Raw genomic sequence first — 287,847 nt, forward strand, 5'->3', positions numbered from 1 at the left:
CCTCCATCGTAACAGGATGCGAATGAAACAAGTATACATAGCACTTTTTGAGAGCAACTCACCAAGGGTGAAAGAACTGCGAGCTCAGTATGTGCAAGTAAGTGTACATTCAGAAACATTTACTGTAATCCAGATTGTCTACAGTACTAACACATACTATGTGAATGACATTACTCTTCACATACACATACAATGTATGTGAATTAGAAGCCTAATTGTACTCTACAGTATAGCACTGTATCTGTACGACTTACAAAATCCTACATACAGTATATTGTATTTCTACACAGACAATATTTGACTTGGAATCCTTGGACAGACCCCATGAGTTCATCTTTGTCGATGAAGCAGGCTTCAATCTAACAAAAAGGAGAGACCAAAACATGATTGGACAGCGGGCCATTGTTGAAGTCCCTGGTCAACGAGGTGGCAATGTCACAATCTTTGCTGCTATCAGCAACCATGGTGTTCTACATCACCATGTTACACTCGGGCCATATAATACCCAGCACCTTCTAAGATTTATTGCCAATCTAAGAGATATTTTATTTGAGCAGCAGGTTCAAGAGTTAAACGAGAATCCCCTTCCCACCTATGTGATAGTGTGAGACCGAGCTGCTCAGGTAAGGGAATGGTTTAACATCAATGGGCAGTTTATGAATTTGTACCTCCCTCCATACTTGCCTTTCCTGAATCCGATTGAGGAGTTTTTCTCCTCTTGGAGATGGAAAGTGTATGATAGACAACCCTACACCAGAGTAAATCTGCTGCAAGCCATGGATTTGGCCTGTGGTGATACTGTATAGGTAAGAAATCATGTCAGGGCTGGATACGGCACACAAGAGGCTTCTTCCCTCAGGAGGGACAATATTGCTTGTGATGTCGGCGAAGTGCTCTGGCCTGACCCAGCCCAAAGACAAGAAGAAGCACATTGATCACATGTTTACTCCTTTGATTTTTGTCCATTTTAGTATTGTATACTGTAGTACAGTGCATTGTAGGCTGTATACTGTACAATGGACAAATTGTATGGCCCTGAACATTGTGCTTTCCATTTATTAATAGTACTGACTGCTCAATAGATTTTGACTGGTTGCAGGCTCATATCAAAAAAGAACAAGAATTACAGTATCACAGTGACAAAGGACAAGTTTGTGAGATGCAGGGTACAGTACTGTAAAAATAGGGGTACAAGGAGGAGGAAGAACAAAAAACAAAATTGCAAAGAGCAAAGCAGAGTAGTAATTTCTGATCAATTTTGAGCTACTATGATAAAACATGTTTTCGTTCATCAGAAGACAATGAAGGAAAAATATGAATATTTTTTTCGATGAAAATTTTACTTCTCCCTGAGAATTGTATGTTTTGAACAATGTGTTTTCTATTTTGTCGGTGTATTGTTTACTGACTGCTTGAGAGTGTATATTATTTTGATCACTTTGTTTATGATTTGAGAGCAGTGTTTGATTTTGAAAAAAAACTGTTTTGAGGCGAATGTTTCATTTTCAGAGGTTATGTAAATAGTGCTTGAAGATGAGGTTTTGTGTTTAATGTTTTCAGGAAATGGAGCAAGGTTTCAGAAATTGTGTTTTAGCAATTGAGAGAGAGAGAGAGAGAGAGAGAGAGAGAGAGAGAACTGTAACAAGGATGCTTTCCATCTCTCTGTACAGAAACAGAGTGTATCGGGGCGATATCAGACATACCTTGGTTACTGGTAGCCTATGTCAGTCCTTTTATCTTTGCGTAACAGTCTTCATCAAGCGAGCAAGGTAACATGCGATTAAGGATTACATTCACTTCTCATTAGTAACGCCTTGGTGTTTTGTTCATGATTTTATGAAATGATCTCAAGTGGGGTGAATGAGGAGACCCAGATGGGGTATTAGCCTAGACTACACTAGCTTCTTTTGTCGTCGATTGTACTACTGGCATCTGGAAACAAGCCCCGCGTTTAGCGCACTGGAGCGAGATTTACTGCCATGCTGCTTAGGAGTAAGCAATCAGTCACTGAGTAAGCAATCAGTTGGGGGGCAGGAGTTCGCCCGAAAATATCTTCTCTCTTGAACCAATTTGGAGAGGATGCCCTGGGAAATAGAATGGAAATGTGATTCTACGTTGGCTTATTGTTTTTGACAGCCTTCTTGCCCACTCTTATCGCTGCGGCGAGGATGGTGCTGAATGGACAGCTCCTTTGATGCGCGGGAGCACTGAGGTGGCTATGACGAGACTACGTGCCAATACACATACACAAAGATTGGCCACTAAACTTGGAGTGCACGTGTTATTCTTTCATGGGTAGATGCTGACGGATTCCTCTCGGTTTCATGGCTGGGGCACGGCGGATAAAAACTTTGTTGACTTTAAACATCTGCGTTTTTGTGGGCATTATACTGTTCTCGATTTACTGCAGAATTCAGGATCGCTCAGAGGAATTCATGAAAAACGGCAAGACTACTGAGCAAAGATCTAACCGTAGAAATGGAAAAATCACTAACTTTGTGGACAAGCAGGCAATTCTTCAAAGGCTCGAACATCTTGAGGACGTGGTCTACCATCAATTAAACGGTAAATGATTGATTGATGTGATCATGAACATCAAGAGTCAGCTTGGTGTAACTTTATTTCACCCCATGTCAGGGCTTTATTCATGAATTGTATAGTGCTTCAAGTAAATCATGCATTTGACAGTGTTTCATGGATTTGCCACATCTCAGGTGCATCTCAGGTGCCATACAACCCAATGGGTATCATACTTTTCTTATCTTGGAATAACTCAACCTGGCCTGCATCTACCTCATCCATATTTACAGTACCATTCCCAGCATCACTTTCAGCCCACATGTCTACCCTGCTTTTCAATCATCCAAAAATAACCTAGACAAAGGGCGGTTTTCCTTCCAAAATACTAGAATTATACAAGTCTAATCCACATGGAGAGTTATAGTTTGTTTTATATAACAATTAATTGTGGATCATTAAAACTATTACAGTTACACTGTGTGACTGGCCATAATGATGTATTTTTTATTAGATCAGGAGTGGCCAATACTTACTGGAAGATACTAATAAGGTGCTCATCAGCAGCTTGATTAGCTGAATCAGATGTGTGTTAGAGGACTGTCTGGAAACAAAAGCCTGCACATCCAGTAGCTCTCCATAGTTAATGTCCATGGTCCCTCTTTTTAGCACCGAAAATATTTAATAACATTCTCTTTGAGGAGTATAATTAAAATCCATTACAAAGCAGTTTAGAAGAATGGATGGTGTGTCAGCTTTAATAGATGGGTCTCAATCTTGCTCCAAATAATTGTAAAGGACAATATCACCTCTTCTTTTACTGCACAAGGACTAAGGACTAAAATGAATGAATAACAAAGTCACCCAAGAAGAAATCTCTACACCCCACTGTCCTGAGGTTATATAATAATAAATAAATAATAATACATTTCATTTGTTTACTGCTTTTCAATAGTGTTATCTCAAAGCTCTACATAGGCAAAAATACAAACAATGAATACAATTTTTTTAACGATATAAACATCACACATTAAGAATCAAAGCAGGAAATAGCAATTCTGAATCCTAAAAGGACGTTCCAGATTAGGACTATAAAATAGAAAGTCAGTAGAAATATGTTGTTTTAAGCAGGGGTGCAACTTTCACTGGGGACGGGGGGACATGTCCCCCCCACATTCTGAAATTGCATTTTTGTCCCGCCCAGTTGTATCATTGGAATGTGATACAAAACGAAGCAACGGTGTACTTTAGGACCTTGTGGACTCCTCAGAGCGCTCGAGGTAGGCTGTTTGGAATGTTTATCCGGCTGGATAAAAAACAATAATAATAATGTATGTCCCCCCACTTCTAAAACCAAAAATGTGCCCCTGATTTTAAGGCCCGTTTTAAAAGATCCAATTGATGAAGCAGCTCTCAGATGGTCAGGGAGAGCATTCCATAGGCAAGGAGCAAGGGAGCAGAAGGCTCTGTCCCCCATAATATGGAGACGTGTCTTGAGGACTTGAAGAAGTAGGGAGTTGCTGGAGCGAAGAGGGCGAGGTGGCTAATTTATAGAAATGAGGTCGCTGATAAAGGTGGGAGTCAATCCATTCAAGGCTTTAAACACTAGGAGGAGGATTTTAAAGTCAATCCTGTAGTTAACCGGTAGCCAGTGGAGTTCAGCAAGGATGGGGGTGATGTGGGCTGACTTCTTGGTCCTGGTCAGCACTCTGGCAGCACTATTCTGGAAAGTTGTAGCCTCTGAAATGATTTAGCTGGAAAACCTCGATCAGAGCGTTGCCATAGTCGATCCAGGAGACGATGAAGGTGTGGATGAGTTTCTCTGCATCTGGCTGGGAGAGCGATGGTTTAAACCATGCAATGTTTCTTAGATGGACAAATTATGTTTTGACTGCCAAGTTACAGTGGGGAGAACAAGTATTTGATACACTGCCGATTTTGCAGGTTTTCCTACTTACAAAGCATGTAGAGGTCTGTCATTTTTATCAAGAAAGTTATTTGTTTCTGGCCATTTTGAGCCTGTAACGGAACCCACAAATGCTGATGCTCCAGATACTCAACTAGTCTAAAGAAGGACAGTTTTATTGCTTCTTTAATCAGGACAACAGTTTTCAGCTGTGCTAACATAATTGCAAAAGGGTTTTCTTGTAATGCTCGTCATTGGGAGATAGAGAGGAGGACCAAGGTGCAGCGCGGTAAGTATTCATATTCTCTTTTAATGAAAACGAATACTCGAACAAAAACAACAAAACACGAGAACGAAATGAAAACAGTCCTGAATGGTGAAATACAAACACAGAACAGAAAATAATCACCCAAGAAACACAATAGAAAACAGGCTACCTAAATATGGTTCTCAATCAGGGACAACGATTGACAGCTGCTTCTGATTGAGAACCATACCAGGCCAAACACAGAAATAGCAAATCCTAGAAAAATTACATAGACAACCCACCCAACTCATGCCCTGACCGTACTAAAACAAAGACATAACAAAAGAACTAAGGTTAGAACGTGACATTTCTAATGATCAATCAGCCTTTTAAAATGATAAACTTGGATTAGCTAACACAACATGCCATTGGAACACTGGTGTGATGGTTGCTGATAATGGGCCTCTGTACGCCTATGTAGATATTCCATAAAAAATCTGCTGTTTCCAGCTACAATAGTCATTTACAACATTAACAATGTCTACACTGTATTTCTGATCAATTTGATGTTATTTTAATGGACAATTTTTAAAAATTCTTTCAAAAACAAGGGCATTTCTAAGTGACCCCAAACTTTCAAATGGTAGTGTATGTGTTATGGCATTTCAACCTCTGCCATATCGTGGATTCAGAGCTATCTATCTAATATAACTCAAAGGGGTTTCTTTAATGGAAGCTTTTTTAATGTCAAACATGTAAAGTGTGGTGTACCGCAGGGCAGCTTTCTAGGCCCTTTACTCTTTTCTATTTTACCAATGACCTACCACTGGCATTAAACAAAGCATTGGTGTCCAAATATGCTGATGATTCAACTGTATATGCATCAGCAAACACAGCTAATGAAGTCACTCAAACCCTTAACAAAGAGTTGCAGACTGTTTTGGAATGGGTGGCCAGTAATAAACTGGTCCTGAACATCTCTAAAATGAAGAGCAATGTATTTGGTACAAATCGTTCCCTGAGTTCTAGACCTCAGCTGAATCTGGGAATGAATGGCGTGGCTGTTGAAGAAGTCGAGGAGACTAAATTACTTGGCGTTACCTTAGATTGTAAACTGGCCTGGTCAAAACATATAGATTCAATGGTTGTAAAGATGGGGAGAGGTCTGTCTGTAATAAAGATATGCTCTGCTTTTTTGACACCACACTCCAAAAAGCAAGTTCTGTTTATTCCAACAATTTGCTAAGAGTTGGCAGAAAAATTATAGGTCTGCTGTTTGAACCAGTGAAGGCCGCTTTACCAGTCTTGGGTAGTGGAATTACTTTGGATTCCCTCCAGACCTGAGGACAAAGACTTTCCTCTATGTTCAGATTTAAAATGTGGCTATAAGGGGAACAGGAGAACATTTTAAGGATGGGTTCCTCGAATGCAGTCCTTGAGAAGATCACAAAGTTGAAATATGAATACAATACCATCCTTCCGAAATGGGTGGGCTCTTTACTTGCTAGAACGCAACAAAGTTATTTTGAACTGGGTGACAAACCACATAAATTATTAGCAAGACAGCTAAGGCATGTACAGGCATCTAGAGCTATTCACAAAATAAAAGACAAGAAGGGTAAAATAGTAACAGATCTGCAGGATATTAATAAATGCTTTGTGCAGTATTACTCAGAGCTATATCAATCAAAATGCGAGGCTACTGATCCACAAACGATGGAACGCTTTCTCACTGAATGTGAACTTCCTAAACTAGACAGGGGGGCAGCTAATGTACTCGATGCTGGGATAACTTTAGAGGAAATTAACACAGCGATTGCACAATTTCCAAACAGCAAGGCCGCTGGCTGCGCCAGTCTAGCTCTCTACTTATGTTGCGAATGTTTAAACAATCCAAAGAAAATGACAAAACTCCCGCAAACACTGTATGAGGCTACAATAGCACTGATCTTGAAAAAAGATAGAGATTCCATGGAGATGTCGTCTTATCGCCCCGTGTCGTTACTCCCGATAGAAAACAAGGCGTTGACAAAGATATTGGCAAACTGATTTAAAAAATATATTTCTGACATCATACACCCTGACCAGACAGGTTTTATCCCGGGCCGACATATATACTACAATTTGAGACGCCTTTTCAACGTAATGTATCATGATCATAAAGTTGAGGCAATGGTAATTGCTCTTGACGCAGAGAAGGCGTTTGATCAGAAGAGCGGAAGTATATGATGACGGTTCTAGAGCATTTCGGGTTTGGAAAGGAATTTAATTAATTGGATAAGAATTATTTATGCACATCCAATGGCGTCCGTGGTAACCACCCAGGAAATGTCGCAGTCATTCCGCCTGTTCAAGGGCTGCCGACAGGGGGTGCCCTATTTTGCCTGTTCTCTTCGCTATAGCCATGGAACCCCTTGCTACGACGCATTCGTGCATGTGCCGATATAGCTCCGGTTAAAATAAAAGACACGCAGCACAAAATGTCCCTATATGCAGACAATATTCTTTTGTTTTTATCCAAGCCTAAAACTTCTATTCCCCTCTTACTTAACTTGATAAATACATTTGGCTCCTTCTCTGGCTACAAGATAAACAGGCAAAAAAGCGAATTGATGCCGATATCCCGGCCTGTGGATATGCAATTTCTGCAATCTACCCCATTTACAACATTGATGGACAAGTTCACAAGCCTTGGCATTGTAGTGACAAGAGACCTTGTTCAGCTATTGAAAGTGAATTGGGAAATGAAAATGTATCAGCTTAAACAAAATACAGATTTTTGGAAAACTCTGCCTATCTCCTTGGTTGGTCGTATAAACGCTATTAAAATGGTTGTCCTACCCATGTTTCTATACCTCTTCCAATGTCTACCCAAATTCATACCACAAAGCTATTTTAAGACACTGGATTCAATAGTAATTCCATTTTTATGGGATAACAAGGCAACCAGAAATTCAAAGAAGCATTTATGCAAGTACAAGATAGAGGGGTGCTTTGGCCTTCCTCACTTCAAACTGTATTATTGGGCTGCTAATCTGAATATTGTGTCTTTCTGGAGGGAAAGTTTACCTGCGATGAGACAGAAGGATATGCCTGCATGGCATTTGATTGAGCAGGCCTCCTGTCAATGTTCCTCACTCCTGGCACTTGTTAATAGTCCATCATATGTGAAAAAAGCCACTTATGACTCTAATCCAGTCATTTGTCATACTCTTAGGATCTGGAAACAGATTAAGTATTTTCTTAACATACCCACTGTATACATTGACAGCCCGATTTGCCTGAATCACGCTTTCAAATCAAATCAAATCTAATTGTATTTGTCACATACACATGGTTAGCAGATGTTAATGCGAGTGTAGCGAAATGCTTGTGCTTCTAGTTCCGACAATGCAGTAATAACCAACAAGTAATCTAACTAACAATTCCAAAACTACTGTCTTATACACAATGTAAGGGGATAAATAATATGTACATAAGGATATATGAATGAGTGATGGTACAGAGCAGCATAGGCAAGATACAGTAGATGGTATCGAGTACAGTATATACATATGAGATGAGTATGTAAACAAAGTGGCATAGTTAAAGTGGCTAGTGATACATGTATTACATAAGGATGCAGTCGATGATATAGAGTACAGTATATACGTATGCATATGAGATGAATAATGTAGGGTAAGTAACATTATATAAGGTAGCATTGTTTAAAGTGGCTAGTGATATATTTACATAATTTCCCATCAATTCCCATTATTAAAGTGGCTGGAGTTGAGTCAGTGTCAGTGTGTTGGCAGCAGCCACTCAATGTTAGTGGTGGCTGTTTAACAGTCTGATGGCCTTGAGATAGAAGCTGTTTTTCAGTCTCTCGGTCCCAGCTTTGATGCACCTGTACTGACCTCGCCTTCTGGATGATAGCGGGGTGAACAGGCAGTGGCTCGGGTGGTTGATGTCCTTGATGATCTTTATGGCCTTCCTGTAACATCGGGTGGTGTAGGTGTCCTGGAGGGCAGGTAGTTTGCCCCCGGTGATGCGTTGTGCAGACCTCACTACCCTCTGGAGAGCCTTACGGTTGAGGGCGGAGCAGTTGCCGTACCAGCAAGCCGAATTTCTTCAGCCTCCTGAGGTTGAAGAGGCGCTGCTGCGCCTTCTTCACGATGCCCTCTGTGTGAGTGGACCAATTCAGTTTGTCTGTGATGTGTATGCCGAGGAACTTAAAACTTGCTACCCTCTCCACTACTGTTCCATTGATGTGGATAGGGGGGTGTTCCCTCTGCTGTTTCCTGAAGTCCACAATCATCTCCTTAGTTTTGTTGACGTTGAGTGTGAGGTTATTTTCCTGACACCACACTCCGAGGGCCCTCCTCCCTGTAGGCCGTCTCGTCGTTGTTGGTAATCAAGCCTACCACTGTTGTGTCATCCGCAAACTTGAGATTGAGTTGGAGGCGTGCGTGGCCACGCAGTCGTGGGTGAACAGGGAGTACAGGAGAGGGCTCAGAACGCACCCCTGTGGGGCCCCAGTGTTGAGGATCAGCGGGGAGGAGATGTTGTTGCCTACCCTCACCACCTGGGGGCGGCCCGTCAGGAAGTCCAGTACCCAGTTGCACAGGGCGGGGTTGAGACCCAGGGTCTCGAGCTTGATGACGAGCTTGGAGGGTACTATGGTGTTGAATGCCGAGCTGTAGTCGATGAACAGCATTCTCACATAGGTATTCCTCTTGTCCAGATGGGTTAGGGCAGTGTGCAGTGTGGTTGAGATTGCATCGTCTGTGGACCTATTTGGGCGGTAAGCAAATTGGAGTGGGTCTAGGGTGTCAGGTAGGGTGGAGGGAGAAGGGGCTCACAACAATTGGTAACTTATGCATCGATGGTCAGCTTCATTTCAACAACTTACAGGGTAAGTTTAACATACCAACAACACATTTTTTCAGATACCTCCAAATCAGGAATTTCTTCAGGACACATATCCCACAGTATGGCATTAAGCCAAATAGTCCTACATTAGATAGCTTGATCCTTGTCAAACCCCATTCAAAAGGGTCGGCCTCTAGACTGTATGATGTGCTACAGGCCCACATAGAGGTATCCACAGACACCATTAAAAGGGCTTGGGAACAAGAACTTGGTTCAGAAATCTCAGATGAGGACTGGGTAGAAGCTCTCAGGAATATTAACCACAGTTCAGTGAATACCAGACACAACCTTGTACAGTTTAAGGTGATACACAAGTTACATTACTCAAAAGTAAAAGTGCAGGGTGGTATTGTTATGCAGGTGAGTGAGGACCCAAAAGCGATTTAACAGAAACAGAGTCTTTTAATGTCCAAACAGGGAAAACATAAATCCTCAATCTTTACAGGAGATGTCCAAGCAGGGAAAACATAAATCCTCTATCTTTACAGGAGAGTCCCCCTTCTAGTAGTAGAGGAGAATAGCAGGGCTAGCGGCAACAGACTGCTGGTCCCTCCGGGTAGGCGCGGGCCGTAGAGGACAGAGACACCTGCTCACACGCAGCATCTGATGAAGAGGCAGATTACGACAGGACGGGACAAGGGCAAAGCAAACAAGAATCCGACAAGGACAGAAGCAGAAACAGAGAGAGAAATAGAGACTTAATCAGAGGGCAAAAGAGGGGACAGGTGTGAGAGAGTAAACGAGGTCGTTAGGAGAATGAGGAACAGCTGGGAGCAGGAACGGAACGATAGAGAGAGAGAGAGAGATAGAGAGAGAGAAAGTAACCTAATACGACCAGCCGGGGGAAACGAAGAGAAGAGAAAGCACAGGGACAAGACATAACATCACAATACATGACAGGTATGGTCTCATTGGGTTGATGATCTGCTGTACTCCACACAATATTTATTTTGGGCTTAACTACACTGCTTGTAATGACTATATGCTGTCTTCTTATACCTGTACCACCTAATAGGATTTTGTTTTATTTTATGTGTGAGTTAAGTTTTGTTTTGTCCTCTAAATTAGCCATCCCATTAAACAGTACAATGAATGTAAATGTCTGTATTGCTGTCTTTTTTAAAATTATTTTCTTTTATTGGAAAATAATAAACGTATTATTAAAAAAAAATGTGGCTCTAGAGTCAGCTACCATCCTCAGTAGCTTTCCATCTAAGTTGTCAATGCCAGGTGGTTTGTCATTATTGATCGATAACAATTTTTCCAACTATCCCACACTAACTTTGCAAATTACAACTTGCAATGCTTTTCTTTCATTTTTTGTTTTTTAATGCATGAATACAATGGCTTACAGTTCGTTATTGACATTTCCTGCCTAAGTTTGCCCACTTTGCCAATTAAGAAATCCTTAAAATAATTGGCAACATCAAATGGTTTTGTGATGAATAAGCCATCTGATTCAATGAAAGTTGGAGTTGAATTTGTCTTTCCGACAATAATTTCATTTAAAGTACTCCAATATTTTTATATCATTGATCGTGGCTTCATAATACAGTTTCCTCTTCTTTTTGTTGAGTTTAGTCACATAATTTCTCAATTTGCAGTAAATCAGCCAGTCAGATATGCAGCCAGACCTATTAGCCACTCCTTTTGCCCCATCTCTTTCAACCATACAGTTTAACATCCCTCATCAATCCATGGAGCCTTAACAGTTTTAACAATCAGTTTTTTAACAGGTGCATGTTTATCAATAATTGAAAGAAGCAATTTCATAAATTCAAGTGCAGCGTCTGGATGCTCCTCATTAATTACATCAGACCAACACATATTTGTAACATCATCCACATACTGTAAGAGTCACAGCTAAATCTTTTGCATGATCTCTTATAACACTATTTTAGCACCAGCTGTTGGAACTTTGGCTTTCCTGGATATAGCCACTATATTGTGATCACTGCATCCAATGGGTATGGATACAGCGTAGAACAGTGTTCTACAGTATTAGTAAAAATGTGATCGATACATGTGGATGATCTTGTTCCTGTAGTGTTTGTAAACACCCTGGTAGGTTGATTAATAACCTGAACCAGATTACAGGATCTGGTGACAGTAAGAAGCTTCCTCTTGAATGGACAGCTTGATGAAAACCAGTCAATATTCAGGTCCCCAAGAAAGTAGACCTCTCTGTTTACATCACATACACTATCAAGCATTTCACACATATTATTTAGATACTGACTGTTCACACTTGGTGGCCTATAGCAACACCCCAAAAGAAAATCCTTTAGATGGGCCAAGTGAACCTGCAACCATATCACTTCAATAGCACTTGTCATAAGATCTTCTCTAAGCATTACAGTGATATGTCTCTATATACAGCAACACCTCCCCCATAAGCATTTCTGTCTCTTCTGTAGATGTTATATCATTGTATTGCTACTGCTGTATCATCAAATTAATTATCTAAGTGAGTCTCAGAAATGGCTAATATATGAATGTTATCTGATGTTAGCATATAATACTGAAAATAGCAAACAAAGTAAGAAAAAAATATGTACATTCAGCTGTCCATTATTCAATTAATTTATATTTTTGTCACCTTCACCTGTGATTTTTGTCACTTTCACCTGTGACAGAGAGACACCACTGACCTCAACGGTACTTCAGCCGGCTTTGGTCTTTGTCATGGTAGCTAGCAAGGTAGATTATGCTGTTACTCCTCGCAGTTCCAGACAGGGCAGGTCACAGGGAAGATTGAAAACAACAAACAGTAGGGATCTAGGCAGCCACAAAACCCGGGCTTTCCACGATCACAGCCACAATGGCTAACCGCGTTCAAGCCCTCAAGAAAACCCAGATAGCTTGATATGCAACTAGCTAGCTGCAACACATAGTTGCAATGCCAAATAGCTCATCAGACCTGTCCTTGATTGGCAGGATCACTGAACAGAGACTAGCAGTCCCAGCAACTGATGCTAACTGCGTCGCGGGATTCAAAGGGTTTGACTATTAAGGATGTAGGATCATAATTTGATCACTCTTTTGTAGCTGAGAATTTTCCTGAACTGCAGGATATGCAGATGAGCTTCGGGATTTACATAAATTCTCTGAAAACCCGCAGTAACACACAGTATTGACAGTATTGCACTGTTCATGTAGCCTACTTTTGGCCAGCTAATGGCCTATCCACCAGTCAAGCAACATTATGGACTAAATGTTCAAATCCTGTTGCTGCAGGATTATTTTACTGTGACAATATAGGTCAAATTAAGTTCCTACATTTGTATACCACATTTACAGATTCATCTTCAGTATCCAATGTGGTGTCTGATCCATTTGCTTTCTAAAATCCACCTCAAGGGACAAGCTAATTTAATCAATTAATTAATTAATTAATTAAGATTTGACTATGTCACTTTGACACTTATTATCAGTGTTTAAATGCATAATCAGTTCAGAAATTGGATGAGCAAGATGCCAGGTCCTGCTGTACTACTGACAGTATAAGACATTCTACTCACATTACAAGTCAATCATCCTGTCCCCTTGTTGTGTATTCCTCTCCACTAGTAGAGTCTAGATAAAGAATAATAATAACAACCTTGAGCTTCCTTCTACCTGGCTCTCCTGTTTGTCAGTCAGACTGGGAGTTTCCGAAGATGATTTTAAGTATTATTTCATCCAACGGCATCCTATCTTTAACAGGGAAGGTGATGGAGTCAGTCAGTAGACATGTCAATTATTTCCCCTGTCTACACTTCTATTGCCAACTCTCCAATTCATCTAGATGCTCACATTTGGTTTAGTTTCTCAACGGAAAAGAGACGGCTCAAATGATTGACGAATTGAGATGAAAGGTGTAACAGCTTGCTGGCAGCAAAATGAGTCTAACATTTTCCTCTGAATTTCCACAGGGCTGGGAAAGCCGGTTGGATTGCTGGAGGGACAAATGGGTCTGAGACAGGGGCAGGCCAGGAACCCTGCAACCCTGAGAAACCCTGTCCGTGACCCAGATGGGGGAAAGTACAAAGATTATGGCTACAATGCACAGCTGAGCAATCAAATCCCTCTGGATAGATCCATTCCCGACTACAGGCCGAAAAAGTAGGTCCTAAACCCTGCCCTCACAGCTTGAAAACAAAGAAGATAACATTTGAGTTTAGGGAACTGATGTGACAGCTTCTCACTAAATTGTGTTGACAGGTGCAAGCTGATGACTTACCCAGATGACCTCCCTCAGATGACGGTGGTATTCATCTTTGTAAACGAGGCCTTGTCTGTGATCCTACGGTCAGTCAACAGCCTGGTCAATCACACACCTGCATACGTCCTCAAGGAGATCATCCTGGTGGATGACAACAGTGACAGTGGTAACTCAAGGGCTTTTCCAGTGCGCGTGTGTGTATATGTGTGTGGACGTGTTTAACTATACTTGTGGGGACCACAAGAATTGTAAACTAATAAAAATTGGACCATCTGGGGAGATTTTGGTAGTCCCCACAAAGTCAAATGCTATTTCTAAGGGGTTTAGGGTTAAGGTTAGAATTAGTGTTAGTGTTAGAATTAGGTTTAGGGTTAGGAGCTAGGGTTAGTTTTAGGGTTAGGCGCTAGGTTTAGATTTAGGGTTTGGGTTAAGGTTAGGTTTTGGTGTTAAGGTTAGGGTTTGGGTTATGGTAATGTTTAGGGTTAGGGGTTAGTGGGTTTTGGGTTGTCCCCACAAGGTTAGTTATACAAGACTGTGTGTGTGTGTGTGTGTGTGTGTAAGCGTGAGGGTGAGTGAGAGAGACCTACCTGAAATGATTGTTTTCTAGTTTTTGCTCCAACACTTGATTCTTTGTTTGTTTTTTCAGTGGACCTGAAGCTGAACCTGGATCAGTATGTGAATAAGAATTATCCAGGCCTAGTGAAGATTGTCAGAAATAGCAGACGAGAGGGACTTATACGGGCCAGAATCCTTGGATGGAAAGCAGCCACTGCACCAGTTGTTGGCTTCTTTGACGCACATGTTGAGTTCAACACAGCATGGTGAGAAAGAGATTCTTATTTTCCCAAAGATTGAAAAGGAGTTTAAAATAATCTCATGTATTATCAATCAATCAGATGCAGATTCTTCCCAACATTGCGGTGCAACACTCATATGTCCTCCAATATGTAGCAACATACTGTACTATTATAAGCCTGGAATTCATTACACTGAGACCTGCTGATAGAGTCTGTGCGTCTGAGTCTTAAGACAGTCTGACAGAACAAGAGCACTCTTATTTGCATATCAGAGGTATTCCTTTCCTTCAGTAATGGAAAGACAAGGAGGTACAGTAGTCACTGCAATCCATATTCACCACGCCACTTTGGAAAGAGCAATTCATTCAGGAAAGGTTACACTAACTCTCAGAGGTTATCCCTATTTGTTCTAAAATGATATTGCAGCTGTGAAATGTAGACTCCTTATTTGCACTCTTTGCTAATGTTATGACCGCATTGGAAAATTCTCTCTGAATGCATCAGAAAATTAGTTTGACACTTAAAAAGCAGAACCATGTGTCCCATGTGAGGCCATCAGCCTGAGCGTTTCACTACAGCCGTAATACAGAGAACTGCTAGCTACATACATTAATATTGATTTGGTTTTGATCTCTGGAACAGGCGTGAAATGGGAAAGGAGGTGTCAAGTGTAAGGAAAGATGAGAAGTGCACCTCCCTCTGCTAGCAGTGAGACGTCAGGATGTTTTGATGATGATGAAATATTTGAACAGACTGCGGTGGTCCCGTTTTCCATCTGGGAACAGATGAGATGACAGAAACATGATTTACTGTCATGAAACCCCCAGTTTTAAAATGTTGCAGATGTAAAGCTAATTTCCTGCAATTCTACATATTTTGCGTGTTCCGTATCTTATGTGTTGACATGATACCTGGCTGACTCAGCAAAATCAATGGGGTCCCCTGGCAAGGCTCCTGGGCAATTAATCTGGCCAATGTGGCTATGATACATAGCCTACAAGATGAAGATAAGTTAGGCCTACCTATCTAACATGAGCTAGTTGATTAAATGGACATTTCTGACAGGCTATAAATAGCTCTCTAAGGTCTGTCAGAGAATGACATAACAAGAGGAAAAGTGCCCATGCCTACCACATTGTGAAGTTGCACCCTGTTCATGGTACTATTAAAACACTCAACAACAGTAAGTTGAAAGCCCGACTGAGTTCCTAAAAACATCCGTATTGACCCTGTTCTGGGTCTGGATCCAGAATACTTGTTGAGTATGGTTGATATTGTACAGTTACCAGTAAACATCTCACACTCCTGATATTACAACATTTATAGAGGTACAACATGTAACTAAAATGTGTCTCCTTTCCTCCTTTGATAGGGCAGAGCCAATCCTAACAAGAATCAGGGAGGATCGAACACGTATTATTCTGCCGTCGATCGACAACATCAAGCACAACACGTTTGAGGTGCAGCAGTATGCTAACGCAGCCCATGGCTACAACTGGGGCCTGTGGTGTATGTACATCATACCCCCTCAGGCCTGGCTGGACAGAGGAGATCAGACGGCCCCCATCAGGTATGGGGAAAAATATATATCTTAGATATTATTGGGGGCTATAAGGGCACAAGGCGAGACCCAGATGCAGACACGGGAGGCAGATGGTTTGAGTCTTTGATATTTATTATGATCCAAAAGGGTAGGCAAGAGAATGGTCGTGGACAGGCAAAAGGTCAAAACCAGTTCAGACCCCAGGAGGTACAGAGTGGCAGGCAGGTTCGAGGTCAAGGCAGGCAGAATGGTCAGGCAGGTGGGTACAGAGTCCAAAAACAGGTAGGGGACAAAACCGGGAGGACTAGCAAAAAGAGAATAGAAAAAGCAGGAACATACAAGACAAACTGGCACAGAGAGACAGGAAACACAGGGATAAATACCCCGGGGAAAATAAGCAACACCTGGAGGGAGTGGAGACAATCACAAGGACAGGTGAAACAGATCAGGGCGTGACAGGGGGCAGGTGATTTGGCAGCACTCTGGTGCAATACTCTGATGTATGTTGTTTTACTGTAAATGAGGGCTTGAAAAACATGTTCTTAAAATATACAATATTTTACAACTCGCTTTTGTACTGGGCAGTTATACAAGATGTGATTTCTCCTGTTCAGGACCCCTGCTATGATTGGCTGTTCCTTTGTGGTGAACAGAGAATACTTTAGAGAGATTGGCCTTCTAGACCCAGGCATGGAGGTGTATGGAGGAGAGAACATTGAGTTGGGCATGAGGGTAAGTTTCTAAGTGGTACATGCTTAAACTAAGAACTGAGGAAAATGTTGTGTAAAGTAATCCATTAGTTTAAGCTTGGTAAAATGCAAACCCTGTGATCCATAATGTGTTAGCCTAGTACAAATATATGATAGAGCGAGAAAATCATTAGGTCTTTGTGACTGGACAGTTTTAAGTGTTTGTGTGCTGGAAGTCATGAATGAAGTTCAATCAAGCTCCGTCACAGTAAAAATGATGTGGGTGTGATTTAATTTCAACGTAAACTACAGCAAATTATTCTATTGATTTTGGCCTCATTTTCATTTGAGTGATCCAAATAGATTTCAAAATCTTTTTAAACGGGATCAGCTGCCATTATCTGAAGTATGATTCAAAACAAGTTCAGTTTTACTAGCGAGCACAATGGAAAAATCCATCCTATCATTGACCTGAGGAGGTCCAAAAATAACTTAATTCTGATCGTTTCCGGTGATTTGACATCAATGTCTTGTTATTGAAACATATGGGCTATTCTGACTAATTTCTCTCCCTTCATGTTGCAATCATGTTTTCTGTGTGGCTCTGCTGAGATCATTAAGTAGTCATTAGGCTCTAAGCATACAGGGAGACCAGTTGGCATGAATATGGATGAAAGTTATCCTGCACCACACCACCTGGTATTCTGCTGAATAACAAAAACATGCCCTTGTAGTGCACCAAAAACATTTGTCAAGTGATTTGTGAATTCTTTATTTCACAAAAGGCCTGTACCCATTTGGATTCCTTTACTCTGCAATAATATTACTGAGATAGTTTAATGTTTTTTTGGGGGGGGGACTATTTTGGTTTTGTAGACAGTCAAAAAGTCTGCAGTGACATTGGTGTGGAAGTTGTGAGAATTTAATGTGATCCAGAACTCTGCAGTCACCTATCAGTGTCCCACTGGCACACAGGCTGGTGCGTTGGCATATTTTACACTTCATTGCCCCAGACATGATCGTTATGACGTGAGAGGCATTGTGTGGGAAACGAGAGGACACACAGGAGACAGCAGGAGAGAGATGGATGTGGAGAGAGGGAGGGGTACGGAGAGGAGGAGAAGAGCCCATGTTTGCACCTATTACTGTCAGCGGGGAATAACATTTAAAAAATGTGGTCCAGGTAGAAGAGACAGTGGGAGTGGAAGAGGGAGACAGCACAACAATAAATGAGAGAGAGTTGATTGTATCAAAAGAGATTTAAGCCATATAATACTATTTTGAGGTACCTCTCAGTGCTGTGCTCACAGCGCTGGAGTATGGAGAGGTACTCTAAAAAACAACCCTGTGCTGTGCTCACAGCGCTGGAGTATGGAGAGGTACTCTAAAAAAAACTCAGTGCTGTGCTCACAGCGCTGGAGTATGGAGAGGTACTCTAAAAAACAACTCTCTGTGATGTGCTCATAGCACTGGAGTATGGAGAGTTACTCTAAAAAACAACTCAGTGCTGTGCTCACAGCGCTGGAGTATGGAGAGGTACTCTAAAAAACAACTCTGTGCTGTGCTCACAGCGCTGGAGTATGGAGAGGTACTCTAAAAAACAACTCAGTGCTGTGCTCACAGCGCTGGAGTATGGAGAGGTACTCTAAAAAACAACCCTGTGATGTGCTCATAGCGCTGGAGTATGGAGAGGTACCCTAAAAAACAACTCTCTGTGATGTGCTCACAGCGCTGGAGTATGGAGAGGTACTCTAAAAAACAACTCTCTGTGATGTGCTCATAGCGCTGGAGTATGGAGAGGTACTCTAAAAAACAACCCTGTGCTGTGCTCACAGCGCTGGAGTATGGAGAGGTACTCTAAAAAACAACTCTCTGTGATGTGCTCACATGTGCTAAAAACAACTCTCTGTGATGTGCTCACAGCGCTGGAGTATGGAGAGGTACTCTAAAAAACAACTCTCTGTGATGTGCTCATAGCGCTGGAGTATGGAGAGGTACTCTAAAAAACAACTCTCTGTGATGTGCTCATAGCGCTGAAGTATGGAGAGGTACCCTAAAAAACAACTCTCTGTGATGTGCTCATAGCGCTGGAGTATGGAGAGGTACCCTAAAAAACAACTCTCTGTGATGTGCTCATAGCGCTGGAGTATGGAGAGGTACCCTAAAAAACAACTCTCTGTGATGTGCTCATAGCACTGGAGTATGGAGAGGTACCCTAAAAAACAACTCTGTGATGTGCTCATAGCGCTGGAGTATGGAGAGGTACTCTAAAAAACAACTCTGTGATGTGCTCACAGCGCTGGAGTATGGAGAGGTACTCTAAAAAACAACTCTCTGTGATGTGCTCACAGCGCTGGAGTATGGAAAGGTACCCTAAAAAACAACTCTCTGTGATGTGCTCACAGCGTTGGAGTATGGAGAGGTACTCTAAAAAACAACCCTGTGCTGTGCTCACAGCACTGGAGTATGGAGAGGTACTCTAAAAAACAACCCTGTGCTGTGCTCACAGCACTGGAGTATGGAGAGGTACTCTAAAAAACAACTCTCTGTGATGTGCTCACAGCACTGGAGTATGGAGAGGTACTCTAAAAAAGAACTCTCTGTGATGTGCTCACAGCACTGGAGTATGGAGAGGTACTCTAAAAAACAACTCTCAGTGATGTGCTCATAGCGCTGAAGTATGGAGAGGTACCCTAAAAAACAACTCTCTGTGATGTGCTCATAGCGCTGGAGTATGGAGAGGTACCCTAAAAAACAACTCTCTGTGATGTGCTCATAGCGCTGGAGTATGGAGAGGTACTCTAAAAAACAACTCTCTGTGATGTGCTCATAGCGCTGGAGTATGGAGAGGTACCCTAAAAAACAACTCTCTCTGATGTGCTCATAGCACTGGAGTATGGAGAGGTACCCTAAAAAACAACTCTGTGATGTGCTCACAGTGCTGGAGTATGGAGAGGTACCCTAAAAAACAACTCTCTGGGATGTGCTCACAGCACTGGAGTATGAAGAGGTACCCTAAAAAACAACCCTGTGCTGTGCTCACAGCGCTGGAGTATGGAGAGGTACCCTAAAAAACAACCCTGTGCTGTGCTCACAGCGCTGGAGTATGGAGAGGTACCCTAAAAAACAACTCTCTGGGATGTGCTCACAGCGCTGGAGTATGGAGAGGTACCCTAAAAAACAACACTCTGTGATGTGCTCATAGCGCTGGAGTATGGAGAGGTACCCTAAAAAACAACTCTCTGTGATGTGCTCATAGCGCTGGAGTATGGAGAGGTACCCTAAAAAACAACCCTGTGCTGTGCTCACAGCGCTGGAGTATGGAGAGGTACTCTAAAAAACAACTCTGTGATGTGCTCACAGCACTGGAGTATGGAGAGGTACCCTAAAAAACAACTCTCTGGGATGTGCTCACAGCACTGGAGTATGGAGAGGTACCCTAAAAAACAACCCTGTGCTGTGCTCACAGCGCTGGAGTATGGAGAGGTACCCTAAAAAACAACCCTGTGCTGTGCTCACAGCGCTGGAGTATGGAGAGGTACCCTAAAAAACAACTCTCTGGGATGTGCTCACAGCGCTGGAGTATGGAGAGGTACTCTAAAAAACAACTCTCTGTGATGTGCTCACAGCGCTGGAGTATGGAGAGGTACTCTAAAAAACAACCCTGTGCTGTGCTCACAGCACTGGAGTATGGAGAGGTACTCTAAAAAACAACTCTCTGTGATGTGCTCATAGCGCTGGAGTATGGAGAGGTACCCTAAAAAACAACTCTCTGTGATGTGCTCATAGCGCTGGAGTATGGAGAGGTACTCTAAAAAACAACTCTCTGTGATGTGCTCATAGCGCTGGAGTATGGAGAGGTACCCTAAAAAACAACCCTGTGCTGTGCTCACAGCGCTGGAGTATGGAGAGGTACTCTAAAAAACAACTCTGTGATGTGCTCACAGCGCTGGAGTATGGAGAGGTACCCTAAAAAACAACTCTCTGGGATGTGCTCACAGCACTGGAGTATGGAGAGGTACCCTAAAAAACAACCCTGTGCTGTGCTCACAGCGCTGGAGTATGGGGCGGCAGGGTAGCCTAGTGGTTGGAGCGTTGGGCTAGTAACCGGAAGGTTGCAAGTTCAAACCCCTGAGCTGACAAGGTACAAATCTGTCATTCTGCTCCTGAACAGGCAGTTAACCCACTGTTCCTAGGCCGTCATTGAAAATAAGAATTTGTTCTTAACTGATCTTGCCTAGTAAAATAAAAAAAATAAAAAAATGGAGAGGTACTCTAAAAAACAACTCTCTGTGATGTGCTCACAGTGCTGGAGTATGGAGAGGTACTCTAAAAAACAACTCTCTGGCAACACCACCAGCACAGTATAATAATGCACACAATAAAGTGGCCCTTTGTCTGAAAAATGTCCAAGCAATTGTGGGCAGTTGCCTCTGCAACTTTCTCAACAAGATCCATTTTTAGAATACAAAACTATATTGCTATTGTGCTCAGGGCAGGCTTTGGTCTTTCTTTCTTTTTCTTTCTTGAACTGTCTATGTTATTGCTTAGGTATGGCAGTGCGGAGGGAGTATGGAGGTTTTACCTTGTGCTCGGGTGGCACACATTGAACGCACCAAGAAACCCTACAACAACGACATTGATTACTATGCCAAGCGCAATGCCTTGAGGGCAGCCGAGGTATGGATGGATGACTACAAATCCCATGTATACATGGCCTGGAATATCCCCATCAATGTAAGTCTAGTGTAGTTCCCTAAACGGGAACAATATTTTACAGCTCAATTGTGTCTACTAACTTCTGATCTTTTAATTGGTCATTGTTTTTGGTGCTGTGAATTGTTTTCTAACAAATCAGAACCCTGGGGTTGATTTTGGAGATGTTTCTGAGAGAATCGCCTTGAGGAAGAAATTGCAATGTCGCAGTTTCCAGTGGTACTTGCAGAATGTGTATCCAGAGATGCGAGTGTACAACGACACCATCACCTACGGTGAGGTGCGGAACAGCAAGGCCAGTGGCTATTGCTTAGACCAAGGACCAGATGATGACAGCAGTCCAATTCTCTACCCGTGCCACGGCATGACATCTCAGGTCAGGGGGATCTTATGCTGTTTAACTATAAATTCCCTATTTTTTAATTTTTTACTGTGACACAGGTAGGGTATATTCCAGGATTCTTCCTGTTTAGACATAGCTGGGGGAAAATATGATCTTCTGGCTTTCTCTTACACAAGCGCTTACATTAGAAAACATAAATCACTTCCGCCCCCTCACACAAAACCACAATACATCATCCATCCCTGCACTTTCGCTTTCAAGCCCTTCCATTGTTCATCTCACAGTGGTTGTTTGTGATGTTATCTAGCTTGCTTTAGCATGGTATTTCTGTGAATTCCAAATTAATATGCTTGACACAAGCCAATTATACACTGTAAGGTTAGGCTATCCCTCTACTCAGAATAGTGCAGCAGCGCCTGTGATGGGCTCTAACATCCTCTCTGGCATCTAGTTTCCTGAGTGTTGTTCACTATGAATGATTAAACCCTGGCTTCTGTAATCACCTGTGCCCTTCATTGTGAATGGATTGAAGCGAACGTGTGGCTTATGAAATTAAATATTAGGAGTTGTGTGAAATTAACTTGGCAGATAGGATCACTGGGTGTCATTTATCAAACATGCACTCAAAACAACGGTATGTGTGGTCCATTAAACTCATAAACAATTGAGTTTTCCCCTGCATGGAACATACAGTCAACGCCATATATACAATGCATTCGGAAAGTATTCCGACCCCTTGACTTTTTCCACATTTTGTTACATTACAGCCTTATTCTAAAATTAATGAAATACCCCCATCAATCTACACACAATACCCCATAATGACAAAGTGAAATGTTTGCAATAAACGGAAATACCTTATTTACCTAAGTATTCAGACCCTGTCTGGTGGACGAGGGAGGAGGGCGGACACCAAGTCTATGTGAGGGAGTGTCACGCTCATCACAGAGGCTTTGGGACATTACTCAGGTAAAACTTGAAAATGTCATGGCTTGTGGGGAAACAAGGATTCCTCCTATGAGGATCTGCTATGAGACTCGAAATTGAGCTCAGGTGCATCCTGTTTCCATTGATCATCCTTCATGTTTCTAAAACTTGATTGTGGTCCACCTGTGGTAAATTCAATTAATTAGACATGATTTGAAAAGGCACACACCTGTCTATATAAGGTTCCACAGTTGACAGAGCATGTCAAAGCAAAAACCAAGCCATGGGGTTGAAGGAATTGTCCGTAGAGCTCCGAGACAGGATTGTGTCGAGGCTCAGATTCAAATCTAATCCAAAATGCTGGAGTATAATTTTGCTTTACTGTCCAAATACATATGGTGTTGATACCTGCACACATTCCTGTGATACCAAGGATACATTATCATTAGCTATTATTTCAGCCAATTATGCAGCAAATATTTCAAGAGGCACTATTACTTACCTTTGTACTCAATGCGTCAAGAATGACCTTTCTCATGAGACAGCTCAAGTATTATGTACACAATTGTGTCCAACGACTATATGGGTTCTTACATAGGAAGAATTTGTGTACAACCTTTTATATTGACGTGATTTTTTTTTAGCTGGCCCGTTACACCTCAGCGGGGCTTCTGCAGCTAGGTCCCCTGGGCTCCACTACGTTCCTGCCCAACACCAAGTGTCTGGTGGATGAGGGACGAGGGAGGACGCCAAGTCTAAATAAATGTGAGGGAATGTCACGCTCATCACAGAGGCTTTGGGACTTTACTCAGGTAAAAAATGTCATGGCTTGTGGGGGGGAAACAAGGAATCCTGCCTGCCAAATCTATATTGCTTGTTAATACTGCAATAATAATCACCGCTTGTTCCTCTTCCCTCTGTAGAATGGCCCAATAATCAGCAGAGACACTGGTCGTTGTTTGGAAGTAGAGATGTCCAGAGAGGCCAGCTTCGGCCTGCGCCTGGTGGTCCAGAGGTGCTCTGGTCAGAAGTGGACTATTAGGAACTGGATCAAACCTCCACGACACTGAGGGTGGTCTCACACTCAAAAGGAGGTACACCATGTACAGGCCAGCTGATGTCTACAAAGGGACATGGGATCCTTAACTTGTAGCACTTGTACTATCCTCTTCACAAAGATTGTGTTCCTTTGGATTGAGGCTATAGACTCTGTTGTCTTTCCCTTTAAAGGTCAAGGAATTTCAAAAGCATCTTAACACCAACCTTCGACATCTCAAGCACCTCAAGACCAAGTCATCACAAAGAATGGAGGATACATATCCCTACGAAGAACCTTAGAATGTACCATATCCACTACAGAGATTGTCTAAGACAATGAGATTTGTGGTCTGTGATACTGAAGAATTTAGTATAAACGAAGTGGCATCTCTTCACAAACCTGCACAGCAAAATCAATGGTGTACATTTAACTATGAAATGTAAAATTTACACTATTTTCAGTGAAAATATGAGTGTCATTGAACTGGTGTTCAGTTAACACTTATGAAAGTGTTAAAGATGTAACACTGTTGCAGTGCTCCCCATTCAACTCTTAAAGTGTTCAAATGAACTTGATTGTGGTGTTTGCATAGCTCTATTGTAGAAAAATACGCAACACCTACAGTGTAAAACATAACACTTGGTTTAGAGCAGGGCTTTCCAGCCCTGTTCCTGGACACCTACCGTCCTCTCGATTTTTGAGACAACCCTAATCTAGTACACCTGATTCTAATAATTATCTGGTTGATAAGATGAATCAGGTTAGTTACAACTGGGATTGGAGCGAAAACCTACAGGAGGGTAGCTCTCCAGGAAAAGGGTTAGAGAGCCCTGATTTTGGACTCCCTTTGCTTAGTGCTGATGCTGTTACACTTTCTCAGTGTAAGAAATTAACAACTGTTACAGTATATCATTTTTGGATTTTAACACTGTTTGGTGGAAAGACTAATTTGCATATTTATTTGAGTGAATTGTAGAGTTACTACCCATGACTGTATTTGTTAGTGATTTGTTAGGTTATTGAATTCTTTCATTTTAAAGGCATGTGGCTTTCACCAAGTGAGTACCTAGGCAAATGCAATCATTACAATTTTACTCTATGACAATACAATACATACAGTGAGCTCCAAAAGTATTGGGACAGTGGCAAACATGTTGTTATTTTGGCTCTGTACTCCAGCACTTTGGATTTGAAATGATACAATGGCTATGAGGTTAATGTGCATACTGTCAGCTTGAATTTTATGCTATTTGGATGCATTTGCTGTTTTTTTGGTTGTGTTTCAGATGATTTTGTGCCCAATAGAAATTAATGGTAAATAGTGTATTGTCATTTTGAATTATTTTATTGTAAATAAGAGTGGTGTTGTAGTACTCAAGACAGTCCGTTTTCGAGACCACATATTGAGTGTCTCAGTCTTGTCTCGATATCGAATACATTTGTACTAGGTCTCGACTCGGTCTTGGACAGTGAGGACTCCTAATTTCTTCCCGAGGCCAGCCAGACCAGCGGATTAAAAAGCTTCCATTCAGTCAGCGCATAAAACCGCTTTGCCAGGCCAAATATATACACTTCTTTCTTGAAACACGAATACAGTGCCTTGCAAAAGTATTAGTACTTGGGTGTTTTTCCTATTTTTTTGCATTACAACCTGTAATTTGAATGCATTTTTATTTGGATTTCATGTAATGGACATATACAAAATAGTCCAAATTGGTGAAGTGAAATGAAAATAATTACTTATTTTAACGGAAAACTGGTGTGTGCATGTGTATTCACCCCCTTTGCTATGAAGCCTCTAAATAAGATCTGGTGCAACCAATTACCTTTAGAAATCACATAATTACATTTACATTTAAGTCATTTAGTTAAATAAAGTCCACCTGTGTGCAATCTAAGTGTCACATGATCTGTCACATGATCTCAGTATATATATACAGTGGGACAAAAAAGTATTTAGTCAGCCACCAATTGTGCAAGTTCTCCCACTTAAAAAGATGAGAGAGGCCTGTAATTTTCATCATAGGTACACTTCAACTATGACAGACAAAATGAGAAAAAAAATCCAGAAAATCACATTGTAGGATTTTTAATGAATTTATTTGCAAATTATGGTGGAAAATAAGTATTTACAGTCATGGGTGAACAGGGAGTACAGGAGGGGGCTGAGCACGCACCATTGTGGAGCCCCTGTGTTGAGGATCAGCGTAGTGGTGGTGTTGTTTCCTACCTTCACCACCTGGGGGTGGCCCGTCAGGAAGTCCAGGACCCAGTTGCACAGGGCGGGGTTCAGACCGAGGGCTCCGAGCTTGATGATGAGCTTGGAGGGTACTATGGTGTTGAAGGCTGAGCTATCGTCAATGAACAGCATTCTTACATAGGTATTCCTCTTGTCCAGATGGGATAAGGCAGTGTGCAGTACGATGGCGATTGCATCGTCTGTGGACATATTGGGGCAGTATGCAAGTGTAAGTGGGTTTAGGGTGTCAGGTAAGGTGGAGGTGATATGATCCTTGACTAGCCTCTCATAGCATAGTCATTTAGTTCGGTTACCTTTGCTTTCTTGTGTACATGAACAATGGGGGACATCTTGAAGCAAGTTGAGACAGCAGATTGGGATAGGGAGAGATTGAATATAACACTCCAGCCAGCTGGTCTGCTCATGCTCTGAGGACGCGGCTAGGGAAGCCGTCTGGGCTGGCAGCCTTGCGAGGGTTAACGCGCTTAAATGTTTTACTTACTTCGGCCACGGAGAATGAGAGCCCACAGTCCTTTGGAGTGGGCCGTGTTGGTTTCCCACTTCCAGAGTTGGTTCCACATTAATTTATGCACATGGCTGACCTTGAGTTTCCAGGCTCTCTGAATATGTTTTAGATGTAAGTGTTTCAGTCTGGCAGCATGTGAATATGCTCTGTTATCTCTGTGATCCAGCACAGGGGAGACATGATGAGATGTGTCATGTCAGATGATGTTTCATTACGGCAACTGTCATTTTCCACCATCTGTACACCAGAGGAGATTCAGTCCTGAGCCATCAAATTTAAGATTTCTAATCACTATTGGGGTCTGTTTCATAAAAGTCTTGGTCCCTGAGTCCTATATCCAGCGAGACCTATCACCAACACCTCTGAAAGTACTAATGGCATAAATGCAGCATGTACAGGCCAGACTTTGCATTTAAAGTTAACTGATTTAAGTGAATGGTGCTACAAGGCAAAGTCTTATCTCTTTATATGAGAGGGGCTACTCGTGTGTCCAAATCTGAACAGGTCTGGATGTGATGCGGGGGAGTAAAAGTGGGGTCAGAAATGGAAAGGTTGATTGTGACTGACAGGCTATCGACAGAGAGCTCAATCAAACAGAGTGCTGTTGTAATTGCTTTTAGCACTTGAGTGTGATGGAGAGGGGCTGAGATTGTGAAAGGGCTCTTTATGGTTGCTGGATAGGCCATGCCTTTCCACTTGTGACAGTCACCTCTAGTTATTTGGACTTTACAGTAAGAGCAGGCCTCCATACAGAGACACAAGTGCATTCACACATACCCACACAAAGCTGCACCCACCCATATGCATAAATTCATTTATATACACAATTTCATGCTTGACATTGAAGATACCTGGTACCACCTGCTCATTTCCCCTGAAGAATCTGGTTATGCCATGACAGGTTTTTGCTGTTTGGTATTCACTACCATTGAACTACTGTATTTCAGGTTTAAAATGTTTTTCTACAGACGTAGGATCGTAAATTGAACAAGTTTGCTACAACAGGAAAAAAATCCTGCATCAATATCAAATGTGAATTATTATGTGGATTATAATTAATGGACATTTTTGTAGCGGTTGATACATTTTACGTGGACAATTAAGAGGAAAATTAAGTGGAAATGAAAAACTTTAGAAGCCTTTTTAAACCTCAAATACACTACAAGTTTTACATTTCCTGCATCTGTATCTCTACAATGCCTTAAAATGAGGGTAGAGCGAAAATGATATGTTAATGAAAGCACGAGTATCATGAGATACAGAGGGTAATATCTGGGCTTTAATCTTGCGTAGAGGAATGAAAGCTGCCTCAGACTGAAGACTAATCACTTGTTCCCTACTGGGAGATAAGCTGTTACAATAAGCAATCCCTCATCATGCTATGCTGGAAGATATGGACGGGCCTCCACTTCCATTCTGTGATGAAGGGGCGACAGGTAGCCTAGAGGTTAGGGCATTGGGACAGTAACTGAATGTTTGCTAGTTCAAATCCCAGAGCTGACAAGGTGAAAATGTGCCCTTGAGCAAGGCACTTAACCCTAACTCCTCTAGGGTCTCCGTTGATAATGGATGGCCGTGACCCCCACTATCCAAGGTGTCAGAATAGAACTGGCAGTGGATATCTTTACACTATGATAAAAGCAAGCACAGTTCCCTTTTACACTCCTCAGTACCTGTTGTTCTGCAGTGCCATGTTTTTCCAGAAAGTCTATATATTTCAGTAAGAAACATAAACAGCCAAAGTCTACAAAATATAAATGTTATCTTAAATGTTAAAAGTGATAAATGTTACAAGTGGTTTTGTTGGAGCAGTTAGAGATAACTCTGCGAAAGCGCTTCACCTCTGAGGTAAGTCCTACAGTGATCTATTGATGTCCAAACCCTGGAATCATTGCCCATAGTAGGATGATGGGACACAGCTTGGGTGAACCAGCTAGGAGGCTGGAGCAGGCTTATCAGTGCCCAGCAGGCAGTGTTAGCGGGTACAGGGGAGAGGATTTCTGACCTGATACCCAGAGTACTGTGGCACACTGCCACTTGGCCACAGCCTGTCAGCACAGCCTGGAGCCACATCTAAAAGCCCCTCCAGCTATTTGAGCCCAATCTGTGTGTGTGTGTGTGTGTATATATATATAAGAGATTTTGCATCTTTATAAGTAACTCTGCTAATACATTTTGAATGACTGAATAATAAAAATAAAAACATTTCCAAAAGTGTCTGGAACAGTGTATGGATTTACTAGAAATTTAGAGCGCAACGGAACACAAAGCACAACAGTATTGTTTTTGCTCATTGTCTAAAATTGCATTTCCCTTAATCTAAGTCTAAGTTTTATGCTTGTTTATTCTCTTTCAGATTAAAAAAACAACCAACCATGCATGAAATCAAACTAAATGAATGTTTCCTTGAAAATAAGCACATCCAATAAAATAGCTTAGCTAAAACATTACAATCCCTTTATCAAACTGTAGATGTCATGATGATGTTTTGTTAGTTATTTTTCCAGTGTGGAACATGGTCTGATAGTGGTCTTGGTTGAAAGCTGAGCAGAGGGGAGGAGCTGCCTTCAAATCACTAATCCATCCATTTCAGTTGAATACAGCACACCTTCACTGAGATGCAATGCAATTCCTGTTTCATGTGCACTGCACCTATCATCAATTAAACATGGACGGTGTCAAAGGATATTACTTTTGCGCCAATGCAAATGCAATAACTTTGTCAAGAAGGATGCCACAGTATGTGCAATACCAGAGAGTGAAAGTTTATTATAAACTGGGTGGTTCGAGCCCTGAATACTGATTGGCTAACAACCGTGGTATATCAGACCGTATACCAAGGGTATGACAAAATATGTATTTTTACTGCTCTAATTATGTTGGTAACCAGTTTATAATAGTAATAAGGCACCTTTGGATTTGTGGTATATGTCCAATATTGTCAGAGTCTAGGTGATGTGGGTAAGGCGGAGTCAGGCGCAGGACACAGAGATGTGTAATAATAGTAACTTTACTCAAAAATAATCTTCCAACAAGGAGAACGAAAATACAGAATCACATAAACGATGTAGATCGGTGGAGGCTAGAAAGCCGGTGACGTCGACCGCCGAACGCCGCCCGAACAAGGAGAGGCACCAACTTCGGCGGAAGTCGTGACAAATATACCACAGATAAGGGCTGTATCCAGGCACTCCACGTTGCGACATACATAAGAAAAGCCCTTAGCCATGGTATATTGGCCATATACCACATCTCCTCGTGCCTTATTGCTTAAGTATCCGATACACAGAGACTTGCTTTAATATCATCCTCTTGCAGGAAAGCTGACTCTAATAACATAACACAGCCAATAACTTTGTAATTACATGTACAATGCCTCTAGTATAGAAATATTGAACACTGAGATATTTCTCCAGTTAGCCTGGGGGTTAAGAGCGTTGGGCCAGTAACCAGAAAAGTTGTTGGTTCGAAACCCCGAGCTGACCAAAAAATCTGCCGATGTGCCCTTGAGCAAGGCACGTAACCCTAATTGCTCCTGTAAGTCGCTCTTGATAAGTGTCTGCTAAATGACTTAAATGTAAAATGAGTGACTAAAAACAACTCCAGTCCCTCGACTTCTTGGCACTGACGGAAACATGGATCACCACAGATAACACTGCTACTCCTACTGCTCTCTCTTCGTCCGCCCACGTGTTCTCGCACACCCCGAGAGCTTCTGGTCAGCGGGGTGGTGGCACCGGGATCCTCATCTCTCCCAAGTGGTCATTCTCTCTTTCTCCCCTTACCCATCTGTCTATCGCCTCCTTTGAATTCCATGCTGTCACAGTTACCAGCCCTTTCAAGCTTAACATCCTTATCATTTATCGCCCTCCAGGTTCCCTCGGAGAGTTCATCAATGAGCTTGATGCCTTGATAAGCTCCTTTCCTGAGGACGGCTCACCTCTCACAGTTCTGGGCGACTTTAACCTCCCCACGTCTACCTTTGACTCATTCCTCTCTGCCTCCTTCTTTCCACTCCTCTCCTCTTTTGACCTCACCCTCTCACCTTCCCCCTCTACTCACAAGGCAGGCAATACGCTCGACCTCATCTTTACTAGATGCTGTTCTTCCACTAACCTCACTGCAACTCCCCTCCAAGTCTCCGACCACTACCTTGTATCCTTTTCCCTCTTGCTCTCATCCAACACTTCCCACACTGCCCCTACTCGGATGGTATCGCGCCGTCCCAATCTTCGCTCTCTCTCCCCCGCTACTCTCTCCTCTTCCATCCTATCATCTCTTCCCTCTGCTCAAACCTTCTCCAACCTATCTCCTGATTCTGCCTCCTCAACCCTCCTCTCCTCCCTTTCTGCATCCCTTGATTCTCTATGTCCCCTATCCTCCAGGCCGGCTCGGTCCTCCCCTCCTGCTCCGTGGCTCGACGACTCATTGCGAGCTCACAGAACAGGGCTCCGGGCAGCCGAGCGGAAATGGAGGAAAACTCGCCTCCCTGCGGACCTGGCATCCTTTCACTCCCTCCTCTCTACATTTTCCTCTTCTGTCTCTGCTGCTAAAGCCACTTTCTACCACTCTAAATTCCAAGCATCTGCCTCTAACCCTAGGAAGCTCTTTGCCACCTTCTCCTCCCTCCTGAATCCTCCTCCCCCCCCCTCCTCCCTCTCTGCAGATGACTTCGTCAACCATTTTGAAAAGAAGGTCGACGACATCCGATCCTCGTTTGCTAAGTCAAACGACACCGCTGGTTCTGCTCACACTGCCCTACCCTGTGCTCTGACCTCTTTCCCCCTCTCTCTCCAGATGAAATCTCGCGTCTTGTGACGGCCGGCCGCCCAACAACCTGCCCGCTTGACCCTATTCCCTCCTCTCTTCTCCAGACCATTTCCGGAGACCTTCTCCCTTACCTCACCTCGCTCATCAACTCATCCCTGACCGCTGGCTACGTCCCTTCTGTCTTCAAGAGAGCGAGAGTTGCACCCCTTCTGAAAAAACCTACACTCGATCCCTCCGATGTCAACAACTACAGACCAGTATCCCTTCTTTCTTTTCTCTCCAAAACTCTTGAACGTGCCGTCCTTGGCCAGCTCTCCCGCTATCTCTCTCAGAATGACCTTCTTGATCCAAATCAGTCAGGTTTCAAGACTAGTCATTCAACTGAGACTGCTCTTCTCTGTATCACGGAGGCCCTCCGCACTGCTAAAGCTAACTCTCTCTCCTCTGCTCTCATCCTTCTAGACCTATCGGCTGCCTTCGATACTGTGAACCATCAGATCCTCCTCTCCACCCTCTCCGAGTTGGGCATCTCCGGCGCGGCCCACGCTTGGATTGCGTCCTACCTGACAGGTCGCTCCTACCAGGTGGCGTGGCGAGAATCTGTCTCCTCACCACGCGCTCTCACCACTGGCGTCCCCAGGGCTCTGTTCTAGGCCCTCTCCTATTCTCGCTATACACCAAGTCACTTGGCTCTGTCATAACCTCACATGGTCTCTCCTATCATTGCTATGCAGACGACACACAATTAATCTTCTCCTTTCCCCCTTCTGATGACCAGGTGGCGAATCGCATCTCTGCATGTCTGGCAGACATATCAGTGTGGATGACGGATCACCACCTCAAGCTGAACCTCGGCAAGACGGAGCTGCTCTTCCTCCCGGGGAAGGACTGCCCATTCCATGATCTCGCCATCACGGTTGACAACTCCATTGTGTCCTCCTCCCAGAGCGCTAAGAACCTTGGCGTGATCCTGGACAACACCCTGTCGTTCTCAACTAACATCAAGGCGGTGGCCCGTTCTTGTAGGTTCATGCTTTACAACATCCGCAGAGTACGACCCTGCCTCACACAGGAAGCAGCGCAGGTCCTAATCCAGGCACTTGTCATCTCCCGTCTGGATTACTGCAACTCGCTGTTGGCCGGGCTCCCTGCCTGTGCCATTAAACCCCTACAACTCATCCAGAACGCCGCTGCCCGTCTGGTGTTCAACCTTCCCAAGTTCTCTCACGTCACCCCGCTCCTCCGCTCTCTCCACTGGCTTCCAGTTGAAGCTCGCATCCGCTACAAGACCATGGTGCTTGCATACGGAGCTGTGAGGGGAACGGCACCTCAGTACCTCCAGGCTCTGATCAGGCCCTACACCCAAACAAGGGCACTGCGTTCATCCACCTCTGGCCTGCTCGCCTCCCTACCACTGAGGAAGTACAGTTCCCGCGCAGCCCAGTCAAAACTGTTCGCTGCTCTGGCCCCCCAATGGTGGAACAAACTCCCTCACGACGCCAGGACAGCGGAGTCAATCACCACCTTCCGGAGACACCTGAAACCCCACCTCTTTCAGGAATACCTAGGATAGGATAAAGTAATCCTTCTCACCCCCCTTAAAAGATTTAGATGCACTATTGTAAAGTGGCTGTTCCACTGGATGTCTTAAGGTGAACGCACCAATTTGTAAGTCGCTCTGGATAAGAGCGTCTGCTAAATGACTTAAATGTAAATGTAACATGCTGCTTAACCCTGTCCATAGCTGTGAATCATCATGTCATCCATCAAAGTCCAGTAACATCACATCTTCTGTGTGTGCCAACAGAAGACAGACACAGCAATTTCCTGGCCTTGATTGATATTAGGATAGCATCATCCCATTCCCCTCTACTCGACAGATAGATGGGTTTACACTAGACTAGAGCTATGTCATACACTACCCTGATGGAGTGATGCTCCAAACTCTATGATGGACTGTGTTTACTGTTCAATTTCTGAAAAGTGTCAACATACCATATGCTCTTGAGAGATATATATTTTTAGATGCATGCCAGTAAAGCCACTACACAACACTAAACTATACATGATTTGGACTATATCGATGACAAACGGTGCCCACAAACTGTTAGGGCCTACATAAAGCTGTCCCAACAGCAGAGTCCCAAAAGTAGTCCCAACACCTTACCACCGCTACACCTGGCAATCAGCAGAGCCTTGTCTGGCAGCGAAACAGTTCATTCAGCCTCATTTACTGCCTTTAAAAAAACCATAACTGACTTGCCTAAACAAATGTGGTTTCTACTGACAGCTGAGATGTACAAACTATGGCATAAGGGGACAGCGAGCAGATAAGAAGCAATCTGTAATTTCGATCAAGATATTAATGAGTGAGCTAGGACGGACGTAGTCAATATAACTATTTGTTCACACTTTTGAAATTTACAGCGAAATCCTAATTTGGAATTCCGAATTGGATGACCGTTCAAAATAATTGTCCGTATTTTCCCAGTCGGAGCTAGTTTTATCCGAGTTCCCACTTGTCTTGAACTCACTGAAGTCTGAGACTTCCCAGTTCCCGAGTTTCCAGTTTTTTTTGGATGCTGGAAGTCATGCTGGATTGACACGTATTAATGTAAAACTAACATGCAAAATAGGCAACAAAAAAAAACGTTGTGGCTCTGTGTCACGTTCTGACCTTTATTTCCTTTGTTTTGTATTTATTTAGTATGGTCAGGGCGTGAGTTGGGTGGGCAGTCTATGTTTGTTTTTCTATGATTTGGGTATTTCTATGTTTCGGCCTAGTATGGTTCTCAATCAGAGGCAGGTGTCATTAGTTGTCTCTGATTGAGAATCATACTTAGGTAGCCTGGGTTGCACTGTTTGTTTGTGGGTGATTGTCTATGTTGATGGCTTGTTTCAGCGCAGCTCGCATTAGCTTCACGGTTGTTATTTTGTTTACTGTTTTTGTATAGTGTTTCAATGTTCAGTTCTTTCTTTAATTAAACATTCAACATGAACACATATCACGCTGCATTTTGGTCCTCCGATCCTTCTTGCCTCTCCTCTTCAGATGAAGAGGAGGACGACCGTGACACTCTGCCCTGAATGACTCGTCACCACTGATTATCAGTATTAATTAGATTTCCTTGCTGAAGGCAACAGTTTCCCCCATAGGTCAAATTCATCATCTCCAACAGCAGGCTATCTGTCACTGCTGCCATCTCATCATTTCTGAATATGTGGAGGTAGCTGATGATAAAGGCTGCAGGAACAAATTGAATGTAGAACATTTGATTACATTAGTTGTGCTCCTTGATCTCTGTTGATTTCCCCTAAATAAGATATTAAATGAATGACACATTCACATGCAAATCTTGTTTAAATCTTCAAAACCTAATTTAATATATTATCATATTTCCAGCTACATTTGGAAAGCTCATATTAAGTCCAAATTTGCCTGTGTGGAGTAATTGCACCTTCTTGCCTTTGTGTAAGTGAGCAGAGCTTGTCTTTTTGTACTCTGAATCCCTTCTTTAAAAGAGCAGTGGAGGGTAGTACTTATGAAGTTGGCTGTTGGCATCTTCTCTTCAAACAGACTAAATGAAAGTGTACAAGTGATTCATCCAAGCAAGACACAAAAATAACTTTAAGTCTCAGATTTTTCCAAGGGAGTTCATTAGCTATTCACTGGTAATTACACATCATCATTGTGTCTTAATTCAGAGTCAGGTTTTTGAGTCTAAGAACTGTACCTCCCGCCAAGTCTCAAGAGGGCTCGCTAGCTACAGAGGTTACCAAGGCAACCAACTGACTCCCACATGGCACCATTATGATCAATAATGGATAATGTAGGCTACAGACATCTAGGGGCTGAGAGACAAAATCTGATTAGAAAAGTATTGTATCATAACCTGTTTTTTATAAGAGATTTTAACTGACACCAAAATCAAACATATTTATGATTGGTGTAACAGTACAATCATATCACTTGAAACAGCAGAAAAATTGTATTATTTCATGCACTGTTTGGAGTGCCATGAATTACAGAGTTCACTGTGTGAATAATCTTTAAAGTGTTTTTAGCACTGTTGCTTTAAAACAAGGCATGCCATTAATTGTATGTTTACTTCAATGATTTCAGCATGGAGTTTTGGCCTCCTCTGGGGACTGGCTCATGAGAAAGAGGTCTTCCAGTGTATTGGTCTGGTGGGTGGTTTACCACTCTCTGGACACATGTACAGGATCATTGAATACCTTAAGCGGAGGTCAGTCGGTTTTCAACAGCATCTCCTTGTACCTATTAAGTAATACATCAAAGCTTACAGCTTCTGAAAACTATAAAAACAAAATATGTGTAGATCCCTGGCCATTGCCTGCTAAAAACGACAGGCTAAAGAGATTAATACATTTGACAGAAAATAAAGATCAAGACACAATCTACTACTGAATGATACATTTCTATTATGTAGAGTATGGGAGATGTACAAGAAAATGCCCTAACGTGTTGGTGGTGCTAAATAACCACAATCAATCACACAGGAGACAGATGGCTTAACAGCACCCAAAGTTATGAATCATGTCACGCCCTGACCTTAGAGAGCCGTTTTATTTCTCTATTTGGTTAGGTCAGGGTGTGATGTGGGGTGGGCATTCTATGTTTTCTATTTCTGTGTGTTTCGCCGAGTGTGGTTCCCAATCAGAGGCAGCTGGCAATCGTTGTCTCTGATTGGGAATCATACTTAGGCAGCCTGTTTTGCCACCTTAGTTGTGGGTAGTTGTCTTCGTTTGATGCATGTAGAGTCTCACGGAGCGTCGTGGTTGGTGGGTGGTTGGTGGTTGGTGGTTGGTGGTTGGTGGTTGGTGGTTGGTGGTTGGTGGTTGGTGGTTGGTGGTTGGTGGTTGGTGGTTGGTGGTTTATTGTTTTGTTGGTGACATTTAAAGAAAAAATGTACGCTCACCATGCTGCACCTTGGTCCGGTCATTTCCCTGACAACGATCGTGACAAATCACCCATATTTATAATGAGAAATTGTGAATAACTTGAGTTAACACAGGCCAATAGAAGAATGTATTATTCTCACTGTGGTGTGTAATTAATGCATTACCATGGAAAAAGGGAATTACTTGTCACCTCCACAGTTTGTAATGATATTCTTCATCAGCTCACTCACAGTTCAAGGTGCTGATGTTTTTTCTTTTGTGAGGTTTTTAATCTGTATGGCAGGTAGAGCCACCCACGCCCAACATACAGCCTTATTACTCAACTGTGAAAATAGGGTCCAAAATACACAAACACTGTTGAGTGAATTAGTCAACTGAGGACAAGCATGCAGAACTGTGTAATCATAATGACCTTTGCTACCATTTCTCAACAAAGATGCCTGTAAATGTTAGTTACCGAAAGGTTATGTGACACTGGACTGTTGAGCACAACCCGTAACTCATATTGGTAAAAACCTAGTAATTGCAGCCAGCTGGAAGCCTCTCTGTACATTGTATAGTACAGTATCAAGGACAGGCTGTTGGTAAACAGTCAAACATCAGGATGGGAAGAGCCTCTTACTTAGCTGTGATTTTCATCTGTTTTGTTTCCAGTAGCAGGATATCTGGTAGGTAGTGGAAACTTTGTCATACTAAATCTATTAATGGTGGTTCCACATGCGACTTGAAAAGGAAAAAATATGTTGCAGCTCAAGGTTCTTGGTTGGTAGTTGTGTTCAGTGGCGAAAAAAGTACCCAATTGTCATACTTGAGTAAAAGTAAAGATACCTTAATTGAAAATGACTCAAGTAAAAGTAAAAGTCACCCAGTAAAATTCTACTTGAGTAAAAGTCTGAGTATTTGGTTTAAAATATACTTAAGTATCAAAAGTAAATGTAATTGCTAAAATATACTTAAGTATATTCAAATTCCTTATATTAAGCAAACAAGATGGCACAATTATTTAATTTTTAAAAGTTTACAGATAGCCAGGGGCACACTCAAACATTCAGACATAATTTACAAACGAAGCCTGTGTGTCTAGTGAGTCCACCAGATCAGTGGCAGTAGGGATGACCAAGGATATTCTGTTGATAAGTGCATGAATTGGACCATTTTCCTGTGCTGCTAAGCATTCAAATTGTAAGAGTACTTTTGGGTGTCAAAGAAAATGTATGAAGTAAAAAGTATAATATTTTCTTAAGGAATCTAGTGAAGTAAAAGAACAAGTTGTTAAAAATATAAATAGTAAAGTACAGATACCCCAAAGAATGACTTAAGTAGTACTTTTAAGTATTTTTACTTAAGTACTTTACACCACTTGTTGTGTTATACTGTAACACCACACTTTATTTTTCTCCACTCTCATTTCACATGTAATTTTATATTTTTCTTACAGGACAGTCATGTGAAGGAAAATGTGGTGGCAAATTAGAATCCTGTTCTTGCCATGCCACTTGTGTATCCCTCGATAACTGCTGTGTGGACTACGGGGAGTACTGTGTCGATGTCACTCCATATTCCGGATCAATATTTGGTGGAACTGACTTTATTGTCCTCAAAGCAACTTTTAATGAGAGCTCCCAAATAATCTGCAGGTAGATGCAAAATACTTATTTCACTTCACTTACCTAACATATTGCTGAGTTTTACATTCTAAGTTCTGTGAATGTATGGCTGGTAGATATGCATATTAAATCTACTGAAAAGTGTCTTTCTGATTGAAGGTTCAATGATGAAATCAAAACGGTGGGCTATGTGGACACAGACAGCAGAGGCCACTGCATATCACCTCTACTGTATGAAACAGGGTCGGTTCCTTTTCAGATCTCTACAGACAATGGTACAACCTTCAGCAGACATGGAGCTTGGTTATCAGGTAGGGAAAGCCTGTGCAGCACTGATATATGGCAGCTATTTATCACAAAATCCGACCAGATACACTTATTTAAAATGTCAATACCCCTTTCTTACCAATTTACAGTAAAATGCATTGATACTCTGTTTGTGTTTTTTAATCTACAGTCCATCCTGGAAAGTTAGATCCCAGTTTCAAAGCTACTATAATCAACGCAACCCAGTGGCAGTACTACGGCACCCCAAAAGTTGGAGGCCCGCTGGACATGACATGGAACACCTCACAGGTCAGAGCAGAAAAGGTCAACATAGAGCTCTGGGGATACATGGAGAAAGGTGAGTAACAGCTAAGTCCTTCCAACATCTTACCATGTGCTGTCAGTGCATTTTCTTTAAATGTCACCTTTCTCTAACCAGGTAGGTTCTCATTTACAACTGTGACCTGGCCAAGATAAAGTAAAGCAGTGCGACAAAAACATCAACACAGAGTTACATATAAACAAACGTACAGTCAATAACACAAAATAATATAAAAATCTATGTACAGTGTGTGCAAATGTAGAAGAGTAGGGAGGTAGGAAATAAATAGGCCCTAGAGGTGAAAATAATTACAATTTAGCAATAATACTGGAGTGATGTGCAGATGATGATGTGCAAGTAGAGATACTGAGGTGCAAAAGAGCAAGAGGGTAAGTAATAATACGGGGATGAGGCAGTCGGGTGTGCTATTTACAGATTGCCTGTGTACAGGTACAGTGATCGGTAAGTGGCTCAGACAGCTGATGCTTAAAGATAGAGAGGGAGATATAACACACCAGCTTCAGAGGTTTTGCAATTTGTTCCAGTCATTGGCAGCAGAGAACTGGAAGGAAAGGTGGCCAAAGAAAGTTTTGGCTTTGGGGATGACCAGTGCAATATACCTGCTGGAGCATGTGCTACGGGTCGGTGTTGCTATGGTGACCAGTGAGCTGAAATAAGGCGGGGCTTTACCTAGCAAAGACTGATAGATGACCTGGAGCCAGTGGGTTTGGCGACGGATATGTAGTGAGGGCCAGCCAACGAGAGCACACAGATCGCAGTGGTGGGTAGCATATGGGGCTTTGGTGATAAAAATGATGGCACTGTGACAGACTACATCCAGTTTGCTGAGTAGAGTGTTGGGGGCTATTTTGTAAATGACATCTCTGAAGTCAAGGATCGGCAGGATGGTCAGTTTTACGAGGGGATGTTTGGCAGCATGAGTGAAGGAGGCTTTGTTGCGAAATAGGAAGCCGATTCTAGATTTAATTTTGGATTGGTTAAACTGTATTTGTAGTTGTCCACATATTCTAGGTCAGAACCGTCCAGAGTAGTGATGCTAGTCGGGTGGGAGGGTGCGGGCATCAATCAGTTGAAGAGCATGCACTTAGTTTTACTAGCATTTAAAAGCAGTTGAAGTCCATGGAAAGAGTGTTGGATGGCGTTGAAGCTCGTTTGGAGGTTTGTTAGCACAGTGTCCAGAGAAGGGCCAGAGGTATACAGAATGGTGTCGTCTGCGTAGAGGTGGATTAGAGAATCACCAACAGCACGGGCAACATCACTGATATTTACAGAGAAAAGAGTCGGCCCAAGAATTGAACCCTGTGGCACCCCCATAGAGACTGCCGGAGGTCCGGACAACAGGCCCTCTGACTTGACACACTAAACTCTGTCTGAGAAGTAGTTGGTGAACCAGGCGAGGCAGTCATTTGAGAAACCAAAGCTATTGATTCTGCCGATAAGAATGCGTGATTGACAAAGTCGAAATCCTTGGCCAGGTTGACGAAGACGGCTGCACAGTACTGTCTTTTATCGATGACGGTTATTGTTTAGGACCTTGAGCCTGGCTGAGGTGCACCCGTGACCAGCTCAGAAACCAGATTCCATAGTGGAGAAGGTACGGTGGGATTTGAAATGGTCGGTGATCTGTTTATTAACTTGGCTTTTGAAGATTTTAGAAAGGCAGGGCAGGATGGATATAGGTCTATAACAGTTTGGGTCTAGAGTGTCTCCCCCTTTGAAGAGGGGATGACCGCGGCAGCTTTCCAATCTTTGGGGATCTCAGATGATACGAAAGAGAGTTTGAATAGGCTAGTAATATGGGTTGCAACAACTTCTGCGGATAATTTTAGAAAGAGAGGGTTGAGATTGTCGAGCCCAGCTGATTTGTAGGGATCCAAGGAGAAGCAGGTGAAGGAGAAGCGGGGGGTGGGGGGCAAGTTGCTGCAGGGGGTGCTGAGATGTTGGCCAGGGTAGGGGTAGCCAGGTGAAAAGCATGGCCAGCCGTGGAAAAATGCTTCTTGAAATGATCGATTATCGTAGATTTATCGGTGGTGACAGTGTTTCCTATCCTCAGTGCAGTCGGCAGCTGGGAGGATGTGCTCTGATTCTCCATGGACTTTACAGTGTCCCAAAAGTTTGGGAATTAGTGCTACAGGAAGCAAATTTGTGTTCGAAAAAGCTAGCCTTAGCTTTCTTAACCTACTGAGTATATTGGTTCCTGACTTCCCTGAAAAGTTGCATATCACGGGGGCTATTCGATGCTAATGCAGAACGCCACAGGATGTTTTTGTGCTGTTCAAGGGCAGTCAAGTCTGGGGTGAACCAAGGGCTATATCTGTTCTTAGCTCTACATTTGTTTGAAAAGGGACTGCTTATTTAAGATGGAGAGGAAAGCACTTTTGAAGAGCAACCAGGCATCCTCTACTGACTTGATGAGGTCAATATCCTTCCAGGATACCGGGCCAGGTCGATTAGAAAGGCCTGCTCGCTGAGGTGTTTTAGGGAGCGTTTGACAGTGATGAGGGGTGGTCGTTTGACCGGGACCCAGTACGCACGCAGGCAATGAGGCAGTGATCGCTGAGATTCTGAAGACAGCAGAGTTGTATTTAGAGGGCAGGTTGGTCAGGATGATATAGCCCATGGTTACTGATTTAGGGTTGAACCTGGTAGGTTCCTTGATGATTTGTGTGAGATTGAGGGCATCTCAATCCTGATAGGATAAAGTAATCCTTCCCCCCTTAAAAGACCTAGATGCACTATTGTAAAGTGGCTGTTCCACTGGATGTCATAAGGTGAAAGCACCAATTTGTAAGTCGCTCTGGATAAGAGCGTCTGCTAAATGACTTAAATGTAAATGTAAATCTAGCTTAGATCGTAGGATGGCCGGGGTGTTAAGCATGTGCCAGTTTAGGCCACCTAACAGTAAGAACTCTGAAGATAGATGGGGGGGGACGATCAATTCACATATGGCGTCCAGGGCACAACTGGGGTCCGAGGGTGGTCTATAACAAGCGGCAATGCTGAGAGACTTGTTTCTGGAAAGGTGGATTTTTAATAGCAGAAGCTCAAATTATTTGGGCACAGACGTAGATAGTATGACAGAACTCTGCAGGCTATATCTGCAGTAGATTGCAACTCCGCCCCCTTTGGCAGTTCTATCTTGTCAAAAAATGTTACAGTTAGGGATAGGGATAGGATTTTTGTCATTCCAAGGATACTCATGGATGTTTCATGTCATAGGGGATCCCTACTCAGAGTCCTGGCAGGGTAAATGGGAGTACCTGTACTCTCTTGGGAGGGACCAGCCTAACAATGGTGCCTTCAGATTTGTGCCCAAGACAGCAGGGAAGCCCTTCTCAGACTGGGAGGTCGGCTGTCTACGCATCAGCGCCAGTACTCACCCAGATGGAACATGGTACGGCAAAAGACTCGACACACTCACATTTAAACTGATAACAAAAATACCATACAGCATTTTTTTGCAGCACAACCTACCATTGGTGGAAAAAGTACCCAATTGTCCGACTAAAAGTAAAGATACCTTAATAGAAAATGACTCAAGTAAAAGTGTCACGACTTCCACTGAAGGTGGCTCCTCTCCCTGTTCGGGCAGCGCTCGGCGGTCATCGTCGCCGGCCTAGTAGCTGCCACCGATCCCTTTTCTTTTTCATTTGGTTTTGTCTGTCTTGTGTTCACCTGTGTCTAGTTTAGGCTAATCGGTGGGGTATTTAATCTCTCCCTACCCGCTAGGTTTTGTGCAGGATTGTTTGTGTTACTGTCGTTGGCTTGGGTTGCGTTTTTCCCTGTTAAGCAGGTTTATTTCACTTGACTGTTTTTTCCACAAGTTAGTTTAGTCAGAGGACTGTGTTCCTCCGTTTTCGACTAGACTGCGTTCCTGTTTTCTAGGGGCTGCTTTTGTGGACCTGTACCTGTTTTGTTGGTGGACAGTAATAAAATGCCCTTCTTGGAATTCTTGCTCTCCTGCGCCTGACTCCACACCCACTTCTCCTAGGGAGATATTGAAAGAATCCCGCACCGAAAAATCATGGAGTCAGCAGGAGCGGACGCGCCCTCCCCGTCCATGGAAGAGCGTGTCCTCCAGCATACCTCCATTTTTCAAGTGATGGCGAGAATGGAGAGATGTGAGAGGAGCGGCCTCCCTACCCCGTCTTCAGCAACTCTCCAGCCTGCACCACCACCTTCTCCTGCGGCGTCCAGACCCAGCGGGATTCGGCTCGCGCTCCCGAAGGAGTACGATGTGACAGCTTCCGGGTGCAAGGGGTTCCTGCTCCAGCTGGAGCTTTACCTGGCAACCGTTCACCTGACTCCTTCGCGAGGGGAGAGTGTCAACGTCCTCGTCTCCTGCCTTTCGGGCAAAGCCCTGGAGTGGGCCAATGCGGTCTGGGATGGTCCAGACTCGGCGAGGGATCATTACCCAGAGTTCACCCACCGCTTACGAGCTGTGTTCGACCACCCACCGGAGGGCCAAGCGGCGGGTGAACGTCTGTTTCATCTGAGGCAGGCGACGAGGAGCGACTTCGCGCTGGAGTTTCGGACCCTGGCCGCCGGCGCGGGGTGGAATGACAGGGCCCTGATGGACCACTATAGGTGCAGCCTGCGGGAGGACGTCCGCAGGGAGCTAGCTTGTCGAGACACCACCCTCACTGGACAACTTGCTCACGGAAGTCCAGATCGGGTTCTGTCAGTTCCATCCCCCAGCACTCCCGCTCTGACACCAATGGAGTTAGGGGCTGCTGCAGCTAGGGCGACCGGAAGAGGAGTCTCCTCCTGCACCAGTTGTGGTCGGAGAGGGCACACTGCCGACCGGTGCTGGAGGAGCTCGTCTGGGAGTCGAGAGGGCAGGCAGAGCACTGCTCGGGCACCCCAGATGTATCAGCACCAGGATCACCCAGAGCTCCCTGGTCATATGTATGTGTTGATTTCTTTTCCTGAGTTTTCCCCCCATTCCCATCATAAGGCGCTAGTAGATTCAGGCGCAGCGGGGAATTTTATGGACCGCGGGTTCGCGCTTAACTTCTTATGGCTGGGGGCAGTATTGAGTAGCTTGGATGAATAAGGTGCCCAGAGTAAACTGCCTGCCCCTCAGTCCCATTTGCTAATATATGCATATTATTAGTATATTTGGATAGAAAACACTGAAGTTTCTAACACTGTTTTAATGATGTCTGTGAGTATAACAGAACTCATATGGCAGGCAAAAACCTGAGAAAAAATCCAACCAGGAACTGGGAAATCTGAGGTTGGTCGATTTTCAACTCATTCCCTATTGAAGATGCAGTGGGATATTGGTCATGTTGTACTTCCTAAGGCTTCCACTAGATGTCAACCGTCTCTAGCTACCTAGTCATAAACCACATACATGTTGTAACTGCGTTAGCTACCTAGTCATAAACCACATACATGTTGTAACTGCGTTAGCTACCTAGTCATAAACCACATACATGTTGTAACTGCGTTAGCTACCTAGTCATAAACCACATACATGTTGTAACTGCGTTAGCTACCTAGTCATAAACCACATACATGTTGTAACTGCGTTAGCTACCTAGTCATAAACCACATACATGTTGTAACTGCGTTAGCTACCTAGTCATAAACCACATGTTGTAACTGCGTTAGCTACCTAGTCATAAACCACATGTTGTAACTGCGTTAGCTACCTAGTCATAAACCACATGTTGTAACTGCGTTAGCTACCTAGTCATAAACCACATGTTGTAACTGCGTTAGCTACCTAGTCATAAACCACATGTTGTAACTGCATTAGCTACCTAGTCATAAACCACATGTTGTAACTGCGTTAGCTACCTAGTCATAAACCACATACATGTTGTAACTGCGTTAGCTACCTAGTCATAAACCACATACATGTTGTAACTGCGTTAGCTACCTAGTCATAAACCACATACATGTTGTAACTGCGTTAGCTACCTAGTCATAAACCACATGTTGTAACTGCGTTAGCTACCTAGTCATAAACCACATGTTGTAACTGCATTAGCTACCTAGTCATAAACCACATACATGTTGTAACTGCGTTAGCTACCTAGTCATAAACCACATGTTGTAACTGCGTTAGCTACCTAGTCATAAACCACATACATGTTGTAACTGCGTTAGCTACCTAGTCATAAACCACATACATGTTGTAACTGCGTTAGCTACCTAGTCATAAACCACATACATGTTGTAACTGCGTTAGCTACCTAGTCATAAACCACATGTTGTAACTGCGTTAGCTACCTAGTCAGAAACCACATGTTGTAACTGCGTTAGCTACCTAGTCATAAACCACATACATGTTGTAACTGCGTTAGCTACCTAGTCATAAACCACATGTTGTAACTGCGTTAGCTACCTAGTCATAAACCACATACATGTTGTAACTGCATTAGCTACCTAGTCATAAACCACATACATGTTGTAACTGCATTAGCTACCTAGTCATAAACCACATACATGCTGTTGTAACTGCGTTAGCTACCTAGTCATAAACCACATACATGTCTTGTAACTGCGTTAGCTACCTAGTCATAAACCACATACATGTTGTAACTGCATTAGCTACCTAGTCATAAACCACATACACGCTGTTGTAACTGCGCTAGCTACCTAGTCATAAACCACATACATGTCTTGTAACTGCGTTAGCTACCTAGTCATAAACCACATACATGTCTTGTAACTGCGCTAGCTACCTAGTCATAAACCACATACATGTCTTGTAACTGCGTTAGCTACCTAGTCATAAACCACATACATGTCTTGTAACTGCGTTAGCTACCTAGTCATAAACCACATACATGTTGTTATAACTGCGTTAGCTACCTAGTCATAAACCACATACATGCTGTTGTAACTGCGTTAGCTACCTAGTCATAAACCACATACATGTCTTGTAACTGCGTTAGCTACCTAGTCATAAACCACATACATGTTGTTATAACTGCGTTAGCTACCTAGTCATAAACCACATACATGTTGTTGTAACTGCGTTAGCTACCTAGTCATAAACCACATACATGCTGTTGTAACTGCGTTAGCTACCTAGTCATAAACCACATACATGTTGTTGTAACTGCGTTAGCTACCTAGTCATAAACCACATACATGCTGTTGTAACTGCGTTAGCTACCTAGTCATAAACCACATACATGTTGTTGTAACTGCGTTAGCTACCTAGTCATAAACCTAGTTCCCCTTGGGAAAACCCCACCCCCCTGAGCTGTAATGTGCGTATCTGGGAGGGAACGCAAGAAATAATCCTAAAATATTTAACCTCCACAGAATCGGTTGAAAAATGGCTCAAATGAAAGATAAAGAAGTTATTTATCTACCCAGCAAGTCAGATTTCTAAAATGTTTTACGGCGAAAACATAGCACATATTTATGTCCAACCACCACTGCATACATATCTCATTAGCTTAGCCAAGTAGGAAAAAATATGCAATCAACAAACGCAGGATTAAAAGAAAAATCATTTCACTAACCTTTTGAAATCTTCATCAGATGACAGTAATATAACATGTTACACAGTACATTCATTTTTTTTTTCAATAATATGCAATATATATCCATAAATCTCTGTTTACAATTATGCATCGTTCAAAAAATGCTACTGCAATGTCAGGAGAAATAAAATTTCCGGCAGATAACGTCAGCTAACAAGGAATACACATCATAAACTTTGACTAAATATGCATGTTTTACATATGTATGGCAAGATAAACTTCTTCTAAATGCAATCGCTATGTTACAATTATTTTTAACGCTACATTTGGCGTTCACTAGGCTATAATAGAGAGTCGGCGCTCCCATTTAGCATACTGACTCCTCTATCTTGGAGTTGACAGAAACCCAAAATGAAGACATAAATATTCCCTTACCATGGCTGTTCTTCCTTCAGAAGACCTGGAAGGGTTAATACTCACCAAGTTAGCGTTCAGTTTTCAAGTCTGTGTCTTTCCGTTCTCAAACTAGACACTTTCGGTCGAAATGTATGCAAATTTCAAGTGGATGCCACCAAAACGTCGAAAGTATACATTATATTTCGGCTAGGAGTAAACTTGTCAAACTATGTTTATAATTAAGCCTTATCATGTTATAAAGGTCTACAGCAATCGTGAGGGCGAACAGAGAAGCACACGTTGTTCAGTCCATCCTGAGGGAAGAGAGAGAAATTTCCCAGCTCCCATTGGTGAAACTTTTTTTGCGTCACCGGGACGTTTGGGCACGCTGAACGTCTCGTGAGCGCGCGATTCTCACAGTTACACGCCTCATCGAAAGCAGGCTTCACGCTGAAGACGTAGAAACTGTTTCCATGGTTATAACTGCTTGGGAAGTGTGTATACGATGACGTTGAAGTGGTGGCAACTTTTTTCATTACAAGAGACTTTGGGAGAATGCATGCCCTGAGACTTCTGCTTTACATAGAGACAAAATTTAAACGGTTTTATAAGCTTTAGAGTGTTTCCTATTCGATAATAATTTTTATATGCATATATTAGCAACTTTTGACAAAAATTTATCATGGTTTATATGGGTGCCGAATTCCTCCAGAAGGGGCAGTATTCAGGGCTAGCCCCAACAGGTTATAACTGCGTTAGCTACCTAGTCATAAACCACATACATATTGTTGTAACTGCGTTAGCTACCTAGTCATAAACCACATACATGTTGTTGTAACTGCGTTAGCTACCTAGTCATAAACCTAGTTCCCCTTTGGGAACTCCCCCCACCCCCCCTGAGCTGTAATGTGGCGCAGGGAACGCAAGAAATAATCCTAAAAATATTTAACCTCCACAGAATCGCTTGAAAAATGGCTCAAATGAAAGATAAAGAAGTTATTTATCTACCCAGCAAGTCAGATTTCTAAAATGTTTTACGGCGAAAACATAGCACATATTTATGTCCAACCACCACTGCATACATACCTCATTAGCTTAGCCAAGTAGGAAAAAATATGCAATCAACAAACGCAGGATTAAAAGAAAAATCATTTCACTAACCTTTTGAAATCTTCATCAGATGACAGTAATATAACATGTTACACAGTACATTCATTTTTTTTTCAATAATATGCAATATATATCCATAAATCTCTGTTTACAATTATGCATCGTTTCAAAAAATGCTACTGCAATGTCAGGAGAAATAAAATAGCTCCGGCAGATAACTCAGCTAACAAGGAATACACATCATAAACTTTGACTAAATATGCATGTTTTACATATGTATGGCAAGATAAACTTTTCTAAATGCAATCGCTATGTTACAATTATTTTTAACGTTACATTTGCCGTTCACTAGGCTATAATAGAGAGTCGGCGCTCCCATTTAGCATACTGACTCCTCTATCTTGAGTCGACAGAAACCCAAAATGAAGACATAAATATTCCCTTACCATGGCTGTTCTTCCTTCAGAAGACCTGGAAGGGTTAATACTCACCAAGTTAGCGTTCAGTTTTCAAGTCTGTGTCTTTCCGTTCTCAAACTAGACACTTTTCGGTCGAAATGTATGCAAATTTCAAGTGGATGCGCACCAAAACGCCGAAAGTATACATTATATTTGAAAGTAAACTTGTCAAACTATGTTTATAATTAAGCCTTAACATGTTATAAAGGTCTACAGCAATCGTGAGGGCGAACAGAGAAGCACACGTTGTTCAGTCCATCCTGAGGGAAAGAGAGAGAAATTTCCCAGCTCCCATTGGTGAAAGTATTTTTTGCTGCCCACCGGGACGTTTGGGCACGCTGAACTACTGCGTGAGGCCAATTGTGATTCTCACAGTTACACGCCTCATCGAAAGCAGGCTTCACGCTGAAGACTAGAAACTGTTTCCATGGTTATAACTGCTTGGGAAGTGTGTATACGATGACGTTGAAGTGGTGGCAACTTTTTTCATTACAAGAGACTTTGGGAGAATGCATGCCCTGAGACTTCTGCTTTACATAGAGACAAAATTTAAACGGTTTTATAAGCTTTAGAGTGTTTCCTATTCGATAATAATTTTTATATGCATATATTAGCAACTTTTGACAAAAGTTTATCATGGTTTATATGGGTGCCGAATTCCTCCAGAAGGGGCAGTATTCAGGGCTAGCCCCAACAGGTTATAACTGCGTTAGCTACCTAGTCATAAACCACATACATGTTGTTGTAACTGCGTTAGCTACCTAGTCATCAACCACATACATGTTGGCTGAAAATGAAGAAAATAAAGTTATTGTTCAACATAAAGTTGAGCAAATAAGCTGAGTAGGCTCCATCAGTGTATGCAGACATAGTCATACAGATAAACTGTCACCGTGATATGAATGTCCTATAGGAATGTCCAGGCAGTGTGGACTGAGGACCATGCTCTAGCCTGGCATCTGGAGGACAAGTTCAGGCAGGACTCAGCCATCTGGGCACTGGATAAGTGTAAAGCCTGGGACCAGCTGGAGGAGACACTGCCAGACTTCCTCTCTGAAATTATTGACTGTCCATGCACACTGGCTCAGGCTAGAGCAGACACTGGGAGGTTTCATGTAAGTCAAAGCAGTAAACTATGGTATAGATGTAGGATCTTAATTTGATCACCATGTTGCAGGAGAACTGTCTACATATTTGATGTTTAAAAATGCTTCTGAAGTTTCAAATCAAATCAAATTGTACTTGTCACATGCACCGAATATAACAGTGAAATACTTACTTAACCAACAGTGCAGTTTTAAGAAAATACTTTTTGAGGGGGGGTGTAAGAAAATAATAACAAATAATTAAAAGAGCTTCAGTAAATAACAATAACGGGGCTATATGCAGGGGGTACCGGTACAGAGTCAATGTGCGGGGGCACAGGTGTCGAGGTAATTGAGGTAATATGTACATGTAGGTAGAGTTATTAAAGTGACTATGCATGGATATAAAAGAGAGTAGCAGCAGCATAGAAGATGGTGGGGGGGCAATGCAAAAAGTCTACTAGTCAACTACAGGTAAAAGAGGACCGAGCACGCCCCCATTCTCATCAACGGGGCTGCAGTGGAGCATGTTGAGAGCTTCAAGATTCTTGGTGTCCACATCACCAACAAACAAACATGGTCCAAGCACACCATGACAGTCGTGAAGGGGACACGACAAAACCTATTCCCCCTCAGGAGACTGAAAATATTTGGCATGGGTCCTCAGATCCTCAAAAGGTTCTACAGCTGCACCATCGAAAGCATGGTTGCATAACTGCCTGGTATGGCAACTGCTCGGCCTCTGTCCGCAAGGCACTACAGAGGGTAGTGTGAACAGCCCAGTACATCACTGGGACCAAGCTTCCTGCCATCCAGGACCTCTATACCAGACGGTGTCAGAGGAAGGCCCTAATAATTGTCAAAGACTCCACCACCCTAGTCATAGACTGTTCTCTCTGCTACCACACGGCAAGCGGTACCGGAGCGCCAAGTCTAGGTCCAAGAGGCTTCTAAACAGCTTCTACTCCCAAGCCATAAGACTCCTGAACATCTAGTCAAATGACTACCCAGACTATTTGCATTGCCCCCCTCCCTTCTCCACACCACTGCCACTCTCTGTTTTCATCTATGCATAGTCACTTTAACATGAACTCTACCTACATGTACATACTACCTCAACTAACCGGTGCCCCCGCACATTGACTCTGTTCCGGCACCCCCCTGTATATATTGTTATTTTTTACTGCCGCTCTTTAATTACTTGTTACTTTTATCTCTTATTCTTATCCCTATTTTTTGACACTGCGTTGTTGGTTAGGGGATCATAAGTAAGCATTTCACTGTAAGGTGAATGAATACCTGTGGTATTCGGCGCATATGACTGATAAAATGTGATTTGATGAGTAGTCCATGTTCGTGCAGTCATGAGTGAACAGGGAGTACAGGAGGGGACTGAGGACTCACCCGTGTTGGGGATCAGCGTAGTCAATGAATAGCATTCTCACATAGGTGTTCCTTTTGTCCAGGTGTGAAAGGGCAGTGTGGAGTGCAATAGAGATTGCATCATCTGTGGGTCTGTTGGTGCAGTATGCAAATTGGAGTGGGTCTATGGTTTTTGGGATAATGATGTTGATGTGAGCCATGACCAGTCTTTCAAAGCATTTTATGGCTACAGATGTGAGTGCTACGGGTCAGTAGTCATTTCGGCATTTTACCTTGGTGTTCTTGGGCACAGGGACTATGATGGTCTGCTTGAAGCATGTTTGTATTACAGACTCAGACAGGGAGAGATTGAAAATGTCAGTGAAGACACTTGCCAGATGGGCAGCGCATGCTCAGAGTACAAATCCTGGTAATCCGTCTGGCTCTGCGGCCTTGTGAATGTTGACCTGTTTAAAGGTCTTACACACATCGTCTGAATGTATCAACCTCTATAAATATTTCCATTAATTACAATCCACATAATTCACATTTCCTGTTGCTGCAGGATTATTTTCCTGCTGTAAACTGGCACAAATTAAGATCCTACACCTGTACCTTGATCAGTAAAGGCTAATATGTTTGTGCTCCCAACAGTGCAGGCACAGCATACATACAGTATTGCTTTACATGTATGATAGATACCAGTAAAAGAGTATGATACAGTTTGCTTTGTGCATTTTAATTGATGCTTTTCCTTTCACCCACAGACAGATTATGGCTGTGATATGGAGAAGGGGAGTGTGTGTACCTACCACCCAGGAAGTGTGCACTGTGTGCGGGCCATACAAGCCAGGTAAGTCCCATAACAATCTAATGATTTGTCAGTCATTAAGAGTCCTCAAGGCCTATTTGTATCCTGTGTTTCATATTTACTGTTGACAGCCCCAAGTTTGCAGCAGGACAGCAGTGTTGCTATGACCACACGGGGGCCCAGGTTTTGACAGATGACTCCATTGGCGGGAGTACCCCAGACAGAGCCCATGACTGGGGCTCACCCCCATTTGTAAAGCCCCCCAGAGTCCCTGGGTTCTCCCACTGGCTCTACGACGTCCTCAGCTTCTACTACTGCTGCCTGTGGTCTGACAACTGTCACTACTACTTCAAACGCAGACCCTCTAGTGACTGCAGGACCTACCAAGTAGCAAAAGCAGGTGAGAAAATGGCTCTGGTCTATAGTATGACTGTCTGATTCACGACATTACAGCTGTCTGAACATAATATTATACAGTGTCTAAAATGTAGATCTTTTTTTCTGTTATTTACTATCGTTTCAATGTCATCTTAGAATAATTATTAATATATAATATAATTTAATAATGGTATTGGATTTTTTATCACTAGGTGTGGTGTTTGGAGACCCCCACTTCATAACATTTGATGGCGTCAGTTACTCCTTCAATGGAAAGGGGGAATACACCATTATGGTCTCAGAAAGCAAGGAACTGACAATACAGGGCAGAACAGAGCCGGTAATACTGACAAATGGTGAGTTTTTAAGAAAACCTATAGTTAGAATGAAAGAGACAAGAAATTAATTATCAAGAAATTATTATTACATTGATTATTATTCATAAACATTAATTTCACAGGCAGCATGGTGAAAGCAACAAAGCTATCAGCGGTTGCCATGAGAGAGGGGACCTCTGACATCATTGAGGTGCGACTCGGAAAACCTCAGGACCACCTACAGGTGCTGCAGAACCAAACCTCCCTCTCCTTCTCTGAGCAGAGCTGGATGGATCTGAAGGGTGAGACCTTGGGCTTTTTTAATTGACCTTTGGATTCATGGAAGAGCTATTGTTTTCATAAAATAATCAATGCAGTGGAGAGATAATGCAGCAGAGATAAGGCTGAGCTGGCTCACTGATGAAGAGATATAAGGGCTGTCTGTGCCCTTGTGAAATTACTAACACATATTTACAACTGCTTTAAAGTCCTAGCTTCCCTGCGTAAAGAGAATGATTCAACTTTAATTTCAAGTTCAAATGTTTGACATCAGTATTTACCAAGTCTGCACTGAGCTGTAAATGTGGTTGTAGAATCTAGAATGGAGATTCTATTTTCTAAAATGTCAACCAGATAAGATAAGAAAAATGTGCAATTCTGTGATATGGATCTATCATACTTATTTTCCAGGTGTGTTTGTATTTTCGCCCAACCCTACAAATGTGACTGTCATGTTCCCCTCTGGAGCTGGAGTGGAACTGAGACTGAGAGGGGGAACCATGACAACCACAGTGCTTCTACCAGAGGTGTTTAAGGATTTTACCCGTGGACTGTTAGGAAAGATGAACGGTGATCCCAAAGATGACCTGGTTACCAGTGATGGTCAGACTGAGTCTGATCAAGGCAATGCAGAGGGGCTGTTTAATTTCGGGGCAAGCTGTGAGTAAATAGAAAGTCTGCATCTAATTAATATCATACATGTTCTCCAGACAGATTACAGAGATATTGTTAATCACTAACTAAGGTTCAGTGTACTCATAATGCAATTGCACACAGTTGTCATGTGCACAACAAATGCAGTCAATACATTTTTACTCAGTAAAAATATGCCCGTACTAATTTTTCCAGGGGCTATATTGAACGAGTCCACGCTCTTCACGTACGATTCGGAACACTTGTTGAACTCATATCTCCATGCTCCAAAACACGACGCCAGTTTCCGTCCAGTGTTTTCCATCCCTGAGGATCCAAATGATCCTCTCGGCAGCCAGGCCTCTGAGCTGTGCTCTGGAGAGGGCTCTCTGTACTGTAGGTACGACAAGCATGGATCAGAGGAATCTAGCCAGACATCTGCCATCTTCTGTTATCACACACAGTACACTGAGACACTATACTTTTTTTATAGCTAGAGACATAATGTTCTCTTCTGTTTATTGCTTGAAATATCTTATCATAATTGCATTGTAGATATGATACGCTGATGGCTCGTAGTCTGGAGATGGGCAATGCCACCAGGGTATCTTTTCAGAGCCACAGGTCTGTAGTGGAGGATCTAGAGCCAGGTAGGTAACCTACTGTATAACAAACAATCAACATAAGCACATTTGCACCATTAGTCATAGAATTAATATAGCAGTAAATTAAGCCCATCTTATCTCATTCTCTACAGTGGTGTCCTGTGGCTGGCTTTCTCCACCCACAAATGGAAAGAAGGAGGGGACCAGATATTTACAGGGAGCTGTGGTGAAGCTGTCCTGTGACTCTGGCTATGTCCTCTGGGGGTCAGAGGAGCACACATGCCTGGGGACTGGTCAATGGTCTGGTGAAACCACGACCTGCGTGGCTGGTATGGACAATAGCTGAAATCAACAGCAAAATTCTATGCTACTCGTATGAATCATCGCTGAAATCAACAGCAACATGATATATGCTCCTGGTATGTAGGAAATACCAGTATGAAAATGTATTGTGGCAGACCAGGGGGTTTGGTCAAAACATTTACACAGATCAGACACGGACAGAGTAGGATTAGCTCAGTTTCAAAGGTATTTATTAAAATAATAGTCCAAAAGAATTGGTCTCCCCCAAGAGACCCTCTCCGGGATACCATCTTCTGGGCTCCGGGTCTAGCTGTATCCTGTGGTGATCAAAAACATGAACCCTATCCTGTTACCGCCCCCAACTATACAGGAGTCCGTTCCTCCTCCAGTCTCTCCCCAGTGTGTTGCCCTTCTGGCAGTTTTATGGGATGTGTACAGCTGGTGAGCAATCAGCCCTTGATTACTCACCAATCCCCAATCAGCCCCAATTAGTCCTGACAGGAGAGCCCGTCGAGACCTGGCACGTCCAGCAGATGGAGCCATCGCCTCGTGATCTATACTCCGTCTGTCACCAGGCCTCGACAAGTCTCCCCCTGGTGGCTGACCTGCTGTACGCCACAGTATGTACTCACTACTGGGAGTCGCTCTGAATAAGAGTGTCTGCTAAATGACAAAAATGTAAATGTAAAAATGTATTTATCATCGCTGAAATCAACAGCAAAATGCTCTATAATTCTGGTAAAAAATGATTACTAAAATCAACAGCAAAATGCTCTATAATTCTGGTAACAAATTATCAATAAAACGTTACTGCAAAATTAAATCAATATTGGCTGAGGATCAATATTATGGGTGTATTGCCAGTGAGGTCCCATCAACTTTACCATGCTTAATGTTTGAAATCAGTTGCTTTTTATGTACGGCGTGTCCTGTCTTCTTTTGATTTCCCCAAATTATTAAAAAAATCATAACTTCACCCCCGATTCATGTGCTTTGTTTAAGCCCCTTTTACAACCCCTCCACTAATACCGTTGACATGAGTTGGCAGGGACAGATATGGGAGCATATTGCTATGGCAATGAGACCAGACTGAGTTTGAATCATCACATACAGTATAATTGACAAAATTATCTAAATATCCATAGCATAGGCTAGCTAAAGCACTGTTATGATACTGAAGGATGCTGTAGTCACTATAGTATTATTTACAGCGTGTGAGGCCCCCCATCATGAATAACATAGGTATGAAATTGATAATCTGAAAATCAAAGGTTTGCATTCTCCTTTTCGACTGTGGACAAGCTGATAGCAAGCTGAAAGCTGAGCATTTCAAAGCCCTCACAACCCTCTCTCAACAAAATGATTTATCTTTCCCTCTAAAGCCACACTTAAACTACAGTATATGCTCTTTGTTTTGCAGATAATCTCAGGGGAATTGTGGTTGGTTCAGTTATTGGAGCACTAGCATTAATCCTAGTGATAGTAACACTCATAATCAACAGCAGACAACATAAAAGGTAGGGTATAGTGATCTTCAGTGCCTTACATTTTTGTTTACACACTTCCTCTGAAAAATACACCTTTTACACTATACATGTACCTTCAAGGTTGTGAGCTCAAAGCTACAGCAGTTAAACATGTCTTCTTATTTTTCTGTTCAGAGAAACTGCAGCATCTGCTGTGTCAGATGATGGTCAAGATCAGATCAGGGTGGTTTTCTAATGGACATTCTGCAGGATCCATAGAACAGTTGGTTTCAGAATACCAGCACAGAGAATGACTGCATCACAGAAAGCCTTTCAGTAGACTTCAGTACTAGGCTATATTCTTCAATAGACACACTCCATAAATGTTTTGCATAAAGGACTCAGATATGTCTCAAGGTTAGAGTTGCAAACATATACATCTGTTCCACTGCTGATAGTGAAAGTAGAGTTAATTGCACCATAATGTATCTGGTTATATGGCAAAACACAATACCAGTTGATTTAAAACAGTACTGTACCTAATGACATGCATATATCCACACTTCTAACTCTGTAATGCAAAATATCAATGTATGGCATGTAATAATATCAGCAATGAAATTCATGATATCTCTTCCACTACCATACTAATAAATGGTATCACTGCACACTCACAGTACTGATTGAGTCAGGTGTGAGGTTCATTGTTTGAATTATTTATGACAGATGTTTTATTTATATAACCGACAGGTCACTGGTTTGAGTCCCTAAACCAACTAGGTGAAAAAAAATTGGCCGATGTACACTTGAGCAAGGCACTTAACCCTAATTGCTCCTGTCAGTCGTTCTGGATAAGAGCATCTGCTAAATGACTAAAATGTCAAATGGAGTTTAGGGGGCCGAGTGGTGCAGTGGTCTAAGGCACTGCATCGCAGTGCTAGAGGTGTCACTACAGACCCGGGTTTGATCCTGGGCTGTATCACAACCGATCGGGAGTCCCATAGGGCGGCACACGTTAGGTCCACGTTAGGGGAGGGTTTGGCCAGGGTAGGCCGTCATTGTAAAAAAATAATTTGTTCTTCACTGACTTGCCTAGTTAAATAACATTGAGTTATCGATTACGTGGGAGAGAAACATAAACAAGGAGAACTTCACCCAAGAGACTGGAGTTGAGCATAATGAATGGAGAGGGCTTGAGGTGCTGACATCATGTTAGATCATCTGATACACTGGCGCAGGCTTATTAGATTCATTGAAGCAGGGAAACCCAGAGGACAGACCTACAGGCTCGTCATATCAAAATTCTCCACCTCGTCTCTCTATAGTGTCAGTCTTTCTATTAGAACTCCATCACTCCCTCAGATGTAGGAGCCACAGGGTCAACATGTGAGTGAATGTTACATGCCCATAGAAGTTGAAGTCACTGCAAAATAACTTTATGAGCATATTAGGTATCTGAGTATACCAAAGCTCCAACAGTGGTGTAAACAGAAAGGTAATGTTTTGGAGTTTGAGGCTGTAACCCCCCCCCTGTTTATACTGTAGCTCAGGGGTTGCTTAGCAGTTTCTGTGGTGAATGTACATGCTGTCCCTGCACATAGCAGAGCGATACGATTACTATGGAGAGGACAAAGAGCACCAGTATATGACCCCATCATTGCTGTTGCCGGATTCATCCACCAACTACTTACCATTTGCGCTATAAATACAATTCGAGTTATCCTCTGCAGGTCCCAGGGCAACAGAGGAGCAGCACCACTGTTCCAACCATGCCTATCAACTCATCCCATGGATAACACTTACTGCTTGATAGGTGCTAGAATGGATCAGCTGGTTATATAAATGTTGTGAGTGATGCTGATTTGTCCAGGGCAATCCATCCCACTATGAGGCAGCCTTCCTGAACTCTTTGGGGGAAAATATAGCTGCTCTTTTGTATGGCGAGTCTAAGTCATTAAACCGGATAAACCAGTTATTAAGCCATTGTAATTAGATAGAGATTGAATAACATTAGCTAGCCAAGGGGGAACTAAGAGAGGAGACAGGCTCCACCCCCCAGTACCACTCTCAGAAGGTGATTCAGAAGTCATGGCTGACCACAACAAGGTATTGCCCCGTCCTCTTTTCCGCCGAGATGTAAATTGGGATCCTTTCCGTGAGTGGACACAGCCTAGCCACATGATCATGGAGAAGGACTCTGGCCTCCCTCCTTTCCTGGATCCAGGCGATGTGAGCTGGATAGATTGGGCTAGGAATACATTGGCATCATCCTCCTGGCCAGGGTACAAACACTATCCACTCTTCAGCCTCAGCACTGTTCTTCCTGCTGCAGTGGCACCCCAGACTTCAGCCAGGCTTCAGAGGCAACTGTCTGGAGGAGTGTCAGCGATCAGGACGGAACAGGGCAGTTGGAGGTTCACCCTGGATGTTAATCACTTCTCACCAGAGGAGATATCAATCAAAACCAAGGGGGGCTTCCTGGAGATTGCAGGTAGGAACATTATTTCTCTGGTTAAAAAAAGAAAATGGAACATCCATTGTTAAATATATTTGACAATTTACTGTTGACATGTTAAGATGTCCACATGCTCCATATTCCATTACTTCAATCATTTTTCTCAATTTATATTTTAAGGTCAACATGATGAAAGGGAAGACGAACATGGATCAGTCTCAAGGTGCTTTATAAGGAAAAACAAGTAAGTTGTAATGGTTGAATAGGAAACAAGGTCTCTCACAATGTTATGGCAAAGACATCTCCCGGTAATGAAACTAAGAACTGAATAAATAATGTGTGCAATTGATTGTTATAGGAGACGTTAAATAATTTCCCACGGTTTAATGACATTTTTCAAAACAGATGACATGCAGCCATTTGAACCACAGTAAACACATTGTAGCCTGTCTGTGTTGTAAGCAAATGGTTGTTGTTTGTTTGTTGAAGGCTGCCCCCTGGTGTGCACTTGCAGCACATCAGCTCATCTCTGTCTGGTGAAGGGGTTCTCTTAGTAGAAGCACCTCTACCAGGCTCAGCTACCACCATCCTCCCCAGTGACATGGTCATCCCCATTCAGATCAAGCATGAGCAGGAGGGGAAAGAGTGAATCCAGTTGTCTAGATGTTGAGATCCATCACAATTAGATATACATCTTGGGGTAAAGCTTAGAAGTGAATGACAGTGTTGACAACTTTTGACAAACATGTGATTGTGTATTAGGTCTTGGTCATTCAAAATGACAAACATAGTGGCTTCTATTGCTGTTGAAACCCTATAATTTAATTTACTCTCATTGTAACCGCAAGGTTGTCAGCTTTTTCTATGCATTTGGGTTAATCATGTCCCATGATTTAACTAGCAAAACTAAGATAAACAGAAATCATCAAGACTGATGAAATGTACTTACTCATTTGTCAAATGATAGGTTAATTGGGAGTAAAAATGACCATGCGTAGGGCAAGGCGTCCCACTAGCGGGACAACTTCCAGTGAGGCTGGAGGGCGCGCAATTCAAATAAATAATCATAAAAATGATGGATATTAAACATTTAGGTACATACAAGTGTCTTATATTGGTTGAAAGCGTGTTAATTTAACTGCACTGTTCGATTTACAGTAGCTATTACAACAAAAGCATGCCATGTGATTGTTTGAGGACGGTGCCCCAAATCAAATTATTTTTCCACTGGCACAGGTTTCATAAATTCACAAATAGCGATGAAATATTCACTTACTTCTTGAAAATTATCCTCCAATTTGTCATCTAAAGGGTCCCAGCTACAACATGTAGTATTGTTTTGTTAGATAAAATTCTTCTTCATATCCCAAAAAGTCTGTTTACTTTGCGCCATCGATTTGAGTAATCCACTCGTTCAACATGCAGAGAAAGAAATCCGAAAATCTAAACTTTGTTTCAACAAGTCAAAATACGTTTCTATTTACTCCTCGGATACCCTTACATTTACATTTACATTTAAGTCATTTAGCAGACGCTCTTATCCAGAGCGCCTTAAATGTTATCAAGCTCTAATATTTCTTATGGAAAGAAGTATGTTCAATAGGAAACCGATTTTAGCAGGTGCGACTTGTCTTCATGGCGCGCCCAAACATGAATATCCAAGACTGTGTCCCTTTACTAAAACTGATATTTCTTATTCGTTTTGGAAGTTACAAGCCTGAAACCTTGAACATAGACTGCTGACACCCTATGGGAGCTAGAATTCAGTATGCCCCTATACTTTCCATTGTAAGAGCATGATCTCGCTCAACAACAAAAAATTCTGGTTGGTTTTTCTTTGGATTTTCTCCTACCATATCTATTGTGTTATATTCTCCTACATTATTTTAACATTTCTACAACGTCCATGTGTTTTCTTTCCAATGGTACCAATTATATGCATATTCTGGCTTCAGGACCTGAGCAACATACAGTTTACCTTGGGCATGTCATTCAGGCGGAAATTGAGAAAAAAGGGGCCTAGCCCTAAGAAGTTCTAAGAATGCTGAAACAGTTCTACAAATCATACATTTCAATATTGCTATTTCTCTGAATGTAATATTTTTTTTAAAATAAAAGCAATTAACAATTAAAGCTACCCATATTGAGGAGGGTTGGGGGCTCTTATGTAAGCTGTTAAACTCTTTGTATACAAACTACTGGTGGTCATACCAATGATCATAAAGCCAATTGATTTGACATTTTATCTAAATTTGAGGTCCTCTGTAAGTATAAATATATATATATTATATATATATATATATATATATATATATATATATTATTAAAATACTACAATATACCATAGAAACGCATTGAATAACACATTCATGAATGGCAAAAAAAATAAATCATAAGAATTAAGGTTTGAAGTGTCTGTCCTATATCTAGGAAATATATTTTTGGACACATATTTATCCCCTTTTTTTGTTGCCTCAAAACCACCTCCATACTTCCATTTATTTGTATGGGTAACCTTCAGACGAGTCCAGTGACACTTTAAAATATATACAGTGGCAAGAAAAAGTATATGAACCCTTTGGAAATACCTGGATTTCTGCATAAATTTGTCATCAAATCTGATCTGATCTTCATCTATGGCCACAACAATAGACAAACACAGTCTGCTTAATCTAATAAAGGGTCGATTTAGCAAGTTAGCTACTGCAGGATATCAATACAAGCAGACGAGAAACAGACATGTTCTCTTACAATGATGACGTTTTTCTTACGATGTGATTTGATTGGTGTGCAGCCAAATCTAAACTGGCCTCTCTTGGGGGGCGTTTTGCTACACCAGGACATCCCACAGTTTGGCTAATTATATATATTTTTTAAATATCAAGGGAGGCCAAATGCTTGCTGGCATCAATCAGTCAAATGCTACGGTGACAACAGTATTTAGTTCCAGACAGCATCAGATACATGAGCTACACATGCAGAGACAAGGGGGCGCTGTTTCCCTTGCTTGGATGACTTCTCCAGTGAGATTCAGCCACTTGCGTATTGTCTGAAAATTGTCGAAAAATGGTATCGTCCTGGTCCTATTGTATATACATTTGGCCTACTATAAATTTGATGATTTACCTCAGGTGAGACTTGTGTCCAGAAGCGAAGTCGAGCTTGAACGAGACAATCCTATGTTTGGGGCATCACAGGAAACTAGTCCTAGTGCCTTCAGCCCCATAAACCCCTGGAAGCCCCAGTCAGTGTCAGCTGAATATCATGTCTGCATTTGTTATCCTATTTCTGGCAGTGTAAGAATCCATAACAACATGCTCTAGGCATAAATTATGAATAAAAACAAATATGTACATTCTGTCTGTAAGACAAGACTAGACTTACTAGATTTCTTGTAAACAGTACTCAGACCCCTTAGCTTTTTCCACATTTTGTTAAGTTACAGCCCTATTCTAAAATGTATTAAAATAAAAAATCCTCAGCAATCTACACACAATGTCCCATAATGACAAAGCGAAAACAGGTTTTTAGAAATGTTTCCATTGATCATGCTTGAGATGTTTCTACAACTTGATTGGAGTCCCTCTGTGTTAAATAAAATGTATTGGACATGATTTGGAAAGGCACACACCTGTCTATACAAGGTCCCACAGTTAACAGTGCATGTCAGAGCAAAAACCAGGCCATGAGGTGGAAGGAATTGTCCATAGAGCTCCGAGACAGGATTGTGTCGAGGCACAGATCTGGGGAAGGGTGACAACAAACATTTTACAGCATTAAAGGTTGCCAAGAATGCAGTGACTTCCATCATTCTGAAATGGAAGAAGTTTGGAGTCACCAAGATTCTTCCTAGAGCTGGCCGCCCGGCCAAACTGAACAAGGAGAAGGGAGAAGGGATTGGTTAGGGAGATGACCAAGAACCCGATGGTCACTCTGACAGAGCTCTAGAGTTCCTCCCCAAAAACAGGTGTGCCAAGCTTGTAGCGTTATACCCAAGAATGGAGGCTGTAATCGCTGCCAAATGTTCTTCAACAAAGTACTGATTAAAGGGTCTGAATACTTATGTAAACGTCATATTTCAGTGTTAATTTTTTAAAATTAGCAAAGATTTCTAAAAACATGTTTTTGCTTTGTCATTATGGGGTATTGTGTGAAGATTGATGAGGGAAAAAACGATTTAATACATTTTAGAATAAGGCTGTAACCTAACAAAACGTGGAAAAAGTAAAAGGGGCCTGAATACTTTCTGAAGGCACTGTATGTATGTAAGAACATATTTTATTAACCAAAAGAAGGTATCATTTAAGAAAACATATTCTGCTTGGTGTTTTTCCCAGTGTCAAGTTACTTTAAGTAGAAAACATCAAGGTCTCCTTTGATGGAATACAGCCAGGGTAACACAACTTTCAATTACTTTCCTTACTGTGTTCCCAGCCAATAAAATGAACATCAAATGCTTTAAATGGCCATGCAACCTTTAGAGTGGTGGTGTGAGAGGGATGTTTAAATGGGGCTGATGGTGTTGGCATTTGGTGCAGCACTACTGGCAAAGCAGTAGAACATGAGAGGCATGGGAGCCTTGTTACCCAGTCTAAATTCTCCTCCTCATGTCTCACAGGCTATTAAAAACAGCTCCAATAACTGATCCCATGTGGTAGATATTTCAAGATCTTCCCAGTTACAGAACTAAATGAGTTAGTCATTAACACCACCCATCCTACTTTCCTATCCATGGTACTTGACAAAATGTGTTGATATGAAAATGGAAACAGGACAAATATGATTGATGGTGAGATGGTTTCCTCAAATGAATTAATAAGAGTCACAATCTGTAATATTTTCAGTCACCCCTTGATTTGTGAATATGACTTATTTACAGTAATGCCACATGGTATCCACTGGGCTTGATATATCACGTGTGCATAAGTGATTTTAATTCCATAGGCCTTGACCTCCTTCCCTGGTCTGGGAGTAATTAGTTGTGCTTAGCATGGGATTTGAAATAAGAGATGCTCATAGGCCTCCCGAATGGTGCAGTGATCTAAGGCACTGCATCGCAGTGCTAGCTGTGCCACTAGAGATTCTGGGTTGGAGCCCGGGCTCTGTCACAGCCGGCCGCGACCGGGAGACCCATGGTGCAGCGCACAATTGGCCCAGTGTCGTCTGGGTTAGGGGAGGGTTTGGCCGGCAGAGATGTCCTTGTCCCATTGCGCACCTGCGACTCCTGTTGCGGGCCGTGCGCAGTGCACGCTGACACGGTCACCAGATGTACGGTGTTTCCTTCGACACATTGGTGCGGCTGGCTTCCGGGTTAAGTGGGCATTGCGTAATGAAGCAGTGCGGCTTGGTTGGGTTATGTTTCGGAGGACGCATGGCTCTCGACCTTCGCATCTCCCGAGTCTGTACGGGAGTTGCAGCGATGAGACAAGACTGTAACTACCAATTGGATACCACGAAATTGGGGGAAAAAGGGGTAAAAAAAGAAAAGAAAAAGAAAAACAGACGTTTAATGAGAAGTTCTACTATTTAAATAACTATTCCAGTGGCTATTTTTTTAATATATTTTTTTAACCTTTATTTTACTAGGCAAGTCAGTTAAGAACAAATTCTTATTTTCAATGACGGCCTAGGAACAGTGGGTTAATTGCCTGTTCAGGGGCAGAACGACAGATTTGTACCTTGTCAGTTCGGGGATTCGAACTTGCAACCTTTCGGTTACTAGTCCAAAGCTCTAACCACTAGGCTACCCTGCCGCCCCATGACAGGGGTTTTCATCATGGACAATGAGGGCTATCAAAAACAAAGGACTAATGTGGGAGATGAGTGATGTGTACTGTAAGGATAAAGCTCAGCAACTCAGAAAGACAACGGGGTGAGGTGACAACTAAATTAGCAGCACACTTTGAACAGGCAGAATAAACTATTGTTTTTCTTAGGATATGAGTTCCAGTTCCAAATTTACAATATTATAGGTTACAATATTTTTCATACTTTTTGTAGGCCTAAGAAGCCCTACGAACATGAATCAAATCAAAATGTATTGGTCGCGTATACAGATTTGCAGGTGTTATAGGAGGTGCAGTGAAATGCGTATGTTACTATCAGTGCAGTAGAATGTTTCGTAAATACACCAAAGTAATAAGTAAAGTGATATTTTAAATAAATCCTATTATATGGCTTTTCAACACTGCCACCTGCAAGGATATTCTGTTGCATTATCCAAATATGATTTTCCACTTGTGTCACAGAAATAGTTTGGTGTGTGATGATATGGAACACTTGTCTTAGGCTATAATTTTATGTTGACAGCTGTACGATACTGTAGACTGAAATATTCACTGTGATAGCCCACTCCAACTCCCACTTGAATTTTGTCAAATGTCCAGATGTTCAAATCCCAGATAATCTGCTCTACATTTCAAGTGTCTCAGGCCTAATCTGTTTCCAAATGAAATAGGAAATAGTAAACATGTCCAGGCTAGAGCTCAATGAAGCAAAAGGTGAAGTCGATAGGAAGCTTGCTGAGAAGGATGAGATGTAGCAGATCAAGAGGGTGACTGACTCCCTGCAGAGCACATTTATTAACTATTTTGTCCCCCTAAATGAAACGATAATGAGAGTATACCCACTTCTGCGGGGCTGTAGTGCAGCGGGTCGAGAGTTTCAAGTTCCTTGGTTTCCATATCACCAACAAACTATCATGGTCAAAACAGACCCAGACAGTCATGAAGAGAGCACGACAACACCTTTTCCCTCTCAGGAGACTGAAAAGATTTAGCATGGGTCCCCAGATCCTCAAAAAGTTCTACAGCTGCACCATTGAGAGCATCCTGACTGGTTGCTTCACCGCTTGCTATGGCAACTGCTCGGCATCTGACCGCAAGGCGCTACAGAGGGTAGTGCGTACGGCCCAGTACATCACAGGGGCCAAGCTTCCTGCCATCCAGGACCTATATAATAGTTGGTGTCAGAGGAAAGCCCCCAAAAATTTCAGAGACTCCAGTCACCCAAGTCATAGACTGTTTTCTCTGCTACCGCACGGCAAGCGGTACCGGAGCACCAAGTCTAGAACCAAAAGGCTCCTTAACCGCTTCTACCCTCAAGCCATAAGACTGATGAACAATTATTCAAATGACCACTGGACTATTTATATTGACCCCCCATCCATTTGTTTTTTTACACTGCTGCTACTCTCTGTTTATTATCTATGCATAGTCACTTCACCCCTACCTACATGCACAAATTACCTCGACTAACCTGTACCCTTGCACATTGACTCGGTACCGGTACTCCCTGTATATAGAATCGTTATTGTTATTTTATTGTGTTACTTTTTATTATTTTTTACTTTAGTTTATTTGGTAAATATTTGACTCCCGTCAGTCATGGCCTTAGCCTTCTCCTCTGCATTTCAGACTTCGTGAACAGTGTCTTCCACCTCACCTTGGACCTGAAACCAAGTAACCGCAAGCTTTTTCTTGGTGCTCAGAAGAATTGTCTTCAAGACAAATGATGTAAAGAACAAGTTCATCAAAATTAGGATAAAACGTCAACAAAAGGTATAAATTAAATGACTACCTGAGAGCAGCAGTCCAACCTGTTCAATGGCATCCACCAGCTCTTGCTTTGCCACTTGGTGGCCTCTCTCTGTCTGCTCCAGAGCAGCCCTCAGCTCCTCAATCTCAGCCAACATCAGGGCGTTCCTGCGCTCCACCATGGCTGCCTGCTCCTTCATGTCATCCTGTCCTCTGATTGCATCAAGGTGCAGTTTGGCATCCTAATAATAAAGATGTTATGGAACAAACAGAGGCTGCTGTCTATAAGCATAGACTAGAAATCACTGGCCATTTTAAGGAATGGAACACTGGTCACTTTAATAATGTTTACATATCTTGCATTACTCATCTCATATGTATGTATATACTGTTTTCTATACTTAATAATTACTTATTTTTCATTACTCATATGTATATACTGTATTCTACAGTATCTTAGTCCGTTCCGCTCTGACATCGCTCGTCCATATGTGTATATAGTCTCAATTCATTCCTACTTAGATTTGTGTGTATTGGGTATATGTTGTGTAGCTATTACTGCACTGTTGGAGCTAGAAGCACAAGCATTTCGCAACACCCGCAATAACATCTGTTAATGACGTATGTGACTGATTTGAAATGTGGGGAAGCCATTAAGTGATTGACGTTGTAAACAAATGTTGATCAAAAAGCTTACCTTGTCTTTGAGTTGTCCCTGGAAGTACCGTTGCTGTTTCTGGGCCTCAGCAGCTTGGTGGTTGGCATGACTCATCTGAATCTCAATCTCATTGAGGTCTCCCTCCATCTTCTTGACTCTCAGGGTCCATATTGCTCTGCATGGGTTAATCACCATCTGGCTGTTCCTCTTGATCTGTTCCATCTCCTCATCCTCCTTTGCAAGCTTTCTGTCGACTTCACCCTTGTCCTGGTTGAGCTCCAGCTGGAAACGAGGAATCTTGGATTTATCATGTTCCAGAGGTTCGTATGTATTACACAAGAAACAAATTATATACATTTTTCGACTAAGCTTACTGGGCCTATTCATGCATATGACTCCTAACCTCAGCTTCCTCCAGAGTAGTCTGGATCTCTGCCTTCTCAGACTCTGCAGTATTCTTGGCCTTTTCCGGCTCATGAATGCTCTTTCCAGTTTCTCTTATCTGTTCAGTCTGGTCTGAGATCTTCTCTGCAGATACACAGAAAGGCATTTTGGTCAAAAATATTGATTCAACTAGACACATTAAAACCTGCTATAATTCCCTGTACCGCCTACATTTTGGAGAAGAAAAAAACGTTTTTGGGATAAGTCTTTAGGTCGTAGAATTTTACATTTTTCAAACACCTGAAACAGACTTTTCCTATAATCTACAGCCATAATCATAATGCCATGTCAAAAATGGTATTGTATTTTTCTGCATAGGTTATCTAACTATACCTTTTTACCTGTTCAATTGTCATTTAAATTAATGATGCACATTTATTCTTTAAGAACTTTTATGCCTTTGGAGTTTAGTACAACTGCCACACTGGCATAGAGTATCATAACCCAAGAATTAAAGCAATTTTCTAAATTTTCTAAAGCTGTGTGTCACTCGACACTCTCTCCTCCTCCACTGACGATACTGTCTGCATGCACTAGAGTATCTAGCGTCTTGCCTAGCATTTGCTGTGTGGTGCACCTTGGAATGAACCACCTAATAGGTAGAATAGGGTTTTGGGTGCTCTTTGTCTGGTCCAGTCAATGTGCCCCCTCCACAAAATACAGCTGACAGATCTTATTATAAATAATTATGATAAAAAGTGGGATAAAAAATCCAGTTAATGAAACATTTTAATTAATTTAACGTCTGAAAAACCAGGCAAATCTGAGGGGACACGTGCACTGGTGCCCTTTACTGGCATGACGCCTCTGATCTTTACATAATTTAAATCACACGGATTCAAACTAACAGTATAAAACATCCCTGTTATCATTTACACATGGCTTCTTGAATATCAATGTTTAGCTAGCTAGCTACTAAAAAGGAAGCAGGCCAACAACACCCAGAATTGCGACATGCACACATACATTTCTGTAAAATCGGAGCTATTCACCCAATCATGAACCTTTTGGTGTTGCTATGTTTGACACTGTTGATCTATTGGGGAAAGAGAAAGAATATCTCAATAAAAAATATATTTGAATGTCTACAGAGGAAACATTTATTTTGGATTACATTTTTTAAAGTATAACTTGTACATTATTGTGTGTAGGATGGACCTAGGAACGTTTTAAAGGCTAATATTTAATCTTACATTTATGCTTTTTCAAATTATATGTGGCTCCATACATTTCTGGATTTATTAGCAGTTAAAAAAGGGTGAATACTACACTAAGTGGAATTGTCCAGAATTGTCCAAAAGGCTGGGGTTATAACAGCATTAATGTCATTCAACTTCTGCTTTTAAAACTTCCTCTAAATACGTGATATGTGAACTGTTTTACAGATTTCTTTGGCTAATTGCTCTCTTGACTGAACATTAATTGAACCACTATACTGCAAGTTCTTGTTCTCACATTTCAGGGTCTCCAGCTGATCCAGAACCTCCTCATTGGAGTTCTTCATCTTGAACAGCTCAGTGCTCATAGAGAGAATCTCTTCCTGAGATCACTCCAGCTCTGTCTGTACTTCCTTATACTTCTGTTTCCACTCTGCCAGAACCTGCAAAAATGTACAATGTGACTAACTCTATTATGATCAAGAAATATAATTATCTGTCATTGTATCTCATTACACTCATCTCTTTTTATTGATATGCTTTCTCCCTTTCTAGCTTGTCAAAGTTCCTCTGCTTCTTATCAAGGTTGGCAGCCATGGCATTAGCGCTCTCCACATCAACCATGAGGTCCTCTACCTCTCACCGGAGTCTCTGTTTGGTCTTCTCCAGAGAAGCACACTTGGAGTACAGAGCTTCAATTTGTTCCTCAGCCTCCTGCAGATGGGTGGCAAGCTTTTTCCTTTTTAACATGACATTTATGCAATGAGAAACTATGAGAACAAATATCAGAAAAAGAGGTACATACTGTATTAGTTGTTACTTTTGAACACACTTTGCCGCCTCAAGCTCTTCAGTACGCTGGATTGCATCAGTTTCATACTTGGTTCTCCACTGAGCTACCTCACTGTTGACCTTGGACATTACACACTGCAGCACAGCCTTGGCCTCCTGTTTGTCCTCAAACTGCTCCCTCAGCATATCACAGTCATGGCTGGCTGATTACAAACAATGGGCTAGGGTTTAGCCTTTAAGAAGGAAAAACAAGTAACATATGAATAAAGTAAAAGTAACATATGAAAATGTATGAATTGATTGTTTGTAATAACAGGTCCTTTTACCTTGACCTCCTCAATGTGTCTCTTCACCTCCTCAATCTGCTGAGTGTGTCTGCTTCCCTCTGGTCAGCTTCTTTCTATTCAAGCTACTGGCTATATTCACCTGGTGTAAATGCACATCGCTCTTGATTGAAATGACATTCATATGTATTGGTGGCCTCTATGACACTGTAACATGCGAGATCATCAATCTCCATTTTGTATTCATTCTTCTCCTTCTCAAGCTTCTGCTTGATGCGCTGAAGGTTGTACATCTGCTCTCCCAGCTCTACGCTGTCAGCCTGCTTCTTGTGGAGAGCAGCAGCGGTATCTTCATGCTTCAGGGTGGATTCCTCAAAGTCCCAGCGCAGCATCTGGAACTCATCCTCACGCTTCTTGTTCATCTCAATTTGAGCAGCAGTTGCACCACCAGCCTCTTCAAAACTCTCACTGATCTTTTCAGGTTCCCTGGAAAGATCAGCTCTCTGCTTTTCAACCTTAGCGTGGGCAGCACATCCTCAATCTCTTCTTCCAGTTCCTCAATACAGGCCTAAGATGAAAAGGTTAATGCAATTGAGTCCACCTTTCACACATATATAAATTATGAATGAAAATAAATACATTATAAACTACATACTTCACACCTAGAACGCCTTGATTTTCTTCTGTAGCTGAGACCCCAAAGATTGCTCATCTTCAATCTTGCTTAGAAGCTGTCTGGTTTCAAAGTCCTTCCTGTTATAGACATAGGCAATGTTGACAGTTAAGTCTGAATCATAATAAAAAGTATATGTTGATACAGTAGATTATTTAATAAATTGCAGTCCATGTCATATTTTGATCTTCTCTTCTGACTACTGCTTGTCATTCTCTAGATCCATTATGGATTCCTGGGCCAGTTTTAGGTCACCCTCAAGCTTCCTCTAGGCTCTCTCAATTTCCATGTGGAGCTTCCTCTCTTGCTCCAGAAAACCCTCAAGCTATACAATTAGAGAACATATTTGTTAAACGCATTTCTGAGACGGTTTTATTACAGTTATTTGATCAAAATCTAAACTCACATCATCCACTTGATGCTCAAGCTTGGTCTTGGATTTAGTCAGTGTTAACTTTGTCGTCTTCTGCCTGGAGATCCACCAGGGTCTGCGGATGTGCCTCTTGGAGGGCTTTTTCTCCTTGGTTAGCTTGCCAATGCTCTCATCTTGAGAGGCCATCTCCTCTGTCAGATTTTTAACCTGGTTAAAGTGAACGAGAGTTCGCACTGTGTTGATACCAAATCAAAATGTAATTTTCATCATTCCATTCACATAAGCAGGTTAAACTTACAACGAAACAATATAATCTATTATGTCATACCTTGTTTTCTGTTCCATGTTTCTTCTTCTCCACTTTAGCCAGAGTGAGCTCTAAGTCATCAATGTCTTTCTTGAGCTCGGAGCACTCATCCTCCAGCTTCTTCTTCTCGGTAGTCAGCTCAACATTAATTTCCTCCTCATCCTCCAGTCTCTCCGTTGTCTCTTTGAGTTTGGCCTCAAACTGGATCATACTCTTGAATAGTCCCTCACATCTCTCCTCAGCATCTGTGAGATTCTCAGATTCCTGCTGCCGTAACAGCAGATTCCTGCTGTCGCACAGTTTATTTAATGACACAATATCAATGAATTGATGCAACGGTATCTTTGAAACGTTTTGAAATGTTCCTCAGCTAATGATTGCGTTCTATGAGAAAGGCTCACTCAAAGATGCTACTTGGAGTTGCAAGTCATTCTTCTCTTGCAGAAGAGATACCCTCTTTTCCTCAATCACCTTCTTTCTCGCCTCAGCCTTGGCAAAATTCGCTTTGCATTTTGCAAAGTCTTACTTCATGTTAGCCAATTCCTTCACCGTTTTAACACTCTCCAGAAAAGGCTTGATCTTGTAGTACACCTTCATCCATGGTCAGTGATAGGTTCTAAGTTTCTGGTACAATGATCCTCTGACAAATCAGCTGTAAATTTCGGTGTTCCTCAAGGTTCCATTTTAGGACCACTATTGTTTTCACTATATATTTTACCTCTTGGGGATGTCATTTGAAAACATAATGTAAACTTTCACTGCTATGCGGATGACACACACCTGTACATTTCAATGAAACATGGTGAAGCCCCAAAATTGCCCTCACTAGAAGCCTGTGTTTCAGACATAAGGAAGTGGATGGCTGCAAACTTTCTACTTTTAAACTCGGACAAAACAGAGATGCTTGTTCTAGGTCCCAAGAATCAAAGAGATCTTCTGTTGAATTTGACAATTAATCTTGATGGTTGTACAGTCGTCTCAAATTAAACTGTGAAGGACCTCGGCGTTACTCTGGACCCTGATCTCTCTTTTGACGAACATATCAAGACTGTTTCAAGGACAGCTTTTTTCCATCTACGTAACATTGCAAAAATCAGAAACTTTCTGTCCAAAAATGATGCAGAAAAATGTATCCATGCTTTTGTTACTTCTAGGTTAGACTACTGCAATGCTCTACTTTCCGGCTACCCGGATAAAGCACTAAATATACTTCAGTTGGTGCTAAATACGGCTGCTAGAATCCTGACTGGAACCACATTTTTTAAATCATATTACTCCAGTGCTAGCCTCCCTACACTGGCTTCCTGTTAAGGCAAGGGCTGATTTCAAGGTTTTACTGCTAACCTACAAAGCATTTACATGGGCTTGCTCCTACCTATCTTTCCGATTTGGTCCTGCCGTACATACCTACACGTACGCTACGGTCACAAGACGCAGGCCTCCTAATTGTCCCTAGAATTTCTAAGCAAACAGCTGGAGGCAGGGCTTTCTCCTATAGAGCTCCATTTTTATGGAATGGCCTGCCTACCCATGTGAGAGACGCAGACTCGGTCTCAAACTTTAAGTCTTTACTAAAGACTCATCTCTTCAGTGGGTCATATGATTGAGTGTAGTCTGGCCCAGGAGTGTGAAGGTGAACGGAAAGGCTCTGGAGCAACGAACCGCCCTTGATGTCTCTGCCTGGCCGGTTCCCCTCTCTCCACTGGTATTCTCTGCCTCTAACCCTATTACAGGGGCTGAGTCACTGGCTTACTAGTGCTCTTTCATGCCGTTCCTAGGAGGAGTGCGTTACTTGAGTGGGTTGAGTCACTGACGTGATCTTCCTGACTGGGTTGGCGCCCCCCCTTGGGTTGTGCCGTGGCGGAGATCTTCGTGGGCTATACTCGGCCTTGTCTCAGGATGGTAAGTTGGTGGTTGAAGATATCACACTAGTGGTGTGGGCGCTGTGCTTTGGCAAAGTGGGTGGGGTTATATCCTTCCTGATTGGCCCTGTCTGGGGGTATCAGCGGATGGGGCCACAGTGTCTCCTGACCCCTCCTGTCTCAGCCTCCAGTATTTATGCTGCAGTAGTTTGTGTCGGGGGGCTAGGGTCAGTTTGTTATATCTGGAGTACTTCTCCTGTCTTATCCGGTGTCCTGTGTGAATTTAAGTATGCTCTCTCTAATTCTCTCTTTCTTTCTCTCTCTCGGAGGACCTGAGCCCTAGGACCATGCCTCAGGACTACCTGGCATGATGACTAATTGCTGTTCCCAGTCCACCTGGCCATGCTGCTGCTCCAGTTTCAATTGTTCTGCCTGCGGCTATCGAACCCTGTCCTGTTCACCGGACGTGCTACCTGTCGCAGACCTGCTGTTTTCAACTATCTAGAGATAGCAGGAGCGGTAGAGACACTCTTAATGATCGGCTATGAAAAGCCAACTGACATTTACTCCTGAGGTGCTGACTTGCTGCACCCTTGACAACTACTGTGATTATTATTATTTGACCATGCTGGTCATTTATTTTGAACAGCTTGGCCATGTTCTGTTATAATCTCCACCTGGCACAGCCAGAAGAGGACTGGCCACCCCTCATAGTCTGGTTCCTCTATAGGTTTCTTCCTAGGTTTTTGCCTTTCTAGGGAGTTTTTCCTAGCCACCGTGCTTCTACACCTGCATTGCTTGCTGTTTGGGGTTTTAGGCTGGGTTTATGTACAGCATTTTGAGGTATCAGCTGATGTAAGAAGGGCTATATAAATACATTCTATTTTATTTGATCCATTAGAACTCCCTTTAAATCTCATGCTAGATTTATGCAACCATACTGGGTCATACAGCTGCAGTGGTGATTTTAGCATGTAAATCTTGGTGGGGCATGCCAGCAAAGCCACTACACAACACTAAACAATACATTAATTGGACTATAACGATGACAAACGGTGTCCACAAACTGTTAGGGCCTACATAATGCTGTCCCAACAGCAATCCCAACACCTTACTACTGCTACACATGGCTATCAGAGGAACCTGGTCTGGCAGCAAAACAGTTCATTCAGCCTCATTTACTGCCTTTTAAAAAAACATAGCTGATATGGCTAACTTACGTTAAACGAATGTGCTTTCTACTGACAATTAAGATGTACAAACTATGGCATAAGGGGATGACGAGCGGATAAGAGGCCATTTGTAATTTTGATTAAGACATTAATGAGCGAGCTAGGATGGATGTCAAAGCTACACTTGAACAGGAAGGTGGTCCTTCTAGGGCAAATGTTGTCATCATGCATTGTCATTGAAGTCTGGCATTCTGTGGATTTATGGTGCTTTCAAGACAACTGGGAACAATAAGGTTGAATCATGACGTTTGTGATCTTCAGGTAGAAGCTCTTGAAAGAGGGCAGAGTTCCCGACTTGGAATTCACACTTGTCTTGAACTCACTGAAGTCTGAGATTTCCCAGTTCCAAGTTTCCATTTGCTTTGAAAGTGGCAGAAATCATGCTGGATTGACAGAATGGCCAATGTTGAATGTTTATCCTTTAAAGCTTGGAAAAGAGACCCTTAAAACTCAGACTTGGACCACACATCCACTCCACTGAATTGTGCTGCTAGTGATTGCTTTACAATGCTTGGAGTTAGCCACTGATTCCTTCCAAACCACTCATTGTTGAATTTGCGATTTCCAACTTGTTGTGTAATGTTTATGTTCAATGGCCGATGAGCACCGGCATGTTTTATCTATAATTTCTCTTCATATGACAAGGACTGAAAAGGATTTGCAAGTTGATTGTCGACTTGATTCATGATGATGACTGACAGCTTGCTAGCTAAGATTTTGAAAGTATGATGTTGACATGATCAGTCCAATCAAAGCTACTGTAGATATGTGATTTTATCTGTGGTCAATGACTTTAAGCATTCATGGATGGGCATTTATAATGTAACTCTATGGCAGCACCCAAGGGGCTTGAATTTTGGAGCTCTCCCTGTAGATTTTGCGGTGACGTAGTGCCCCCATGAGTGACAGAACACTGAGCCAATCACAGTGCGACTAGAGAACATTACCAACCCCTACGCTTCGTATTTTCTGCTGGCTGCCCCACCACCACAGAAAGCACTGAGCTAGGCTGAAACACCTGCATTTTGGAGCTGCCTTACTCAAGAAAACCAAGAAGACCTTACTCAAGAAGAGACATTTTACATTTAATTTACATTTAAGTCATTTAGCAGACGCTCTTATCCAGAGCGACTTACAAATTGGTGCTTTCACCTTATGACATCCAGTGGAACAGCCACTTTACAATAGTGCATCTAGGTCTTTTAAGGGGGGGAGAAGGATTACTTTATCCTATCCTAGGTATTCCTTAAAGAGGTGGGGTTTCAGGTGTCTCCGGAAGGTGGTGATTGACTCCGCTGTCCTGGCGTCGTGAGGGAGTTTGTTCCACCATTGGGGGGCCAGAGCAGCGAACAGTTTTGACTGGGCTGAGCGGGAACTTTACTTCCTCAGTGGTAGGGAGGCGAGCCAGAGGTGGATGAACGCAGTGCCCTTGTTTGGGTGTAGGGCCTGATCAGAGCCTGGAGGTAGTGAGGTGCCGTTCCCCTCACAGCTCCGTAGGCAAGCACCATGGTCTTGTAGCGGATGCGAGCTTCAACTGGAAGCCAGTGGAGAGAGCGGAGGAGCGGGGTGACGTGAGAGAACTTGGGAAGGTTGAACACCAGACGGGCTGCGGCGTTCTGGATGAGTTGTAGGGGTTTAATGGCACAGGCAGGGAGCCCAGCCAACAGCGAGTTGCAGTAATCCAGACGGGAGATGACAAGTGCCTGGATTAGGACCTGCGCCGCTTCCTGTGTGAGGCAGGGTCGTACTCTGCGGATGTTGTAGAGCATGAACCTACAGGAACGGGCCACCGCCTTGATGTTATTTGAGAACGACAGGGTGTTGTCCAGGATCACGCCAAGGTTCTTAGCGCTCTGGGACGAGGACACAATGGAGTTGTCAACCGTGATGGCGAGATCATGGAACGGGCAGTCCTTCCCGGGAGGAAGAGCAGCTCCGTCTTGCCGAGGTTCAGCTTGAGGTGATGATCCGTCATCCACACTGATATGTCTGCCAGACATGCAGAGATGCGATTCGCCACCTGGTCGTCAGAAGGGGGAAAGGAGAAGATTAATTGTGTGTCGTCTGCATAGCAATGATAGGAGAGACCATGTGAGGTTATGACAGAGCCAAGTGACTTGGTGTATAGCGAGAATAGGAGAGGGCCTAGAACAGAGCCCTGGGGGACACCAGTGGTGAGAGCACGTGGTGAGGAGACGGATTCTCGCCACGCCACCTGGTAGGAGCGACCTGTCAGGTAGGACGCAATCCAAGCGTGGGCCGCGCCGGAGATGCCCAACTCGGAGAGGGTGGAGAGGAGGATCTGATGGTTCACAGTATCGAAGGCAGCCGATAGGTCTAGAAGGATGAGAGCAGAGGAGAGAGAGTTAGCTTTAGCAGTGCGGAGCGCCTCCGTGATACAGAGAAGAGCAGTCTCAGTTGAATGACTAGTCTTGAAACCTGACTGATTTGGATCAAGAAGGTCATTCTGAGAGAGATAGCGGGAGAGCTGGCCAAGGACGGCACGTTCAAGAGTTTTGGAGAGAAAAGAAAGAAGGGATACTGGTCTGTAGTTGTTGACATCGGAGGGATCGAGTGTAGGTTTTTTCAGAAGGGGTGCAACTCTCGCTCTCTTGAAGACAGGAGGGACGTAGCCAGCGGTCAGGGATGAGTTGATGAGCGAGGTGAGGTAAGGGAGAAGGTCACCGGAGATGGTCTGGAGAAGAGAGGAGGGGATAGGGTCAAGCGGGCAGGTTGTTGGGCGGCCGGCCGTCACAAGACGCGAGATGTCATCTGGAGAGAGAGGGAGAAAGAGGTCAGAGCACAGGGTAGGGCAGTGTGAGCAGAACCAGCGGTGTCGTTTGACTTAGCAAACGAGGATCGGATGTCGTCGACCTTCTTTTCAAAATGGTTGACGAAGTCATCTGCAGAGAGGGGGAGGAGGGGGAGGGGGAGGAGGATTCAAGAGGGAGGAGAAGGTGGCAAAGAGCTTCCTAGGGTTAGAGGCAGATGCTTGGAATTTAGAGTGGTAGAAAGTGGCTTTAGCAGCAGAGACAGAGGAGGAAAATGTAGAGAGGAGGGAGTGAAAGGATGCCAGGTCTGCAGGGAGGCGAGTTTTCCTCCATTTCCGCTCGGCTGCCCGGAGCCCTGTTCTGTGAGCTCGCAATGAGTCGTCGAGCCACGGAGCGGGAGGGGAGGACCGAGCCGGCCTGGAGGATAGGGGACATAGAGAGTCAAAGGATGCAGAAAGGGAGGAGAGGAGGGTTGAGGAGGCAGAATCAGGAGATAGGTTGGAGAAGGTTTGAGCAGAGGGAAGAGATGATAGAATGGAAGAGGAGAGAGTAGCGGGGGGAGAGAGAGCGAAGGTTGGGACGGCGCGATACCATCCGAGTAGGGGCAGTGTGGGAAGTGTTGGATGAGAGCGAGAGGGAAAAGGATACAAGGTAGTGGTCGGAGACTTGGAGGAGTTGCAATGAGGTTAGTGGAGGAACAGCATCTAGTAAAGATGAGGTCGAGCGTATTGCCTGCCTTGTGAGTAGGGGGAAGGTGAGAGGGTGAGGTCAAAAGAGGAGAGGAGTGGAAAGAAGGAGGCAGAGAGGAATGAGTCAAAGGTAGACGTGGGGAGGTTAAAGTCGCCCAGAACTGTGAGAGGTGAGCCGTCCTCAGGAAAGGAGCTTATCAAGGCATCAAGCTCATTGATGAACTCTCCGAGGGAACCTGGAGGGCGATAAATGATAAGGATGTTAAGCTTGAAAGGGCTGGTAACTGTGACAGCATGGAATTCAAAGGAGGCGATAGACAGATGGGTAAGGGGAGAAAGAGAGAATGACCACTTGGGAGAGATGAGGATCCCGGTGCCACCACCCCGCTGACCAGAAGCTCGGGGTGTGCGAGAGCACGTGGGCGGACGAAGAGAGAGCAGTAGGAGTAGCGGTGTTGTCTGTGGTGATCCATGTTTCCGTCAGAGCCAAGAAGTCGAGGGACTGGAGGGAAACATAGGCTGAGATGAACTCTGCCTTGTTGGCCGCAGATCGGCAGTTCCAGAGGCTACCGGAGACCTGGAACTCCACGTGGGTCGTGCGCGCTGGGACCACCAGATTAGGGTGGCTGCGGCCATGCGGTGTGGAGCGTTTGTATGGTCTGTGCAGAGAGGAGAGAACAGGGATAGACAGACACATAGTTGACAGGCTAGAGAAGAGGCTACGCTAATGCAGAGGAGATTGGAATGACAAGTGGACTACACGTCTCGAATGTTCAGAAAGTTAAGCTTACGTAGCAAGAATCTAATTGACTAAAATGATTAAAATTATAGAGTACTGCTGGGGTAGGCTAGCTGCGTTGTTGACACTACCCTAATCAAGTCGTACCGTTGAGTGTGAAGTTTCTACAATGCTGCTTATCGGGAGCTAGCTGGCTAGCTAGCAGTGTTGGTTATGTTACGTTGTGTTAGGAGAACGACAATATCTGGCTAGCTAACCTAGAAAATCGCTCTAGACTACACAATTATCTTTGAAACAAAGACGGCTATGTAGCTAGCTATGTAGCTAGCTACGATCAAACAAATCACACCGTTGGGACTGTAATGAAATGAAGTGAAAAAGTGATACTACCTGTGGAGCGGCGGAATGCGACCGAATGCGAAAGTTCTATTCAGTAGACGTTGGCTGGCTATTGGCTAGCTAGGAGTGTCTCCTACGTTAAGGACGACAAAATAGCTGGCTAGCTAACCTCGGTGAATTAAGATAATCACTCTAAGACTACACACTCTAAACTACACAATTATCTTGGATACGAAGACAGCAAAGACAACTATGTAGCTATCTAATACTACACTAATCAAGTCGTTCGGTTGAGTGTGATAGTTACTACAGTGCTACGGTAGCCGGTGAACGTATGCTAGCTGGCTAGCTGCTAGGCAGATAGGAGGGCGACGAAATACGATAATAACGCAATTATCACTCTAAGACTCCACACTCTAAGCTACACAATTATCTTGGATACGAAGACAGCAAAGACAACTATGTAGCTAGCTATGTAGCTAGCTAACACTACACTAATCAAGACGTTCAGTTGAGTGTGATAGTACTACAGTGCTACGGTAGACGGTGAACGTGTTGGACAGATAGGAGACGACAGATAGGAGACGACGAAATACGATAATTACGCAATTATCTTTGATACAACGACGACTATGTAGCTAGCTAAGAGGAAATTGCTAAGATTAGACAAATCAGACCGTTGTACTATAATGAAATGTAATGAAATGTAATGAAAAAGTTATACAACCTGCAGACCGAAGCGCGGATGCGACCAGATCGCTCCAACCACTGCAGGAACAATAAGTAGTAGAGCCTTATTCTGGTCCAGAATATGATAAAAAACAAACAGATTGAAGGTTATAAAAGGTAATGTCAAGGATATTGGTCTACTGATGTGATTTAAAGTGTTGGCAATGGAGTAAATCAACTGCTGCTTTCTGTGAAGCAAAGCCCATGTTGAACACCTGCAATAAAAAAGAAATGTAACTTTGTTTGCAAACTGATATGTATTAATGCCAAAATAACATGATTTTTATATATATATACATACACACACATACATATATACACACTACCATTCAAAAGTTTGGGGTCACTTGTTTTTGAAAGGAAAGCACATTTGTTGTCCATTAAAATAACATAAAATTGATCAGAAATACAGTGTAGACATTGCTAATGTTGTAAATGACTATTGTAGCTGGAAACAGCTGATTTCTTTATGGAATATCTACATAGGCATACAGAGGCCCAATATCAGCAACCATCCCTCCTGTGTTCCAATGGCACGTTGTGTTAGCTAATCCAAGTTAATAATTTAAAAAAGGCTAATTGATCATTAGAAAACCCTGTTGCAATTACAGTATGTTAGAACAGCTGAAAACTGTTGTCCTGATTTAAAGAAGCAATGAAACTGGCCTTCTTTAGACTAGGTGAGTATCTGGAGCATCAGCATTTGTGGGTTTGATTACAGGCTCAAAATGTCACTCCTAGGGAATGCTCAATGAGGTTAAGAAGAATCCTGGCGTGTCAGCTAAAGACAGAAATCTCTAGAACATGCCAACATCTCTGTTGACGAGTCTACAATACGTAAAACACTAAACACGAATGTTGTTCATGGAAGGACACCACAGAGGAAGCCACTGCTGTCCAAAAAAACCATTGCTGCACATCTGATGTTCGCAAAAGAGCACCTGGATGTTCCACAGCGTTACTGGCTAAATATTCTGTGGACATATGAAACTAAAGATGAGTCGTTTGGAAGGAACACATAACACTATGTGAGGAGAAAAAAAGGCACAGCACACCAACATCAAAAACTCATCCCAACTGTAAAGTATGGAGCATCATAGTTTGGGGCTGCTTTGCTGCCTTAGGGCCTGGACAGCTTGCTATCATCGACAGAAAAATGAATTCCCAAGTTTATCAAGACATTTTGCAAGAGAATGTTAGGCTGTCCACCAATTGAAGTGTAACAGAAGTTGGGTGATGCAACAGAACAACGACCCAAAACACAGAAGTAAATCAACAACAGAATGGCTTCAACAGAAGAAAATACACGTTTGTGTGTTATTATTTTAAGCAGACTGTTGGTCTATTGTTGTGACCTAGATAAAGATCAGAACACATTTTATGACCGATTTATGGCAAAATCCAGGTATTTACAAAGGGTTCACATACTTTTTCTTGCCACTGTACCTTATAAGTATTCCGACTCGAAATTGAGCTCAGGTGCATCCTATTTCCATTGATCCTCCTTGAGATGTTTCTACAACTTGATTGGAGTCCCTCTGTGGTAAATGAAATTGATTGGACATTGATTTGGAAAGACACACACATGTCTATATGAGGTCCCACAATTGATAATGCATGTCAGAGCACAAAACCAAGCCATGAGGTCGAAGGAATCGTCCGTAGAGCTCAGAGACAGGATTGTGTCGAGTCACAGATCTGGGGAAGGGTACCAAAAAATGTCTGCAGCATTGAAGATCCCCAAGAACACATTGGCCTCCATCATTCTTAAATGGAAGAAGTTTGGAACCACCAAGACTCTTCCTTGAGCTGGCCGCCCGGCCAAACTTAACAATCGGGGGAGAAGGGCCTTAGTCAGCGAGGTGACCAAGAACCCGATGGTCACTCTGACAGAGCTCCAGAGTTCCTCTATGGAGATGGGAGAACCTTCCAGAAGGACAACCATCTCTCCAGCACTCCACAAATCAGTCCTTTATGCTAGAGCGGCCAGACGGAAGCCACTCCTCAGTAAAAGGCACATGACAGCCCGTTTGGAGTTTGCCAAAAAACACCCAAAGGACTTGCAGACCACGAGAAACAAGATTCTCTGGTCTGATGAAGCCGAGATTGAATTATTTGGTTTGAATGTGAAGCGTCACATCTGGAAGAAACCTGGCACCATCCCTACGGTGAAGCATGGTGGTGACAGCATCATGCTGTGGGGATGTTTTTCAGCGGCAGGGACTGGGAGACTAGTCAGGATCGAGGGGAAGATGAACGGAGCAAAGCACAGAGATTTCCTTGATGATAACCTGCTCCAGAGCGCTCAGGATCTCAGACTGGGGCGAAGGTTCACCTTCCAACAGGACAACAACTCTAAGCACATAACCAAGACAACACAGGAGTGGCTTCAGGACAAGTCTCTGAATGTCATTGAGTTGCCCAGATAGAGCCTGGACTTGAACCCAATCTAACATCTCTGGAGAGACCTGAAAATAACTGCAGTGACGCTCCCCATCCAACCTGACAAAGGTTGAGAGGATCTGCAGAGTAGAATGGGAGAATCTCCCTCTCATACCCAAGAAGACTTGAGGCTGTAATCGCTGCCAAGGGTGCTTCAACAAGGTACTGACTAAAGGGTCTGAATACTTCTGTAAATGTGGTATTTGCTTTTTACATTTAATACATTTGCTACAATTTCTAAAAACCTGTTTTTAGTTTGTCATTATAGGGCATTGTGTGTAGAATGATGAGAATAAGGCTAACGTAACACAATGTGGAAAAAGTCAAGGAATCTGAATACTTTCCGAATGCACTATATAACTCAAATGTCTATGTGAATTTGGTCAGGTTGCCCAAAAGGTTACATATTGCAGCTTTAACAAATAATATACATATTTACAAACAGCGTACCTATTAATGAATTACAATGCCATTATTTGTAAACATTTTAAGCATGTATAAACATAATTACAATTCAGAAGCATTTATGGCATTCATAGTAATTTACAAAACACATAAACATTTGTAATGGCTTATTCATGAAAGTTATTGTAAAGGGTAATCAAGTTCTGTACAGCAGGTTACCTATAGACAGCCCTTTGAACTAGTATTCGTTTGAAGTAGTTTTTACAATACTACTATTGTATGACTTTTATAATGACCTTGTTGTTTATTCAGAAATGTTTACAAATCTGTACCAAGAATCAACAACATTCTATTAAATTAAGGAAGCCACACCATATAATGAATTTAAAGAATCGTTGTACAGCTTCCATCAAGTATGTGAAACATTGCAGTGTCTCTTTAAAAAAAAGTGGGAGTGTGAAAGATGGCTCGTGAAAGAGCTGGAGAGATCAATAGAAGGCACTAGAAACAACCATCTAAGAAAGAGCACAATGTATTTTGACTGAAAATGAATTGGAATATATAATAAATATCTAGCTGATTAGTATCGTCATAGGGGAAATATGCCTTGGATGGATCTGTGTTTGATTTACATTGTTTCACAGATCACCTAACATTTCATGTCATCATGGGAATACAAGAAAAGGAATACGGCCCATAATCTTTTTATTTGATTTTGAGTTCGGGAGGAATGCAACAATCTCTCTTTATAATTTCCCTCCTCATCTTTTTGCCCTGATTGTATGTTATAGGCGTTGTATATTTCACCCTTTCCCACCGGATCCATTTGGTTCCTCCTCCTCAGGAAGTGGAGACGCCAGAGACGAGGACTGCCTTCAGCTGCTGCCTTCCTGGCGGGGCCCGCTATCACTCTGCGATGCCCTGTTCATTTCTAGCGTGGAGCTGCATGCAGTAGCGAGGGACCACGCAGGGGAAGGATGCATTTAAAGCAGGATGTGTGCTGGATGCTGGGAGACACGGCAGCGATAGCAGCAGCAACAGCGAGCACAGAGGGCCTGGGAAGCGCCCACCCCCTCTCTCTCCTCCTTTTCCTCCCCCCCTGCAGGACCATGCTTGCGTGAGGGATGAGGCTGTGCACAGGGACGCCAGGCCAGAGCTGCGGCCTACTTCTTCTCACAAGAGCCGGGCTCTCGACTGCAAGATCTGTGAATGCTTTGCCACCATCAAATCATCAGCATCTTTGGTAGGCAGGCTCCCTCTCCCAGCTGTTTGCATAAGAAACAAGGGAGGGGGGGGGTTCTCGATCTCCGTCCTTTCAGCTGCACATCTGTAGTCATGGCAACCGGATCCCGTTAATAAGTGTCATTTTTTCAATCCTCCGTTTTCCCCCTATGCCTGTGCTTTTATATGTGTGTAATCTTTTGGATATCTATCAAATCTCTTTCGCTATCGGTTTATCATGATTTCAAGTGTTTTTGTTATTTATTTACAAGCTGTACCTTAACCATTCAATAGTAGGCCTGCAAACCAGGCTCATACCGCTCCATTTGTGGCTACATATACAGTATGTACGTGACAGATATATTAGCATGAGGAACACCACATTAACGTTCAAGGCACCCTCTTTATGTTCATGTATGTAGCAACCATAATTGATGATGCATGTGCTATGTTACTAGCATGAAATCTGAGCCAAGCAGCAATGATCAATCAGTGAAGAGGAACCGTGTGCATTATTTCCTGCCCTGGAAAATGCTATCCACAGATACTGTAGCTAATAATCCCCAGGAATGCCCACCAATTAACAATGGTGTGCGATTGTGTGTGCATGTGCCTTTGCATGTGTGTTTTATGTGTCAAATTTATGACAGGATTTGTGATAGGTGGTCATAGAGGCCATCTTTAGTTATAATTGATTGAAGTTTACATGTGTTGGACAAGAACGCAGATTATATTTGGTATAATCTGGAATTAATTTAGTTATACTACATCAAGGGTGAAATTCAGAGAATGCTCTCTAGAGTAAGAGCAAATACATAGAACCAAATAAATACTAGTTAGCTTTAGGTGTACTGTATATAGTCCGTGTGAGGACTCTATTCCATTTAAGGTATTCTTGCAAAGACTAAAATATGTGAAGTTATGTTTCAGATTCACAAAGAACATTGTTCTACTGTATTTTAAGGTCTATTACTGAGTATGACTAGGATACTCGTCCATGTTGAACGATACAGTACATTTTAATTTGACAGTCGTCTTCCTTCACAGGCCTTCTTGCTTTTCACCCCTGACCGTTCTCTCTGTGGCCTCCGACCCCTGACCCCTGTGTCCAGGTCACCAGGTAGATCCAGGAGCATGAGCAGGACTCTGAGCTGCGGGAGCAGATGTCTGGTTATAAGCGCATGCGGCGGCAGCACCAGAAGCAGCTGATCGCCCTGGAGAACAGGCTGAAGGCGGAGATGGATGAGCTTAGGCTCCGGTTGCAGAAAGAAGTGGAGACCCACGCAAACAACACTTACATAGAACTGGAGAGACTGGCCAAACGGCACGCTGTTCACACAGACAAAGAGGTGAATGATGTACTGTCTGGTAGGACAGTAGGTCCTGATTGGTATGAATGAGGTGTAAACTGAATATGTTCAAACTCCTTGATTAGATGGCATCCTTAGAATTTTGCCCTTTCAGCATAATGTCAGAATTTTAAACAGAACATCGAAGGGAGGTGATACACCTTTAATTCTGGAACATTTAATATGTTCCCGTACAGTTAAAGGCAGCTACAGCAGAGGAGAAGAGGATCCAGCAACAGATCATTGCCCAGCAAAAGAAGGAGCTGACCACCTTCTTAGACAACCAGAAGAGAGAGTACAGGCTCTGTAAAGAGAAGATCAAAGAGGTAAATGTATGAATCATTAACAAAATGTTTCCTCTTTGTTTGTGTGAAATTGTTTGCATTTTCCATCCATTCTCTCCATTTCATGTTTTTATTTTTAATTTAACTAGGCAAGTCAGTTAAGAACAAATTCTTATTTTCAATGATGGCCTAGGAACAGTGGGTTAACTGCCTGTTCAGGGGCAGAACGACAGATTTGTATCTTGTCAGCTCGGGGATTTGAACCACTAGGCTACCCTGCCGCCCCATGACCCACTAAGCCCTGGTTCTTGTCTGGGTGTTGCAGGAGATGAATGAGGACCCCAGTACACCCAAGGAGGAGAAGCAGGAGCGTCTGTCCAGGCACAAGGAGACGGTGCAGCGCTCACAGGCTGATGATGAGGCCCATCTCCTTGACCAGCAGAGGCTGGTCTATGACAGGAGTTGCCGGGCCATGAAACGCAGGACACTAGTCAGGAGGCACGAGTTTGAACACGAGCAAATGAGAGAGGTACAGTTGCTCTCTGAGATTTAGTTAGCTAACAGGAACATGCAGGGTCCATGATGCTGATAGATGTGTGCTTTTATATCCCTTCTTTATCAGTCTGTTGTATGATTGCTTTCTTCAACTTTGCCTCATAGTTCCTGGTAAAATAATCATCTCAACCTCTTTTATTAAATGGCCTAATTTGCACTGTACAAATCTGAAGAACTGTATATTTAAAATGAAATGGAAAGATGAGGAATATGTCCCGTCCCAGGAGCTGAATAAGAAGAAGACCCAGAAGGAGATGGAGCAGGCCCTGATGATCCGACAGGACGAGTCCACTCAGGAGCTGGAGCGCAGGCAGCTGCAGACACTGCAGAGGCTCCGTGTTGAGCTGATCCGCCTGCAGCACCAGACCGAGTTGGAGAACCAGGAGGAGTACAACGGCCGGCGGCAGAGAGAGCTGCACAGGAAGCACGCCCTAGAGCAGAGGCAGCAGCCCCGGAACCTCAAGGTGCATCGAATCTATACCGCAGCTGTTGCACTGTAAATTTGGTTTAGTAAGAGCCAATGAGAAATCATTCTGTGCCTGTACATCTAGGCAAAGACCCTTTAGTTAAAGTTGTACCCCTGGTCAGACTGAAGCTCAGTCGGCACCCAAAACTGGCAAAATTATTGTTTCTTACTGTATATTTCTTACAATTTTTCTTTCCATTTGTCCTTCTGGAGATGTTGGAGATGCAGATCAAGAAACAGTTCCAGGACACGTGTAAAGTGCAGAACAAGCAGTACAAATCCCTGAGGAACCATCAGCTTGAGGTCTCTCCTAAGAGTGAGCACAAAGCCATCCTAAAGTCACTGAAGGAGGAGCAGACACGCAAGCTCGCCGTGCTGGCCGAGCAGTACGAGCAGAGCATCAACGAGATGATGGCCTCACAAGCGGTAAGGGGACTTACCCTGAACCTCCAAACAGTCACACAATCTCTGCTGGTACATGCATTACATTTTTTGCCAACTTGGTGGCCTTGTGGTTAGAGTGTCCGACTTGAGATGGGAAGGTCGATCCCCGGCCGAGTCATACCGAAGGACAAAAAAAATTGGACCTGATGAGTCTGCTTGTCACTCAGCATTAAGGAGATGGATTGGGTTAAGGCCCTGCGATAGACTAGTATCCTGCCCAGTGGTGTATTTGCACATCAAGCTGCCTCACGCTACAGAAACAGGAGATAAGCTTTTGCTCCTATGAGTTGTTCCAGCTTGTGCAAGGCTACTTTACTTACATGTATTTTTAACCCCTCTCGCTCTCGTCTCTCTGGTCCTCCAGATGCGTCTGGAGGAGGAGCAGCAAGGAGAGTGCCAGGCATTGAAGCAGCAGCTGCAGCAGGAGATGGAGCTCCTGGATGCCTACCAGAACAAGACCAAGGCCCAGACAGAAGCCCAACACGAGCAGGAGCTGCAGAAGCTGGAGCAGGAAGTTTCCTTACGCAGGGCCCACCTGGAACAAAAGGTATGTTTTGATTATTTTATAAATAACACAGACTCTTTAAACTGACCACTTCACTTATTTTATTGTTTAATATTCAACAATTGTGGATTCAGATTGAAGAGGAGCTGGCCTCACTTCAGAAGGAACGCACTGAAAGGATCAAGCACCTGTTTGAACGGCAAGAGAGGGAGATGGACGCTTTCGATGCAGAGAGCGCTAAGCTGGGGTTTGGGAGCTTAGGATCACTGGACTTCCCCAAGGAGGACGACAGATGAAAATGGATGTGTGTGTGGAGGACTCTTTGCTTCTGGTGTATGGTGTAGACACGTGCTTGCACGGTTTCACTGTCGACTTGACCATTGTCAACCTCCACAGTGACAATGCTGGATAACTCTCTTTTTCTCTCTAGTCTTTTAGATACCACATCACAGCATAGTGCTGTCATGTGCCAGGGGAACTACTTTTGTGCAATTTAAAAAAGGGGGAAAATAAAACAAGAGGAATTCAAAACACAAGACTAAAGCAAGACAAACCAAGAAAGAATGCTTATCAAAAATAAGAACTGACTCTTTACTCCATGCCGTCACAGCTCCTTTTGGTATAAAATTCAGGAAATTTTAGTAAAAATGAGCACTTTGATATGTTTAAGTATTAACCATGTTCATATAATGCTTAATGCGTATGTCACATGGAGGGGCATTGTGGAATGTGATCTGCGGACTACACCGTGATGTTTAGCTGCTTCATCTTTCTTCTCAGAGAATGTGAATAATACTGGATGTGAATACTGTGAGCTAAAAAGAGGGTATGGGGACGGTGTCAGATGTATGTACGCAGTTTTATGGAGAGCTTTTACTTAATTCCATATTGAGCTAAAGAATATAGTCCTTCACTTTTTTAAACAATTACGATATTTATGTTCCATTGTTCAGTATTTAGGATTTATTGGCATCAGTTTGATCAAGGTGTGTATTTTATCACAATGATTCAACTCAGTAAAACTGCTTATTGTTGCATGCACTTTAAAGACACATTCAGGTTGTGAAGTAAAGCATGAATCTGTCAAGAGATTTTAGCCGTTTGTAAATAAGTGGTCATAGCATTTTTGTTTTAATGCCTATTGATACTGAACATAAGCGCCATATTAGATATGACAATTTCACAAATGCCTTTATTTAAGTTGTGCCTATGAAGCGGTTTTCATTTGTCGTTCTTTCATGTTTGTTTAGCACGGCCAACACCATTGTTTGTTCCATTCCAATTTGTGAATAATTTAATGTTCACTAATCAAAGGTATTGTAAAGGAAATGGTGAGAATTGTGCTGTATAACTTTTGATATAAATATTTGTATTTGAGAACCTAACTAGGAGATACAGAAGATGTGGTCGATTACTTGATGAAGGAACTTCACATTATAATTTGGAATGTTTTTTTTTGTCACAAATAAAACTGACATGGTAATACAGTAGATCAACATACTGAAAACGAATCACTGCAGACTTATCAGATTGTATAAAAACAGTTTAATGATATCACAGAATTACTGTAAATACATATTTTTTAAAGATGTCTGGCAGGTGGTTGCTTTGTTCTGGGTTGCATTCAAGTCATAGCTGTTTAGCTACCAGATGTACAATGTTTTGTAGTGTTCACGGTTGTTATTACACATAAGGTTGCACAATGTGTCCATTACAGTGACTTGATTTCTACTATCACCATCAGCCTTTGTGATCCTGTGACACAGACAGAAGACCAGATTGAATGTCTGTCTATGGATGTTACAAACTATTTCAAAGTGTCCAGGGTGAACAGTTTCAAAAGATTTCTTGAATGCAACCCTGGTATTTTGACAGTTGCCTCCAAACTCTCCTGTTCCCTATACATTGATAAGTGATGGAAATCATGCTCTTCATAGTGGTGGGCTGGGCAAGTGAGATTGAGAATGGTATAATATCTGACACAAATGCAAGAGAACTAACTTTGGAATTCGAAATACATGAATAAACAACTAATATTTTAAATGTGAACAACCCAGTATGGCATTGTTTATACCCCCAGACTTATGGCTCCTTGCAAGAATTCAAGTGTCAAAGTTATTTAGTAGGACTCATTTTTGGAATGATTTGCTGTAAATTACTCCTTTGAAAGCAAAATATTTTGAGTTTGGAAGGTTTTTCAGATTGTAACTTTTGTTGACAAATGGTTAAGATCCATATGCTATTTTCTCTGGGTTGGTTGAAAATGGTTTAAACCTGTTATGAACCAAAGTGTTTATGTGGACTTCAGTTATAAAGAAATATGTATTTAGCTAGAATAAAGGGGACTTTCCTAAACTAAGCCATGCAGCATTTCCTGTGTGGCACAGACAAAATAAAAGAGATTCTCTTGAAACATGATGACTGCATCAACATCCTGCATCCAATTTCAGTGCATGAATGTGCAATTATTTCATTCTTTCCTGTATTGTTACCATATGCGTTATATACAGTATACACCCGGACATGACAAAGTGTTATTGACCCGAACAACCGCATACTGTAAGGAGTCACAAGAAATACAAAAAATAATAATAGCATGTCAGGTTCACTAGAAGGGACACTCCATAGTTCCCACAGTGCTGTGTGTTATGTTGGTGAAGGAAGTTACACGGCAGTGCTTCCTGTGTTTCCTCGATGCCCTGTGGTCTACCATTTACCATGCAGACTGTGCATCTCTTTTCATCTGGCTGTAGGGGAGGGACATTCTCACTGGCTTCAAGTCTGTATTCACTGGCAAGAATTCAACTGTAAGTTCCTCGAAGTGTTGACTGGCTGTGGTATCAGCAGCAGCCTTTTAAACGTTGGTCAAATGGAAAGTACCCTGGGATGAAGGGTAGAGGAGTTGTGGTGGAGGCACTTTACACTTACCTGAGTTGTGCTGACAGGGATGTGGTCGTATGAGTTCCCCCTCACTTTTCTCAAGCAGTCAGTCATCTGATAGAACTAGAGTCCCTGCTGATGTAAATCAGAATAAAATGCTCACCTCCAAAAACATTGCTGAGTTGAAATGGGGACATGTGGATGATAATCATTAAAGGGAATGAGTGTACATAAGTAAATGCATTCTCACGTAACACACACACTGGGCAAAAACTGGTTCAATCAACATTGTTTCCATGTCATTCCAACAAAAAAATTCAATGTGATGATGTTGAATCAATGGGGAAAACTGATTGGATTTGAAAAAAGTTGTCAATTGTATGGAAATGTAGTATTATTTTCACCAAACCTAAACACAATGACAGTGATATTTTTCGTAGGTTTCACGTTGAATTCATATTAGTTGACAACTCAACCAAACATATATCAAAACTAGATGTTGAACTGACGTGTGACTTAACAGGAACCAGGATTGAGATGTCATGTTATTCATACAGCATAAAGCAATGGTGTAGGTCAGTGGTTCCCAAACTTTTTATAGTCCTGTACCCCTTCAAACATTCAACCTCCAGCTGCATACCCCCTCTAGCGTCAAGGTCAGCGCACTCTCAAATGTTGTTTTTTGCCATAATTGTAAGCCTGCCACACATACTATATGATACATTTAAACATAACAATGAGTGTGAGTTTTTGTCACAACCTGGCTCGTGGGAAGTGACAAAGAGCTCTTATAGGACCCGGGCACAAATAATAATAATCAATCATTTTGCTCTTTATTGAATCATCTTACATATAAAACCTTATTTGTTCATCAAAAATTGTGAATAACTCATCACAGGTTAATGAGAAGGGTGTGCTTGAAAGGATGCACGTAACTCTGCAATGTTGGGTTGTATTGGAGAGTCTCAGTCTTAAATTATTTCAAATCAAATCAAATTTTTTAACAATTCCACAACAGTTTTCCACACCCAGTCTGTGCCTGTATTTAGTTTTCATGCTAGTGAGGGCCGAGAATCCACTCTCACATAGGTACATGGTTGCAAAGGGCATCAGTGTCTTAACAGCGCGATTTGCCAAGGCAGGATACTCTGAGCGCAGCCCAATCCAGAAATCTGGCAGTGGCTTCTGATTAAATTACAATTTTCACAGAACCCCTTGTTGCAATTTCGATGAGGCTCTTTTGTTCCGATATCGGTAAGTGGACTAGAGGCAGGGCATGAAAGGTATAACGAAACCAGTTGTTTGTGTCATCCGTTTCGGGAAAGTACCTGTCTATTGCGCAAACAACTCATTCAGGTGCTTCGCTATATCACATTTGACATTGTCTGTAAGCTTGAGTTCATTTGCACACAAAAAAATCATACAATGATGGAAAGACGTGTGTGTTGTCCTTGTTGATGCAGAGAGCGAAGAGCTCCAACTTCCTAATCATAGCCTCAATTTTGTCCCGCACATTGAATATAGTTGCAGAGAATCCCTGTAATCCTAGACTCAGATCATTGAGCGAGAAGAAACATCACCCAGATAGGCCAGTCGTGTGAGAAACTCATCATCATGCAAGCTGCCAGACAAGTGAAAATGATGGTCAGTAAGAACTTTAAGCTCGTCTCTCAATTCTAAAAAACATGTCAATACTTTGCCCTGTGATAACCAGCGCGATTCTGTATGTTGTAAAAGCATTACATGGTCGTTGCCCGTATAGTTGCATAGTGCAGAAAATACATGAGAGTTCAGGGGCCTTGCTTTAATAACACAGTTAACCATTTTCACTTGTATTGTCCAAAACGTCTTTCAAGCTGTCAGACATTCCCTTGGCAGCAAGAGCCTCTTGTGGATGTACAGTGTACCCAACTGCTTGCACGTGCATTACCATTCCACTATGTCTCCCTGTCATGGCTTTTGTGCCATCAGTACAGATACCGACACATCTTGACCACCAAAGTCCATTTGATGTCACAAAGCTGTCCAAAATATTCTCTCCTATTGTCCTGGTTTCAAGTGGTTTGCTTAATTGACCCCCCATAAATGTAACAGACGTATACCAGGAGCTGTGCCAGGCCCGCCATGTCTGTTGACTCATTCAGCTGTAACGCATAGAATTCACTGGCTTTTAAGCGAAGCAGTAATTGTTTCAAAACATCTCCTGCCATGTCACTGATGTATCGTGAAGCAGTGTGGTTTGATGAGGGCATTGTCTATAGTTCCTCCAGAATTGTCCCAGCCATATCCACGGCAGCAGGAAGAATTAAGTCCTCCACAATAGTATGGGGCTTGCCTGTCCTTGCCACTCGGTAACTCACCATATAAGACGCTTCTAGCCCCTTCTCATTAATGGTATTAATGTTGCTTTTATACATGTCTTACTACTCAAAAGCAATCTTAATTATTGCAACAACAAAAAATCCTGTGGCTTATTTTTCAAATTGGTATGTTTTGCTTCTATATGTCTGCGCATGAGTGAAGGTTTCATCGACTTGTGAGATAGTACTTTTGCACATATAACACACCATGGCTGAGGAAAGGCACTACTCCAAATATACACTACCTTTCAAAAGTTTGGGGTCACTTAGAAATATCCTTGTTTTTTAAAGAAAAGCTATTTTTTTTGTCCATTAAAATAACATCAAATTGATCAGAAACACAGTGTAGACAATGTTAATGTTGTAAATGACTATTGTAGCTGGAATATCTACATAGGCGTACAGAGGCCCATTATCAGCAACCATCACTCCTGTGTTACGATGCCACGTTGTGTTAGCTAATCCAAGTTAATAATTTTAAAAAGGCTAATTGATTATTAGAAAACCCTTTTGCAATTATGTTAGCACAGCTGAAAACTGTTGTCCTGATTAAAGAAGCAATAAAAATGTCCTTCTTTAAACTAGTTGAGGATCTGGAGCATCAGCATTTGTGTTTTTTTTACAGGCTCAAAACAAAGAACTATCTTCTGAAACTCGTCAGTCTATTCTTGTTCTGAGAAATGAAGGCTATTCGATGCGAGAAATTGCAAGAAACTAAATATCTCATACAACGCTGTGTACTACTCCCTTCACAGAACAGCGCAAACTGGCTCTAACCAGAATAGAGTTAGAACTTGTTCTCAACTTGCCTACCTGGTTAAATAAAGGTTAAATAAAAAAAATATAAAAAAATAGAAAGAGGAGTGGGAGGCCCCGGTGCACAACTGAGCAAGAGGACAAGTACATTAGAGTGTCTAGTTTGAGAAACAGACACCTCACAAGTCCTCAACTGGCAGCTTCCTTAAATAGTACCCGCAAAACACCAGTCTCAACGTCAACAGTGAAGAGGCGACTCCGGGAGTTCCTCTGTCCAGTGTCTGTGTTCTTTTGCCCATCTTAATCTTTTCTTTTTATTGGCCAGTCTGAGATATGGCTTTTTCTTTGCATCTCTGTCTGTGATAAACTTGGATTAGCTAACACAACGTGCCATTGGAACACAGGAGTACTGGTTTCTGATAAATGGGCCTCTTACGCCTATGTAGATATTCCAGGTGGCGAATCGCATCTCTGCATGTCTGGCAGACATATCAGTGTGTCTGACGGATCAGTGTGGATGACGGATCACCACCTCAAGCTGAACCTCGGCAAGACGGAGCTGTTCTTCCTCCCGGGGAAGGACTGCCCGTTCCATGATCTCGCCATCACGGTTGACAACTCCACTGTGTCCTCCTCCCAGAGCGCTAAGAACCTTGGCGTGATCCTGGACAACACCCTGTTGTTCTCAACTAACATCAAGGCGGTGGCCCGTTCCTGTAGGTTCATGCTCTACAACATCCGCAGAGTACGACCCTGCCTTACACAGGAAGCGGCGCAGGTCCTAATCCAGGCACTTGTCATCTCCCGTCTGGATTACTGCAACTCGCTGTTGGCTGGGCTCCCTGCCTGTGCCATTAAACCCCTACAACTCATCCAGAACGCCGCAGCCCGTCTGGTGTTCAACCTTCCCAAGTTCTCTCACGTCACCCCGCTCCTCCGCTCTCTCCACTGGCTTCCAGTTGAAGCTCGCATCCGCTACAAGACCATGGTGCTTGCCTACGGAGCTGTGAGGGGAACGGCACCTCAGTACCTCCAGGCTCTGATCAGGCCCTACACCCAAACAAGGGCACTGCGTTCATCCACCTCTGGCCTGCTCGCCGCCCTACCACTGAGGAAGTACAGTTCCCGCTCAGCCCAGTCAAAACTGTTCGCTGCTCTGGCCCCGAATGGTGGAACAAACTCCCTCACGACGCCAGGACAGCGGAGTCAATCACCACCTTCCGGAGACACCTGAAACCCCACCTCTTTAAGGAATACCTAGGATAGGATAAAGTAATCCTTCTCACCCCCCCCCTTAAAAGATTTAGATGCACTATTGTAAAGTGGCTGCTCCACTGGATGTCATAAGGTGAATGCACCAATTTGTAAGTCGCTCTGGATAAGAGCGTCTGCTAAATGACTTAAATGTAAATGTAATAAAAAATCTGCCGTTTCCAGCTACAGCTAGTTTCTGATCAATTTTATGTTATTTTAAAATGGACAAAAAAAGTGATTTTCTTTCAGAAACAAGTGAACCCCAAATCAATGTAGTTCTCATCATATAAGCACCTTCGATGGTCCAACTCTGTCTGTTGTTCGGTGCTTTCCCGGGTAAGGGGGCAGTAAGTAGCTCTTCGGCTGCATTAGATTCACAACTGTCAGTGTCCATGCTAGCTGGGCTAACAACAAATGTAGAATTACTGATACTAGCATTGGTTGTTCTCATGGAAGCAGAACAACTTGTGTTGTCGACAGGTGCAGGTGTAGTACTGCTGGTAGTAGGAGTACTACACCTGCACCTACTGGTAGTAGAGCTGGTATGTGTCTCTTTGGACGTGGCCCCTACTTTTTTAACCATTCATCAATTTTCGAGCAAACGGAATGAGCAGCAGCTACGTTTGGCTACATATGGACCGTTAGTGGAATTCCCGCGAGAGAGTAACGGTTAACGTGATTGGATGTTAATTATTTGACTAGGCTACCTGTATTTGACATTGTGTTGTTATTTCGCTGAACACTAGGTTGAATTTTTGGCAGTGAAACGAGGCTACTCAGGAGAGAACCCCCCCCCCCCCCCCTCTGTTTGAAAATGTGAGCCACATTTTATTTGGCGTACCCCTGACGGCATTGCTAGGTGATTATGACACCCCACAGACTTCAAAGTCTGAGTCAAGCAGAAATGAAGCAACACGCATCATTCTTACATTATGTCATGAGTGAGCAAAATGTCTCTCAAAAATAAATGACTGTTTTCAGTACATGTCCCACTTTGGTGATTCATTTCACAAATGTCATCACTGAAAATTCTTAATTGTTTGGGTCATGGTTGGTTCATTCAAATATTTGGGGATTGTGGTTGAAAATGGAGAAGCATGCTTTTTTTATTGGCTATAAAGAACAATCTGATAAGTAATTGGACAATCCTCATCTGATGAAAAAAGGGCCTCTCTGAAATAGATTTACCTATAAGGAGTTTCCTGACAAAATAAACTTTTGTAGGTTTCAACAGCCTTCGAGGTGTGGCTTGGTTTGGTGCTGGGGACAGAGACCGACACTACAGGTAGAAGAGACAGGGGTTAGTTGTCACTTTGTGTATTTTTCAGCACCAGTATAGCTTACACAACTATTTATTTATGAATATTTATGGCTCATAACTCCATGTTGAAATAAGATACTCTATGAGGATAAAAAGGGTCCCCATCTCAATCCTGGTTCCTGTTAAGTCAATGCCCATTGGGAACAGAGAACAGTTCAACATCTAGTTTTGATTTAGATTTGGTTGAGTTGTCAACTAATGTGAATTCAATATGAAATCTACGAAAAAGATCACTGTGTTTTTGCATTTAGGTTAAAAATACTACATTTTCTGAAGTTGACGACTTTTTCCCACGTTGATTCAACACCACCACACTGTATGTTTTGTTGTTGAAATTACGTGGAAACACAGTTTTGACAAGCAGGTCCAGACCGGAACCAATCATAGATGTTTATGTTTCACAAGTTCGGACAGCACAGAATACAGTAGAGCACAGTAAAGAAAAAATGATGTATTCAGTATAATACTGTTGAGTACAGTAAAGAAAATAAAAGTAGTGTATTCAGTTCTATACAGTAAAGAAAATAAAAGTAGTGTATTCAGTACAACACAGTAAAGACACTAAAATTAAACTATAGTTCTGTACAGCAAAGTAGGATACAGTACAGTAGAGTTCAGTATAATGTACTGTATTGTATCCTTCTGTACTCTACTGAATTAAACTGAACTGTACTGTACTATACTTTGGTCTATACTGTACTCTACTGAATTAAACTCAACTGTACTCTGTCGAATTCAACTACTGGACTGTACTGTGCTGTCCAAGCATTTGAAACATAGATGTCTTTTCAATGTACACTAAAATAAATATACTAGGAGTCTTTTCAACGTCATTTAGCTTACTTGGTACTTTGTTACAATGGGGATGGTTGTCAGATTGTGACATGCAATCCCAACATCAATGTGACAACTATCCCTCAACCACACCCCCAATGCTAATTATGATGCTAGTTAAACACATGGATTGACCTAGGAACTCACAAATAGGTTTTCAATAAAGCACTCCCTTTACTCTTTCAATAATAGTAATTGTTTATGGATAGTCCCATAATATACCTACATGGCATTTGGAAAGTATTCAAACCACTTGACTTTTTCCACATTTTGTTATGTTACAGCCTTATTCTAAATGGATTTAAAAAATAATAATTCCCTCAATCTACCCCGTAATGATAAAGGAAAATAGTATTTCTAATCAGTATTCAGACCCTTTACTCAGTACTTTGTTTAAACACCTTTGGCAGCGATTACAGCATCGAGTCTTCTTGGGTATGACGCTACAAGCTTGGCACACCGGTATTTGGGGAGTTTCTCCCATTCTACTCTGCAGATCCTCTCAAGCTCTGTCAGGTTGGATGGGGAGTGTCACTGCACAGCTATTTTCTGGTCTCCCCAGAGATGTCCGATCAGGTTCAAGTCCGGCCTCTGGCTGGGCCACTCAAGGACATTCAGAGATTTGTCCCGAAGCCACTCCTGCGTTGTTTTGGCTATGTGCTTAGGGTCATTGTCCTGTTGGGAAGGTGAACCTTCACCCCGGTCTGAGGTCCTGAGCGCTCTGGAGAAGGTTTTCATCAAGGATCTCTCTGTACTTTGCTCCGTTCATCTTTCCCTCGATCCTGACTAGTCTCTCAGTCCCTGCTGCTGAAAAACATCCCCACTGCATGATGCTGCAATCACCAAGCTTCATCGTAGGGATGGTACCAGGTTTCCTCCAGACTTGACGCTTGGTATCCAGGCTTGACGCTTGGTATCCAGGCCAAAATAGTTCAGTCTTGGTTGATCAGACCAGATAATCTGGTTTCTCATGGTCTGAGAGTTCTTTAGGTGCCTTTTGACAAACTCCAAGCTGGCTGTCATGTGCCTTTTACTGAGGAGTGGCTTCCGTCTGGCCAATCATGCATAAAGGCCTGATTGGTGGAGTGCTACAGAGACGGTTGTCTTTCTGGAAGCTTCTCCCATCTCCATAGAGGAACTCTGGAGTCACCATTGGGTTCTGGGTTACCTCCCTGACCATGGCACTTCTCCCCAGATTGCTCTCAGTTTGGCCGTGCGGACAGATCTAGGAAGAATCTTGGTGGTTCCAAACATCTTCCATTTAAGAATGATGGAGGCCACTGTGTTCTTGGGGACCTTCAATGCTGCAGAAATGTTTTGATACCTTTCCTCAGATCTGTGCCTCGACACAATCCTGGCTCGGAGCTCAATGGACAATTCCTTCGACCTCATGGCTTGGTTTTTGCTCTGACATGCACTGTCAACTGTGGGATCTTATTACAGAGTGTGTGCCTTTCCAAATCATGTCCAATCAATTGAATTTACCACAGGTGGACTCCAACCAAGTTGTAGAAACATCTCAAGGATGATCAATGGAAACATGATGCATATGAGCTCAATTTTGAGTCTCATAGCAAAGGGTCTGAATACTTAAGGTATTTCTATTTTTTATTTTTTATAAATTTGCAAATAATTCTAAAAATCTGTTTTTGCCTTGTCGTTTTGGGGTATTGTGTGTAGATTGATGAGGGGGAAAAAACAATTTAATCCATTTAGAATAAGGCTGTAACGTCAAGGGGTCTGAATACTTTCCGAATGCACTGTTTGTACTGATATATAAGTTGTGTGTGACATTTTAAAATGTATGTATTTCAGTCCTCCACTAATAATGTTCTGTACTATGTATTGTTTCTTGTGGATCCCAGGAAGAGTATCTGATGCTTTTGCAGCAGCTAATTGGGATCCTAATTAATACCAAATACCCCTCCTAGATTTTGAGTAATAAGCACTGTGATAACCAACCCCGGGCTCCTCTAACAATCAAGAAGTGGTAATATTGTCTCATGGCCTAATTTGGTGACTCTGACCCATTCTTTACTCTGTCTTTTACGCACTGGTGAAAGTCTCCTGTTGAGAAACTCTTCCTGTGCGTTGACAGCTTCCCGTAAGGCCACATGCAAGGGTTTCTCATGAACCTGAAAATGGTCTTAACTGACGTAAGTAACCACTGTGCGCTCACTCTGTTTTGTTTCCTCTATTGACAAGAGCACAGCTTTACAGTATTTTCGATACTCCATGCACATCCTGTGTGTAACTACAAGGTAATCAAAAATGTATCATTGTATGATACCCAAACTCAGATTGCAACACTGCATGCATCGATTTACTGTAAAACCTCACAACCACTTACTCTAGGTGGCGACAGTACTATCTACAATGAATTGTGTCATAGTGAGTTGACCTTTTGTGACTGATATAAAACAAATGACAAACAACCTCACATATGCATAGGTTATTAAATGAATATTAGTTAACTCAGCATTTACAGTACCTCAAATAGTATAATCCATTGACAGTTATGCTGTTTGTAAATGTATGTGCTCAATATACACAACTGAATACACCTGCAATGCATATTTGTTGTAGATAGATCTGGTATTCATTTAGATTTGACATCAGAGAAAATAATTCATGTCTGAAAAAAGAAATTCTGGGGAAATTGGGTTGCTTCACAAAGAAAGAGCCGAGCACGTCATTTCCTCCAATGACAAATGTGTGGTTTCAGTCTTTTAAAAGGTTTTTCAGGGGAGTGATCATGACTAGTTTGTGTCTGACACTTGGCCTATGTCACTGTATGAGAGATGAGTGGTCATGTAAAGAATATGTATCCTCAGCTGTCCATATCACAAGCAGCAAGAAGTAAGTACAATTACATTATACAACCAAGAACTATATTTCATATTCTCTAATTGTAAATTAAACCATTTGCATACTATACTTTACTTTGCTGTAATGTCTTCAGTATTTATAGAACATACATAGAGCAGACTTTGAATGTATGATGCTGTGCACATAATTGCATATTGATTTTTGTTGTTGTGCATGAATGACTGTACTCAGTGCACAGGTGCAAGCTTAGTACAGATGTAGGATCTTAAATTTGAGCCAGTTTGATACAACAGGGGTTGAAACAAATTCTCAGCAACAAAAAAAGCGATCAAATTAAGATCCTACATCTGTATATGTACACTCAACTTTTGGGTCCTTTGCTCATGTATACATTTTACATATTGTAACCGTTACCACAGCTACTTATCACAACATATCTATTTCAGAACTTCATACTTCTAATTTAGATTTTCATGTAACACTGCTAAGGTAGCATGATTAAGTGTCTGTGATAGAGGTGTTGGCGTCAAATCACATCTATTTATCTAAGTTGTCACAAAATGCTTAAACAGAAACCCAGCCTAAAACCCCAAAGAGCAAGCAATGCAGACGTAGATTTCAAATTGTGTTATATCTTGCTCCTCAGCATTGCTCTCCCTGTTACTGGTGGCTGCCATTGATTCAATGAATGCTGGAATAGCATGTAGAAACCAACAATGTGAGAGTCACATACAAAGAAGTTCCAAGCTAACCAGATTCATACATATGGAATCTGTGGACCTCTTAAAAATATATGTAAGTAGAAAATCAATGCCATAACATTTATCCAGAATTATAGCCTAGTGTAACATGCATACATTGTCCACAGTCTAATGGGAAATGTAAAACTGCTTTAAAGCTACATTATTGACAAATCATAACGCATTATACTTGTGCTTCCAACAACTTCCTGATCTCCAGAAGGCCAGTCAAGGAGACCTGTCAGAGCTGTTCTGCCAGATGCCAATCAACATTGTTCCTGACCCAAACATCTCTGGCCTGGACCCCTCAGAGCGGATGCTGAGCATCTACTCCCACTGTAAGGCTTTCCTACCACACCTGAAGAGAGTCACTGAGCAACAGAGGGACTTACAGCCACCCTCCAGCCCCCTGCTAAACAACCTCACCACTGCCCAGTACCGCACTAGTGGTCTGGCCAACCAAATAAACTGCATTTACCAAACACTCTTTCCAAACCTGCCCATCCCACTTGAACCTGTAGACGGACCGACGTCAATACACCCCTCCCAAAACGTGTTCCAACAGAAGGTCTATGGTTGTGTGGTTCTGAAGAATTTCAAGGAGCTCCTGTCACAGATCAGACATGAACTAAGGACCATAAAGAACCAAATGTGCAAAAGTAGGACATTTGCATACACAAATGCACTGTTCTGAGGCCAACTTTCTATTATATTTTATTTATTATTTATTTGTACACGTGTTCAGAAGTTACGGAAGCTTATTGCTGCCACTGAAAAAAAACTGTCTGCACAAATGTTCGACTTTGAATAACTTAAATATATTTTGTTTGTGTTGAGAATGAATTAACTTAACTTGTGTGTTAAAATTGCCCTGCAGTATTCTTGTAGACTACTGTGAGATTTTAAAATGAATGTCTTTTGTCAAATCTGAGTCACTTTAATAGTTTTGTCCATTTTAAGTTTTGTGAGCAAATTAAAAATAAGTATTCTCGCAGCCTGTGCTCAAGTGAAGTCTATGACGTTAGCCTTAGACTGCAGAACTTCCACACAGTGGTCCCAACATGAGATATGCCAGGAAGCAATTGAGACACAGTCTGTGATCTCATCTCACAGTGACACGTCTTGAAGACTAAACAGCATCTGATAGGAAAGATTTTGTGAAAGTGGCGGGCTTCTGTCTGGCCAGTCACAAGGTGTGGGTGTGTATGGGTCAGATTATGTGTGTGTTCTGGGGTGACGCGTTCACATAGATGTAATGGTTCTCTTCATCACTCCCTATAAGGCAGACCTGTACTGGGACGAAATTCAAACTATCAATAGACTGTCAGTTTACTTGATCAAATGTCAATTACAAGCAAGTATGTTGCATGAGCGTTGCTTGGGAGGAAAAAGGTAGTAAGTAAACTTTTTTGCAGTTGACACAATGAATGTAACTGATAGTTTGTAATAGTGTGCACATCTGTATATATACTATCCAAATAAGCAACAGACAAATGCCATCAGAAATATTCTAAGCTTTCCTTAGATCACAAGCTCATGCAAAACTGGAAATTGAGGAGGGATACACTACACTCTAGGTCATGAATCAAGTTCCCTGTTTCAACCCAGAACTTTATTTAAAACCAAGAGACAATGGGGTAAGTCTGGGCAACAACTGAAACCAAACATTTACTGGAATGAAAGGTCATTGACACAGATTCCCTTTGTGATTGAAACAGACTTTTGATAATCATAAGTCTTCAGGTGAAACAAAGCACTAACTGGCTTTCTCTTTATCATGTAATTTTCTATATCCATGAAAATGTGAAAGGTCATATACATACAGGAAAAATGGGAGGATGATAAAAGCTGCTATAATCAGCTAAAAGTATGTCTGCCCATGAGGGACAAACAGAAAAAAACTCCCTTCAGATAAATTGAGCACATTTTATGGGAGTACCAGGAACTCTACAATAACATGCTACTTTGGCAGTTAATTCTGTAAATATTTCATGTTAACCATACTGTACTGAAAACTACAAGTGAAATCAAATTACAGGCAACTGTGCTAATCCACCACTCATTTACAATAAAATAAAAGAACATCTGATCAGTATGTAGGTTACCTGAGAGAAAAACCTGAGATGAATAGAAAACACATCAGATGGGCAGTGAGGTCTGTTTGTCATGTTTGGGGTAAGGTAAGGTAAGGGGGGGGACCCTCCTCACCGCAGCATATACACTATGACAGAGGGAGTAATGCCATAACTGAGGTCTGTGGGGAAATATATGAGGTCTGGTGAAGTTAAAGAGATTCACCAGTACTTTTACATACATTTAAAAAAATAAAAATAAACGGGCTAAAAAGTAACCTTTATTTAACTAGGCAAGTCAGTGAAAAACAAATTCTTATTTACAATGACAGCCTACCAGGGTACATTTTTACCTTGTCAGCCAGTAGCTCTGAAAGTAGTGCCCACGAGCCAAAAGTGGTCCCTGACAATTGCTTACTACGTCACATATATGAAGAAATGATTGTGGACCCCAGGAAAAAGAGGATCGAGCACGCCCCCATTCTCATCGACGGGGCTGTAGTGGAGCAGGTTGAAAGCTTCAAGTTTCTTGGTGTCCACAACACCAACAAACTATCATGGTCCAAATACACCAAGACAGTCGTGAAGAGGGCACGACAAAACCTATTCCCCCTCAGGAGACTGAAAAGATTTGGCATGGGTCCTCAAAAGGTTTTACAGCTGCACCATCGAGAGCATCCTGACGGGTTGCATCACTGCCTGGTATGGCAACTGCTCGGCCTTCGACCACAAGGCACTACAGAGGGTAGTGCGTACGGCCCAGTACATCACCGGGGCCAAGCTTCCTGCCATCCAGGACCTCTATACCAGGCGGTGTCAGAGGAAGGCCTTAAAAATTGTCGAAGACTCGAGCCACCCTAGTCATATACTGTTCTCTCTGCTACCACATGGCAAACTGTACCAGAGCACCAAGTCTAGGTCCAAGAGGCTTCTAACCAGCTTCTACCCCCAAGCCATAAGTCTCCTGAACAGCTACCCAGACTATTTGCATTGCCCCCCCCCCTTCTACGCTGCTGCTACTCTCTGTTATTATCTATGCATAATCACTTTAATAACTCTACCTACATGTACATATTGCCTCAATACCGGTGTCCCCGCACATTGACTCTGTACTGGTACCCCTGTATATAATGTTGCTAACAATACATTTAGCTAGCTTGCTTGAAGTTGCAGTCTGGGATCTTAAAGGGATACTTCGAGATTTAGGCTTTTATGATTTATTTAGCCTTTTAGGGTTTTATTTGACAAATTTATGGTTATTTACTGCTGCACTTTAATTATTTGTTATTCTTATCTCTTACTTTTTGGGGGGTATTTTTTTTAAACTGCATTGTTGGTTAAGAGCTTGTAAGTAAGCACTTCACTGTAAGGATTGCCAGTGTGTGCGTGTTGTATTCTGAAAATAAAATTTGATTTGAGCACCACATCAGTACTCTCTCGCGCCGCTGTGTGGCGAGGGTCTGAAGCTCATCGGCCAGGGCTAGCCCACATGGGGGTAAATGTAGGGAAAATGGCACGGCATAGCTTCCAGAAAAACAGTTGATTTCAAACTAGGGATTTCTGTGGCTTGTGAGTTAAGACAGTAATTCTGCTCATATGAACAAAACATTGACACATTCAGCCCAAAGCGGAAAGTTTAAAAAAGTACAGAGTCACCAAAGAAACAGAGAATGTCTAAATGTTTTTTAGAAGGTATTTACATAAATTCACTATGATTAATATCACTTTATTGGTCAATTGCAAACAAGGTCCAACTAATATATATATATATATATATATAGCTTCCAGAAAAACAGTCAATTTCAAATGAACAAAACATTGACACATTCAGCCCAAAGCGGAACCCACCCCCCCTCCGGTTGCTGGCTCACGCCTCTAGCCCCAAGGCTATGTGCTGCCCCCACTTGATTTGATGAAGCACAAAGCAAATTCAAGTTTCATTATAGATCCCTCTCCAAGGCTGTCTGATAATACAATTATTTTCTTAAAAGCAAAACTAAACACACTCCAATTCCTACAGTACATAATCATTCAAAAATGATACACTCTTGGTGAGCGGTTTCCTATTTTAATGTTCTCAATAAAAAGAGAAGGCCACATCATTTACATTATTCCTTGCTACAAAAACATCCCAAATCGGAATGAAAATATTGTATTTTACAGTACAAATATACAGTGTGTATGGAAATTCAAACACCAAGACATGCTAAAATCTGTAGATGCAATCAAGATATTGGCAGGCTGCATTATTTGCTGGTGCCTACTTTAAAATACATTTGATCTGCAACTGATTAAGGCCAAATGAATTGAATGAATGCATGCCATTTAGTCCACAGGAGGCTGCTGAGGGGAGGACGGCTCATAATAAATGGCAGGAATGGAGCAAATGGAATGGCATCAAACACATGCAAACCAAACAATAAAATAGGCAGTATAGAGATGATTAAATGTGGGAATGGGATAGACTTCACATTCTTTGGTCTCTAGAGGGCAGCACAGACAAGTTGCATATCATTGTTCCCATTTCTAACAGTCAACAAATGCTTGTTTGTGTGGGCTTGATTCTTAAAACATTTGCACAAGTCTAACGCACATTTTACTTGAAACTACGATCTCAATATGAGGAGGGTCCTGCCACAGGACATGTGCAGTATGCTATACTGCTAGGCTGGTCAGTTAAACTTTGGAAATAAGTACTTTGTTTCTATTGGTCAGTGACTTTTTAATGAACATAGAAATTCTAACCTGTTTTGATTCCAAACTGATGGCAGTGGCAGCAAAACAGTTTAGGTGTGCATGACGGTATAGAAGAGACGTGCAAATGTTTGTAGCTTATTCCACACAGTGCCCTAGATATACTAGGAGGTAAATTGCATTCACTTCAATCATGGAGCTGCATAATTGGCTATCGCTTTATTACTGGCTTATTACATTGTTATTACTGGATTGTTGCATTATTATTGAATTGATTATTGATTCATGGCATTTAGAGCATTGTGAATACTCTTGCATAAAATATGGAGTGATAGATACAGGCATGCTAAATTCATAACATACCTACTGCTAATCTGTGTATATTTGCATAGTTGCACATAAATATTTTTTTATCCAATAAATTTGTGAAAACATAAAGTGTGTGTTAGAGGCTAATAGATAATAGAAGCTTAAACCGTCACCCAAAACTATTAAACAGAGCTTTGTAATAGTTGGTCTGAGAAGGTAAAGTATGCCCTATCTGGCCACTAAATAAAAAGACCATAGAAGAGTGCTTGTGCATCATAGTAATAAAATAAAGTGGAAGATCCTCACTTGCACAGGGTCGTCGTGTCCATATTCAAAAAGCGAATGTTCATTTTCGTCTCGATCTCAATATCTTTCAGTATCTGAAAAGAAAATGTTGTTTTACAACCAGTATAGTACTTAGTTACTAAACTCTGACAATACCTTAAACTATTGTGTACTTTAATAACAAGAACAACAATTGTGCTGCTATTGTTTGTGTTAAAGGGACAATCTGCAGTCTTGTCAAACAGCAGAGAGATAGGGCTGGAGAAATGTAACCACTTTAGATTTTCAAAGACAGAGCTATTGATGCAAGGACTGACCATCCACCAGAAATTAAAAATGATAGTTTTAACCATGTTTTGATGCTATACAGTATTTGTTTACAAACAATGGTGTAAAACAAGCTTATATTTTGGGTTCTAATGGGATGTGAGAGTTGAACTAAGGTCATGAGGCATTTAAAAGTTATAATTAAGCAATAAGGCCTGGGGGTGTGGTATATGACTAATATACCATGGCTAAGGGCTGTTATAACGCAGAGTGCCTGGATACAGCCCTTAGCCGTGGTATATTATTGCTATTATAAACTGGTTACCAACGTAATTAGAGCGGTTTTGTCATACCCATGCTATATGGTCTGATATACAACAGTTGTCAGCCAATCAGCATTCAGGGCTCCAACCACCCAGTTTATAATCGTAATTAATCAATGGGCATATATCGTTAATTTCAAAGTAAAAAAATGGATGTAAGGAGTGCAGATCACGCCTTTAAAGAACAGTGATGATTTAATGGGCTCTCCAGCGAAGCTCACTTAAATAATCTATACTTCCTTTATTTAATAATAAAAACCTTTTAAAAATAAAACTATAGCCATGACTTTTACCCCAAAAAATAAAAATATTATTAGACACAAAATAATATGTTTTATAACAAACCTTTAGAAAATGTTCAAAAGTGATCCCCTCGTAAAACTCATCTGGTTCCTGAGAATGAGATTATTGAATATGGTATTGAAAAAAACTTTTATAATAGTCAGATGTCATATAGCTGCTGATTCCAGATCTAAAACTCAAGAGTGAGGAAAAAAAACATTCACAAGAAGTTGTAAAAAAGCAGCCGTACCATGTGACCCATGGAAATACTGGCCACCTCCAGCATGGCAGCATCTGCTATTCCTTTTGCCGTTTCCTGTTCCAGGGCTCCGCTCCGAGACAGCAGCTCCTCCACTACCTACAGTACACTCAGAGGAAAGGCAGTCATGGTTACAATACATAGTGATAGGCAGATAAAGTATTTGAAAGAGAGGGCTGGGCAATGGCTTACATGTCGATACTCCTCCAGAGTGATTGTTCCATCGTTGTCTGTGTCGTGCATGTTAAACAGGACTGGGAAAGAAAACAAGGAAAATCTTACACAAACTCTTTACAAATATTTGCTTACCAAAGGCTTACCTGCATGTGTCATGAGGCATCACGGTCAAGCATTTGCTGAATAATGCTGTATATGGGATATAGATCTGTTGTATGTGTACCTGCTATCCCGGCAGAACGTTTAAAGATAATTGATTCCTTTTCTGGATTCCAGTCAAAGAGTGAGCCATAGTACACATCAAACCGTGTACAGTGTTCTGAATGTCATTGTAGAAAGTACACAAGCTAATAAGGAACTAACAAGGAACTGAATCCACATGTGCTGTCTGCTGTAGTTATTGCTTGTGATTCATGTATGTATTTACGCACCTGTTGTGTGTCCCGAAAGAGACGCACAAAGAATTATTATATCCATTTCATTTTTAGATATTATTATATCAATTTCAGCACAGTGTTACATTTGGTAGTGAAACTATACTATAATGCAAAACATCCATCTTAACACCAGTCCACACTGTAACATTTGAATAACGGTACTCACAGCGGAGTTTCTCCCTCCTGACCTTCTCTCTCTGTTCCTCTGTCATGTTCAGTGCTGGAGGTCTGAAGTGGGACATCACCACAAGGAACTCCTCAAAGCTGATCTCCTCGACCGTCCCGTCACCATTCTGATGGAAGTTTCTATAGAGGTATAAAAAAGCAAGGAACATAAATATCTCCATCTTGTGGACAGATGAGGTCACTGCACAACATCCTAGGCACATCATGGATACCGAAATGGATAATGTACGCAATATGGTAGTAGCTCGACTCCACCTATTGCTAGCTAAGGTTGTATTATTGTCATATAGTTTATAAACTCAGCAACAACAAAAAAAGTCCCCTTTTCAGGACCCTGTCTTTCAAAGATAATTTGTAAAAATCCAAATAACTTCACAGATCTTCATTGTAAAGGGTTTAAACTCTGTTTCCCATGCTTGTTCAATGAACAATAAACAATTAATGAACATGTACCTGTGGAACGGTCATTATTTGCCTACCGTCTGTAAGCTGTTAGTGTCTTAAGGTCACAGTTATGAAAACGTAGGACACTAAAGAGGCCTTTCTACTGACTCTGAAAAACACCAAAAGAAAGGTGCCCAGGGTCCCTGCTCATCTGCATGAACGTGGCTTACGCATGCTGCAGATGTGGCCAGAGCAATACATGTCAATGTCCGTACTGTAAGATGCCTAAGACAGCGCTACAGGGAGACAGAACGGACAGCTGATCGTCCTTGCAGTGGCAGACCACGTGTAACAACATCTGCACAGGATCGGTACATCTGAACAGCACACCTGCGGGACAGGTACAGAATTGCAACAACAACTGCCCGAGTTACACCAGGAACAATCTCTCAATCAGTGCTCAGACTGTCCGCAATAGGCTGAGAGAGGCTGGACTGTGGGCTTGTAGGCCTGTTGTAAGGCAGGTCCTCACCAGACATCACCGGCAACAACGTCACCTATGGGCACAAACCCACCGTCGCTGGCAGGACTGGCAAAAAGTGCTCTTCACTGACGAGTCGTGGTTGTCTCACCAGGGGTGTCGGTCAGATACTCGTTTATCATCAAAGGAATGAGAGTTAAACCGTGGCCTGTACTCTGAAGCGGGATCGATTTGGACGTGGAGGGTCCGCCATGGTCTGGGGCTTGTGTCACAGCATCATCAGACTGAGCTGGTTGTCATTGCAGGCAATCTTAACGCTGTGCATTACAGGTAAGACAACCTCCTCCCTCATGTGATACCCTTCCTGCAGGCTCATCTTGACATGACCCTCCAGCATGACAATGCCACAAGCCATACTGCTCGTTCTGTGTGTGATTTCCTGCAAGACAGGAATGTTAGTGTTCTGCCATGGCCAGCGAAGGGCCCGGATCTCAATCCCATTGAGCACATCTGGAACCTGTTGGATCGGAGGGTGAGGGCTAGGCCCATCCCCCCCAGAAATGTCCGGGAACTTGCAGGTGTCTTGGGTGGAAGAGTGGGGTACACAGCAATTGGCAAATCTGGTGCAGTCCACGAGGAGGAGATGCACTGCAGTACTTAAGCAGGGCACCTTTCATCCAAGCTACTCAATACTGCCCTTGTCGCTGCAGCCATAAGAAGTTTGGAACCACCAAGACTCTTCCAACAGCTAGCCACCTGGCCAAACTGAGCAATTGGAGGAGAAGGGCCATAGTCAGGGAGGTGACCAAGAACCCAATGGTCACTCTGACAGAGCTCCAGAGTTCCTCAGTGGAGATGGGAGAACCTTTCAGAAGGATAACCAGGCATGCAGCACTCCACCAATCAGGCCTTTATGGTAGAGTGGCAAAACGGAAGCCACTCTTCAGTAAAAGGCACATGACAGCCCGCTTAGAGATTTTGCCAAAGGCACATAAAGGACTCTCAGAACATAAGATACAAGATTCTCTGGTCTGATGAATCCAAGAGTGAACTCCTTAGCCTGAATGCCAAGCATCACGGCTCGAGAAAACCTGGCACCATCCCTACGGTAAAGCATGGTGGTGGGAGCATCGAATCAAATAAAATTGTATGTCACATGCGCCGAATACAACAGGTGTAGACCTTACAGTGAAATGCTTACTTTACAAGCCCTTAACACTTATTTTTCTTAGAACTGCATTGTTGGTTAAGTAAAAAAATGGATAAATAGAAAATAAAAGTAACAAATAATTAAACAGCATCAGTAAAACAACAATAGCGAGGCTGTATACAGGGGGTACCAGCACAGAGTCAATGTGCGGGGGCACTGGTTAGTCAAGGTAATTCAGGTAATATGTACATGTAGGTAGAGTTAAAGTGACTATGCATAGATAATGAACAGAGAGTAGCAGCAGTGTAAAAGAGGAGTCTGGGTAGCCCTTTGATGTTGGGATGTTTTTCAGCGGCAGGAACTGGGAGACTAGTCAGGATATAATGATATATAGGTTCCGGAGGGGATGGCTGCCGTTTTAAGGGCTCCTAACCAACTGTGCTGTTGTGTTTATTCGCATTGTTTTTAACTTATTTGTACATAAAGTTGCTGCTACTGTCTCTTACGACTGAAAAGAGCTTCCAGACATCAAAACAGTGATTACCCACCTCGAATTGGACAAAAATGTTTTCTTTAATGAGTCTGACACAAAGGATATGCTACTTTCCGGAGACCAGGCCCAAATCCCTGTCATTCGCGTGAAGGCAGAGATACAGAGGGAGGAGGTGGGGGTGCCTTGTGAGGATTCAGAGGAGAGTGAGTAAATCACCACTACCATCGATTCAAATCAAAGTTTATCTGTCAAGTGCGCCGACCTTACACTGAAATGCTTACTTACAGGCTCTAACTAACAGTGCAAAAAAGGTATTAGGTGAACAATAGGTAAGTAAAGAAATAAAAACAGTAAAAATACAGTGAAAAATAACAGTAGCAAGGCTACATATAGAGACTGGTTAGTCGCGCTGATTGAGGTAGTACGACCATGTAGATATGGTTAAAGTGACTATGCATATATGATGAACAAAGAGTAGCAGTAGTGTAGCTTAAAGGGGGTTGGCGGGTGGTGGGACACAATGCAGATAACCCGGTTAACCAATGTGCGGGAGCACTGGTTGGTCGGGCCAATTGAGGTAGTATGTACATGAATGTATAGTTAAAGTGACTATGTATATATGATAAACAGAGTAGCAGAAGCGTAAAAGAGGGGTTTGTGGGGGGGGGGGGGGGGCACACAATACAAATAGTCCGGGTAGCCATTTGATTACCTGTTCAGGAGTCTAATTAACCAACGATCAATCACGAGCAATCACTGGAAAACAAACTTGATGAACTACGGTCGAGACTATCCTACCAACGGGACATTAAAAACTGTAATATCTTATGTTCCAGTTGAATCTGGTAATGAATGGTGTGGCTGTTGAACAAGTTGAGGAGGCTAAATTACTTGGCGTTACCTTAGATTGTAAACTGGCCTGGTCAAAACATATAGATTCAATGGTTGCAAAGATGGGGAGAGGTCTGTCCGTAATAAAGAGATGCTCTGCTTTTTTGACACCACACTCCAAAAAGCAAGTTCTGCAGGCTCTAGTTTTGTCTAATCTTGATTATTGTCCAGTTGTGTGGTCCAGTGCGGCAAGGAAATACCTAGTTAAGCTGCAGCTGGCCCAGAACAGGATGGCATGTTTTGCTCTTCATTGTAATCAGAGGGCTGATATAAATACTATACATGCCAGTCTCTCTTGGCTAAGAGTTGAGGAGAGACTGACTGCATCACTTCTTATTTTTGTAAGAAACATTCATGTGTTGAAAATCCCAAATTGTTCGCATAGTCAACTTACACAGCTCTGACACACACACTTACCCCACCAGACATGCCACCAGGGGTCTTTTCACAGTCCACAAATCCAGAACAAATTCAAGAAAGCGTACAGTATTATATAGAGCCCTTATTGCATGGAACTTCCTTCCATCTCATATGGCTCAAACAAACAGTAAACCTGGTTTAATAAAACAGAAAGCAACACCTCGCGGCACAACGACTCTCCTCTATTTGACCTAGATAGTTTGTGTCGATGCATTGATATGTAGGCTACGTGTGCCTTTTTAAAAGTGTATGTAGTTCTGTCCTTGAGCTGTTCTTGTCTAATGATGTTCTGTATTATGTTGTTCTGTATTATGTCATATGTTTTGGTTGGAGCCCAGGAAAAGTAGCTGCTGCTTAGGCAATAGCTAATGGGGAACCTAATAAAATACCAAATACCACCGACACAAATAATATTTAGCTGGCTGGGTTTTCCGTGCATCAGCAGGACAGAGCAGCTATGTCTGGTAAGACAAGGGGCGGGGGTGATTGTCCATTTGTCAATAACTGCTGGAGCGCATTGTCTAATACTAAAGAAGTCTCGAGGTATTGCTTGTCTGAGGTAGAGTACATCATGATAAACTGTAGACCACACTATCTACCAAGAGAGTTATCATCTATATTATTAGTAGCTGTCTATTTACCACCCCAAACTGATGCTGGCACTAACACCACACTCAACGAGCTGTAAAAGGCCATAAACGAACAAGAAAATGCTCATTCAGAAGCGGCACTCCTAGTGGCCGGGGAATTTAATGCAGGCAAACTTAAATCTATTTGACCTAATTTATACCAGCATATCTGATCACAATTCTATCCTCCTGATTCGTGCTTTACAAGCAAAAACTAAAGAAGTACCAGTGACTCGCTCAATACGGAAGTGGTCAGATGACACGGATGCTACGCTACAGGACTGTTTTGCTAGCAGACTGGAATACGTTCCGTGATTCATCCAATGGCATTGAGGAGTATACCACCACAGTCACTGGCATCATCAGTAAGTGCATCGACGACATCGTCCCCACAGTGACTGTACATCAGTGAGGGGAAAAAAGTATTTGATCCCCTGCTGATTTTGTACGTTTGCCCACTGACAAAGAAATTATCAGTCTATAATTTTAATGGTAGGTTTACTTGAACAGTGAGTCAGAAAAACAGCAACAAAATCCAGAAAACGCATGTCAAAAATGTTAAATTAATTTACATTTTAATGAGGGAAATAACTATTTGACCCCCTCTCAATCAGAAAGATTTCTGGCTCCCAGGTGTCTTTTATACAGGTAACAAACTGAGATTAGGAGCACACTCTTAAAGGGAGTGCTCCTAATCTCAGTTTGTTACCTGTATAAAAGACAACTGTCCACAGAAGCAATCAATCAATCAGATTCCAAACTCTCCACCATGGCCAAGACCAAAGAGCGCTCCAAGGATGTCAGGGACAAGATTGTAGATCTACACTAGATTGGAATGGGCTACAAGACCATCACCGAGCAGCTTGGTGAGAAGGTGACAAAAGTTGGTGCGATTATTCACAAATGGAAGAAACAAAAAAGAACTGTCAATCTCCCTCGGCCAGGGGCTCCATGCAAGATCTCACCTCGTGGAGTTGCAATGATCATGAGAACGGTGAGGAATCAGCCCAGAACTACACGGGAGGATCTTGTCAATGATCTGAAGGCAGCGGGGACCATAGTCACCAAGAAAACAATTGGTAACACACTACGCCATGATGGACTGAAATCCTGCAGCGCCCGCAAGGTCCCCTGCTCAAGAAAGCACATATACATGCCCGTCTGAAGTTTGCCAATGAACATCTGAATGATTCAGTTGACAACTGGGTGAAAGTGTTGTGGTCAGATGAGACCAAAATGGATCTCTTTGGCATCAACTCAACTCGCCGTGTTTGGAGGAGGAGGAATGCTGCTTATGACCCCAAGAACATCATCCCCACCGTCAAACATGGAGGTGGAAACATTATGCTTTGGGGGTGTTTTTCTGCTAAGGGGACAGGACAACTTCACCGCATCAAAGGGATGATGGACGGGGCCATGTACCGTCAATTCTTGGGTGAGAACCTCCTTCCCTCAGCCAGGGCATTGAAAATGGGTCATGGATGGGTATTCCAGCATGACAAGGACCCAAAACACATGGCCAAGGCAACAAAGGAGTGGCTCAAGAAGAAGCACATTAAGGTCCTGGAGTGGCCTAGCCAGTCTCCAGACCTTAATCCCATAGAAAATCTGTGTAGGGAGCTGAAGGTTCGAGTTGCCAAAAGTCAGCCTCAAAACCTTAATGACTTGCAGAAGATCTGCAAAGAGGAGTGGGACAAAATCCCTCCTGAGATGAGTGCAAACCTGGTGGCCAACTACAAGAAACGTCTGACCTCTGTGAATGCCAACAAGGGTTTTGCCACCAAGTACTAAGTCATGTTTTGCAGAGGGGTCAAGTACTTATTTCCCTCATTAAAATGCAAATCAATTCATAACATTTTTGACATGTGTTTTTCTGGATTTCTTTGTTGTTATCCTGTCTCTCATTGTTTAAATAAACCTACCATTAAAATTATAGACGGATCATTTCTTGTCAGTGGGCAAACGTACAAAATCAGCCGCAAAATACTTTTTTCCCTCACTGTACATATCCCAACCAGAAGTTATGGATTACAGGCATCATCTGCACCGAGCTAAAGGCTAGAGCTGCCACTTTCAAGGAGCGGGAGACTAATCCGGACACTTATTATAAATCCCACTATGCCCTCAGACGAACCATCAAACATGCAAAGCATCAATACAGGACTAAGTTTGAATCCTACTACACACGGGGCTCTGAAGCTCGTTGGATGTGGCAGGGCTTGCAAACTATTACGGACTTCAAAGGGAAACCCAGCCGCGAGATGCCCAGTAACACAAGCCTACCAGACGAGCTAAATGCCTTTTATGCTCGCTTCGAGGCAAGCAACACTGAAGCGTGCACGAGAGCACCAATTGTTCCGGATGACTGTGTGATCCCACTCTTCGTAGCTGACGTGTGCAAGACCTTTAAAAAGGTCAACATTCACAAGGCTGTGGGGCCAGATGGATTACCAGGGCGTGTACTCAGAGCATAAGCGGACCAACTGGCAAGTGTCTTTACTGACATTTTCAACCTCTCTCTGATCGAGTCTGTAATACCTACATGTTTCAGGCAAACCACCATAGTCCCAGTGCCCAAGGAAGCGAAGGTAACCTGCCTAAATTGCACAGGCCGTAGCACTCACGTCGGTTCACCAACAAACTATCATGGTCCAAACACACCAAGAGAATCGTGAAGAGGGCATGACAACACATATTCCCCCTCAGGAGACTGAAAAGATTTGGCATGGATCCTCAGATCCTCAAAAAGTTCCACAGCAGCACCAGAGAGCATCCTGACTGGTTGGCTTGATGTCCTTTGGGTGGTGGACCATTCTTGATACACACAGGAAAATGTTGAGCGTGAAAAACCCAGCAGCATTGCAGTTCCTGACACATACCAGTGTTCCTGACCCCTACTACCATACCCCGTTCAAAGGCACTTACATTTTTGGTCTTTCCCATTCACCCTCTGAATGGCACACATACACAATCCATTTCTCAATTGTTTCAATGCTTAAAAATCCTTCTTTAACTTCTTGCGTCGAGCCATCCCAGATCCGGTATCGTGACTACAGCCTCAAGCTCATTACCATAACGCAACGTTAACTACTCATGAAAATCGCAAATTAAATGAAATTAATCTATTTGCTCTCAAGCTTTGCCTTTTGTTAACAACACTGTCATCTCAGATTTTCAAAATATGCTTCTCAACCATCGCAAAACAAGCATTTGTGTAACAGTATTGATGGCTAACGTAGCATTTAGCATTAGCATTCAGCATGCAACATTTTCCACAAAAACCAGAAAAGCATTCAAATAAAATCATTTACCTTTGAAGAACTTCAGATGTTTTCAATGAGGAGACTCTCAGATAGCAAATGTTCAGTTTTTCCTGAAAGATTATTTGTTTAGGACAAATCGCTCCGTTTTCTGCGTCACGTTTAGCTACGAAAAAAAACCTGTATCCAGGATTGTGTAAATCTATCCGCAAGCTCATTAGCATAACACAACGTTAACTATTCATGAAAATCGCAAATGAAATGAATCTATTTGCTCTCAAGCTTAGCCTTTTGTTAACAACACTGTCATCTCAAATTTTCAAAATATGCTTCTCAACCATTGCAAAACAAGCATTTGTGTAACAGTATTGATGGCTAACGTAGCATTTAGCGTTAGCATTCAGCATGCAACATTTTCCACAAAAAACAGAAAAGCATTCAAATAAAATCATTTACCTTTGAAGAACTTCAGATGTTTTCAATGAGGAGACTCTGTTAGATAGCAAATGTTCAGTTTTTACAAAAAATATTATTTGTGTCGACTAATCGCTCCGTTTTGTTCATCACATTTGGGGAGGGAAAAAAAAAAGATATATATATATTAAGTCATTAAAACGCAAACTTTTTTCCAAATTAACACAGCAGCACCAGAGAGCATCTACAATCTACAACTTTTTTCCAAATTAACTCCATAATCGGCTGCCTTCGATACTGTGAACCATCAGATCCTCCTCTCCACCCTCTCCGAGTTGGGCATCTCCGGCGCGGCCCACGCTTGGATTGCGTCCTACCTGACAGGTCGCTCCTACCAGGTGGCGTGGCGAGAATCCGTCTCCTCACCACGTGCTCTCACCACTGGTGTCCCCCAGGGCTCTGTTCTAGGCCCTCTCCTATTCTCGCTATACACCAAGTCACTTGGCTCTGTCATAACCTCACATGGTCTCTCCTATCATTGCTATGCAGACGACACACAATTAATCTTCTCCTTTCCCCCTTCTGACGACCAGGTGGCGAATCGCATCTCTGCATGTCTGGCAGACATATCAGTGTGGATGACGGATCATCACCTCAAGCTGAACCTCGGCAAGACGGAGCTGCTCTTCCTCCCGGGGAAGGACTGCCCGTTCCATGATCTCGCCATCACGGTTGACAACTCCATTGTGTCCTCGTCCCAGAGCGCTAAGAACCTTGGCGTGATCCTGGACAACACCCTGTCGTTCTCAAATAACATCAAGGCGGTGGCCCGTTCCTGTAGGTTCATGCTCTACAACATCCGCAGAGTACGACCCTGCCTCACACAGGAAGCGGCGCAGGTCCTAATCCAGGCACTTGTCATCTCCCGTCTGGATTACTGCAACTCGCTGTTGGCTGGGCTCCCTGCCTGTGCCATTAAACCCCTACAACTCATCCAGAACGCCGCAGCCCGTCTGGTGTTCAACCTTCCCAAGTTCTCTCACGTCACCCCGCTCCTCCGCTCTCTCCACTGGCTTCCAGTTGAAGCTCGCATCCGCCACAAGACCATGGTGCTTGCCTACGGAGCTGTGAGGGGAACGGCACCTCAGTACCTCCAGGCTCTGATCAGGCCCTACACCCAAACAAGGGCACTGCGTTCATCCACCTCTGGCCTGCTCGCCTCCCTACCACTGAGGAAGTACAGTTCCCGCTCAGCCCAGTCAAAACTGTTCGCTGCTCTGGCCCCCCAATGGTGGAACAAACTCCCTCACGACGCCAGGACAGCGGAGTCAATCACCACCTTCCGGAGACACCTGAAACCCCACCTCTTTAAGGAATACCTAGGATAGGATAAAGTAATCCTTCTCACCCTCCCCCCCCCTTAAAAGACCTAGATGCACTATTGTAAAGTGGCTGTTCCACTGGATGTCATAAGGTGAAAGCACCAATTTGTAAGTCGCTCTGGATAAGAGCGTCTGCTAAATGACTTAAATGTAAATGTAAATGTAATAATATCGACAGAAACATGGCAAACCGATGTTTAGAATCAATCCTCAAGGTGTTTTTCACATATCTATCGACGATAAAATCCATCGTGGCATTTTACTTTCTCTTCTGAAGAAATGGAACGCGCATGGACCTACAGATTACGCACACAGGACACCGGGCGGGACACCAGGTAAATGTAGTCTCTTATGGTCAATCTTCCAATGATATGCCTACAAACACGTCACAATGCTGCAGACACCTCGGGGAATAGACAGAAACCGCAGGCTCATTCCTGGCGCATTCACAGCCATATAAGGAGACATTGGAACACAGCGCCTTCAGAATCTGGGGCATTTCCTGTATGAAACTTCATCTTGGTTTCACCTGTTGCATTAGTTCTGGGGCACTCACAGATAATATCTTTGCAGTTTTGGAGACGTCGGAGTTTTGTCTTTCCAAGGCTGTCATTTTCATCCATAGTCGAGCATCTTTTCGTGACAAAATATTGCGCTTAAAACGGGCACGTCTTTTTATCCAATAATGACATAGCGCCCCCATAGGTTGAACAGGTTAACCTGTTTCCATCACTTAATCTACACTGATTGAAGTGGATTTAACAAGTGACAATCAATAAGGGATCATAGCTTTCACCTGGATTCACCTGGTCAGTCTGTCATGGAAAGAGGAAGTTTTCTTAATATTTTGTATACTTTTCGTTTTGCTGAAAAAACATTATTTGTCTCTCTGAAATGAAACCATCAAGTGATTGAAAATAAATACATGCCTATCTGTCATTGAGCAACACAATGCCGTGATGAGATTGGTGTTTTTTTCACTCTTTCATAAGTTCTTTAAAACAATAAAAGCTAATTTATCAAGATTTCTGAAAAAGGATATATCATTTTGGAAAGAAACTTAATAGTCAAACCTTTCCGGTCTACACAAGTGCTAGGTGGTAGTGGCTAACGGCTAGGGGCTAAAGGCTAGGGGTTGTTTCTAGGTGAGGCTGACATTTAACATCTCTGTGAGGCACCACCAAACCTACTGTTTAATGAAAATCCCACTAGGTAGATAGGAGCATCTTGAGAGAAGTTCACTTTTTGGGTTCTATTTTCGACTGGTGTTAAGCTAGCCCAATTGTCAAACACACGCTCGTTAGCAATTTCAATTTGTTAAAGCCAGCGCACTCTATTTTCCAAACCTTGCCCCAGGATTGGTAATTGACGTGTCTAATATCAGCTCGCTTGCGTTGAGGTGGGAGGGTAAGAAATATCTGAGGTGTGCCCTTAAAAAACATGCGCCAAAGGGCACATTTCAGGCAACGCTAGTGGGGATATTTATTTAGTTGGTTATGGCATGGATCTTGCCAGCAGAGGAACACAGTAGACTAATCAATAGAATAGCCTATGCCCAATGTTATATTAAATTAGCACTTTTGGGAGCAGCAAAAACAGTCAACACCCTTTTCTTCTTTTACTTGTCCATTCGGAACAACTTAAATCTATATTCTTCTTATCCAACATTTTTATTTAACGGAGTTGCGTTAATGTCAAGCCCTGAATGTGTCTAAAAAAAACTACATGTGTCTTGAAACCCCAAAGTCTCATTATAGGCTATGGATATTATTTATACCCAGCTCCTGTGAAACTTGACCCATTATGCGCGATGCCCACTGAATGAAATATGCCTATTTAGAAACATCAAGTTGTTAAAGTCAAATTATTGTTTTTCATTTATATAAAAAGAAAAAACATTTTCCACTGTCATCTGTTGGATCTGAATGTCAAATTGCAGGAAATCCAATCGCTGACCGTGGTGTTGAATCAACTATTGATTGCCTGTTTCTTTGCCTCTACAATTCTACTTCGCCATATCAACGTTGAAGGTAGACTAATCTTATTAGAACATTTACACATATTGTTACAAGTTGAAGCAGGGATCAAGTGAGGGATCAAGCCCACATCACACCAACAACTTATATTAATTCAAAGAAAAGTCTGCCTCTTTACGCTAAAGCCAGGTGTTACGGCCATTGTTCCCGCTGTCAAAATAGCCCAAATATTTCAGACACACCACCACTCAACTGCTAAGATTTACTTTGCGTTTGGCTTGTTAAAATAGAGCCCTTAGTTGTGTACTTATTGAGGTACTTAACGGGAACACGATACTCTACCTTTTGTCAAAGAAGGCCTCTATAATTTGGGTGCGGATTGGATTGCATGCCAGGTCTGGAATTGTGTCGAGGTCAGCTCTCCTACAAGTGAAAAGACAAGGAGATAATTAAAAGGTGTGCACCAGGAAGCTGGTCACTTATAACATCTTGCTCAACAAAAGCCAAACCAAAACCTGTTAGGCTAGTTTATTATAAAGAAATGGGAAGAACCACTTCACCAGAAATGTATTATGCCAGGATACACCCATGTGTGTCCCCATAGTAACAGCACAAGTTAAAAAATAAAGTGTGTTAGAATGGGCCTTTACAGAGTGTATGAATGTCAAACATTATTAGGGAGTCCTACCTCAGCATGTCTTCATTGTGGCTCAACTGCTTGAATCTTTTGTGCAGGATTCCAATTTGCTCGAAGGAAACTGAGGAACAAAAAAAGGACTGTCATGAGTCCAAGACAGAGAGGGACATCCTGGCAGCCTACCACAGCAGGTTAGAGACATAGATGGATGAAGGAGAACTCAAATGTATCTTCAAGAGGCCTCTTATTAGCAAAATGCCTGGCAGCACATCAGTTAACATTGAATGAGCAGGAAACCATGACGGACTGCAGAGTAATGATGTTAACGGAACACAATTGTTTTTTAACTTTTGCCAACTACATTTTATCTTTGTGTCTTGAAGTTATGTCTAATTTATCATTCAGTTTGCCTGATTTGACATCCTCAGGACTAACACTGTATACACACATAGTATAAGCAGAGAGTAGGGCTGAATGTTTATTCAGCATCTATTTTTAGTTGATGCCAGTGGATTTGTATATTCAAATGTAAAAACGATTTCACATTGCATTATCATTGTAGTTTAGAGAAATACAGTAATACATGTGTATTAAACTGTGTATTACATGTAATGATGAGCTCAAAGTATTAAAATGCATTGAAACAAGGACTTATATCTAATATCTATCTATCTAATCACCACAATACTTCAATTAAGAGTTTGTGTGTGAGTGAGTGAGTGCGAGTGTTTCAGTGTGTGAAAGAGGCTGCCGAGGGAAGGACAGCTCATAATAACGGCTGGAACAGAGTGAATGGAATGGTATCAACCATATCTTGGATGAGTTATTTACCATTCCATTGAATCCATTCCAGCCATTACTATGAGCCGTCCTCCCCAATTATGGGGCGACCAGCCGCATGCGATACATTCCTAGGTATATTGTACGGGCATACCAGTATGTGAAGATCTAATGTTGGATTACCAGTGGTATGAGGAGACTCACTGAGGGTGGGGATTTCAGACAATAGAGATGATGATGAAAACCGGTCTGTTCATGGCCTCATTGCTTGCATGTTTTTCTGAAGCTATACACAAAGTATCTAATCTATTATTCATGGTGGCTCAGTCAGGCCTACACTGTTATTTGTTTATTTGGATCCCCATTAACTTTTGCAGAAGCAGCAGCTACTCTTCCTGGGGTTCACAAAAAACACAAAACATGACATGCAACAAAACACTGATAGACAATCGGAGTCAGCGCAGTACAAGGTGAGTGCTCTACACCAATTTTTGGGGTATCCAAAAGGAAATGCCGGCATTAGAGGCAAGAGAGGGGAGTCCTGGCAAGATTAAGGCCAAGGGAGAACCAGCCACCTCTTCCTCCATTCTATAAAATTGATTAACTCTGATTGCGGATATGCTACCAATGGGACTCTCGTAACTTTAATACTCCCTGCTTTTCTGAAAAATTGCTTTCAGACAATGGATTCTCCACATAGGTGACACAATGTCAATTACACTCCACACTGCCCTCACCTACCTAGAAAAGAGGAATACCTACGTGAGAATAATGTTAATTGACTACAGCTCAGCTTTCAACACCAGTTTCCCCTCCAAGCTCGTCACCAAGCTTAGGACCCTGGGACTTCCTGATGGCCGACCCCAGGTGAAGAGGGTAGGCAACATCCCCTCTGCCACGCTTACCCCACAGGGGTGTAAGTTTAGTCCCCTTCTGTTCACCCACGATTTCCACAACACCATCATCAAGTTTGCTGAAGACACGACAGTGGTAGGCCTGATCACTGGCGACGATGAGACTGGGAGGAGGTCAGTGACCTGGAAGTGTGGTGCCGGGACAACAACCACTCCCTCAACGTCAGGAAGACCAAAGAGTTGATCATGGACTACAGGAAATGGGGGGAGCATCGACAGGGCTGAAGTGGAGCATGTCGAGAGCTTCAAGTCCGATGGTGTCCAAATCACTACGGACTTAAAATAGTTCACACACACGTGCGCACAGTCGTGAAGAAGGTGTGACAGTGCCGCTTCCCCCTCAACAAGGTTGAAAAGTTTTGGCGTGGGGCCTCAAATCCTCAAACAGTTATACAGCTGCACCATTGAGAGCAGCTTCACTGCTGGCTGCTTCACTGCTTGTTATGGCAACAGCACTGACTCTACACACGCACGCACTCACATACACCCACACACTGTTCTTTTTTTCATATACCCCTATACATACAGTATCTACCTTAAATCACTCCAGTAGGGTGCTTTACTATTTTTAGGCAGTATAATTACTTTAGCATCCCTCCACATCTGTGGAGACACACACACACACACACACACACACCTTTAGGCTTTGGTTAAATATATAGCAAATAGGGCTGGCAATACATTCTGCTACCATACTCAATAGTTTCCCCATCAATGCTGTCTATACCTGGTGGCTTGTCATTATTGATGGATAACAATAGTTGTTCCACCTGTCCCACACTAACTTGACTAAATCAAAACAGCAATCCTTCGCTTTCATTATTAGATATTTTATACAAAAATATAACGGATCACTGTTCAATGTTTTCATTTCACTTCTGAGTTTTTCCACCTTACTAGCAAAATAGTAATTGAACGATTGGCATCATCAAAAGTGTTTGTTATAAATTAACTATCAACTTAAATGAAAGATGGAGATGAATTGTGCTTTCTGCCCATTATATCATTTAATGTACTCCAAAGTCTTTTTCCATTGTGTTTTATGTCATTTATCTTTGTTTGGAAATATAATTGATTCTTCTTTTAGTTAAGTCACAAAATGTCTCAGTTTACAGTATATCAACCAATCAAATGAGCAGCCTGACTTGTTTGCCAACTCTTTTGAATAATTTGTTTGAACCATAACATTTTTCAATTCATCATCCATCCAGGGGGCTCTAACAGTTCTCACAGTTAATTTCTTAACAGGTGCATGCTTTTCAACAATTGACATTAATAATTTAACAAATACTTCCAACGCTGCATCTGGATTCACCTCTTCATACACATCAGACCAACATACATTTTCAACAAAAGACTCAACGTTATAAATGACTTTAGTCCCAGCCTTTGGCACTTCGGCTTTCCTTATTATTGCCACAATGTTATGGTCACTACAGCTATTTGACCAAGGAGAGTGATGGAGTGCTGCATCAGATGACCTGGCCTCCACAATCACGAGACCTCAACCCAATTGAGATGGTTTGGGATAAGTTGGACTGAAGAGTGAAGGAAAAGGTTTGAATCCAGGCTGTATCTTAACCGGTCATGATTGGGAGTCCCATAGGGCGTCGCACATTTGGCCCCGCGTCGTCCTGGTTTGGCCGGTGTAGGCCGTTATTGTAAATAAAAATGTGTTCTTAACTGACTTGCCTAGTTAAATAAAGGTTACATAAATTTTTACAACAACAAAAGCAGCCAACAAGTGCTCAGCATATGTGGGAACTCATTCTAGACTGTTGGAAAAACATTCCTCGTGAAGCTGGTTGAGAGAATGCCAAGAGTGTGCAAAGCTATCAAATGCAAAGGGTAGCTACTTTGAAGAATTTCAAATATAAAATATATTTGTATTTGTTTATTAACACTTTTTTTAGTTACTACATGATTTGATATGTGTTATTTCATAGTGTTGATGTCTTCACTATTATTCTACAATGTAGAAAATAGTAAAAAATAAAGAAAAACCCTGGAATGAGTAGATGTGTCCAAACTTTTGACTGGTACTGTATAGTGTATGTCAGTCAGTCAGGTGGCTAGCTGCCGGGAGAGACGTTGAAGGGCTTTGGCTAGTATTACTTTGCCAAATAGAAGGATGAAGTAAGAAGCTAATGTTAAACGTAGCCCACCTCAGCAGGAGCAGAAAATAGGCTACTGAGTTCTCATAATAGCTTTTCTTTACAGAGAGTAGCCTACTGAGACAGATAGCGATGTGGCGCTCAGTGGTGAGGCTGAGTCAGGCTGCAATGCTTGAAGGAGGAAGCAGAAGAGAAAGAGAGGAAGCAAGCAGAGAGCGAGGTTATAGCAGTGGCTCCCAAACTTGGGGTTGTTCATGTTGAAAGATATGTTTCAATATGAACATATCCACATGGCCCATCTTCCCTAAAAGTGCAATGTATAGAATATATGATTTTATGCAATTCATCATTACAACTGACTGAACAATCCCTGATGCTATGTGTCGGTGTGAATCATTTCTCATATTTACCCCCTTCCAGGGGTAGGCCTATAACATTACAAATTGTAAAGCTAATAGGCTATTTGTTTGTAGATTGATTGAGGTGAATGAACCTAATGCAGCCAAGGTGATAATAGCTTGAGCCATTTTTGCTTGTTTTTGCTGTTCTCCAATTGTATAGAAATCCACTAAATGAGCTTCAACTTCCAAAAAATGTCCTCTGATAAAACCTTAAGAATTAGCAGAGAACCCACTCTGGAAATGTTATATACTTGTAGAGTATATTGTTCTAAACAATGTCTTGAAATAAACAAAATCAAAAAGGGTACTTTGATATATTAAAACTTCTTATGGCTGGGGGCAGTATTGAGTAGCTTGGATGAATAACGTGCCCAGAGGTGCCCAGAGTAAACTGCATGCTACTCAGTCGCAGTTGCTAATATATGCATATTATTAGTATATTTGAATAGAAAACACTCAGAAGTTTCTAAAACTGTTTGGATGATGTCTGTGAGTATAACATAACTCATATGGCAGGCAAAAACCTGAGAAAAAAATCCAACCAGGAAGTGGGAAATCTGAGGTTGGTTGTTTTTCAACTCATTCCCTATTGAAGATACAGTGGGGCATTGGTCATGTTGTACTTCATAAGGCTTCCACTAGATGTCAACAGTCTTTAGAACCATGTTTGATGCTTCTACTGTGAAGTGGGAGCAAATGAGAGGGGAATGAGTCAGGGGTCTGCCAGAATGCCATGAGCTCGTGACGCTCGTTCACGTGAGAGCGAGCTCTGTTCCATTGCATTTCTACAGACAAAGAATTCTCCGGTTGGAACATTATTGTAGATTTATGTTAAAAACATCCTAAAGATTGATTCTATAATTCATTTGACATGTTTCTACGGACTGCAACGGAACTTTTTGACTTTTCGTCTGCTCCTAGTGCATGCGCGTCATGAATTTGGATTTGTGAACTGAACGCGCTAACAAACGGAGGTATTTGGACATAAATTATGGACATTATTGAACAAAACAAACATTTATAGTGGAACTTGGATTCCTGGGAGTTCATTCTGATGAAGATCATCAAAGGTAAGTGAATCTTTATAATGTTATTTCTAACTTCTGTTGACTGCACAATATGGCGGATATCTGTTTGGCTGTTTTGGTCTCTGAGCGCCGTACTCAGATTATTGCATGGTTTGCTTTTTCCGTAAAGATTTTTTTAAATCTGACACAGCGGTTGCATTAAGGAGAAGTGTATCTAAAGTTCCATGTATAACACTTGTATTTTCAACAACATTTACGATGAGTATTTCTGTAAATTGATGTGGCTCTGCAAAATCACCGGATGTTTTTGGAACTACTGAACATAACGCACCAATGTATACTGAGAGTTTTTGATATAAATATGAACTTTATCGAACAAAACATACATGTATTGTGTAACATGAAGTCCTATGAGTGTCATCTGATGAAGATCATCAAAGGTTAGTGATTAATTATACCTCTATTTCTGATTTTTGTGACTCCTCTCTTTGGCTGGAAAAATGGCTGTGTTTTTCTGTGACTTGGCTCTGACCTAACATAATCATTTGTGGCACTTTGGCCGTAAAGCCTATTTGAAATCGGACACTGTGGTGGGATTAACAAGAAGTGTATCTTTAAAATGGTGTTAAATACTTAATGTTTGAGGAATTTAATTATGAGATTTCTGTTGTTTGAATTTGGCGCCCTGCACTTTCACTGGCTGTTGTCATACCGTTAGCGGGATCTCAGCCATAAGAAGTAAAACATTAATATTTTTAGTGTTGATTAAATTCATATGAAAATTTGACATACTCCATATTTTAGAGCACACTATAAGAAGTACAATGACACCAAGATGTTGTTACAGGAGACATGTATAGGTCTTAATCCACAAATGGTTTGCGATACAGATGCAAAAAGCATGTCGTAAATCCAATGAAGTTTCTATGTGAAAATTGCCAGAACAATCGAAGATACCAAAAATATTTTCGGCTACACTGGCGTGGAATCGCCCTTTTAAGATTTAATAGTTTTAGCAACCATTTCCTGGTTGCTAAAATTCTGATAGTTCACCTAATTTCAGTTTACGTGACAAAACAAGCAAGTATAAATTTGCTGTGAAATATATTTTCCATAACCAAAAATATTGTATTTTCAGCTGCTTGAAGATTGTGTAATGAAACAGGCAGGGAGCAGGTCTCAAACCCTTGACCTTCTAGCCCGAAGTCCAGTGCGCTATCGACTGTGCCACAAAAGCATGCTCGTGCGGCAGAGTCGATTTCCGCGCTTATAAACCCAGGGTCGTTACAATAGTGTACAAAACTGAAGGTAAAATATGCAAAAACTAAACTTAAGAATGGGAAGCATAGAAATAGCGCACATAGAACCGATCTACCGCTTCTTAGACTTGCTTTCAATGAGAAAGAAATGTGAGTTATCCGTTAATGTGAATTTGGTCAGTTAGCCCAAAAAGTTACATATTGCAGTTTTAAAAAATATAGGCGATTCATCTGGTCTAATACGATTATCAAGTCTCATTTCTTTCATCTGACTTTAGTCACAAGGACATTCCATATTTGATCAAACAGTCTTCTCATTGTTCTGCTTTTAATTTGGACATGGTAGCTCAGCTCATTGCAGGGTATCAAGGAAAGACACTGCAGTAGGCCTACTAGATGCCTGACAATGATCAGACTAATACCTCAGGTTCAGTCTGAGATTAATGCCATACGTTTGATTTGAAAATGTCCTCTCACAAGCCAGAATGCTGAATACAATTGAATTTCAATGTATTCTACCAGTAGTCTGTGCGGGTTGTCCTTTTGTGGGTAGGAATTTGAGCAGAAATATCCACAGGAAAGTAATAAAGTATTATTAAACTGACTTTCCAAACACTGGTACCTCCATTGATATTTATATCCCCTGGCGCATGCGCAAAACAATGTAAACAAACGTCTACAGGAGGCCTCTAGGCAAGTATGCATGCATTGCCTGCGCATCCTTCAGGTGATCTGAACGCACTACCAGGCTTTTAAAAGTTAGTTTAATTATACTTTCATATGGATATTGTCTCAAATTCCGCACTATACAAGTTCCAACTCGACGGACAATCAGCAGAGTAAGTTCAAATGGAATTTTATTCAACATTCGTGACACAGTGGACATGAAACTAGCTTTCCGGTTATGTCAAAGCCTTTTGCGCGCAGATGCCCAAGAGGGATAGCATCGGCGCCAACTAGCAGGAAAGATACTCATACTAGTGCTGTAGCCTACAGCAATATATAAATCATGCTGTTCTGCTATGGAAATAGCCCCCAGAACACTTACCGCTACACTTGATGACGTGTATTATGAAGATACTCATTATTGAGAATGGGGTTACGTATTGTGGTGGCGTTTCATTTCACAATAATGACACATTTTAGCGCAAGATTACATAGGCCCATAACAATGCGTATTCGCAACAATTGTACTCGTATACTACAAGAAACAAACGTAATACTCACAGCCCGTCTTCTCTGCCAATTCTCTGTATTCTGGTTCATCAGATAATGACTGTAATGCGCCCATAACTCGAGAAACGTGCCAGCCGACCAACCAGACGCATGGAAATACCGATTGGTCTCGCTCAGGACAACGCTGGTAACTACTGAAATCGAAACAGCGTCAGTTCAGTGGAACTGATATTTTTTCATTAGCACATCCCCAACTCCATTGGTCGATACCGGCTGCGCTCATAATTAAGTAATAAGCCAGTTTCTTCAAGGTCCTAATGCATTTCAAGGTGTCAATCTCTGCAGACAGAGCGCGCACTTCCGCAACTTGGCAGTCTCCTTTGATCTCCTTTGATCCTTTGTCTCACTACTTCTTCTTCGTCTGGTTTTCTGGCAGACTACACAGGCGCTTTGTTGTGTATTGCTGCCTTTCAGTTTGGAAAGTGCACTGTTCACAGAAAAGGGAAATAAAAAAATAGGAAATCCCCATCTATATATATATATATATATATACCACTATCTCCAACACACCCATCCACCCCTGCCCAATACTTTGGCCGCAACAGATCCTACAGCAGGTCATCAGCCTGGGAGGCTGGAACCCCTTCTCTGAAAACCCCCTGTAGTTTTTCTGCACTAAAATCTCTGATACCCAAACACATCTATGCTTCTGCTACTACCAATTCAATCTTCTGGGATTTCCTTTCCATCTGTGCGGTAAAATTAATGACCATAGCAATCAATTCCAAGAAGCCAACCTTAATAAAGCACAAACTGTTCTGGTCACTCTGTACTGACCTACTTTCCCATTCCTTTAGCACATCATCCTCTACTTTCCTCACTGCCTCAGCATGTGACACTTTCTGTGCTCCTCTCACCCTGGAAACTTCAATCTGTCTTACTCACTCGCACAGGACATTTCTGAACCCCAGCAACATGGCCACCACCACAATTGAAACACCCAACCTTTTCCCTGAAACTATACGCTCTTTTGTCACAAGCCCTCCTGCACACTTCTCACATCTTTGAATCTCCCTCCTACGTACTGCTGCAATATGACCAGAAACTTGGCACCGGAAACACCGTAGTGGGTTCCGAATGTTCTCTTATTACTGTCAGCAGTGGCCTACTTAGGCTCCAGTGTAGTAGTTTATAAGTGTAGTGGCTTGTAAGACTGTTAGAATTTTAGTGAGGTCCGAAGTTTTTTATTGTATAGAAGTGTAGTAAATGAGCTTCAACTTGTACATTTCTATAGAAATAAAAAAGTTATATTTGGAGAACAGAAAAAAAGCAAAAATGACCCCAGCCATTATCACCTTGGCTGGTGTACACTACCGTTCAAAAGTTTGCGTTGCCTAGAAGGCCAGCATCCCGGAGTCGCCTCTTCATTGTTGACGTTGAGACTGGTGTTTTGCTGGTACTATTTAAGGAAGCTGCCAGTTGAGAACTTGTGAGGCGTCTGTCTCTCAATCTAATGTACTTGTCCTCTTGCTCAGTTGTGCACCGGGGCCTCCCACTCCTCTTTCTATTCTGGTTAGAGCCAGTTTGCGTTGTTCTGTGAAGGGAGTAGTACACAGCGTTGTACGAGATCCTCAATTTCTTGGCATTTTCTCACATGGAATATCCTTAATTTCTCAGAACAAGAATAGACTGACGAGTTTCAGAAGAAAGTTATTTGTTTCTGGCCATTTTAGGGCTGTAATCGAACCCACAAATCCTGCTGCTCCAGATACTCAACTAGTCTAAAGAAGGCCAGTTTTATTGTTGCTTTAATCAGCACAACAGTTTTCAGCTGTGCTAACATAATTGCCAAAGCGTTTTATAATGATCAATTCGCCTTTTAAAATGATACATTTGGATAAGCTAACACAACGTGCCATTGGAACACAGGAGTGATGGTTGCTGATAATGGGCCTCTGTACGCCTATGTAGATATTCCATTAAAAAATCGGCCTTTTCCAGATACAATGGTCATTTACAACATTAACAATGTCTACACTGTATTTCCGATCAATTTGATGTTATTTTAATGGAACAAAAATGTGCCTTTCTTTCAAAATAAGGACATTTCTAAGTGACCCCAAATTACTGAGGTCTGGACCTTGGTGTCCTCATGTAGTTGTCTACGATAGCCAGGCCTGCTACATTCTTAAAAATAAAAAAAAGTATTGCATGGGCTACTTTCATAGCTGACTAAACTCCACCCCACGATAAAGCCTACATCTCAATGGAGTTTTGGTGCAGTATAGGCCTACCTCAGAATACATTGAGTCAGTATCAGTCGATACTTCTTCAATGCACACCTTGTAGTCCTACCTATGTATGTCCTGTGCAGCTGTGTACTTTTCTTTGGGTGCTGCAATAGTAAATTAGAGCATTCCACACTGATGAAATCACTTTTACATAAGTATTCAGACCATTTACTCAGTACTTTGTTGAAGCACCTTTGGCAGCGATTACAGCCTCAAGTCTTTTTGGGTATGACTTTAGAAGCACGGCACACCTGTATTTGGGGAGTTTCTCCCATTCTTCTCTGCAGATATTCTCAGGCTCTGTCAGGTTGGATGGGGAGCGTCGCTGCACAGCTATTTTCAGGTCTCTCCAGAGATGTTAGATTGGGTTCAGGTCCAGGCTCTGGCTCTGGCTGGGCCACTCAAGGACATCCAGAGACTTGTCCTGATGCCACTCCTGCGCTGTTTTGGCTGTGTGCTTGGGGTCGTTGTCTTGTTGGAAGGTGAACCTTCGCCACAGTCTTAGGTCCTAAGCGCTCTGGAGCATTTTTTCATCAAGGATCTCTCTGTACTTGTTCATCTTTCCCTGTTCTCTGTTCATCTTTCCCTCGATCCTGACTAGTCTTCCAGTCCCTGCCACTTAAAAAAATCCCCACAGCATGAAGCTGCCACCACCATTTGTGATGCTTGGCATTCAGGCCACAGAGTTCCATTTTGGTTTTATCAAACCAGAGATTCTTGTTTCTCATGGTCTGAGAGTCTTTAGGTTAGCCTTTTGGCTAACTCCAAGCGGGCTGTCAGGTGCCTTTTACTGAGGAGTGGCTTCCATCTACCCACTCAACCATAAGGGCCTGATTGGTAGAGTGCTGAGAGATGGTTGTCCTTCTGGAAGGTTCTCCCATCTCCACAGAGGAACTCTGGAGCTCTGTCAGAGTGACCATTGGGTTCTTGGTCACCTCCCTGACCATGGCCCTTCTCCTCCAATTGCTCAGTTTGGCCAGGCAGCTAGCTGTTGGAAGAGTCTTGGTGGTTCCAAACTTTTCCATTTATGAATGATGGAGGCCACTATGTTCTTGGGGACCTTCAATGCTGCAGAAATATTTTGTTACCATTTCCCAGATCTGTGCCTTGACACAATACTATCTCGGAGGTCTTCGGACAATTCCTTCAACCTCAAGGCTTGGTTTTTGCTCTGACATGCACTGTCAACCGTGGGACATTATATAGACAGGTGTGTGCCTTTCCAAATCATGTCCAATTAAATGAATTTACCACAGGTGGACTCCAATCAAGTTGTAGAAACATCTCAAGGATGATCAACGGAAACAGGATGCACCTCAGCTGAATTTTGAGTCTCATAGTAAAGGTTCTTTTATTTTAAATAAATTTGCTAACATTTCTAAAAACTTGTTTTCGCTTTGTCATTATGGGGTATTGTGTGTAGATTGAACGTTTTTTATTTAATACATTTTAGAATAAGTCTGCAACGTAACAAAATGTGTAAAAGGGGAAGGGGTCTGAATACTTTCTGAATGCACTGTATATTTATATATAGATATAAAGGCTACAAAATAAACTTTCTAGTGACACTGACTCACCCACTGATGAAGATGAAACATAGGCTACTCACTAGTGATGGCCAATGTGCTCGTGCTAATATCTCAGGAAAAGCTACTTTGAAAAACAGTCCTGTTCGGGTTTTAATCACTCCAAAGCTGTTGAGAAAAATAGTGTTCGCTTCTGCAGACATACACTACATGAACAAAAACATTTTCACGAGTAAATAGAAAAATAAGTAGTCCTAGGCCTAATTGAAGGATTCATGAGTAAAAAACTTCACATTGTCATCTACACAGTATTTGGTAGGTTGACACTTGAATTGACTGATAGCCTAGTTTCTTGAGTATTTGGGGTGCAATAGGCAATAACCATCATATGGCCTAGACTTTAGCATTTAGGCCCTAGGACGTTTGGTATATGGCCAATATACCATGGCTAAGGGCTGTTTTTAGGCAGTGCCTGGATACTTCCTTGGCAGTGGTCCTTGGCAGTGGTGTGTTGGCCATTTACCACAACCCCCCCAGGTGCCTTATTGCTATTATAAACTGGTTACCAAGGTATATTTCAGCATTCAGAGCTTGAACGATTGATGATTATTAATTTATTTCATGTTACCACTATTGAACAAAATCTGATGAGTTGGTTTATTCATGTGAAACCACAACTTATTCTATTGCTCAGGCTTCACACCACTCAAAATGCACTGTCACAGTGAATGAGGATCTGGGAACTGCGGTGACCCTGATATGCTGCAGTCATCATTGACAATGTATCATATTTGGAACAGATACACTTGTGAGATTAGTTTATTAAATAATCTAGTAACCCCTTTATAACATAATCCTTTATTTTAGAAGGATATAAAATAGATGTTTAGTGTTTTTCAAAAATATATGTTTTTTACTCTTTAATAATAGTGAGAAACAAAATAACCACACTTTTTCTCTGTATTTCTCTGTACTTCCCCTATCTGAGATATCTACTGCAGCCCTCATCCTCCACATACAACATCCGTTCTGCCAGTCACATTCTGTTGAAGGTCCCCAAAGCACAGTTTTATCTCAGTCTCTTTATTCAGACTAAATCACGGACACTCTTACTGACACGTGTGGCTGCATTGTGTTTTGTGTTATTGTCTCTACCTCCCTTTGTGCTGTTGTCTGTGCCCAATAATGTTTGTAACATGTTTTGTGCTGCTACCATGTTGTGTTGCTACCATGGTGATGTTATTTTGTGTTGCTACCATGCTGTGTTGTCATGTGTTGCTGCCTTGCAATGTTGTTGTCTTAGGTCTCTCTTTATGTAGTGTTGTCTCTCTTGTCGTGATGTGTGTTTTGTCCTATATTTATATATATATATATATATTTTTTATATCAGCAGGAGGCTGAGTAAGAATGCAAGTAAGAATTTATTCTTAACTGACTTGCCTAGTTGAATAAAGATTCAATTAAATCAAATAAAAATTCTGTTTCAAGTTGTATTTATTGAAGGATACCACATGGTGGCAGCAGGTATTTAACTATAAAAAGCATTTCCTGGGACCCATTGCTTACCGAATATCTGTAGATGGCATTGTTGGACTGTCAGACCTTTTTCAAATCAAATTAAGTTTATTGGTTGGGTACACAGATCTGCAGATGTTATCGCAGGTGCAGTGAAATGTTTATGTTTCTAGCTCCAACAATGCAGTAATATCTCAAATTTAAAAAAATGATATGAAAAAATATGTTTTTTTATCAGAACGAGCAATATCAGCATGAGCAATGTCAGAGCCCGGAATTTTTTAAATTTAAAATATATAATGGATTGTGTATGTATGCCATTCAGAGGGTAAATGGACAAGACAAAATATTTAAATGCCTTTGAACGAGGTACAGCTCAACAGTTTCCCGTTTATATTAAGAATGTTCCACCACCCTTAGGACATTCAGCCAACTTGACACAACTGTGGGAAGCATTAGAGTCAACATGGGCCAGCATCCCTGTAGAAAGGTTTTGACTCCGTGTCAATATTAGGAAGGTGTTCCAAATGATTGGGATACTCAGTATATATACATAGTGTGTATGTGAATAAAAAAGGTGTGTACAGCTGTAGTTATATAGGATGAGCCATGACTATGAAACAGTATATTCATAAACAGTGGGTAAAACAGTATGTAAATATTAAAGTGACCAGTGTTCAATGACTCTATGTACAGTGCATTCAGACCCCTTGACTTTTTCCACATTGTTTTATGTTGCAGCCTTATTCTAAAATTGATTAAATATATTTCGTTTTTTATTAAATAAATAAAAAACCTCAGCAATCTACACACTATACCCCATGATGACATAGCGAAAACAGGTTTTTAGAAGTGTTTACAAAAGTATTAAAAATAAAAAACAGAACTACCTTATTTACATAAGTATTCAGACACTTTGCTATGAGACTCAAAATTCAGCTCAGGTGCATCTTGTTTCCATTGATCATCTTTGAGATGTTTCTACCACTTGATTGGAGTCCACCTGTGGTAAATTCAATTGATTGGACATGATTTGGAAAGGTACACACCTGTCTACATAAGGTCCCACAGTTGACAGTGCATGTCAGAGCAAAAACCAAGCCATGAGGTTGAAGGAATTGTCCATTGAGCTCCAAGACAGGATTGTGTCGAGGCACAGATCTGGGGAAGGCTACCAAAAAATGTCTGCAGCATTGAAGGTCCCCAAGAACATGGTGGCCTCCATCATTCTGAATGGAAGAAGTTTGGAACCACCAAGACTCTTTCTAGAACTGGTCGCTCGGCCAAACTGAGCAGTCGGGGGAGGTGGGCCTTGGTCAGGGAGGTGACCAAGAACCCGATGGTCACTCTGACAAAGCTCCAGAGTTCCTCTCTGGAGATGGGAGAACCTTCCAGAAAGAACCATCTCTGCAGCACTCCACCAATCAGGCCTTTATGGTAGAGAGGCCAGACGTAAACCATTCCTCAGTAAAAGGCACCTAAAGGACTCTCAGACCATGAGAAACTGGTTTGATGAAACCAGGATTGAACTTTTTGGCCTGAATGCCAAGCATCACATCTGGAGGAAACCTGGCACCATCCCTACGGTGAAGTATGGTGGTGGCAGCGTCATGCTGTGGGTATGTTTTTCAGTGGGAGGGACTGGGAGACTAATCAGGATAGAGGCAAAGATGAACGGAGCAAAGTACAGAGAGATCCTTGATGAAAACCTGCTCCAGAGTGCTCAGCACCTCAGATTGCGCTGAAGGTTCACCATCTATCAAGACATCGACCCTAAGCACACAGCCAAGACAACTCAGGAGTGGCATCGGGACAAGTCTCTGAATGTTCTTGAGTGGCCCAGCCAGAGCCTGGATTTGAACCCGATAGTCCGTGCCATTTAAATTGGTACCATGGAGACTGGAGAATAGTTTGACACTGCCTAATTCTCCTCTTTGCTAATGGCTTCTGACAGTTGAGGGTAGCCGAGAGCATTACAAGCTTCACAGGTTAATCAGTTTAGGACATGTTCATTCATTTTCTTATATAGGGAAATGTATTAAAGGTGCTGCCTAATACACAATCAATCTGGTCTGCTAAATGAGTGGTACAGTGCCTTGGAGAGAGCTGAGAATAGCTGTGCAGCGACGCTCCCCATCAACCTGACATAGCTTTAGAGGATCTGCAGAGAAGAATGTGAGAAACTCCCCAAATACAGGTGTGCCATGCATGTAGCGTCATACCCAAGAAGACTCGAGGCTGTAATAGCTGCCAAAGGTGCTTCAACAAAGTATTGAGTAGGGTCCGAATACTTATCTAATTGTGATATTTCAGTTTTTTTAAAACCTGTTTTTGCTTTGTCATTATTTAATCAATTTTAGAATAAGGCTGTAATGTAACATAATGTGGAAAAAGTCAAGGGGTCTGAATACTTCCCGAATGCACTGTACATAGGCCAGCAGTCTTTAAGGTGCAGGGTTGAGTACCGGGTGGTAGCCGGCTAGTGACAGTGTCTAAGTTCCAGGGTAGGGTACCGGTGCGGAGGACAGCTAGTGATGACTGTTTAACAGTCTGATGGCCAGGAGATAGAAGCTGTTTCAAAGTCTCTCGGTCCCAGCTTTGATGCACCTGTTCTGTCTCTGCCTTCTAGATGGTAGCAGGTTGAACAAGCCGTGGCTCAGGTGGCTGACGTCCTTGATGATCTTTTTGGCCTTCCTGTGACACCAGGTGCTGTAGATGTCCAGGAGGGTAGGCAGTGTGCCCCCGGTGATGCGTTGGACTGACCGCACCACCCTCTGGAGATCCCTGCGGATGTAGGTGGTGCCATTGCCGTATCAGATGGTGAAACAGCCTGCCAGAATGCTCTGGTCCTTAACTAGCCTCTCAAACGCTCCATGATGACAGAAGTGAGTGCTACATGGCGATCAAATAAAATAAAAGTTTATTTGTCACGTGCGCGGAATACAACAGGTAGACCTTACAGTGAAATGCTTACTTACAGGCTCTAACCAATAGTGCAAAACAGGTATTAGGTGAACAATAGGTAAGTGAAGAAATAAAAACAAGAGTAAAAAGACAATGGAAAATAACAGTAGCGAGGCTATTTACAGGCACCGGTTAGTCGGGCTGATTGAGGTAGTATGTACATGTAGATATGCTTAAAGTGACTATGCATACAGTGCCTTGCGAAAGTATTCGGCCCCCTTGAACTTTGCGACCTTTTGCCACATTTCAGGCTTCAAACATAAAGATATAAAACTGTATTTTTTTGTGAAGAATCAACAACAAGTGGGACACAATCATGAAGTGGAACGACATTTATTGGATATTTCAAACTTTTTTAACAAATCAAAAACTGAAAAATTGGGCGTGCAAAATTATTCAGGCCCCTTAAGTTAATACTTTGTAGCGCCACCTTTTGCTGCGATTACAGCTGTAAGTCGCTTGGGGTATGTCTCTATCAGTTTTGCACATCGAGAGACTGATTTTTTTTCCCATTCCTCCTTGCAAAACAGCTCGAGCTCAGTGAGGTCGGATGGAGAGCATTTGTGAACAGCAGTTTTCAGTTCTTTCCACAGATTCTCGATTGGATTCAGGTCTGGACTTTAACTTGGCCATTCTAACACCTGGATATGTTTATTTTTGAACCATTCCATTGTAGATTTTGCTTTATGTTTTGGATCATTGTCTTGTTGGAAGACAAATCTCCGTCCCAGTCTCAGGTCTTTTGCAGACTCCATCAGGTTTTCTTCCAGAATGGTCCTGTATTTGGCTCCATACATCTTCCCATCAATTTTAACCATCTTCCCTGTCCCTGCTGAAGAAAAGCAGGCCCAAACCATGATGCTGCCACCACCATGTTTGACAGTGGGGATGGTGTGTTCAAGGTGATGAGCTGTGTTGCTTTTACGCCAAACATAACGTTTTGCATTGTTGCCAAAAAGTTCAATTTTGGTTTCATCTGACCAGAGCACCTTCTTCCACATGTTTGGTGTGTCTCCCAGGTGGCTTGTGGCAAACTTTAAACGACACTTTTTATGGATATCTTTAAGAAATGGCTTTCTTCTTGCCACTCTTCCATAAAGGCCAGATTTGTGCAATATACGACTGATTGTTGTCCTATGGACAGAGTCTCCCACCTCAGCTGTAGATCTCTGCAGTTCATCCAGAGTGATCATGGGCCTCTTGGCTGCATCTCTGATCAGTCTTCTCCTTGTATGAGCTGAAAGTTTAGAGGGACGGCCAGGTCTTGGTAGATTTGCAGTGGTCTGATACTCCTTCCATTTCAATATTATCGCTTGCACAGTGCTCCTTGGGATGTTTAAAGCTTGGGAAATCTTTTTGTATCCAAATCCGGCTTTAAACTTCTTCACAACAGTATCTCGGACCTGTCTGGTGTGTTCCTTGTTCTTCATGATGCTCTCTGCGCTTTTAACGGACCTCTGAGACTATCACAGTGCAGGTGCATTTATACGGAGACTTGATTACACACAGGTGGATTGTATTTATCATCATTAGTCATTTAGGTCAACATTGGATCATTCAGAGATCCTCACTGAACTTCTGGAGAGAGTTTGCTGCACTGAAAGTAAAGGGGCTGAATAATTTTGCACGCCCAATTTTTCAGTTTTTGATTTGTTAAAAATATCCAATAAATGTCGTTCCACTTCATGATTGTGTCCCACTTGTTGTTGATTCTTCACAAAAAAAATACAGTTTTATATCTTTATGTTTGAAGCCTGAAATGTGGCAAGAGGTCGCAAAGTTCAAGGGGGCCGAATACTTTCGCAAGGCACTGTATATGATAAACAGAGAGTATCAGTAGCGTAAAAGAGGGGTTGGCGGGTGGTGGGTGGCGGGTCACAATTCAGATAGCCCGGTTAGCCAATGTGCGGGGGCACTGGTTGGTCGGGCCAATTGAGGTATTATGTACATGAATGTATAGTTAAAGTGACTATGCATATATAATTAACACAGTCATTTAGTTCAGTTCCATTCGCTTTCTTGGGTACAGGAACATTGGTTGACATCTTGAAACAAGTGGGGACAACAGACTGAGATAAGGAGAGATTTAGTATGACCGTTCAATAAGACCATTTTCACAGAGGCACACCAGGCCCTGTGTATGTTCTTTATAACATTTGAGTCATTTAGCAGACACTCTCTATCCAGAGCGACTTACAGTGGTGCATATATTTTTGTATTGGTCCCCCATGTGAATCGAACCAACAACTCTGGCGATGCAAGCGCCATGCTCTATCAAAGACAATGTTTGTTGTACAGGAGCACTGTACACATGTTGTATTGTAAGCATGTTGTGGGCTGTAGTTGTGAGGTGGCAGGTACCCTAGTGGTTAGAGCGTTGGGCCAGTAACCGAAAGGTTGTTGGATCGAATCCCCGAGCTGACAAGGTGAAAATCTGTCGCTGTGTGTTATTTGTGTCTACCATCTTTTTAGGAATGCACATGGGTTTTACATAATGGCTACATATGCTGGTGGTTTTAGTCACGGACGCATCCAGCTTAACCTGACACTTGTTTCTCATACAGATTAAATGGTCTCAAATGAATTAGTCAAGCTGACACTTAACTGACTAAGAAACAGGTGCACACTTAGTGTCGTGTTGTGTCTAGCTTAATTGGCAACAGTTTCTCCACAGGGAAAGATATGATTTTAATTCTTTATGAATTAGATTTTGAACACTTAATTTTTTTTTGACAGGGTATGTTGTACAAATAACAAACAGCAAGCAACAGTGGGAGTGCATTGTAAATGTAGTGGTTCTGGCAAAGATAACTCTGCCTGCTCGCTATCTAAAATCTCATACACTTGGATTTAAAAAAGCCAATCTGAAAATCTGAAAACTCTATAGTGGGAGCTATTACACAATGTCACGGTCCTGAGATTACAGCCTGACTCAAGACTGTGATCTTCTCAGCAGACAGGCACCCAACCCAGACACATCTGGTAGGTTATCAGAACGTTCACAAGTACCTGTGTTTACCCTCTTCCATCTCATTCTGAGACAGCACAGGGCTTCCATTGAGATATTGAACTCCTGTGTCCTGAGGAGAGCTCTGAACACATCCAACCTCGTGAAATCAGATGAGTTCATATTCTACTACAACTACCCCACTTTTTGCTGACAGTGACTTTGTTTAGCATTCCTAACAAATTTCATGCAGTACCTTATCACTTGTATGGAGAGGCACAGTATAAAAAACAAGAACAGAAAAGTCCCCAAATGTGTAAAACTAATGGTGAAATGAACACAAGTAATATCTGGTGTCTTGTATTTTAACTTCATACATATGCATGACTGGTGTAGTCCGTGCCATTTAAATTGGTACCATGGAGACTGGAGAATAGTTTGACACTGCCTAATTCTCCTCTTTGCTAATGGCTTCTGACAGTTGAGGGTAGCCGAGAGCATTACAAGCTTCACAGGTTAATCAGTTTAGGACATGTTCATTCATTTTCTTATATAGGGAAATGTATTAAAGGTGCTGCCTAATACACAATCAATCTGGTCTGCTAAATGAGTGGTACAGTGCCTTGCATGGGTATTCATCCCCCTTGGTATTTTTCTATTCTGTTGCATTACAACCTGTAATTTAAATGGATTTTATTTGGATTTCATGTAATGGACATATACAAAATAGTCCAAATTGGAGAAGTCGAATTAAAAAAATAACTTGTTTAAAAAAATTCTCTAAAATTTAAAACTGAAAAGTGGTGCGTGGATATTTTTTATATATATTTTTTATTTATTTCACCTTTATTTAACCAGGTAGGCTAGTTGAGAACAAGTTCTCATTTGCAACTGCGATCTGGCCAAGATAAAGCATAGCAGTTCGACACATACAACAACACAGAGTTACACATGGAAAGAACAAAACATACAGTCAATAATACAGTAGAAAAAAAAGAAATGTCTATATACAGTGAGTGCAAATAAGGTCAAATAAGGGAGTTAAGGCAATAAATAGGCCATGGTGGCGAAGTAATTACAATATGACAATTAAACACTGGAATGGTAGATGTGCAAAAGATGGATGTGTAAGTAGAGATAATGTGTTGCAAAAGGAGCAAAATAAATAAATACAGTATGGGGATGAGGTAGATAGATGGGCTGTATACAGATGGGCTATGAACAGGTGCAGTGATCTGTGAGCTGCTCTGACAGATGATTCTTAAAGCTAGTGAGGTGATTTTTGCAGTTCGTTCCAGTCAGTGGCCGCAGAGAACTGGAAGGAAAGGCGACCAAAGGAGGAATTGGCTTTGGGGGTGACCAGTGAGATATACCTGCTGGGGCGTGTGCTACGAGTGGGTGCTGCTATGGTGACCAGCGAGCTGAGATAGGGCGGGGCTTTACCTAGCAGAGACTTGTAGATAACCTGTAGCCAGTGGGTTTGGCGACGAGTATGAAGCGAGGGCCAGCCAACGAGAGCGTACAGGTCGCAGTGGTGGGTAGTATATGGGGCTTTGGTGACAAAACGGATGGCACTGTGATAGACTACATCCAGTTTGCTGAGTAGAGTGTTGGAGGCTATTTTGTAGATGACATCGCCGAAGTCAAGGATCGGTAGGATGGTCAGTTTTACAAGGGTATGTTTGGCAGCATGAGTGAAGGAAGCTTTGTTGCGAAATAGGAAGCCGATTCTAGATTTAATTTTTGATTGCAGATGCTTAATGTGAGTCTGGAAGGAGAGTTTACAGTCTAGCCAGACACCTAGGTATTTGTAGTTATCCACGTATTCTAAGTCAGAGCCATCCAGAGTAGTGATGCTGGATGGGCGGGCAGGTGCGGGCAATGATCGGTTGAATAGCATGCATTTAGTTTTATTTGCGTTTTAAGAGCAATTGGAGGCCACGGAAGGAGAGTTGTATGGCATTGAAGCTCATCTGGAGATTAGTTAACACAGTGTCCAAAGAAGGGCCAGAAGTATACAGAATGGTGTCGTCTGCGTAGAGGTGGATTAGAGAATCACCAGCAGCAAGAGCGACATCATTGATATATACAGAGAAAAGAGTCATCCCGAGAATTGAACCCTGTGGCACCCCCATAGAGACTGCCAGAGGTCCGGACAACAGGCCCTCCGATTTGACACACTGAGCTCTATCAGAGAAGTAGTTGGTGAACCAGGCGGGGCAATCATTTGAGAAACCAAGGCTGTTGAGTCTGCCAATAAGAATGTGGTGATTGACAGAGTCGAAAGCCTTGGCGAGGTCGATGAATACAGCTGCACAGTAATGTCTCTCATCGATGGTAGTTATGATATCGTTAAGGACCTATGTAATATATGTATATATATGTATTATTAATATATGTACTATATATGTGTTCACCCCCTTTGCTATGAAGCCCCTAAATAAGTTCTCTTGCAACTAATTACCTTCAAAAGTCACATAATTAGTTAAATAATGTCCACCTGTGTGTAATCTAAGTGTCACATGAGCTCAGTATATATACACACACCTGTTCTGAAAGTCCCCAGAGTCTGCAACACCAAATTGTATCCTTTGTTCGTACCGCCCATGGAAATGTATTTATCCCAGAGGCTGCTCCAAGTCGCCGCCGACGGAGAAGAAGTTTTCGGAGTGGACTTCTAGTCCGACTCAGGAGGCGTGCAGACCATCCACCACTTCCGAGTATTTTACTCGCTAATTTTCAGTCCTTGGACAATAAAGTAGATAAGCTCAGGGCGAGGATCTCCTTCCAGAGAGACATCAGGGACAGTAACATACTCTGTTTCACGGATTCATGGCTCTCTCCGGATATACTGTCCCATCAATACAGCCTTCTGGGTTCTCAGTACATTGCACAAACAGTATTAAAGAACCCCCCCTCCCGGGAAGAAATGCAGGAGTGTATGTTTCATTATTAACTACTCATGGTGTGATTGCGATAACGTACAGGAACTCAAGTCCTTTTGTTCACCCAACAAAGAATATCTCACAATAAAATGTCGACCATATTACCTCCCAAGAGAATTCTCTTCGGTTTTAGTCACAGCCGTGTATATTCCCCCTCAAGCCGATACCACGACGGCCCTCAAGGAACTACACTAGACTACACTAGACTTTATGCAAACTGGAAACCACAGATTCTGTGTATTGTAGCTGGGGAGTGTATTGTAGCTGGGGATTTTAACAAAGCAAATTTAAGGAAAACGCTACCGAAGTTCTATCAACAAATTGCCTGTAGTACTCGCGCTACAAGAACTCTAGACCATTGTTACTCTCCCTTCCGGGATGGCTACAAGGCCTTCCCCCGCCCTCCCTTTGGCAAATCAGATCAGATCAGATCACGACTCCTTTCTGCTTCTCCCTTCCTATAGGCAGAAACTCAAACAGGAAGTACCCGTGCTAAGGTCTATTCAACGCTGGTCTGACCAATCAGAATCCATGCTTCAAGATTGTTTTGATCACGTGGACTGGGATATGTTTCGGGTTGCCTCTGAGAATAACACTGACATGGTGACTGAGTTCATCAGGAAGTGTATAGGGGATGTTATTCCCACTATGACTATTAAAACCTACCCAAACCAAAAACCGTGGTTAGATGGCAGCATTCGCACAAAACTGAAAGCACAAACCACCGCATAATTACAGTGTAATTATTCGCTCCGTTACACAATAAAAAAGGGAAAATGTCAGTACAGAGACAAAGTGGAGTCGCAATTCAACGGCTCAGACACAAAACGTATGTGGCGGGGTCTACAGACAATCACGAATTACAAAGGGATAACCAGCCACGTCGCAGACTCCGACATCTTGCCCCTGGACAAGCTAAACACCTTCTTCGCCGGCTTTGAGGATAACACAGTGCCACCGACGCGGTCTGCTCCCAAGGACTGTGGGTTCTCGTTCTCCGTGGCCGATATGAGTAAGACATTTAAACGAGTTATCCCTCGCAAGGCTGCTGGTCCAGGCAGTATCCCTAGCCGTGTCCCCAGAACATGTGCAGACCAGCTGGCTGGAGTGTTCACGGACATATTCAGTCTCTCCCTATCCCAGTCTGCTGTACCTACTTGCTTCAAGATGACCACAATTGTTCATGTACCCAAGAAAGCAAAGATAACTGAACTAAACTAAATCACTATCGCATCGTAGCACTCACTTCTGTCGTCATGAAGTGCTTTGACAGGCTAGTTAAGGATCATATCACCCCTACCTCACCTGACACACTAGATCCACTTCAATTTGCATACCACCCCAATAGATCTGGAGATGATGACATCGCCATTGCACTGCACACTGCCCTATCCCATCTGGACAAGAGGAATACCTATGTAAGAATGCTGAGTATATTGAGTACATTGAGTATAGCTCAGCCTTCAACACCATAGTACTCTCCAAGTTCATCATTAAGCTCGGGGCCCTGGGTCTGAACCATGCCCTGTGTCCTGGACGTCTGAACCCCGCCCTGGGTCCTGGACTTCCTGAAGGGCTGCCCTCAGGTGGTGAACGTATGAAACAACACCTCCACTACGCTGCTCTTCAACACAGGGGCCCCACAAAGGTGCGTGCTCAGCCCCCTCCTGTACTACCTGTTCACCCATAACTGCATGGCCAGGCACGCCTCCAACGCATCAAGTTTGCAGACGACACAACAGTAGTAGGCCTGATTACCAACAATGACTAGACAGCCTACAGGGAGAAGGTGAGGGCCCTGGTGGAGTGGTACCAGGAAAATAACCTCTCCCTCAACGGAGCTGATCGTGGATTTCAGAAGACAACAGAGAGCATGCCCCTATTCACATCAACGGGACCGCAGTGAAGGGGAAAAGCTTCAAGTTCCTTGGCGTACACATCACTGACAATCTTAAATGGTCCACCCACACAGACAGTGTGGTGAAGAAGGCGGAACAGCGCCTCTTCAACCTCAGTAGGCTGAAGTAATTTGTCTTGACCCCTAAGACCCTGACAAACATTTACAGATATACAACTGATAGCATCCTGTCGGGCTGTATCACTGCTGGGTACAGCAACTGCACCACCCGCAACCCCAGGACATCTACTTCCTGATGTCACAGGAAGGCCAAAAAGATCATCAAGGACATCAACCACCCGAGCCAAGGCCTGTTCACCCCGCTATCATCCAGAAGGCGAGGTCAGTACAAGTGCATCAAAGCTGGTTCTGAGAGACTGAAAAACAGCTTCTATCTCAAGGCCATCAGACTGTTAAATAGCAATCACAAGCCGGCTACCACCCGGTTACTCAACCCTGCACCTTAGAAGCTGCTGCCTATGTACATAGACATGGAATCACAGGTCACTTTAAATGGAACATTAGTCACTTTAATAATTTTTATATAGTGTTTTACTCATTTCATATGTATGTACTGTACCACTCAGACATTGCTCGTCCTAATATTCATATATTTCTTAATTCCATTATTTTACTTTTAGATTTGTTGTTTGTTGTTGTGAATTGTTAGATACTACTGCACTGTTGGAGCTAGGAACACAAGCATTTGCTACACACGCAATAACATATGTTAAATATGTGTATGTGACCAATACCATTAGATTTGATTTGCGGTCTATAAATGATTTGTAATTGTGTTCCGGCCCCCTGACCATCCGTTCAAGAAAAAAATCGGCCCGCGGCTGAATCTAGTTGATGATACTTGTCAAATGTTTTGTTCAAACCAAAATCAAACTTTATTTGCCACATGCGCCGAATACAACAAATGTAGACTTCATAGTAAAATGCTTACTTACAAGCCCTTAACCAACAGTGCAGTTCAAGAAGAATAATTTTTTTACCAAGTAGGCTAAAATAAAAAGTAATAATAAAACGTAGCACAATAAGAATAACAATAACGAGGCTATATACAGGGGGCACCGGTACCGAGTCAGTGTGCAGGGGTACAGGCTAGTTGAGGTAATCTGTACGTGTAGGTTGGGGCATTTTGACTATGCATAGGTAACAAACAAATAGAGAGTAGCAGCAGTGTACAAAAGGGAGGGAGGGTGTCAATGTAAATTGTCCGGTGGCGATTTTTATGAAATGTTCAGCAGTCTAAAGGCTTGGGGGTAGAAGCTGTTGAGGAGCCCTTTGGTCCTAGACTTGGCGCTCCCGTACCATTTGCCGTGCGGTAGCAGAGAAAACAGTCTATAACTTGGGTGACTGGAGTCTCTGACAATTTTATGGGCTTTCTTCTGACACCGCCTATTATTTAGGTCCTGGATAGCAGGAAGCTTGGCCCCAGTGATGTACTGAGCCGTATGCACTACCCTCTGTCTTACGGTTAGATGCCGAGCAGTTTCCATACCAGGTGGTGATGCAACCGGTCAAGATGCTCTCGATGGTGCAGCTGTACAACCCTTTGAGGATCTGTGGACCCATGTCAAATCTTTTCAGGGGGAAAGGTTTTGTTGTGCCCTTTTCACGACTGTCTTGGTATGTTTGGACCATGATAGTTTGTTGGTGATGTGGACACCAAGGAACTTGAAACTCTCGACCCCCTCCACTACAGCCCCGTCGATGTTAAGTTTCCTGTAGTCCACGATCAGCTTCTTTGTCTTGCTCACATTGAGGGAGAGGTTGTTGTCCAGGCACCACACTGAGAGTTCTCTGACCTCCTTATAGGCCGTCTCATCGTTGTCGGTGATCAGGCCTACCACTGTTGTGTTGTCAGCAAACTTAATGGTGGTGTTGTAGTCGTGTTTGGCCACGCAGTCGTGGGTGAAAAGGGAAATCAGGAGGGAACTAAGTTCTCACCCCTGAGGGGCCCCAGGGTTAAGGATCAGCATGGCAGACATGTTGTTGCCTACTCTCAATGATTTAAGTTTGCCTGCATTAAAGTCCCCGGCCACTAGGAGCGGTGCTTCTGGGTTAGCATTTTCTTCTTTGCTTTTGGCCTTATAGAGTTGTTTGAGAGCGCTCTTAGTGCCAGCTTTGTTTTGTGGTGGTAAATAGACGGCTACAAATAATACAGAGGATAACTCTCTTGGTAGATAATGTGGTCTGCAGCTCTACCTCAGGCGAGCAATATCTTGAGACTTGAGATATTAGACATTGCTTGATATTAGACTCGAGCTTGAGATATTAGACATTGCTCACCAGCTGTTATTGACAAAAAGACACACACCCCCACCCATCATCTTACCAGAGGTAGCGTCTCTTTTCTGCCGGTGCATGGAAAATCTTGCTAGCTCTATATTGTCCGTATCTTCGTTCAGCCACGTCTCGGTGAAATATAAGATGTTACAGTTTTTAATGTACCGTTGGTAGGATTGTCTTAATAGTAGGTCATCAATTTTATTTTCCAATGATTGCACACTAGCAAGAAGAATGGAATGCATTGGGAGTTTATTCGCTCAGATTTGCGCCCCCTTTTTTGCCGATTTTTCTTCACGCAAAAGTGGTGGATCTGGGCCTGTCCAGTGAATGCAGGACATCCTTCTCGTCGGACTCATTAAAGTAAAACGTTTCTTCCAGTCCGTGGCGAGTAATCGCTTTTCTGATGTCCAGAAGTTATTTTCAGTCATAAGAGATGGTAGCAGCAACATTATGTACACAATAAGTAAAAAATAAGTTACACAAAATGCAAAAATTGTTTTACAAAATAGTACAATTGGTTGGGAGAATGTAAAATGTCAGCCATGTTCTTCGGCAAGATGGCGCTGTCTGTGTCTATAATGAGAGAATGGGAACTCATGGAATGTGACCAGAGAGAGATATGAGAAGATTGTTTAAAAGTTGGCACAGAGACAATGCTTATGCAATATAAAGTGGAGGTGCACATATTAAGAGACAAGTTTCAAGTTTTCTTAGTCATATGTACAGGATACACATGGTATACAGTACACCATCCCAAAAATATTTGAATATGAACATAAAGTAAATGGCTCAGTAGAATAGAATACACATTTTAGCGTAAGTATAATACAGGAAGGCACAATTTATAGTATTTACAATATTTACACATATATCAGAGGAATGTTGGAATGGGGGGCAAGTGTTTAAATTCTGCAATATTTGCAATAGTAAATAAGTTTGATAGCAGCAATTGTGATGTGTGTGTAGCATTAATGTATTGTGTGTGCGTGAGTGAGTGCATGTGTGCTAAGATCCAAAGCCTAGGACCAAGAGGCATGGAGAGGCAGCCTTCAGTTACTATGCCCTTAGCCTCTGGAACAGCCTACCAGAGAACCTGAAGGGGGCCGAAACTGTGGACATGTTTAAAAAGAGATCTTAAGCGATCTTTTTAGCTTTGCTTTTCCTTAGGGTACTTTTTAATCTGTCAGTTTTTATTGTTATTCTTTTGTTTTTAATCCTCTTATGTTTGTTGTGTGGTACATTTCCGTTTTTATTTTCATTGTTTTTATTAGTTCATTCCTGTGAAGCACATTACGTTGCATTCAGGTCTGAAAGACAGAGAGAGAGATGTAAGGGGGAGAGAGTGACGGAGGTAGAGAGCGAGAGGGCAGCATGTAACTGTTTGGCATGCACAAGGCTTTCACAGGAGAAGGAGTTGACAGGACACCGCAGTGTTGCCTCTAGCTCTCAGACAACAGCTGTTCGGAGATAGCGGATGTCCTGGGGGTGATGAGACATAGAACCTGTCTCTCTCTTTCTGTCGGTCTCTTTCTAACTCTCACTGTCGTTCACCTTGTCTCATACAGGGACAGATGTGGTGTGAGATGCATGGCAAGTTGACCGATTGCCCGCTGTCAAACAGAACAACCAAAATGAGTCTGGTTGAGCAAATTATGGTTTTATAATTGAGGTAAAATCCTCCGTTTGTTCTTCAGCTTGGGAAATACATTTTTGGATAAAGGTAATGAATGTATAGTTCTGAGGCATGAAATATCTTCTATCCAGAGTAATGATTGCAGGCAATGACAAAACCACTTCAAACAAGATTCATTTTCCCTTGTGTACGGTTAGGTGGAGTCTGTCTCATTCATAAACTCTGCTGGGTTGTGATATTGATGTTTTGACTACTAACTGAATGAGTTGAGGGGGGCAACTTTGATGGGGGTGGGGGCCTACAAAACATGAGTTAAATAAAGGTTCAATGTAAAAAGGAAATGCTGCTTACCCTACTCTGCGAGTAAAACATTTTAGCGGCCCCCCTCGTTACAGCGAAGATTCACCCTCTAGATCAGCGATGGGGGTGGGGGCCACGTCGAAGATACTTTTTTTTTCAAGTTAATTTCCTGGAATTCTGCACGTTTTGCCATAGAGAAAATGTTTCCATTTTAAAGCAAGTTTGCTGCAATTCTACAAATTTTTCCAATGGGGTGGAGAGAAAAAACGTAGTTGTAGAGCTAATTTCTAGCAATTCTATACATTTTGCCATAGGATGGAGGAAAAAGTTTGCTGTTTTTAATATGATAACTGATAATCAATGGGCCACAGCCCGGTCGGTAATTCGACCATGCTTATGACAAGTTTTGATTGCTGGCCGCTAGACGAACTTACGAATAAATAAATACAATTTGCTGACATGGGCTAATTGAGTGACTGCTGATGCACAACCACGTTTTTTAATTGCACATTGTGTGAACTATTATAATAACTCTCAACAGTAAGTTGAGACCCCGACTAAGTTCCTCAAAATATTCCTCAAAATAATATTTTTTTTTTAGTTCCCAGAGATTTTTAAAATATTGATTTCTTGTTGAGTTCATGTTAGTTGACAACTCAATCAAATGTAAATCAAACTAGACATTGAACTGACGACTGTGCCCAGTGGGTAGTGCCCTTAATGGAGATTAGGCTGCAGAGAACTGTAAGTTATGAAAGAATGGCTAAATAGCTGGCTAGCTAACTACACCGTACACTGTACAATTCATAATTGTCACGTATACTCCCTCTCCGGCCTCTAGTTCATCAGGTTGTTGATTATCCCGCACACCAGTCACCATCCTCAAGCGCACCTGCGCCTCATGACACTCACCTGGACTCCATCACCTCCCTGATTATCTTCCCCATATCTGTCACTCCCCCTGTTTCTTTCCTCAGCTGTTATTGACTCTGTTTCATATCGGTGCGTTGTTTGTGTTTCGTGTTTATTTATTAAAAAACTCACTCCCTGTACATGCTTCCCGATTCTCAGCGCACTCATTACAATAATGGTGTCATCATCTAGCTAGCTATACATATCGCCATTGTCACGCCCTGGCCTTAGTATTCTGTGTTTTCGTTAGTATTTTGGTGAGGCCAGGGTGTGACATGGGGATTTATGTGGTTTGTTTTGTCTGGGGTTGTTTGTAGGTATAGGATTGTGGTTAGAGTAGTACTCTAGGTAAGTCTATGGTTGCCTAGAGTGGTTCTCAATCAGAGGCAGGTGTTTATCGTTGTCTCTGATTGGGAACCATATTTAGGCAGCCATATTCTTTTAGGTCTCTTGTGGGTGATTGTTCCTGTCTTTGTGTTTGTGGCACCAGATAGGACTGTTTCGGTTTTTTCACGTTTCTTGTTTTGTAGATTGTTGTACTTTCATCTTTATTAAAGATGTACAAAACTAACCACGCTGCATTTTGGTCTGCCTCTCTTTCACCAGAAGAAAACTGTTACAGCCAGCCAGTAAATAGATAATTCTGCTAATAAAAGCAGAATCAAATTAATGTTAATAAGCTAACACCATAATTAAGGCTAGCCATTTTTGTCAGATGATAATCGTAGTTGTTCATATGATTATTGCAGGGGTCAAAGACAGGAAGTAGAGAGAGGGAGAGAGTGAGCAGGGAGAGGACGAACAGGTCATCAGGTGAGAATTGGATTTATATGGCACTATCTTTCCAACTCCTCATCTTTTCTGACTGTAGCCCAAGTGATATAACAAATGGTATTGCCTCCATTCGGATTGAATTTGATTGTCATGGCAGGGGCCAGAGACACGCAGCAGAGAGAGGGAGAACACAACCCATGTTGAAGCAGGGAGAGGACGAACAGGACATCAGGTGATAATTTGAGTTATAAGGCAAATGTGTATAAATCAAAATCTCCCATGGAACACAAGAGGATAGAGTTATATAAGATAGGAGATGCGGTCGATTAACAGTTTAATGAGAGGTTTCAACAAGATGGTCTACTGACCCTTGAAACTGGAGAACACTACTCACTGGACAGATTTAATCTATGGTTGCTCAATATCCAGATGTTAATACCCGCTCCGCTCTCTTGCAGTGCAACTGCCCATGTTTTTACTCAGTTCTAGTACAGAGGCTGCAGAAATTCTAAAAGGACTGCCAGTAGAAGTTCATGGTTTATTTACAGATGTTGAAGCTCTGGGCAGGTTGCTCCTTGTCCGTACGTGTATTGTCCTCTGAAGCAGAAAGGAGCTTTAGTGCCCTCAGGAGGTTGAAGACGGGGCTGCGCTCAACAATGACAAAGCAGACCATGTTGCTTTCTGTCATATTCACCAGGAGAAGCTGGATAGCATAGATATGAAAACAATATGCCAGAATGTTATTGCTGGCAGTGACAGGTGTAAAATGGTATTGTTGCATTTAAGTTAATTGAGACTGAAGAGCTGACCCCTCTATGTACCATGTATAAGGTTGCAACCGGTTATTGACTGTTATTGAATGTGTATGTTTTTTTACTTGATGGTGAATGACAATGAGCTGTTGCTATGTCTTTTTTACATCTATTTCTTGAGCTTGATGCCATATTGATTGGTTTATTTTGAAGTCTATTTTCCTATAGCATTTTATTCCATATTGAAGAATTATATTTTGAATGGCACTGAATTATTTTATGAATTAAATACTACAATTTAAATTGTGTAACCAAGTAAGACATTTCTGGTTACACTCTGCCTCGACTCCTTTTAAGTTAATTGTGTATACATTTTCTATTCAAGACCATGTACGAACCAAGCATGATGAAGGGTACACAAATAGAATAATAGGTTATGGCATTTAAATGTAGTTAAAGTGGGGGTGAGTATCTGAACTGTCAAGAGTAAAGTTTAAAGAAATATATAAAAAAATATTGCTATTTCAGTTATGATTAGGGTATATTTACAAAATTATCAGTACATTTTTTTACGTGTTTTCCCTTAAAAAATAACCATCTGCCCCTATACTGCATTTACCCTAACCCCCACAAAATGTGAAAAGTCAGGAAGATATCAGGTTTGATTATTCAAGGTTTTCAGGGCAAAGTAGTTCACTCAAACATACACAATCAATGGTGTTGATCAAAATCAAAAAAAAAAAATGTAATCAAAGGTTATTGTTCACGTACACAGATTTGCTGATGTTAACGCAGGTGCGGCGAAATGTTTGTTTCTAGCTCCAACTGTAAGGGCCGATGCTGGGAGACGAGAAGAAAGTACAGGGAGTGAATATTTAATAAGTAATAGACAAGAAACAAACAAGGACAGTGTCTGGACTGGGGAAAACGTAACAATATCAATGCTGACACAGGGAACAAACTGAGGAGCAGACAGATATAGGGGGGCAATCAACAAAGTAATGGAGTCCAGGTGAGTCCAATATTGTGCAGACGCACGTAATGATGGCGTCCCACATGGGCGAGCCTGACGGGCTGGCCGAGGCATGACGTGGGATGGGAGCCTGATGAGCCGGCCGAGGCAAGGAAATCTCTCGAGCCAACTAAGGCATAGAAGCCAGCTGAGGCATCCCCGGACCCGACGTCACCAACAAAACAAAAAACACAAAACTCCCTGATGCTTCAAATTGTGGTGTCGGCATTCTGTAAGGACTGACACTGGGAGACGAGAAGCAAGTACAGGGAGTGAACATTTTAATGGATAATAGACAAGAAACAAACAAGGACAGCGTCTGGACAGTGGTAAACATAACAACATCAATGCTGACACAGGGAACAAACTGAGGAGCAGACAGATATAGAGGGACAATCAACAAAGTAACAGAGTCAGTCCAGGTGAGTCCTATATTGCGCAGATGCATGTAATGAGGGCACGACAATACCTATTTACACTCAGGAGACTGAAAAGATTTGGCATGGGTCTATTGGAGCAGTATGCAAATTGGAGTGGCTCTAGGGTTTCGTGGATAATGGTGTTGATGTTAGCCATGACCAGCCTTTCAAAGCACTTCATGGCTACAGACGTGAGTGCCACGGGTCAGTAGTGATTTAGGCAGGTTACCTTAGTGTTCTTGGGCACAGTTAATATGGTGGTCTGCTTGAAACATGTTGATATTACAGACTCAGTCAGGGACAGGTTGAAAATGGCACCTTTTGACAAACTCCAAGCTGGCTGTCGTGTCTTTTACTGAGGAGTGGCTTCCATCTGGCCACTCTACCATAAAGGCCTGATTGGTGGAGTGCTGATGGTTGTCCTTCTGGAAGGTTCTACCATATTCTATCATCGGGTTCTTGGTCACCTCCCTGACCTAGGCCTTCTCTCCCGATTTCTCAGTTTGGCCAGGCGGCCAGCTCTAGGAAGAGTCTTGGTGGGTCAAGAATGATAGAGGCCACTGTGTTCTTGGGGAACTTCAGTGCGGCAGAATTTTTTGGGTACGCACGATCCTCTCTCTGAGCTTTATGGACAATTCCTTCAACCTCATGGCTTTGTTTTTGTTCTGACATGCACTGTCAACTGTGGGACCTTATGTAGACAGGTGTGTGCTTTCCAAATCATGTCCAATCAATTGAATTTACCACAGGTGGACTCCAATCAAGTTGTAGAAACATCTCAAGGATAATCAATGGAAACAGGATGCACCTGAGCTCAATTTCAAGTCTCACAGCAAAGGGTCTGAATACTTATGTAAATAAGGTTTATTTTTAATACCTTTACCTTTAATACCTTTAATGTCTAAAAACCTGTTTTTGCTTTGTCATTATGGGTTATTGTGTATAGATTGAGGATTTATTTATTTTTAATCAATTTTAGAATAAGGCTGTATAGTAACAAAATGTGGAAAAGGAGAAGGGGTCTGAATACTTTCCGAATGCACTGCATATACATAGAATGGCAGAAAAGGTATGTACAGCAGTAGTTATATAGGATAAGCAATGACTATAATAGAGCATATACAGTGCCTTCAGAAAGTATTTAATATATTTATATTATATATTTATATTGGACTTAGTCCAATTTTGTTGTGTTACAGCCTGAATTCAAAATACATTTAAAAAATAATAATTCTCTCACCCATCTACACACAATAACCCATAACCACAAAGTGAAAACATGTTTTTAGACATTTTAGCAAATGTTTTGAACAATAAATACAGAAATATCTCATTTATATAAGTATTAAAACCCCTGAGTCAATACTTTATAGAAGCACCTTCAGCAACAATTACAGCTGTGAGTCTTTCTCTAAGAGCTTTCCACACCAGGATAGTGCAACATTTGTCCATTATTCTTTTCAAAATGATTTAAGCGCTATCAAATTGGTTGTTGTTCATTGCTGGACAAACATTTTCAGGTCATGCCATAGATTTTCAAGTAGATTTAGGTCAAAACTGTAACTCGGCTACTCAGGAACATTCACTGTCTTCTTGGTAAACAACTCCAGTGTAGATTTGGCCTTTTAGATTATTGTGCTGCTATTCAAAAGGCACACGCACATCTGAGCTGTCTTTTTTTCCGGAGCATGTTAACAGTTGAATAAGATGAGAAAAAAGAAGAAACCTGCACAGTGCGTTTTCTTATTTTTTCTCAGGTTATTGTCCTGCTGAAAGGTGAATTCATCTCCCAGTGTCTGGTGGAAAGCAGACTGAACCAGCTTTTCCTCTAGGATTTTGCCTTTGCTTTGCTCCATTCCGTTTCTTTTTTATACTGAAAAACTCCCCTACTATGCACATAGGGCAGCAATCTCTAAGGTAGCCGGGTAGAACATTGACTAAAGTTCAGGCCAGTGTCGGGGTGGTGAATGTTTAACAGTCTGATATCCTGGAGTCAGAAGTTGCTTCTCAGTTTCTTGGTCCCAGCTTTGATGCACCTGTACGATCACCACATTTTAGATGTTAGCGGGGTGAACAGGACCTGGCTCGGGTGGCTGAGGTCCTTGATGATTTTCTGGGCCTTCCTGTGACACCGGGTTGCTCCTCCTTCACCACACTGTCTGTGTTTAGTTTAGTTTAGTTTATTTTTACAGGGACAGTGCACATTAATCAACGTTTCAGTAAAAGTGCCGGTTTTAGCCAGCCGGCTAATTTTCAACCGCAGTCCCTGGGCAGGTTATTAAAAACAATTACAATATAGAAAATAGCACCATAGAACAAGCAAGACATAGCAACATAGGACAAGCAAGACATAGCATACAGACAGAGCAACATAGAACAAAAAGCAGCAAGACAAAATTCATAAAAGCAACAAAGTGTTTCCACACCTCACAAGCTACAGACAACAGACAACATGGAAAGCGGCAACACACAGCTAGGGACCATGTTCACAAATCTGATTGACCTTTAGCCAGGTCTTCAAGCATTTTGTGAAAGTGTGATATGTGGTGCAGTTATGTGTGTCTGATGGCAGTGTATTCCAGACATGGGAAGCTCTCACAGAGAATGCAGATTTACTAAAGGTGCTTTTCCTTAGGGGAACTATACAGTCACCTCTCATGGCAGACCTTGTGGATCTGCTGCCATATGTCTGGGTTTTCTGTTTAACAAAAATATTGAGTGGAGGGGGAGCCAGGCCATTAAGGATCTTGAATACAAGACATGCGTCGGTGTATTGCACAAGATTTTCCCAACTCAAGAGCTCATGCTTTCTATGGATGTGACAATGATGATGGCTATTGGGCTTCCTATCAAGCACTTTGAGAGCCTGTTTGTAGACAGACTGAATAGGTTTTAATGTTGTACAGCAAGCTTGGGACCAACTAGTCAAGCAGTATGTTAAGTGGGGGAGTATCATAGATTTGAAGTACAGTTTTGCTACCTCTGTAGTCAAACAATTTCGTATAAATCGGAAATTAGCTAGATTGAATTTAGTTATTTGAATTACCTTTTTCACATGCTTTTTAAAAGAGAGGTTGAAATCAGGTATGATGCCAAGGTACTTAAAATCAGATACCACCTGGAGCTTCTCCCCTGACACATAGACATCTGGCTCAGTAGCATCTGTTGCCCTCTTTGTGAAGAACATGCAAACAGTTTTTTTCACATTGAGATGCAAACACGAGTCACTGAGCCACTTTGTAACCTGGACCATTACAGTAGTGAGTTCTTGTGCAGCTTGTTGTTTGCTCTTTGCATGCACATATATCACTGTATCATCTGCATACATTTGAACTTCAGACCCAGTACAGACAGAAGGCAGATCATTAATGTACAGGCTGAACAGGAGGGGCCCCAGTATTGACCCTTGGGGCACGCCCACATCATAGCTACGAGTGGGCGACAGCTCATTGCTCACTCTGACACACTGAGTTCTGCCTTCAAGGTATGATTTCATCCATCTCAATGTGAAGGGACTATTTCAGGTTGTCAGTGATGTGCACGCGATGAACTTGAAGCTTTTGACCCTCTCCATTGCGGCCCCTTCGATGTAGATGGGGACATGCTCCATCTGCTGTCTCCTGTAGTCCACGGCCAGTTCTTTCATCTTTTGGACATTGAGGGAGATCTTATTTTCCTGGCACCACTACGCCAGGGAACTCACCTCCTGTAGGCTGTCTCATCGTTGTTGGTAATCAGGCAAAACACTTGTGTCGTCAGGAAACTTGATGATCGAGTTGGAGACGTGCGAGGCCATGCAGTCATGGGTGAAGAGGGAGTACAGGAGAGGGCTGAGCATGCACCTTAATGGGGCCCACGTGTTGAGGGTCAGCGTGGCGGAGGTGTTGTTTCCCCAGTTCCACAGGTAGGGGTTTAGATCCGGGGCCCTGAGTTTAGTGATGAGCTTGGAGGCCACTGTGGTGTGGAAAGGCTGAGCAGTAGTTGAAGTTGATGAACAGCATTCATACATAAGTATATCTCTTGTCCAGGTGGGATAGAGCAGTGTTCAGTGCGATGGCGATTGCATCGTCCGTGGATCTGTTAGGGCTTTATGCAAATTGTAGTGGGTCTAGGGTGTTTGGTAAGGTGGAGGTGATATGGTCCCATTTTGAAACAAGTAGGGACAACAGACTGGTATATGGAGAGATTGAATATGGAAGTAAACATTCCAGTCAGCTGGTTTACCCATGCTCTGACGGACGCGGCTTGGGATGCCGTCTGGGCCGGCAGCATTGCGAAGGTTAACAGTTATATCGGCCACGGAGAATGAGAGCACACACGTGAGCATTGGGGTCCCACGTCGGCGGCTCAATGTTGTTTTCCTCTAAACGGGCAAAGAATGTGTCTAGCTCGTCCAGGAGCGAGGCGTCAGTGTCCACGACATAACTGGCTTTCCCTTTATAATCTGTGATTGTCTGTAGACCCTGCCACATATGTCTCAAGTCTGAGCCGTTGAATTGCTACTCCACTTTGTCCCTGTACTATCGTTCTGCCTTACAGAGGTCATAGCTGGTCTGTTTGTACACGTCCATGTTCCCAGTCACCTTGCCATGGTTAAATCCAGTGGTTTGCGCTTTCAGTTTTGATCTTGTTCTACAAACTGCAGTGCACCCAGCTGAGCTCTGGACATACTAGTGTTTTCTAAATGCCAATTTTATTCAACTCGACAACAATTTCAGAGGGGGGGAAATGTTTACAGAATTGATGGATCGACAATGATTAATGTATTTGCTTTGGAAATGCATTTATAGAGGGTTAAAAATGTACATACTATTTACGTACTGTATTACTAATAGTGTTATACAATAGTGCTTTAGTAGAGTATGTCAACTGCTTGACTTAGTTAGTCAGAAAACAATCAAATCTATAGAAATCCCCTTCACAACCTGTTGACTATTTGTAGGCAGAGAGGACACGAAAGAGAGGACATTGTCTCATCAAAGAGAGGACACGAAAAAGACTAAATCCAAAGGCTGTTTGTGTTATGCAAATACTTTGCATGGCTCCACAGCTTGTTGGTAATAACAGAGAGAGAGAAACAGATTCCATTATGGCTGCCAGTAATGGTCCCCTAACCATTGGATTAAATAGCTGCATTTCAACAATGGCTTGATTGTGAGAATAGCCCCAACGATGCGCAGAGGGAACCCACAGTCTGTAAAACATGACTCATGGTAGCTTGCGTGTCTCCGTGTGCAGCAATGTACAGACGGATAAACACTTCCTGAGTCTGTAACTGGCATATTTCATTCCAAACGTCATGCTTAAGTTCCCATTTTATACAGAAAGAAGTGGAATTCTTACAATGCAAGACAGATTTGGAGAAGCGTGACGTGGGAGAAAAAATTTGACTCTTATTTTTCATTAGACTTAGAAACACTATGTTGCTCAGGCTAATCCAATCTATGAAGGAAAGGATTTTCTCCCCAGATGCTGCCAATGGCAACATGAAAACAGTGGGAATGGCATCATTTTTCTCCATAAACAGCCACATTAGGGATATGTCACATTACCATATTCACATATTCAATCTGGCCAACACATTTGGAGCACGTTGTCTGTGTACTAAAATAATATATTGCAGTTAAATTACAGGTGTGACTATTCCCAAAACTTTGTAGTGGTCTTCTGTGGGTGTTTTACTGTAGCATCATGTCCAGTATATTACTGACAGGACAATATAATTAGGAAGTCTAACTATGGGAAAGAACAGAGTTAGTGGATTCTCATCGATAACAGCTCATCATTCACAAATTAGCAATAATATCTGAATAATTTTCAAGCATTAAATGAAAATCGAGGCAAGCAGTTAGTGATCGTCATTGCCATCATCGATGAATTAAAGCATTGTTGAGGAACTGTTATCTATTTATTGCGATGCAGGTTTGACATCCCATATAATATCTTAAATGGATACTTCAAGATTTCCCCAGAGTCAGATTAACTTGTGGATACCATTTTTATGTCTCTGCGTGCAGTTTGAAGGAAGTTGCTAACGAGAGTTAATGCAATTGCTAAGTAGTGTTAGCGAAATGACTGGATGTCTATGGTAACTGCTAGCATGCTAGTATATACCAAGACTTCCAGACATTGTGCTAATGTTAGTTAGCATTGGCCCATGAAACTACCTCTAACGTCCTTCATACTGGACACAGAGACGTAACATTTTTATCCACAAGTTCATCTGACTCTGGGGAAGGAGATGAAGGGATTCATTGCAAATATCCTTGAAACACTTTTAATTAATGAGAAATACTATCATCAACTATGATTGAATCATGTCAATGTCAATGTATTCAGTAGCACTGATTAAATGTTTTGCACTGCTCAAGTACTGCAAGTGATGATAAATGACAGTAAAATGTGCTTAAAGTGAAAGATAGGGGAAGATGCATTTGTTCTGTGCTAAAATAACACTACAGCATAGGTTACTGCCTAAGGAACTTTTTCTTTTTTACCTAACTAGGCAAGTCAGTTTAAGAACAAATTCTTATTTACAATGACGGCCTACCCCAGCCAAACCCGGACAACGCTGGGCCAATTGTGCGTTGCCCAATGGGACTCCCAATCACGGCCGGCTTTGATACAGCCTGGATTCAAACCAGGGACTGTAGTGACGCCTCTTGCACTGAGATGCAGAGCCTTAGACTGCTGCGCCACTCGGGAACATACACTGAGTATACCAAACATTAAGAACATCTTATAATAAATACCTCTACATGACTCGAAAGAACATTTTGTGTGTCAAGTTGGCTGGATGTCCTTTGGGTGGTGGACCATTGTTGATACCCATAGGGAACTGTTGAGCGTGAAAAATCCAGCAGCATTGCAGTTGTTGACACAAACTTGTGTGCCTGGCACCTACTACCGTACCCTTTTCAAAGACACTTAAATAGTTTGTCTTGCCCATTCCCCCTCTGAATGGCACACATACACAATCCATGTCTCAATTGTCTTACACAAGGCTTACACATCTTCTTTTTTTTACCTGTGTCCTGCCCTGCATCTATACCAGGGGTTCCCAAACCTTTTTGGCCCACAACCCCATTTTCATATCTGAAAAGTCTCACATCCCCAACCATGTAAAAAAAAAAGAAGGTAATTAACAGCCAATGTTTACTTGTTTATTTGGGGCTATGGCAGTCAATAGAAAAACATTCTAACAGTATTTCTGATTGTCTTCTCAACTCACCATCACATACCATCACATACAGTATCTCACCACAACAAATGAAATGTGCTTGATGCATGTTGTGTCAGAGCTTCTCAAAGTCCGGGGGCTTGGTCGACAGTGCACACCTCATCTCTGTTGTCACATACAACCTGGATGGCTATTTGGTTTTAATGCAGACGAGAGCACTGAATCCTGCTTCATGCAGATATGAGCTGGCGAAGGGTACCTTGAGTTTTATGGTGCTTTCGAGACTGGGAAATCTGAAAAATATTAGGTCAAATGACGTCAGTGATCTTCAAGTCGGAGCTCTACAAAGAGGTCTGAATTCCCAAGTTGGAATTCCGAGTTGCATGACCATTCAAAACGATCTTTCCCAAGTTTCCAGTTGTTTTGAACGCGGCATTAATGCTCAGAGGCAGACGGCAGGGTATTCCCTATGAGTCAGGAACTAAAACTCCTCCGTAGTGACCCGTGAATGCATTGTCACATGACAGCTCAATCAGCTGTTCGATTTCACATACCGGCATGTCAACTGAGCCAGGATCACAGGCAAACAGATTGGGAATGAGGTCCCAAAGTGCTCTTCCAAGCATTGGAGGTGAGCAGTCATCACTCGTGTGGTACACTTACTGATGCTGATTTCTGTTAGAAACATGCACAGCCGAGGGAAGAGGGCGTGGTTCACTTTTGAAAGACTCTCCAATAAGATTTATTTTCTCTGAATCCCCTGATTCGGTTACTCATCTGTAGAATGTTTTTGTATTTCCTCTGCATGTGTTTGTGTTCAGTTCGTTCAGTTTCCGAAATGTGTCTCTTACACGTTTTCTTTTCATTACACAGAAAGACAACAAATCTTTTTTTTAATCCATTGTGAATGACAACAGTTCCTCTCTCAATGCGAAAAATCTTTCTAACACTCCTCCTTGATATCCACCAAGCCTCGGGTATGAAATAAAACATTGTCATGCTCTGATCCCATATCTCCATATTGCGAACGTGTGTGTGTGCAGTAGATGTGGTTTGACGTAGTTTACAATCTAAGTTACCTGCTCCAGTATATCTCCGAGTTCTGTGCTAAGCTCTTTTGCTGCCAGTTGCTCTCGGTGTATCATACAATGCATCCATATGGCAGAGGGAGACACATTCATAACTAGAGTGCAGAGGTCTGCCCACCGTCCCGCCATAGATTGAGCCCCATCTGTGCAAAAGCCCACTATTCGACCCCATGGAATCTGTTTTTCGTCAATATAGCCACGCAGCACACTGAACATCCCCTGTGCCCTTTCATGCTCGGGAACTGAGAGACAGAACAATATGTCCTCGTGAATAGCATCCCCCGATATGTATAGAGAATAAAAGTCAATGCATGGGCATCTTGGCCATCACAGCTAACGTCTATTTGGAGAGGTATTGATGTGAGTTTCTTTGCCTCTGCCTCCCCACACATTGTTTTCACAATATCAATTGTGGCCTGTAATATCAAAGTCTCTGCAATAGTGTGTGGATTCATAGCGGGCCTAGTCATTCACCGTGGGAATGATTCAAGTGCGGAATTGGTCAATTACCCATCAGACTATACTCATTGCTCCCCTCCCAGCTTTAAACAGCTCTACAGGTGCTGCTAACATGGATTAAACTTTTGATGGATTTATGTTATTGTTACACTACTGTCAAGGTACCGTGTTGCCACTTCCTCGTACAGGCAGAGGGGTATTGTTAGAAGTAATCTTGTCTACATCCAACTCAGGCCTGTCAGTAGCTACACGAGGAAGTGTCGCTCATCTAATATTACCTTGAATGCTCCATCTGATATGAGCTCTCGAAACAGTGGCCTTGGAATTATTCATTTGAATGCTAGAAGCTTGATTCAAAAGTTAGATTTTATTGAAATACTGGTCTCACAATTACATGTTAACATTTTTTTAAATGTATTTATTTAATTTCACCATTATTTAACCAGGTAGGCTAGTTGAGAACAAGTTATCATTTACAACTGTGACCTGGCCAAGATTAATTAACAAAGCAGTGCAACACAAACAACAACACAGAGTTACACATGGAATAAACAAACATACAGTCAATAATACAGTCGAAAAAGTCTACATACAGATTCAACAGAAGATCTCTTTGTTTATTGGGACCTAGAACAAGCATCTCTGTTTTGTCCGAGTTTAAAAGTAGAACATTTGGCCTCCCGGGTGGCGCAGTGGTTAAGGGTGCTGTACTGCAGCGCCAGCTGTGCCATCAGAGACTCTGGGTTCGCAACCAAGCTCTAACCAGCCGCGACCGGGAGGTCTGTGGGGCGATGCACAATTGGCCTAGCGTCGTCCGGCTTAGGCCGGTAGGGATATCCTTGTCTCATCGAGCACCAGGGACTCCTGTAGCGGGCCAGGCGCAGTGCACGATAACCAGGTCGCCAGGTGAACGGTGTTTCCTCCGACACATTTGTGCGGCTGGCTTCTGGGTTGGATGCGCGCTGTGTTAAAGAAGCAGTTGTAGCGATGAGACAATATAGTAATTACTAACAATTCTAATCATCATCTTTTCCTCAAAGAAGTTCATGAATTTTTCACTGAATTTTCACTGAATTTTTCACTGCTGAAGTTAAAGTTAGCTTTGCGATAGTATCAACAATAAAATGTGGATTGTTCTTATTTTCCTCAAATAAGTTGAAAAATAGGATGATCGAGTAGTACTGTCTTTCCAAGCTAGTCGGAAGACTTCCAGTTTGGTGTGGCGCCATTTCCGTTCCAATTTTCTGGAGGCTTGCTTCGGAGCTCTGGTATTTTCTGTATACCAGGGAGCTAGTTTCTTATGACAAATGTTTTTGGTTTTTAGGGGTGCGACTGCATCTAGGGTATTGCGCAAGGTTAAATTGAGTTCCTCAGTTAGGAGGTTAACTGATTTTTGTACTCTGATGTCCTTGGGTAGGCAGAGGGAGTCTGGAAGGGCATCAAGGAATCTTTGTGTTGTCTGTGAATTTATAGCACGACTTTTGATCCTTGGTTGGGTTCTGAGCAGATTATTTGTTGCGATTGCAAACGTAATAAAATGGTGGTCCAATAGTCCAATAGTCCAGGATTATGAGGAAAAACATTAAGATCCACAACATTTATTCCACGGGACAAAACTAGGTCCAGAGTATGACTGTGGAAGTGAGTAGGTCCGGAGACATGTTGGACAAATCCCACTGAGTCGATTATGGCTCCGAAAGCCTTTTGGAGTGGGTCTGTGGACTTTTCCATGTGAATATTAAAGTCACAAAAAATGTGAATATTATCTGCCATGACTACAAGGTCCGATAGGAATTCAGGGAACTCAGTGAGGAACGCTGTATATGGCCCAGGAGGTCTGTAAACAGTAGCTATAAAAAGTGATTGAGTAGGCTGCGTAGATTTCATGACTAGAAAACAGTTTAACCAGCGATTGAGTTCTGAGACTGCTGTAGAGCTCATCACTCCCCCTAACTAGGAGGGGGCCTAAGACAATCCATGACCTTTATTACTCAGAGCTTTTGTCCGCAAACTGCATAATGAACCCAGTTTTAACGTTCTCTTTCTTTTCAATTTTGACCTCCATGGCTGATTAACACACCCCGTTGAAGCGACTTAGGGTAAAAACATCTAACTAATCCTGGGTTCTCCTCTGATTTGAAAATCCTTTTCCTGCAAAAGAATCAATCAGCTGATTGGCTGCTTTTTAGGCAATTGAGAAATAAATGGACCGGAAGAATAAAAAAGGCAAAATCTAGGTATTTTCTTAATGCTATGACAGAGTCTGCTGGTGATCCCACTAAATTCTGGAAAACCATTAACTCACTTAAACAAGGAACCTCCTTAACATTGTCACGTGTGCTCCCTCTCCGGCTTCTAGGTCACCAGGCTGCTCGTTATGGCGCACACCTGTCACCATCGTTATGCGCACCTGCGTGTCATCAGACTCACCTGGACTCCATCACTTCCCTGATTACCTGACCTATATATGCCTATGTATGGCTTTTTATGGTGGTTTTGGATATATAATTTTACTGTGGTGTCGTGTCTTTGGCTATGCCGGATTGAGTGATATGACATGCTATTCTATAAAATCCTTTCTCAGTAATTGAGCTAATCATGTAAATGTAATTAATCATCCCAGATGACAACCGAACTGACATCATATTCATTAAGTACCACCGCATATGTTCAACTGGTTGGATTACCAGAATTTGGTTAATTTCCCCCCACCTTCTGATGTTCCCAGAATCTCTTTGTTAACCAAGGGGTTTTCAAATTTCACATCAGAAGGGTAGAGAGAGGAAAAAGGGGGGAAGAGGTATTTATGACTGTCATAAACCTACCCCCAGGCCAACGTCATGACAGTGGATATAGATACTTTTGTACCTGTTTCCTCCAGCATATTCACTAGGTCCTTTGCTGTTGTTCTGGGATTGATTTGCACTTTTCGCACCAAAGTACGTTCATCTCTAGGAGACAGAACGTGTCTCCTTCCTGAGCTGTATGACGGCTGCATGGTCCCGTGGTGTTTATACTTGCGTACTATTGTTTGTACAGATGAACGTGGTACCTTCAGGCATTTGGAAATTGCTCCCAAGGATGAACCAGACTTGTGGAGGTCTACAATTTTTTTCTGAGGTCTTGGCTGATTTCTTAATATTTTACCATGATGTCAAGCAAAGAGGCACTGAGTTTGAAGGTAGCCCTTGAAATACATCCACAGGTACACCTCCAATTGACTCAAATGATGTCAATTAGCCTATCAGAAGCTTCTAAAGCCATGACACAATTTTCTGGAATTTTCCAAGCTTTTTAAAGGCACAGTCAACTTCTGACCCACTGGAATTGTGATACAGTGAATTATAAGTGAAAAAATCTGTCTGTAAACAATTGTTGTAAAAATTACTTGTGTCAAGTCTAACCGACTTGCCAAAACTATAGTTTGTTAACAAGACATTTGTGGAGTGGTTGAAAAACAAGTTTTAATGACTCCAACCTAAGTGAATGTAAACTTCTGACTTCAACTGTATGTGTAAATGTAACAAACTGCTGTTGCATTTTTTTGGTGTTATCTGTGATCGTTTTGTTCTGTTTGTCTTGTGTAATTTCTTAATCATTGAACATAAACTGTATGTGTAAACATGAATACGCAGGGCCCAGCTGTAAAAGAGACCATGGTCTCAGTCTGTGTTCCTTGTTGAAATAACGGTCATGTGCAGCCTTTTCCAATGACGTAAGGGCGCTCTCTGGTTGAATTATATCTTTTAGATTTGAATAATTTTCATTTACAGTTTTAAGGTTAACCACATTACAATGATTTTGAGATACAAAGACGATATTATAATATTTTATTTTGTATATAGTGTATTTGGATTTGTTTAACACTTTTGGTTACTACATGATTCCATATGTTATTTCATAGTTGTGATGTCTTCACTATTATTCTACAATGTAGAAAATAGTAAAAATAAATAAAAGCCCTTGAATGAGTAGGTGTGTCCAAACTTTGGGGTGGTACTGCATATTATGTTGCGACCCCTTGTTTGGGAACTGCTGAGCTACACTGTTTGAAGTGGATTTCACAAGTGACGTCAGTAAGGGATGATAGCTTCCACCAGGATAGTATGACATGGAAAGAGCATTAATGTTGTGTATACTCAGTGAATACACATTTAACTTCTTCCCTAGATCTGCTCCCAATATTTGTTATTGACCAGGCGAGTCAGTTAAGAACAAATTCTTATTTACAATGACGGCCCACCGGGGAACAGTGGGTTAACTGCCTTATTCAGTGGCAGAACAACATATTTTTTCCTTGTCAGCTCGAGGATCCGACCCAGCAACCTTTAAGTTACTTGCCCAACGCTCTAACCACTAGGCTACCTGCCGCCCTGTCTTTGTGTCTCTTTCCTTTACCCTGGCTTCTCACCCTTCCTTAGATTTACACCTGCCTTCTTCCTCTGGATCTGTCACTCCTGTGATGGAGTGAAGGAGGGCTACAGATGGTCGATGAACCCCTGGTGAGTGCTGGGTCCATCTGTAGCCTTCACCTCTTCCCCTCTGCAGCCCTGACTCAGAGCCCCATGGGCAGGCCCAACTGTCAAACCGTTATCAAATCAAAACCGGCCGAACAAAGGTGACCACAATATACGCCACCTGTTCCTTTCTCTCCCCCGACTCCATGTCTGTGTTTACTGCTGCAGGAGAGCCATTATTAAGGATTTGAAGCAGCCATTTGTAGTACCGGTAAGAGTGTCTGCTCTCATTTTACACTTAATCATTATCTTTAGCCACAAGCCTGCCATTTTCACTTGCACCTGTTAAATCAGTTGTACTTAAAATGATGTCCACAGCAGCGGTTGCCAATGGCAGCCTCCCAATAATAGTGTTCTAGATTGCAAAACATGCTGGAGACACTTGAGTATTGCGAGTGACACACTTTTCACCGTCACTGGACCTGACAGGACGGGCAAAAAGTGCTCTTCACTGACCAGTTGCGATTTTGTCTCACCAGTGGTGATGGTCGGATTCGCGTTTATCGTCGAAGGAATGAGTGTTACACCAAGGCCTGTACTCTGGAGCGGGATCAATTTGGAGGTAGAGCATCATCGGACTAAGCTTGTTGTCATTGCAGGCAATCTCAACGCTGTGCGTTACAGGGAAGACATCCTCCTCCCTCATGTGGTATCCTTTCTGCAGGCTCATCCTGAAATGACCCTCCAGCATGACAATACCACCAGCCATACTGCTCGTTCTTTGCATGACTTCCTGCAAGACAGGAATGTCAATCTTCTGCCACGTCCAGGGAAGAGCCCGGATCTCAATACCATTGAGCACGTCTGGAACCTGTTGGATCGGAGGGTGAGGGTGAGGGCCATTTACCCCAGAAATGTCCGGGAACTTGCAGGTGCCTTGGTGGAATCGTGGGGTAACATCTCACAGCAAGAACTGGCAAATCTGGTGCAGTCCATGAGGAGGAGATGCACTGCAGTAATTAATGCAGCTGTGATGCTGAGATGTATTTATCCTTCTAAATAATCAAGTCAGGGATTTCACTGATATTATTTACTATATGGCTTAGAAACAACTGAGTGTACCTTTTATTTCCCTATGTAGATGCCACTAACAGAATTTGGCTCAAGGTCAGTTTAAATTGACCATTTATAATCACATTTTCTTTTAGACAGACATGCATTGCGTTACACTTCATATCAGAAACGTAATTCCATCAGGTCAAACGATATCAGTCCATCCTAGATCACAAAGACAAGGTCAACCAGATCTTTTCGGGATGGTTAACAACCTGCCACACATTTTCACAGAGTCTATGCCAACCTCTGCATATCAGGAGCCCTACCAGGCATGAAATTGAAGAAGATTGATAAACACAAACCTTACAAATCCTAAATTCCATCTCACATCTATTACACTTCCATTAAGTCAGGCTCCAGGGGCAGCAATTCTCAAATAGATTTGGCTCACACGGTTTTCTGAGTTAGTATTTCACCGTCAATCCTCTTATTTCAGTCATAGCCAACGCTTTTCATATTATTGTTCCAGTAAATTAATGTGATGTTCACACTGCAACAAGAAATGCCCCGTATTCACTGTCGTCGTTCACTTTTTGAATACTCACATTTCTGTGCACACAATACCTCAGTGAGCAATGAGTTACTGTTACATAATATGCCATATGGAAGCACAATATTGTACTGACTACCAGATCCAAACACAGATCAAAGCAAAGAGACTGGTCATGGGTATCAAGCATTGGTGGCAGTGGGTGTAGAGACGTCACACATTGTCTGCAATAACCAGCATGCATAACCAGCATGAGGCAAGATATAAATGTCTATCTCGATGAAAATGGTCTTGTTATGCTACTAAATAGCAGCACAGCTGGGGTGAACAGCGTCAGATATTCAGGCCCCATTCACTAGTGTTATTACATAATGTATAATTAATTTATTATAACCAGACTGGCAGGAGCATGGGTGGTAGACGGCTATGAAACGCTACGTTGGTGATGTACTGCTCTTAAATCGGCAACTCACTGACAGGTAATGGATTGATATACCCCAAACTTTCACTCACAGGCATACCCACACACACAGGCACACACACGCACCACTCACGCACACACTGCCTGCCAATAAAAGTAGCACCTGTGCCTGTTGCTGACAGCAGATATTGAGAAAGACTGAGAAAGTCCAATCACAGCCTCCCTGCTGAGCCAATAAGAGCCTGTCTAGCAGGAGAATGCATGAGAGGAGACATTCACCTCTAGGAGAAAGCACCTGTATACCTAACTACAGTCGTCTCTCCTCATCCCTGGTATACACCTGAATCAGGGGCTCACACTGTTGTCTCCTCAGCAGAGGGCTACTTGTTGGGAAGCTGTCAGACAGTGACCAGCCAGGTCACAACATATCCAATGCAATATTCAACGTTCGTCCAGGTCCCCAGGACGTCGGGTGATGCTTTTTACCGACCACTAGGGGCAACGGGGAGCGCTATTACCATCAGGTAGGCTCGCAGCTTGCTAGGGGTTTGTGGACGGGGGATGGCGGATGGGCAAAAGCCATGAGCTCTGGCTCCAAGGATTGAAGGTTCAATCCCAGTACTAGGCACTCGTTTGTATTCTCCTTTTTATTATTATAATTTTTTAACCCTATCCCAAACCTTAAGCCTTAACCAATCGGAATGAATGTCTAAACTTAACCATCAAAACGTAATGTCCTCCCCACTGGGCAAACGTTGAATACTGAAGTCAGACCTGAAGTCAGAACGTCATTGGGAAAGAACCAACCAGACTCAGGAGCAAAGGATTCTTTTGTGCCAGTTTTGAGAATGCCATGCAGATGATACAGGTGTTAATTATACCCTCTGCTATTTGAAGACAGGGTTTCTGACTCATACCCTTAGTGAGACATAGCTACTGTTTTTGTAGCCTTGTGAATTAAACACCTAATCTCAACTCCACCTGAACCCCACTGTGTAAATTTTAAAAAGAGTGACATTTCTGGCCACATAAATAGCTTTTGGGAGGAAATATTCTTCTAAACAGCATGTTCTCCTCAGTGCCATTTAAAGTAAGCACTGAAAATCAGTATGGATGACTGTGGCTGCTTGTGGCGTTATGTAATGTGGAAGTTGTGCTCCCTGTTCTGATTCTGCCTCTCAGCCCTGCTAATGCAGCCCTATACTATCCCCATGCTCACAGGACGCCTGAGAGGAGAAAAATTAAGGGGGCTTCCTGCTGCCCTGCCTGCAGACACCTGTAATGGAGTTTGGGGTAATTAGGGAGGAGTGAAAGCCCTCTGCGGGGTGTCTGTAGCTCGGGCTACGAGCTGTCACCAACTCACACCCACCTACACTGTGTTCAACCCGCTGGACCCCAGCGCGACTCTCCTGCCAGGGCAGAGCTGTCAAAAGGTAATCACTTCTCAAATGGCCTCTCAGAGTCGGAAGGGCTGCCTTGAGGAAACAGCAGACCTCCTCACTGCAAAATCAAAGAAATGTTAAACAGGCAAGCTTAAAATAAAATGTCACTTTCAGTATGGCTTTATAGACTGAGTAGAAGGAAAGGAAATGTTATGCGGGGCTTCATGAAAATTCCTCTCAATTCCTCTCAGTCATAGAAAGACTATATTTATGAGAATACTGTAGGTGATGTTTTAGTCTGTGCCGCATAAATTAATAATCACTCCCGTGGACATTTGCATTTTGTCCTTGATGTGTAGCACGGACATTCATGGGCATCTTTCCTAATTGTGACAGCACCACCTACACACGCGCACACACACACACACACACACACACACACACACACACACACACACACACACACACACACACACACACACACACACACACACACACACACACACACCACACAGAGAACAGCAGGGAAAGGTCAGTGTGATGGATTAGTTAACCAAGGTGAGTATCTCTTTTTATCCTAGTGGGCCTGTCCAACTTTTTTTTTTTGCGCAACATTATGATTATGTGGCTAATATTCGTCAAAGAATAAAATGGGACATTGTTGGTGACTCAGGGAAAAAAAATCCTGCCTTGTTAAAAATCCCTTTGGTGGAACTGTTATCTCTCCGACATGCAAGTCCTGTTCCTGATAAGCCACGGTCTGCAGGTGACCAAGCTCCCTTCCTGTCTTTCGCTGGTCTCTCTGTGCACTGTAGTAGACCACATGTGAAATCCAGATGATAGATTACTGGCCTGAGGCTGTAATTTATCATCTAGATTTCGGCATTGGATGATACACAGTGTGGGAGAAAATCCCAGTGACCATTTCATGGCTTAATAAAAACATGGCTTCAATTCATACTAGTGTCTGTTCTTCTGCTGCGACGCTTTGATAGTAGACAGATGATTGTGCTTGATAAGATTAAAATATCACAGAAGTATCTGTCTCCTTTAGGTAAGAATTAAGACTTTGGCTACTGCATAAGATATTTTCTGATGTTGGATACTCACGTTCTATGTCTTTTGTATTTTTCTTTTGTATTTAACTATGCAGGCAAGTCAGTTAGGAACAAATTATTATTATTTATTTATTATTTACTACCCCAGCCAAACCAAGATGACGCTGGGCCAATTGTGCACCACCCTAGAGGAGTACCAATAACGGCCGGATGTGATGCAACCTGGATTCAAACCAGGGACTGTAGTGAAGCCTCTCTTTTTTATTTTTTTTATTCACCTTTATTTAACTAGGCAAGTCCGTTAATACCAAATTCTATTTTAAAATGACGGCCAACCCCGGCCAAACCCTCCCCTAACCCAGACGACGCTGGGGCAATTGTGCGCCGCCTTATGGGATTCCCGATCACGGCCGGTTGTGATCCAGCCCGGGATCGAACCAGGGTCTGTAGTGATGCCTCTAGCACTGAGATGCAGTGCCTTAGACCGCTGCGTGCCACTCGCAGACGTGTGCATGTAGTCTGGGTGAATAACAATGCTGAGGGATTTCACTATGAGGCCAATGACTTGGGCCACCGTCATGGCTGTCCTATTAGAACGCTAGTCTCTCTCTTTCTCTCTCTCTTTCTCTGGATCAGCATACAAATAGTTGTTCCGCTTTCTGTTTCTTTCTTGTTTCTTTGTCCCAGATGTTGTATTTAAGTATACAGCGCCTTCGAAAAGTATTGAGACTCCTTGAGTTTTTCCACATGTTGTTGTGTTACAGCCTGCATTTAAAATGGATTAAATTGAGATTTTCTGTCACTGGCCTACACACAATACACCATAATGTCAAAGTGGAACTATGTTTAAAAAAAAATTCTAGATGTATAAAAAATGAAAAGCTGAAAAGTCTGGAGTCAATAAGTATTCAACCCCTTTGTTATTCAGATTCAGATTCTACTTTATTATCCCACCAGGGGGAAATTCATTTCATCATTTCATCTGGTCATATGCTTAAAGTGATCTTGCACTCACACGTTTCCAAACACGCATATCAGACCAAAGGACAGCACACTCTGCAGGACAGATTTAAAGAAACATTTGTAAGATATGGCAGTCGACATTATTAAAATGGTTCAGTTTGTGTAAAAAAACATTCTCTGTTGCAGTTTCTTTATCTTTGCAAGGGCACAGTCATTCAATTTCAGTTTATTGTCTATTTTGACTCCCAGGTATTTATATGTGGTCACTCTATTGACTGATTCCCCATTGATCTTCATGGGGGGAGTGGAGTTTTGTTCCTTCTGAAATCAAATTTTCCATCTCTGTTTTTTTAACGTTTATTTCAAGAAAGTTATCTGCGCACCAATGGACAAATTTTGATGTTTCTCTGTCAAAACCTTGAAGAGAGGCTTGGTCTGGGTGGAGGAAACCCACAACAGCGATGTCATCTGCATGTTTAAAGAATTTGTGGGCTGAGTCTCAGGCTTGACAATCATTTGTGTAGTGTGTAGAGTATCGGTGAAAGTACGCAACCTTGAGGGGCTCCCGTATTCACCGTTCTAGGTGTAGAGATGGCGGAGTTAAACTTCACTTATTGAGTATGGTTCACAAGGAAACTATTAATCCACTTGATCAGTAGAGAGTTGACACCCATATTTACCAGCTTATCCACCAGTAGGTGGGGTTGGGTGGCGTTAAACTTGCTACTGAAGTCAAATGAATACAATTTTCACTAGGCTATTTGCCTTTTCAAAATGTTCATAGATATTATTCAGCATGACCAGTTACGCATCATCAACACCCTTGGAAGCACGGTAGGCGAAATGGTTTGGATCTAAATGGGATGAGAGAGCAGAGAGAATTTGTTTTTTAATCATTTTTTCAAAAAGTTTCATAGGTACAGATGTCAAGGCTACAGGGCGTAAATCGATTGTTTTCTTTTGGCCTGTTGTTTTTAGCTGCTAGGACAATCAGCAACTTCTTCCATAAGTTTGGAATTATCCCATTGTTCAGTGACAGCTGGAACAGTAATGTGACCTGGTCTGCACATGCCTGAAGTGCCTTGCTGCTGACACCCTCTGGACCATATGAATTTCGTGGGTTGACATGTTGAAAGTATTGCTTGACGTCATTCTAAGAGATCTCTATATCAACAGCTGGTATTCTGTCTATGCTGTCCATGGCCACTTTCTGCTGCGATGTAAAATCACACATGCGAAACCTATAATAGAAACTGTTCATACAAGCGGACCTACAGGCTTAAATAAGGCAAGCTTAAATAAGTTCAGGAGTAAAAATGTGCTTAACAAGTCACGTAACATGATTTTTGAATGACTACCTCATCTCTGTACTGTCGAGCAGTGAGTTTCAAACAGATTCACACACCAAGACCAGGGAGATTTGACAATGCCTCGCAAAGGGTACCTATTGGTAAATGGGCAAAAAAAGCAGACATTGAATATCCCATTTAGCATGGTCAAGTCATTAATTACACTTTGGATGATACAGGCACCCTTCCTAACTCAGTTACTGGAGAGGAAGAGAACTGCTCAGGGATTTCCTCCTGAGGCCAATGGTGACTTTAAAAATCCCTAGAGTTGATTTACGATGCCCTGCTGAAATTAATTAAATTAATTAGCACAATAATTTTAAAAAACATACAAATCTGTCAGTTTAAGCTGGAGATATCAGTTTTTGCATTGGATGCATCTCAACCCACCACATCCGCCAATATCACACTTCCGCATCTGTGGTGAAAGGTGAAGTGTTTGTCAGACCATGAGACATCCTGAAAATATATCTTCTCACAAAATCGTCTGCAGTGTCCGAACAGTTTGGCCTAAAAACAACAGTTGAAGTCAGAAGTTTACATTTGCTTAGGAGTAATTCAAACAAATTTTTCAACCACTCCACAAATTTCTTGTTAACAAACTATAGTTTGGCAAGTCGGTTAGGACATCTACTTCGTGCATGACACAAGTAATTTTTCCAACAATTGTTTACAGACAGATTATTTCACTTATAAATCACTGTATCACAATTCCAGTGGGTCAGAAGTTTACATACACTAAATTGACTGTGCCTTTAAACAGCTGAAGGTACCACGTTCATCTGTACAAACAATAGTACGCAAGTATAAACACCATGGTACCATGCAGCCGTCGCACTGCTCAAGAAGGAGATGCGTTCTGTCTCCTAGAGATTAACGTACTTTGGTGCAAAAAGTGCAAATCAATCCCAGAACAACAACAAAAGACCTTGTGAAGAAGCTGGAGGAAACAGGTACCAAAGTATCTATATCCACAGTAAAACGAGTCCTATATCTACATAACCTGAAAGGCCGCTCAGCAAGGAAGAAGCCACTGCTCCAAAACCGCCATACAAAAGTCAGACTACGGTTTGCAACTGCACACAGGGACAAAGATCATACTTTTTGGAGAAATGTCCTCTGGTCCGATGAAACAAAAAGTAGAACTGTTTGTTCACAATGACCATCGTTATGTTTGGAGAAAAAAAGGAGGAGGCTTGCAAGCCGAAGAACACCATCCCAACCATGAAGCACGGGGGTGGCAGCATCATGTTGTGGGGGTGCTTTGCTGCAGGAGGGACTGGTGCGCTTCACAAAATAGATGGCATCATGAGGAAGGAAAAATATGTGGATATGTTGAAGCAACATCTCAAGACATCAGTCAGGAAGTTAAAGCTTGGTCGCAAATGGGTCTTCCAAGTGGAAAATGACCACAAGCATACTTCCAAAGTTGTGGTAAAATGGCTTAAGGGCAACAAAGTCAAGGTATTGGAGTGGCCATCACAAAGCCTTGACCTCAATCCTATAGAAAAATTGTCAGCAGAACTGAAAAAGCATGTGCGAGCAAGGAGGCCTACAAACCTGACTCAGTTACATCAGCTCTGTCAGGAGGAATGGGCCAAAATTCACCCAACTTATTGTGGGAAGCTTGTTGAAGGCTACCTGAAATGTTTGACCCAAGTTAAACAATTTAAAGGCAATGCTACGAAATACCAACTGAGTGTATGTAAACTTCTGACCCACTGGGAATGTGATGAAATTTAAAAAAACTGAAATAAATCATTCTCTCTACCATTATTCTGACATTTCACATTCTTAAAATAAAGTGGAGATCCTAACTGGATCTTTTTTTTACTAGGATTAAATGTCAGGAAATGTGAAAAACTGAGTTTAAAGGTATTTGGCTAAGGTGTATGTAAACTTCCGACAACTGTATATGGAAAGATGAGACTCCCACAAACACGATGGTGTTTTCCGTTTTACTCTATGACCCCCACTATGACCCCCACAAGCGTCTTGGGACCACCATTCTGCCAACTTTTGTCTGTGGCGTCCGAACAGTTCGGGCTACACACTAATATGACCCATGTGTGGAAAGATGAGACTCCCATGAACACGAACATGTTGATTGTTTTGGATGAATGGAATGGAAGTATATATGGAGACGCTTTAGTTCCAAAAAATGTGATAAAAGATTATTTATTATTTCAGATTTTTTTTAAAAATATCTTTCAGATTTAGGACAGACACTTCAGAACAAATTGTAGATTTTGGTGGGGCTATCTGTTGTTCCATGTAGTGAATTGGTTATTCAATGTGTTTGTATAGGCTTATAAAACATTTTTGATCACATTTTTGGGATATTTGAAGGGGTCTTAATATTCTAGATTAAATAGCTAAATGATCCTTGTATCACGACTCAGGATATGACCCAGATGCAGACACAGGAGGCGGATAGTACAGTTCTCATCATTTTATTGTACAAGGGGACAGGTCAGGGCAGGCAGAGGTCAGTAATCCTGGGCAGAGTCAATGAGGTACAGAGTGGCAGGTCGGCTCATGGTCCGGGAAGGCAGAATGGTCAGAACTGGGAAGACTAGAAAAAAGCAACTAGAAAGATTAAAATGGGAAACATTTTAAAAGACTTTGTTTTTTATACTTCACCTTTATTTAACCAGGTAGGCCAGTTGAGAACAAGTTCTCATTTACAACTGTGACCTGCCCAAGACAAAGCAAAGCAATGCGACAAAAACAACAAACACAGAGTTACACATGAACAAACGTACAGTCAATAACACAATGGAAAAAAATCTATGTACAGTGGATGCAAATGTAGAAGAGTGAGGCAATAAATAGGCCATAGAGGCAGAATAATTACAATTTAGAATGAACACTGGAGTGATAAATGTGCAGATGATGATATACAAGTAGAGATACTGGGGTGCAAGAAGATAAATAACAATTTGGAGATGAGGTAGTTGGGTGTGCTATTTACAGATTGTGTCACGTTCTGACCTTTATTTCCTTTGTTTTGTCATTATTTAGTATGGTCAGGGCGTGAGTTGGGGTGGGCAGTCTATGTTTGTTTTTCTATGATTTGGGGATTTCTATGTTTCGGCCTAGTATGGTTCTCAATCAGAGGCAGGTGTCGTTAGTTGTCTCTGATTGAGAATCATACTTAGGTAGCCTGGATATCACTGTTTAGGTGTGGGTGTTTGTTTCCGTGTCTGTGTTTGTCGCCACACGGTACTGTTTCGGTTTGGTCACGTTTATTGTTTGTGTATTCATAGTGTTCAGTTTATGTTTTTAAATAAACAACCATGGACACTTATCACGCCGCATCTTGGTCCGATCCTTGCTACAGAGGAAGAAATCAGCCGTTACAGATTGGCTGTTTACAGGTACAGTGATCGGTAAGCTGCTCTGACAGTTTATGCTTAAAGTTAGAGAGGGAGATATAAGTTTACAGCTTCAGTGATTTTTGCGATTCGTTCCAGTCATTGGCAGCAGAGAACTGAAAGGAAAGGCGGCCAGAGGAAGTGTTGACTTTGGGGATGACCAATGTAATATACCTGCTGTAGCGTGTGCCAAGGGTGGGTGTTGCTATGGTTTCCAGTGAGCTGAGATAAAGTGGGGCTTTACCTAGCAAAGACTTATAGATGACATGAAGCCAGTGGGTTTGGCGACAAATATTTTTTTGAATTTTTGTAAATTTATTTCACGTTTATTTAACCAGATAGGCTAGTTGAGAACTTGTTCTCATTTACAACTGTGACCTGGCCAAGATAAATAAAAGCAGTTTGACATATACAACAACAGGCTATTTTGTAAATGACATCGCCGAAGTCGAGGATCGGTAGGATGGTCAGTTTTATGTTTGGCAGCATGAGTGAAGGATGCTTTGTTGCGAAATAGGAAGCCGATTCTAGATTTAATTTTGGATTGGAGATGCTTAATGTGAGTCTAGAAGGAGAGTTTACAGTCTAACCAGACACCTAGGTATTTGTAGTTGTCCACATATTCTAAGTCAGAACCGTCCAGAGTAGTGATGCTGGACGGGCGGGCAGTGATCGGTTGAAGAGCATGCATTTAGTTGCATTTAAGAGCATTTGGAGGCCACAGAAGGAGAGTTGTATGGCATTGAAGCTTGTCTGGAGGGTAGTTAACAGTGTCCAAAGGGCCAGAGGTATACAGAATGGTGTTGTCTTCGTAGAGGTGTATCAGAGAATCACAAGCAGCAAGAGCGACATCATTGATGTATACAGAGAAAAGAGTTGGCCCAAGAATTGAACCCTGTGGCACCCCCAGAGACTGCCAGAGGTCCGGACAACAGGCCTTCCGATTTGACACACTGATCTCTATCTGAAAAGTAGTTGGTGAACCAGGCGAGGCAGTCATTTGAGAAACCAAGGCTATTGAGTCTGCCGATAAGAATGTGTTGATTGACAGAGTCGAAAGCCTTGGCCAGGTCGATGAAGACTGCTAAACAGTACTGTCTTTTATCAATGATATTGTTTAGGACCTTGAGCGTGGCTGAGGTGCACCCAGGACCAGCTCGGAAACCAGATTGCATAGTGGAAAAGGTATGGTGCGATTCGAAATGTTCGGTGATCTGTTTGTTAACTTGGCTTTCGAAGATTTTAGAAAGGCAGGGAAGGATAACAGTTTGGGTCTAGAGTGTCTCCCCCTTTGAAGACGGGGTTGACCGCAGCAGCTTTCCAATCTTTGGGGATCTCAGATGATACGAGAGGTTGAACAGGCTAGTAATAGGGGTTGCAACAATTTTGGCAGATCATTTTTGGAAGAGAGGGTCCAGATTGTCTAGCCCGGCTGATTTGTAGGGATCCAGATTTTGCTTGGGCTGGTTGATGGTTGCTGGGCTTGAGCTGGTTGCTGCAGGGGGTGCAGAGCTGTTGGCCGGGGTAGGGGTAGCCAGGTGGAAAGCATGGCCAGTCGTAGAAAAATGATTATTGAAATGATCGGTTATCGTAGATTTATCGGTGGTGACAGTGTTTCCTATCGTCAGGGCAGTGGGCAGCTGGGAGGAGGTGCTCTTATTCTCCATGGACTTAACTTTTTGGAATTAGTGTTACAGGATGCATGTTTCTGTTAGTTAGGAAAACTAAGGCTAGTTTTTTTTCAGACTGTATATTGGTTCATGACTTCCCTGAAAAGTTTTATATCGCGGGGGCTATCGATGCTAATGCAAGACACCACATAATGTTTTTGTGCTGTTCAAGGGTAGTCAAGTCTGGGTTTGAACCAAGGGCTATGTTTGTTCTTAGTTTTACATTTTTTGAATGGGACATGCATATTTAAGATGGTGAGGAAAGCACTTTTAAAGAGCAACCAGGCATCCTCTACTGACGGGATGAGGTCAATATCCTTCCAGGATATCCGGGCCAGGTCGATTAGAAAGGCCTGCTTGCTGAAGTGTTTTAGGGAGAGTTTGACAGTGATGAGGGGTGGTCGTTTGACCTCGGACCCATTCCGGATGCAGGCAATGAGGCAGTGATCGCTGAGTTCCTGGTTGTAGACAGCAGAGATGTATTTAGAGGGCAAGTTGGTCAAGATGATATCTCAGAGGGTGCCCATGATTACAGATTTAGGGTTGTACCTAGTAGATCCCTTGATTATTTGTGTGAGATTGAGGGCATCTAGCTTAGATTGTAGGGCGGCCGGGGTGTTAAGCATATCCCAGTTTAGGTCACCTAACAGTACGAACTCGGAAGATAGATGGGGGGGCAATCAATTCACATATGGTGTCCAGGGCACATCTGGGGGCTGAGGGGGGTCTATAGCAAGCAGCAACGGTGAGCGACTTGTTTCTGGAAAGGTGGATTTTTAAAAGTAGAATCTTGAATTGTTTAGGCACAGACCTGGATAGTATGACAGAACTCTGCAGGCTATCTCTGCAGTAGATTGCAACTCCGCCCCCTTTGGCAGTTCTATCTTGTCGGAAAATGTTGTAGTTGGGGATGGAAATTTCAGGATTTTTGGTGGCCTTCCTAAGCCAGGATTCAGACACGGCTTGGACATTCGGGTTGGTGGAGTATGCTAAAGCAGTGAATAAAACAAACTTATGGAGGAGGCTTCTAATGTTAACATACATGAATCCAATGCTTTTACGGTTACAGATGTCAACAAATGAGAGCTCCTGGGGAATGGGAGTGGTGCTGGAGGCTGCAGGGCCTGGGTTAACCTTTACATCACCAGAGGAACAGAAGAGGAGTAGGATAAGGGTACGGCTAAAGGCTATAAGAACTGGTCGTCTAGTGCTTTCAGAACAGAGAGTGAAAGGAGCAGATTTCTGGGCGTGGAAGAATAGATTGAAGGCATAATGTACAGACAAGGGTATGGTAGGATGTGAGTACAGTGGAGATAAACCTAGGCATTGAGTGACAATGAGAGGTTTTGTCTCTAGTGGCACCAGTTAGGCCAGGTGAGGTCACAACATGTGTGGAGGTGGAACAAAAGGGCTATCTAAGGCATATTTGGGCAGGGCTGGGGGCTCTACAGTGAAATAAGACAATAATCACTAACCAAAACAGCAATAGACAAGGCATATTGACATTAGGGAGAGGCATGTGTAGCTGAGTATTCATAGGGTCCAATGAGTAGCAATTGATGAGTCAGGGAGCCAATTCAGTTGTCGCTACTATGCTTGGCGAGCTGGAGACACGGCGATTCAGACAGCTAGCGGGCTGGGGATAGCAGATGGGCCTCCGGAGATGTCGCAACGGAAGAGCCTGTTTAATCCACCTCGGACGATTACGTCGGCAGACCAGTCGTGATGGATCGGCAGGGCTCCGTGTCAGCAGTAAAGGGTCCAGGCCAATTGGCAAAATATATATTGTAGCCCAAGAATTGGCTGGTGGACCTTTCCCGCTAGCCGGGAGATGGGCCTAGCTCGAGGCTAACTCAAGGCTAACTGGTGCTTGCATCGGGACAGAGACATTAGCCAGAGGTAGCCACTCGGATTGCAGCTCGCTAGCTGCGATGATCTGGTGTAAAGGTTCAGAACTTGTGTTAGGAATCCGGAGATGTGGTAGAGAAAAAGCAGTTTGATATGCTCTGGGTTGATATCGCGCTGTGCAGACCGGCAGGTATTGAACGAGCTGAGAATTGCTGGTGTCAGAGTTAACAGAGAAGACCGCTAGCAGTGGCTACGTGACTACTAGCTAGTAACTAGTTAGCTGGCTAGCTCCTGATGGGGGTTCCAGTTCTAAAATATAAAAATAGCAGATCTGTACCACATTGGGTGAGGTGGATTGCAGGAGAGTATATTCAGTCCGTAGATGGAAAGGGAGATAAAAATATTTACGAAATATCTACAAAAAAACGAGGGAAAAAAATATATTTACATGAAACAAGGCGGGACAAGACAAAACACACATCCGACTGCTACGCCATCTTGGAATTTAAGGGCAAGACTAACTGGCAACAGACAATCAGAAAATACTGGTATAAATACACAGAGGATAATGGGGACAAATGGGAGACACCAGGTGGGGGGTTGAGACAAGCACAAGAAACAGATCACATTTATATTTTCGTGGCTATACATTTGGGTGAGGTTTTTTTCTCGCCTGAGTATCACTGTTTCACTGCCAAAAATAAAATTAAACCATCTAGTGTTCATCTAGTCCATCTAGTGTTCAGCGAAATAACAACACACGGTTAAATACAGGTAGCCTAGTCAAATAATGAACATCCAATCACATTAACCATTACTCTGTCGCGGGAAACCAACACTCTTTGGTAGACATTTAGAAATGAAACATGACCATTTGAAAAATAAGCCACAGGAGTTTTTTGAGCGATAATAAAGATGACATGTATTCATGTAGTAAGACGCGTATAAAAGCAACAGATACCATTAATGAGAAGGGGCTAGAAGCGTCTTATATGGTGAGCTACCGAGTGGCTAGGACAGGCAAGCCCCATACTATTGTGGAGGACTTAATTCCGTCTGGGATAATGCTGGGGGAAAAGGCCAAAAAAAACTATACAGACAATGCCTTCATCAAACAACACTGTTTCATGACGCATCAGTGACATGGCAGGAGATGTTTTGAAACAATTACTGCTTTGCATACAAGCCAGTGAATTATGTGTTACAGCTGGATGAGTCAACATATATGGAGGGCCTGGCACAGCTCCTGGTATATGTCCGTTACGTTTATGGGGGTCAAGTAAGGAAGACATCCACTTCTGCAAACCACTCGCTACCATTCTCAAGGTCCAACTTCAAAAATACAGTCGCCCCCTGGAGAGGCTCGAACACCGAGGAGAGGAGTTGTAACGGTTCTTTACTGTGATTTCATTGAGGCCCTGGTAGTTGATACACGGGCGCAAGGTTTTGCCCTTCTTCTCCACAAAGAAGAACCCTGCGCCGGCAGGGGAGGACAAAGGACGAATGCTCCCAGCAGCCAGAGAGTACTCAATGTACTTCTCCATGGCCTTAGTCTCTAGACCAGACAGGGAATAGAGCCGCCCCCGAGACGCTGTAGTACCAGGGAGGAGGTCAATAGAGCAATCACAGGGTGCAGAGGAAGAGATGTGGCGAGGGCCTTGTTGAAAACCTCCTGGAGGTCCTGATACTCCGTGGGGACAGTGGAGAGATCCAAGGCTTTACCCAACCCCTCTGGAAGATGTTCAGGGGCAAACTGCGCCGCCTTGAGGCACTACAGAGGGTAGTGTGTACGGCCCAGTACATCACTGGGGCCAAGCTTCCTGCCATCCAGGACTTCTATACCAGGCGGTGTCAGAGGAAGGTCCTAAAGAATTGTCAAAGACTCCAGCCACCCTAGTCATAGACTGTTCTCGCTGCTACCGCACGGCAAGCTGTACCGGAGCAAAAAGTCTAGGTCCAAGAGGCTTCTAAACAGCTTCTACCCCCAAGCCATAGACTCCTGAACATCTAATCAAAGGGATACCCAGACTATTTGCATTGCTCCCCCCCCCTTTACCCCGCTGCTACTGTCTGTTGTTATCATCACTTTAATAACTCTACCTACATGTACATATCACTTTCAACTAACCGGTGCCCCGGGACATTGACTCTGTACCGGTACTCCCCTGTATATAGTCTCGCTATTGTTATTTTACTGATGCTCTTTAATTACTTGTTACTTTTATTTCTTATTCTTATCCATATTTTTTTAAACTGCATTTTTGGTTAGGGGCTCGTGAGTAAGCATTTCACCCTACGGTTGTTTCACCCTACGGTTGTTTTTAGCACATGTTACAAATAAAATTGGATTTGAAATACACAGGGGATAATGGTGACAAATGGGAGACACCTGGTGAGGGGTGGAGATATGCACAAGACAAGTGAAACAGATCAGGGCGTGACACCTTGGTATGACCTTCTTAAAATAATTCCATGTAGTTTAGCAGAACCCCCCTCCCCCGGCTTAGACAGGGCTTAGACTGTAAAGGGTTAAAACAGTTATGGAGTTTAATGGCTGTGATAGAAAACTCAGGCTGGATCAACAACATTGTAGTTATTTCACAATACTAACCTAATTGAGAGAGTGAAAAGAAGGAATCTTGTACAAAATACAAATATTCCAAATCATGTTAGCAAAAAGGCAGTAAAGTAATACTGCAAAAAAATGGGGCAAAGCAATTAACTTTTTGTCCTGAATACAAAGTGTTATGTTTGGGGCAAATCCACTCTCCATATTTTCAAGTATAGTGGTGGCTGCATCATGTTATGGGTAAACTTGTAATCATTAAGGCCTGGGGAGTTTTTCAGTATAAAAAAGAAACGGAATGAAACTAGGCAAAATCCTAGAGGAAAATCTTGTTCAGTCTGCTTTCCATCAGACACTGGGAGAGGAATTCACATTTCAGCAGGACAATAACCGAAAACGCAAGGCCAAATCTACACTGATGTTGCTTACCAAGAAGACAGTGAATGTTCCTGAGTGGCTGAGTTACAGTGCTTTTAAAGTCTATTGCAAGACCTGAAAATGGTTGTCTAGCATTGATCAACAACTAATTTGACAGAGCTTGAAGAAGTTTGAAAAAAGTAATGTGCATATGTTGCACAATCCAGGTGTGGAAAGCTCTTAGAGACTTACCCAGAAAGACTCAGCTGTAATTGCTGCCAAAGGTGCTTCTACAAAGTATTGACTCAGCGGTGTGAATATTTATGTATATTAGATATTTATGTATTTCATTTTCAATCCATCTGCAAAAATGTCACTTTCGCTTTGTATGGGGTATTGTGTGTAGATGGGTGAGAAAGAAAAATCTATGTATTCAATTTTGAATTGCTGTAACACAACATAATGTTAAATAAGTCAATGGGTATGAATAGTTTCTGAAGGCGCTGTATATATTTCTTGGTCATATACTCACAATAATATTAAGCGCTGTGCAGCAGTGGGATTTTCTGACCTGCAGATGTTTACATTCTCTGCATACTGCCCTGTCAATTAAGATTCCAAGGCGGAAGATTTATAACTGGATAGCAGCTGCCTGAATTGGGATATATGTGGGCTATTAAAATACTGCTCATGAACAGTCTTGGCTTTCCTTGGGACTGCAATATTAATCTCCTCAATGCACATTCGTTCCCTCTGTGCCTATTCACCAGGTATCACAAGGCTTGTCTGGCATGCAGAGGCAGATTAGTTTCTTAGAGTGCCTCTCTTCTGGTAATCTCCTGTCCTCTGTCTCCCTGTAGATTGTCTCTGCTTTAACTATGGCTCCCCATCGTGCTTTAGCCCAGTCATTTTAATTGTGCACGTCTAAAACGGTAACGGTAACTCAATGCTGAGGGAATTAATTAGTACAGAGTAGAGATTTTACCTGACCTACTTCTGGTATACCTTCCATGGCACAGACTTATTGGGATGTTCTGGAAGCCGTTTGGAAATAAGGGAGGGGCCGGTTGATTGAGTGCCATGATGGTTAACTCCCTCAAGAATCCTCATCCTCCTTTGTTGGGTAATGACTAGACTTAGAAGAGTAATGTGCAGAGTCCTAAGGCTCTATTCAATCCATATCGCAGAAGTTCAGCGTTACAGCGTGATTGAAATTTAAAGGCAGTATTCCTGTGTTGGCAGAGACTGCATTCACGGTAAACCCTGCATTTGTCTGCTCAATCGGAAATTACTTTGACATTTATATTGTGCAATCTGTAACACTTAAGTGATACAGACTGAATAGAGCACCTAGAGGTCAAGAGGCCAAGGTCTAACTTTTTAATGGTCATACATCTTTATGTCCAGTGCCTGACTTTGTGCCATAACAAACTTCAAACAGTGCCAAAGCAATTCTTGTTATCAGATCATTTGACAAACAGATGAAGTTAAAACCTATAAACTAAGCATTTAATAATTCATTTCATAATAACAGATTAATAATGCATTAATTAAAAACAACAGGGATTTATTCCAAGCACAGTTCACAAGGGTTTCATTTAAAAGTAATCTAGCCTAGGTCTTAAATAAAATAAGAAGATATTATCATCTAATTAGAGAGGAATGTTATTGGACTACTGAGACTGGTGAAGTTTTATGAGCATGAGGTAAGATTTTGGCAGAGAACAGCCTTTTTTTAAAGCGATTTATACTCTGATACTGTTTGGGATGCTACAGCCGTAGTTCAGACACTCTCATAGCAATTATCCTAATTTACTCACTCTATACTGAGGTGATACATACCTAATGTCCACACCTTAAGGTATAATACACAGTATTGGACCTGCTTCTTTTGAATGAAAGCGCTTCTTTAGAGATATGCGTACTCCGCATCGACTTGAGGGGGAGACAAACTTAAAAGTGAAGTGGCCTTTTCTTTTCTGAACAATGAGCTGTCTATTTCATTTATGGATAAACCTTCAAACCTAACAAAGATGAATTAGAATGACCAAAGTGAAAGAACCTTTCGCCATCATCAAAGTTCTGTGTTTGACATTCATAAGAGGCAACTGGCCTTTATAATCAACTTGCGGCATGTCACAATGCCTATATGGTCTACTGATTTCTCACATAATTATTCTTAGAAAAATTTGTGGAAGAACCATAGTTTGAGCTGGTTTTTACTGTTGTGTGCGCCAATAAGCTCACACGTACACACACAGACCAGAACCCAGTTAGGCCATATCTGCTGATAGATTGATGCAGGGAAGCATTCAGTCGTGTAGTTCAGATATCTATACATCCCGGAGAAGAAAACAGAGTGACATGATTGGAATATCAAGTGTCACACCGACCAACCGTCGTCACTCTCAGTGACTATCGCAGGATGACTATGCCCTGCTAAATTAATCACAGGCCATTCATTAGGAAACATCTTAGCAAGTCAAGTGCACTAAGTGCATAAAAAAGATTGAGATTTCCTTAACAGGATAAGATTTATTGCTGCATCTCTTCACAATGGAAATGGAATGAAGCGCATCGACATTGACTGTGTTTGTTTGGCTTGGCACCTAAAACCCTCACAAACTTTGAAAGATGCACAATGGATGGCCTTCTGTATCACCGCCTGGTACGGCAACTGCACCGCCCACAAGCACAGGGTTCTCCAGAGTGTGGCGCGGTCTGCCCATCATCGCATCACCGGGGGAAAACTACCTGCCCCCCAGGACATCTACAGCACCCAATGTCACAGGAAGGCCAAAAAGATCATCAAGGACAACAACTACCCGAGTCACTGCCTGTTCACAGGGGTGAATCAACCAGAAGATGAGGTCAGTACAGGTGCATCAAAGCTGGGACCGAGAGACTGGAAAAACAGCTTCTGTCTCAAGGCCATCAGACTGTTAAATATCCATCACTAGCACATCAGAGGCTGCTGCCTATATTCATAGACTTGAAATCACTGGCCACTTTAATAAATGGAACACTAGTCACTTTAATATTGTTTACATATTTTGCATTAGTCATCTCATATGTATATACTCTATTCTATTCATTGCATCTTAGTCTATGCCGCTCCCACAGTTGACATTGCTCGTCCATATATTTATATATTCTTAATTCCATTCCTTTACTTGGATTTGTGTCTATTGGGTATACAGTGGGGCAAAAAAGTATTTAGTCAGCCACCAATTGTGCAAGTTCTCCCACTTAAAAAGATGAGAGGCCTGTAAATTTTCACCATAGGTACACTTCAACTATGACAGACAAAATGAGAAAACAAAATCCAGAAAATCACATTGTAGGATTTTTAATGAATTTATTTGCAAATTATGGTGGAAAATAAGTATTTGGTCAATAACAAAAGTTTATCTCAATACTTTGTTATATACCCTTTGTTGGCAATGACATAGATCAAACGTTTTTTGTAAGTCTTCACAAGGTTTTCACACACTGTTGCTGGTATTTTGGCCCATTCCTCCATGCAGATCTCCTCTAGAGCAGTGATGTTTTGGGGCTGTTGCTGGGCAACACGGACTTTCAACTCCCTACAAAGATTTTCTATGGGGTTGAGATCTGGAGACTGGCTAGGCCACTCCAGGACCTTGAAATGCTTTTTACGAAGCCCCTCCTTCGTTGCCCGGGCGGTGTGTTTGGGATCATTGTCATGCTGAAAGACCCAGCCACGTTTCATCTTCAATGCCCTTGCTGATGGAAGGAAGTTTTCACTCAAAATCTCACGATACATGGCCCCATTCATTCTTTCCTTTACACGGATCAGTCATCCTGGTCCCTTTGCAGAAAAACAGCCACAAAGCATGATGTTTCCACCCCCATGCTTCACAGTAGGTATGGTGTTCTTTGGATGTAACTCAGCATTCTTTGTCCTCCAAACATGACGAGTTGAGTTTTTACCAAAAAGTTCTATTTTGGTTTCATCTGACCATATGACATTCTCCCAATCTTCTTCTGGATCATCCAAATGCTCTCTAGCAAACTTCAGACGGGCCTGGAAATGTACTGGCTTAAGCAGGGGGACACGTCTGGCACTGCAGGATTTGAGTCCCTGGCGGCGTAGTGTGTTACTGATAGTAGGCTTTGTTACTTTGGTCCCAGCTCTCTGCAGGTCATTCACTAGGTCCCCCCGTGTGGTTCTGGGATTTTTGCGAACCGTTCTTGTGATAATTTTGACCCCACGGGGTGAGATCTTGCCTGGAGCCCCAGATCGAGGGAGATTATCAGTGGTCTTGTATGTCTTCCATTTCCTAATAATTGCTCCCACAGTTGATTTCTTCAAACCAAGCTGCTTACCTATTGCAGATTCAGTCTTCCCAGCCTGGTGCAGGTCTACCATTTTGTTTCTGGTGTCCTTTGAGAGCTCTTTGGTCTTGGCCATAGTGGAGTTTGGAGTGTGACTGTTTGAGGTTGTGGACAGGTGTCTTTTATACTGATAACAAGTTCAAACAGGTGCCATTAATACAGGTAACGAGTGGAGGACAGAGGAGCCTCTTAAAGAAGTTACAGGTCTGTGAGAGACAAATCTTGCTTGTTTGTAGGTGACCAAATACTTATTTTCCATCATAATTTGCAAATAAATTCATAAAAAATCCTACAATGTGATTTTCTGGATTTTTTTTTTCTTCTCATTTTGTCTGTCATAGTTGAAGTGTACCTATGATGAAAATTACAGGCCTCTCTCATATTTGTAAGTGGGAGAACTTGCACAATTGGTGGCTGACTAAATACTTTTTTGCCCCACTCTATGTTGTGAAATTGTTAGATATTACTGCACTGTCGGAGCCAGAAACACAAGCATTTCCCTACACCCGCAATAGCATCTGCTAAACATGTATATGTGACCAATAAAATATGATTTGATTTCCTGTTCAGTTACGACTGCAGAAGGCAGGTCTGAGGTTGGGGGTTTATGTGGGTCTGGGGTGGCTAGCTTCAACAACATTCCTCCCAACACTCTACTTCTGTCTAACATGAGGGACAGATCAGCCTTACTTGCCCTTTCACCATAGTGTCCAAACATCCCCAGGAGACTAATCTGGCCTTGAATGTTAATTTCCTATTATGCGATATATTGACAAATGAACATTGAGGATGAACTTCATGAAGCGATTATGTTTCATGGATATTACTGTCACTCTGTATTAAATTCAACATCAAATGTCAGCATCTCATTGTCTCTTGTCATTGACATGACACAAATGCAAATAGAATACATCCATTCAATAAAAAAATGAAGAGACAAACATTTTCAAATGGCAATGGCTTTGATGCCTGTCACTTAACCTGTAGGGAACACAACAGGTCTGCAAAACAAAGACAATACTTTTATTAACAGTATGGCAGATTGAAGACATCCTTGATAGCCTGTAGGCTTACCCCATTGAGTTTGGTTTACAGCAGGAGGATGCCTTCTTTATAAGCTTCTCAAAAGCCACAGAAAGCTGTTGGGTCAACATTAGTATTCCACATGGGGCACTTGGCTTGAATCTCTGTTGGGCCATACCTGTCAACTATGACTGAAAAATAACTTTTCAAGCTTGTGGCTTGTTTTCATAAGTCACGATTATGATGCTCCCTCCTCTCTAATAAAATTGTCCTGGAGTTGTAACCCATCCTTAATGAGTCTGTAGTCTGCAACTGGCACAGGCGTAATGGGTCATGAAAAGCTTATTCCACTCGATGTCAGCTGGGGAGACAGACTTTGATTCAGTCCAAATCTGCATACCCAATTTACATTTCAAAAGGCGCCCATCCCTTTAATTTCCATGAAATTGGGTGTGTATTTGAAAGACTTGGATACACGGAATAAGAAAATAGGTCCAATATGATTATCACTCGGAGGACATTACACTTGGGAAATCATCAGGGAGATTACTGTTGCGGTTATCTTGCCTCTTCATGATTGGTTAGCTTCCAAATCATATCCATATCCACATATCTTACCTGACTGAAGTTATTCAAAAACATCATATTCTAACACTTATATATTTTGGTGACCCATGCACTACACATGATGAGGAGGATATTACCATTTTCCAATACATATTTTAAGTGAATGTTTGTGCTGGTATACATTCCTCCATACTTTGCATCATTTTATAAGGCAAATCTATTTTGATTGCATGTTTTTATGCCCCCCACAGTCTCATACATTGGAATCTTACATTGCAGCCAGTCCACCTGGTAACTGAAATGTTCAGTGTCCCATGACATGATCTTTCATCTCCATCGCCCTAGGACAGACAATTTCATGGCCATGTCACGTCCTGTTACACTCTGATGGACATGCGGGTGACAGACACTAGACAGGCTTCCAGTAATAGACAATGACAAGGACCTGACATCCAAATTCCCTGAGGGAATTCAAACTTTATTCAGGGTTATGTGACTTTACCTGTAAATCAGAACAGGTTTTGGTAAACATGTTCACAGGGGCAAAACACATAACAATTCTAATCAAACAACCAGCCTTCAAGCAACAAAGTTTGTAAAAAGATCAAATTAAAATAAAAGTTTGATTGTCGAAACAGTATTCATCAACCACAAGGAACTTTGGGCATCTTACTCACACTGGCTTTCAAATCTGGTCTGACATTATTATGACCATCTGGCTTAATTTCTGCTCTTGAACTCTTGACTGGCTGAGATTTGCTACAGCGGCTACCTGGCTGGAAGAAAAGTTTGCTCTGTGCCCTCACTTGAACTTCCCAGGAGAGACCATGACTCCCAGCCTGACTCCTGAGGCCCATACCCAGTCATCATTACTGTCAAAAATACTGTCGTGTCTTTGGCTATGCCGGATTAAGTGATATGACATTCTATTCTATAAAATCCTTTCTCTGTAATTAATATTACCTGATTGAGCTAATCATGTAAATGTAATTAACTAGAAAGTCGGGGCACCACAAAATAATATTTATAGAGCAGTTATCTTCCGAATAAACTCTTAAAGACCTAGCAATATTTTTCATCAATATCAGTCAATATTAATCGTCACCTTATTTCAGTCTCATCTGAAATTTGTAAATTCTTGGTTATCTTCACGTACCCTGGCTAACAAGTTGAATCAGCGATACAAAATTGGGTTTAATTATGTATTTACTAAATACCTAACTAATCACACAGAATTACATATACACAGAATGAATCATACCTTGATTACAAATGATGTCATAAAGGAAAACGTCCCTAGCGGACGGAACAGATATGATAGCTGGTTACCCAAAGGAAAGGGGGCTTGGTTTGAGTGAAAGAGCGGGAAGACTGAAGAACAAAGGGAGAAGCTATGTCTCTATCGGGCCATAGGCAACTACTCTATCGTAAATACAGAATCGTATGCATTCTAAATTACCGCCCATTTGGAAAAGGAAATGCAATAAATATTTACTCTGAGCTGCGCTTCGGTAGGTTGGTGGTAGATGGAAGGATGTGTTGCCCAACAGAGTCCTTTGTCCTTGGAAGAATGTCTCTGGTGGTAAATTGGGTTCGTTGTAGTAACGACATTGTGTGGTAGACGGGATACTCTGTCTGTTCTTTCCTAGCCCACGTTTGCAGCCACTGTTGCTAACTCAACGGTTAGGAGGTATCACTTCGGTAGTTAATAAGAGTTCAAAGTTCATACCATTCGCAACCAAAGCTCACACTGAGGTTGGCTTCGTTCTGTAGTTATTATCTGAACCCTTTTGACATCGGATCGCCATCCTAATGTACCCGGAACAGGAGGTTACATTTTTGTCAAGGGCTTATATAGTGGAGAGAGAAGGGTGTGTTTTCATAGTTTTATAACCCATGTCTCTTCACAGGGGCGGGCCACTGATTGAGCAGAGCCCTAACCTTATGAAAACCCAAATTTCTCATCTGGAAGCTAAAATTCCATTTAATCTTTTCACCAATAATTTTATGTTCAAACATTTAAATTGCACAACAATTCCATGTGAATCTGATACCTATAATGTGTAGACTTTCCACTGTACCGTTTATGTCATCCTATCATTGATGAGAATGTCTCAGATGACAACCGAACTGACATCATATTCATTAAGTACCAACGCATATGTTCAACTGGTTGGATTACCAAAATATGGTTCATTTCCCCCCACCTTCTGATGTTCCCAGAATCTCTGTTTAACAAAGGCTATTCAAGAGTCCCTCTGTAGAGTCAAGAGAGAGGGAAGGGAGAAAGGTATTTATGGGGGGGTCATAAACCTTACCCACAGGCCAACATCATGACAGTACCATAGTCTGGATATGTTATGTGCTGTTAGCGCCGCAGCTCTTCCAACTTACTGGCTTTGTCTGCTGATGTCAGTGCTTTGAGTAAAGCTTTGATCTTTAATTCCAATCTAAAAACCATTTAACTGTTACACTATCTCTAACTTAATTTCTACCCCCGAACCTCTGGCCCCAGTACCCAACCCCTAACTCACCTTTTAATGCCACTCATCTATACAAAAATCGTAGAACAAAGTAAAGTATTGATACAATTTATGAAATGCAGATCTTAAAGATCACTTTTGTGTGTAACCTCTTGTCATCAATGCCTCTCCTCTATGGCTGAGAAGTGAACGGCTTCATTACTTGAGAGGTGACTGACTCACATAACTGTAAAATTGGTCTCAGAAATGGTATTGATCCAGCCTCTCAAAGCAGTACAGCTGTGACCAGACTCTCAGCACTCTCTTTGATAGTTCCCCTGTGCCAGCTTCCTTCTTCTGCTGCTACCCTGCACTAAGACTCCAGAAACACACTGCAGTGATCATAGAAACATTTGGGACTGTAAACTCTCCTCTGTTCTATTAGCTTAGTAGGGGTTATGTTTTTGCTCAGAATTGATCACAGTGAACCAAACAGTTCCATACAAAACATTTGAAAGTACACTGAACAAAAATATGAACGCAACAATGCAACAATTTCAAATACTTTACTGAGTTACACTTCATATAAGGAAATCAGTCAATTGAAATAAATTCATTAGGCTTGATCCATGGATTTCACATGGCTGGGAATACAGATATGCGTCTGTTGGTCACAGACACCTTAAAAAAGGTGGGGGTGTGGATCAGAAAACCAGTCAGTATCTGGTGTGAACACCATTTGCCTTATGTGACACATCTCTTTTGCATAGAGTTGATCAGGCTTTTTATTGTGGTCTGTGGAATGTTGTCCCACTCCTCTTCAATGGCTGTGCGAAGTTGCTGGACATTGGCGGGAATACACGTCGATCCAGAGCATTCCAAAATAAAATGCAATTCTGTTCGTTGTCCATAGCCTATGTTTGCCCATATCACAATCCCACCGCCACCATGGGGCACTCTGTTCACAACGTTGACATCAGCAAACCACTTTCCCACACAATGCCATACACTGCCCGGTACAGTTGAAACCAGGATTCTTCCGTGAAGATATCAGCAAACCACTCACCCACACAATGCCATACACGCGGTTTGCCATCTGCCCAGTACAGTTGAAACCAGGATTCATCCATGAAGAGCACACTTCTCCAGCGACTATTGAAGGTGAGCGTTTGCACACTGAAGTCGGTTACGATGCCAAACTGCAGTCGGGACAAGACTCTGGTGAGGACAACAAGTACACAGATGAGAGTCCCTGAAACGGTTTCTTATAGTTTGTGCAGAAATTCTTTGGTTGTGCAAACCCACAGTTTCATAAACTGTCCAGATGGCTGGTCTCAGACGATCCTGCAGGTGAAGAAGCCGGATGTGGAGGTACTTGGCTGGCATGGTTACACGTGGTCTACGGTTGTAAGGCCGGTTGAATGTAATGCAAAATTCTCTAAAACAACATTGGTGGCGGCTAATGGTAGAGAAATTAACATTCAAATCTCTGGCAACAGTTCTGGTGGACATTCCTGCAGTCAGTATGCTAATAGCATGCTTGAGACATCAGTGGCATTGTGTTGTGTGATAAAACACATCAGCATCTTGATATGCCACACCTGTCAGGTGGATGGATTATTTTGGGAAAGGAGAAATGCTCACTAACAAGGATGTAAACAAATTTGTGCACACATTTGTAAGATATTTTATTTCACCTTATGAAACCTGGAACCAACACTTTACATGTTGCGTTTATATTTCTGATCCGCTTCAGGAAACTAGGCGTATGACATAAGTCACGACCTCACATGAGAGCCATTTGAAGTTTGAAGTTTTTTTTGATCAAAATGTGTTTTTTTGTTGTCAGAAATCCCTTCTCAAACATGTGAACTTTCACGTGCCTTAATAACAATCATTTGTGCCATCTGTTAAATTACGAGCCTTGTTGGTTTAGCCAAAGAAAAAGTCGATTGGCTGAGATAATGAGTGGGCTGGACATGCCGAGAGATGAGTTTCAGATTGGTCTGCAGAGTAGCATCTTGTGTCTCTAAAATGAGCTGCTCGTTATGCATAGATAATACTTTCCACTACATTAGCCATGGAGAACTGCATATATGTTGCTACTGGTCTCAATAACATTTCTGCCCTGAATTTATCAGGCGCTATCGACAAAATTCAGTGGGAAGAAGTTGTGAGGGACTACTTTCTGGAGGACGATCATGCAATGCTGACTCTCTCTGACTCTGAAAATGAATCAGACGATGAGCAAATCCCTGATTTAGGTAAAAACATTTTAATTGAAGAGTCTTCTGATAACAGTGATGGGGAAGAAATGGCGATCAACAGTATTGTTGTCACGGAAGAAGTTGACCAAGTTTTGAAATCAGTGGAATGTCTGTGCAAGCTAAACGGAAACGACACAGGACGTCTTATTTAATGAAATGGGTTGCAATCTGCCGTGAAGCTTTCATCCATGTATATGGGTAAGAGTCTAGCTACAGTTTCAGATATTATACGTTTCGAATTTTGGTAGAAAGTTGTTTTCATTGCAAGTTCGATGGATGGCTTGCTCGCTAACATTGAACCTATTTGGTTAACGTTAGCTAGCTATGACAATCGGTTTGTATTGCTAGTAGAACTCTATGGATTGGGATTATGGGTAATTGTTTAGCTGGCTAGCTACATGTCTAAACAAAAGACTGTAAGATAATGGTTAAAGCTTGCTGTTAGCTAGCTAGCTGACATTAGATGGCTGGCTTGCTAGCTAACATTGTGTATGAACTGTGTGTTGTGATGTTTGCATCTACAGTGCCTTGCAAAATGATTCATCCCCCTTGCCATTTTTTCCTATTTTGTTGCATTACAACCTGTAATTTAAATGGATTTTTATTTGGATTTCATGTATTGGACATACACAAAATATTCCAAATAGCCCTTCTGCACATTCCATGATCGAACGTTCTAAACGCACTTCCTATCGGTGTGGCAATTTCCGGTCAGTCTACTGATTATCTACGATATAACGTTACTACCACTATGTCACAGTTTTTACTAGTTGTCTTCAGGACTTGCCTCAAATTAATATTAATGATGTACATCGAATTGTTATATCAGCCTCAGACTCCAGCTAGCAAGAATGAAAAGATGTTCAAGATGTATATAGGAAGCTACATAGACAACCAAGAAGGTGAGTACCAAGTCAGTGACAGATATAACGTTAGCTAGCTACAATCATTAGCTAGCTAATTTAACTTTTTTTTCCATTTTTTTTCACCTTTATTTAACCAGGTAGGCAAGTTGAGAACAAGTTCTCATTTACAATTGCGACCTGGCCAAGATAAAGCAAAGCAGTTCGACAGATACAATGACACAGAGTTACACATGGAGTAAAACAAACATACAGTATAAACAAGTCTATATACAATGTGAGCAAATGAGGTGAGAAGGGAGGTAAAGGCAAAAAAGGCCATGGTGGCAAAGTAAATACAATATAGCAAGTAAAACACTGGAATGGTAGTTTTGCAATGGAAGAATGTGCAAAGTAGAAATAAAAATAATGGGGTGCAAAGGAGCAAAATAAATAAATTAATTAAATACAGTTGGGAAGGAGGTAGTTGTTTGGGCTAAATTATAGGTGGGCTATGTACAGGTGCAGTAATCTGTGAGCTGCTCTGACAGCTGGTGCTTAAAGCAAGTGAGGGAGATAAGTGTTTCCAGTTTAAGAGATTTTTGTAGTTCGTTCCAGTCATTGGCAGCAGAGAACTGGAAGGAGAGGCAGCCAAAGAAATAATTGGTTTTGGGGGTGACTAGAGATATACCTGCTGGAGCGTGTGCTACAGGTGGGAGATGCTATGGTGACCAGCGAGATGAGATAAGGGGGGACTTTACCTAGCAGGGTCTTGTAGATGACATGGAGCCAGTGGGTTTGGCGACGAGTATGAAGCGAGGGCCAGCCAACGAGAGCGTACAGGTCGCAATGGTGGGTAGTATATGGGGCTTTGGTGACAAAACGGATTGCACTGTGATAGACTGCATCCAATTTGTTGAGTAGGGTATTGGAGGCTATTTTGTAAATGACATCGCCAAAGTCGAGGATTGGTAGGATGGTCAGTTTTACAAGGGTATGTTTGGCAGCATGAGTGAAGGATGCTTTGTTGCGAAATAGGAAGCCAATTCTAGATGTAAATTTGGATTGGAGATGTTTGATATGGGTCTGGAAGGAGAGTTTACAGACTAACCAGACACCTAAGTATTTGTAGTTGTCCACGTATTCAGAGCCGTCCAGAGTAGTGATGTTGGACAGGCGGGTAGGTGCAGGTAGCGATCGGTTGAAGAGCATGCATTTGGTTTTACTTGTATTTAAGAGCAATTGGAGGCCACGGAAGGAGAGTTGTATGGCATTGAAGCTTGCCTGGAGGGTTGTTAACACAGTGTCCAAAGAAGGGCCAGAAGTATACAGAATGGTGTCGTCTGCGTAGAGGTGGATCAGAGACTCACCAGCAGCAAGAGCGACCTCACTGATGTATACAGAGAAGAGAGTCGGTCCAAGAATTGAACCCTGTGGCACCCCCATAGAGACTGCCAGAAGTCCGGACAGCAGACCCTCCGATTTGACACACTGAACTCTATCAGAGAAGTAGTTGGTGAACCAGGCGAGGCAATCATTTGAGAAACCAAGGCTGCCGAGTCTGCCGATGAGGATGTGGTGGTTGACAGAGTCGAAAGCCTTGGCCAGATCAATGAATACGGCTGCACAGTAATGTTTCTTATCGATGGCGGTTAAGATATCGTTTAGGACCTTGAGCATGGCTGAGGTGCACCCATGACCAGCTCTGAAACCAGATTGCATAGCAGAGAAGATATGGTGAGATTCGAAATGGTCGGTAATCTGTTTGTTGACTTGGCTTTCGAAGACCTTAGAAAGGCATGGTAGGATAGATATAGGTCTGTAGCAGTTTGGGTCAAGAGTGTCCCCCCCTTTGAAGAGGGGGATGACCGCAGCTGCTTTCCAATCTTTGGGAATCTCAGACGACACGAAAGAGAGGTTGAACAGGCTAGTAATAGGGGTGGCAACAATTTCGGCAGATAATTTTAGAAAGAAAGGGTCCATATTGTCTAGCCCGGCTGATTTGTAGGGGTCCAGATTTTGCATCAGCTGAACGGATTTGGGAGAAGGAGAAATGGGGAAGGCTTGGGTGAGTTGCTGTTGGGGGTGCAGTGCTGTTGACCGGGGTAGGAGTAGCCAGGTGGAAAGCATGGCCAGCCGTAGAAAAATGCTTATTGAAATTCTCAATTATGGTGGATTTATCAGTGGTGACAGTGTTTCCTATCTTCAGTGCAGTGGGCAGCTGGGAGGAGGTGTTCTTATTCTCCATGGACTTTACAGTGTCCCAGAACTTTTTTGAGTTAGTGTTGCAGGAAGCAAATTTCTGCTTGAAAAAGCTAGCCTTGGCTTTTCTAACTGCCTGTGTATAATGGTTTCTAGCTTCCCTGAACAGCTGCATATCACGGGGGCTGTTCGATGCTAATGCAGAACGCCATAGGATGTTTTTGTGTTGGTTAAGGGCAGTCAGGTCTGGGGAGAACCAAGGGCTATATCTGTTCCTGGTTCTAAATTTCTTGAATGGGGCATGTTTATTTAAGATGGTTAGGAAGGCATTTAAAAAAAAAATCCAGGCATCCTCTACTGACGGGATGAGATCAATATCCTTCCAGGATACCCCGGCCAGGTCGATTAGAAAGGCCTGTTCGCTGAAGTGTTTCAGGGAGCGTTTTACAGTGATGAGTGGAGGTTGTTTGACCGCTGACCCATTACGCATGCAGGCAATGAGGCAGTGATCGCTGAGATCTTGGTTGAAGACAGCAGAGGTGTATTTAGAGGGGAAGTTGGTTAGGATGATATCTATGAGGGTGCCTGTGTTTAAGGCTTTGGGGAGGTACCTGGTAGATTCATTGATAATTTGTGTGAGATTGAGGGCATCAAGTTTAGATTGTAGGATGGCTGGGGTGTTAAGCATGTTCCAGTTTAGGTCGCCTAGCAGCACGAGCTCTGAAGATAGATGGGGGGGCAATCAATTCACATATGGTGTCCAGAGCACAGCTGGGGGCAGAGGGTGGTCTATAGCAGGCGGCAACGGTGAGAGACTTGTTTTTAGAGAGGTGGATTTTTAAAAGTAGAAGTTCAAATTGTTTGGGTACAGACCTGGATAGTAGGACAGAACTCTGCAGGCTATCTTTGCAGTAGATTGCAACACCGCCCCCTTTGGCAGTTCTATCTTGTCTGAAAATGTTGTAGTTTGGAATTAAAATTTCTGAATTTTTGGTGGTCTTCCTAAGCCAGGATTCAGACACAGCTAGAACACCCGGGTTGGCAGAGTGTGCTAAAGCAGTGAATAGAACAAACTTAGGGAGGAGGCTTCTAATGTTAACATGCATGAAACCAAGGCTATTACGGTTACAGAAGTCATCAAAAGAGAGCGCCTGGGGAATAGGAGTGGAGCTAGGCACTGCAGAGCCTGGATTCACCTCTACATCGCCAGAGGAACATAGGAGGAGTAGAATAAGGATGCGGCTAAAAGCAATAAGAATTGGTCGTCTAGAACGTCTGGAACAGAGAGTAAAAGGGGGTTTCTGGGGGCGATAAAATAGCATCAAGGTATAATGTACAGACAAAGGTATGGTAGGATGTGAATACAGTGGAGGTAAACCTAGGTATTGAGTGATGAAGAGAGAGATATTGTCTCTAGAAACATCATTGAAACCAGGAGATGTCATTGCATGTGTGGGTGGTGGAACTAATAGGTTGGATAAGATATAGTGAGCAGGACTAGAGGCTCTACAGTGAAATAAGCCAATAAACACTAACCAGAACAGCAATGGACAAGACATATTGACATTAAGGAGAGGCATGCTTAGTCGAGTGATCAAAAGGGTCCAGTGAGTGGAAAGGTTGGTTGGGGGTCACGGCGATTTAGACAGCTAGCCAGGCCATCGGTAGCAAGCTAGCATAGGATGGAGGTCTGTTGTTAGCCACCTCTTGCGTTCCGTCAGTAGATTAGTGGGGTTCCGTGTGGTAGAGGGGATTAATCCAAATCACACAACAACAACAAAAATAAAAACAATAGATATAGTTATAGAGGCCCAAGAAGAAACATAATAATAATAAAAATAAATAAATTGTCCAATTGTCTATTCAGATAGCAGCCGGTAAGACAGCTAACGGTTAGCAGGCCGCAGATAGGCGTTCAGGTAACGTCGCGACGGAGGAGCCAGCCGGATCTCCTTCGGGTAGATAACGTCGGCAGTCCAGTTGTGAAGGCCCGGTGGGGCTCCGCGTAGGCAGTAAAACGGGTCCGGATAGGTGACTGCAGCCCAGGAGTGATTGATGGAACTCAGGAGTGATTGACGGAGCTGGCTAGCTCCGGAATAATTGATGTTTGCTCCGGAATCGACGAAAGCCGATAGTCACATGGATAGCAGCTAGCTAGCTGTGAGATCCGGGTATGAATGTCCAGAGAGCAGTTGAAATCCAGGGACATGGAGAGAAAAATTGGTCTGGTATGTTCCGTTCCGAGCCGCGCTGCGCCATACAAAACTGGCTATAGATTTTCAGGCTAAAGGATAGCTGCTGAACACAAACCGTGGTTAGCTGAATACTAACGATTTGCCAGTAAAGAAGCTAACTAGCTTCTGAACTAGCTTCTGATTAGCTTCTGGATTAGCTTCTGGGCTAGCTTCTGGCTAGCTCCTGGCTAGCTTCTGGCTAGTTTCTGACTAGCTTCTTGGAGTTTCTGGCTAGCTTCTTGGAGGATTACAGATTTGAGGTAAATAATACTTTTTTATAAATATATATTGGTGAGGCGGGTTGCAGGAGAGTATTTTGAAGATGAGTTGATGGAAAATAAAAATAAAATGTATGTGAAAAAAGTTGTAAATATATATATATACAGGACACGACAAGACGAGGACAAAAGACGTCTGAACTGATATGCCATCTTGGTAATGATGCTATTAACTATTAACTGTAGCTAGCTAGTTACTTTGTAAAATGATGTAAAGTTGACAGAATCTACCTGAGAATGTGTGTATTTTCGTTAGCTTGGTTAAGTTATGCTTGCTAGCTATATCTACTAGCTAAAATAATTGTTATTCATGTCGTCTACACAGTATCTAACAAAGATACATTGACAGCGGAGATCACCGTGAGGGCTGCCTTTCACAGGTCCATGAGGTAGAGTGAAAAGCCGCACAGCATGAGAGTAGGGAAAGGTTATAGATAGCTACTAGGGATCTTGTTAAACATCTCCGGTGGGACACTGTCATCATGGTATGTTGGAGACAGTGTCAACGTTTAGCTTCTTATGGCTGGGGGCAGTATTGAGTAGCTTGGATGAATAAGGTGCCCAGAGTAAACTGCCTGCTACTCAGGCCCAGAAGCTAAGATATGCATATTATTAGTATATGTGGATAGAAAACACTCTGAAGTTTCTAAAACGGTTTGAATGATGTCTGTGAGTATAACAGAACTCATATGGCAGGCAAAACCCTGAGACAAAATCCAACCAGGAAGTGGGAAATTCCGTTTGTAGGTTTTCAAGTCTTTGCCTATCCAATATACAGTGTCTATGGGGTCCTATTGCACTTCCTAAGGCTTCCACTAGATGTCAACAGCCTTTAGAACCTTGTTTCAGGCTTCTACTGTGAAGGAGGAGAGAATAAGAGCTGATTGAGTAAGAGGTCTGGTAGAATGCCATGAGCTCAGTCAGGCGCGTGTCCGTGAGAGGTAGCTGCGTTCCTTTTCCTTTCTAAAGACAAAGGAATTCTCCGGTTGAAACATTATTGAAGATTTATGTTAAAAACATCCTAAAGAGTGGTAGTAGCCTACAATAAGGAAAACAGAAAGTGTCCAGATAAAAATATTTCATAAATATTAGATGACACACTTGTCTAAATTGATGGGTTATGTGAAAGAAATGCTATAACCCCCAGCCACATCCAGTGGTGGAAAAGGTACTCTATTGTCATACTTGAGTAAAAGTAGAAATCATTTCAAATTCCTTATATTAAACCAGATGGCACAATTGTTTTTATTTTTCTATTGTTGATGGATAGCCAGTGGCACACTCCCAACACTCAGATGCAGTAGGGATGACCAGATATCCAACCTCAGCTAACATTAGCTAGTTAACAGCAAGCTTTAACTTAGGGTCTTTTGTTTAGACATGCAACGTTAATGTTAGCTAGCTAGCTAAACAATGAACTATAATCCCAAGCCATAGAGTACTAGCAATACAAACCGATTGTCATAGCTAGCTAAAGTTAACCTTAGGTTCAATGTTAGCTAACTAACATTAGTTAAACTAGCAATGCGACATGGCATTCTGAGAAAACAACATCACTAACGTTACACACTGTTCAAACACTTTGATCGCCGTTTCTTCCCCATCACTGTCATCAGAAGACTCTACAATGTATTTTTCAATAAATGTTTTTACCTAAATCAGGGATTTGCTCATCGACTGATTCATTTTCAGAGTCAGAAAGTGTCAGCATGGCATCATCGTCCTCCAGAAAGTAGTTCATCACAACTTTTACTTTGTCGATAGCGTCTGATAAATTCAGGGCAGAAATATTTTCTGTTCTCTATGGCTAACATTATATCTTTTGAAGAAAAGAAACTGCAGTGGAAAAGATTATGTACACATAACGAGCAGCTCATTTTAGAGACACAAGAGGGTACACCGCAGACCAATCTGAAACTCATCTCATGTCCAGCCCACTAATTATCCCAGCCAATCATGGCTATCAGGAAGGTTCCTGACTTTTCTTTGGCTAAACCTCGTAATTTAACAACTTTATTCGTATTTACAGATGGCATAAAAGTTTGTTATTAAGGATCATTCACATGTTCGAGAAGGCATTTCTGCATCCTGACATACAACTAGTTTCCTGAAACGGGTCACATATTCTTGAGGAAGAACATAACCATTTTAATGCTAATTTAAGCGACCATGAGATGACATGGCTTTTTTATATGCTGCTTATTACACCCTTGTGACGGCATGGTGGTTTGAGGAAATCCACCATGAGTGCTTGGGACCTTAATTGGGGAGGACAGGCTCATGGTAAATTCTGGAGCAGAATTGGTGGAATGGTATCAAACAGATTGTAACGACCTTCGTTGGTGGAATTAGACCAAGATGCAGCGTGGGGTAGGTTAATCATATTCTTTAAACCAGAAAAACAAGAAAGTGAGAACCAACGAAACGTACAGCCTTGTAGGGCTCAACAGCAACAATACAAGGACAAGATCCCAAGGCTACCTAAGTATGATTCTCAATCAGAGACAATGATAGACAGCTGCCTCTGATTGGGAACTACACATGGCCAAACACAAAGAAATACAACACATAGAATGCCCACCCAAATCACACCCTGACGAAACCAAATAGAGACATAAAAAGGCTCTCTAAGGTTAGGGCGTGACAGTACCCCCCTCATCGCCGACCCCGGACTGCAGGCTCCGGGCCATGGATCATCACTGGAGGTCTGGAGCGTAGAGCTGGCACCACCCTTCCTGGCTGGATACTCACCCTAGCCCGGCAACTGCGGGGTGCTGGCACAGGACGTACTGGTCTGTGGAGACGCACCGGAGACACAGTGCGCAGAGCCAGCGCAGGATATCCTGGACCGAAGAGACGCACCGGAGGCCAGGAGCGCTGAGCCGGAACAATCCGTCCTGGCTGAATGCCCACTCTAGCTCGACAAATGCGAGGAGCTGGCACAGACTGCACCGGGCTGTGCATACGCACCGGAGACACACTGCGAAGAGCCGCATAACATGGTGCCTGACTAGTCACTCTCTCCCTAGGGTAAGCACTGGGCGGTTGGCTCAGGTCTATAACCTGACTCCGGCAATCACCCCGTGTGCCCCCCCAGGCTGCCTCTCGTGCATGCTTCGCCGTGCCAACTCCTCGTATCTTCGCCGTTCCGCTTTTGCTGCTTCTCTTTCCTCCTTAGGACGGCGATATTCTCCAGCATGCGCCCAGGGTCCCTTGCCTAACCAGAAAAACAAGAAAGAGAACCAACAAAACGTACAACCTTGTACGTACCAGAGACAACGATAGACAGCTGCCTCTGATTGGGAACCACACTAGGCCAAACACAAAGAAATAAAACACATAGAATGCCCACCCAAATCACACCTTGATCAAACCAAATAGAGACATCAATAGGCTCTCTAAGGTCAGGGTGTGACACAAATGGTTACTATGTATTTGATGTCATTCCATTCACTACATTCCAGCCATTTTCATGAGCCATCCTCCCATCAGCAGACTCCCCTGATCCCCACCTAGGCTGGAATGTAATGGGATTGGAGAGGAGTAGGATGAGGTTGACAGCGTAACCGGTTCATGAGGACAATGACTGATTGCCTGGGGATTGCAACCCTACGTAATGCATTACTGCTACATAATTGACTTTAGTGGCAGACAAGATCCCCAAGGGCTAACGCTTTATGCACAAGTTCACTGTTTTGTGCAGGAAGCCACATTGTTAAGAGAACGTTCATGCCAAGATGTCCCAATATGCAGACCAAAAGGTATAATGGCTTGACCTTTTTTACATGACCTTGTGTAGAGTAGCATCTGTCAGAGGCCAACACTCTCAGTTGCTCAACACTAACCCATAGGCAAATTAAAAGCTGTAACCTATAACATTATAAAGTCGATGACGGTTCTTGCTGTGTTACAAGAAAGCAGGTTTATATTGACTTGCTGTTCGTGTTTTTTTGTTTCACCCTGTAGACATTGTTTTGGCGAGCTACATGTTTCGAAATGTGCAACAAGCATAACATGGCTTATCCAGGACATGGCCTACCCCAGGACGAATGGAATTTGGCCCACAGTTCTGTATGTTCTCATTAAACTTGAAACACTAACACTTGTAAACCCTTATGAAGGTTTACTGACCAAAACATTGTTTTAAAGTCATGCCAGCCAGTGTGCAGGAGTTTCTGTTTTCAATTATTCAGTATGCTTCACCAAACACTTCAAAGTGTGCAAACTTTGCCTTCCCTAACTCATTAAAACACTTAAAATGTGAAAACAACATAAAACACGGGGAATAAAACACACTGGAGGAAATAGAGTTATTAGCTAACCGTCCAGGAATATATTCCTCAAGTCCATCAGAAAACAGACAAGCATAGCAGGAACCAGGGAGAAGTGAATTTAGCTCTGACTCTTTGGGGAGGCTGGTTAATTAAGCTTGGCTCTCTTTCCTGGCCCAATGACAGCGTATTTAGTTTCAACACCCATCAAGCATCTGTCAGTCTGTTGTGCCTATTACCATGATTGATTGTCACACACAGGCGTCCATTGACTCGACAGAGACAGCCTACCACTGTGTCACTCTCAGTGGTTAATGGCCTCCTCAAGGTGTGGATGTGACAGGAATACTAGTTGAATGTCCAGCCTGACCCTTGGCCACATATGAGCATCCCCACCGACACTGACACAAACACTGTAATTAAATGATCAGAGTACAAGAGAAATCCTTGAAGTATTTTTGTAGTCTCTAAATCTATGTCAAAAGTGTCATGCCTGCTCCCGCTCTTCCCCCGCACCAGGCTCCCCAGCATTACACACTCCTGCCACCATCATTACGCACACCTGTCTTTGACTGTAATACGCATCAGCAATTACTAGACTCAATCACCTCTGTCATTACCTCCCCTATATCTGTCTGTTCCCCCGCTCTGTTCCCGGTTTCAGCATTAATGTTCATATGTCGTTGTGTTACCCGTGTGGTGAAGCTTTTCCTGTCTTGTTCCATGTCTGTTCCTCATTAAATGTTCAACTCCCCATACCTGCTTCTCTTCTCTGGCATCGGTCCTTACACAAAAGGGTGAATTATATCCCCCATATCGCGCATTCATGACTTGGGCTGGGCTATCAAATGGGCTGGAGGAGATTCATAAAGCAAATAGAGTCTCCTACACACCAATTAGTGAGGATCCATAGGAGTAGAAGCACTGTGAGTCTTCACACGGCACTAATGTCCAGCATGCTGCCATGAATACCTGATGAGACTGAGTGTTAGCTGTGTGACATGGTAGTGATGAGTTGCGAGGCTGTGGAGATCACCTGCAGGAGTCACACAGAAATCTGTCACTGTCACGGGTAGAGAGGGGAAAACAGCTGTTTATAGGCTACAACTAGATACAGACACGCACAGACAAACACTTGCATGCACACAAATGCATATCTTTATGTAGGGTTCATTCACCAAACAACATATAAACAAGCACAACTCTTGGTCTCTGAACCAAACAAATGCTGCTCAGAGAAACAAAACAATCTGAACTTGAATAAAACACACAAATTGAGCCCATGTCAAAATAAAACAAACAATTTAACTTCGAGGTGTCTATACCTTGAGGCAGGTTACCAAGAAGTTCTATCAAACAACCTACTTCATTTTGTCGGCTCCTTGTCTCTGAATACTGAATATATTCCATAAAGTCTGGCAGGCAAGATACACTGAGGCTGAAAGACTCATAGAGATGGAGAGAGAGAGAGAGAATGGTAGAGATCCAGGAACATGTTTCTCATTCCAGGCAGACTTTCCAAATGCCCCTATGAGACCAGCCTTCCATGAGGTTCTGGCTATTGAACATGAAGGGTCTCCTTAGAGCTCTTTTCCACCTGTCAGGATGTTTTCACATCCAGGTTGCCTGTACCAGGCATGTATCCCTGAAGGAGAGATAAATTAGAGGGATAGCGTTTGCACTTTCATGACCACCTTGGGCCTTGTTGACAACATGATGGCGGAGATGCCACTCATCTGAGTGGTCATTGATAAAAAATGTGGCTTGTCCCCTAAAACCCTCACAAACTTTTACAGATGCACAATTGAGAGCATCCTGTCGGGTTGTATCACCGTCTGGTATGGCAATAGCACCATCCACAACTGCAAGGCTCTCCAGAGGGTGGTGCGGTTTAAACAACACATCACCGGGGGCAAACTACCTGCCCTCCAAGACACCTACACCATCTGATGTCACAGGAAGGCCAAAAAGATCATCAAGGTCAACAATCACCCGAGCCACTGCCTGTTCACCCCGCTACCATCCAGAAGGCGAGGTCAGTACAGGTGCATCAAAGCTGTGACCAATAGACTGAAAAACTGCTTCTTTCTCAAGGCCATCAGGCTGTTAAACAGGCATCACTAACACAAAGAGGCTGCTCCCTACATACAGACTCATAATCATTGGCCACTTTAACAAAATTATCACTAGTCACTTTAATAATGCAACTTTTATAATATTTACATATCTTACATATTCATCTCATATGTATATACTGTATTTTATACCATCTATTGCATCTTGCCTATGCCGCTCGGTCTTATTCCATCCCTTTAGATTTGTGTGTATTAGGTAGTTATTGTGGAATTGCTAGATCACTTGTTAGATATTACCGCACTGTAGGAACTAGAATCATAAGAATTTTGCTACATTAATTTTGCACGCATTAACATCTGCTAACCATGTGTACACTACCTTTCAAAAGTTTGGGGTCACTTAGAAATGTCCTTGTTTTTTAAATAAAAGCACATTTTTTGTCCATTAGAATAACATCAAATTGATCAGAAATATAGTATTGTTATGCTCGTCGATGGAAGGATCGGACCAAGATGCAGCGTGGTAGGTGTACATCTTAATTTATTAAATGAACTTCTTGGCGCACCCATCCCGTTAGCGGGATCATTTTCATCAACATCCGCTGAATTGCACAGCGCCAAGTTCAAATTAAATTACTAAAAATATTTCATTTTCATGAAATCACAAGTGCAATATAGCAAAACACAGCGTAGCTTGTTGTTAATCCACCTGGCGTGTCGGATTTCAATAAAGCTTTTCGGCGAAAGCATAACAAGCATTTATGTAAGAACATCTCTCCCAGTAGACAAAATATTACAAACAGCTAGCAGCCAAGTAGATTGGTCACGAAAGCCAGAAAAGCAATCAATTAAATCGCTTACTTTGATGATCTTTGGATGTTTGCACTCACGAGACTCCCAGTTACACAATAAATGTTCCATAAAGATTATTTTTATATCCAAAATACCTCCATTTGTTTGACTCGTTATGTTCAGAAATCCACAGGCTCGAGCGGTCACGACATCGCAGACAAATTCCAAATAGTATCCTTAAAGTGCGTAGAAAGATGTCAAATGTTATTTTATAATCAATCCTCAGGTTGTTTTAACAATATATAATCAATAATATGTCAACCGGAATGTAGCTTCTTCCATAGGCGAGAGAGAGAAAATGGCCGTTGCGCATTAAAAACTCTGCTAACACCCAGCTATCCACTGACGCGATGGGTTCTTTCTCGTTCATTTTTCAAAATAAAAGCCTGAAACTATGTCTAAAGACTCTTCACAGCTTGAGGAAGCCATATGAAAAGGAATCTGGTTGATATCCCTTTAAATGGAGGCAAGGCATCCAATGGAACAGAGAGCTTTCAGGAAAAACAGCACTTCCTTGTTGGATTTCTCCTCAGGTTTTTCCCCCCTGCAATATCAGTTCTGTTATACGCACAGACAATATTTTGACAGTTTATGAAACTTTAGAGTGTTTTCTATCCTAATCTGACAATTATATGCATATTCTAGTTTCTGGGCCTGAGAAATAGGCAGTTTCAAATTGGTACGTTTTTTTTGCCAAAAACTAAAATACTGCCCCCTACACTCAAGAAGTTTTAAATGAACACAGAAAAAACAACAAATACGTAACGTCTAGTAGGGCTAAACAGCACAGTACCAAAAACAAGATCCCACACTCTCCAGGTGGAAAAAGGCTGCCTAAGTATGATCCCTAATCAGAGACAATGATAGCCTCTGATTGGGAACCATACCCGGTCAACAAAGAAATAGAAAACATAGATTGCCCACCCTAGTCACACCCTGACCTAACCAAATAGAGAATTAAAAGGATCTCTAAGGTCAAGGCATGACAAATGTAGACATTTTTAATGTTGTAAATGACTATTGTCACTGGAAACGCTGCTCTGGCCCCCCAATGGTGGAACAAACTCCCTCACGACACCAGGACAGCGGAGTCAATCACCACCTTCCGGAGACACCTGAAACCCCACCTCTTTAAGGAATACCTAGGATAGGATAAAGTAATCCTTCTCACCCCCCCTTAAAAGACCTAGATGCACTATTGTAAAGTGGCTGTTCCACTGGATGTCATAAGGTGAAAGCACCAATTTGTAAGTCGCTCTGGATAAGAGCGTCTGCTAAATGACTTAAATGTAAATGTAAATGGCAGATTTTTTAATGGAACATCTACATAGGCCCATTATCAGATACTATCACTCCTGAGATCCTCTGTCTATGTTATTTTGCCCATATTAATCTTTTATTCTTATTAACCAGTCTGAGATATGGCTTTTTCTTTGCAACTCTGCCTAGAATGCCAGCATCCCGGATTCTGGTTAGAGCCAGTTTGCGCTGTTCTGTGAAGGGAGTGTTGTACGAGATCTTCAGCTTCTTGGCAATTTCTCGCATGGAATAGCCTTCATTTCTCAGAACAAGAATAGACGGATGAGTTTCAGAAGAAAGTGCTTTGTTTCTGGCCATTTTGAGCCTGTAATCGAACCCACAAATGCTGATGCTCCAGATACTCAACTACTCTAAAGAAGGCCAGTTTTATTGCTTCAGCACACAGTTTTCAGCTGTGCTAGCATAATTGAAAAAGGATTTTCTAATGATCAATTATGTAAGGGTTTTCCTCTGGTGAAAGAGAGGCGGACCAAAATGCAGCGTGGTGGTTATTCATGTTTAATTTATAAAGACACTATACATGAATAAACTAACAAAAACAATAAACGTGCATAAACCTAAACAGCCCTATCTGGTGCAAACACAGAGACAGGAACAATCACCCCCAAAACCCAACACAAAACAGGCTACCTAAATATGGTTCCCAATCAGAGACAATGACTAACACCTGCCTCTGATTGAGAACCATATCAGGCCAAACATAGAAATAGACAAACCAGACACACAACATAGAATGCCCACCCAGCTCACGTCCTGACCAACACTAAAACAAGGAAAACACATACGAACGATGGTCAGAACGTGACAAATTAGCCTTTTAAAATGATAAATTTGGATTAGCTAACACAACGTGCCATTGGAACACAGGATTGATGTTTGCTGATAATGGGCCTCTGTACGCCTATGTAGGTATTCCATAAAAAAATCAGCTACCATAGTCATTTACAACATTAACAATGTATACACTGTATTACTGATCAATTTGATGTTATTTTAATGGACCAAAAATGTGCTTTTCTTTAAAAACAAAAACATTTCTAAGATCCCCCAAACATTTCTAAGATCCCCCAAATCAAATGTGATTTGATTTGATATAGTTCACACTTGGAGAGAACTGACTTGGACATCTGCATGTCTGGAGGGGACTTTGTTTATTTTCCTTGGCACTTAATTGATCCTTGGAACTTATTGATTAGAGCCCTATCGTCTTCCCAGTACCCTTTGCCCAATTAGGTACCAATCGGCGGTGAAAAGAAGAAGACATCTCTTCTCAGCTGCTTGATTCACACCCTGATGGCACACAGCCAATTCAGCAATGCACTAAACACATATCTAATATTAATATGTCTCCCCTGTCACGTTCGCTGGAATAATTATCGGACCAAGCTGCAGCACGATTTGGTTTCCACATATTTATTAGAAACGCTACAAAACAACAAAGAACGAAACAAACAACGAACCGTAACTAAGAGGTGTAACATACACTAACTCAAAACAATATCCCATACACACAGGTGGAAAAAATGCCACGTAAATATGATCCCCAATTAGAGACAACGATAGTCAGCTGCCTCTAATTGGGAATCATACCAAACACCAACATAGAAAAACGAAACTAGAACCCAACATAGAAAATAATAACTAGAAAACCCCCCAGTTACGCCCTGACCAACTTTACTATAGAAAATAAGGTCTCTCTATGGTCAGGACGTGACCAATTATTCCGGAGCTAGCCAGCTGAAGAGCTCCAGCAATCACTCCTGGGCTACAATCACCTCTCCGGACCCGTTTTACTGCCAACGCGGAGCCCCACCGGGCCTTCACAACTGGACTACCGACGTTATCTAGCCGAGGGAGTTATCCGGCTGGCTCCTCCATCGCCTAGTTACCTGAACGCCCAACTGCGGTCCGCTAACCGTTAGCTGTCTTATCGGCTGCTATCTGAATAGACCTATCGGACAATTTATTTATTTGTATTATTATTATAATTCTTGGGCCTCTATAACTATATCTATTGTTTTTTTGTTGTGTGATTTGGATTAATCCCCTCTACCACACAGAACCCCACTAATCTACCGACGGAACGCACGAGGTGGCTAATAACAGACCTCCATCCTATGCTAGCTTGCTACCGATGGCCTGGCTAGCTGTCTAAATCGCCGTGACCCCAACCAACTCACTGGACCCTTTTGATCACTCGACTAAGCATGCCTCTCCTTAATGTCAATATGCCGTGTCCAATGCTGTTCTGGTTAGTGTTTATTGGCTTATTTCACTGTAGAGCCTCTAGTCCTGCTCACTATACCTTATCCAACCTATTAGTTCCACCACCCACACATGCGATGACGTTGCACATGCGTTGCACATGCGATGACGTTTGGCAGTTCTATCTTGTCTGAAAATGTTGTAGTTTGGAATTAAAATTTCTGAATTTTTGGTGGTCTTCCTAAGCCAGGATTCAGACACAGCTAGAACATCCGGGTTGGCAGAGTGTGCTAAAGCAGTGAATAGAACAAACTTAGGGAGGAGGCTTCTAATGTTAACATGCATGAAAACAAGGCTATTACGGTTACAGAAGTCGTCAAAAGAGAGCGCCTGGGGAATAGGAGTGGAGCTAGGCACTGCAGGGCCTGGATTCACCTCTGCATCGCCAGAGGAACATAGGAGGAGTAGAATAAGGGTGCGGCTAAAAGCAATAAGAATTGGTTGTCTAGAACGTCTGGAACAGAGAGTAAAAGGAGGTTTCTGGGGGCGATAAAATAGCATCAAGGTATAATGTACAGACAAAGGTATGGTAGGATGTGAATACAGTGGAGGTAAACCTAGGTATTGAGTGATGAAGAGAGAGATATTGTCTCTAGAAACATCATTGAACCCAGGAGATGTCATCGCATGTGTGGGTGGTGGAATTAATAGGTTGGATAAGGTATAGTGAGCAGGACTAGAGGCTCTACAGTGAAATAAGCCAATAAACACTAACCAGAACAGCAATGGACAAGACATATTGACATTAAGGAGAGGCATGCTTAGTTGAGTGATCAAAAGGGTCCAGTGAGTGGAGAGGTTGGTTGGGGGTCACGGCGATTTAGACAGCTAGCCAGGCCATCGGTAGCAAGCTAGCATAGGATGGAGGTCTGTTATTAGCCACCTCTTACGTTCCGTCAGTAGATTAGTGGGGTTCCGTGTGGTAGAGGGGATTAATCCAAATCACACAACAACATATTTATACTGTATTATTGACTGTATGTTTGTTTTACTCCATGTGTAACTCTGTGTCGTTGTATGTGTCAAACTGCTTTGCTTTATCTTGGCCAGGTGGCAATTGTAAATGAAAACTTGTTCTCAACTTGCCTACCTGGTTAAATAAAGGTGAAATAAATCAAATAAAAAACGTCCATTAATAACTGATCAGGTAATGGACTCTGTTTGAACAGTTCGTGAGGGAGAACTCCTTCAGAATCCTGATTACAGTATCAAGCAAAATGATTTTTATACATTTCCACTGACAATAGTAGAAAAGTGACAACATGGATTATCTGTACATCATGGACAATGACATGTGAGACTGACAGGATCTCGAAGTCCCACTTATCTCATGATAACACATTCCTCTGACCACCTCGAATGCTACATGGACGGCTGAGATTTCCTAGGCATTAGATTAATCAAAGGACCGTGTCAATTGATTGTCTTGACATATCGTCATATGTGTGTGAAACCATCTTCTCAACCTCACTAGAGGAACCAGAGCCATTTATTTATTTATAATTTCCTTTTACTCATTTCAAAAACATCATATAACAGATAGTAAGACAATTCCATTGAAAGAAAGAAGATAACAACCAAAAGGTTTAATACTGATGTGCCTGTATTTTAGTTTAAAAGCAGCCTAATGAGCGGCAATTAGGAAATCACACATCCCTCATTAGCTCCTCTCTGCCTGGGTTCAATAATTGATGAATTTGTTATATTTTAATATATCACTTTAACACAGGAAGATATCCACAAGCTCGATCTGCCTTTGTTGGCCTTTTATCTGTCCTCGCAGGACGGAGGAACAAATTAATTACACAGCCATTAGTCATGAACATCCATGATGAATGTCTAATCAGGAAGCCATGTTAATTCCCTGCATTTGGGTTAATGACAAAGCCTGTCATCTGCTGCAGCAACAGGTAATTTAAGAGTTATGTTTCACCACCATCTCTTGGCACATGCTTTTGCCATGGCATGATCTGTGAATGTGAAGAGTGAGCCGTCATATACTTGATACACTCACTTGACTTTATTGACAAAACCAGGCTAACAGTATGTGTTAATCAACTTGTGACTAGTTCAACTGAACTGTCTCCAGATCTCTACAGGGGTCTTACTTCAGCAAGGCAATGTGTTGTAACTGGAAGAAGGTCCATGCTACTTTTCATACAAAGACAATGAAGGAGAACATACAGTCAGTGTGGTTGATGATATGCATGCAGATTGCTTCACATCAGTCCCATAATGTACATTCTTAGAAAAGAAGGTTCTATCTAGAACCTAAAACAGTTCTTTGACTATCCCCATATGTAAACCCTTTGAAGAACCCTTTTGATTCCAGGTAGAACCCTTTTGAGTTCCATGTAAAAACCCTTTCCACAGAGGGTTCTACATGGAAACCAAAAGAGTTCTACCTGGAACCAAAAAGGTTTCTACTTGGAACCAAAAAGGGTTATCCTATGGAAAGAATGCCTTTGGAACCCTTTCTTCTACACGAGGAGCCTATTATGGCACCATTAGACAGTTTTAATGACCTCTGAATAATACATGCTGAGGGAGATATAGGAAAGAACTGAATGAATAGTAAATGGATAAGATCTAAATGCAGTTGGGAGTGTGAAGTGAGGAGTGTGACATGATTAAAATGTAATCACAAAACGATCTGCAGAGTTTCCTTTATGGCCCCTCCGATGGCTAGTGACCCTCCATCCCCTATGCAGGTTGCGATTACACTCTCCTAAAATGTATATGCTGCACTTTTTTTCACCCCAGGCTGTGCCACTGCAACCAAATCTTTAGTCTTTGTGAAATGACTCTGTATGGTCTTTCAAATGAGGTTATTCATAAATGTGTGTGCATGCTCGCGCGTGTTTGAATATGTGCCTCGTGTTTATCTGACTTTATGGATGTGTATCATTTGTGCTGCAGAGTGCAGACAGAGACTGGGCTGTTTGCCCCATGCTCAAGGCCAAGTGCAGTCTGGGTCACCAGTAATCATACTACTCTGGCTGAGTCTTGTCCTCCTCTGGTGAGAGGGGCTGGGAGTGGCGCTTCTCTGTCAGAAAGTTTCAAGTACATGCACAAGTACAGTAAAATGTCTTTCATGCTAGCTCTAAACCCAACAATGCATTGATCAATATTGATGTAGTACTAAGAAATAAGAAGAACAGAAGAAAGTAAGAAGCTATGTACAGGGTCAGTTCCAATACCCTATTTACAATGTGCAGGGATACTGGAGTAATAGAGGGGTAAGGGGTAAGGTGACTAGGCATCAGGATGGATGATTGAGTAGCAGCAGTGTAAATTAAGATTGTATGTGAGTGTATGCATGTGTATAGTCAGTATAAATATGTGTGCATGTTATGTGTGTGTTGGAGTGTCAGTGTGCGTGAATGTGCATAGACAGTCTATCAGTGCAGGGGAACCCAGACAATGATGTAATGGTTGATTAGTTGGTCAGTGGACACCTGTGGAAATACCAGCTCTCCAATCAAGGTTGAAAGGACTGAGCTTTGTAAAAGTAAATAACAATATCCTATCAAATAACAATGTTTTTAAATGAAAACACAACTGTGAGCTGATAAAACCCTATTTCGGCTTCCTACTGATAAACCGAGAAATTAAAATAACTACATGTAGGATGCAACATAATGAAAAAGCAATTGTCAGCAAACATAGCAAAACACAAGTTTATAAAAAAGAGATAAAAGAGGAATCCCAGATAGCACCTCTGGGTCTTTGGAAAGTAATTTTTTTGTTTTCCCATTTGGTTCCATACGTTCCCTGAACTTTAAAACATTTTGAGAACAGAAGTAAAAATGTAACCTCTTTTGGGAACGTTCATTTTTTAGGTTGCAGGGAGGTTCTGAAAGTTATTCTGTCATTCCTTGGCATTTTTGCTGGGAGGTTTTATTAATGTAAATGATAGGTTATTTGAAGGTACTTAAATAATGTTCTGAGAACATCTTCCAATAAGACTTCTAATAACGCTGCTAGTTTGAGTTTACTGTTTAGAACCCCAATCACAGATAGAACACATGGAAATTAATTTGTTTAGGCATGAATCATGCAAACACATCATTTTTTATTGTGGCATTAGTGAGATTTTAACCTATGATCTTCTGCTCTATATCCATGGAATTAGTCCACCGCGCCAACAGGATGTAGCTAGCGTGCCATGTTTTTTGGTTACTCATAAAAAGCTTTTAATTATTTTTGTCTATTCAATCAGACCCTATTTCAAAGGAAATTACTCATTAAGAGGTGTGGCCAACACATACCTGAAAAAACTTAACAAGATAGAGGATAGAGAGTTTTGTTGATGCTGAGAACAGAATGTATATGTTTTTAAATAATGTTCATTTATTTTTTATATTTTTTATTTCACCTTTATTTAACCAGGTAAGCTAGTTGAGAACAAGTTCTCATTTGCAACTGCGACCTGGCCAAGACAAAGCATAGCAGTTCGACACATACAACAACACAGAGTTACACATGGAATGAACAAAACATACAGTAAATAATACAGTAGAATATTTTTTTTTTTTAAAGTCTATATACAAATTAGGTCAAATAAGGGAGTTAAGGCAATAAATAGGCCATGGTGGCGAAGTAATTACAATATGGCAATTAAACACTGGAATGGTAGATGTCCAAAAGATGGATGTGCAAGTAGAGATACTGTGGTGCAAAAGGAGCAAAATAAATAAATACAGTATGGGGATGAGGTAGATAGATGGGCTGTATACAGATGGGCTATGAACAGGTGCAGTGATCTGTCAGCTGCTCTGACAGCTGGTTCTTAAAGCTCGTGAGGGATATGGGAATCTCCAGCTTCAGTGATTTTTGCAGTTCGTTCCAGTCAGTGGCAGCAGAAAACTGGAAGGAAAGGTGACCAAAGGAGGAATTGGCTTTGGGGGTGACCAGTGAGATATACCTTCTGGAGCGTGCGCTACGAGTGGGTGCTGCTATGGTGACCAGCGAGCTGAGATAAGGTACGATGTGATTCAAAATGGTCAGTAATCTGTTTGTTAACTTGGCTTTCAAAGACCTTAGAGATGCAGGGTAGGATAGATATAGGTCTGTAGCAGTTTGGGTCTAGAGTGTCTCCCCCTTTGAAGAGGGGGATGACCATGGCAGCTTTCCAATCTTTGGGAATCTCAGACGATACGAAAGAGAGGTTGAACAGGCTAGTAATAGGGGTTACAACAATTTCGGGAGATAATTTTAGAAAGAGAGGGTCCAGATTGTCTAGCCCGGCTGATTTGTAGGGGTCCAGATTTTGCAGCTCTTTCAGAACATCAGCTATCTGGATATGGGTGAAGGAGAAATGGTGGGGGCTTGTGCGGGTTGCTGTGGAGGGTGCCGGGCAGTTGACTGGGGTAGGGGTAGCCAGGTGTAAAGCATGGCCAGCCGTAGAGAAATGCTTTTTGAAATTCTCAATTATTGTGGATTTGTCGGTTGTAACAGTGTTTTCCGAGCAGTGGGTAGCTGGGATGAGGTGCTCTTATTCTCCATGGACTTTACAGTGTCCCAGAACTTTTTTGAGTTTGTACAGCAGGATGCAAATTTCTGTTTAAAAAAGCTAACCTTAGCTTTCCTAACTGCCTGTGTATATTGGTTCCTAACTTCCCTGAAAAGTTGCTTATCACGGGGGCTATTCGATGCTAATGCAGAATGCCTTTAGGATGTTTTTGTGCTGGTCAAGGGCAGACAGGTCTGGAGTGAACCAAGGGCTATATCTATTCCTGGTTATACACTTTTTGAATGGGGCATGCCTATTTAAGATGGTGAGGAAGGCACTTTAAAATAATAACCAAGCATCCTCTACTGTCAGGATGAGGTCAATGTCATTCCAGGATACCCTGGCCAGGTCGATTAGAAAGGCCTGCTCGCAGAAGTGTTTTAGGGAGCGTTTGAACGTGACTAATGTTTTCTTGTGAGAGCATGACTTCAAATAGGACCATGAGTAAACATGCAAAAAACATCATGCTGAAGAACTGGAATTCCCATTAAAGATAGCTCTTTCTGAACATTCTGAGAACATGACCTTAAATAGAACCATGGGAAACTATAGAAATGTTTTTCTGAAGTACTGAAATTCCCACAGAAGAACATTTTTTTCTTAACATTCTCTGAACATTCTGAGAACATGACTTTAAATAGAACCATGAAAAACCTGTAGAAAACGTTATTCTGAGGTTCTGAAATCTCCACATTGTTTCTTAACGTTCTGAGAACATGACTTTAAATAGAACCATGAAAAAACCCGTAGAAAACGTTATGCTGAAGTCCTGAAATGCTCACAGAAGAACGTTGTTTCTTAATGTTCTCCGAACAATTTGAGAACATTGCTTTAAATAGAACCTTGAGGAAGCCTGTAGGAAACATTATGGGAAGGTTGTATGAAAAATAACTCCAGGACAACCACGCTCTCACCAAGCTCTAAGAAACATATGGTTCTCAGAACATTATGTGCTAGCTGGGATGTTCTCCAAGAACTGTAGGGGCATGATGATACATATTCATGAGCTGATGATGTGTAAGTAATGTGCAACGGTTCAAATGAAATGGTAACACACCAGATCAGTTATAGCCAGCTACCCTGGGATAACACTCAGTGACAGATCTCAAACTAATGTAAAACCAGGCGTATTATATCTTTCGCCACACGGAGGGCCAGCAGAATGAAATTCAATACATTTTCAATTCTATACTATAATCCTTATGCATGAGTTGTTCTCAATCTCATCCTGAAACATAAGCTGGTGCAAAAGCCCATGTATCATGCAAATACATTTTTATAGACAATGGGTTTCAGGATGAGCCAAACCAGATAAGATGGCCATTACAAGTTTTATCACAAACACTCTGAGATACCCTCTTGCAAGCATAACACACACATACCACACACACACATTTAACTCTTCATCGGCCATCCTTGCAGATGGTGAAAAAGAGTCATATCCAGACATAATAGCGTAGAATAGTTGAGTGTCCTCTTCCTTCTCCCAGTGAGTTAATAATAGTAGAGACACACTACTGGAGACCCACTACTGAATAACTGTACATGAATATTAAATTATACCTGTCCACACAATGACACTAACTTTGACTCAGAGCCTCTACTTGGAATTCCTACTTAAGTCACCATAGAATCTTCCAAGTACGAGTCACTGAGAGAGCAGGGACTACCGTCTGAAAACCATTTTTGTGGAAATATAATTATTTGGAAGTGATTTACTGACACTCACAGCACTTTCACAGAGAATCCCACAAGGATGCCCTTGAGATTGAATTTTTCCTTATATCAGTCAGACTGGTATGAAGTGACTCATCTTAATGTCTCCTGTTTTCATTCTTTCATTATTCCCATCCTGTCCTTTCACCTCTCTCCAAAATAATGATTTCTCTCTGTCACAACTGCCAAACGCTTATCATTCTATGGCCCTATTGGCGTGTCAAAGAGGATGCTGGCCTATTAGCAGTCCCAGTAATGGAGATGTATTTCAGTGTGACAGCTCCCATCATCTCAGGAAATAATGCAACACTTTGATTGATTTAAAAAAAGAATCTTATTTTAACACCGGCTACATGCCTGCAGGGCATTCGGAAAGTATTCAGACCCATTGACCTTTTCCACGTTTTGCTACGTTACAGCCTTTAAATCGTTTTTTCCCCTCACCAGTCTACGTACAATACCCCGTAATGACAAAGCATAAACAGGATTTTAGGCTTGGCACACCTGTATTTGGGGAATTTCTCCCTATTCTTTGCAGATCCTCTCAAGCTCAGTCATGTTGGATGGGGAGCGTCGCTGCACAGCTATCTTCAGGCCTCTCCAGAGATGTTCGATCAGGTTCAAGTCCGGGCTCTGGCTGGGCCACTCAAAGACATTCAGAGACTTGTCCCAAAGCCACTCCTGCATTGTCTTAGCTTTGCACTTAGCATCGTTGTCCTGGTGGAATGTGAACCTTCGCCCCCATTCTGAGGTCCTGAGCGCTCTGGAGCAGGTTTTCATCAAGGATCTCTCTGTACTTTGCTCCGTTCATATTCCCCTTGATCCTGACTAATCTCCTAGTCCCTCCCACTGAAAAACATCCCCACAGCATGATGCTGCCACCACCATACTTCACCGTAGGGATGGTGCCAGGTTTCCTCCAGATGTGACGATTGGCATTCAGGACAAATAGTTCAATCTTGGTTTCATCAGACCAGAGAATCTTGTTTCTCATGGTCTGAGAGTCCTTTAGGTGCCTTTTGGAAAACTCCAAGTGGGCTATCGTGCATTTTACTGAGGAGAGGTTTCCATCCAGCCACTTTACCAAGGCCTGATTGGTGGAGTTCTGCAGAGATGGTTGTCATTCTGAAAGGTTCTCCCATTTCCACAGGGGAAATCTGGAGCTCTGTCAGAGTAACCATCATGTTCTTGGTCACCTCCCTGACCAAGGCCCTTCTCCCTGGTTGTTCAGTTTGGTTGGGCGGCCAGCCCTAGGAATAGTCTTGGTTGTTTCAAGAATGATGGAGGCCACTGTATTCTTGGGGACCTAAAATGCTGCAAAAACATGTTGGTACCCTTCTCCAGATCTGTGCCTCAACACAATCCTTTCTCAGATCTCTACAGACAATTCCTTCAACCTCATGGCTTGGTTTTTGCTCTGACATGCACTGTCAAATGTGGGACCTTATAAAGAAAGGTGTGTGTGCCTTTCCAACTCATGTTCAATCAATTGAATTTATCACAGGTGGACTCAATCAAGTTGAGTCCACCTGTTGAGTCCACAAGTTGTAGTTCAATTTCTAGTCTCATAGCAAGGGTCTGAATACTTATGTAAATAATATATCTGTTTTTTATTTTAATACATTTGTAAAAAAGAAAAAAGAAAAATATATATTTTCGCTTTGTCATTATGGGGTAGTGTGTGTAAATTGATGAGGAAAACATTTATTTAATACATTTTAAAGTAAGGCTGTAACATGAAACATTTTGGAAAAGGGAAGGGGTCTGAATATTTTCTGAATGCATTGAACCATTTAATTTCACAATGGTGTGTTTGCTAGAGGCACTCCACTGTCTTTCTGAATAGTTTAAAATTAATCACGTTTGGCCCTTTGGTTTATACATTCTAAATTATGGAAACGTTTACATTCCAATCAGATTTCAATCAGACTATCAGTCTTTTCGAAAGGCCATTGTCACAGGATTCAATGATCAAAAAGGGAAAAACTGGATCGGTAATTATTATATTATTCACAGACTCATTATGGGTATGCATGATAAGTGTGAAATATATTTTCATTAGAATGCTGATGGGTCCAAACGTACAAGCAATAATAACATTTTTGAGGATATGCAACTTTGGAACCATTTCTAGGTCATCTTGAAATGAAATGTTCCTTCTTTTGTTTCCAAATGAGTGTGTGGTGAAAAGAGTGCATTGTGCCTGCTCATCCTCAGTCATCATTTCTCCGCTTATGATAACGATCTGTCTTCGTCAGGAATCTCTATTTGTCATTGAATATTCAGAAACCTGCTCATTAACATTGTACATTCTATACCACCTAATGGATGATTCATTGTTGTTCATCCTCCACAACTTTCATCTGTTCAATGTTTGAGGGGGAAAAACACTATCTGGTGTCTATGATCTGTGACAAAACACTGAGATCATTCAAACAACACAAACGAGGTGTGCTTGTTCCCTGGCTGCACCAGTCAATGGATTTTACTCTGACTTTCACCCACTGACTTGAATTACTTACCCACTGACTTGAATTACTTACCCACTGACTTGCATTACTTACCCACTGACTTGCATTACTTACCCACTGACTTGAATTACTTACCCACTGACTTGCATTACTTACCCACTGACTTGCATTACTTACCCACTGACTTGAATTACTTACCCACTGACTTGAATTACTTACCCACTGACTTGAATTACTTACCCACTGACTTGAATTACTTACCCACTGACTTGAATTACTTACCCACCGACTTGCATTACTTACCCACTGACTTGAATTACTTACCCACTGACTTGAATTACTTACCCACTGACTTGAATTACTTACCCACCGACTTGAATTACTTACCCACTGACTTGAATTACTTACCCACCGACTTGAATTACTTACCCACCGACTTGAATTACTTACCCACCGACTTGAATTACTTACCCACCGACTTGAATTACTTACCCACCGACTTGAATTACTTACCCACCGACTTGAATTACTTACCCACTGACTTGAATTACTTACCCACTGACTTGAATTACTTACCCACTGACTTGAATTACTTACCCACCGACTTGAATTACTTACCCACCGACTTGAATTACTTACCCACTGACTTGAATTACTTACCCACTGACTTGCATTACTTACCCACTGACTTGAATTACTTACCCACTGACTTGCATTACTTACCCACTGACTTGAATTACTTACCCACTGACTTGCATTACTTACCCACTGACTTGAATTACTTACCCACTGACTTGCATTACTTAACATGTTTTCTACACTTGAACATTCATCTAAATTCCCCTCGGGCTAGTCTGTTATCAAGCCAAAATTGAAAAAGTAGTGATAATATTGCTTAAAATGCAATCCACTGTACTCATGTTACTCCATCCAGCAAATGACCGGCATGAGTTAGTAGCTGAAATTCAAGTATATTATTGTTCTGTATCTAGAAGGTAATTGTTTTGAATAGACTGAACCCTCGGTTGCACTTTTTGAAGATCTTTCTGATCGCTTGCATTGCTGCGAAGTGCCAGGAGCACAGCAGAAAAAGACTGTGTAATTTATGTATCTATGCTGTTTTGCCTTTCCCAGTGAGTATGCTGGAAAGCTCCAGAAGGTAACCTAATTGGATACAGAGTGGCTGTGTGCCCTTCACAAACAGAAAAAAACACCCGTTTCAAATTAATGGGAAGGCTGCATTGCTATTTTGGATTTTCTACTCTTTTGAAGAAGGCAGGTTTAGAGTTTTTTTTATAGCCACACAGGCACATGCATAGAATGCAATGTTGTCATGTTTTGCCTCAATAAAAGTGAGAGGTTAGGGATTAGGTTGCAATGTGAATACGTTCTGGCAGTCTGCCACAGAGAGTGAGTCAAATGTCTTCTGTCAAATTCAAGGCATCGATCTGACACTGGATACATACAACTCATGCTGTACTTCCCTTCAACACCCAGTTGATTAAATACTCATGTAATTCCAGTCTCATTACACTTTGAACATGACATATCAACATCCTGTTGCTATTAAATCTAAATATTATAAACTAACACACTGATCGCAATACAGGCAGGAAATGTATTGTATATCACCTGGTAATGTACAAGTGCAGCAGGCAGTGTGTGTGTGAAAGAGAGAGCCCTATTTTCCAATATTAGAGCAATGCTAATTTCATTCATCCAAGGATTCAAACAGCCACACAGAGCTATAAGTCATAGCTGCCAAGTGAAAGCCTTTACAGTTATTTAATGTAAGTCTGGCTCTGGTGGCTGATGTAGAGTGTCTCTATCTGAATGACCTTGGCTCTCCTGCGCTACAGTGGTGTTCTCTCCCTCCCTCCCTCCCTCCCCATCTTCCTCTCTACCTGAGTTTGTGCATAGGAGGGAAAGATAAGGCTCTGTGGTCAGACATAGTGATACAGTCCAGGAAGTGTATCGTTAAGGCACAGCTTATACTAAAACAAATAACATTTTATTTGTCACATACTTTGTAAACAACAGGTCTAGAGTAACCGTGTAAAATGCAGAGTTAAAGATTTAAAAATATATATATATAATATATAAGAGGTGACATGAGGAATAAATACACAGTGAACAAGAATAACGAGTAAAAATAACATAGCTATATACAGAGAGTACCAGTACCAAGTCAGTGTGCAGGGGGGTAGAAGTCATTGAGGTAGCTATGTACATATCGGTAGGGTAAAAGTGACAGGATGTATGGTAGACAGTAGCAGAAGTGGGTAGCCATTTGATGAGCTATTTAGCAGTCGTGTTTAGCACACTTATGGCTTGGGGGTAGAAGCTGTTCAGGGTCCTGTTGGTTCCAGACTTGGTGCACTGGTACTGCTTGCCGTGCGGTAGCAGAAAGAAAGTCTAAACCTTGGGAGTCTTTGACCATTTTTGGGGCTTTCCTCTGACACTGCTTCATATAGAGGTCCTGGATGACAGGGAGCTCGGCCCCAGTGATGTACTTGGCCGTGCTCACCACACTCTGTAGTGCCTTGCGGTCGGGGAGCCTTGCAGTTACCGTATCAAGTGGTGATGCAACCTTCTGAGGGGGAAGAGGCGCTGTCGTGCCCTCTTCACAACTGTGTGGGTGTGTGTGGACCATGTTCGATTCTTAGTGATGTGGACACCGAGGAACTTGACACCTGCTCAACTTCAGCCCCCTGATCGCCCCTCGATTTCCTGTAGTCCACGATCAGCTCCTTTGTCTTGCTGACGTTGAGGGAGAGGTTGTTGTCCTGGCACCACATTGCCAGGTCTCTGATATCCTCTATATAGGCTGCCTCATCACCGGTGATCAGTCCTACAACTGCCGTGTCGTCTGAACCTGATGATGGAGTCGTGTGAGGCCACCCAGTCGAACTGGTAAATCACATTATATTATGTTCCATGCATTTTCTTTCTTGTCACACAAAAAAAAACGCAACAACGTGCCTATGCAATGCCCTCATTCTGTCACTCAGAAACATATTCCAGCTATTGCCTGCAAGTTTAACATCTCTGCCAGTGTGTGTGCGTGTTAGGGCTAAACATAGGCTGACGTTACAAGAGTGATTCAGAAAATAGGGAGAGAGATTTTTAATTAGCTAGAGAAGAAGGGATTCACTTTGTCAATGCTACTTAAGGATACTATGGGCCTAGCTTTCACATTTTTAATTCTGGTACCGCTCTACACACACAAACTTGGTAGCTAGCGAAGTCAAAGGACATTCAAAGTTCCTCCATAGAAAGCCGCTCCTTCTAGGTATGATTCTGTGGACCTAATACAGATAATGCATGTCATAACAAGATGCCCAGCGCCACAAGCCTCCTCCTCACCCTCTCTCGCTCTCTCCCCACCCACAAATGTTCAGTTGCATCTTGTGCTATAGATGACACTTGTCTGTCCATCATGCATGTAAACAACAAGCTTGCCTGTTCTATCCTCACTAATTGGTGACGATAAATGTAAAAAAATAAATAAAAAAAAATTCTTTATTTTGTTGGCCGGAACAGTGGAACGGAACAAAACAAATTGTGGTTCTGTTCAGAACGAAACTATTGGAAAATAATGTTGGTTCCGACTCCTGCTAAGCACACCCCTGGGGAGCTCCTGTATTCATGGTCAGCATGGCTGATGTTGTTGCGTCGATGCTGTACTCTAGGCTGTAATCTCTGCCAAAGATGCTTCAACAAAGTACTGAGTAAAGTGTCTGAATACTTATGTAAATGTATTTTTTTTAAGAAGATAAATATGCAAATATTTCTAAAAACCAGTTATTGCCTTGTCATTATGGGTATTGTGTGTAGATTGATGAGTGGAAAACGATTTAATCCATTTTAGAATAAGGCTGAAACGTAACAAAATGTGGAAAAAGTCAAGGGGTCTGAATACTTTCCAAATACACTGTAGGTATTCCTTTTGTCAGTTTGTCCTTTTAATGGCACATGTTCAAAGTGGATGGCCCTTGATAATGTCTCTCACCTGAGCCTCCACTGTCCTTTGCAGTCCATTATGTCTTTGTACATTTTCCTACCAGTACAGCAGCAGCATGAGAGAAGTTTGGACTGGATCTCTCTCCATGCTCACTCCACATGGACCCATGTTGCACTCCTGAGAGAAAAGGCAGTTGAACGCTTCGACTGGATGCTGTGTACAGGTTGCTGGCTTGGACTCAGGTCTCACGGTAGAAATGGTGAAGGACCATACTGACTGTAATTTTCGTCATTTTCAGCCGGTCACCTTCGCCATAACCTCGAGAGAGGACAGCCCAGAACAACAGTTTAGTTTAGAATAACAACACACAGTTGAACCCCCTCCCAATTGGTTTACACTCCCCTACCATCTCGGCAATCTCACTGCAGGGTTGCAGGTCAGGCAGTCAGATGGCTAATCCTTAGGGAGAAATCCCGACTATCCAGCAGACCCAATCTGGTGAGATTTGTTATTGAAGCAAGACAAAAACAAAGAAAAGAAAACCACACCAATACACATCTATCACTCAAGGTGGTGGAAAACTTAAATTAATTTGGAATAATTGTCATTCATTACCAACATCTCTTTTTTCCCTTTACAGGCAGGCATGTGAAGAAAAAACATTTGCATATTTACCAAAGGGCCCCAGGGACCGGTAATTCCCCCTTTGGACACATGACTCACATTGTAATTCATGCATCCCCCCCAAAAAAACAACACTGCCTGTTAAATCAAAAATAAACAAATTAGAATACCAAATCAAATAATCTCTTGATAAGTCCATAAGGAAATAATTGTATCCCATAAGGTAATGGTAAAATAGAACAGAGACAGCTTTCTCTCTCTGTCCTTCTCGTGGTCCGAATCACACATAGGATCATTGATTAATTATAAACTTCTTCCTAATTATTAGTTTTTACATAGCCCATAAAAATAAATGTCTCCTGTCTTTCTAGTGAGGGTGATCAGGCCTCATCAGGAAGTCAGAACAGAGGTCAGAGGTCAGCCAGCCCTATTGAGTGACTGTTTATTTTCCTGTACCTCAGACATTATTTAAAGATATTTCAAACAAAAAACTCAGCTCGCACAGAACTGGTTGAGGTATCCATTTTTTCACGCACTCTTTCACACTGAAGCTAGTTGCCTGACAGCTCTCATTCACTTTGTACAGTCAGCTTAATATCCACATTTCAATCTCTTAACATCCAAATTTCAATCAATAATTTTTAAAATCAAAATTCCAATGAGCTTAACAACCAAATTTCAGTCAATCATCTTATTTTCCACATTTCAATCAGATTAGCACGTCCTTTCCACACTCACAACCGTACACAACTTTCACATCCACATTCACTTAGTAACAAACACAAACAAACACACTCGGTAATCTCCCTTTGTCACACCCTGATCTGTTTCACCTGTCCTTGTGCTTGTCTCCACCCCTCTGCAGGTGACGCCCATCTTCCCAATCATCCCCTGTGTATTTACACCTGTGTTCTCTGTCTGTTTGTTGCCAGCTCGTCTTGTTCGTTCAAGCTAACCAGCATTTTTCCTGTCAGCTCCTATCGTTCCCAGCCTCTCTTTCCTTGTCCTCCTGGTTCTTGACCTGCTATACACAGAGAAGTTATATTTGCATGATTTAGCATAATTAATTCATCTTTACCGTTTTGTTTCATTCATGTGACCGACCAATGCTTCTTCTCTCTAAGCTGAGACCTTGAATCTGAGATATCTTTCGTTCTCAAAACAAGGTCTGGGCATCCTGCCAAATTGTCTGGGAATACTGCCTCACTGACAGTGAGGATTCGTTCAGTCAGCCACTAAGAAAAGCACAAACATTAAATTCCCATTACACCCGTTTCTACATTTGAATATAAAAATGGATTGTATCAAACAAAACTATGCTTCATTGTACAGTGAGGGAAAAAAGTATTTGATCCCCTGCTGATTTTGTACATTTGCCCACTGACAAAGAAATGCAAATCAATTTATAACATTTTTGACATGTGTTTTTCTGGATTTTTTTGTTGTTATTCTGTCTCTCACTGTTCAAATAAACCTACCATTAAAATTATAGACTGATCATTTCTTTTGTCAGTGGGCAAACGTACAAAATCAGCAGGGGATCAAATACTTTTCCCCCTCACTGTATCTCTGTGTCTCTCAGGATGACAAATCAAGATTACTGAATGTAAGTAAATGAAAGTTGGCTGTTGTTTACAACGTCATTCTAGTCACATTATCGCATAATGAGCAACAACTGTCCCGGTTTAGGGACACCGATACTGTAGAGGTTTTAATACTGCCTCTACTGATGCATGTAGGGAATATCTTCCATCAACATCTTCTAATGGAACTATGGTTGGCTGTGAGAGCAGACTAAAGGATGAGACATTACTGTAATTTAGCCACTTTTTGCGCTGTCCAACTCTGTCTTGCAAATCACCTTGTTAAACCGGCAACAGCAGTATGCCTTCACTCGCTCTCTCCTTTAAGTAAATACAATATCCCTGCCTATCAATCAATCAACTCATCAATAAACTATTCAATCCAACAATCAAGTATACAGTTGATCACACTTGAAGCATCATATGGCTGAATAGTGTAAATAGAAATCATATTATGGGTTAACTTCTGATTGAGTGTTTGCTTGTTTTCATTCACACTAATTACATTTACATTTCAGCATGGCTGCGGTGCTAACATCCACATGTAAATGAAAGACCACTCCCAACAGATGCGTTAAAAACCAGCAGGATATACAACAGGTATATTAACTTCATGGGCATTCTTTACTAAAGGGGTAGAAAAGGTTGATGTATTCCAGGCAAACATTGGGCCTAGGCTCTGATTGAGTTACAGTAACAGGGACTGCAGGGTAATCGGATCAGGAACAAAGTGATCCAGGCCGGCTGGAGTCCCTTATGGCTCCGCCAGTCAGTGTGCAGAGGGTGATGGAAGAAAACAAGGCAGGTTAGTTCAAGGTCAGTCTTACACCTTCAGTAATATACAGTACCCACTCACTCACTTGGTGATGTTTGACAACGCCTCTGCCTAAACACCCTAACTTGTAATGCCTATGTACATCCTTGAACAACATATTGCAAGCATGAACTCAGATCTTACACAATCTTCCACAGACACTCAAGTAAACAAGGTTTTGAAAGAGAACCTTTGACTGTTTATCTTCATCCTCAACATATTTTCCTGCAAACACTATTTGTTAATCAGTGGTACAGTAGATGTGGCTGCGGAGTGCTTAAAGCATTTCTTTCACATGACACACCAATTTACACGTGTGTCTGGGTAAGAATCATCTAATATTTATAAAATATTTTAAAAGCTCTCTGGTAGGTGTAGCAAAAAATTTAAGGGACATTTTCTCAAAAGTGGGGTTACAAGATCATTAACTTTAAAAGCAGAATTACTTTCCCATTGTTCCTCAACGGTAGTGTATGATAACATTTTCTAGCTCTGAGTCTCTACTTTAATCTAATGTAAATAACACAATTTCAAATGTTGCTACGTAAGACCAAATCGAGGCGGTCGGTCAAATATTGGCTGTTCTTTCTCTTTTCCCACCGACAAACTCTGCTCTGAATAAACTGGTTTTAATTGGGCCTTCAAGTGAATCACCTGAAATCAATATGTACATGAATGCCATGTTTGACCCATAATTTGCATTTGATTAGAACCGTCCATTAATAATCTTACTGTATTGTACCTCATGCTGTCAAAGTTCAGAGTTTATAGGGCTATAATGCTGTCAGAATTTCACCATAGTCAAGCTAACAATGACAGGATCATCTGTAGGCTGACTCACAAGGGTTTACTGCTGCATCATTCATCACCACAAACTGCTGTGTCATTAATGCTCGTGACACCCATTAAGTCATGCTTAGGGGCTGCATAAAGTAATGTTTAAGAAGAACATCATTTGATGACATATGAATTGTTTCCTATTCAAGCTGGAGGGTCTGTTTGAATCTTTGAGTGATTTTTTTCTACCAAGAGAAACTTCCTTGAGAAGAGGAAGATTGTTAAACCCTCTGTCCCCAATATTGACTCAGCTCATACAAATCAGCTCTATAACTTGGAGCCTAATTGCTTTGAGAGACTAGTCAAGGATCATATCAACTCTACCTTACCTGCCACCCTAGATCCAATACAATTTGCTTACCGCCCCAATAGATCCACAGACAATGCAATCGCCATTGCACACTGCCCTATCCCATCTGCACAAGAGTAATACCTTTCCAAGAAATCTGTTAATTGACTATAGCTCAGCATTCAACACCATAGTACCCTCCAAGCTCATCATTAAGCTCAAGGCCCTGGGTCTGAACCCCACCCTGTGCAACGGAGTCCTGGACTTCCTAACGGGTTGCCCCCAGGTGGTGAAGGTAGGAAACAACACCTCCACTTTGCTGATCCTCAACACTGGAGCCTGACAAGGATGCGTGCTCAGCCCCCTCCTATACTCCCTATTCACCTATGACTGCGTGGCCATGCACGCCTCCAACTCAATCATCAAGTTTTCAGACGACACAACAGTAGTAGGCTTGATTACCAACAATGACGAGACAGCCTACAGGGAGGACGTGAGGGCCCTGGGAGTGTGGTGCCAGGAAAATAACCCCTCACCCAACGTAACCAAAACAAAGGAGCTGATACAGAGGGAGCACGGCCCTATCCACATCGACGGGACCGAAGTGGAGCAGGTGAAAAGCTTCAAGTTCCACAAAGTACACATCTCTGACGACCTGAAATGGTCCACCCACACAGACAGTGTGATGAAGAAGGCGCAACACAGCCTCTTCAACCTCAGGAGGCTGAAGAAATTTGTCTTGGCACCTAAAACCCTCACATACTTATACAGGTGCACAATTGAGAGCATCCTGTCGGGTTGTATCACCGCCTGGTACGGTAACTGCACCGCCCGCAACCGCAGGGCTCTCCAGAGGGAGGTGCAGTCTGCCCAACGCACCGGGGGCAAACTACATGCCCTCTAGGACACCTACAGCACCCGATGTCACAGGAAGGCCAAAAAGATCATCAGGAAACAACCACCTGAGCCACTGCCTGTTCACCCCGCTATCATCCAGAAGGTTCCACCATCATTTGCAAATTAATTAATAAAAAATCCTACAATGTGATTTTCTGGATTTTTTTCTCTCATTTTGTCTGTCATAGTTTAAGTGTACCTATGATGAAAATTTCAGGCCTCTCTCATCTTTTTAAGTGGGAGAACTTGCACAATTGGTGGCTGGCTAAATACTTTTTTGCCCCACTGTATGTGGTAGTGGTGGAGTAGGGGCCTGAGGGCACACAGTGTGTTGTGAAATCTGTTAAAGTATTGTAATGTTTTAAAATTGTATAAACTGCCCTAATTTTGCTGGACCCCAGGAAGAGTAGCTGCTGCTTTGGCAGCGGCTAATGGGGATCCATAATAAATACACATTTACAAATACCCCCACACCCTTCACCCCTACCTACATGTACAAATTACCGCAGCTAACCTGTACCCCCACACACTGACTCGGTACCGATACCCCCTGTATATAGCCTCATTATTGTTATTTTATTCACTTTTTATTATATTTTACTTTAGTTTATTTGGGAAATATTTTCTTAACTCTTCTTGAACTGCACTGTTGGTTAAGGGCTTCTAAGTAAGCATTTCAAGGTAAGGTCTACACTTGTATTCGGCGCATGTGACAAATAAAGTTTGATTTGATTTTTATCCAGAAGAGCATCATTCAACTGGGAAGCAATCGGAAAAAACTCCAGAAAAACCTCAAGGCCCTATATTACATCATCTGTTTTTCAACTTGTGTCATGTCGCCTTCTTTTGCATACTGCATGAGATGTTCTTGGTGAGGATATTTTTCTCCTGACTGGCTGACAGGTGCAGAACTCCACATGAAAAACCTCTCCTAAGAAGACACGGTGAACCTATGTTACTCTCACTTCATGAACATGTTAGCTTATTCTGAGTACTCTTGGAGGCAAAGCAAGTGAATTTTTGTGCAGTTGACTGACGGTATCTATGAGATGGATAGCTAATGCTCATGCAAAACTTCCTGAAGAGTCTGTATTCTCATGGCTCGGCATGAGAATTCCTACAGAAGCTTACATTTCACATTTATCTCATTAAACTGGCTGCCTGTGTGATTTAATGACAGTTTGACAGTATAGACATAAACAACAACAATTAAAAATGTTTCTTTGGTCATGAAAAGCAGAAAGTTGTCTCTATCTAAAAAGTTTTGCGATGCTGACAGCACCCTCAAGATGTTTAATTATGAGCGCTGTGACAACCTACCCGGTGAGAAATAGTCCCACTCTCCCATACTAAAGTAAAGACTGAATGGGCAAGAAAAATAAACACATCTCCTTGCTGATGATTGTTTGGTTTAGAGAATTGAGCTGAAAGCTCTGGATTTCATTCTCAGTGCATATCTGAGTCATTAAAGAGGCTCTTTGATGTGCTGTGTACATACTGTATCATTAGTTCTTCTTAGAAAGACAGGTTCTGTAAGAGTATACGTTATTGTTCAGGTTGGACAAGAAATTATCATTTCAAAGTAGAACACCTATTTAAATAAAGTCCAAAATATATACAATTGTATCCAAACATCATTGTGCCTCATTCCTCTCAAGGCAAATCAAGAGCATACATAAGCTGGTTGTTTAGCATATGTCACATTGATTACAAACATGGACTGATTGTAGTTAATAGGCTGTTGTCCCAAACCACCTTACTCTGTGTTGAGATGTATAAGTACGGAGGTATATGGTTTCTCTTCGCACTTAGCTAACAAATAACTTGATAATAACTACAGGTGAAACCCCTGGTCATCCCAAAATGTTATTGTTTGGTGAAATTAGGCAGAAGTAATAGAGTGCGCCACAGGAAAAGAACACCCTGGCATTCTTCCTTGGCAATGTTAGAGCAAGATATCCTGTGGGTTAACTGTTTAAAGTGGTGATTAAACGGGTGATGATTACAAGATTCACCCAAGCAACAACCGTGAGTTAGAATTCTGTGTGTAAAGCGAGACAATAGTAATGGAAATTATACTGTAGCTTTTCATGATGCTTATTTAAGGAATGTTAATTATGCTGCTTAATGGTATCATAAATCTGAGGAACATTTGTTCAACACAAACAAATCCGAATCTTAATTAAATTCATTGGTGTCTAAGCCACCGCAATATCATGATTATTGCCCCATAGATATGCAAAAGTGCATTCGGGAAATCTAATTGGAATGATCAATTCAGATGATCTGCTCTCAGGTTATTAATGGTTTAATCCAGACTGAGGGAAAACAAAGACCAAAGCAAATAAAAGTCCAAAATACAAAAGTCTCTTAAATCTTCTCAAATAAAACCACTTTTTCTCTCTCACTTTTGTTGTAAAAAGAAAGCTGATTCAGGATTGGATATCAGGATTATGTTACAACAAAAAAGTAGTAGTAGTTTTGCCAGTCAACAAATTACTTCAAACAGGGCTGTATTTGGTCAGTCGTGCCACTTCTATGACAATGTTATGATAGTGCAGTGGAAGAGATTTTCTTGAATTGTGATTCAGACTGTGTATATACATATATGATAAATATTACTCACTACAAGGGTACTGACAGACCAATTCAAGATAAGTTTTGTCACATGCTCTGCCATGGGATAAGGGGGTGTGTTACTTGGATAATGGACCAGGTTTCATTCGGATCACATGCACGCTGACAGATAAGTGCACACTCTGGAATTGAGGGTCCTCCAGTCAATTACAGAAGAAATCAATATTGCCAATAGAATCGGCCATGAACCTGTTGCAATGCAGGTCCCGTTGATGAGATTTTGGGGGACTTCTTTCTGCTCTGCTAGTTTTACAGATTGCATTTTTCATGGAGGGAAAATCTGTTCTAGTTTGTTTGTTTAACAGCTGATTTTGTTTCTGGTTTTAACTAAATCTCATCAAATAGGTATTTTACAGGAATTTCTTCAACCTCCATCAATGAGCTATTTACCAAAACAACAGAGGTGTAAAGAAATTGAATGGAGTCCACTTTGATTTATTTCTCTAATAGATATAGGCCATTCTTATTCACATCAGAGCATTTGTTGGTAACAACTGACATCGGCTATGGGTGCGTGTGTGTGCTGAATAGTTAAATGACAAACTTACAACCAATAGATTTGACCTAATAATTCCTATTAGTTTATTGTGTGTTGTATACGATCTTATGTAATAAATGGGACATCTTAATCCATTTTCAAACTTCTTTAACCTACAACAAGAAATCTTTTCCCCTGTGATAAACTAGCATTTCCAGTACGAGCCACAATGCATTTCAAACACTCAGTACAGAAGTTGGGTAGGTTGATAGCTTTAGGCAAAAGACATGAACAAACAAAATGATTTCAAGCCATCAAATCCGATCCCTCATCTAGTGGTTGACTAAGAACATTTGTACTTAATCTACCCTGCCAAGGCATAAAGATGAGGCTGAAATCCCTTAATGGAGGTTTTCTCCCAGCACAGAATGTTTTATATCTAATATGTTCCCTCTGAAACAGCCATAAGCAAACCAAATGAATAAGTAGCACTAGAGGTTATTTTAACACGACTCTACATAATTTCACTGTGACCTCTATCACACTATTGAAGTTCTGACACTATTAAAATTGATACTGACAAGTTTTAGGGGATCTAAGTTAATTGGTTTACTCTTACAAAGAGGGACAGAGTGTTATGTTTCACCTGTGTGTAGTACAAGCAAGGAAATAAATGAAAATAGCAGAAAGTGGTTATATCGACAGATTCTTTCACGTCTTGGTCTCTAACTATGGTCTGAGACCATTAAAGATTTTACATGAACAAAAGATGAACCCATGCTGGCTGATGGATAAAAGCATTCTAGACGTCAAATGCTGTATAGATGTCTGACCTTCTAGTACTTCCCGTGCACAAGGGTTTGTATGCTGTTGAGGGGCACCTTTTCTGGTTTGCCCTAAACCTACTCCCTCCCTCACACATAGACACGCACAAACATACAGACACAAAAAAGCTCATGCAGTGTGGTGCCCACACAGTGAATAAACAACAGGTTTTCAGCATATTTTATCCTAGCAGGGCAGCTGTGACATTGAGAATCAATACATATTTAAAGGTGATGCACTCACTCACCAAACATGCAAGGATGCCTTTGTAAACAAGACACGTACTGTGCAGTGTGGGGGCATTTTGGATGTGATTATCAAACCATGGCTTTCTCAGGGTATTGTGTTAGAAAAATCATTAAAGCTGAGCCTGTCTTTCTGGGTTTGAGAGGATGACTCAGGGTCTGAACCATCACATCCATTGTACTGTGGATCGGTTTGGAATGAGAGGTGCCTGTTATTCAACTTTCATAAAGCCTGCTGCTGTCAGAGCCCAGGCAGTGCTCAGACAGAGGCTCAGGGAGGGGCCCAGGTGCAGCAGAGGGAGACAATCCCCCAGCATCCAGAGAGGAATAGACCTGTCAGCCAAACCAGCACTAAAACAGCCCAGAGAAACCATTCAGAGCCCTCTCCACAGGATTCTCATTCAACTATGTGAAGAATCCTGACACACAGCCAACAAACAAGCAGTACATAAAAATAAATACACACTTGCACACATACACTGAAATTGTGAATAATTCTAGTTTCATCTACAGACTTGAGTGATATGCTTCATTGAGTGATGTTTAATTGAAATCACATATTGAAGAACTCCATAAGGAAATGATAGAGGCGTTTGGCGCCACGACGTCAGACTGACATGAGGAAGAGTAGGCAGTAAAGTGCATGAACGTTAGAACGCGCTGTCCTTGGTGCTGGAATCGTATTACGGCGCGCAGCTTTGACCTTCCTACCACAGTAGCTATCGTCCAAAAAAGTCAAACTGAAGATCACCTGTTGTTCCTCGGGATCAACTCTTGCACATTTCAAGTAAACACATATATATATATGTATTACCATATACAGCTTTAGCATAAAACTATACATTTATATGGATAGACTATAATATTATTTCTCTATCTCTACGTCCATCTATTCATTTACCATTACGTGCCCTAGTACAATATACAGTGACCATCATGTTCAAGCATCACTAAATAGTAAAAAGAGTCAGTCATCAATGTCAACCTTGAGAGACACGTTTTGTGGTCAATAAGATAATATATAAAGTCTACCGTGAAAGGGGAGGTGGATGGTGTTGTCATCACTAGAAACCGCGGGGAGCTTGGATTGAGAGAACCCAAATGAGACAACAGTGTGCAGAGCAGACTGCTCAAGGATCAACCTACACACGGAGTGTTTCTCCATCAGAATAAAGAGACAGTGGGTCGACCAGGAAATCCATTGACTATTGAATACCATGACAACTCTTGTTTTTAGTTTTGCTGTTATTTAGTTGTTAGGCTATACATTTTTTTGTTGTCTATTTTTGCCGCCAAAAAAAAAACGTTAATTTCACTGAGAACCTTACGGATGATAATCTGTTCAATAAGATACTGGTTGCAGCTGTTTTTGGCTAATGGTTATTTACAGTTGTATCGACTGGTCTCAAGAAGTGAAGATAAAGGAACAGGAGAGGAACGTGTGAGGAAACGGAAGGCATTAGCCTACCTTGATCTATGATTTAACACAAAAATATGTGCATGCTAGCTAATCCTATCAAACACGAAATAGAAGTCTTTAGTCTCACAATTATGTAATGGCGTGCATTTTAAAGCGGGTGCATACTTCATCTGCGCTCGAATCGGATTTGTAATTCACAAGTTGTGTTTTTATGTATAGTTTTTTCGTATCATTATTTTATTCCCAGATATGCGGAATATAATATGTGGTTTCTAATTGGAGGTTTTGGTGTAACACAGATATTCGCTATGCTTTAGGTGGATCATTATTTGAGACAATAACATAGATATAATTACACCTGATAATAAAGTTTCAGCACTATAAGTAGCACTTATATCCTTTGGTAATTGTATTGCAGAGTTGGCGTGACATATATACACAAGAATTATTGTTGTATAGCCAGCCATTACATGCATGAAGCCAAAGGCAGAGACACCTGCCACTTTGTCGGGGACTACACGTGCTTCGATTCCGCTACTGTTTTCTCAGCAGGCTACACCAAAAAAACAGAAAATATCAAGTGACATAACCTGAACAGATTTTTGTTCTCCAAAGTGGACTATAGTAAAGTTTTGTTCGGCAAACAGTGAGCTATAGCCTATGAAGATCGCGACACAGATTTTCCCTCGCAGAAATGCCAGTGCGAATGCCAGTGCGAACCACCAGGTTGATGTACAGGGGAATTTGCACTATTCCAGATATCCTGTCATACCGGACCCCCATTAACCTGCCCGAGGATGAGGTGGAAGGTGAGTCATGATTGTTATATCTACAGATGTAGGATCTTAATTTGATCACGCTGTTGTTGTTGAGAATTTTCCTGCACAGCAGGAAATACAAACCTATAGTGTATTTGAGGTTAAAAAATGCTTATGAAGTTTGAAATTTCCACTTTGAAATTTCAGACTTGACTTGCACTTGTAAAAAAAAAAGATCAACCCCTACAAAAATGTCCATTATTGTATCAACAAAAAATTTATCAACCCCTAAAAACATGTCCATTAACTATAATAATTTATATTGCTGTTGCTGCTGTAGAAAACTGTCTCAAATTAAAATCTTACATTGTATTGTTTCATGTCTTGCCTAAATCCATTCTGCATGTGGCAGATCGATCCAGCCAGGGTAAGAGAATGACCTTAGACTTGACCATAAAATGAGTCACATAAAATGAGTCAGCAAGTTGGAGAGCGCCTCACAGATACGGGGCTAAATGTTTGACATCAGAATGGTCTCAAGCAAGAGCAGCAATTACAACTTAAATGTACTCACATTTTTGGGCCTGCCGTAATATTCTCTATTTTGGTGATAAAGCCAGAGAAGCCGGTGTTTGAAGGATATATTGGCACGGGTGTTGTTAGGTCCGAGATTAATTTGAAAGCCGGCAAACCGTGGCAATATATTCTCCAAACACCGGCTTCGAGGGAATTATACCTTTCATACAACGGGTTACCAACATGTTGAAATAATGATTGACATATTTTCATTAAAAGCTTAATTTTGATGAATTTATTCAGTCTATTTGTTCAGTATCTATGGATGTGACCCAGTCGTTAGTTCTAAATGTTCCATTGCCATATTGGCTGGCAACGTTCTTATCCCTTGCTTGATAGCTAGCCAACTATAATAACAACAAACTAGCCGCATTTGCATTTGTTTAAGCTGTAATCTAGTGACATTTATTTGGATACATCCATAACAATGAGCTAATTTCAAGGCCTACCTTCAAATTCAGTGCCTATGCTTGACATCATGGGAAAATCAAAAGAAATCAGCCAAGACCTCTGAAAAAAATCTAGACCTCCACAGGTCTGGTTCATCATTGGGAGCAATTTCCAAACGCCTGAAAGTATCACGTTCATCTGTACAAACAATAGTACGCAAGTATAAACACCATGGGACCACACAGCGTCATACCGCTCAGGAAGAAGATGCGTTCTGCCTCCTAGAGATGAACGCACTTTGGTGCAAAAAGTGCAAATCAATCCCAGAACAACAGCAAAGGACCGTGTGAAGATGCTGGAGGAAACAGGTACAAAAGTATCTATATCCACAGTAAAACAAGTCCTATATCAACTTAACCTGAAAGGCCGCTCAGCAAGGAAGAAGCCACTGTTTTGTAAATGACATCGCCGAAGTCGAGGATCGGTAGGATGGTCAGTTTTACGAGGGTATGTTTGGCAGCATGAGTGAAGGAGTGGTGGGGTCGCCTAGTGGTTAGAGTGGTGGACTTGTAACCGCAAGGTTGCAAGTTCAAATCCCCCAGCTGACAAGGTACAAATCTGTCGTTCTGCCCCTGAACAGGCAGTTAACCCACTGTTCCTTGGCTGACATTAAAAATTAAGATTTTGTTCTTAACTGACTTTCCTAGTTAAAAAAAGGAATATTTGTTTGCGAAATAGGAAGCCAATTCTAGATTTAACTTTGGATTGGAGATGTTTGATGTGAGTCTGGAAGGAGAGTTTACAGTCTAACCAGACACCTAGGTATTTGTAGTACATATTCTACGTCAGAACCGTCCTGGACGGGCGGGCAGGTGCAGGCAGCGATTGGTTGAAGAGAATGCATTTAGTTTTACTTGTATTTAAGAGCAGTTGGAGGCCACGGAAGGAGAGATCGTACATTTTGGAGAAATGTCCTCTGGTCTGATGAAACAAAAATAGAACTGTTTGGCCATAGAGAACATCATTATGTTTGGAGGAAAAGGGGGAGCCTTGCAAGCCGAAGAACACCATCCCAACCGTGAAGCACGGGGTGGCAGCCTCATGTTGTGGTTGTGCTTTGCTGCAGGAGGGATTGGAGCACTTCACAAAATAGATCATCACGAGGAAGAAAATGAAGTGGATATATTGAAGCAACATCTCAAGACATCAGTCAGGAAGTTAAGAATTGGTCACAAATGGGTCTTCCAAATGGACAATGACCCCAAGCATACTTCTAAAGTTGTGGCAAAATGGCTTATGGACAACAAAGTCAGGGTATTGGAGTGGCCATCACAAAGACCTGACCTCAATCCCATAGAAATTCTGTGGGCAGAACTGAAAAAGCATGTGCGAGCAAGGTGGCCTACAAACCTGACTCAGTTACACCAGCTCTGTCAGGAGGAATGGGCCAAAATTCACCCAATTTGTTGTGGGAAGCTTGTGGAAGGCTACCGAAACATTTGACCCAAGTTAAACAATTTAAAGGCAATGCTACCAAATACTAACTGAGTGTATGTAAACTTCTGACCCACTGAGAATGTGATGAAATAAATAAAAGCTGAAATAAATAATTCTCTCTACTATTATTTTGACATTTCACATTCTTAAAATAAAGTAGTGATTCTAACTGACCTAAAACATGGAATTGTTACTAGGATTACATGTCAGGGATTGTGAAAAACTGAGTTTAAATGTATTTGGCTAAGGTGTATGTAAACTTCCGACTTCAACTGTATATCCGTAGAAATGATGCCAGTTGATTGATGATTTCGACTGGCTGAGAAATGCTGCCTGCCTGTCTGTCTTGTCCCGACTCCCGACACATTCATTATTATGGGACAGCAGGAGATCAAATTTGAATATTGAATCAATGTTGCCAAAGTCTGAGAGACAGACAGCAAGGTTTTTGCAAATCTCTGCTGTTGAAAACAAAATGTTAGTCTAAAAGAAATGTGAGATAATGTCTAGATGCTCTTTATAGTGGAGCTCTAGTATATAAATTGCCTGGCTGGGCTGATGAGACCGTGAATTGCGTTGAGTGGATTGCACAGAGTAAATAGGAATTTTAACATCATAGATTTAGCCGGTGGCAACTTGTGGAAACGACACCAGCTGGAATGCGGTTTTAATAACCAATCAGTATTCAAGATTAGACCCAACCGTTGTATAACATATGTTCTTGACCCATTAATTTGTACATAAAACAACTTACATGTGCACAACTGTTAAAATTGGGGGATCAAAGTAGTGTAACCTTTCACCACATTGGGTTGCGAGACATCAGTGGGCACCAAAGTGTTGTTATTGTTGTTAATATTGATCCTGTTTTGATGGTAGTTCCACCATTAGCAAAATAACTGAAATCCTGATCATTTAAATCCTTCATCCTGCAGCATGTGACAGACAAAGAGAATGGGTGCTAGTATGCATGCAAAACTGAATGTGTGCTATGAATATTATTATTCTAAGGCTTGCAGGCCTGGAAAAGCATGCTGAATATATAATAGATAATATTTGTTTCACTGTTGCTTTGAGTGTTGCTAGACAATATTTGTTTGAATATTGCTTGAATGTTGCTAGACAATATTCAGGTCTTTGTACTTCCATTTTTTGTTGTATTCGTTGTCTGATACTTTATTCCTGTATTTAATTATACTTAAATTGACTTCATGCAATCCTGTTTCACAGAAGCCTTGTTGGACCTACATGTCCCAAATCTTAGTTCTGTCAAGCAGTTAATGATCTCTCTCTCTCTCTCTCTCTTGCACTCTCAATATTCCTTCTTTATTAATATATCTTGCCAAACATGGGTGATTCAGACTGCTTGTGAGTAAAGATGTGTATACAGATTTATCTCTCACAGCAATCACTCAATTCACTCCATTATTCTGATTCATATGTATTGAAGCCCCTGCATATTGCTTACTGCAAGCTATTTCCTATACAGGCCACCCAGCATCCACAGACTTTATCTATCTGTTTACTCTAATAACTTTTCTGATTTAATTCAGTAAGGTTATGACTTATCATCAACAGAGTAGCTGCGGATCTTACTATTCGGGACCCTTCTTCCTGAAAGGTCCCGAAGCTTCTGCACATGTTTGGGATTCTATTTACGCACAGTCTCTGCTCTATTCGTAGAGAACAAGTGACTCTGGCGAATGGTGCTCATTTAATAAAGTTATATCAAAGCTGAATCAATTTCTGCAAGATCACATAATGATAGTATTTTACATAAAATAACAGAATATAATAGCATAGTCTAACATCACTGTAAAACAATAAAACACCACCTAATTTATTATGAGATTACAGCATGATGGTCTAATTTTTCTCTCATGTAGCCGAAACTCAACAGGAAGGCGATGCTACAGTTTATTAACACCATCTGCCTTAAAATTCAGTCACTTTACACAATTCAAAACAACAAAATAGCCTGCTTCGAAACAACACTATATAACTCAACAAGATCTAAATCCATATCCCCATGAAACTGATTGAGATAAAATGGTTGGTATGCAGATGCTGCATGGACGTCTCACCGGTTAAACCTGAAGAATTATCATTCAGGATTGACAGTGAGAAATGTGAAGGGAGGGTGACCACAAAAATGTGTGCATAAAGTAGAGGTAAAGAAACATGCGCAAAACGTGATTCGGATCTTCAGCTCCGGAACGGGATTACAGGGGAGCGGGATAGAGCGGTTACCTATGGATCGCAAACCATTAAACCCCTACAGCTCATCCAGAACGCCGCAGCCCGTCTGGTGTTCAACCTTCCCAAGTTCTCTCACGTCACCCCGCTCCTCCGCTCTCTCCACTGGCTTCCAGTTGAAGCTCGCATCCGCTACAAGACCATGGTGCTTGCCTACGGAGCTGTGAGGGGAACGGCACCTCAGTACCTCCAGGCTCTGATCAGGCCCTACACCCAAACAAGGGCACTGCGTTCATCCACCTCTGGCCTGCTCGCCTCCCTACCACTGAGGAAGTACAGTTCCCGCTCAGCCCAGTCAAAACTGTTCGCTGCTCTGGCCCCCCAATGGTGGAACAAACTCCCTCACGACGCCAGGACAGCGGAGTCAATCACCACCTTCCGGAGACACCTGAAACCCCACCTCTTTAAGGAATACCTAGGATAGGATAAAGTAATCCTTCCCACCCCCCCCCCCCCTTAAAAGATTTAGATGCACTATTGTAAAGTGGCAGTTCCACTGGATGTCATAAGGTGAACGCACCAATTTGTAAGTTGCTCTGGATAAGAGCGTCTGCTAAATGACTTAAATGTAATGTAAATGTAAACCACTGCCTATCATTAATGCGTTGGTGATGCAGGGAGGGGACATATAGAATCAGGAGAAAGATGATATCACCAAGTGTAACTGTGTAACAGGATAAATCCAAAAATGTCACCAGAATTTCCTAGGAAATGCAATCAGATTTTCCTGAGAGCATGTACTGTAGCTAAAACAAGCCGAAGTGTTCAAAACGTACCCCTACCTAAACGTACAAATTACCTTGACTAACCTGTACCCCCGCGTATTGACTCCGTACCGGTACTCCCTTTATATAGCCTCTTCATTGTTATTTATTGTGCTACTTTTGATAGTTTTTTACTTTAGTTTATTTGGTAAATGTTTTCTTAACTCTTTCTTGAACTGCATTGTTGATTAAGGGCTTGAAAGTAAGCATTTCACTGTTGTATTCGGGGCATGTGACAAATAAAGTTGGATTTGATTTGAATATAATCTGTGTATGTCTGTTTTTTCCAATTTTGAAACACAGAAAACCAAGTACTTAGAATCCAAATAGAAGAAAACTATTTTTGCCAATGATTTATTTCTTTACACTTCCATAAAACAACAGTCATTATAATACAATGCATGTCCATTCTGACGTTAGAGGGAGGGTCCTCTAACCCTGAAGTAAAGGAAATGGTGCATTTCGGTCCATTGGTGTGCACTGTGTACATGGTATGGCATTGGAACTCACAATATGTGATGACTGCTGATGATGAGCATGACTCCTGGCTGCCAATTAAAAGTGAAAATATGAATGTCATTGACTGTTTTTATGAAGGTTGATGATTGACAGCAGGCGATGGTATGGGGCAGGGAGGAGTGTCTACTACTTGGAAGGACCAGATAACAATGAGAGAAGCTGCATTGTGAAATCTGAAAACAAGTGGTTCATGGAGATTTGAAATTGAACTAAATACATAGGAATTAAAACAATCAACAAAGGAATAAAAACCTTAGAGAAGAGTTAAGGATTGATCTGCATTGACACATCACAGTTCTAGTTGACCTTCGTTTGGCTATAGAGGTTGCAAATCATAGAGAATCTATGGGTTTGGGTAATATAGAACCTAGTCTTGCACAGGATATTTGGTCCTGGGTGACGAGATTATAGAACCCAAATATAAATATAGAACCAAATATAAACTTGAGACAATGCTTTGTCTACTACTCCAGGAAGAATGGACTGTGGAGTTGAGTTCATAAGGGATGTTTTCATTTTGAAAAGCCAAATTCTAAAGTTCACATAGGTGCATCTCAGCAGACGGATCATTAAAGAGATCTGGCATTGGGTAAAAAACTCAACCCTGCCAGAATATTGCAGCCTTCCTCCTGTCTGAAAGGGCAATTTGGTGGTTCCTGCAATGACAAGATACACATTCATTAGAATAAATGTGTTTTCATAAGTTTCCTGGAAGTTAACAATGGAGATTTTGTTGTAACAAAAAAGAGATGAAAATCAGATCAGTCTCGCCCTAAAATTCCATCATCGCTTTGAGCAATTCATTTGCTGTCAAACAGCTGTACATTTTTTGGTCCTGAATATGAAACTGGTATACTTTTTTATTCATCACAATTTTCTTTCCCAATTTTGGTCTAAATGTTACTTCAGACAAGTTCCCTACTTTCTCCCCCTTCCACTGGCTTCTTCCATTTTTGCGGTAATGCTGCAATTAGTTGGTTGTAATTTTGAGTAGAGCAGACATTTCCATATATTTTTGTTAGATGCATGTGTGACATAATTCACAGTCCTATTTATCAAATCAAATATTATTTCTCACATGCACCGAATACTTTACCTTGAAATGCCTACTTACAAGCCCTTAACCAACAATGCAGTTTTAAGAAAATAGAGTTAAGAAAATATTTACTAAATAAACTAAAGTAAAAAAGAAAATAAATAACACAATAAAATAACAATAATGAGGCTATGTACAGGGGGTACCTTGTACCGAGTCTATGTACGGGGGTACAGGTTAGTCGGGGTAATTTGTACATCTAGGTAGGGGTAAAATGACTATGCATAGATAATAAACAGCGAGTAGCAGCAGTGTAAAAACAAAGGGAGTGGGGGTGTCAATGCAAATAGTCTGGGTGGCCATTTGATTAATTGTTCAGCAGTTTTATGGCTTGGGGGTAGAAGCTGTTAAGGAGCCTTTTGGACCTAGACTTGGCGCTCCGGTACCGCTTGCCGTGCTGTAGCAGAAAGAACAGTCTGTGACTGTTTCTTCCTCTCACACCTCTTGACAGTTTAATACTTTCTGTGAAGTACCCATTATTTACTATTTTTACACCTACGGCTGCTATACTTGAACCCATTGTATAAGAGATTCACCAAAATGTAAATATTCCAGGCATTTATATATAAATCTCAATCGTACTTTATCAAAAGTATTTTCAAAGTCCGCTATGAATACCAGGCCTGGTTTTCCAGATTTTTCATAGCATTCTATTGTTTCCAGTACTTGTCTTATATTATATCCAATGTACTGTATCGTCCATGTAAAAAAAAACTGTCTGATTAGGATGAATAATATCCGACAATACTTTTTAAATTCTATGCGCTATGCACTTTTCTATAATTTTTTGCATCACAACACTGAAGTGTAAGGGGACTCCGATTTTTAAAAATGGATTGGATCTTTATATTTACCACTTGGGTCCTGTTTCAGTAATAATGAAATCAGACCTTCTTGTTGAGTATCTGATAATCTACCATTTTGATAGGAGTAGTTAAAAACATACTAATAACAGTCGTCTGAGTACATCAAAAAAGGTTTGGTATACCTCAACTGGTATGCCATCCAGCCCTGGAGTTTCCCCAGACTATAATATATTACACTTGATCTTTCTTGAATAAGTTCTTCCATTTCTTTTTGTTTTTCCTCTAAGGTATTCTGTGCCTCTATGGTACTGTTTTGGTTAGTATCTATCTGTACTGTTAGTCCCTCTATTTCCTTTCTTAATATGAATTATTTTGACTTAAATTGCTTTTGTTTTAAAAATGAGTATTGAATTTCATGGCCTCTAAAGGCACATTTAAAAGTGTCCCATACAGTAAGGGGATCTGCTGTACCTACAATATATTATGTCAGAAAAAGCCAGTTATAAATTCTTCTGTCCTGGTTAAAAACAAGCTGTCATCCAATAGACCTTGATAAAGTTCCCAATATCCTCGCTCACTTGGAAATTCTGTAAGAGAAATGTATATGCCAAATATTTGATGGTCCAACTGCATCCTGTCTCCTGTCAACACTTTTTTTTATACTTTTGGTGCTAGCGAAAATGACACAAGTATTCAATACTACTAACTTGATTGAGCCTCCACCATTTATATCTCACTAGTTCAGGATATTTAACCCTCCATATATCCACTAGTTCCATTATATCAATGATATTCATGATTTATTTAAGTGCAGAAGGGTGCTAGTTTGTAGTGTGATGAGGTTAAAAACCTCTTAAGGATCTCTACAGATCGGTGTCCCACCCTCTGGACGGTTGAGCTAATGTGTGCTAATGTGATTAGCATGACGTTGTAAGTAACAAGAACATTTCCCAGAACATAGACATATCTTATATGGGCAGAAAGTTTCAATTCTTGTTAATCTAACTGCACTGTCAAATTTACAGTAGCTATTACAGTGAAATAATACCAGGCTATTGTTTGAGGAGAGTGCACAGTTATGAACTTGAAATGTTATTAAATAACCAATTAGGCACATTTGGGCAGTATTGATAAACAATTTTGAACAGAAATACAATGTTTCATTGGATCAGTCTAAAACTTTTCACATACACTGCTGCCATCTAGTGGTCAAAATCTAAATTGCGCCTGGGCAGGAATAATACATTCTGGCCATAATTGACAGCATGGCCAATGTTGATTGTTTATAATTTTAAACTTGGAAAAAAGTCCCTTAATCCCAGATTTGGGACCATACAGCCATTGTCACTGATTCCTTCCAAACCACTCGTTGAATTTGGGATTTCCAACTTGTTGTGTCATATTTATGTCCAATGGCCGATGATCACCGCTACGTTTTTTCTATAATTTTTCTTCCTTATTTCTCTTCATATGACAAGTAGATTGTCAACTTGATTCATGATGATGACTGCTAGCTAAGATTGTGAAAGTATGATGTTGACATGATCGGTTCAATCAAAGTGATTTGACATCCTTTTATCTGTGGCCAATGACCTTGAGCCTTCTTGGATGGGCACTTCATTGGCAGCAGCTGATGGGATAGAATTTTCAATGTCTCCTCTTACACTTGGCAGTGACGTAAAGTCCCCATGAGTGACAGAACACTGAACCAATCACGGCGTAACACTCCGTATTTTCTGCTGGCTTTCCCCACCACCACAGAAAGCACTGACCTAGGCTGAAACACCTGCATTTTGGAGCTGCCTTTCTCAAGAAAACTAAAAAAAGACCATGTTTGTATGCGGGTTTATTAACTCAATGATACTGTATATATTATTTTTTACATTGTTTGCAAACTGATATGTGACACTTATATGTGACACCCCCCTACCCTTAAATACACTACCCTGAAACACACACACACACACTGGTCCCCCGTTGTGAACATTTTACCAAGCATCTCTGTGCAATCAGACTTTTTGATTATTTTGTCCCACCAGGGCCACGATAATTTGCCCCCTCTCTGATTGTGACCCCCTCCCCATGGGTTATTGCAGCTAGTGTAGCCAGTACCGCTACTACCTGTGTGGGGGCATCCCACCGGAATCCCCACCAGCTAGGTACAAGGTCATCAAGGTTCTCATTAGCAGCTTTGAAAAATTCCTTGTATATTATGCTCACATATCCGGGGGCTTTGGCTCTATTGGAGTCCGAGGCTGCCAGGCAGACTACTTTAGTGGGTCTCTGACCGTGTTTATCTTTCTGTCTTGGCTGCATATAGGCTACTTGCAGTAGGCCTATAAAACAGATAAGGATTTCTCCTTAGTGTGTGGGTCACTCAGGTGGGTGTCTAGGGTACAGGGTCGGGGACTGCTCCGTCATGATAAGAAAATAAATGAATAAACTATATTTATAATCTATTTTCAAATGTATATCCCATATCTGCACAAAATTGAAAGCTCTCTCTGTCACTACCCCTGCTCGCAGACACACATGGGCTCTGGCATTTGCAACAATTTTCCTTTTTCACTCACTTAACTCCAGACTTTTCCAAAAACATATACCGCATAAACATATACTCCATCTTCCATCACAATACACCCGCACATACCCACATACTGTGCCTTCTATGTCCTCTGTTAGCTGTGTTTTTTATCTCTACCATGTTGATTCCTACCTAATTTTGGACTTTTAAATACTTTTGTGTTCCAGTTCATTATATTTTAAATATGTATTATTTCAATAATTATCCTTTCTTCTAATGCTGTTTTTTAAAATCTTTTTATAAATAATATGAATAGAAAGTCGAATACAAATTATTTTACAACATGCTATCTTGAATGATATAGTGTATATATAGTTTATTTCTTTATCAATTGTTGTATTTTCTTGTTTTCCGTTTTTTCCTTGATGGATAGTAATGGACGTGGATAGTAATGGACGTTCCATTATTCAACTCCTCTTTTCGAACGTCTTGGAACAATTGGTTATCAATGTACAGTTTATCGACTACGAGAGCTACACATTTCCCTATAAGTCTATTCACCTTGAATACTGGGTACAGAACTTTGCGCCGTTCTGCAATTTCCTTCAGGAACTGATCATTCATTCCTATTTTCGTACCAGTGAGTTTTTTGCCCAGGCTTTTAACCATTTTAACCATTATTTTATCTTTAAGAATGCAAATTTGGCAACGATTGGGCATTCATATTGTTGTCCTCTCTATCCGAAACGGTGTACGCGTTCAAAAAAAGTTTGCAGTCTAACTTCAGTGTGCTGCAAATATTGCATCCAAATAACAAAGTTTTCTTTACTGCAGTAATTTTGCAGTATAACTGCAGTTAGAGTGCAGTAGAACTGTGCAGTTATTCAGTGCAGTTATTCTGCAATTACTGCGTCCAAAACACTACAGTCGACTGCAGTTACTGCAATTTTACTGCAGTTTTAAAACGGCAATCTTTTTTTGTAAGGCTTGATTTTGTCAACAGTATCGCATGGGATCTGTAGTGCTTCAAGGAGGAATTCTTTCCCCATACTTTCAGGATCTTACACCCTCATTTTCTTTAAGCACCAGATTTTCTCGCATGGATCTAGTCTGTATTCCATGTAAGGCTTCTCTTAGAAACATGTTCTCCTTTTTAAGTTCATTAACATCAGATTCAATAGTATTGACTGTACCTTTTAGCTTGTTTGTTTCTTTCTCCATTGTCGCAGCTTTTTCGTCACTCGTTCTCCTTTGTGTTTTTACTGACAAGTTCAAATACTCCCAATTTATAATTTCTTGATTTTAGCAGGTTGGTTTTCACTCTTACCGTACCAGGTGGTGAAAAGCAGGTGGTGTCTGTCGAGGAATCGCCTTGTTTTCTCTTGGAGTTTGGTTCTTAATTTTTTTCCCTGGTTCCTCTTTGACATGTTTTGATCTCGACTGCATGTAACGAATACGCTGGGAGTCCAAAAGCAGGTGCAGAAGGTGAGTTTAATACGGAACTGATACAAAAGAACAAACATGGGAAGCGTACTGAACGTGAGAGACAACCAATAACACCTAAGGACTGATGGTTAGTGGTTAGTAATGGTTAGTAGTGGTTAGTAGTGGCTCCAGCCGCAGGACAATGCTAGTCTGGGGGACGGCCCAGAGGGTGAGGGGTGGGCCGATCTGGATGGCAAGGGTGGAAATCTCAAATTATGTTGGGATCTAGAATGTTGTCCACTGGAACCCAACACCGCTCTTCTGGACCGTACCACTCCCAGTCCACCAGGTACTGTAGTCGACCCCCACAATGTCGGGAGTCCAGGAGGGATCTGACGGCATAGGCAGGGCTTCCCTCAATGTCCAGTGGTGGCGAAGGGATATTGTGGGGGATGGCATCAGCCAGACTGCGCGTTGGAGCCTCATGTGTGCAGCGGTCCAAACCTCCTCTGCATGCGAACCACTCGTCTGCTGCTTCGGTCAGACTCTGAATCCACGGTGCCAGGGCCGGCTGGTACCCCAGGACGCACTGGAAGGGAGACAGCCCAGTGGAGCAGTGACGAAGTGAGTTCTGGACGTACTGCGCCCAGGGAAGGAACCGGACCCACTCCCCCTGCTGGTCATGACAGTGACTCCTAAGGAATCTTCCCAGCTCCTGGTTGGTCCTCTCCACCTGGCCGTTGGACTGAGGCCGGTACCCGGATGTGAGGCTGACCGTGACCACCAGCTTCTCCATGAAGGCTCTCCATACCCGTGAATTGGCTGCCACGGTCGGAGATGATGTCCTCCAGAAGGCCATAGTGCCAGAAAACCTGTTGGAACAACGCCTCAGCAACCTGGAAAGCGGTAGGAAGACCACAGAGAGGGATAAAATGGCAGGATTTGGAGAATCTGTCCACAACAACCATAAGAGTGGTGAAACCATCAGACGGGGGAAGATCAGCAACTAAATCTATGGACAGATGTGACCAAGGCTGCTGTGGCACGGAAAGGGGAAGTAGTTTCGCTGCTGGAGATTTGGATTGGGTACATAGGGAGCATGAGTTGACATAGTGGGCGACGTCCTGCGCCAAGGTGGGTCACCAGTACTTCTCAGAGAGGGATTGGATAATGTGGGTGTCCGGCGGCGAGGGATGTATGTGCCCAGGTCAACAGCCGATTTCTCACCCCCGTGGGGACATAGGTGCGTTCTGGAGGGCAGGTAGCAGAAGCAGTTTCCCTTTCCAGAGCCTGACGAGGGCCACATCTACATCCCAAAACATGGGAAGATATAAAACATCAAACATGGGAAGCGTACTGAACGTGAGAGATAACTAATAACACCTAAAGACTGATGACAAATGAGGGCTAAGTAAAGGGGGAGTAATCAGGGTATTGATAAAGTCCAGTTGTGCCTAATGATGGGGCGCTGGTGTGCGTAAAGAGAGTTGCCAGGTGTGTGGAATGATGGGTTGCTAGGACCGGTGGTTAGTAAACCGGCGATGTTGAGCGCCTAAGCGTTGGAGCGGGAGTAGACGTGACACTGCGTTCGTAATATTTATCAATTAACTTTTTAGGGTTATTATCCAGTTTGAATGTTATTGCCCACGAGCAAATGGATCAGTTTTAAATATGTGGTCAGGTGTAGTGCTACTATTTGGTCCGTTTTAGAGATAATGAATATTGCAATTTCTCATGAGGCATTCTGCACCTCCATCTTCAGTCCGCCATCTGCTAAATAGTTAACCAAATAGACAGCCGGACAATCTCAAATGTCTTTTATTGTTTGCCTTATAAAGTAATTGTCTTTTGGCTGGGTGACTGGTTTCTGGGACTGATTACACTGTAATACTGCACAAGTTTCAATATTAAAAACCTTTGTGCTCCTTGATGATACTGAAAAGTGCTATAATAATAACTGTATCATGTACCATTTTCTCACCAAAATTGTTACAGTTGCTATATGACAGAAAAAATATTACCAAAATAATGCATAAAAAAAATATTGAAAAAATATTTTTAAATATGTGGTCAGGAGGTGTAACTATATTCATAATCATGAAACTAAAGGGGATTACAGCGAATGGCACTTTTTGTTATTCTTCCCAATCAATATTCCCTATGAACAAGAGTCAACACCTCAAAATAATCAGACTGAAACAGTTCATTCAAGTGCACCTCGACAGCTATGGCATAGTCAGGAAAGCATTTTAGGACTGCCAGTTCTCGCCCTTGAACAAGTCTGCCGAGCAAGATAAGACCACAGAGCACTGATTTCCTTAGAGTGAGATCCCATGTCTCAGTCTCCACCTCTCTTCCTGTTTCTCAACTCACAACTGACGGAGCTCACAAACGTTCTTTATAGATCACAGAATGTCAGAGAATCCCCCAGACACAAGACATTGTTGCATGACTCAGATCACTTTCCACTTTGTATGCAAAGCTGTCTTCATACATGGTTACAAATGGGAAGATAAGCACCTCATATAGAGATGAGGTCTCTGACTACTGTAAATCTGAAAATGAATTAGCTATTACATTTGATACAATGCTAACATTTGACAGAGACCCATAACCCTCTGTATGGCAACAATGCTCCCCATCAGCTGATTTACACATAATACCTAACACACAGTTGAACACACACTGGACTCTAATTGGGCTATAATAGAGTTCATATATAGGGTGTGTTCGTTAACTCCATCTGGCTATCTAATCCAATTTCAGAGCACTCTCTTCTGAGTGTGCCAGAACTCAGAATAACTGATGAATTTAGGAACGCTCAACATCCATCGAAAATGACCGGTGTCAGTAAACATCTGCAAAAAAAGCATAATTAAATTGTTGCCAGCAGCACATTGACGTGTTCTCTCATTTTATGTCTAGAAGTAGATAGCAAGCTAGCTAACTTTAGCCAGTTAGTTTGGGTGCTTGACTGCCGTTGTGAGGTCAGAATGCTTGGATCAACCCTACTCCTTGGTTAGAGCGTCCAGTGTGCTCACTAAATGTTCAGAGAGCGACAGTCTCTGAATTTTCAAACGGACAATCTGACAAAGCTCTGAATTTACACATGCCCAGAGTGCACTCTGAGCGCTCTCTTACACTCCAGTGTGAATTTACGAACGTACCCACAATAGAAAGAATCATCAGAATTATATTTCATTGAGAAAGCGTTGCCATAAACAAAGTGGCATGGCATTGTTTGAAGATTGTTTGAACAAATTAGAACACAGTAGTATACAGTGCTGTTCTCATCAAATACTGTTACCCTACTTTATGTAGGTGGGTCAATTCCTAGAATGGGGAATCCAATGCCAAATGTGGATATATGGTAAGCAGTGGTGTCCTCGTGGACTCACCAGCTGTTTAAATTAGTACCAGGAAGGCTTTTCCCGCAGTGTTGAATCTGCAGGGTCCCAGAATAGTGTGAACTATAAGAGGGTTTCCATCACCTTACCTCTTACTATGTAGTGTCCACCTCTGGTATATAGCGATATCTTAATTTGATCACTCTTTTGTTGCTGAGAATTTTCCTACACTGCAGGAAATGCAGATGGGCTTTGTGATTTACATAGATTCACTGAAAACCCACTCTAAAGCACGGTTATATTAACAGTATTACACTTTTCATTTAGCCTACTTTTGACCTGCTGATAGCCTAACCACCGATCAAGCAACATTATGGACTAAACATTCAAATCCTGTTGCTGCAGGATTATTTTGCTGTAACAATATAGGTCAAATTAAGTTCCTAAATCTGTAGCAGACAGCTTGTACTGCAATTGCCTTGGCACATCAGAAGAAGCAGAGTTTCCTGTTGAGTCTGTAAAGCTGAATAGATAACCTGGGATTAGTTATTTGTTCAAGCTGAATTATTGAAAATGTCATAACAAAGATCAAGTCATGACTGGAGATTGTGATAATTTCTTGGAGAGCTCCAGGCTCACAGTAAGCTATCTGAAGACGAGGGATCTCTGGAAACCCTCTCTCTCTCTCTCTCTCTCTCTCTCACTCTCTCTCTCTCTCTCTCTCTCTCTCTCTCTCTCAGCCGCAGTCTCACTGAATGCAGAACCAATGTCACAGTGCCAATTCAGTTATATTATGATAAAAAGACAAGCCTTTTTTTGAAAGAGAGAGAATTCTCATGAAATGGATGAGCATGTCGCTTAAAATTGAATATCTGACACCAGCTTCAGCAAATACAATTGTCAGTCGTTGGAACCACACAGTCTTGTGATTTCTCATTTTTGTTTGATTGTTGTCAGTCATTTGTTGGGAAAACATTGGGACAATGCAGAATATAGCTATATCACCCATACAAGACCTACCTGCAGAGTGAGATAGACAAGCAGAAAAAAACTGTCCTCCTCAGAGAGGGAAACTATGGTCCTGAGGCACTGGGGAGGAATAGGGCTCAGGCTCATAGGTGACCTTTTGTTCAGGGGGAACGGAGCAGACAGACCCCTGTAGAGGTCCCCTTTCAGGGCTGGGATCACTACACCAGAAATGGTTTCCTTCTGCTCTACAGAGCAGATTGACTGAGGAGATTTTAATACACCTCTAGATTGGAATCTTTTAAAGTGACTACCAGGTGGAAATGAAGGAATTGACTTATATCTTCAATAATGGAACGTTGTTCGGTGTGTGTTCAGAGTCCTGCCGCTGCTCAGGAATGTCAGCAATTCTACAGATCAGATGTGTATTGTGAGCATAAATAATGGTAGTCGACGTGAGAATTCAACTCCAGTCAAATATCTGCAGTTGTGCAATTACTTTGAAGAAAGAAAATGGACATGCTCACGCAAGGCGACGAGCTAGGCTTCGTAGTATTCCATTCTCAAAGAAACAGATCATGAATTTAACTCATTTGTTAACTAACTGTGGATTTTTAAACTAACTGTGGGAAACTAAGGTTTTGACTGACTTTGAAGAAGTTCTGAACATGTAAAATAAATGATATGCCAAGGGAGCTAAGGTTTTAAAGTATAACTCTTCTTCGAATAGGAGCAATTTGGTGGCCATAACCTTGACATTAAATCAAGGACTAAGACTTAAAACTACGACCTTCAAGAATCTATGACCTTCAACCTCTCTCACTCATATTAAGGATATCTGTTAGAGAGCCAATATATACTTGGAGCTGAATCGTAATATTCAGCATTGACAATTAACATATCATAACATCTATATAATATATGGCTGTGTTGAAAGAGAAAACAAATAGGTGAAAAAGTGAATAATCGCTGCCCCAATAACTCTCAGTCACTGTTGGCTGTATCTACAGCCACAACACTCCAAGGGGCATTGCATTTATCAGCTTGATGTCATCATACACTCAGTGGCCAGTTTATTAGGTACACCACCCCGTTCGCTCCTACAGACAGTGAGTCACATGGCCTTGGCTTGCTATATAAAGCAGGCAGACAGGCATGGAAGCATTCAGTTACTGTTCGATTGAACGTTAGAATGGGCAAAACAAGGGGCCTAAGTGACTTTGAGTGCGGTATGATCGTTGGTGCCAGTATAACAGAAACGGCCGGCCTCCTGGGCTTTTCACGCATGTCAGTGTCTAGGGTTTACTGAGAATGGTGCAACAAACAAATAACATCAAGTCAGCAGCAGTCCTGTGGGCAAAAACAGCTCATTGATGAGAGACTTCAATGGAGAATGGCAAGATTCGTGCAAGCTAACAGGTGTGCCACAAACAGGCAAGTAATGGGCGCAGTACAACAGTGGTGTACAGAACGGCATCTTGGAACGCACAACTTGTTGGTCTTAGTCACGGATTGGCTATTACAGCAGAAGACCACACAGGGTTCCACTCCTATCAGCTAAAGACAAGAAGAAGCGGCACGCGATTCCCAACACTGGACAATTGAGGAGTGGAAAACATTGCCTGGTCCAACGAATCTCAGTTCCTGTTGTGTCATGCTGATGGCAGAGTCAGGATTTGGCATAAGCCAATGGCCCCTTCCTGGCTGGTGTACAGGCTGATACCAACTGAAATGGCCCCTTCCTGGCTGGTGTACAGGCTGATACCAACTGAAATGGCCCCTTCCTGGCTGGTGTACAGGCTGATACCAACTGAAATGGCCCCTTCCTGGCTGGTGTACAGGCTGATACCAACTGAGCAACGTTTGAACACCACTGCATATCTGTAGCTGTTCTGGAGGCAAAGAGGGGTCTGACCTTTATTTAACTAAGCAAATCAGCTAAGAACACATTTTTATTTACAATTACAGCCTACCCTGGCCAAACCCTAACCCGGACAACACTGGGCCAATTTTACGCTGCCCTATGGGACTCCCAATCACATCCAGGTTGTGATACTGTCTGGAATTGAACCAGTGTCTGTAGTGACACTTCTAGCACTGAGATGCAGTGCATTAGACTGCTGTGCCACTCATGAGCCCCAAGTGGAGGGTTGTACTAGATGTGTGTACATAATAAACTGGCCAATGAGTGTATATCAACAGTAAAAGTTGGCAGTGTATGAGCTAAAAGAAAATTGTTCAATCCCACCCATTGACCAGGTGGAAGTAAGACATGTTGCTATTATAATAATATCATAAGCCATCAAGTAGACTAAAGCAACTTACAGTGATACATTTTACATGGGTGATACCAGGAATCAAACCCACAACCCCGGCATTGCAAGCACCATGCTCTACCAACTGAGCTACAGAGGACCATTGTGAGGCATTGAGAGGGGCAGAAAGATGTCTGATGGCCAGGTCAATGTGACCTCATCTCTCTGTCAGAGCTGATGGGATGTCAATCTGACACAGCTGAGAATTGAAATCGGAAGGGATACCATGAGAGGGAGAAGGAGGAGGATCTCTCTTTCACCGAAACAATAAAATAAAAAGGCGATACCCTGACAGCAGATCAAACAACCAGAGCCACGCTGGAGGGAGATGAAGTATAAAGTAACAAACATCAGCCTAGCTGTCCCCTTCCCAGAGAACACACTTAACAATGGCCGAAGGACTGTCCGAGGACTGTCAACACAGCTGAAGAAGATGTAAGAGTTATTGATCCACACATCATATTGTTAGAACTGAGTATCTCTGTGTATTTATTATGGATCCCCATTAATTCCTGCCAAAGCAGCAGCTATTATTCCTGTGGTCCAGCAAAGTTAAGGCAGTAAATAAAAAAAAATTCAATTACAATACATCCACAGATTTCACACTTTGTGCCCTCAGGCCCCTACTCCACCACTACCACATATCTACAGTACTAAATCCATGTGTATGTATAGTGCGTATGTTATTGTGTCTGTGTGTGTGTGTGTGTGTGTGTGTGTGTGTGTGTGTGTGTGTGTGTGTGTGTGTGTGTATGCACGTGTCTGTGCCAATGTTTGTGTTGCTTTACAGTCCCCGCTGTTCCATAAGGTGTTTTCTTTTTTTCTTTTTTATCAAACTTTACTGCTTGCGTCAGTTACTTGATGTGGAATAGAGTACCATGTAGTCATGGCTCTATGTAGTACTGTGTGCCTTCCATAGTCTGTTCTGGACTTGGGGACTGTGAAGAGACCTCTTGTGACATGTCTTGTAGGCTATGCATGGGTGTCTGAGCTGTGTGCCAGTAGTTTAGACAGACAGCTCGGTGCATTCAACATGTCAATACCTCTCATAAATACAAGTAGTGATGAAGTCAATCTCTCCTCCACTTTCAGCCAGGAGAGATTGACATGCATATTATTAATATTAGCTCTCTGTGTACATCCAAGGACCAGCCGTGCTGCCCTGTTCTGAGCCAATTGCAATTTTCCTTAGTCCTTTTTTGTGGCACCTGACCACATGACTGAACAGTAATCCAGGTGCGACAAAACTAGGGCCTGTAGGACCTGCCCTGTTGATAATGTTGTTAAGAAGGCAGAGCATCACTTTATTATAGACAGACTTCTCCCCGTCTAAGCTACTACTGCATCAATATGTTTTGACCATGACAGTTTACAATCTAGAGTTACTCCAAGCAGTTTAGTCACCTCAATTTGCTCAATTTCCACATTATTTATTACAAGGTTTAGTTGATGTTTATGGTTTAGTGGGTGTTTTGTTCCAAATACAATGCTTTTAGTTTTAGAAATATCATTGGATGTGGTGAAAATCTAATTATTATCAGAAACAGTTTATTACATTGAGGCCCTGGTATTTGTATCAACCTTTCTAATACTGCCAAGATTAGAGACATCCGTGAAACTACTTGGTACGGAAAGAGATAACCTTATTAATCTCCATTATACACAGGATGTGAAGGCTGAACAACTTTCTCATTCATTCAATCATTAATCACGATTTCCTTTGATGTGCTTTCTGGGAAACATAGCAGTTATAACAGCACTCACTGTAATTGTATTGTGTGATTTGTCTTGATCCTGCTGTTGTGTCCCAGAGCAGTAGGGTCAGTCTGACCCTGGCCACAGATTAGTCACAGGGACACATCTATTTCAGCATTCAGTACACCAAAGAGGTTCCGATATGCCTTTTATCAATTGCATTTAACAGAAGGTTAACACATGCACACAAGTGCTAAAATTATTCATCACAAAAAAGTCATTTGAGTGTAGGCTAATTGGTTTGCATGCTATTTCTATTGCAATTCTCCTGTCAAAAAATGAAGTTGTGTTTTTTTTACAGATAATTACTTCACTAGCATATTGTAATTCAGATCCCATACATATAACAATACAATATGTATTGGATACTTTGTATGTGATGTGAGTACAAACAAGCCATAGTGAAATCTGCAAATCCTTTGGACTTTGCCTCAACTCACTAAATATAAATAGCCGTTCAATTGTTATACTGTTTAAGTAACAGCCTCCGTGCATTATACATTCAGCAGGGGAATATAAAAACCAGTTCCTCGAAACACATTATCCACTTAATTTGTCATTTTCAAACCCCTTGAGTCTTGTTACAATTGGGTAAGTGCAATATTTAAAGCCTCTTTGTCACTGGAAGGACTATTCACCACCAAATGTGGATTTAAAGTGGCATTTGCATGGATTATGCGCAGGTTGAGTTTAGCGTTTGAAATTAATTTAAGGTGAAAGGAAAGCGGTATACCTCATCTGAGCACAGTATTGTTGAAGTTTGACGTGCTGGAATCTTATGACTGACTGTATGCACAATATGCTCAGTTTGTACTAGCTGATTCTGATCTGTTGTCTTTTACCCAGCCTGGAAAGAGGTCTCAAAACCTCAGTGGTGATACTGTATCTAAGTAAACTCCAGGTCAAGGATATTACAAGCCTTATCCAAACAAACATATAAAGCCCCTTACCATATTGATGAGCATTTTGTTTATTTGCAACCCTCCAGATCTGGTATGGAAACTATTCCTTAACCCCTAGCTACTGCTATTAGGCTTGTAGCCTCTCCTCTTGTGCTACAGTATTCTGTTTGAAGTGAATGAGATACAGTTGGCATCACAGATGTAAAATGTCAGTCCCTCTGCTGTTTGATGCAAACAAACACTCAGCCAACTAGCCGCAATAAGATATGAACATAACACCACATATTTCTCAGTCAGCATTATTTACGTGAACATAACTCCACATAACTCTCTGAGTCTGAGCATTATTAACACATCAAATCAAATCAAACTGTATTTGTCACATGTGCCGAATACAACAAGTGTAGACCGTGAAATGCTTACTTTCAAGCCCTTAACCAACAGTGTAGACTGTGAAATGCTTACTTTCAAGCCCTTAACCAACAGTGTAGACCGTGAAATGCTTACTTTCAAGCCCTTAACCAACAGTGTAGACCGTGAAATGCTTACTTTCAAGCCCTTAACCAACAGTGCAGTTCAAGAAGAGTTAAGTAAATATTTACCAAATAAACTAAAGTAAAAAATAACACAATATAATAACAATAACGAGGCTATGGGGGGTATAGGTAGAGGTATTTTGTACTTGTAGGTAGGGGTGAAGTGACTATGCAGTTCTCTATGAGTGGTTTGAGAGGTCAGGACAGCTCTGTTGTGTGGCGGGGAAATGTGAACTACAAATGATCAGTGCATTAGAAATAGAATATCAGACTAGTCTCAACCCTTCTACCCTCCATTTCCCCACAGAGATCCGCGAGGCCTTCAAGGTGTTTGACAGAGATGGAAACGGCTACATCTCAAAGCAGGAGTTGGGGGTGGCCATGCGGTCGCTGGGATACATGCCTAATGAGGTGGAGCTGGAGATTATTATCCAAAGGCTGGACATTGATGGTGAGTTACAAACATACGCAATTTTAAATTAGGTTTACTGGGATAATTCAAGATAAACCATTGGCCCCATTACATGTGTAAAAGTGTCTGGCTGACGAAACTACTTACTAAATATCCCCTCTCCTGTCCCTGCAGGTGATGGCCAGGTTGACTTTGACGAATTTGTTGCACTGCTTGGACCAAAACTTATTGCTGCTGGGATGCCTGATAAGTTCCATGGGGCAAACTTTGACTCTGTATTTTGGAAGGTAAAGTATCACTAGTATCACAATCAAAAGCCTCATCTGTGCAGTCTCATTCTCTTCTTTCTCTTTCAGAGTTAATTATGGCTTAATATTTCCTCATCAGAGTGAGATGATTTTCCTGAGGGCTTTTAAAGCTTTTGTGATTATAAACCACAGTCAGTCTAATTAGAATTACCATAAAAACATGATAGGAGCTAAATGAGTCATTAAAGAGAGGCCAATTCCACTGTGGTTATGAAATCACGTATTTTATTCCTAATTGCCATTGCAATCGTTCCCCTGAGATTCAAATTTCTATTCAATTTTTCCATGAGAGAGAGAGAGTAGTCCAGAGCAATGTTCAGACAATTAATACAAACATTTTCTTAGTTGATTTATTGTTTAAATTCTTCATCACTCCGTGATGACTGGATCATGACATTGGATGTCATAATAGTCAGGGGGCTGTTCATGATTTTAAACTTCATAACAGTAATTCCCATCAGAAGAGGCTGGTAGGATGAGCTACAGGAAGATGGGCTCATTGTAATGGCTGGAATGGAATAAAATGGAACAGAATCAAACATGTGGTTTCCATGTGTTTGATGTATTTGATACAGATCCATTAATTCCATTCCAGACATTACAATGAGCCTGTCCTCCTATAGCTCATCCCACCAGCCTCCTCTGATTTACATCCATGTGTCTGTGTAGAGATAGAAGCCCTTGCACCTCTTATAATTGTCTAACATAGAAATGCTCCCCTGTGTAACCTTGCTCAAACATTCATATGCAGACAGACACCTGTAGTTGTGGTCAGGAACTAAGTTTCCATCTAACCTTTTTAAGCGAGTAAAGTACATGTCGGAAAAATGTCACGACAGGCCTAATGGAAACATTTGTCAGGAAATGTCCAAATGTTGTCAAAACAAAATACAATAGACAATGCAATTGATTTACAAATATTTACAAATACAATTTGTGTCTGTAAAGTTGATTTTGCGAGAAATGTCGGTGGAAACGCTTATATGCACAAATATTGATACCATCATATCGAGGTAAATTTGGAGTCACATGATGAAATGTTGTGTGCTCCTCCCAGTATGACTCGTCGGGGAGCATGTAGTTTATTAGGCTACAGATGAACTTCACAGGGTGGTGAAAGTGTAAGTGGATGAGCTTAATGCTCCTTTCCAATAAATATTGAGGGTCTTATTCTGGTGACATGATGATCGTTGCTTTACTGCTGTTTGACAAATAAAAAATATTGTCGCTGTTATCCATAATAATCTCATCATGTAGACTAGCCTACCCGCACTGTATCTGTTGATAGATAGAGCTCATGTACCAAGACCAGAGTAGGCATGTGCTATTTAACACAACAGTTTTTGTGATAAAACTATTGGTGGTGTGGAAACATTTTGACACGATATATCAACATTTTTATTCGGTACATGAAAACGTGACTTTTTTTGGTGTGCATTACCTCGTCACACACTGATTGTTATCTGCAACAAGTACCTTTGGTGGAAACACACCACTGGTGGAACATTTGCATATTTTTGATGTGTATTTTTGGATATTCGCATGAAAATCTGTCGCCTGTTGGATGGAAACCTAGCTAGTGTTTGTGTCTGGTACTATCCCCCAGTGTGACATGTCGAAGCTAACGGTAGATGAGCTGAAGAGGCTCCTGTATGACACGTTCTGTGACCACCTCACCATGAAAGACATCGAGAACATCATCATGACCGAAGAGAGCCACCTGGACAACCAAGTGTGCCAAGTGGACATTGACAGTAAGAGCTTCAGCCAGCACAATCATGTTTAACACATTGCTGATAAATACAGCTATGCAATATTTCTAATGAGCAAAATTCATGCTACCGTCTTAAGAAGGCTTGTAATCGATGAAGTACAATGTATTGTGTACTGTTTTCCTGATAGATTTCTCTCTCTGTCATTGTCTCCCTATTTTTCTCTCTCTCTTCACAGCGAGCCCGACACAACAGGTGAAGCACACTTGTGTGCGGAAGAGTCTGATTTGTGCTTTTGCCTTTGCATTTATCATCAGTGTAATGCTTATTGCAGCTAACCAGATGCTCCGTAGAGGTATGAAGTAGAAAGTCCTTCACTACCAGAGGGGAAAATAGTTTTCTTCATTGTCCTTTCACACTCAATCCAGTGACTAAGCAGAGACAAATTAAACTGGAAAAAAAGAACCAAAATGACATGGAATTTCTTTGATTCAGAGACATACACTGAGTGTACAAAACATTAAGAACACCTTCGATATATTAAGTTGCACCCCCAGAACAGCCTCAATTCATTGGGGCATGGACTCTACAAGGTGTCAAAAGCGTTCCACAGGGATGCTGGCCTATGTTGACTCCAATGCTTCTCACAGTTGTGTCAAGTTGGGTGGATGTCCTTTGGGTGGTGGACCATTCTTGATACACACTGGAAACTGTTGATTGTGAAAAACCCAGTAGCGTTGCCGTTCTTGACACAAACCGGTGCACCTGACCCCAACTACCATACCCAGTTCAAAGGCACTTAAATATTTTGTCTTTCCCATTCACCCTCTGAATGGCACACACACAATCCATGTCTCAATTGTCTCAAGGCTAAAAGATCCTTCTTTAACCTATCTCCCCCACTTCATCTACACTGATTGAAGTGGATTTAACAAGTGACATCAATAAGGGATTATAGTTTTCACTTGGGATTCATCTGGTCAGCCAGTCATGGAAAGAGCAGGTGTCCTTAATGTTTTGTACATTCAATTACCATTCTGTCCTGAGATCCATTTAGAGCCAGAGCATAGACCGAACCCCGTTACTAAAACCGTCAACTGGACGAATGGGCATTCAGTGATGTAAAGTAACTCGTTTTAAGTTTCAAAATGTATTGGTCGTGTGTACAGGATACACATGCTATACACCCTTCCAACGAAATGCTAACTTGCAAGTTCCTTCTCGACAATAAAACAACAATAAAAAATAATAAAAGATAAAAATACAGGCACCGTTTCAAGTAGATGTCCTGGATGGGTGAGAACACGGTCCCAGTGATGAACTGGGCCGTCTTCACCACGGGACTTGCGGTCGTGGATGGAGCAATTCCCGTACCAGGCCGTGATGCAACCAGGGCACTCTCAATGGTGCAGCAGAAGTATCTGGAGAGGACCCGGGGTAGCATGCCAAATTTCTTCAGCCCCCTTAGGAAGTAGAGGCGATGTTGTTGTGGTGTAGCGGTCCATGTCAAGTCCTCGATGATGTGGATGCCGAGGAACTTAAACTGCTGACTCTCTATATTGCAGTCCCGCTGGATGATGTGGAACTACACTGAACAAAAATATAAAAGCAACATGCTAAATTTTTTATGATTTTACCTAGTTACAGTTCATATAAAGAAATCAGTGAATTTAAATAAATTCATTAGGCCCTAATCTATGGATTTCACATGACTGGGCAAGGGGTGTAGCCATGGGTGGGCCTGGGAGGGCATAGGGAGCTCCCCACCCACTGGGGAACCAGGCCCAGCCAATCAGAATGAGTTTTTCCTCACAAAAGGGCTTTATTACAGACAGAAATACTCCTCAGTTTCATTGGCTGTCCGGGCAGCTGGTCGCCGACGATCCCGCAGAAGCCGGATGTGGAGGTCCTAGGCTGGCGTGGTTACACGTGGTCTGCGGTTGTGAGGACGGTTGGACATACTGCCATGCTCTCTAAAATGATGTTGGAGGCAGCTTATGGTAGAGATTCCTGCAATCAACATGCCAATTGCAAGCTCCCTCAAAACATGAGACATCTATGGTATTGTGTGACAAAACTGCACATTTTAGAGTGGCCTTGTATTGTCCCCAGCACAAGGTGCACCTGTGTAATGTTCATATTGTTTAATCAACTTCTTGATTTGCCACACCGGTCAGGTGGATGGATTATCTTGGCAAATGAGAAATGCTCACTAACTGGAATATTAACAAATTTGTGCACAAAAGTTGATTGACCAACAATTTACATGTTGCATTTAAATTTTTGTTCAGTATAAGTACAAATAATTTGAAGTACTACTTAAGTATTTTTGGGGGGTATCTGTAGTTTACTTTACTATTTACATTTTTACATTCTGCCATTGCATAGCATGTAGCCAATGGCAGTCGCTAAAGAAAATGTGATAAGAAGCGAATGAGATTGGAAATGGGGAAATATGATTTTGGTGAACTTCTTAAACACATAAAATACAGTGCCTTGTGAAAGTATTCGGCCCCCTTGAACTTTGCGACCTTTTGCCACATTTCAGGCTTCAAACATAAAGATATAAAACTGTATTTTTTTGTGAAGAATCAACAACAAGTGGGACACAATCATGAAGTGGTACGACATTTATTGGATATTTCAAACTTTTTTAACAAATCAAAAACTGAAAAATTGGGCGTGCAAAATTATTCAGCCCCCTTAAGTTAATACTTTGTAGCGCCACCTTTTGCTGCGATTACAGCTGTAAGTCGCTTGGGGTATGTCTCTATCAGTTTTGCACATCGAGAGACTGACATTTTTTCCCATTCCTCCTTGCAAAACAGCTCGAGCTCAGTGAGGTTGGATGGAGAGCATTTGTGAACAGCAGTTTTCAGTTCTTTCCACAGATTCTCGATTGGATTCAGGTCTGGACTTTGACTTGGCCATTCTAACACCTGGATATGTTTATTTTTGAACCATTCCATTGTAGATTTTGCTTTATGTTTTGGATCATTGTCTTGTTGGAAGACAAATCTCCGTCCCAGTCTCAGGTCTTTTGCAGACTCCATCAGGTTTTCTTCCAGAATGGTCCTGTATTTGGCTCCATCCATCTTCCCATCAATTTTAACCATCTTCCCTGTCCCTGCTGAAGAAAAGCAGGCCCAAACCATGATGCTGCCACCACCATGTTTGACAGTGGGGATGGTGTGTTCAGGGTGATGAGCTGTGTTGCTTTTACGCCAAACATAACGTTTTGCATTGTTGCCAAAAAGTTCAATTTTGGTTTCATCTGACCAGAGCACCTTCTTCCACATGTTTGGTGTGTCTCCCAGGTGGCTTGTGGCAAACTTTAAACGACACTTTTTATAGATATCTTTAAGAAATGTCTTTCTTCTTGCCACTCTTCCATAAAGGCCAGATTTGTGCAATATACGACTGATTGTTGTCCTATGGAGAGAGTCTCCCACCTCAGCTGTAGATCTCTGCAGTTCATCCAGAGTGATCATGGGCCTCTTGGCTGCATCTCTGATCAGGCTTCTCCTTGTATGAGCTGAAAGTTTAGAGGGACGGCCAGGTCTTGGTAGATTTGCAGTGGTCTGATACTCCTTCCATTTCAATATTATCGCTTGCACAGTGCTCCTTGGGATGTTTAAAGCTTGGGAAATCTTTTTGTATCCAAATCCAGCTTTAAACTTCTTCACAACAGTATCTCGGACCTGCCTGGTGTGTTCCTTGTTCTTCATGATGCTCTCTGCGCTTTTAACGGACATCTGAGACTATCACAGTGCAGGTGCATTTATACAGAGACTTGATTACACACAGGTGGATTGTATTTATCATCATTAGTAATTTAGGTCAACATTGGATCATTCAGAGATCCTCACTGAACTTCTGGAGAGAGTTTGCTGCACTGAAAGTAAAGGGGCTGAATAATTTTGCACGCCCAATTTTTCAGTTTTTGATTTGTTAAAAAAGTTTGAAATATCCAATAAATGTTGTTCCACTTCATGATTGTGTCCCACTTGTTGTTGATTCTTCACAAAAAAATACAGTTTTATATCTTTATGTTTGAAGCCTGAAATGTGGCAAAAGGTCGCAAAGTTCAAGGGGGCCGAATACTTTCGCAAGGCACTGTATTAATTATCATTATCAAACCTAAGATGGGATCTGCCAATCCGAAGCTATTGAACCACTGTTCCAACTGCTGGCTCACCCCAGTTCTACTTCTAAACACACAGCACGTGTAAATTACATGTAAATAATACCAAATATACAATTTGTGTACTTCCTCTGTGGTGGTTGTACTTCAAAGTCAGATGTGTTTATTACAGTTATTATGCAAATTATAGTTCTTGCAAAAAGGTACATGACAGTTTTCTGTAACTATTTATGTTCTGTGAGTAAGGTTTTACGGTATGCTGTGAAGGATATTGAAACATATCATGGATATCAATGTTGTTTTGTTTGGCTGTTGACATGGTCCACCAAAACAACATTCAGCTATTGTTTAGATTTTGACATGGTTATATTTTCTTAATGGAAGAAGAGACACGATATATCAAAGATGATGATATCAAGAATGTAAACATACAATATTTTTTTAAACCAGGGTTCTAATGTATGATTTCCAGGTTTACTGAAACTGGAATACCATTCTAACACAATTAATGTGTTAATGGCCATTTACTTCATTTTGACGTATTACTCTTTTGTCATATTTCTTTTTAAGAATCAGTGTTTATCATACAGTACCAGTCAAAAGTTTGGACACACCTACTCATTCAATGTTTTTTCTTTATTTTTACTATTTTCTACATTGTAGAATAATAGTGTAGACATCAAAACAATGAAACAACACAAATGGAATTATGTAGTAACCCAAAAAAGTGTTAAACAAATCAAAATGTATTTCATATTTGAGATTCTGCAAAAAAAAGTAACCACCCTTTGCCTTGATGACAGCATTGCACACTATTGGAATTCTCTCAACCAGCTTGATGAGGTAGTCACCTGGAATGCATTTCAATTAACAGGTCTGCCTTGGTAAAAGTTAATTTGTAAAATGTCTTTCCTTCTTAATGTGTTTGAGCCAATCAGTTGTGTTGTGACAAGGTAGGGGTGGAATACAGAAGATAGCCCTATTTGGTAAAAGACCAAGTCCATATTATGGCAAGAACAGCTCAAATAAGCAAAGAGAAAGCTCAAGCCATCATTACTTTAAGACATGAAGGTCAGTCAATGCGGAACATTTCAAGAACTTTGAAAGTTTCTTCAAGTGCAGTCGCAAATATTATCAAACGCTATAATGAAAGTGGATCTCATGAGGACCGCCACAGGAAAGGAAGAGGATAGAAGACAAGTTAATTAGAGTTAACTGCACCTCAGATTGCAGCCCAAATAAATGCTTCACAGAGTTCAAGTAACAGACACATCTCAACATCATCTGTTTAGAGGCGACTGCATGAATCAGGCCTTCATGGTCGAATTGCTGCAAAGAAATCCATACTAAAGGACACCAATGATAAGAAGAGACTTGATTGAGACTTGGCCAAGAAACACAAGCAATGGATATTAGACTGGTGGAAATCTGTACTTTGGTCTGATGAGTCCAAATTTTACATTTTTACATTCTAACTGCCATGTCTTTGTGAGACGCAGAGTAGTTGAACCGATGATCTCTACTGTCTGTGATTTATTTAGAATTCAAGGCACACTTAACCAGCATGGCTCCCACAGCATCCCACATTCTGCAGCAATATGCCATCCCATCAGGTTTGCACTTAGTGGGACTATCATGTGTTTTTCAACAGGACAATGACCCAAAACACACCCCCAGGCTGTGTAAGGGCTATTTGACCAAGATGGAGAGAGATTAATTGCTGCATCAGTTGACCTGGCCTCCACAGTCACCCGACCTCAATCCAATTGAGATGGTTTGGGATGAGTTGGACCGCAAGGGGAACAAAAAGCAGAACAACAAGTGCCTAGCATATGTGGGAACTCCTTCGAGACAGTTGGAAAAGCATTCCTCATGAAGCTGGTTGAGAGAATGCCAAGAGTGTGCAAAGCTGTCATCAAGGCAAAAGGTGGCTACTTTGAAGAATCTGAACTATATTTTGATTTGTTTAAAACTTTTTTGCTTACTACATGATTTTATATGTGTTATTTCATAGTTTTGATGTCTTCACTATTATTCTAAAATGTAAAAAATAAAAAATAAACCTTGAATGAGTAGCTGTGTCCAAACTTTTTACTGGTACTGTATATTAAGAATTAAATTATAATTTTGATGAAATACTATATATTTTGTATGACGAATAATAACATACTAGATAATACTATATAAAGTAAAGTGAAAAAGAATGGGTCGTGCAATAGTCTAGGGCAATTCCAAGGTACAAGAGTGATGCTGAAACTTTTCAGACTTGTTAAAAGTAGTCCTTGAGCATAACGTTGTATGTTTTGCAATCATTGGTTTTTGTTTGATATACATTTTAAAGGGAAACATCTGAGTCTCAGCATCGTTCTGTTAATGTGGAATTACCCTCTACCTTGCTGAGGATGACTAAATCTTGCTTGGTTATCTGTTCATATTTACAGTATACAAAACACTGAGAACAGCTTCCTAAGATTGAGTTGCACCCCCTTTTGCCCTCAGAACAACCCTAATTCGTCGGGGCATGGACTCTACAAGGTGTCCAAAGCGTTCCACAGGAATGCTGGCCCATGTTGAGTCCAACACTTCCCATAGTTGTGTCAAGTTGGCTGGATCCGTTGGGTGGTGGACTTTTCTTGATACACACGGGAAACTGTCAAGTGTGAAAAACCTAGCAGCATTGCAGTTCTTGACACACATCAATGCGCCTGACGTTCAAAGGCACTTCAATCTTTTGTCTTGTCCATTCATACTCTGAGTGGCACACACACAATTCATGTCATAATTGTCTCAAGGCTTAAAAATCCTTCTTTAACCTGTCTTCCCCCCTTCATCTACGCCGATTGAAGTGGATTTATCAAGTGACATCAATAAGGGATCATAGCTTTCACCTGGTTAGTCTATATGTCATGGAAAGAGCAGGTGTTCTTAATGTTATGTACAATCAGTGTATATGAGAATTAACTATATGACTACACGCATTTGTGCAAATGTGAAATAGCCAGTGTAATAGACAATACATACAAAAATATTAAAGCAATGATATTGCATATGAACAATGTTACATTGAATTATTGAGGAAAATCTGTTTATGTACAATTTGTTGAGAGCTGATCAGATGTTTTACTCATATCCCTCAATGTGTCATATGTAGCAGTTTTGTTCTCTATATGTGACTGTGATTGTCATCAAGTCAAACATAGTGCAGCTCTGATACTTTGTGTCAAACACAGGAGGAAATCCACATATCAATCATTTCAGAATAATATGTTTTATGGACCAACTATTCTTGATCGAAAAATAACTTGTAACAAATGTATTTGTCAGAGATGAATGTCTTGCAAATCTAAATGAACACAATATACAGGTACAGTTGAAGTCGGAGGTTTACATACACTTTGGTTGGAGTCATTAAAACTTGTTTTTCAACCACTCCACAAATTTCTTGTTAACAAACTATAGTTTTGGAAAGTCGGTTAGGACATCTACTTTGTGCATGACACAAGTAATTTTTCCAACAATTGTTTACAGACACATTATTTCACTTATAATTCACCGTATTACAATTCCAGTGGGTCAGAAGTTTACATACACTAAGTTGACTGTGCCTTTAAACAGCTTGGAAAATTCCATAAAATGAAGTCATGGCTTTAGAAGCTTCTGATAGGCTAATTGACCTCATTTGAGTCAATTGGAGGTGTACCTGTGGATGCATTTCACGGCCTACCTTCAAACTCAGTGCCTCTTTGCTTGACATCATGGGAAAAATCAAAAGAAATCAGTCAAGACCTCAGAAAAAAATTGCATACCTCCAGAAGTCTGGTTCATCATTGGGAGCAATTTCCAAACGCTTGAAAGGACCACGTTCATCTGTACAAACAATAGTATGCACGTATTAACACCATGGGACCACGCAGCTGTCACTCCGCTCAGGAAGGAGACGCGTTCTGTCTCTTAAAGATGAATATACTTTGGTGCGAAACGTGCAAATAAATCCCAGAACAACAGCAAAGGACCTTCTGAAGATGCTGGAGGAAACAGGTACAAAAGTATCTACATCCACAGTAAAACGAGTCCTATATCAACATAACATGAAAGGCTGCTCAGCAAGGGAGAAGCAACTGCTCCAAAACCTCCACAAAAAGCCAGACTACGGTTTGCAACTGCCCATGGGGACAAAGATTGTACTTTCTGGAGAAATGTCCTCTGGTCTGATGAAACAAAGTAGAACTGTTTGGCCATAATGACCATCGTTATGTTTGGAGGGAAAAGGAGGAGGCTTGCAAGCCGAAGAACACCATCCCAACCGTGATTCACGGGGGTGGCAGCATCATGTTGTGGGGGTGCTTTGCTGCATGAGGGACTGGTGCACTTCACAAAATAGATGGCATCATGAGGCAGGAAAATGATGTGGATATATTGAAGCAACATCTCAAGACATCAGTCAGGAAGTTAAAGCTTGGTCACAAATGGGTCTTCCAAATGGACAATGACCCCAAGCATACTTCCAAAGTTGTGGCAAAATGGCTTAAGGACAACAAAGCCAAGGTATTGGAGTGGCCATCACAAAGCCCTGACCTCAATCCCATAGAAACATTGTGGGCAGAACTGACAAAGCGTGTGCGAGCAAGGAGGCCTACAAACCTGACTCAGTTACACCAGTACTGTCAGGAGGAATGTGGGAAGCTTATGGAAAGCTACCTGAAACGTTTGACCCAAGTTAAACAATTTAAAGGAAATGCTACCAAATACTAATTGAGTGTATGTAAAGTTCTGACCCACTGGGAATGTGATGAAAGAAACAAAAGCTGAAATAAATCACTCTCTCTACTGTTATTCTGACATTTCACATTCTTAAAATAAAGTGGTGATCCTAACTGACCTAGGACAGGGAATTTTTACTAGTATTAAATGTCAGGAATTGTGAAAAACTGAGTTTAAATGTATTTGGCTAAGGTGTATGTAAACTTCTGACTTCAACTGTATATGGTGAACGGAAATGATCCCTAACGTGAACCTTAAGGTGTCCTAGAACTGTCTAATGTCGCCTTTGGTTATGGCATTTTTTCAGCATCAGTAAACTCTTCCTATGCTCTTTAGATGCAGAGGCGGTAGGTAGCCTAGCGGTTAAGAGCGTTGGGCCAGTAAGGGGTTTGAATCCCTGAGCCGACTACATGAAAAATCGGTCAATGTGCCCTTGAGCAAGGCACTTATCCCTAATTTCTCCTGTAAGTCGCTCTGGATAAGACCGTCTGCTAAATGACTAAAAGGTAAATAAATGTAAATGCACATACAGTATGTACCCATCACCACATCAAATATACATTTATAACAGTGATGTCTGGGAGCATGTTGTCCAATAAACACAAACATAAATAGCCTTGTCCAATGTTTTTTATTCCTATCGTACGGATACTGTAACTTTTTAAGGGAACAGACATAAATATTGTAATGTTTTAAGATGTAGTGTGTGCAATTGAAGGCTAGTGATTGTTGGTGTGTATCATATTGTGAGACAACAGGTGATACACACATTCATATAAGACTGCCTCGAAATCTACTCAGGGACGTTACTAGAATTTGATATAAATAAGGAAATGATACAGAAATGTGAAGCTGCATTCTAATTAAGTTTGAATGTGAATCTTTCAGCTGATTTCTGTACCACCATTAGTGTTGCGGCTGTAGCTCTATGGTGGAATCTCAATGGGCCAGATGGTGGCCCTACCTTCAGACAGACATCAGTAGCTCTGGTTCCCTGAGACTCAAATCCCAGCATGAGTAGACAGGAAAACTTTAGATATGGAGTAGTAGCAGATATCATTAGACAGGTCAAAATGTTCAGTAAACCAGAAAGACGTGGAAAAGGAGACAGACTGGGTGGAAAAATAATGGTGTTGGAAATCAGAATCTCAATGTTCTTGGCCCATATCACTTTCTTCTGAGCATACCAGAATAATCCCATGGGAAGTCAAACATTTGAGGCCATTTTAGGACCTTCAATATCCTCAGAATTACCATAGATGAGAGTGAATTGCAAGTTCTGTTTTAGTTGTTCATTTAATTGTTAATAAATGGTTTATATGGGAGATACCAGCAAACCTGCTTGAAATTCCCATACATAGCCTCTGGGGTTTGACAAATACATAATGGTAGTTCTGTCTGCCCTGTTTACTAACAGGAATCAAATAATAAAAGACAGTGAGTACTCAAGTGGGGAATGATAAAGTGATGTGTTATCTGAAGAGAATCAGCAATACAACATATGGTTATGCTGTTGTATGAAAATATATCTTCAAGAGATGATATAATAAGCTGACAGCCAACCTCTAAAGGCACTAATATTACATCAGCATGAATGGAACATCAAGTCTAATCAATGCACAGTAATGTCAAGGATCCATTTGATCACGCAGCTCGATGTTCCCTGAAACCATGCAACATGAAAACAAAGCTCCTGCCCAAAGGGTTCCCATACCTCTCGTTGTTTACATGTCAGACTCCTGTTTGATGATATCGTGTCTTGACAAGCTGATGACCTGAGAGGATCTGACATGGAGGCACTCACTGAACTTTAGTCCCAAACAGGACATGTCTTCTCTTCACTCCTCTGACAGTGACAGGTCTATGAGTCACACCCAGGGAAGGCACTTCCTTTCTCCCTCGAGGACCTCTAGCTCACAAGAGTCTGGTAGACTGTCTATAACATTCCTCTAGGGGGACTTTGGCAGACACTAGTTGCTGGCTGGCCAAAGATCTCTCAAAGGGGGGACAATTCAGATCGACTTTGGATCATATTGACGACTGTTTAGTTTACCCCCTGGGAGATGGACAGAAAAGGAGAAGGACATTTTTCATAGGAACTTTTTTCACAATGGTAAATAGCCAAAGATGCAATAAACTGAAATTATTATGCAATGGATCTAAATAAAAAGTGGTGCTGTTTCAAATGGGTTTCTTTGAGCAGGGCAGATATGCAGAAACTCATTAAAACGTAATGATGGTAATCTATGCCTTTATTTCTTTTCCATCTTTTGTCTTTTGCGTCTCCGGTATCCTAACTCCACATCGCCCTTCATAGACTGTAACACATACCACCACAGCAAAGAGTTGAAATAAATCATATTCTAGGGACCACAAAATCCAATAATATCTACATGCCTTTGAAAACATCTAGGCCGCTTTCCCGACCATGACAAAAAATATCACTGGGACACATTTTGTTTATAATATTGTGTGGGTATCACTGGAACACATTTTGTTTATGATATTGTGTGGGTAGAGTAAGACTCAACAGTTACGTTTTGAACATTCATACAACATGTTATTCTCCTGAGATTTGCCAAGCTGTTTTAAGTATTTACATTTGTTAGAAGAGAAAGCTAAAAAATGGTTGGATGGTTTTAAAACAGGATTTAAGTTTAAGTTTGTAATAGTGCCTGCAGTTGCTAAATTACTCAAGAGCAATTGGGGGTAAGCCTGGCACTCGTTCCCCAAAAGGCAATGCAGAACCTTGCTCGTCTTAATTAAATGTTACAACTTTTGGTGCATAATAATAATTAATGAATGCATCTCGGACTGCATACCAATGACAGGTCCAACAAGTAGCTGCATACACTATGAATATATTATCTATTACCCCACTGCATCTTTACAACCATTATTGCTGCATAATGCAAAAATCAACCTTCCTTTTCCATTTATTTTCAAATCAACCTTTCAATTCCAAACAAGGAATTTGAATGTTTATTAGATATGAATGTTTACCAAATATGAATTTCCAGTTGTTTTACATTGCCATTTTCTAGATCTGCATAATGATCTATATTCTTACATGACGCACACTGTAAGAAGCAATCATGACAATTCCATATGTTGAACCTAATTCCAAGCTATCTACTAGGGTGATATCTATTAAATAGCAATAGAAATATGACATGAATGATTAATGACCAATCAGTGAAATGAGGTTTGACCTGCCTGGCATGTGCTGGCAACTGAATCTCAGCATATATCATATGCTTTCAGCAGAGAAGCTGAATACTTGCTGCTGGGGAGCCATTTCTCTTACTGTGTGTTGCAAATCAAAAGTTAAATTGTAGTGTTGATTTGCTGTTAGGGGATTTTACTCTGCATTTAACCTCAAGCCCATAACAGCCAAATGCAATGCTTGAATGATTGGACTGTGAAAAACAAACCACAGTGAAGAACCTCTACTACTGCCAGGTGCCTACAGCACATAGTCAATAATGGAATATCAGTAGGGAGGGGGACTGTTGAATAACAAGAAATACAAACTGCTTTCAGTAACATATGTGTAAAACACAATTACACTAGCAACCTGTTACAAAATAGCCTACTGAGATATTTCCAAGACACAGGTGACAGATTCTTATCACGGATTCAAGGAAGACAGACTCGATGTACATTTGTACTCATTTATTTTGTTTATTTAACTCGGCAAGTCAGTTAAGAACAAATTCTTATTTACAATGACGGCCTACCCACTGGGCCAATTGTGCGCCGCCCTATGGGACTCCCAATCATGGCCAGAGGTGATACAGCCTGGATTCGAACCAGGGACTGTAGTGACAACTCTTGCACTGAGATTCATTGCCTTAGACCGCTGCGCCACTCGTACATTGGGACTCTGCTTGTAATTCTCTTGCGGAGCCTAGAGAGACCGTTGTTAATGTGTCACATTTCAGCAGGGAATGGACTCAGTATTCGGCACAGCAACTTCTCATTGGAGGTGGTTAAGGTCTTAAAGAGCAGTGAGGATGGTAAAAAGAGAAGCAGATCAGATATAAAGAGCACAGTGTACCGGCAATTAAGCAACCAATGCAAGCTGCATACTAATGGTTGGATAGTAGCAAAAAGCTACTATTAATAGCTACAAACTTTTCTACTTAAAATTTTGTTTGGTACAATGACTGTACATTTTGGTGAATAGTTTGAATAAATGCAAAACTACAAGTGTAAATACCAACTTAATTATGTTGAGTTATTTTATGCCTGGTTCAGGGAAACTTATCAGGGCTCTCGGTGGCAGGTAGGCAGACACTAAGGCCTTGTGTCAAGCCAGTAACTGTAGTCCTGCTCAAATTGACCATGTGAGTTTTTATCACAGAGCCCAGAGATGTAATACAGCCAGCATGGCCATAATATTCAGAGTAGAGGAGGTACTCACACTGCTGGCCAACCAACCAGCAAAGTATCCCTGTCCTGGCATCTCCCTCAGAGCCAATCTGAAACAAATTGAAAATGTTATTCTAGGGTGTAGCGGTTTGGGTTTTAATCTGTGTCACTGTCACAGGAGCGGCAGATGATGCCGGCAAAGGGTCGCCGTCACATGGTGATGTGACATCCTGCCAAGGCACGGTCTGATCTGGCCCTCAGTTGTGTGGCACATACTGACAGGGCTCCAATTACACACTGAAGTAAGGTCCTGAATAGCACTTGTTCTATTATCCCCTACAAATGAAACGTGGGGAAACACTATTTTATTACCTGAAGATAGGGACACAAAAAATATGTTTTTACAAATATGGACACCATCTTTTGTGCATATGGCCAACATCAGTGATGAGGTAAAGTTGTAACATCCATCCACTCAAAATAAATCTTCCCAAAATACACAAACCACTTTTTCATCATAAAGAATAGGTGGAGGGAAGGAAAGCACATATAGTTTTTTCTCTAAATGTGGTAGCCACTCCAGTACTGCTGCTTTCCTGAGGTCATCATTTCAAAAGCATTACAACCTCACATTCTGCAAATGTATAATTCATAATCCATTTTCTTAAATCCAAGGACTCAACAAGTCTGCATGCACATAACTCATAAGACTAATGTAGACTAATGAAGAAACTCAATTCAAATATGAAGATAAAAAAATACCCTCACCTTCATCAAGAAAAAGTTTGAGGCTTAATAAAAATAAATGATCAATTCTTGCATCACCAAATGGAACTTTTGAGAAATAAAATGGTGAATCTCCTTTAGTTAACCCCATTCAGTTCAGCCAGACTTTCGATCTACTAGGGTGAGGGGGCAGAAGTGAGGGAGGGAGGTCAGGAATTGTGAGGAAATGTGGTGGTATATCATTCTCTGGTTGATCGTCATCATCTTCCTCTTTCAAAACACTGTAGGGAGTAAAATAGATGAACCATTTTAGGAAAAGGAAAAAGCTATCGTTGTACTGATGGTATCAAATCTGACGCTGTGCAAGTGAAAATAACATTTTACCACTAGCATGCACAGTAAGTACTGACAGCCTTTGACCATTTATTCATACGGTACCTTCCACTGCTGAGGGTGGCTCTCCTCTTCTCCCCCCTGGTAAGAAACTCCTCTAATGCTCCGCCAGGGGATGCTCTGTGCTCTGGGTCCTCTATGCTCCGCTCAGGGGATGCTCTGTGCTCTGGGTCCTCTCTGCTCCATCTTTCATCTAGAGTTCAGACTGCACCACTTAATATGGAGCTAATTAACACAAGCACCATGGTAACTTTGAATTCCGAGCAAAATTAGTAACGATGCTTACTATGAGGGATTTCATTAAACCACCTAAATGAACAGAGTGGCATTGTGTGTTCATAATTCAAACATCAGAGTAACTTGCCACCATAATGATGTAAATTTGACTTAAAAATGTTATCATCATGCCAGGCATAACTAAAATGACGACGACGCCATTGCTCATAACTGAATACCCTCCATTTGAGGACCATGTCCATAGTAGAGAGTGCCATCTTGTGGAAACAACTGACCTTCAATCTGCATTCTTAGGTTCTCCATTTCATTTATTTATTTAACTAGGCAAGTCAGTTAAGAACAAATTCTTATTTACAATGACGGCCTACCAAAAGGCAAAAGGCCTCCTGCAGGGACGAGGGCTGGGATTTAAAACATGTATTCAATATAAATATAGGACAAAACACATCACAACTAGAGAGTCATAACACTACATAAAGAGAGACCTAAGACAACATAACAAGGCAGCAAAACATGACAACATGGTAGCAACACATGGGAGCAGCACAAAAACTTTGTACAAACATTATTGGGCAAAGTCAACAGCACAAAGGTCAAGAAGGTAGAGACAACAACACATCATACAAAGCAGCCACAACTGTCAGTAAGAGTGTCCATGAATGAGTCTTTGAATGAAGATATTGAGATAAAACTGTCTAGTTTGAGTGTTTGTTGCAGCTCATTCCAGTCGCTAGCTGCATCGAACTGAAAAGAGGTGCGGCCCAGGGATGTGTGTGTATTGGGGACCTTTAACAGAATGTGACTGGCAGAACGGGTGTTGTATGTGGAGGATGAGGGCTGCAGTAGATATCTCAGATAGGGGGGAGTGAGGCCTAAGAGGGTTTTATAAATAAGCATCAACCAGTGGCTCTTGCGATGGGTATACAGAGATGACCGGTTTATAGAGGAGTATAGAGTGCAGTGATGTGTCCTATAAGGAGTATTGGTGGCAAATCTGATGGCTGAATGGTAAAGAACATTTAGCCGCTCGAGAGCACCCTTACCTGTCGATCTATAAATGATGAATCCGTAATCTAGCATGGGTAGGATGGTCATCTGAATCAGGGTTAGTTTGGCAGCTGGAGTAAAGGAGGAGCGATTATGATAGAGGAAACCCAGTCTAGATTTAACTTTAGCCTGCAGCTTCGTTATGTGCTGAGAGAAGGAGAGTGCACCATCTAGCCATACTCCCAAGTACTTGTATGGGGTGACTACCTCAAGCTCTAAACCCTCAAAGGTAGTAATAACACCTGTGGGAAGAGGGTCATTCTTCTTACCAAACCACATAACCTTGTTCTGAACACCTCCAAAACAAAGGTCAAGGGTAGAGAAAGCTTGTTGTAGAGCATAACACAAAATCCGGGGAGAGGCCAGCTGAGTACAAGACTGTATCATCTGCATATAAATGGATGAGAGAGCTTCCTACTGCCTGAGCAATGTTGTTAATGTAAATTGAGAAGAGCGTGAGGCATAGGATTGAGCCTTGGGGTACTCCCTTGGTGACAGGCAGTGGCTGAGACAGCAGATTCTGACTTTATACACATGACTCTTTGAGAGAGGTAGTTAGCACACCAGGCCAAAGACACCTCAGAGACACCAATACTCTAGCCGGCCCACAAGAATGGAATGGTCTACAGTATCAAAAGCTTGGGCCAAGTCAATAAAAATATCAGCTTAGAATCAAGGGCAATGGTGACATCATTGAGGACCTTTAAGGTTGCAGTGACACATTCTTAACATGAGCAGAAACCAGATTGCATACCCGAGAGAATACTATAGACGTCAAGAAAGCCAGTCAGTTGATTATTGACAAGTTTTTCCAACACTTTTGATGAACAGGTCAAAATAGAAATAGGCCTGTAACAGTTAGGATCAGCTTGATCTCCATGTCCCTCTGACATGTGAGAGAATCTGCAGTTGTTGCCGAACACACACTGGCCTGATGCAAAGGACAAAAATATAAGCAATACACAGATAAATCGTAAGGGTCTTTAATTCACACGACATGTTCTTGTATCTTTAATTGTAGTCTTTAGAAACCTCCTGCATGGTTTCTTAGTCCGTTCATCATACAGGATAGCTGCTGTATCTGTGATGAGAGAAGAAGTGTCAATGTGTATATTAAAATCTACAACCACAAGTATATCAGATGATAAAAACAACTGCAGAGATAGGGTCACTGTCAATTATTTTTTAGAAAAGGACTTAAACTGAATTGCATTTGATCACATCCATCTGAATATAACCCCAACCATCTCTTTTTGCTGTTATTTTGTAATTATATTGCGTCTTCTGATTGGTTACTGTGTCAAACCTTTACGCCCTGATCTGATGTAGGAAACCATGCCTAAGCAAATTCCATGTAGCTTCATCGTATGGGCAGGTGGGGGAGTACTATTCATCTCTGTGTTAGTTTCCTGGTTCGTTATCTATATGTTTTGTGTATGCAATGTGTGAGCTATGACAAGATTTTCCTAATGTAGGACAATAAACGTGATTCTGAAAACACATTGGCAACTTGATGTTGGTCCTGCTGTCTGCCAAAATGCCAAGTAAATAAAGCCTTTTTAAAACAAGAAGTTCCTTCATCTGTTCTTCAAAAGTGCATTGATGGGAAAAGTAAGCCAAGCCATCATTCCCTCATTTTTTTCTGCCAGTCCATAGACAAACCTTTTTCTAAAAACATCTTATACCAAGTCTCCATGAATGTATAGTTTTAATATTTTACACACCAACACAATGTTTCTTCACACCGAGGACCCAACTTTGTCGGACTGAAACTCTTGGGAAATGACATTTCTTTCCTCTGAAATGGTCAAACCAGGCTTTTTTTTTTTAGATCTGTGGTGTTGAACACCGTACATGTGTTTTTTCCTGTTGTGCATGTTGTCCTGAAAGGGCCGGTCACAGTCACAGTCGTACCGCTTCCCCATGGTTGAGATTCTGTCTTCAGTTCAGTCAGCTATAGAGTCACCTCATATCTCTGAAACCAAACAGTGGCTGTGTTCAAGAGCATCAAAACCGTGATGTATCATAAATTGTGACGGACTGACTGATCTACAAATAATTATGAGTTGTTAGATAATGAGTTGTTAGATAATACGTGATTTGTAGATCAGACAGTCGATAGCACTGTTGAATGCAATGTCGAACAAGCCCAATGATTGAAAATATGACCGTCACATTACAGGCCCCAATTGAAGTGCCAAGACCTTCAAGTGCTTACCCTGCAGTGAGTCAAGGGTTGGCAAACCCTTCTTGTGTAGAGCTACTGGGTGTGCAGGCTTTTGTGCCAACATGACTCTCTACACGTCTGATTGTATAGGCTACTAATCCTCCAACCCCCTGCTCATCAAGACTTTAGTTAGCTAAAGCAGGGCTGGAGAAAGGGTAGTTTGAGAACCCAAGGCCATACAGCCGTGATACAAACTCGGTCTAGAACCTACATTCACTCCAGCCACCATGGTTGACCAATGAACTGACCATCCTTGTCTAATGTTACTAGCTATAAAGAAATAAGCAATACAAACCTTTTTTTATGTGAGGATTGGGACACTCAGTCATAGTATTCAGCTAACATAACATTTAGCAAATGGTTTAGCTGTTAAATCGTTGTGACTTCGATGCGAGCTTGTTTTCTTGAAATGTAACATTTCTTCTTCGATGAGGTTTAACGGTGGTTTGCATCCAATATACGTTGCATTACCACCCCCTACTAGATTGGAGTATAACTCTGTTATACTTTGCTCAATTTTTTAAATTTAAATAACAATATATCAATAAATAAATACCCTACCATCTAACACTATACTCACTAAAACCCACCACCCTACTCCACTATTTAAATCCATTGGGACACCACCACTTAACACACCCTGTAACTCTTCTGACGTCAAGTCTCACACACCCAAATACCTCTCTGCAGATGCCACCACCATCTCAATTTTCTGTGACTTCTGTTCCATCCCTGCAGTACAGTTGATAACCATTGCTATAAATGCTAAAAATCCAATCTTACTGAAACATACAGTACAAGTCAAAAGTTGACACACCTACTCCTTAAAGGGTTTTTCTTTATTTGAACTATTTTCAGCATTGTATAATTATAGTGAATATATCAAAACTATGAAATAAAACACATGGAATCATGTAGTGAGCAAAATAGTGTTAAACAAATCAGAAATATATTTTATATTTGAGATTCTTCAAACTAGCCACATTTTGCCTTGATGACAGATTTGCGCACTCTTGGCATTCTCTCAACCAGCTTCATGAGGAATGCTTTTCCAACAGTTTTGAAGGAGTTCCCACATATGCTAAGCACTTGTTGGCTGCTTCTCCTTCACTCTGCGGTCCAACTCCTCCCAAACCATCTCAATTGGATTGAGGGCGGGTGATTGTGGAGGCCAGGTCATCTGATTCAGCAATCCATCACTCTCCTTCTTGGTCAAATAGCCCTTACACAGCCTGGAGGTGTGTTGGGTCATTGTCCTGTTGAAAAACAAATGATAGTCCCACTAAGTGCAAACCTGATGGGATGGCGTATCGCCGCAGAATGCTGTGGGAGCCATGCTGGTTAAGTGTGCCTTGAATTCTAAATAAATCACAGACAGGGTCACCGGCAAAGCACCCCCACACCTCCTCCTCCATGCTTCACAGTGGGAACCACACATGTGGAGATCATCCGTTCAACTACTCTGCGGCTCACAAAGACACATCAGTTGGAACCAAAAAATCTAAAATTGGGACTCAGACTAATGGACAGATTTCCACCGGTCTAATATATATTGCTCGTGTTTCTTGTTCCAAGCAAGTCTTGTCTTCTTATTGGTGTCCTTTAGTATTGGTTTCTTTGCAGCAATTTGACCATGAAGGCCTGATTCACGCAGTCTCCTCTGAACAGTTGATGCTGAGATGTGTGTTACTTGAACTCTGTGAAGCATTTATTTGGGCTGCAATCTGAGGTGTAGTTAACTATAATGAACTTATACTCTACACCAGAGGTAACTCTGAGTCTTACATTCCTGTTGCAGTCCTCATGAGAGCCAGTTTCATCATAGCGCTTGATGGTTTTTGCGACTGCCCTTGAAGAAATGTCAAATTCTTCTTCTTCAAGTCCTTCAAATTTTCCAGATTGACTGACCTTCATGTCTTAAAGTAATGATGGACTGTCACTACTCTAACCCTGGAAATCTCAACCTGCCTCTCTAGCACCAGAAATGTCTGATTCCCGGGCTCATGGGCACCCCTACAATTAACACATACCACTACTTTCCCCAATGCTACACATTCCTTTGTCTCATGCCCTTCTGCACACTTCTCACACCTAGGAACCTCCCTCCTACACACTGCTGCCACATACCCATAAGCTTGACACCTATAACAACGTGATGTATTTGGCACAAAAGCTCATACAGGATAACTTATATATCCTAACATCACCTTGTTGACTCAACATCAAAACTCAAAAGGACAGACGACTCTCACGCCCCCGTCACCACTCACACCACCCTGTCTGTGTCGCACCAAACGAGGAGCATCACAAACACCGGGAATCTTCCCCTTCAGGTAGTCAACTTTCACATTTACCCCTACCCCAGTAATCACTCCTCTTAATGGCGCCCTTCCGATGAGAGCAAAATTAAAGTTACGTATGTAACCACGGTTATGTGAGCTATTGGATCACTCCAATATCGTATCCTTCTGCTCGACAGGATACATTCCAAGTAAGAATTTCTTATTAGTCCCGTGTTCTGGGTAGTGCTGCAGCTGACACCCTTAAATAGCTGCAGACGCACTACTCCCACCTCAAGTTCTTTTCGAGGCGTAGTAGATCACAACAAGAGGATTGGAGTGATCCAATAGCGCAAATAACTGTGGTTGCATACGTAACCTTCTTATGTAGCACTATTTTGGATCACGACAATATGGTATCACAATACCAGATTAAATCAGTGAACTAGGCATGGCCAGACAATACCAAAACCAGGCCTATGATGTAGCTACTCTTCTAGTAGAATGCGCCACCAAAGCAGATGGCAAAGGCCAGCCAGCTAGCTGATATGCTGTAGTAATAGTGTCCATAGTCCAACGTGAGAGTGGTCCTGCGCTTAGCAAGCCTGGAGGGGATGAGGGCCACATTACAGTCCTCCCCATCTGATGACCGTATTCCCCCCTGGGGTGATGCGTTGTCACTGCAGCACTCCTTCGGCCACTTTGGGGCCCCTCCTCCAAACTCAGTATGGCTGAGGAGTTGATCCGTCTTGAACGTCAGGCGGAAAGGATAATGATGGCGACGACGCCCTCTCTCCACTCTGGAGACGAGTTGGAGTTGGATGACAGTGCATCAGTGTTCCGAGCACATCAATGATCGACCCAGTCCACATCGCCATCTGTAGCTGGGAGCACCGCTACAGAGGCATCCCCGGTGGTGACGGAAGCAACACAGGAGTTTTTAGCGAGAGTGGCTACCGCTTTTGATATCAAGCTGGAAGAAGCACCATCTGATTAGCTTCTTATACCAATCTGCCCCAAGTTCGCTTTGGCAGTCCGCGAATACTGGAGCAAGATGGGAGGGCGCTTCCATTGCGACATCCAGACCAGGCCGTTGACTCTCCTAAGGGATGCAGAGTCCTTGGGGCTAGACCACTATTGGGTGATGGATGACATGGTGGCTGCCTTGATCCTCCCTGAGAAGGAAATTGTTGGCAAGGTGCCTCGCCTCAAACCAGGACCTGAAAGAGTAAGCAATGGGACCCTCTCCATCATGGCATGCCTTGTAAACACGGCTACGATGCTGTAATCCTACCTCTCCCTGTTGATCCCTCACCTCCCAGGGGGTGGTGACGAGCTTCTTAATGAGGCCACAGAGGTGTCAAGGCTTCTCACTATGCTCCAGACGGACATGGCACGTGCCAACGGCAAGGATTTGGCTTCAGTGGTGACTTCACACCTCCATCTTTGGCTGGCACAGTCTAAACTATCAACGCCAGTTCAGTAAATATTCTTGGAGCTCCCCTTCACGCCAGGTTCCACCTTTGGGCCAGGGGTGGATAACATCATACAGCAGACTACAAAACTATGCAAAGGCAGAGACGTTGCAGGAGTTATTGGCAACTGCGTGCCCTACACCCGCCCCTCAGAGGAGCTGGAAGACAGGGCAGGTCGCTCTAGCAACATCTTGGCCCCCCTCCTTTCTCGCCTAGATAGGGAAATGGGAACCAGCGTTTCACACCCCAACAGCACAAGGACAGGCGTCGTGACAACCCTTACAAGCGGAGGCAAGCAGATAAGAAGGATGGGCCCCGGCGTATTACTTAGTTCCGAAAAAGGACGGCAGCTTTCAGCCAATCCTGTACCTGTGAGGCCTCAACAAATGTTTAAACGAGCTCAAGTTCAAGATGCTCTCACCAGTGCGGGTGTTGCAGGCAGTCTTAAGAGGCCAATGGTTCACTGCTCGACCTGAAGGATGCGTACTTCCACGTTCCTGTTAATCAAGATCACTGGAAGTACCTCCCATTCGGTCTCTCACTGCCGCGGTGTACAAAGTGCATGGACGCAGTCTTAGCGCCTATCACGTCCTAGGGCATACTAGTGCTGAACTACCTGGACGACTGGCTGGTGTGTGCTCAATCAAGTGAGAAAGCTACAGCAGACTCAAGGATAATCTTGAAACACATTCAAGACCTGGGCCTCACCCGAAACAGAGAGAAGAGCAACCTGACTCCCTCACAAACAGTGTTCTTCCTGGGAATGTTGATCGACTCAACTCTTATGAGAGCATTTCTCCCTCAGGTGAGATTGGAGAAGATACAGGCTGAGTCCGTATTAGAGTGCCAGAAGTTACTTGATCTACTCACGTCGGCTTCTGTTGATTACGCTGGGCCTTCTTCACCTCAGGCCACTCCAGCGATGGTTCAACTCTCACCATCCACACCAGAGACGACACAGACATAGTCAACTATCGGTGACAAATGAATGTGTGAAGACTCTGTTGAAACGGCCCTCTCCCTCCTTCCTGTTGGAGGGAGTGATACTGAACAGAGCCCACCGAAGGAAGCTAGTGTGCACCGATGCCTCGCTAGCGGGTTGGGGGGCAGTGTTCAGAGGCATGGCAGCGAGCGGACATTGGAGCCCTCCCATGGTACTCAAACAGTTCTTGCTCTACTTGGAGGGGAAGCATGTAATGGCCAGCTCAGACAAGGCCATGATAGTGGGGTATATCAATCACCAGGGGGGACTGAGATCCAAGCCATTTCGTGTAGGTGCCGTGGAGCTCTTGCTGTGGGCTCAGACTTAGCATCACTGTGGGCAGCGCACATCCCTGGGGTCTTGAACCGGGCAGCCGACACGCTTTCGAGAAATTGCCCACCGGAGGGGGACAAGAGTCTACACCCTCAAGTGGTGTTACAGCTGTGGGAAAGGTTCGTGAGAGCGCAGGTGGACCTGTTTGAATCTCAGGAGAACACTCATTGTCCCAGCTGGTTCTCGATGTCGGACCCTGCAGGCCCTCTGGGTTTGGACGACCTTGCTCACAATTGGCCGGCAACGACACTATGTTCCCGCCATTTCCCCTAATCACAGCTAGGCTAAACAGGGTCAGTTTAAAGGGCCACCGTCTGCTCCTGATGGCCCCATACTGGCAGAGACGACTATGGTTCAGCCTTCTGTTGTCCCTCCTCTCTGGGATCCCATGGCAGATGCCAATGAGGCCCGCTCTGCTTTTTTAGGCTTGGGGGACGCTCTGGCATCTGGACCCACATCACCTCCAGCTTTGGGCTTGGCCCCTGAGAGGCGTAAATGGGACAATATGAATTCAGGACAATGTGGTGAACACATTGCAGAAAGCCAGGGCTTCCTCCACCAACGCATCATATCAAATGCGGTGGGGCATATTCTGTTCTATGTGGGTCATAATGTTGCCCCCGAGTCGTGTGATGTACAAACGGTTTTACACTTTTTACAATCACTGCTTGATGCGGACCGAGCGGCATCTACTTTGAAAGTGTATTTGGGAGTGTGTTTAGTCCTGCTCTTGTTAAGCTAACTACTGCAGAGCTCATCACCGTGGAACACACAAGAGTATTGGCGAATCGAGAGGTGCAAACACCGCCCTTTATTGTACTGGAGTGTGAGCCCTCTATCAGAGAGGATGAGGTAGAGGCCCAACTCAGAGGAAAATCTGTCTCCCTCCAGCAGGTGGCGTTTTTTGCCCACTAAGCAAAGAGTATTTGTTTGGAAGTCAACCAAAGAATGTATGGTTTATTTGATTGAATATAAGTTTCGTAATGCTTAGGTTGTTAGCAGTGTAATGATATAAGTAGGACACGTGACATCCCTACAACTTTCAGAAAAAACACTATTTCGTAGTGGTCTCGAGATGGCTATGCATATTATGAGGCTAGTAGCATAGTATCTCTCCATGGAATTACAGGCATACATTTAGCAGTGTCGTTGGGGTTAAGGTTAGGTTCAAAATCATATTTTAACAAGATTAATTGTAGAAACATGCGGGGTTTAGATATAAGTATCACTTTGTGGCTGTGGTAATTAGTGACGACCTCGAACCGCTAGTAACTGCAACAACAGGTTGGGTCTCCTCTAGCGGGTTTGCTGTCTCTCCAGCTTAGCCACTCCGCAGTTTGCCATCATTATATTTGTATGATATGTAAGTGTTTACTCTCAAAGACCATGTATGTCATATCGTCGGTATTTTGTTTTCACGTCTACTTTGGCGCACATTGATATGACGCACATGTTTAGAACTACTTTTCCCATCATACTTCAGTTTAATTTAATATGTCGTCATTTCCTCCTTTCTCGAAATCACCATCAGTTAACATGTCGCTCGCTAAAGGAGTCTACAATTTGCTCTTCAGGAGAACATCTACTTTTGCCGTTACCATCATGGTCGGAGCAGTGTTTTTTGAACGAATGTTTGACCAGGGAGGCGATGCCATATTCGAGCAATTGAATCGGGGGGTAAGTCAACTGACAGATCTTCCCGCAGCATACGTCTGACCTTGCTAAGGACAAACGACCGCCTGCCTAGGCTTTTAGCTAACCTAGCTAGCTAGTTTATGTCCATTTGCTATTTGTTTAGCTAGTTAGTTCATTTATCTCTTCATAGGAAGGATGCATCATAGGTCGTTAAACGTATAATTCAACTTTAAATGTTGTGTTTTGTTTGTAGAAACTATGGAAACACATCAAACACCAATACGAAACAGAGGAGGAATAGAAGTGGCCTGGCGATGTTCCGGTGGAAAAGAAGCTCACGCCACTCTTTAGTGTTCTATTCCCCGGACTCGGTCTTCATGGACCATCAGCTGCATGGACATTGATCTGTCACGACGAGGCTGACTACCAGGAACTTCATGGGCGTTAGACTTGTCAGAACTCAGAAAATCATGGAAGTGTTTCCTATCAATTGTTATTGTCATGCCCTCCTGTTCCTCACAATTTGTAAATGTACTGATAAGTTAAAACTGTTAATAAACTCAACATAAACCTACACGTTTTGAATTGTAGAATCAGAAAACTAGCAAGCATTTCTTGACATTCTCTTGTTTGATAATATTATTCCCTGCCATGACTGATGTTACTTTAGTGGCATTCCATTGTACAAAATAACTCACTGTATCAATAGTATAACTTGTTGACACAAACAACTCAAACTTGAAGAATTGCACCAATCCACAAGTATCAATGCTCAAGTCTAATACAGTTGATGTCAAAAGTGGGCACTGCCCTTCAGTCAGTCCCAGTAAGAACCAGGTTTTCTACCAGAATACTCAATACAAGCTATCAGTAGCCCTTCTTTAACAAGGCATTGCTGTCCTACGTTCCCCAAGGCATTGATGTCCTACGTTTCCCTCACTGGGAGAAGTGGTCAATGGCAGGGAGGAAGAGAGGGTTCACTGGTCAATCTGACCATGACTAGCAGACTGCCTGCCTTACTGCCATTGGGACTTCAACTCCCATTGTTGGGGCGGAGACAAAACCATCTCGCCATTATATACAGTATCAATTTTAAGGGCTTTATTGGCGTGGGAAACATGTTTACATTGCCAAAGCAAGTGAAATAGATAAATGAACAGGAAACATTACACTCACAAAAGTGTCACAGGAATAGAGACATTTCAAACATCATACATTGTCTTATGTACAATGTTATAACAATGTGCAAATAGTTAAAAGTACAAAAGGAGAAAATAAATGTAAATATAGTTTGTATTTACAATGTTTGTTCTTCACTGGTTGCACTTTTCTTGTGGCAACAGGTTACAAATCTTGCTGCTCTGATGGCACACTGGTATTTCACCCAATAGATATGGGAGTTGATCAAAATTGGACTGTGATATGAATATGAGGGATTTTATCTCTGGTTTCATGCCACATTCAAAACAACTGGGAAAATACGAGGTCATATCATGACGTCAGAGCTCTAGAAAGAGGTCTGAGTTTGAATATCGAGGTGGATGACACGTTCAAATCGATTTTTTTCAGTAGGAGCTCGTTTTTTCCCAGCTTTGAAAGTGTCATTAATGTCTGGTCACAAGTGTGACAACCAGGTCCTGCTCTATGTTGGGAACACAAGATGGAGCTATTTCCTCTATATGGAGAGTCCATCCAGCATCATTCTATCCATGTCCTGTTTATGTAATACTTTATATCCCACATCCAAGGTCGGCAGTAGCGGTGCGTGGGTAAAATCAACGGGAAAGCAAGCAAGCCCCCCATCCCATAAAAAGCAATATTACAAAATATGTGTAAAATGCATTGTTTTTTCTGTAACTTGTTAGTTCATATGCTTTGGCAGCAGGCGCCGTTTTAAGATGAGGGAGGACAATTTTTTTGTCTCATGAGCATGGCCTTATTTCTATTACAGCATATTGGATGACTCATTCATATTCCATTTACCCAGTTCAATGTAACATCGATAGGTTTAGGGTACTACATGATACTCAAATTGTCCCTATACCCATCAAGCCCATCAACCTAGCCTATGAATGAAAGTTTATCATGTAGGTGCACACAGGTCGATAGAAATTTGACAGTGACACATCCAATACCGCCTTGCGCGCACTTGCCTGCATCTAGCTGATCTAGGGTGTAATCATTAGTCCATTAGTGGACAAATCCGGGTATGCTTATCCCTGTTCCGTTTAATTCTGTTTAATAACAGAATTGGCAAAATTGGCGGAATGAATACACCCCTGATCACACATAAACATAGTTCCTTCTCACATGTATGTGCTCTCCTACATCATTGTCACTATGTAAAGTAACGTCATAGTCAACATATCTAATAGAACTAACGCACTAGTAAACCTGCTACAATCATGCAGTAATGTTAGTGTGCAGTTCAAGCAGTTTAGCAGTTTAGCAGTTACACCGACGAGCCCCACTGGCATTACATTAGTAAACAGAAATATTACCTTGAATTGGAAGGGTTCCAGTGTTGTGTTGGATAGTCATAGCCAGCAACTGTAGCTAACATAGCATCCCTCAATTTGAGTAGACTTAGCTAGCTAGCTGCATTTGCTAGCTAAGTTAGTGAAAGCAACAACAACAAAAATATCTCTTGCTTCTTTATTTAAAAATAAATGTAATTTGTTAACTGTTCAACTATTGTTGCATTTTTTGAATCAACTACTTACCAAATGTTATGCACTGCAGTGCTAGTTAGCTGTATCTTATGATTATACTAGATTCATTATCTGATGCCTTGATTGGGTGGACAACCTGCCAGGTTATGCTGCAAGAGCTCTGTTAGGTTGGAGAACGTCCTCTCAAAGCTGTCATAATTACTGTGTAAGTCTAAGGAAGGGGTGAGAACCATGAGCCTCCTAGGTTTTTTATTGAAGTCAATGTACCCAGATGAGGACATAAGCTAGCTGTCCTCTGACTACACAATGGCACTACCCTACAGAGTGCTGTTGAGGCTACAGTAAACATTTTTGTAAAACCATGTGTTTTAATCAATTATTCGGTGAAGTGAATATATTTAGCATAGTTTTATCAAAAAAGTATAACTTTTTAAATGTTTTACTATTGTTTATTATGAAATTCTCTCTGAGGATGGTCCTCCCCTTCCTCCTCTGAGGAGCCTCCACTGCATGACATCGTGATATATAAGCCTAAGGCCGAGACAATAATTAGGCAGTGGGAGAATAAATTCAACCACACATTTGTTTCATTACAAAACCAGATAGCAACATCTGTCCTGCTGAATCGGCACCTGGACCTGTCTTGGATGGTCACCCACGAGATCCTCCCGGTCAGGGCCGTTATGCACTCCCGGGGCATGGCGAGGACATCCACGTGCCCCTGACCAGGCTGCTGCCAAGATGAGTCGGTGAGGCACTTGCTCTGGGAGTGCAGAGTCGCCAGGGGCCTGTGGAAGGAAGCAGGCCACCTGATCTCTCCGTGTCTGCCAGCGGGGGATGACCTGACGCCCCAGCTCGTGCTGTATGGGGTGGGCCGAAGGCCTATTCCACCGAAGGCCTTCTCCAAGCTCTGGTCCACCCTCACGAGTCTGAAGGAAGCACTGTGGTCCTCCCACAACCTGCTGGTAGCGAAACAAGTAGAGACCACCCCCCAGGCAGCAGCCATGGCAGCCACGGAAGCCCTGGGGTGGTACAGAAGAAAGGGGTCCTCGACCCCAGACAAAGGGTCCCCACAACACTAAAGGTCCTGGCGGCCACGGCCTGACAGAGCTGCGGCGCCTAGGGGAGGGATCTCTTCTGGGCCCAGACGAACAGGACAGACATTTATTCGGAGGAGCAGGAGGAGGCGAGTTTGATAAGGACTCGTCAATGACGTTTGGCTTCTGATGTGATGTGATTGGTCTGAAGCCAAATCCAAACTGGCTTCCGTTGACACCTTTTGGTGCGCCACGACCATTCACAGCTGAGCTCACCCTCTTAAGATCAATGTCTAATTTCTGACACATAAAAAAGCAACATTTGGAGAGAAAAAAATGCAGGTGGATGATGGCTGTGCTTAGGGTAACGCAACAAAGGAAAATAAATGGCTACAGTTGACAGATTTTTAGTTATATAATACAATACATTTTTTATGACGGGCAGTTTGCCAAGCTAAACTGTGTATGTAATCGGGGTAAGATACTTAGCCCAATAGAAGATTATGCCAAAGGATTTCACACAAGTGTCCCTATTTTTTACCTCACCTGCACATGAATTCTCCTTCTTCTTTGACCTTTTCCTTACACTCCATTATGTACAGTTAAACTAAATTCATAGTCTTTCAAATGAAATTCAAGAGCAAATGGTTTTCAATAGGTTGTAATAATTCGATTTTTTGGGAAGAAATTCATTGGTATATATCTGATTAAATATCGATTACACACACACATAGATGCACATTAAACATTTCATAACAATAACTTAACACAATGGCATTTTCCCAGATCTTTTATTGACACAGAGGCCGCAAATTAATCCCACCCCAGTTAAATTTGAGCATAGCTCGTGAGCCCACCTGACACTGCCACAGGTAACAGAGAGGAGCCCTTTACAGAACAAGCATTCTGCATCCCCTTCTTTTAGAGTGTTTGTTGTGGTTTTTGAACCTGGAAGAACCTTTTTTAGTGTCACAGATTCCTTCAGCGTTACAGGTTTCTTTCTCCCTTTGCTTTCTTCTTTCTCTAGTAGTTTTTTCACTTGTTCTCCGGGAACCTCTTGTGGGGTGAAGCTGTCAGGACTGTAGCCGGCTCAACCTTTCTTTTCCTCGCCTCGTATATCCTTGGCTTGGGGAACAACCCCAATATGACCCCTACCTCTTAAAAAAAACAAATAAACAACAAGAACTCATGAGTATTGGTTCAATAAACACATTTATAATCACTCTATATGCTACTATATATTTCCTAAAATGTGTGCTGGAGTTTCTTTCTCTTACCAACATCCGGAGCAAGGTCACTGGAGACCTGTGGGTGCTGGGTAGGCTGTGGGGTGGAGGTTGTGGCGGAGGTTGATTCACCAGGTCACATTTGAAAGAGCCAGTGAAGACTGGTAACCCACCCAAATGGCTGTAGCCTGGGATTTTGAACTGCTTGTCTCGGTGGCGCCTCAGAGTTTTGGGTGGCACTTTAAAAGCACAGGCAGCTGCCTTAATGCCCTACCCATTTTCAATACTATTTAGGGAACAACTAAGTGCCTCTTCGCCATAGCCACCACAATCAGATCATTCTTTGAAAACTCACATCTGAAAAGGAATTAGCTATGCTAGCAGACATTAGTTTATGCCGACTAGCTGGCCAGCATTTATTTATCTTCAGACTTTCTGCTAGTGAGGTTGCTAGGTAGCTAACTGGGCTAACCAGTGCCTAAATAGTATTTGTGAGATGCATATATTTGGTAGCACTTATTTGTTTTTCCTTTACCTCCAACCCCTTTCCATGCGTGGAACAGATGTCGGTGGGGCTAGGTCTACATAAGGGTGCTAATTTAAAAAAAATCACAAAAACTCTGACGAAGGCCGTGAGGCCAATACGTAAGCTTATTAAATATCAGTGATACTATCAAGAGCAGTGTGCGGTTTCCTTTTTCCTTCATCTTGTTCAACTGTTGCCATGCACCTGCAAAGAGATTGCTCAGATGTGCAAGTGCCTTATGAATTTCATGAAAACAAGCATGAAATGAGTTGCAAAATGAATAGGAAATATAGTCAAGATGTTGACAAGGTTATAGATAATTTAAATAATAATGATTGTGTCCTTCAAACTTTGCTTTCGTCAAAGAATCCTCCATTGGCAGCAATTACAGCCTTGCAGACCTTTGGCATTCTAGTTGTCAATTTATTGAGGTAATCTGAAGAGATTTCACCCCATGCTTCCTGAAGCACCTCCCACAAATTGGACTGGCTTGATGGGCATTTCGTACTTCGGTCAAACTGCTCCCAAAACAGCTCAATAGGGTTGAGATCCGGTGACTGTGCTGGGCACTCCATTATAGACAGAATACCAGCTGACTGCTTCTTCCCTAAATAGTTATTGCATAGTTTGGAGCTGTGCTTTGGGTCACTGTCCTGTTGTAGGAGGAAATTGGCTCCAATTAAGCGCTGTACACAGGGTATGGCATGGTGTTGCAAAATGGAGTGATTGCCTTCCTTCTTCAAGATCCCTTTTACCCTGTACAAATCTTAGCAGATTTTTGAAACCCTAGTCACATCATAAAACTCTGATCGTGTCTGTTCTTTCTAGGTCGTTTTATGGCTGTGTTTCCAATCATTACATTTCATGATGTCTGCATTTTCCATTCCTGTTTCAGCAAACTGTAAATGAAAAGAACATGTTGTAGCCTACACAGAAGGTCCACAATGTCCTATTCATACCGCAGTGAGTATAGACTAGACACTTACAAACAGGTAATCATGCCCATAGAAAAGCCCTGCCAATTGCTTGCGGTGTGAAATACAGTCCTTTTGGAGCCATGGCCCATATCCAAAGAATATTAATTTATGCTAAATTTCAGAAAAATACAATTATCAATGAATGATCCTGTACCGTCTTGGCATTCAAAAGACATTAAGACAACAATTTCAACCATATTTAGGTACATTTACATTTACATTTAAGTCATTTAGCAGACGCTCTTAGCCAGAGCGACTTACAAATTGGTGCATTCACCTTATGACATCCAGTGGAACAGTAGTGCATCTAAATCTTTTAAGGGGGGTGAGAGGGATTACTTTATCCTATCCTAGGTATTCCTTAAAGAGGTGGGGTTTCAGGTGTCTCCGGAAGGTGGTGATTGACTCCGCTGTCCTGGCGTCGTGAGGGAGTTTGTTCCACCATTGGGGGGCCAGAGCAGCGAACAGTTTTGACTGTTTGTTTGTTACTGTGGTCTAGTTTTCCAATTAGGCCATTCTGACATTTAGGTGTTATATCACTCTAGGTTTTCTGCTTTGCCTAGCAAAAAATATTAGCTTTTTTCCTCAACTCCAGCGATGTAATGGCTACCAGATGTTAATGCTTTCATAAGGTGTCTATGGTAGCCACTGTCTCCCAATAGTATTCTGGGACATGGTTGAGTTGGCAGTTGCTTC

General features: G+C 42.0%; 8 protein-coding genes, 2 long non-coding RNA genes and 2 pseudogenes across 14 annotated transcripts; 7 read left to right on the forward strand and 5 right to left on the reverse strand.

Annotated features, from left to right (window-relative positions):
* Positions 1–2,324: 2,324 nt before the first annotated feature.
* On the forward strand, positions 2,325–23,873 carry LOC115104726 (polypeptide N-acetylgalactosaminyltransferase 9-like). The gene is made up of 10 exons (XM_029626079.2): positions 2,325–2,565; positions 13,499–13,688; positions 13,788–13,954; positions 14,435–14,609; positions 15,958–16,155; positions 16,743–16,860; positions 21,369–21,554; positions 21,676–21,909; positions 23,448–23,615; positions 23,727–23,873. The coding sequence occupies exons 1-10, from the start codon at positions 2,325–2,327 to the stop codon at positions 23,871–23,873; spliced, it is 1,824 nt and encodes a 607-aa protein (XP_029481939.1).
* A 12,842-nt stretch (positions 23,874–36,715) lies between these two features.
* LOC115105839 (sushi domain-containing protein 2) lies at positions 36,716–55,889 on the forward strand. 2 transcript variants are annotated; one of them, XM_029628264.2, is made up of 16 exons: positions 36,717–36,968; positions 37,739–37,937; positions 38,067–38,218; positions 38,365–38,532; positions 41,737–41,911; positions 48,846–49,047; positions 51,147–51,232; positions 51,322–51,590; positions 51,781–51,924; positions 52,029–52,187; positions 52,576–52,824; positions 53,014–53,197; positions 53,353–53,447; positions 53,555–53,731; positions 55,126–55,222; positions 55,367–55,889. In XM_029628264.2, the coding sequence occupies exons 1-16, from the start codon at positions 36,905–36,907 to the stop codon at positions 55,425–55,427; spliced, it is 2,481 nt and encodes an 826-aa protein (XP_029484124.2). In that variant the 5' UTR covers positions 36,717–36,904; the 3' UTR covers positions 55,428–55,889. The 2 variants fall into 2 exon arrangements, 1 of the variants encoding a protein (XP_029484124.2); XR_010460572.1 differs by lacking the exon at positions 55,367–55,889 and having other exon boundaries at positions 36,716–36,968; positions 53,555–54,325; positions 55,126–55,216.
* A 57-nt stretch (positions 55,890–55,946) lies between these two features.
* LOC115105841 (heat shock protein beta-1-like) lies at positions 55,947–59,215 on the forward strand. The gene is made up of 3 exons (XM_065007460.1): positions 55,947–57,662; positions 57,807–57,870; positions 58,116–59,215. Exons 1-3 carry the CDS (start codon positions 57,260–57,262, stop codon positions 58,273–58,275), a joined length of 627 nt encoding a protein of 208 aa, XP_064863532.1. The 5' UTR covers positions 55,947–57,259; the 3' UTR covers positions 58,276–59,215.
* LOC135559538 (uncharacterized) lies at positions 57,996–59,881 on the reverse strand. The gene is made up of 2 exons (XR_010460573.1): positions 58,903–59,881; positions 57,996–58,285 (listed from the first exon to the last, which is right to left on the reverse strand). It is a non-coding gene; the product is annotated as an uncharacterized LOC135559538 (long non-coding RNA).
* Positions 59,882–59,976: 95 nt separating this feature from the next.
* On the reverse strand, positions 59,977–70,450 carry LOC115104809 (myosin heavy chain, fast skeletal muscle-like; annotated as a pseudogene).
* A 7,376-nt stretch (positions 70,451–77,826) lies between these two features.
* Positions 77,827–91,558, reverse strand: LOC135563829 (uncharacterized). The gene is made up of 3 exons (XR_010460574.1): positions 88,810–91,558; positions 85,697–85,911; positions 77,827–83,931 (listed from the first exon to the last, which is right to left on the reverse strand). It is a non-coding gene; the product is annotated as an uncharacterized LOC135563829 (long non-coding RNA).
* On the forward strand, positions 83,442–88,299 carry LOC115105842 (serine/threonine-protein kinase TAO3-like). The gene is made up of 7 exons (XM_029628267.2): positions 83,442–83,627; positions 83,825–83,953; positions 84,237–84,440; positions 84,691–84,930; positions 85,146–85,358; positions 85,741–85,923; positions 86,016–88,299. The coding sequence occupies exons 1-7, from the start codon at positions 83,442–83,444 to the stop codon at positions 86,175–86,177; spliced, it is 1,317 nt and encodes a 438-aa protein (XP_029484127.1). The 3' UTR covers positions 86,178–88,299.
* Positions 91,559–97,803: 6,245 nt separating the features above from the next.
* LOC115105843 (uncharacterized) lies at positions 97,804–99,849 on the forward strand. 2 transcript variants are annotated; one of them, XM_029628270.2, is made up of 3 exons: positions 97,804–98,145; positions 98,762–98,910; positions 99,079–99,849. In XM_029628270.2, the coding sequence occupies exons 1-3, from the start codon at positions 98,088–98,090 to the stop codon at positions 99,547–99,549; spliced, it is 678 nt and encodes a 225-aa protein (XP_029484130.1). In that variant the 5' UTR covers positions 97,804–98,087; the 3' UTR covers positions 99,550–99,849. The 2 variants fall into 2 exon arrangements, with proteins under 2 accessions (XP_029484130.1, XP_029484129.1); XM_029628269.2 differs by having other exon boundaries at positions 97,819–98,145; positions 99,076–99,849.
* A 2,757-nt stretch (positions 99,850–102,606) lies between these two features.
* LOC115105844 (calcineurin B homologous protein 3-like) lies at positions 102,607–126,379 on the reverse strand. Of its 3 annotated transcripts, none has more exons than XM_029628273.2 (8): positions 125,987–126,374; positions 118,315–118,384; positions 117,969–118,049; positions 106,127–106,266; positions 105,539–105,600; positions 105,338–105,445; positions 105,151–105,198; positions 102,607–104,310 (listed from the first exon to the last, which is right to left on the reverse strand). In XM_029628273.2, the coding sequence occupies exons 1-8, from the start codon at positions 126,048–126,050 to the stop codon at positions 104,233–104,235; spliced, it is 651 nt and encodes a 216-aa protein (XP_029484133.1). In that variant the 5' UTR covers positions 126,051–126,374; the 3' UTR covers positions 102,607–104,232. The 3 variants fall into 3 exon arrangements, with proteins under 3 accessions (XP_029484133.1, XP_064863534.1, XP_029484134.1); XM_029628274.2 differs by having other exon boundaries at positions 104,260–104,310; positions 105,338–105,455; positions 125,987–126,379; XM_065007462.1 differs by lacking the exons at positions 117,969–118,049; positions 118,315–118,384; positions 125,987–126,374 and adding an exon at positions 113,906–114,158.
* A 105,551-nt stretch (positions 126,380–231,930) lies between these two features.
* LOC115104727 (calcium-binding protein 7-like) lies at positions 231,931–256,466 on the forward strand. Its single transcript, XM_029626080.2, has 5 exons — positions 231,931–232,045; positions 253,976–254,119; positions 254,255–254,367; positions 255,995–256,142; positions 256,339–256,466. The coding sequence occupies exons 1-5, from the start codon at positions 231,931–231,933 to the stop codon at positions 256,464–256,466; spliced, it is 648 nt and encodes a 215-aa protein (XP_029481940.1).
* A 13,790-nt stretch (positions 256,467–270,256) lies between these two features.
* On the reverse strand, positions 270,257–273,707 carry LOC115104728 (zinc finger matrin-type protein 5-like; annotated as a pseudogene).
* Positions 273,708–280,576: 6,869 nt separating this feature from the next.
* On the forward strand, positions 280,577–281,287 carry LOC115104729 (cytochrome b-c1 complex subunit 9). Its single transcript, XM_029626081.2, has 2 exons — positions 280,577–280,755; positions 280,967–281,287. Exons 1-2 carry the CDS (start codon positions 280,615–280,617, stop codon positions 281,012–281,014), a joined length of 189 nt encoding a protein of 62 aa, XP_029481941.2. The 5' UTR covers positions 280,577–280,614; the 3' UTR covers positions 281,015–281,287.
* Positions 281,288–287,847: the final 6,560 nt, after the last annotated feature.

This window comes from Oncorhynchus nerka, linkage group LG22 (assembly GCF_034236695.1).
Source record: "Oncorhynchus nerka isolate Pitt River linkage group LG22, Oner_Uvic_2.0, whole genome shotgun sequence".
NCBI classification, from domain to species: domain Eukaryota; kingdom Metazoa; phylum Chordata; class Actinopteri; order Salmoniformes; family Salmonidae; genus Oncorhynchus; species Oncorhynchus nerka.

Coding starts and splice junctions, on each gene's coding strand:
- LOC115104726 (XM_029626079.2), top strand. CDS start 2,325: ATGGCTGGGGCACGGCGGATAAAAACTTTGTTGACTTTAAACATCTGC. Junction 21,555..21,675: donor CCTGGAATATCCCCATCAAT/GTAAGTCTAGTG, acceptor CTAACAAATCAG/AACCCTGGGGTTGATTTTGG. Junction 21,910..23,447: donor GCCACGGCATGACATCTCAG/GTCAGGGGGATC, acceptor ATTTTTTTTTAG/CTGGCCCGTTACACCTCAGC.
- LOC115105839 (XM_029628264.2), top strand. CDS start 36,905: ATGGGAAGAGCCTCTTACTTAGCTGTGATTTTCATCTGTTTTGTTTCC. Junction 36,969..37,738: donor TTCCAGTAGCAGGATATCTG/GTAGGTAGTGGA, acceptor TTTTTCTTACAG/GACAGTCATGTGAAGGAAAA. Junction 38,533..41,736: donor CTGGGGATACATGGAGAAAG/GTGAGTAACAGC, acceptor TTCATGTCATAG/GGGATCCCTACTCAGAGTCC.
- LOC115105841 (XM_065007460.1), top strand. CDS start 57,260: ATGGCTGACCACAACAAGGTATTGCCCCGTCCTCTTTTCCGCCGAGAT. Junction 57,663..57,806: donor GGGCTTCCTGGAGATTGCAG/GTAGGAACATTA, acceptor TTATATTTTAAG/GTCAACATGATGAAAGGGAA. Junction 57,871..58,115: donor TGCTTTATAAGGAAAAACAA/GTAAGTTGTAAT, acceptor TGTTTGTTGAAG/GCTGCCCCCTGGTGTGCACT.
- LOC115105842 (XM_029628267.2), top strand. CDS start 83,442: ATGTCTGGTTATAAGCGCATGCGGCGGCAGCACCAGAAGCAGCTGATC. Junction 83,954..84,236: donor GTAAAGAGAAGATCAAAGAG/GTAAATGTATGA, acceptor TGGGTGTTGCAG/GAGATGAATGAGGACCCCAG. Junction 84,441..84,690: donor AACACGAGCAAATGAGAGAG/GTACAGTTGCTC, acceptor GTCCCGTCCCAG/GAGCTGAATAAGAAGAAGAC.
- LOC115105843 (XM_029628269.2), top strand. CDS start 98,088: ATGAGTGGTCATGTAAAGAATATGTATCCTCAGCTGTCCATATCACAA. Junction 98,146..98,761: donor CATATCACAAGCAGCAAGAA/GTAAGTACAATT, acceptor CTTGCTCCTCAG/CATTGCTCTCCCTGTTACTG. Junction 98,911..99,075: donor TGGACCTCTTAAAAATATAT/GTAAGTAGAAAA, acceptor CCTGATCTCCAG/AAGGCCAGTCAAGGAGACCT.
- LOC115105844 (XM_029628273.2), bottom strand. CDS start 126,050: ATGGGCGCATTACAGTCATTATCTGATGAACCAGAATACAGAGAATTG. Junction 106,267..117,968: donor GAGGCCTTCTTTGACAAAAG/GTAGAGTATCGT, acceptor ATACCTCTATAG/AAACTTCCATCAGAATGGTG. Junction 105,199..105,337: donor GTATTTCCATGGGTCACATG/GTACGGCTGCTT, acceptor TCTCATTCTCAG/GAACCAGATGAGTTTTACGA.
- LOC115104727 (XM_029626080.2), top strand. CDS start 231,931: ATGCCAGTGCGAATGCCAGTGCGAACCACCAGGTTGATGTACAGGGGA. Junction 232,046..253,975: donor GCCCGAGGATGAGGTGGAAG/GTGAGTCATGAT, acceptor ATTTCCCCACAG/AGATCCGCGAGGCCTTCAAG. Junction 256,143..256,338: donor GTGCCAAGTGGACATTGACA/GTAAGAGCTTCA, acceptor CTCTCTTCACAG/CGAGCCCGACACAACAGGTG.
- LOC115104729 (XM_029626081.2), top strand. CDS start 280,615: ATGTCGCTCGCTAAAGGAGTCTACAATTTGCTCTTCAGGAGAACATCT. Junction 280,756..280,966: donor TCGAGCAATTGAATCGGGGG/GTAAGTCAACTG, acceptor TTTTGTTTGTAG/AAACTATGGAAACACATCAA.